The 258,529-nt window shown below is 49.4% G+C and overlaps 5 protein-coding genes and 1 long non-coding RNA gene across 10 annotated transcripts; 3 read left to right on the forward strand and 3 right to left on the reverse strand.

The window, feature by feature from the left end:
- Positions 1-19,693: 19,693 nt before the first annotated feature.
- Prdm12 (PR/SET domain 12) lies at positions 19,694-34,816 on the forward strand. The gene is made up of 5 exons (XM_038336851.1): positions 19,694-19,916; positions 21,759-21,949; positions 23,360-23,515; positions 32,469-32,580; positions 34,398-34,816. Exons 1-5 carry the CDS (start codon positions 19,694-19,696, stop codon positions 34,814-34,816), a joined length of 1,101 nt encoding a protein of 366 aa, XP_038192779.1.
- On the reverse strand, positions 30,487-37,161 carry LOC119818961. Of its 2 annotated transcripts, XR_005286206.1 has the most exons (4): positions 36,748-37,161; positions 36,306-36,428; positions 32,445-32,920; positions 30,487-31,578 (listed from the first exon to the last, which is right to left on the reverse strand). It is a non-coding gene; the product is annotated as an uncharacterized LOC119818961 (long non-coding RNA). The 2 variants fall into 2 exon arrangements; XR_005286205.1 differs by lacking the exon at positions 30,487-31,578 and having other exon boundaries at positions 32,257-32,920.
- Positions 37,162-49,647: 12,486 nt separating this feature from the next.
- Positions 49,648-61,559, forward strand: Exosc2 (exosome component 2). Of its 2 annotated transcripts, XM_038337357.2 has the most exons (9): positions 49,648-49,791; positions 51,119-51,220; positions 53,664-53,709; positions 53,826-53,915; positions 54,963-55,028; positions 55,761-55,829; positions 57,807-57,983; positions 59,753-59,881; positions 60,599-61,559. In XM_038337357.2, exons 1-9 carry the CDS (start codon positions 49,670-49,672, stop codon positions 60,677-60,679), a joined length of 882 nt encoding a protein of 293 aa, XP_038193285.1. In that variant the 5' UTR covers positions 49,648-49,669; the 3' UTR covers positions 60,680-61,559. The 2 variants fall into 2 exon arrangements, with proteins under 2 accessions (XP_038193285.1, XP_038193286.1); XM_038337358.2 differs by lacking the exons at positions 54,963-55,028; positions 55,761-55,829.
- A 6,442-nt stretch (positions 61,560-68,001) lies between these two features.
- On the forward strand, positions 68,002-186,520 carry Abl1 (ABL proto-oncogene 1, non-receptor tyrosine kinase). Of its 3 annotated transcripts, none has more exons than XM_038336685.1 (11): positions 68,002-69,430; positions 157,237-157,410; positions 158,035-158,330; positions 165,514-165,786; positions 173,661-173,745; positions 174,033-174,210; positions 175,904-176,088; positions 178,328-178,480; positions 179,757-179,846; positions 180,318-180,482; positions 183,278-186,520. In XM_038336685.1, the coding sequence occupies exons 1-11, from the start codon at positions 69,295-69,297 to the stop codon at positions 184,960-184,962; spliced, it is 3,420 nt and encodes a 1,139-aa protein (XP_038192613.1). In that variant the 5' UTR covers positions 68,002-69,294; the 3' UTR covers positions 184,963-186,520. The 3 variants fall into 3 exon arrangements, with proteins under 3 accessions (XP_038192613.1, XP_038192614.1, XP_038192615.1); XM_038336686.1 differs by lacking the exon at positions 68,002-69,430 and adding an exon at positions 141,487-141,586; XM_038336687.1 differs by lacking the exon at positions 68,002-69,430 and adding an exon at positions 154,827-154,969.
- Positions 186,521-191,574: 5,054 nt separating this feature from the next.
- On the reverse strand, positions 191,575-191,973 carry LOC119819753 (pyroglutamylated RFamide peptide). The gene has a single exon (XM_038338070.2). The coding sequence runs from the start codon at positions 191,971-191,973 to the stop codon at positions 191,575-191,577; it is 399 nt and encodes a 132-aa protein (XP_038193998.2).
- A 7,076-nt stretch (positions 191,974-199,049) lies between these two features.
- Fibcd1 (fibrinogen C domain containing 1) lies at positions 199,050-228,628 on the reverse strand. The gene is made up of 7 exons (XM_038337829.1): positions 228,557-228,628; positions 220,960-221,433; positions 217,327-217,486; positions 216,844-216,980; positions 204,049-204,145; positions 199,736-199,915; positions 199,050-199,309 (listed from the first exon to the last, which is right to left on the reverse strand). Exons 1-7 carry the CDS (start codon positions 228,626-228,628, stop codon positions 199,050-199,052), a joined length of 1,380 nt encoding a protein of 459 aa, XP_038193757.1.
- Positions 228,629-258,529: the final 29,901 nt, after the last annotated feature.

A 258,529-nucleotide genomic window follows, 5' to 3' on the forward strand; every position in this document is an offset into this window, starting at 1 on the left:
TCAGAACCCTCTTGGTGTGTATGGGGGGGGGCGGGTGCATGCACACCACACAGGAGTGAAAGCCACATCTGTGGATCCTTTAGCCCAAAAGGGGGTAGGGAGAGTGTCCCATCTGGGCCACACTGAGGCCTGTTGAGAGCCGGAAGACAAAAAGGAGATGTGGCATCTTTAACTACACCTCTAGAGAATCGAGTTTGACGTTGAGAAATTGAATAGTGAAAGCCACTCGGGGAGGGGGAGGGCCGGCCAAGAGGGCATCAGCGCTGATGACGGTAATGGGAGTTGGAGAGGGCATTACAGGGAAGACTTCCTTCTAATTCATCTTCCAAGCTCAGTGCCAAAACAGCATTTGGCATGGTTCACAGGGAGCAATTGTGTGATAATGAACCCTAAGGTGTCCCTTAATTGAAGACTGAGCTTTGCGGTTTGTGCCAAGAGTCGTAAATGGCGCAGGCTTGCGGGAGGATGCATTTTCTTAAATGTATCGGTAAGTACAGATTAGCGTTTGTCCCCAGTGAAATGCCGTACTATAAATTATGGAAATCTCTCTTTCCCTCTGATGCAGTCTTCTGTTGGGGGGCGGGGTGTGCGGAGCAGCAGGCCGCAGGGGGGAAAGTTTGCAAGCATATGAAATTTGGCCTCTCATTAACATGGCGCCCGCCCTCTGAAGATGGGTTCCATCAGCAGTCTGCTGTCCTGGAAGGCTAAAGTGCTTGAAATGTACCAAGTTCAGCGGTTGTGTTCCATTAAGAAAGCTGCATGGTCATCACAGAGGGCAGAGCCTGTTCTGTCTTCAGAGGACTTGCCCCACATCCACTCTGGCTCTGCCCACAGACTATCGGATTCAGCTGGACCCCTGCTGAGCTGACCTAGCCCCACCCAAATCGGTACTGGAGTAAGGAGTTCTCCATCTTCCCTGCCCCTGGTCTCTCGAATAGGAGGCAGTCGTATCCATTAGTGGGCCCTCGTGTGGGGACCACGCATGTGTCTATCCTACAGCCCCACAGGAGCACAGATGGTATACCACAGTGCCCAGACCAAGGGGTACTGCACACCCCGGAGCCCCAGCTCCAGCTGGCTCCTGCACTGCTGTTTCTCTGGCCCTCCAGGGCCCAGCTGGGGTTTAGAATGGGCTAATGTAACAGCTCCTGAAGGACCCGGATTAATGGCCCGAAAGTGGCCTGACAATTCCGCAGAGGGCTGCCAGGCCAGGGTGCCTGCAAGAGGAAGCGAAGACGTCCCGGGTGGCTTCAAGCAGTGGTTATCTTGGGCTTTTTTGTCTTTAACCTTCCTCCAGCTTCTGTAAGGGGGTGCTCACCCTCTCTACACAGGGCCCAGGCCTGCGAGGTAGAGGTGCAGGTGCTGTGGCGTCTGCTGTCAGCCAGGTCTTCTGCAGTAGGGCCAAGACTGCCCCTCATAGAGCTGGTAGTCTCTGGACGGTTGCCCAGTGAGGTAGCTGAGGAGCTGAGCAGCAGCCATGGGCAGGTCCAAAGGCACATCAGTCCTTTGCCGTTCACATCACCAAGATATGTTTGGAACCTCAAAGCAATACCTTTGCAGTCATTCACAGACCAAAGTCAGTGGTACTGTTCTGCACCATCCTCGCTGAGTGCAGCCAGACAGTGTTGTGTGGCCTTCTTAAATTCCTGTTTGGGAGGGAGTGGGTATTGAGACTGCGTATGTAACTCTGGCTGTCCTGGAACTGGCCTCTACCTGCCTCTGCCTCCCAAGTGCTGGGACTAAAGGTATGTGCCACCATGCCTGACTTGTGTGGTAGTTGGACAAGTGTGTGAGCCCCACTTGGCCACATTCTTCATGTGTGGGTGTTCTTTCTGCTGGTGATTTCCTGAGCACAGGAAGCCGAGGTGGGCCTTTAGACAATAAGTTGGACACCAGGCTGTGCGCAGGCCTGAATTAGTGGCCATGAGGTGGATGTTGGTGGATCAAAACCGATACACACATGCACCTATAACATAGACTCATCTATAAGCACATATACGGAAACAACCTGATACACACACATAATTACACAAACAGATGCACATGCATTAAGTGTAGCTTGAAGCATGCTGTGTAGTGACTGCTCTACGCTGGCTCCTTAGAAGCCGAGCTGTATCTCACCGCTGTGGCGTGCACCTGGTGGTAGTGTGACCACCATCAGCAGCCTGAGAGGAATGAACGCTTCTGGGCCAGGAGAGGACATGCTCTTCTCCACAATGGAGCGTGGTGCCTCCTGTTCTCTCTTCCAGGGGACCTGTTAGCCAAACTCTTGTATTCCCCAGGTGCTCTAACCTAGATGCAGGGTCTTTATGCAAAACCAGTAATCCTACCTCATTTAGCAGAAAGAGTGAGCCCATGCTCAGAGCAGGAGTTCCATATTTACCAGTAGGAGACTTCAGTGCATGATTCCCTTTGAGGGAAGGGCTGCACTCACACCCTTGAGTAGAGAGCTTGTCATGGTATGCAAGGGGCAGAACCAGGGCTCAGCCATCAGAGCATTGCCGCCCATTTGATACAGCCAGAAAAGAGCCTGTGGGTGAGGGAAGCCTAAGTTGGTTCTGGAGGGGCCTAGCAGGTCAGTCCACCTGAAGCAGCAGGATGCAGGGTGTGAATGAGTGTACTTACTTGGCTTGGAACCCTGCCTCACTCCTTGTGAGGGTCATCTTCATTGTCATCATGACTGCATTTAGAAACACACCTCTGGGCACGTGTGGGAGAGGGCACTTCCAGAGAGGTTTGCTTGCAGCGGGAAGACCCATTCTGAATGTGGGCAGCACCATGTTATGGACTGTGGGCCCAGACTGAAAGAAAAGGAGACCGTGAGCTGCATATCAGCACGAACTACAGATGTGGTGTGACCAGCTGCCTCGTGCCCCTACGTCCACATCCTCCCCACCATGATGGACTGTCCTTTCAGACTGTGAGCCACAGTAAGCCTTTCCTTCCCTAAGTCACTCCATCAGGTGCTGTGTCACACACAGCAAGGGCCTCAGTGTGACCACCCTGCTGCCCCTCCTTCCACCTTGGCCCCTCTCACAGCAGGTGGCAATAACCACCCCTCTCCATCCGGCTCATGGAGTGACATAAACCATGGGAAGTGGCAGCTGTCAGTAAAGAATGACTAATGACCTCTGACCACCATGGTGGGCTTCCTGTTAGAACAGAAGGAGCAAACTGATCTGTGCCCAGCTATCCCCACCCCAGTCCCAGCACCAGCTCCCCATCCCAGCAGTCAGCCTCCCACCCCAGAAACCAGCCCCTCTCTGACCCAACAGCCAGCAGCCAGCCCCCATACCAACAACCATCCCTTCATCCCAACAGCCAGACCCCATCCCAACCACCAGACCCTGTCCCAGCAGCCAGACCCCATCTAAATAGCCAGATCCCATCCCAGCAGCCAGCCCCTCCCTGTTCCAACAGTCAGACCCCATCCCAGCAGCCAGACCCCATCCCAGCAGGCAGCCCCTCCCTGTCCCAGCAGCCAGCCCCCACCCCAACAACCATTCCCTCATCCCAGCAGGCAGACCCCATCCCAGCAGCCAAACCTCATCCCAGCAGCCAAACCTCATCCCAGCAGGCAGACCCCACCCCAACAACCATTCCTTCATCCCAGCAGCCAGCCCCTGGGAGAGACCAGCCAGGACAAGAGGGAACTCTGCAAACAGTCACATCTACCCCCCATAATAAAGTGGGTAACAACTGGAAGGAATATGGCTGTGTGCTCCGGACAGCTGAGTCGTTTGGGGCTGGTTTTGGTTTTGGTTTGGGTTTGGGTTTTTTTTTGTTTGTTTGTTTGTTTGGCTTTTGCAGCTGTTTGATTTGTGGTTTTAGTTTGTTTTTGAGACAGTGTCTCAGGTAGCTCAGGCTGGCCTCAATCTTGTTCTATAGTCGAGGATGACCTTGAACTCTAGGTCCTCCTGCCTCCACCTCCCCAATGTTAGGATCACTGGCATGTACCACCACACTCAGGTTTTAGATACATATTTTAAAGATTCCTCCCTAGCCTGCCTCCTTTTCGGTCATGAAGAGGGCCTGAGTTCTGTCCCCACTTCAGTGGAGATTTGCCCTGTGATTGGCGAAGGTCAAACCTGTTCACTGCGGTTCCCTTCCTCAGATCTGGGTCACACTCATGATCCAGGGCTCATTCGCCTCCGTGAGAGGTCTATAGGTGCATGGGTGTTTGGCTTAGTTGTTTGCATGTGGGACAGCGGTGTGCACAGGCGTGGCTTCCTCAGTTGCTCTCCACCTCTTTAGGTTGTCTTCGTTAAGACGGTCACTCACTGAAGCTGGAGCTCCCTGGCTAAGAGGGGCCAGCAAACTCAGGAGTCTTCCTCTCTCTGTCTGCCCTGACCCTTGGGTGACAAATACCCAGGTGCCTTTTTTTTTTTTTTTTTTGAGACAGGGTTTCTCTGTGTAACAACTCTAGCTGTCCTGGAACTCACTCTGTAGACCAGTCTGGCCTGAACTCACAGAGATTCACCTGCCTCTGCCTCCCGAGTGCTGGGATTAAAGGCGTGCATCACCACTGCCCGGCATTGTGCCTGACTTTTTAATTTAATTTAATTTTTTATTTTAGATCATGTGTTTGTGTCTGTGTGTGGGTATGTACACATGAGTGCAAGTACCTGTGGAGACCAAATAAATAGAAAAGTCAAACCCCTTGCCCTGGAGCTGGAGTTACAGGCATGTGATACGGGTGCTGGGGCCCAAACTCGGGTCCTCTGGAAGAGCAGTATGTGCTCTTAACCACTGAGTCACCTCTCCTTAGAATTAATGCCCCCTTTTTAATTATATATTTTCTTTTCATAGGTGGACTATAATGTAATTTTGAGCCAATCTGCCCCAGTTTACTCCTCTCCAACTTGTCCTCTACCCCGTCATAGTCAGGCTTTCTCTCACTGACAAAACCATGACCAGGCAGTTCTTACAAAAGAAAACATGTGATTGGGCCTGGTTTACAGTTCAGAGGTTCAGTCCATTATCATCATGGCGGGAAGCATGGCGCTGTGTGTGCAGGCACCAGACGCGGTGCTGGAGTTCTACATCTGGATTGGCAGGCATCAGGGAGGGAGACTAACACTGGGCCTGACCTGATCATTTAAAACCCTAGTGACTCATTTTCTTCAACAAGGCCACACCCCTAATCCCTGCCAAGGTGCATTCCGATCTACGAGGCCTATGAGAGCCTTTCCTATTCAAACCACACCCCCACCCTGCCACTACTGTTCCCCTTCAAATTCAGTGCTCTTGCCTCCCCCCCCCCCCCCACCCCCTGCCATGGCACTGCAGCCGATCAGATGCGACTTCACAATCCCCTCCCCCATCCATGCTGGAATCTCAGTTGGTTTGTGCAAGTCTTGCTTATTTGGTGCCAGCCACTGAGTTCACGTGTGTAACTGCCCTGTCATGACCAGAAAATACTGTTTTTCTACAGACATTCATTTGCTCTGGCTTTTACAATCCTTACGCTCACGCTTCCACCCAGATCCCTGAGTCTTTCGGGGAGATGGTAGGATGCAGAAGTCCCATTTAGAGCTGAGCACCCCACTTCTCTTATCCCTGCTGTCTCCCCCACATCCAATTTTTAATTTAAGAAAGTCTGCGGCACTAACAGGCATAATGATTGGAAAAGCCAGAGTGAGTGAATATCTGTAAGCTCAAGAAGTGAGTTTTGAACCCTAGAGCCCACATAGAGAGGCTGGCTGCTGGCGGAGACCTTGCTACTACTGCTTTGTTAAATAGACGTGGTAATAAACTGCCCCCTAAGCTTTTGTCTTTCTCCACTCGCATCCGCGATGCTTCTTCTCGCAGTTGATGGTGATTAGACAGAAGCCGACCACTCTTCACTCGCAGTCCCGGTGTCCCTCCATCTTTCTGGTATCTCCCTCTTCACGCTCGAGTGCACCAGCCAACCCCTCCAGTACCTGGTCGATTAAAAGTGGGAAGAGTGGGCAGCCTGGGCTTGTTCATGATCTCAGAGGACTGCTCTCAATAATTCACCATTAATTATGCCTGCTGTACGTTGCTTGTACATACCTTTCATCAGATAAGAAGTTCCCTGATGTTTCTAGTCCGCCAAGATTTTTATCACAAATCTTTGTCGAATTTTTCAAATGCTTTTTGACCTCCGTGTAGAGAGGTTATCACATGACACGGTCTCGCTTTTCCCTGGAATGTGTGACCGTCAATGACGTTGCTTTTTCAAGTGGTAAACCAGCCTTGCAGTCCTAACTAAACCACCCAATGCTCATCACGTATCGTCTATCCCTTTTCTGCGAGATAAAAATTTGGATTTTCTAATATTTCACGACGGATTCATTCACCTGAGTCAGCAGAACTGCAGCCAAAGGTTCATCACTGAATCCCACGACTAGTGAGATGACAGGCAAGGTCTGGGGAGGAGATCAGCTTCTCACTGCAGCCCCAGGTCACTGTGTGGTGAAAGCCACAGCCAGTGTGGCTGAGCAGCAGCTATCTCCCAGGCACGGCTCTGGGCCCTGAGGGACGGGAAGGAACAAAACCGTCCTCCCATGATCCCCCTGACTGGGGGACCTGGTAAAACCTGGTAGTGCTTAATTAGAAGTTCAGCTTTGATGTAGGTTCCTCCCATACAGGTGAGTGTTTGGGATTAGCTGGGTTAGGGTTGCCAAGGCAACAAGGTAAGCATCCCACACAGTATTGTCAGGGGTTGAATTGCTCTCTTCTCAGGATCATAACCACACTGAACGGTACTCAGAAGTAGCATGTATGCTGAGGACACCTCTTCCAGATCACCTGCTTAGCCTTTATCTTTCTTCCTCTCCTTTGGGTTTTGTTTGTTTGTTTGTTTGTTTGTTTTGTTTTGCTTTGTTTTGAGACAGGGTTTCTCTGTGCAGCCTTTGGAGCCATTCCTGGGAACTTGCTCTGTAGACCAGGCTGGTCTTGAACTCACGGAGATCTGCCTACCTCTGCCTCTCAAGTGCTGAGATTAAAGGCGTGCGCCACCACCACCCGGCCTCTTTGACTTTTTTGAGACCAGTTCTCTCTATGATGCTATGTAGACTATGTAGACCAGGCTGGCATCAAAGACAGAGAGATTGACCTGCCCCTTCCTCCAGAGTGCTGGGATTAAAGGTATGCAATCATTCTTTGAATTTTGTTGTTGTTCCTCTGAGTTTCCAAGATTTGTACTTTGTTGTCTGTCATTAAATCTGTATCATCATTTCATCATTATTTGGGCTCTTACCCTCCCTCCCTCCCTTCCTTCCTTCCTTCCTTCCTTCCTTCCTTCCTTCCTTCCTCCCTCCCTCCCTTCCTTCTTCCCTCCCTTCCTTCCTTCCTTCCTTCCTCCCTTCCTTCTTTCCTTCCTTCCTTCCTTCCTTCCTCCCTCCCTTCCTTCTTTCCTTCCTTCCTTCCTTCCTCCCTTCCTCCCTTCCTTCCTCCCTTCCTCCCTCCCTTCCTTCCTTCCTTCCTTCCTTCCTTCCTCCCTCCCTCCCTTCCTTCTTCCCTCCCTCCCTTCCTTCCTTCCTCCCTTTCTCCCTCCCTTCCTTCCTTCCTTCCTCCCTCCCTCCCTCCCTCCCTCCCTCTCTCCCTCCCTCCCTCCCTTCCTCCCTCCCTCCCTCCCTCCCTTCCTTCTTCCCTCCCTCCCTCCCTTCCTTCCTTCCTTCCTTTTTTCCTCCCTCCTTTCCTACCTTCCTCCCTCCCTCCCTTCTTTCCTTCCTTCCTTCCTTTCCACTTCCATGTAGCCAGGGCTATAGTCTTTCTTTTTTTTTTTTTTTTTTTGAGACAGGGTTTCCCTGTAGTTTCTAGAGCCTGTCCTGGAACTAGCTCTTGTAGACCAGGCTGGCCTCGAACTCAGAGATCTGCCTGCCTCTGCCTCCCGAGTGCTGGGATAGCCAGGGCTATTCTCAAACTCACGGTGTAGCCTTGAACTTTGATCCTCCCATCTCTGCCGGGATGTGCTCCACAACAGATGGTCCGTGTGGTTCTGGAATGGAACCCGGGATTCTGTGGTTCCTAGAGAACTGAGCTGCGTCTCCAGTTCTCCCTACCTCAGCCCCATTTTCTTTCTTTCTTTTTTATTTTATTTTTATCTATTCCTTTGTTTGTTTGTTTGTTTGTTGGCTTTTCAAGATAGGGTTTCTCTGTATAGCCCTAGCTGTCTTGGAACTCACTTTATAGACCAGGCTGGCTTTGAACTCACAGAGATCCACCTGCTTCTGCCTCCTGAGAGCTGGGAGTGGCACCATCATTGCGCTGCCCATTTTCTCTTTTTGGCTCACGCAGCCCAGGCTGGCTTCTAACACCCTGTGTAAGTCAGGCTGGTTCTGATTTCCTGATCCTCCTGCCTCTGTGATTACAGGCCTGTGCCACTGTGCCTGGCAGTGAATACCTCTTCAGCTCCATCCATCTTCTGCCCCCTCTGATGTTCCTACACTGCTCTGCTGTGCCTTCAGAACTCACCCCTTTGCACCTGGGTCCCCTGCTGTCCCCTCTCATTTCCCCTTTACCCCTCCTGCGATTATTTGTGTTGACAGAACTTGACACCCCAGCTTCTGCTACCCCAGTGCAGGGTCTGCTGCTCACCAGAGCCACTCTGCCTGTGATGCGGCAGAAACCTCCTAGCCCTCCTGCAGCTCCTGTCTGTGAACTGGACATTCCTGCTTCCACCACGTACCCAATCCACGTCCTCTTGTAGATCCTTCCCGTGTCCACCGTGACTGAGTTCCCTATCTGGTGTCTCCAGCATCTATCATATCTGAGTCGGAGTCCCATTGTAGCTTGGTCTCCTCATACTGCATTGTTCTGGGATTTTCCCCCCTCCCTTTTGGCCCACCTTGCAGTTCTATTGAGGACCAGACCTGGTGTATCAGGCGCTCAGAGCTGAAGTCATTAAGACTTTTCTGGGTGACCTAGTGTTTGTCCGTTGAGAGCTGTGCCTGAGGGTGCTGAAGTCTAACCCAGTCTCTCCTACCCGTGGGTTTGTCTTCCTTGCATTCCTGGATGCTCATTCATCCTCCTCAGAGTCTGTCCGACGCGTTTTCAGCTGCTCTCTCGGATGACACTGCAGTCTGATTAGTGTGCTGGGAACATGGAGAGACAGGAGCCTTCTGCCACCTTCAGGTGGAAAATCCAGGAAGACCTGGACAGTCTGGGGGCAGATAATGAATTCCTCTGCCTTCTGCTCCTTTCTCTGCCTGTATTTCCCAAGGACCACCTCTCCTTCAGAGGTGACCTTCCTCAGATAGAACCTGGTAGGCTCCACCCTCAGCCTACAGCTGTCCATCAAAATCACTGTTGAAGCCTGGCCTGAGGGCACAGCCGTGGATTCCCAGCTATTCCAGAGACTGAGACAGGAGGATTGAAAATTAAGGTTTATGTAGGCTATATACATCAGTTCAAGTCCAGCCTGGGGAACGTAGCAAGACCTTGTCTCAAAAACTAAATAAATAAATACATAAGAAAAAAGGCTAGAGAGACAGCTTAGTGGTAGAGAACTTGTCAAACAGACACAAGGCCTGGGCCTAATTGCCAAAATCACCACCAACTGGCTTCTGGATTAACAGTTCACCTGTTCCCAACAAGCAGCTCCAGAGGGGCTGGAGAGATGGCTCAGTGGTTAAGAGCTGCAGAGATGGCTCAGTGGTTAAGAGCACTTGTTGCTCTTGCAGAGGACCTGGGTTTGATCCCTACCACCTAAGACTCACAACAGCCTATAACTCCAGTTCCAGGGCATCCAACATCCTCTTCTGACCTTCGCAGGCATCAAGCATGCATGTGGTGCATGTTCAGGCATACAAGCAAAACACTCACACACATAGATAAAATAATAAAATGGCTTGTTTTTAAAAGAAGGTGGTTCTAGCCAGGTGTAGTGGTGCATGCCTTTAATTCCCACATTTGGGAAGCAGAAGCAAGTGGATCTCTGCAAGTCTGAGGCCAGCCTGGTCTACAAAGCAAGTTTCAGGACAGCCAGAGCTATATAATGAGACCCTGTCTCAAAAAAGAAAAGGAAAAAAATCGCTCTAGATAGCAGCTGGAGTTGACTGGATTCCCTGTCCCTGAATGCCCCAGGGTGATATTTATCCCACAGATTCAGTGTGGTCAGTCTGGGAAAAAAAAAAGAAAACGTTTGCTTTTCCATCCTTCTTGCTTGCTCTGAGGATGAGAGCTATGGGGCACCCAGCTCTTTTTGTGTCTGGAGCAAAGAATAGACCCCCAGTGTCTGATTTCCACAAGACTGTCTGAAGGAAGCAGGCCACCACACCCTCTCCCCACCGCCCCCGTCTTCTCCCTCTCCCTCTCTCTCTAGCTTTGGAGCCTGTGCCGGAACTCTCTCTGTAGACCAGGCTGGCCTTGAGCTCACAGAGATCTGCCTGCTTCTGCCTCTAGACTTGACCAAATGTCCCTGCATCCTTGAGTAAGGTAAAAGAGTGACCAAGATTGAGTCTCAGAAGATGCCAGGCTGATGGGAATGCCTTGTCCTGGCTCCATGTTCCCCAAGCAGCCTCATTTGTAGCTATGAACTGACCATTTGTGTAATTAAAATAAAGTAACGAGGCACGGAGAGTCTGAAATAGCCAGATGGTTCTGGAATTAACTTGTGTCTTTCTGGACATTGGGAGTTCAATTGCAACTGTGGATGAGAGGCAGTGGGTGACCCTGTGTGAGCACATAGAAGACCCTGAATTTGATCCTCGGTGCTGAAGGTCAGTCAATCAATCAATCAATCAATATCTCTATCTAGGCCAGTTTGACACTTGTTTTTTGATGACTCAATAGTTGAAAGCATTAGACTTGGGAAGGGGTAGGATGGTATTCTCTAGACTATGGAGAGCTGGGGGGTCAAATGGGCAACATGAGGAGGGGGCTTAGGTTGGGAGGGCATTCATTTTTCTTGCCAATCTGCAGTTTCCTCTTCAATAAGTGGGGTGATGGCAAGACTTCCATCAGAGACATGGCAGTATCCTGACTGAGTTAACCTGGGTTCTGCATACAGTCCTGGAAGCAGGATAGAGATGAGGAGACAGTTAGCAAAGCACTTGTCCTGCCCCAAGTGTGAGTACCAAAGTTTAGATCCCCAGAACCCACACAGATGTGAAGTGGGTGTGGCTTTCTATCATTCCAGCCTGGGAAGGCAGAGACAGACAGGGAGATTCCCTGGTGAGCTGGGTACAGAGACTGGCCTGGCCATATTACATTGGCAAGCTGTGGCTTTGACCAACAGATCTTCCCTAGAAGAGTGATCTAGGCTGATTCCAAACATCAACCACTCTCCTCCGCCTGCATGTGCACACATGTACATGTGCATCCACACACATGCAAACATGCATACACACATGAAAATGAAAAAAGAAGTGCTTGAAATGGGGAAGGACTGACACAGCTAATACTCGGCAGGCAGACACTCCCCTAGGAAGTGTAAGTGCATATACTTGACACGGCTTGTCTCAGATAACCTCACCCCAACACACAAAAGTAGCCATATAATGACTGTTTCACAGTTCTCTTAAAGGTCCTACCTAGGGACTGTTCTGGCCCTCAAGCAACTTAACCTCAGTGGCTACTGCAAACAAGGGGTTAATTTTCTTATGTCACAAAGTGTGAAAGTAGAGAGGTATCTGTGGGCCTTGGTGTGTGTATGAAGTGTGTGTGTGTGTACGATATATGTATATTGTATATGCATGATGTATGTGTAGATGGGCAGATGGATATCTGTGGGCCTTGGTGTGTGTATAATGTATGTATATTGTATGATATACGTGTAAATCAGTATCTGTAGGCCTTGATCTGTATAGGATGTGTGTGTGCATAATATGTGTATGCAATGTAAGTGCATGATGTATATGTGTTGTGCATGTATGTTGTGCATGAGTATGTATGATGTGTGTGTAAGGGTGTGAACAGGCCACAAAGTGTGTGCAAGTTAGAACACAACCGTCCAAAGTCTGTTGTCGCCTTGCCCTTGAGATCTAAAGATCAAGCTTAAGCCATTGGCTTAGCACTTTTACTTTAGTTGCGAAGGACCCACATTCCGTTCTGATTACCTGGAACTCCAGTTCTCAAGGAATCTACTGCCATGGGCCTCCACTGGCCTTGGCACTCATATGCATATGCATATACCCACACAAGCATGCATAATTAAAACTAATGAAAAGATAAATCTTTTTGTTTGTTTGAGATGGCGTCTGTGTAAATCAGAGTTGGCCCCCACAATCTCATAAACTCATAGGGAGTGGCACTGTTAGGAGGTGTGGTCTTGCTGGAGGGAGTGTGGTTGGAGGACACACCTTTAATCCAGTCCACACCTTCTGTTGGATGTGAGTCACTGTGGGGGCGGGTTTTTTTTTCTTTTTTTTTTTTAAAGATTTATTTATTATGTATACAACATTCTGCCTCCATGTATGCCCGCACGCCAGAGGAGGGCGCCAGATCTCAGTACAGATGGTTGTGAGCCACCATGTGGTTGCTGGGAATTGAACTCAGGACCTCTGGAGGAAGAGCAGCCAGTGCTCTTAACCTCTGAGCCATCCCTCCAGCCCCTGGGGGCGGGTTTTGAGGTCTTTCTCAAGTTTCCTTGAGTGTGACTGTCAGTCTGCTTCCTGTTGTAGCACTCTCAGCCCCAGCACCGCGGCTGTCTGCATGCAGCCATGCTCCTCACCATGCTAATGGACTGCACCTCTGAACTGTAAGGGAGCCACCTCAGTAAAACGTCTCCTTTATAAGAGTTGCTGTGGTTGTGGTGTCTCTTCACAGAAATAAAAACTCAAACTAAGACAGGGTTTCTCTGTAGCTTTTTTGTTGTTCTGGCACTCGCTCTGTAGACCAGGCTGGCCTCAAACTCATAGAGTTCCGCCTGCCTCTGCCTCCTGAGTTCTGTGAGTAAAGATGCCACTATGCCAGGTACCTCATCACTGCCTGTAGCTTTAGCTGCAGGGGATCTGATGCCTCTGACCTCAGCAGGCACACACACTTTAAAATAATAGAAATATTTTAAATAAAATCAAATGTTTATTCTGCGTGTTTGTGTACAGTGTGTATCAGAGGACAACCTAAGGAAGTCAGTTTTCTCCTTAGACCATGTGGGCCCCAGGGGTCAAACTCAGGTTGCCAGGCTAGTTGAGCCATCTTGCCAGCATTTGTTTCTGCTATTCTGGCATAACACATCTACTGAAATTTTCCATATATGGAGTATTTCAGAAATACGTTGTCTTCTGTGCCTTGGCACAGCCATTGGTTACTTTGGCATGCTGGATCAATTGAGATAAGTTATATCAAGTGCTTAATATAGCAAGCACCGCCGGGTGGTGGTGGCACATGCCTTTAATCCCAACACTCTGGAGACAGAAGCAGGCAGATCTCTGTGAGTTCGAGGCCAGCCTGGTCTACAAGAGCTAGCTCCAGAACAGGCTCCAAAGCTACAGAGAAAGCTGTCTCGAAGACAGCAAGCACCGAGTACCTCCCAAATAACAGTCACATTACTGCTGAGGTTGTTCTTCATTCCGACCACACTTTATTTATCATTTTCCAATTTTCAGGTATTTTTTTTCATTATCCCCATTTTGCAGATGAAGACGCTGAGGCCCAGAGAGGGAAAGTAGATACCTTGCTTCTTTTAAAATAGAATCTGCAAGAGTTGGACTTGGGGGCACACCTGAAATGCCCTGGGCATTTCCTGATAGATCCCAAAGGAGCTCTGGAGAGAACAGTATTAGGAGAAGCAGCCTGGGTATCTTTAATGACCACAGTGTAGCTGGAGCCTACGCTTGGCCCCCAGCACCGCAGGCTTCATGAAAGGGACATTTATTGTTTCCACTCTGCGGAGGAAGCCAGAAGCCACTTGCATGAGAGCCCTCAGCCAGAGCCATCTGCCATCCACGGACACAGCACCTCATATGTGTCAGACCCTGGGGGCTCTGAAGGTCCACCGGAGTAGCCTAGGGTGGGCTGTCATCACTTCCTAGTTCACCAGAAGGCACTTTCCTGTAAGCGATTCTGAGCCAACAGGGACTGGCTCTACCCTGGAAGCTCTAGGCTGCCCAGGACCTGACACAGCAAAGAACTAACCTGCAGCCTCCAGGATTCCCAGGGAGCAGGTGAGGCAGATGGCACAGGCACAGGAGCAGACCCTCCTCCCCAACCTTCTGCCCTGAGGGTGGGCAACTGCACGGAAGCCCTCCAGGGAAGGTACTGAGGAAAAACCAGGAAGGTTGAGATAATGGGGAGGGGGTAATATGGAAAAGGGACTCTAGGGGGAAGGGGTATAAGTGGTTTGGGAAGGGGTCCCTGTTGCCAGAAAGGTAGCTGCCACCTCAATCCCAGGGCAGCCAGTCTTCTCTCTTCAGCCTTTCCTCCTCGTAGGATCCTTGTGCCATGCCCCGTGTTTCTGTTTCTGAAGTCCCTATTCCTTCTCAGCAATATCTCAACTTCTGGGGTCTTAGTCCTGCTTCTGGGCAGTCCCACCTTTGCTCACTTTATCTAGTCTGGTGTCCCCATCTCTCAGTTGTTCACTTTGTATCCTTCCACCTCTGCCCTTCTCCTTCTCAGCCTCTCCTTCTGTCCACCTCTGTTCCCTCTGCCTCTGGAAGCCTGTGTCAATTTGTCATAGCTTCTCATGGTTTCCCAACCAGGAGGGTGGCCTAAGAGGGCTGGAGCGTGGGTGATGGGGTGTGGGTATGGGTATTGGGATGCTCTGGGAAGAGAGCCATCTAGCTTTGGGCTTTCATGGAGACTTATGCCAGTCACCTGTCTGCCCAGGTGCCAGTTCCGACGTGAACGCCCTATCTCTCACTGACTGGCCTCAGAGGCTAATTAATTAGGACAGAGATGGGCCTGAAAGAGGGACCACCATCTTTGTTCGGCCGGGCCAAAGCCGACACTCAGTGGGCCAGACCCAGCCTGCTCCAGTCAGGACTGTTAAAGACAGCTCTGCTGCAAGGGTTTGCACAGGGCTTGGGCAGCCCGTGGCGCCTTTGTCGGTGCCCCGTGGGGCCGCCCTGGAGCTATGGGAACCGGGGGTGGAGGGTCCACCTGGGCCCCCATAAAGAGAGCATTTTCTAGGCCACGGCGGAGACATAAAGGAGAAAAACCGAGACTTCGAGAGCATGAGAAAACCCGGGGGTGGAGGGAACCTAGAGGGTTTGAGAAAGGTGAGAGCGCAGTAAAAGACAGCGACCTGGAGGCTGGGATGAAGAGTGGGCGAGTGCCTCGAGCCACAAGCTACAGCAGGGAGCTGGCTGGAGCTGGCGAGGCCGGGGTGGCCTGGAGAGCCGGCCGCCGCCGAAGGCAGCCCAGGAGTAGCAGAAGGCTTCTCTCAGCGTAGAGCCAGGGGCCAGTCAGTCTTCAGTCGCAGAGCCAGAATGCACAAGGCTGGGCCCAGGTGGGGCTTCCGGATATAGATCCGCCGCATTCTTCACTTTCTGCGCCCCCCCCCCCCATCCTCAGGCTCATTCCAGTCGATCGATACCTGTGCGGGACTTGCCCCCGCCGCTAATATCTTTTTAATGAGTTCTCAGGGCTTAAAGCCAGCGCGATCTGCCCTCCAGGGTGGATTTTCCCCCGGCAGATGTTTTGGGAGGAGGCGGTGCTCCGAGGCCCCCCGGGGGTGGGGGGTGGAGGCGAGGACAAATCTCTCCCTGCGAGGGACTAGGGCAGAAGACTTTCTTCTAAAGTTCAAAACAGGAGCTTTCTCTCGGGGGGGGGGGCAAAATGTATTTCTCTGCGGACAATGGGCTTCTTTTCTCCTAGGGCCTCTGGGACGGGAGGGGCGGGGACCCATCGAGCCGGCCCCGCCTGACCGCCTCGCGCCCTGGGCACAAGGACCGGGACGCCAAGCGCTGGCGCAGAAGCTGTAACTCGGCCTATGCTGCCTTGGTCCCGATACAAAGAGCTGACCCAATTTGGGTGTCCAGGAGCAAAACCCAGTCTCACCAAGAGGAACCGACGTGTCCTTTGGGCTGAACCAGAGCGGTGGACTGCTCCCCGCGCTTCTGATCTCGCGGTTGCGAATGCTGAACCCGAAGGGATGCGTGCGGGTTACTGGAGGGGACGCGGGACTCATATACCGGCTCGCACCACTGCCTTGGTCCCCCGGGCTCTCTGCCAGAGGCAACAAGTGGAATTAGCCGGGTCCTGCCGGCTGCTGGGTCCTGAGACCCTCTTGATGCACCTTGGGTCAGCCACCTCTTCTGATGGTTCCCACCCGATCCTGCCCCGTTTTTCCACACCCCACTTGGGGTCCCTTCGCTCTTGGGTCTGTTGGCCGGCTGCTGCCTCTCTTGTCCCCACTCCCGTGGATTTGGGGGTGGGGCACGGGCGACAGGGATGACCTCCGAAGAGCCGCGGCCGATTGATTCGTTCCGCCCGAAGCCTGGGCCGAGTGAATGGGTCTCGGGCGGCGGTGGAGGCGGCGGCAGCGGGGATAAAGATGTTGTCCCTGAAAAGGGGGTGGGGGTGGATGAGGAGCGGGAAGCAGGGCCATTCACTCCTGGCCCGGCCCCTCGGGAAGCCTCTGCGAAGAAAGAGGGCCAGGATCTATTCAAGCCCTACGAGCCGCCCACAATGGGCCGATATACTGGGGGCCTCTCTATTAACGCCCATGAATATTAAAGAGATCGCCGAGCGGCAGTCCGCGGGCGCGATCGAGGGGGCGGGGGCGGCGCCTTAGAGCTCCGACCCTGCCGAGTCCAGGGGAGGGGTCTTCACGCAATCACACTCAGCGCCTGGGTCCCAGAGATTCATCTACTGTGAACTCGCAGCGTTTCCCCCTCGAAGTCTCCACGCAAGCAGATGCAAGCTCAGGGCTTTGCTCTCCGATCCGGGTGGGCTGTCTTCCCTACAGGTTTTGATATGGGGCGAGCATGGGGCCAGATGGTACAATCACTTAGCCAGAAGCTCAAAACTGCAGCGACTATGTCCCAGGTCCGCAGGAGCCCCAGCTAGCAGGTTGCTTTGGTTCCTGTCCTTCCTCCATCAATATTTTCCCCAGGTTCTGGGGATTCCTAAGGAAAGTAATGGGGAGCCCTGTTCGCAGACTGAGCATTCGGTCCTTTTGTCTTTTGACTTCCATCTTGGGACTGGAACGCGAATTCGCCCCCAGGCATGGAGGACTCTGGTCTGGGAGCTTTTCACGTAGGGTGTGCCGAGGGAATTGTTAAAAATCCTCTGCAGCTCCGGGGAAAGCCACCGGAATCGAAGGGTGACAAGTTGGAAGGAAATCTCTGCACATAGTCCAACTCAAACCATTGCCGACAGGAGCCTAGAGGCCCAGAGAAGAGAAGGGTTGTCCCCAGGATGGTCTGCCGTCCTCAGTTCCCTTCAGTTTCCCTCGAACGCTGAGGTAGTCTCCGGAGTTGGAAGCTGAGCACCCAGCCCTGGCATTCTTCTGCCCAGCTCAGTCTCCTCTCCACTTAGGCTTCACAGAAGCCAAGATCCAGGCGCCGGTCAGGTTCCCTCGCCACCGAGACATTGGATTCCATTCTCCCTGTCAGGCTGGAACCCTCCGCGAACCGTTTTAACTCACAGGCGGCATCTGCAAGAAACCCCAGCCCACCGGCAGCACTTGCTCCTCTGCAGCGCTGCCCTCTGCTGGCGCCCTGCCCGTTGGTCCCTCTCCCTGCCCGGTACACCCACTCTCCTCTGGGCTACAGGGATTCAGCATCTGAAGATCGCCGCCTTGGTGCTCTAGTCTCCCGCCTGCCGGGCTGAGGACGCCAGAGACCACTAGCTCCAACTAGGGGTTATGGAGACCTGGGATCCCACGTTTGCCAGGAGCCAGGCAGGCTTAGCGCTGACTGGCAAGCTGGTGGTGGAAAGGGTTCTTTTCCTGGGGTCATTAGGATTTTGCCCAAGGTGAGGTTCAAGTCCTAGTCCTGCACTGGCAGCACGACCCACGTCCAAGTCCCAGGGAGTCGAAGGTCTGAAGAATCTTAGCTATCCAGTGGAGACCTAACACAAGAGCTCACCCTAGCCTGAAGGCTGCGGAACTTTTCATAGCGCCATATAAAATTGTAGCGGCGGAGGGGGGGGTCTGAGGACTTGTGCTATTGGGGAAGGTGTCCCCAGTGCCCCTCCAATGTGGTTGTTTCTGGAGCTGGAAGGGGGAATCTTGAGGCTATTCAGGAGGCTTCGTTCCATGCAAGAAGCCGCCGTCTTCCCGACTTAGCAACCTTGGAAGAGGTGTGCAACTGGCTCCCAGGTGCCTTGGAAAGACTCTATAGAACCCGCTGTTGGGGCGAGGCGGGTAGCGGGAGGAGGAGGAAGGAAGAGAAGGGAGCCATGAAAGAAAGAACGATCATTCATTTGGAGACTAAGGAGACTAAAAGGAAAGAGGACCGCCTGGCAGTTTCCTAGGATCCCAGATCCCAGTAGCTGGATTCAAAAGCGGAGTCCAGCAGATGGGTTTGCCCCGGGGCTGCCTACAATTTCCGAGGCATTGGTTTCGGGTCCCTGCAATTTCTACCTTACACTCATCCAGATTGTCTCACAAATGCAAGTGTCTGGTGGCAAGCGTGGAAGTGGGTCAGCCTTCACGATCCTCCATCCCAACCTAGTACTCCTAGTGCTGGGAGCCATCCTAGGTGGGATTCAGCCCCGACGGCACGTCGGTGGTTCTGCCTCACCGGCCCTCTGCACCGGCTGCGCTCCAACAGCAGAGCTCTTGAGGAGCCCCGTTTGAAGCGAAGCCGAAGCTGGCGTGGGTAGCTCTGCCAGCGCAGGAGATAAGCATCACCCGAGCAGGAGCCACTGACTACGGATTGCTGTGGCAGCCTAGGACGTGAAGTCTCTAAGAGAGCAGGGCCCAGGGGTGGGGGCGAGGGAGAGAGATGGGAACCCGACCAAATACTGGGCTTGGTCAAGGAGAACAGCACGCTGCCCGCAGCCCAGGGAGTGGCCCGGAGTGCTAGGAAGGTGAAAGCCTGGCTGGGGACCGTAGTGACCAAGGATCTTGTCTGGGACAGTGGGTGCGAGGGGACTCTGGGCTCGCAGTCATGAGTCCCCTCTTACTCAGTCTAGTCCCTGGAGTATGGGAGAGCCTCGCTGTGTCGCAGCCCCTACTCCAACCCCTCCTCTCCCGGCCGCGGGCTGATCCTCCCTCCCTGCCTGGAGCTTCCCACGGGGAGAGGAGGAGGAGGGGAGGAGGAAGGACCAGAGGGGAGGGAGGAGCAGAGGGGGACTATTCTAAGCGGTCCGCGCTGCCCCCGCCCCTCTCGCTGTCGGTGAAGGCTCCTTCGAGCCTGGCCGGGTACAAGTCTGTCCTTCGACGTCAGGGGGTCATTAATAACCAATTAGGAGGGTCACTGCGGCTCCTATAAAGGAGCTGAGATTTTGCCAAGGGGAGGACGGTCCTGACTGGATGTGCAGGAGGCGAGTGGGCAACCGAGAGCCTTTGGTCGGTGTTTCTCGGCAGTCACTCACCTCCCACCCATCCCGCACCCCTCCTGGTACCCGCCCCCGTCTCCACCCGCGGATTTCCAGCCCTTTACCATCTTTGCAGATTTTGTGTACCTCCCGCTTCGTTCACTTTCCTCCCAGCCAGCCCCCTTGCCACTCACTCCCTAGAGCATCCTCCCCCTGCTCCTCTCCCTCCTCCTCCTCCCTCGTGTTGTGTCGCACTCCTCTCCTCTCACTCCTGTGCTCCCTCTTCGTTGGTTGCCCACCTCTCTGAAGTCCACCCAGCCGTCCTTTCGCAGCGACGGTGAGCTCCTGGCCGCCCATGATGGGCTCTGTGCTCCCAGCTGAGGCCCTGGTGCTCAAAACAGGGCTGAAGGCTCCGGGGCTGGCGTTGGCAGAGGTCATCACCTCCGACATTCTACACAGTTTCTTATATGGCCGATGGCGCAATGTGTTAGGCGAGCAGCTGCTGGAGGACAAGAGCCACCATGCCAGCCCAAAGACCGCCTTCACCGCTGAAGTCCTGGCTCAGTCATTCTCAGGAGGTGAGTCGCGCCGTCGGGGCTCTTCTCCTTCCCTCTTCCTGTCTATCCCCAATTTTCAGGCTACCAGCGCGGTGGCCAGATAGGGAACACTGGGTTTGGGGCTCCTGCCCCCAATCTGGATTCTCTCCCTTATCAGCGCACCTTAGTTTTTCCGTGGATCAAACCTTGGCTGCAACAGCCACACCAAAGCAGAGCGGAGGCAGCTAGGAATGCAGGGCGCTCTAGGACCAAATCCCAGCGACCTAGACGACCGACCTCGGTCAGCTAGGCTCTTCTGTGTCTTCTCTCCCCACCCCAGCCTCCGGCCTGGAGGCTCTCGGTTTCCTGGCTTTAAAAGCCTTACTAAGCGTGTAATAGCAGTTGACTCAAAAAGAACGGGTTTTAAATTCATTTGGTTAACTTGGGCTTGACCCGCGAAAGTTCCCACTTAAACCAAAAACTTTAAAAGACAGCCGGGGCCGGGGAAGGGGCGGAGGGCGGGCAGGCCAGGAGAGAAAAAGCCGAAGAGAGCGAGGAAGAGAAAGAGCGAGGAAAGTTCCTTTTCTTTAAGATGTCTCAAGTTCTTATTCCTCATTCGTCACCCCGCAAACAATATCTTTCCCCAGCGTTGGCGTCTCTGAGCGTCGCCCTCTCTTCCCCTTTAAGATTGCTGTTCCTCTCTTAATTTACCGTGAAGACTAATTCCACTTCCATTCACGCTATGTCAACCATCTAATCCTCCTTTTTTGTAAGGAGAATTCCTCGGCCCCTTTTAAACAAGTCCCCTCCGCATTGAGATACAATTTACTGCTACAGCTTTCTTCCAGGGCTAATGAATTTAGAATTAGCAATTTCTTTCGAATGGAGCCGAATGAATGCGATCACTTTAACAGCGTGACAAATTGCCGGCCGCTTCGCAATGGACACCGTTTAACCCCCCCTTTCAGCCTGCCGGCTCGCCGGGTATTTTCCCAGGTAGCTTAGAGGGGAACCTTGTAAGACAAGGAGGCCGCCCCTGTGCGCCTCGCCGCTCCCACCCCTGCCGCAGAGGCCCCACCGGGGATCCTCTGGGGGCTAGGGACCACTGGTTGGTTCTTCCTTGCCCATTAAGGCGACTTCAGAGCTCGCCTGATCCGGGTGCCGGCCTCGCTGGCACTCTAGAACCTGGAGCAGAGTCGGCGTGGCAGGGGGTGATGTCAGTAGAGCTGGGAGCTCAGTTTGCAGAAGCAAGTGTTTTTTTCTGCGAGGGTGCTACCTTCCGAACTGGGGATCTGTCCTCAGTGCTGACCGCAACCGGGAGACACAGGAGACACGCAGTGAGCCCAGCCAGAGTCAGCAAAGCAATTGAACATCCAGGAACAAGGCTGAGTGAAGAGTCCCCGGGTTGGACGTTACCTCTTCGCCAGACCCGGCCTCAGTTTCCCTGTCTGTAAACACAATGCGTTCGCACTGGTTCTTAGGCTTTTCCGCGATGGAAGGCGATGGAAGGCGGTGAAGGATGTGGATGTTTGCAGGATTTGTGTAAAGACTTGTAGAAATGAGCCTCAAGGACTGCTGAGACAGTTCGGCGGCAGAGCGCTCCATGCGCAAGGCTTTGCGTTCGATCCCGAGTAACTCTCCGCCCAAAAGAGAAATAAATAAATCATGATGCACCGCTTACTTTTAGAAAGCACAGGGGGGTCCTGGGTTGCAAAATAAGACTGAACTTCTGCACATAGGCCTATAGCGCGCTACTGGAGATATTCTCCCATGTTGGGACTGCTTGTGCGCTAAGCAGGGAGAGCGCATCCTGGATGAGAAGGGTAGGGGCCTTCTCTGCGCAAATATGACTGGGTTCCTCTAACACCGCCCCCTCCCCCGCAGAGGTGCAGAAGCTGTCCAGCCTGGTGCTGCCGGTGGAAGTGATCATCGCTCAGAGTTCCATCCCAGGCGAGGGCCTTGGCATCTTCTCCAAGACGTGGATCAAGGCAGGCACGGAGATGGGTCCCTTCACGGGCCGCGTCATTGCTCCGGAGCATGTGGATCTCTGCAAGAACAACAATCTGATGTGGGAGGTAGGCCGGAGCTTTGGAGAAGGATTCGGGTGGACAAGTGGGCTGGCTCCCTCGAGGGTTGTGTCCACTGGTGTCAGAAAAGAGCCCTCTCTGGCCTGTACCAGAGCTTCAGTTCTGGAGCTGTGGATGCTGTCCCTTTGAACACTCTCTAGGGTACCACTCTCCTGTCCTGTAGCTTTCTCTGCCAATGTCCTGTTCTTTCTCTTTTGCCTGATTTGGAAAAAATATCTGACCCATCTGGCTTCCAAGCTTCCCAGGCAAGGCTGTTAGCCACACTTCATCTGTGACAAGTGCCGAGATTCAGGGTGCTGAGTGAGATTCAGGGGAAGTATGGTGCAGAGGCTGGGAAGAAGGGCTCTCCGGGCTTCTCCAAGCTATCCATGTTCTTTCCCTGGCCTTAGAGGCAGCAAGGGTGGGTCTCTGGCGCTGGCCTATGGTGAAGTGTGGCTGGAGTAGAGGACAGTGGAAGCTGGGTGTTTCTTGAGAATAGCTTTCCCAGTCCCAGGTCTGGTGGCATCCGAAATAACCATGGCTGGCGGTTGAGTCAGCAGTCTTGTTCCCCAGCCTGCGGACTGTGAGTGCATCTCCTCAGCCCTATGGGTTATTATTCTCATTTTGCACTAGGAAATAGGTATCTGAAAGGCTTCCATCTCTGGCTTCTGACTCTACCCCACCTCCGACAGTGTCAGATGCCAGGGACACTAGGACAAAGTCGGCCCAGTAGTAGCCCTCCTCCATTGCTCACCACCCCTAGACGGCACAGGCACAGCAGCCAGATGGTACACCTACTACTCAGTCTCATTGTGTCCCCTGCTGCCACCCTAGCAGCCCCACCTGGCAGGAGATCAGTGTGATACCTACAGCTGTTCAGAGGAACTGGAGGGAGAGAGCAGAGAGATGACCCGAGACCTTGTCTTCTCCTTCCCCTGGGCCTAGTGGGGTCTTCCAGCCTTTGCCCCATCAGGAAGCTAGCCTGTGCTTTGAGCTCTGTGGACCCTTAGCCGTTAGCTTCACATAAGGGCTTAGACCAGGCCAAGAGCCCCTGGTAAGCTAGATTTGCCTCTTAAGTTCTTGTTCCCTCTCTGAGGTTCTGCAGCAAACCTGGACAGGTAGCAGAAGTGCATATCTCCTGCTTAGGGATCTCATGGGGACATTTCTCTTCTGGGGGTGGAAGAGCCTGGTCATAGTAAGCATGTGGGTCCCTGAAGACTGACTCCTTATTTGCCCCTTGCCCCAGACAAGTCACGGTGCCCCCTAACCTCGCTTTCCTGGATTGGATGGAATAGCTAACAAAAGCTTTAGCCACTTCCTGGAGCTGTTGGGAGAAAGAAGAATGTCTACAGATGTCTGACCTGGGCCACACAGGCAGCACGGCCCTGTCTCATCCATCACTGCTCCACTTGTGCCCAGGTATTCAACGAGGATGGCACAGTACGCTACTTCATTGATGCCAGCCAGGAAGACCACCGAAGCTGGATGACCTACATCAAGTGTGCCCGGAATGAGCAGGAGCAGAACCTAGAGGTGGTCCAGATTGGCACCAGCATCTTCTACAAGGCCATCGAGGTACGCACATGTAACTGTTACACAGGGACAGATGGAGATGTGTCACAAGGCAAGGAGTGTGCAAAAGCAGCTGTATTCTGTGGCCAAAGAAGACAGAAGGACTTTGGTGCTGACCCAACTGGCTCTGCCTGGGCTCAGAACTGAGGCTTGTGTGCTGATTGCCAGGAGTATGCCCTGTGTGGGAAGCTTGTGATATAGCCGGGAGAATACGGAGCTTGAACATGTGGTGAATGTCTTGGATGTAGAGGAGAGTGTGCAGGGGTTCAGAAGGTAGAATAATACGGCAGAACACCAAGTGGAAGCAGACTGGGGCTGCACTTGGCTCTGATAAAGGACGTATGTCCATGGAGGTTTAGCTATGTGTCATCTTTCATTCTGCAGACGTGGGGGCCAGTGGTGTGTGGCTCAGCAATAGCTCACTGTGTCATGTCTCCCACGTGCTGACCCTCACACAAGGAGGATCTTGAGTTTATGAACACAGTTACCTGTCATTGCTTGGTGGCCTAGAGCTCTGAACACCCCCTTATACACACACACACACACACACACACACACGTGTTACTGAGGAAAGGTGTCTCAAGTTTGGGCTTATTGAAGTCACTCTCTAACCTCGAAGAGCAGCTAAGCCCCTGACCCTCCCCACTACCAAGGGGCTTCCAAAACAAGTTAGCAAAAGTACAAACTCTAGGAAAATGCAGTGGGACAGGCCTGCTACCCCTCACAGCATTTAGACAACTTCCCACATCCAGGCCAGGGCAAGAACAGCCAAGCTGCACGCCAAGAGACCCTGTTCAAAGAATCCTGCTGTTGTGCCCCCATTCCCCCACCCTGCCTTGGCTACAACTGCTCCCTCCCTTACCACTTCCCCAGATGTCTTTAGCTTTTCTGTCTCTGCCAGGCATCTCCTACCTCCAGGACTGCCCCCCCTTTCTTCCAAGGCCTTGGCCCTGGTTCCCCACTTTTGTCCACTTTAGAAGACTCCCAAGCATCATCATGCCCTCTAGCCTGTCCAGGCCTGCTAGCTTCTTGGACTTGAGTCTTATTGTTCCAGAATGACCAGACCTTTGGGACTTTGACAGGGGTGGTGGCAGAATAGCCTTTACCTAGGTTTTGTATGGCCAGGGCCTGGGTCACAGCAGAACGTTAGCTCAAGAAAGACCAACCAGGAAGCAGAGAGTACAGAAAGACAGGCAGGTCTGCCCCTGGAGTTCAGAAATGCTAGGAGGACTGAGGAGTGTCAGCTTAGTACCAGAGGTAGCTCAGGCAGGACCAGCATGACCCCTGTGGCCATCCAGCTGGATTGCTATCTTCTAGAATTGGCTTTTGGTGCAGCTGAACACTCTCATAGCAAAGTACATCCTCCTGCATTCTCACCCTTCTGGCTCTCTTTTTTTTTTTTTCTTTTTTTTTTCTTTTGGTTTTTCGAGACAGGGTTTCTCTGTGGCTTTGGAGCCTGTCCTGGAACTAGCTCTTGTAGACCAGGCTGGTCTCGAACTCACAGAGATCCGCCTACCTCTGCCTCCGAGTGCTGGGATTAAAGGTGTGCGCCACCACCGCCCGGCTCCTTCTGGCTCTCTTAAGCATACCTTATACCCACATACACACACAAATGTATGTGCACGTTCAGAGACACACCTGTACACACATATATACACAAACACACATGCACACACACTCATACATGCACAGATTCACACACACACACATGCACATGGACACAGACACAGGAGGCTGGCCAAGAATACCTATATCTTGTTGGCACTTGGGCTCAAAGCTGGAGCAAACAGATGGCCTGCATCCCATCATATTAGACACGTTAGACTGATGAGAATCGAAGTCAGAGCAGGACATATGAATGATATTTATCCAGAAGTATGATTCAGGGGACAAGGAGGGTAAGGAATATTTCTAGAGAGGGGTTGCAGTTTGTATGATTAAGAGAAGTTCATCTATGTTTATCAGAAATTTAAGTTTATGAAAGAATGGACCATACACACACATCTTTATGGCACACACATTATCACACGTATGATGTATCTGTCATATATATGCTTCCCACATGTATCACAGTGTTGAGATAGAACTATCCAGCTAAGAAGGGGCTGTTAACTGAGGTACAAGGAAACACAAAACAATTTCAAATTACTTTCATTTAATTTTTTATGTCTTTTTGCAGGATGGTAGTGGCATATGCTTTTAATCTCAGAACTTGAGAGGCAGAAGCAGGGTCTTACTAGGTAGCCCTAGCTGTCCTGGAACTCACTATGAAGACAGGCTGGCCTCAAACTCACAGAGATCCACCCAGCTCAGCCTCCAGAGTGTTGGGATCAAAGGCATTCACCACTATATCTGGTTCAAAATTACATTTCATAAATGTATATATTTTTTTTTCATAGCAACAATTCTCTCACATCATTTTATAACAATGTCAGAATTCTACTTGTATTTCCGGGTATGACCAGACATATTTCTGCTCACCCAGGCGGCTCCTGGGAAGTCTTGAATAATCAGCTGTTTGTTCTGTGTGTGTGTGTGAAGAGGGAGCTGTTAGCCAAAGAGAGAGACCTTTGCCATGATCTGTTTACTTGGTCTTCCTGCCACTCACAAGCACTATTTATATTTCATAACAGTAACCCATTGCTTGCCAAAACGGAGGAGGGGGGATGCCTCTCTTCAGTAGGAAGAATACTTGATTGCTGCTATAGAACATTCCACAAAGATGAAGTTATGGATCAGTAAATGGAGACAGAGGTGATTGGGTTTGGGAACTTAGGCCAACACTTGAGTTCTGCTACAAATTCTGCATTCCAGGTTGGGGTGACTTGGGGAGCAGGCGTTCAGCCTTCTGGTTTTGCTTCTGCGTGGGCACTAACTCAATCCTGCCTCAGGTGCCTCAAACCACATTTCTAGGAAGCACCCAGCAGAAAACAAGGGTATACTAAATATTAATAATACATCTTTCTCTGGGTGATGGGTGTCCATAGGGACCCACCTCTTCCAGGAAAACAAAACTGACTCACCAAGGAAGCAAGAGACCATGGCAAAGGGAAGGCTTGAAGAGTCTGTTATCACACTAACTAAACACCCCTGTCTGGGTGTTTTACAATGGGAAGAAAATCTCTAGTCTCTCTTACTTCTGCTTCATTGTATTTTATTGGCAAATGATTGCCCTGAAATGTGGGCTTTCTCGTTTCTTCTAGTTTCAGGGCAGCGGCGCCTTTTATTTTTTCTTAGGTCCTCTTTTCTCAACTCGCAGGACAAGCACCATTTTCTTTTTGACCTTGCTCAGTGGTGGCTCTGACGATTACCATCATTAGTGATCAGCACCATTAATGATGCTTCCCGGAGCATTTCTTGCGCCGACACTACACTGACAGTATTTCCAAAGGGCCTTAGCAACTTTTTGCTTCTGTAGTGGGGACTGAACCCAGTGCGTATTTGCTTTTTCTCATGGTTCCATGGGTCGAACCCAGGGCCTTATACATAGCGAATAGGTCCTCCATTGCTGAGCCTCATTACAGCTCCTGTCCCCATTTTAAGGATGAAGAAACTAAGGTCCAAGTTTGGGGAGACTCTGATTGGACGCCAGCCCATCTGCTGCAGAGCTAGAATGTGGCTGGCTGTGCTGTGTGGCCTCCCCGGCCAGCATATTCTTGTCGGGGCTCTATTAATTGCTGTGTCAGGACATCTGTGCACAATGGAAACCGATGATCATCCAGATGACACCGAGATGCTTCTGTGTCACTTCGGGAAAGGGCAGTGTCAGAGCCTCCTGAGAGCGTGCTCAATGGGGTGTCATGAATTTGTATTAAGAAGGCAAACTTGAAAGCCTGTCATTGCCCTTCTGTCGTTGAAATGGGGGTTAGGACTAGCGTTAAGGAGCAGCGACTGTTAGGAACTATCCACGGGGTCATGAGGCTTGACAGCAGGAATCAGGTAATGGGCCTGACAGAGAGGGTTTTACCAAATGGGGATCAGTTCCTTTGGGGACTGCTTGCTTCGTGGCATGTCCCAAACCAGAAACTTGAGTGACCAGCCAATTTGGGTTCTCAGCCCTTCCAGTCTGGACCAGCTGCACTCAGTAGAAGCAGTGCCTGAGAGGCCTGTAGGGACTGTGGCTGTTCAATGCACTGATGCAGTCTGTGCACAGACTTTCAGGGTCTCAGAAAAGAGTGTGCAAGTTCTGGAGTATCCTGGGCTCCAACACATCAGACACACATTCAGACACCCCCCAACACATGTCTACAGGCTTCACTTTTCAGGTTGAAAAAAAATTAATTTTAGTATTTAGTAAGTGGAGACCAGAGGCAGGGGGTTTCAGGTTCTGAAGGTCAAAGCAACACTTAGTCCTTTTCTCTGTGAAGGGGACTTGGGGGCTGCTCATAGCCTTCATCTGTCTAGGGATGTTTCATTCCCAGCTCCAGTGCATTCTCCTTAGCAGGTTTCCTTTCCTGAAAAGTCTTATGATTGTTGTCGCTGTTGTATATGTATAGAAATGATACATGCTCGTTTTCTTTTTTCAAGACAGGGTTTCTCTGTGCAGCCCTGGCTGTCCTGGAACTCTCTCTGTAGAGCAGGCTGGCCTCGAACTCACAGAGATCTACCTGCCTCTGCCTCCCGAGTGCTGGGATTAAAGGTGTGCGTCACCATGCCTGGCTAATACATGCTCATTTCTAAAGTAGATCTTGTTAAACCAGAAGTCATACTGTTTTTTTATATTTCTCTCTTAAAGTCTAAATATGCATTTTTTCAAAGTCTCAAAATGACTCGTTTTGGGGGGAAACACTCCCAGAGGGGCAGAGGCAACAGCTGGCATGGGATCAGAAGAGAGAGAAACTCACCATTATGGTGAGTGGCATTACTGGGGCACAGTTAGACCCGTATTCCCACGGAGTTTCATTTTTTAAAGCTGAATAAAAATAAGTTTAGTATTTATTCATTAAATTTAAAAGTATTTGTTTTATTATACTTGTATGCATATTTTGCATGCATGTATGTATATGCACACATGTGTGCCTGCGGTCCTTGAAGACCAGGTCTCAGAGGGTGTTAGATCCCCTGGAACCGGGAGTCACTGCTGGTTGTGTGTTACGGCACAAGTCCTCTGGAAGAGCAGCCAGTGCTTTTAACTGCCAAGTCGCTGTTCTAGGACCTACTTATTTATTTATTTATTTATTTATTTATTTATTTATTTATTTATTTATTTTGGTTTTTCGAGACAGGGTTTCTCTGCAGCTTTTTTAGAGCCTGTCCTGGAACTAGCTCTTGTAGACCAGGCTGGCCTCGAACTCACGGAGATCCGCCTGCCTCTGCCTCCCGAGTGCTGGGATTAAAGGCGTGCGCCACCACCGCCCGGCTTTCCTACTTATTTATTTTTGAGGCGCACAGTCTTATGTAGCCCAGGCTGGTCTTGAGACCAGCCATTCACTATTTAGACGAAGATGATCTCTTGAACTTCTGATCTCCTGCCTTTACCCCCTCAGCGCAGGGTTTACAGGCTCAGTGGAGCTGAGCTCCAAACTCAGAGCTTCATACGCCCCAAGTAAGTACTCCACCTACTGAGGCATGCCCCCAGCCCCATGCCTGTGCTTAGTCCCGGGTGAACTTTCACCCTGCCAATGGCCCTGGGCTTTACTACAGTGACTCAAAGTGCCCAGATCGCTGCTAGTTTCTCTGGGGATTTGGCAAGCTAGGAAAACAGTGAGCAAGCAGCAATTCCACAGCTTTATAGTACAGCAGGCTTTGTGTCTGTGGTCCTGTTTCCCAGCGGCTCTCAGGGAGGCCTGTAAAACAGGGACGGCTCTGCTCTGCCATAGAGAGAACTGAGGCCAAGAGACACAGTTGAGTGCTTGGCGGGTACAGAGCCTGAGTGATTGTTATGATTGTTCGTCAGGGACTCCAGGACTCAGCAGGGCCCTCTGTAGCTGTCTCCTACAGGGTGTGTGCAGGTGACCTAGAGACCGCCTTCGAGGGATATACAAGTCAGTCACACAGGGACCTGGGGACGCGAGAGCCGTCTTGAACAGTAGTCTCTTTCCTAATCCATATCTTTAAAAGCAAACAAAAACCCTCCATCAATATTTAAATACTCGTATTCCATCATCCGCATCTTTGAGGGCTCCACAGACCTTTCTTCCCTCCTCCTCTTCAAGGAGAGGCCTCCAGCTCTGGCCCTCCATCTTGGATGGTGACCATGACAGTGAGGAGAGGCTGAAGGACTTGCGCTCTATGTCAGGTTCCAAGATGCCTGCAGTCTTTGAGACCCTGTGTCGTCTTGCTTGTGTTTAGTAAGACTCATACTTGTTTTTCATATTTAACACCCCCTCCCAGAGTGGAACTGGCCACATGCCTGCTCCTGGGCTGCTGTGAGGCCAGGGGCTATGGGTTGGCATGAAGGAATGTGGTGACACTAGGCTGAGTCTCTGTAGGGAAACAGCAGCCAAGACACCTGTCACTCCCTGGCCTCCCCTCCTGTCACAGCTCGCTCTCCTTTTGGAGACCTGATGGATGGTCTGGGGACTCTTGTGGGTTCTCTCCGTGGAAGGTGGACCCGACGCTCTCAGGCTCACGTGGAAGGGGAGAAACTCTCCCTGACCACTACGCTGGGATGGCTCCAGACACTCAAGGGTGGAATGCCATGTGATTTTTTATTTGTGTGTACATGTGTATATACTTATTTTGTGTATGTATGCTTGTATTGTGTGTGTACAGGCTTGTGTTTTTGTGTATGTTTGTTTGTGTTGTATGTGTATGCTTGTGTTGTGTTGTGTGTGTATAGGCTTGTGTTCTTCTGTGAGTGTGTTTGTGTTGTGTGTATGTATATGCTTGTGTTGTGTTGTGTGTGTATAGGCTTGTGTTCTGTGTGTGTATGTTTGTGTTGTGTGTGTATGCTTGTGTTTTGTTGTGTGTATATGATTGTGTTGTGTGTGCATGCGTGTATGTTGTATTGTATATATGTGTATGGTGTATGCTTGCGTTGTATGGTGTGTGTGTGTGTGTGTATACACTTGTATTGTGTGTATATGCTTGTGTTGTGTGTATGTATGAGTTTGTGGGACCAGACATCAACCTCAGGCGATGTGCCCAGATACCTTGTTTCTTGAGACAAGATCTCTCGCTGGCTTAGGGCCTGGCAATTGGGCTAGACTGGCTGGCCAGCAAACTCTAGGGATCCATTCCCACATGGCTGCACTGGGATTACAAGTGTACACCACCAAGCCTAACTTTTTCAGACAGGCCTTCGTGGGCTTACAAGGCAAATATTTCCTAACTGGGCTATCTCCGCAGTCCTCATACGGTCTCCTGTGCATATGCTAAAAGAGAAGCCCATAAGGACCAAGGCAAAGTTGTTAAGCGCTGTCTGAGTTTCCCTGGACACCTCACACAGTGACCTACAGTATGTATGGTCAGCGTTATGGAGGGCCACATGGCCTCTGGAGAGAGACAGGCTGTGTCTGTTTGCCCATCTTGGCTGAGGTCCAGAGAGCAGGCTTTCCAGCTCCCTTGGATTGTCGCCTTATGCTCTCTTGGTTAGTAGCTGTCATCATTCTCTTGAGAACAGCAAAGTCTGGCTGGTCATGAGCTCTGGGTTTTTTTTTTTTTCTCTTTTCTTTTTCTCTGTGTATCCCCGACTGTTCTGGAACTCACTCTGTAGACAGGCTGACTTCAAACTCACAGAGATCTGCCTGCCTCTGCCTCTGCCTCCGAAATGTTGGTATAAAATCCATGCGCTTCTACCACCAGACTGCCCTGGGTTTCTAGATGATGGGTCTAGGACACGGAGAAGCATTTTGTTTAAGGCTGTGCGGTGTTTCCAGAGGTGTAAATGTTTGTCAATCCCAAGGTTTCTTTTTTAGCACCTGTCACACGCACTGAGTCCTGCAGTGAGCCCTGTGCTGGGAAGAGAACCGCGTGTGACTCCATGCTGCCTCAGGCGCTTGGGATAAGAGCCGCTTCCGGAATATATCAGGCGGGGTGAAGCCACAGGGCACCCCACAATCCACACTCCTTAGAAACATCTGGCTCAGTCGGATGGCCCTGAGGGCTGGCTGACTCTAATTCCCCTGGATTAAAAAGAAGAAGAAAAGAAATGTTTTTTTAGGTTTTTTGCTTGTCAGGCTTACTCCTCTTCCTTTGGAGACAGTTTCATGTGTTACAGGTTGGTCTCAAGCTGTCTACATGGCCAGGGAGGACCTTGAACTTCTGATGGTCCTGCCTCCACCCCGAGTACTGGGATGGCAGTGACTACCAGGACTGTTTCACACAGAGTTGGGGATCTAGTCCAGGCCTTTGTGTGTGTTAAGCAAGCCTTCTAGCAACCGAGCTATTTTTCCACCCCTGAGCTCTTTTTCTTTTGTTTTCTTGTGGTGTGGTGAGTTTGCACCATGGCAGCAGCCTGCCTCTGCTGCCAAACAGTTACGCCATCACCCGTCGCCAGGTGCTTTTCCATTATCAGCTGTGTGGCGTGTGCACCCCTTAAAAGTGCCCCCCAGGCACAGCTCACTCTCTTGCCTCTTGTTCCTCTCTTGTTTCTTCTCATCTGTCTGTCTGTCTGCCTGCCTCTCTCATGTCCCCACTCTGACATGGCCTTTCACTCTCTCCCTCCCCCTCTCCCAGTGATCCTCTGGCATGAACTCTGTTGCACGTGGTACGGTGGTACGTTTGCTTAGTGGCCCCACTGAATGGTACCCTCTTCACCTTTCTTTTTTTTTATTTTTGATTATTGATTTGGATCCTTTTGTGTGAAGCTAGGACAGAAATGATAAAATGACCTGGGCAAAGAGGGAGACAGAGGGGACAATGTCCTGGGGCCTTCAATAGCTATACAGCTTGTCTGGGCTAGCTCATTGGGATAGCCCCAGCTTCGACTTTCTCGGGGCTGGGTGTGCAGAGAACCCTGCCTCCTGCTGGCAGCTGCCACCTCCCTGACCTCCTTTTGCTTCTCTCCCTGCAGATGATCCCTCCGGACCAGGAGCTGCTGGTGTGGTACGGAAATTCCCACAACACCTTCCTGGGCATCCCTGGTGTGCCAGGCCTGGAAGAGGAGCAGAAGAAAAACAAGCATGGTAGGTAATTCCTCCGTGGGGCCATGGTGACAATGATCAAGGAGGGGAGCGCTAGGGGACAGGGAGCCTTCTGGTCTCTGAGGACCCTGCTTCAACCTCCAGTGGCATTATACACATGGGATCTACTGGTCAAATAAGGTCGCTTCTTCCGGAGCAGCCAGCACAGGCTGAGCACAGAAAAGGCAGTCTTGCTTTCTGGACCAGATGGGTTGTCGGCAGGCAGAGATGAGCAAACTCCAGAAAGGTGATGGGTGTCTGGAGTGCTGGACAGCAGGACCACATACTGGTTTCCAGTCTGCTGTATGGTGTTGAGACTGGCTTTGCGCCTCAGCTTCCTCATCTGGAAAGAGAAGGCGTGGGGTGAAGGCACCTCTGTGTCCCCTCTTAGCTCTGTCCAGGTCCTAGTGTAGGGCCTGGCATCAGGTCGCTGCATGGCTTGTGTTCTGAAGAGGCATTGCAGGCAGAATGGGCCTGTGTGTCTTGAGATATGGCTCATCACAGTAGAAGCCACTGGCTCAAGACCCATGTCCTTTTTGGTACTGAGATACCTGGATTCCTCCAGTATGAATGAAACCTTTCAGGACTCTACAAAACTCTCAGGACATTTTTTTTTTAAAGGTAGTGTGTGTCGTGTATCCTGGACTGGCCTCCCAACTCATTCTGTATCTAAGGGTGACCTTGAACTTGATTCTCCTGCCTCCACTTCCAATGTTGAGGTCAAAGGAGTGTGTCATTATGCCCTATTATTAATTTGTTCATTTCTTTGTTTTTAAGAGAACCAAGCCAGGCATGCTAGTGCACCCCTTTACTTCTAGCACTCTGGAGGCAGAGGCAGGCAGCTCTCTGAGTTCAAGGCCAGCCTGGTCTACAGAGCAAGTTCTAGGATCGCCAGGGCTACACAGGGAAACCCTGTCTAAAAATACGGCAAAAAAAAAAAAAAAAAAAAGGAAGAAAGAAAGAGAAGAAAGAGCAGCCTGAGGATCACGGGCTAGTGTCTACAGAGCACTGATTTCCCTGAATGCCTTTTGCCTCCACTTGGAATGAGAAAATGGGCAAACAGTAGTTCCTAGATACACTGAGTCCTCCATGAATGTTTGTGAAGCAAATAGATGAGAGGGCTTTTTAGGGTCTCCATAGTTGCAATCCTTTATGTGTAGCCTATTAGGACCCAGGCATTTCTCACATTCAAACTAAACATAGAGAATAATTTTCCGTTGACTTTAGCTTGCGAGTTTCTAATAAACTCGCAAAATCCTACTAGCCCCTAGTGGTCCTACGAGACCTTTAAACAAACAAACAAACAAACTTTATTTTTACATTTTACATATTTTGTGTGCACCTAGGCATGTCTGCCACTGCGCACATGTGGAGGTTAGAGGCCACTAGTGGGAGTCAGTGCTCTCCTTCACCACGTGGGTCCACGGAATCCAATTCTGGTCACCAGGCTCCACCCACCCCACCTGACACTACCCCCGCCTTTTGCTTTGTGAGACAGGGTCTCTGCACACAATCCTGGCTGGTCTGGAATTCAGAGATCCACTTGCCTCTGCCTCCCCGGACTGCCTCCCATTTTTCAGATGAGAAAGCTAAGGTTTCCTGGGGCCCTGTCACCAAGTCCTCTCAGGTTGAGTCTTGGTGCAGTGTAACTGCTATTATAACACAGTCGCGGCCCGCGGCGCCCTCGGGGCTGTGTGGCCCACTATCTTCAAGGGAGTGAGTACACGGGGACCCGGAGCAGCTGGCGTGGGTGCTAATAGGGCTGCTTTCTTTCCCTTCCCGCCTGCGCCGTGGGTCCCGCGTTCCGCCCGCGCTGCCAGAGGACTTCCACCCGGCGGACTCCGCGACCGGCACCGCGGGCCGCATGCGCTGCGTCATCTGCCACCGAGGTTTCAACTCCCGCAGCAACCTGCGCTCGCACATGCGCATCCACACGCTGGACAAGCCCTTCGTGTGCCGCTTCTGCAACCGCCGCTTCAGCCAGTCGTCCACGCTGCGCAACCACGTGCGCCTGCACACGGGCGAGCGCCCCTATAAGTGCCAGGTGTGCCAGAGCGCCTACTCGCAGCTGGCCGGCCTGCGCGCTCACCAGAAAAGCGCGCGTCACCGGCCGCCCAGCGCCGCGCTGCAGGCACACTCGCCCGCACTGCCCGCGCCCCACGCGCACGCGCCCGCCCTCGCCGCCGCCGCCGCCGCAGCAGCAGCCGCGGCGCACCACCTGCCGGCCATGGTGCTGTGAGCGCCGCGCACGCGCCCCACGCGCACGCGCCTCCCCGCCGCCGGTGCTGTGGACCCGACCCCCGCGTCGGGCGCCGCCGAGGCGCCTGCTACCCGGAACCCACTTCTGATACATCTCGCAGAGGAAGATGCCGAGGGGCGACGTTCTCTGGCCAGGCCACCCGGCTGGTGTGGCTGCCCTGTGGCCTCTTCTTGGGAGCAGGTCCACATGTCCGCTCCCATCCCGGAGTCTCCCTCCTGCAGGACCGCGCCCCCACGCGAACATCTCTCTCGTGGATGACAGGAGAGGGACAGACGATCTCCAAAGAGAGCTTAGTACTTGGGAGTGGAAGGGAAAGCCACCTCCTTGGTTCACCCATCTCTGCCCCCTTGGAATGGTGTCTTGATGTGTCGCGAGTGGAGAGAACTTCGGTGACACTTGGCAGCGATTTGGGCTGAAAGGCTAGATTAGCACAGACCCGGAGAGACCTGTCGTCCTGGTCCCTGCTTTCTCCATCAGGCTACTTTCCCCGGCACCCGGCTCCCAGGGAAGGACAGGACGCCAATACGCTCTGAAGTGTGCTGGGCAAATTGAGAGTGAAGACACAAGGAACATTCACCATAGCCCCTGGGCAAGACCCTGTCCCTTTTGGAGCCTCAGTTTCCCCATCTGTAGAACGCGGGAGTTAGACCAGGTAGACCCCTCTTAAACTCTGCTGTCTTCGAGCTTAGGAATGGAGAGGCACCCTCAACTCCACCCTATTAAGCATTCAAGCAAGAGAATGATTGACCATACAGAGCCGTCTGAACCCGAGGTTGGCTTCTCTGTTTAGAAAGCCCTCTGAGGCGCTCAGGTGGCCCGGGGTTCGTCCCCATGTGCCCACACTGCCCCACGCCCTTGTCCACGCCTTTGCCTGCTCCGACCGTGGGCGCCCTCTGGTGTCATCTCAAACCTTGTCATTTACCAGAATCATCCCCTCCCGACCCTCCCCTCCCCCAGCAACACCCTCCCTCCGCACACCGGGGCGTTTGTAAAATTAAAAACAAAACACAAAACTATAATAATATTAACAAAAGTATAAAATGTATAGAGTTTTCAAAAAAGTGTGTTCTACTCCCAGAAAATGGTCACTTTAACTTTGTAAATGTTTATCTAAGATGAAATTTACGAAACTGTGATATATATTATTTGATTGTATATGTACAACTGTAAATACATTTGTACTTCTCTTGTATTCTAAAATAAAAATTACTTGGAACATGTATCATTTGGCCCCTGAATGGGTGCACACCCCTGAGACTTTTGGAAACACAGAAAGTGGGAAAGGGATGGAATTGGCTGGAGGCGCTGTTCCTCTACTGCTAAAATCCACTGCTGTGCCCTCTGTAAGGAAAACTGGGCCCCTAAGAGAAGCCACGGTGCAGAGTGTGTGGAACCCTGAAGGAGCAGGAGAGAATTCTCATGGTTTAGCTGGCTACAGTACAGGTTCCCTAAGGTATAATTTACTCACCTATACTTAGAAGTTTTTGTTCTCACGACCAACTTGGAGAGGTTTCAGAAGGCGGGGGCGGGGAGAGGGTACCAGGATCACCAAGCAATTCACCACACCCACTTCCGGGCTCAGTGTCCTATACTGGGACAGTAGTAACAAAAGCAACTTAAGGAAGACTATTTATCTTGGTAGAAGGTATAGTACATAAAGGCGGGGAAGTTAAAACAGGAGCCTCAAGCAGCTGGCCACATCGCATCCACTGCCAGAAGGGAGCAAAGAATGAAGGCATTGTCGCTTGGTCCCTTTCCTCCATCCGGGATCTGGGTAAGGGAGCAGCTCCATCCACAGGAAGCTGGTCCTTCTGCCTCCATTAATGCTCATAGTGATCCCCCACAAGCATGCTCAGCTGCTCTTCTCCCAGGTGATTCTGGATCATGTCAAGTTGACAGCATTAACATACCTTAATGAAAGTCATGGAGCAGGAAGGTGCAGGAGCGAGACTTCCAAAAAATCTTTAAACAGCAAGCTATTTCACTCTCTGTAGGTAACGCTGTTGGGCTCCAGAACCCACCTGGTGGCAATGTACTACAGTTGCAGCCACAGGAGCCTCAGGCCTGGGCACAGGCTAGACTGCTTTTGCAGAGGTGGGATGCAAAGATACATGAATGTGGACTGTGATCCCGAGGAGTTTGCACACCAGGTGGAGGTCTACACGGAAATGCTTCACTCCTTACACCCCCAGCAGAAACCTCCAGCCCCTTTCTCCAAGAGCACAACCCCCTACAAAGTCATGCAAATTTGAGGCAATTTCTGTGAACTAGTCCCATGGTTAGGCACCCAAACCTGTGCATCCTGAGAGTGTTCCCCTCACACTGATGAGCTGAGTCCCCTCCCCCTTTTCCAAGTGCCTTTTTAGTTGATGTCCGTGTGAACCATGTGCCTGTGTCATTCAGCCAAAGAGCAGCAAGGCAGAGGGTTTCAGCTCAGGTGTCTGACTTCAAAGGTCATGATCCTGACGGTCAGGCCACAGAATAACAGTCAGCTTGCGAATTCAGTCCAAAGGGCTTAGTTCACATCCCACAAGGACACAATGTACTTTGACTTTGTATTGATTTGACCTCTGGTTTTTGTGGGGTTTGTGCCCATCCCCCTCCAGGCTCCAGAAAGCAGCATTGACTTTTCTCCCTCCAGACCCATCCTATACCCCCCTCACTTCAGCTCTCTTGAATGGAGAACCAGAACCTGGAGTGTTTCTTGCAACTGGCCTCTTGGAATGCATCTGTTGGAGAGCAGAGAAGGTTGTAGACAGAGGCTGGCATTGTTGGAACCCAGGACCTGCATGTGATTGGCCAAGCACTCAGTCGCTAAATGACACCCAGCCCTACCATGTGTCTTAAAACTATGAAACCCATGTAATCTTTCTAGTACCTTGTGTATTCCCTAGGGCGATTTCTAGGTTCCGCTATGTTGCCTGTGAATGAAAACATTTTTCATTTCTCCCCTTATAGTTGGTTTTGTTTATTTATTATTATTACTTATTTATTTATTTTGGTTTTTCAAGACAGGGTTTTTCTGTGTAGCCCTAGCTGTCCTAGAACTCACTCTGTAGACCAAGCTGGTCTTGAAATCACAGAGATCTGCCTGCCTCTGCCTTCTGAGTGCTAGGATTAAAGGTGTGTGCCACCATGCCTGGCTAAAAGAGAGAATTTAACTGGGGGCTTGTTGACAGTTGTAGAGGTTAGTCTGTGATCATCGTGCTGGGAAATAGACAGGCATGGTGCCTGGAGCTGAGAGCTTTACATCCTGACCCACAGGCAGCAGTCAGAGCGGGACACTGGGCCTGGTGTGGGCTTTAAAAATCTCAAAGCTCACCGGGCGATGGTGGCACATGCCTTTAATCCCAGCACTCGAGAGGCAGAGGCAGGTAGATCTCTGTGAGTTTGAGGCCAGCCTGGTCTACAAGAGCTAGTTCCAGGACAGGCTCTAAAAACCCCCAAAGCTCACTTTCATTGATATACCTCTGCCAACAAGGCCACACCTCCTAATCCTTCCCAAACAGTTCATCAGCTGGGGACCAGGCACTCAAATCTAAACCTATGGGAGGGACATTCTCTTTCAAACCACCGCATGCTTCCAGAATGCTTTTTTTTTTTTTTGTAGAATGCTTTTTATTGCTTTCTTTCTTTTTCTGGTTTTTGAGACAGGGTCTTCTCTATATCTCATGCTAGTGTTAAACTCACTATATAGCCCAGGCTGGCTTTGAACTCAAAGCAATCCCCCTGCCTCAGCTGAGGAGACTGTCACATGTCACCAACCACTGCCCATTCTCTGTGCAGGAACTAGCTTTGGTGTTAGGTAAGCGTTCCCCTCCTTTCATTGTCATAGCAACAGGACCAAGCCTCAGGGACCACACGCACGGGATAACTTTAATCACTCCCAAGCTGACCCATACTCTATTTTTTCTTGCTTAGGAACCTAGTAGCTGAGGATTCTAGACAGAGGGCAATGGTCTGAGTTTGAAACCCTACTCAGCCATTTACTAACTGTGTGATTTGAGGCAATGAACAACTCTGTGCCTTGGGCTCCTCACATGGAACTGGGGTGATACTTAGCTCTAAGGAGCATACTAGGTAACAACTATAAACAAACACAGTACATGGGTGTGTGCCTGGCACATAGAAGGCCCTCAGTAGATACAAGGATGTTTTTGGCGAGTGAGTGGGGTTGTACCCTAGCACATTCTCCAGAAAGCATGCTTTACTCTCTCCGTTAACCCTTGCCTAGACTCTACTCTCAGATCTGAACTTGAGGAGCAGATACCGAGTGAGCCTCGGAGATGGCCTGCTGGGACACAAGTCTGTGCATGGGTGGAGAAAGTTCCCGACAACAGTTGGCAAGTTGCCATGCCTGACTACTTCCTTACGTCATGGCCATCTCAAGGGAGTCTGGCTTCTTCCATGTTCCTTCAGAGGTTCAGAAGCAAGAATTCCAGGAGGGTAGGGGAAGCTGCATGGGCTGTCCTGGCTTTTGCTAACCCAGAGGCATTTCTGACATATTCCTCTAGAGAGGCAGGCCCAGGCCCAGCACATACAAGGAGAGAGACTGAAGAACTCTGGAACTGTGATGTTCATGGTCCTGCTTAAAAACACCGAGGAAAGTTAAGATGGGGGCTGGGTGGATGAAATGGCTCAGCAGCAATGGGTTTATATACAAGCTGACAATTTGAGTTCAGTCCCCAGGAGTCACAAGATGGCTGGAGAGAACAGACTCCCTGGTGTCGTCTTCTGACCTCTACATGTACATGTATGTACATGTGCCATGCTACATACACAATCGTACACACACACACACATACACACACACAACATGGGGGCCATTTCCAATGTTTTGAGAGAAATAGTACTTTGATGCACATCCTTGGGTAGAAATTCCTGCACACCTCTGCTTGGAAAAGGAATCCAGCCTCTGTCATTTTAGTGGGCCACAAAGCAAAGTCAGTCTGTAGATGAGAATCAGTCCAAGAGTTCCCAGGCTCCAGCTGCCGATGCCTCTCTTCACACTTCTCCGGATGTTGGCCATTTTTTCCTGGAACCCCTCCATCCACTCATCCCCACATTCCATGTCCATGGTTCCCTCACTTCAAGACTCACTCAAATGCCACCGCCATCCAGTGGGTCTCTCTGGGCCTCCCTCCCTGCTCCTTCTACTGTCTCTGAGCATCTCAGCACCCTGATTACTGGGATATCAAGGGACTCAGGTCTGGGGTCCCCCAGCACCTTGTGGCTGTCTATTGGATATGTTTATCTATTTATTCAGCAGATATCTATTGCTTTTCCCCTGCTGAGACCTGAGTTGCACAGAAGTGGAGATTCGGCTGCTTTCAAGATTTGGTCTCCGTACGGTTGCCTGGGGTCTGATCAGCCATCTTGGACCACAGTAACCAGTGGCCATGCCACATCCGGGGCATACAGATCGAAATGGCACGTACTGTTATCTGGTGCCACAGTGACATCTGCAGCTAGGGCTGCCCCTGGAGGCCATGTCTGAATCTGTGGTCCTACTGCAACCAGGATCTGGATCATGACTGTGGCTCTTGTTGCCATTAGACCATGAGGATTCCTAGGGTCTGAGCCACCACCTTGGGCCATGCTGGTGTCTAAGGGCTAGGCTATTGCTGGGGCCATGTCATTTGGGTGGCTTGCATTGCCACCTGGGACCATGCTAACATCTAGACCCATGTTGCTGCTGAGGACCATGTCTGGGTCCATCGTCCTACTGCAGCTGGGGTCTTTGTTGAAGTCCATGGCCCATGTGACCACCAGGAGCCACATGGAAGCCTGGGATCTGGGACACAACCTGTGGCCTTATTGGAAGGCAATGCTGCAGCAAGGGTCATACAGACCTGAGTGGCCTATGCTACCACTTGCATCCATGGTGCTGTCCAAACTCAGGCTGTTGCTGAGGGCTATGTCTGGGTCCATGGCCCCATAGCAACCAAAGTTTGTGTTGATGTCCATGGCTCCTGTTGCCATGAGGGCCATTCAGATTCCCAGAGTCAGGGCTACCACCTGGGTCATGTTGGTGTCTGAGGACTGCGCTGCTACCAGGGCCATGCTTGTCTTGGTGGTCTGCCCAGTCACCTGGGGCCATGATGATTTCCAGACCTGGGCTGCTACCGAGGACCATTTCTGGGTTGGTGGTCCTACCGCAGCGGGGTTCTGTGCTGAAATCTGTGGCTGATGTTGACCCCGAAGGTTGTGAGATTGCCTGGTGTCAGGTCAGTCACCTGAATCCATGTTAGTGACCTAGGCACATGCTGCAGCTGGGCCCATGCAGATATGAGTGGCCTGCGTTGCAACCTGATACCATGGTGACATCCAGGCCTGAGCTGCAGCTAAGGGCCATGTATGGGTCTGTGGCCCTACGGCAGCCAGGGTCTGTGTTGATATTTGAGGTTACCATGTTACCTGTTACCATGGAAGACTATGTCGATGCCTGAGATCTGGGGCCATGTTAGTGTCTGAGGGCCACACTGCCACTGGGGCTGTGCCAATCTGAGTGGCTCGTGCTGCCACCTGGGGCAATGGTGACATCCAGACCCAGCTGTTGCAGAGGACCATGTCTGGGTTCATGGTCCCGTAGCAGCTGTGGTCTGTGTTGCCACCAAAGGTTACATGGAAGCTTAGGGTTGGAGCCACGACCTGACGTTGGTGTCCGGGGGCAGTGCTGCCAACAGAGCCATCCTGACCTGAGTAGCCTGTGCTTCTACCTGGAGCCAGGATGTTGTCTGGGTCCAAACGCTGCTGAGGGCCATATCTGGGCCTATGGTCCTGTTGCAGCTGGGCTCTGTGTTGATGTTTGTGACCCATGTCACCTCAGGGGCCCATGGGAACCATGTGTGATGGAATCAGAGGGCTATGCTGAGCTGGCCTTGCCCTTTGCTGGCCCTGCCCTTTCTTGCTCCTTGCTAGACACTGCAGCAAGAGAGTTGGCCAAGACCCTCATGGGAAAGCTGTCCCCTGCCCCCAACCCCTTACTACAGGCAAAGAGAGTTGACCCTGATGGCTCGGGTGTAGGGGAGCTGGCTCTTCCTCTCCTAGCCTGAGGGGCACAGCCTAACCACCCCTCCCTGTGGCCTGAACTGACCAGCTCAACTACCACTCAGACCCACAGCTGGGCCTAAGGTTGGCCCATCCTGACATCTACCTCATCTAGGACCTGCTGGAGCTTGTAAAGGGAATGATCCTGTGAAACCTTCAGGATTCCATGATTCCAGGAGGCCTCAGAATATCTGAGTGGAGATTTGGCGAGCATCCGGTGATGATGGTGTACCAGAAACCAGAGGCCTTGAACCAGACCAATGACTCATTGCAATGAACATTTGTAAAACTGATTGGACAAAAGGGGGGTGTACCGTGTGGAACACCGAGGCTCCCAGTGCCACCAGGACAAATGAAGAGGTGTTGGAGAAGAAGGGAAAGATGGAAGAGCTAAGCAGGTTTTTTGTTGTTATTATTTTGTTCTGTTTTTGTTTTTGCTTGTTTGTTTGCATGTTGTTTTTTTTTTTTTTTTAATTTTCCCTTGAGGGGTGCTGTATGGTGAAGATATAGAGGGACTTGGGGGTGAGCAGAATTGGGATGCATGATGTGAAATTCCCAAAGATTCAATAAAAAATTATGCTAAACAAATTTAAAAAAAGAATTAACTTCAGCCAGGCATAGTGGCTCATGAAGACTTTAATCACAGCTCTCAGGAAGTAGAGGCAGGTGGATCTCTGAGTTCAAGGCCAGCCTGGTCTACAGAGTGAGTTCAAGGACAGTCAGGGCTACACAGAGAAACCCTGTCTCAACACCTCCCTCCCAAAAAGAGATTTGGGCTCAACCATAATCCAGCCACTACCACGGCTAAGAAAGGCCCTGGTGCTAGAGGTGTAATGGATGTCAATACTCCTTTGTAAGAGGCTCTGAAGTCTGTCCTTATGCACGATGCATAGTGGATGGTATACACGAAACAAGCTGCCAAAGCCTTAGACAAGCACCAAGCCCATCTTTGTGTGCTTGCATCCAATCGTGATAAGCCTCTGTTTGTCAAGTTAGTGGGGAACTCTGTGCTAAGTATCAAATCAGCTTAATTAAGGTTGACAACAACAAGAAACTAGCGGGATGGGTAGGCCTCTGTAAAACTGATAGAGAGGGGAAGCCACGTAAAGTGATTGGTTGTAGTTGTGTAGGGTTGTGACAAAGAATCTCAGGCCAAGGGTGTCATTGAAGGATGTCATTCAAATGCAAGAAGTGAGTAAGTAATATTTTTGTCCTGGGCTGGAGAGATGACGCTGCAGTTAAAAGCACTGGCTGCTCTTCCAGAGGTCCTGAGTTCAATTCCCAGCAATATATGGTGGCTCACAACTATCCATATTGAGATCTGGTGCCCTCTTCTGGCCTGCAGGCAGACATGCAAGCAGAATACTGCATACATGACAAATAAAGAAAATCTTTTTTTTTTTTTTTAAGATTTATTTATTATGTACACAGTGTTCAGCCTCCATGCCTGCAGGCCAGAGGAGGGCAACAGATCTCATTACAGATGGTTGTGAGCCACCATGTGGTTGCTGGGAATTGAGCTCAGGATCTCCAGAAGAGCAATCAGTGCTCTTAACCTCTGAGCCATCTCTCCAGCCCCAAGAAAATCTTTTTAAAAAATTAAAAAAAAATTTGTCTCAAAAACAAAACAAAGCAAGTATGTATTGAAGACTGTTCCAAGGGTTCCCAGCATTTGCTTTAATCAAGTATTGTAAGACATGAAAGTGTTGGCAGCCATGAAAATGACCATAAGAAGAAAGAAACAGGTATTGCTCACAGGTCTATAGAAATAGGAGATGAGACCACCTGGAGAAGCATTAGGGTCAGCCAGCAGACAGGGGGAGTTAGTGTGGCCAAGGGGCTTCCTGTATTTTGTTTGTTTGTTTTTTCAAGACAGGGTAATACTATGTAGCTCTGGCTGTCCTAAAATGCACAGAGATCTGCCTGCAAGATGTGCCTCACTATGCCAGGCTTTTTCCTCTAGTTTGCTCGTGTATAGGTACTCATGCATGTGAACTTGTATGTTTAGGTGTACATGCATATGTGTGCCAGCAGGGAAAGCGCCTGACCTGCATCTGGGACACATGTGTGCCAGTGAATGGAGTACCTGACCGGCATCTGGGACACATGTGTGCCAGTGGGGAGAGCACCTGGACTGCATCTGGGACACATGTGTGCCAGTAGGAGAGCACCTGACCTGCAACTGAGACACATGTGTGCCAGTGGATAGAGCACCTGGCCTGCAGGTGGGACGCATGTGTGCCAGTGGGGAGAGCACCTAGCCTACAGCTGGGATGCATGAGTGCCAGTGAATAGAGCACCTGGCCTTCAGCTGGGACACACATGTTCCAGTAGGAGAGCACCTGACCTGCAGCTAGGACACATGTGTGCCAGTAGATAGAGCACCTGGCCTGCAGCTGGAATGCATGTGTGCCACTGGATAGAGCACCTGGCCTGCAGCTGGGACACATGTGTGCGAGTGGGGAGAGTGCTTGTCTAATATCCCCAGCACTGAGCAGCACTGAGTGTGCTGGGCATCCTGTAATCCCAGTTGGGAAGTAGAGGTTGGAGAACCAGAAGTCCAAGGTTATGGATACATGAGACCCTGTCTTCAAGCAAACAGACAAACAACTACCAAACTGAGCCAATAAAAAAAAAAGTTCTGGGTTTTGGACCATTCTCAGAAGAAGTCTGTTTCTGATTAGGGAAGATTGCAACAAGCAAACAAGAAAATTCAGTGTCAGGAAATGAGACAGGATCGGTGTTAAAAGAGGACTGGGGGGTTTATCCAGGCGAGGCGGATGGGAGCACGGTCTCCAGGAGGATGGGAGCACGGTCTCCAGGAGGATGGGAGCACAGTCTGCAGGAGGATGGGAGCACAGTCTGCAGGAGGATGGGAGCACAGTCTCCAGGAGGATGGGAGCACAGTCTCCAGGAGGATATGCACGTGGGTGACAAGCACACCGTGTGAGAGGAGGGTCCATGCAGAACAAGCTCACATCAAATCATCTGGAGCTAACAATGGGTGGTGGCGTTCATGGAACCAAGGAAGGCCAAAGGGTCTGAGAATACAGAGGAGATGGAAGATAAGATACAAGGGGCTGAGCTGACACAGATGGATTTTATTGTTGGTGTCAAAGGAGGTTAAGCAGGAGGATGACTTAACTTGATCTGGGTTTTGTTTGTTTTTGTTTTCCGGTTTTGTTTTTTTTTTTTTTTTTTTTTTTTTTTTTTTTTTTTTTTTTTTTTTTTTTTTTGAGACAGGGTTTCTCTATGTAGCTCTGGCTGTTCTGGAACTCGCTCTGTAGACCATGCTGTCCTCAAACTCACAGAGATTCACCTACCTCTGCCTCCCAAGTGCTGGGATTAAAAATGTGTGCCATGAATGCCCAGTTGATCTGGTTTTTAAAAGCTCCTTTTGCTATTGTGTGTAGTTTGGGTAGTGTGTGCATGTGCACGTGTGTGTGTGTGTGTGTGTGTGTGTCTGTGTGTCTTTGTGTATGCTGGGAGTTGACTCTTGGCAAAATGCTTGCTGCATAAGCATGAAGACCTGAGTTCAGATCTCCAGCACCCACATAAGAAGAGGTGTGTGGTGGGAAGTTCCTGTAACTCCAGTGCTGTAGATGGAACTGACTGCACTGATGCGCTCCAAGTTGGCAGGATAGAAAGGCAGGGGAAACTGGGGACACTGGAGGGAAAAGAGCCTCTCCCATGGGAATCTGGTTGAAGCCTCTTGTCAACAGAGCAGGAAGAATTCCAGAACAGTAACATCTGTTTCAGACCTTCCTCCCTTCCCAGCTATAAACCTGCCGTTTTCTAGGACTCTCACCAGAAATTCCTTTTCCAGGGCAGGGTCATGCCCTCAGTCTGCTGTGTAATCCCAGTGGCTTCTGATTTCTCCTTAGCAGGTCATGATTCCATCCAAAGCGTCTTCGAAGCTATTCTAGAGTTTTACTTATCAAAATAGAGAAGAAAAGGAGAGAGATTTCCTAGCAACCATTTGACGTGTAACTTGAAAGCCACAAAAACGGTATACATGGCTAATGCCAAACAAACAAATCTTGATTCTGCCTGGAGGGGCTCATGCCCACACCTGGGTGGGTATGTCTTACTTTCTGAGCTCATCTCTTTCTCCTAACATAATCCTTGTGCTTAAAAGTCTTTATTAAAACGACTTAATCAAATCTTCATTTCTGTTCCACACTGAGTAGTTCTGAAATTATTTTCTGTGTCAAAGCTACAAACCCTTGCCTGGCCTAAGTCAAGCGTCCTGAAAGATTAAGGCAGTCCGCAGGCTGCTGAGGTGAGAGTGTAGCGCTCGGTCTGTCTCCTTACTGCTGTCTTAAAAAACCAAGTCAGGTGGAGAACAACAGAGGACAACACCTGAATCTGACCTGTGACCTCTGTGCAGATGTACCTGCACACATTCGTGCACACACAAACATCTAAACACAAACACACTAAATATGGCAGACCTGAGCTGCCGCTGAAATCGCAGACTCTGGACTGCACTTTTGCTGATGAGATGGAGGGCGCTGGCTGTGAGGCCTGACAGCAACGTGATCCCAGGACTGAGTGGCCGAGGGCGAGGACTTACTCCTGCAGGTCGTCCTGGGTGCATGCAAACACACACGAACGTAACTTGTTAGACAAATGCAAAATAAAATAAAAACAAAAACAAGTAAAGCTTACTTAGTCCGTATGCTTGATAAGCCCACAACGCCAGATGTGCGGTTGTTTTCAGGGGCCCACTGGACCCCTTGCTGTTGAAAGGGAAGGTGTGGAGAAGAGAGAGCAGCTGGCTGGAAATTTAATGTCTTGAACTCTAGTCCCAGCTCTAGCTTTGTTTTGGGGACTCAGTGTCCCCAGGCAATCATTAGAAATAGCATGACCTCTTCCTAGATGAACTGACTAAAGAGTAAGCAGCATGCTTGTGGGGGAGCACTCAGCTAGGACAGTGAGCACTCAGCTAAGGCAGTGAGCACTCATCTAGGGCCAGTGAGCACCCAGCTAGGGCCAGTGAGCACTCAGTTAGGGCAGTGAGCACTCAGCTAGGGCAGTGAGCACTCAGCACAGGGCAGTAAGCACTCAGCTAGTGCAGTGAGCACTCAGCTAGGGCAGTGAGCACTCAGCACAGGGCTAGTGAGCACTCAGCTAGGGTCAGTGAGAACTCAGCTAGGGCCAGTGAGCACTCAGCTAGGGCCAGTGAGCACTCAGCTAGGGCAGTGAGCACTCAGCTAAGGTCAGTGAGCACTCAGCTAGGGCCAGTGAGCACTGAGCACAGGGCCAGTGAGCACTCAGCACAGGGCAGTGAGCACTCAGCTAGGGTCAGTGAGAACTCAGCTAGGGTCAGTGAGCACTGAGCATAGGGCCAGTGAGAACTCAGCTAGGGGCAGTGAGCATTTAGCAGAGGATCAGAGAGCACTTGGGAGATGTTTGGTTAATGGTGAGGGCTCTGGGGACAAATGGGTAGCAGATAGAATTGCATGAGGCTTGCTGCCTTTGCGATGTGAATGCTAATCCTTCCTGGGCCTCAATTTCTGTCTCTGTAATTAGGTATCCATGATGTCATCTCATTGCCACAGTCTCTGTGCCTGTGAGCGCTATGACGAGGAGCAGAGGTAAGTCAATGTCTTTCCCTGAAGGATCAGTTGGACCAGTGTTTTGGTCTGGGGATGCTTCCCAAGGCCTTGCAGCTTGGGTTGGGATGTCTTAAAGGATACCATTGCCCTCTTATGGCCACAGCTAACTCAACAGCTGGACTCTAGCTGGCTCCCTCCAGGAGGGGGAGAAAAATGTAACTGGCTGCTGGGTGACTGTGTCATTGACTTCCTGGCAGGGTTGGCTTTCTTGATAAATGTAGTTGTGAGCATTGGTTAGGGTAAGAAATGCTGACCCTGTGGAGATTTATAAACAATTGGCCAGGTGGGTCTTCAGGAGAGAGGATCAGATTTAGTTTAATTTTCTTTAGGGTCCCCATTTGAGTGGAGAATTATGTTGCTGACTCTGTGAGGTTGAAAGTCAATGTGCTGAGGCGGCAGGGCATAGTGGTGCATGTTTTTAATCCCAGCAGAGGCAGAGGCAGAGGCGGGCAGCTCCCTGTGAGTTCAAGGCCAGCTTGGTTTAACAGCAAGTTTAGGCCAGGTAGGGCTACAAAGAGAGACTTTGTCTCAAAACAAACAAACAAACAAACAGAGACAAATTAAGTGAGCTTCAAAGCTGGCAGAGCCAGGGCAAAGGGGAATAGTGAATGGTGGGAAAAGGGCCCAGGGAAATGTCTCTGTTAAATAGGAGGCTCAGATAAAGCCACAGGAGACATAGGTCCTATCTTCCCACCACTACTGAACAGCATCCAAGAGCTCTCAGTCTGTGTAAGTATAAACACAGATCTCTGTGTTATGTGCACACACAGCCTCCCTAGCAAATGCACTTGCCTTGCCACATGTGGCTGGCTTTTACAACAGCCATCTCTCAAAAGAAACACTCTCATTCACTCAGAAGAGGTCCTTACTAAAGCAGTGAGAGCCACGGGGGCAATGGGCAAGGACCCAAACCAGCACCCACGGGGCAGCTCTGATACAGAATACAAGGTCCATTAGGAATAGTATTCAAAGGGCTCTACCTTCTGCACACATGATGGTTTCTGTAAATCCCGCCTCCAGTCCTGATCTTTAGCCTATAAAATACTAGATTAGCGTGGTTTAGAGTTAGATGGAAAAACTCAAGGCCGATTTCTCAATCTCTAGACTTGGCCAACAATAAATAGAATGATGAATATGGGATAGTTTGAGCAAAAACTCATAATACTACAGTTTGGCATGATGGGATGGTTCACACCTGTAATCCCAGCAAGTTCAAGGACATCCTGGGTTACACAGCCAGTTTGAGATCATCCTGAGCTAAGTGGGACCCTGTTTCAAACAACAACAGCAGCAGCAGCAGCAGCAGCAAACTAAACCTAGGGCTGGAGAGATGGTTCAGTGGTTAAGAGTACTGCTTGCATTTCAGAGGACCTAGTGTTGATTCCCAGCATCTACATGTTGTTCACAAACAGCTGTAACTACAGTTCTGGGGGGATCTGACACACTTTTTTGGCCTCTGTGGGCACTAGATACTCAAGTAGTACAAAGACATACATACAGACAAAACTCTTTTTAAAAAAATATTTATTTTTATTATGTATACAATATCCTGTCTGCGTGTATGCCTGCAGGCCAGAAGAGGGCACCAGACCTCAGTACAGATGGTTGTGAGCCACCATCTGGTTGCTGGGAATTGAACTCAGGACCTTTGGAAGAGCAGGCAATGCTCTTAACCTCTGAGCCATCTCTCCAGCCCCAGGCAAAACTCTTATACACATAAAACAACAAACCAATCAGAATCGAAAACAACCACCACCACCAACAAAAACACAACCTACTCAAACTTGCATAATCACAGCTTTTGGGAGGAGGAGGCAGGAAGATCAGTTCAGCAGGGTTATCTGCGACTACACAGAGTTTGAGGCCAGACATGCCACACACGCGGCGTGTATCTCAAAAACAAAAACAAACACAGCATTCCAACACCAAACCAAATCAACAGCACACTCCGTGACGACGTGAAAATTCATTATTCCACAGGCGCTACCTTGCCAATAGTAAATATGGCATCTCGGAGCCCTCCTCTCTCCCTCAGTTTAATAGTTGCCAATAGTCAACATGGCCGCCACATCATGCATTCCTATTGGTTGCTTCTCTGGAGGTGGGCGGGAGTTTTTGTGTCGAGAGTAGAGCTACGCCTGCGTAAGTCATTGGCGCCAAGATGGCGATGGAAATGAGGCTTCCAAAGGCTCGTAAACCTCTCAGTGAGAGCCTGGGCCGCGACTCTAAGAAACATTTGGTGGTACCAGGGGATACGATCACCACGGACACAGGATTCATGCGGTACGTGAGGATTTTGGGGGCCCAAGACCTCGGGAGGCGGATGCGTAGCTCTCTGCACGTGGTCTATTGCCCCGGAACCCAGGCCTCCTGTATCTAAGTTACCGAAGTATCTGGGACACATCCTAGCATCCACATTAGCCTCCTCCTTTCCGAGCCTTGTGCTTCTGACTCCCTTAATCTTGGGTGACCCTGTCTCAGCCCGAGTCCCTCCTTTGACGTATGGCACCCGAAACTTTTAGGTCCTCAGCCTGAAACAAGTTTTTGAGCCTTCGTTGGGAGGGAGAACTGGGGAGGGCTGGAAGCAGGACCTTCCTTACAGCACTTTGAAGGGACAGTGGGCATTGCTGGCTTGGTCACCTCAGCGAGAAGTGAAGCAGTGATTTGGGGGGCGGGTTGAGCCAACATACTGTGATAGATGCACCCAGTTGTACAGACTTAACACGTAAAGGCAGGCATCTTGTGGCAGTTTGGGCAGGCTGTGGAGCCGGACAGCTGCCGTCGTTGTTATCTTTAGCCATAGCACCTTGCTCAGGTCGGTATCCTGACCCTGAAGACAGCGGTGGCAACAGTAATCGGTAAGGTAGTGAGGGTTATGTGAACTGAAGAGCAGGGCAGAAAAGCAAAGTCCATCATTGTGTCACCACCAAAGGTGATTCTGTGTTCGGTAGCCAGGCTCTCCCTCTTGCGTTGCTCTGTCTCTGTGTCTCTGTTTGAGATAGGGTCTCACTATAATAACACTGGCTGTCCCGGACCACTGTGTATACCAATCTGGCCTGAAGCTCAGATCCCCCCGCTTCTGGCTCCCAAGTTCTGGGCTCAAAGATGTGGCTACCACTCCAGGTTCTTCCGTTTTTTGGTACAAATGAGGTTAAAGCGTTTATAGCATTGCCCCTAAGCTTAAGGTTATCGGCTGGTAGAACCCTTAGGATTCATTCCTTCGTACTTTCAACATAGCCTGTGTGGTCGGGGTACACGAGTGCAAACCTGTGCCCTGGTGGAGTTTACACTCTAGCAAGGAGATTTAAGCAGGCATGGCCACCAGAAAGCTGTAACTGCAGTGGCTGTGGGTCAGCAGGGTCGGAGGAGCAACTGGGCATAGGGCAGCTGAGGTAGCAGTGGGAGGAGGTTCCCTGCATTGCCTGGGATACTGGAGGTAGGTTGTTGGAAAGTGGCTGACCTCTTTAGGATGAAAGAGATGGTCCATGTGGCTCTCTGAGGAGCATGCATCGGGCTCAGGGTAGGAGGAGACTGTTAGGTTCTTCCAGATGGAAGAGGTCACCTCCAGTGTAACATGGCATCCTTTCTTTGTGCTCTTTTCCTTCAACAGGGGCCATGGGACATACATGGGGGAAGAGAAGCTCATTGCATCTGTGGCCGGCTCGGTGGAGAGAGTGAACAAGCTGATCTGTGTGAAAGCCTTGAAAACCAGGTGAGGACAGGTGTGGCTCTCTTTCTTGGAGCATCTGGGCTACACAGGCCTTTTCATCTCCCCCACAGTCCGCAGTCTGTCCTGTTAAAGGCTTGCTGTGTTGAATTCAGCTGTTTGTCATAGCTAGCTTCAACTGCCAACCTGACACAAAATCTAGAGCTAGCTGGTAAGCAGGAACCTAAACTGAAGAATTGACACCATCAGATTAGCCTGTGGGCATGTTTTATGGGAGAGTCCAGTCTGTCCCTGGGCTGGTGGGCCTGGGGTATGTAAGAATGCTGGTTGAGGGCTGGGTATCACGGCACGTGTCTTTCATTCCAGCACTTGGGGGAGGCAGAGGTAGGCAACTCTCTGTGAGTTCCAGGACAGCCAGGGCCATTCTGAGAGACCCTGTCTAAGAGATGGGAGTGGGGGAAGGATATGGATATGCTGGCTGAGCTTGAGCCTGAGCCTGAGCCTGGGAAGCAAGCCAGCGAGCAGCGTTCCTCCATGGCTCTGCTTCCGTTCTGCCCTCCAGGTTCCGGCTTTGGCATTCCCTGATGATGGAGTTTGGTTATAGTGTTGATCACAGCAACAGACAGCAAACTAGGACACCGTGAAAGGTAGCGAGAGCTTCGGAGGTTTCCTCATGTCACTCGACCCCTCTGCAGAGTGGAGAAAATAGCCACCTCAGGATTTTCATTAGAATTCAGTGACATGCTGCATGTAAAGTACTTAACACAGGGCCAAGTACCTAAGAGCAGTCCATAAAAGTTAGTCCAGAAGGGAAGCCAGTGTGGCTGGAACTGAGTGGTCAAAGAGGAGACCAGGGATTGAGCTGGACAGGTGGTCACCCTGCCTGGCAGTGATGGTGAGCGTTTGGGCTTCATGTTGTGTGACCTGGGAAGCCCTCGGAAGGGACTGGTCAGAAGTAAGCTGTGATCTGGCCTCCATCTTAATCAGCTTGCTGTAGCTGCTGTGGGGACGTTGGAGGGGACAGGGAGCTAGACTAGGGAACTGTACTTACCTAACAAAATAACAAAGTTGGGGGCTGGAGAGATGGCTCAGAGGTTAAGAGCACTGACTGCTCTTCCAGAGGTCCTGAGTTCAATTCCCAGCAACCACATGGTGGCTCACAGCCATCTATAATGAGATCTGATACCCTGTTCTGGCATGCAAGCATACATGGAAGGAATGTTGTTTACATAATAAATAAATAAATCTTAAAAAAAATAACAAAGTTACGGCAGCTCGGACAAGAGTAGCAGCACAGCACTGGGGAGCAGCGGCTAGTTCCTTGTGTATTTTGTTTTTGTGTTCTGAGTGTCTTTACGTGAAAGGGTGTTGGACTTTATTCTTTGGGGTTTTCTCTCTGTAGGAACGTTGCTCACTTACAGTAACTGATGTGTTAAGGATAGTTAGCAGAGGGGAGGCGGGTGGCAAGCACACTGACCTGGGGGTGAATGGAGAGAGCAGTTTGCTGTGGAAAAGGGGAAGCAGCTGCAGACAGTCTTCACTTTGGATTTGTTGCTTTTAGAAGTGTCCATGATGCTTTTAATCCCAGCATTCAAGGAGGCAGAAGCAGGCAGATCTCTAGGTTTGAGGCCAGCCTGGTCTACAGCGTGAGTTCCAGTCCAGGCTCCAATGCTACATAGATAAACCCTGTCTTGAAAAATAAAGCAAGCCGGGCGGTGGTGGCGCACGCCTTTAATCCCAGCACTCGGGAGGCAGAGGCAGGCGGATCTCTGTGAGTTCGAGGCCAGCCTGGTCTACAAGAGCTAGGTCCAGGACAGGCTCTAAAAAAGAGCTGCAGAGAAACCCTGTCTCGAAAAACCAAAAAAAAAAAAAAAGAAAAATAAAGCAAAACAAAACAAACAAAAAAACCAGAAGTGCTTATGAGCCAGTTGTGTGGCTACTGACATTGGATAGCTCCGTGACCCCACCCCCTAGGAGCTGGGAGTGTGGATGTGTCCTGTCCTTTCACCATTGAAACTCAGTGAGCTCACTGTCCATGAGGGCGCTGTGAGTGGAAAGAGACCTAGTCTAATGCCTGGGCTTTCGCAAAGAACACTTTCCCCTTGGGATCAGGGTGAGGGACCAGCAAAGTGCCGGCTCCAAGCAGGCAGCGGGGAGATGGCAGTTTGAGCTCCCATGGATGGTGACCTGTTTCAGTCTCCTTTCTCCTCCATTGCCCTATTCACAGGCAAGTACTCCTTGTTTTTAATTTGTCACATAATCAAAGTTAGGACTTCAATCTAAAGGAACTGTTTGCAATGAGCAATTTCTTTAAGGATAGCTAATGAAGTATACACAAATAGATTCGGAAGGCCCCAGGTCTAAACACTGTGGTTATACCTGTTTGCCATATATGCTTAATGAAGCCCTGACTGTTGACTCAGTCTCAGACAGTGCTTGGTCTGGTCAGTGCGCTGGTTACTAGGTAACCTTTTGCTTTCTCTTGCAGATACAATGGAGAAGTGGGAGACATTGTAGTGGGGAGAATCACAGAGGTAAAGTCACTGCTTTACAAAGTGAATCAGGCTGGAGGCTCAGGGATGGGACTGCCATTCTGTGAAGTGCTGAGTGAAAACTGCCCCTGAGATGCTGCCCTATGTTTTCCTTATAGGTTCAACAAAAGAGGTGGAAGGTGGAAACAAATTCCAGGCTGGATTCCATCTTGCTCCTCTCGTCCATGAACCTGCCTGGAGGGGAGCTGGTAAGTGCTTGCCTGCCCTGGCACTGTCCGGTTAGCTCTAGGGCTCTTTCTCCACCACAGAACTCTGCTTCCTCTGTTGCTGTTTGTCACAGAGTCGGCTCCTGAAGGGGAACATGGGCTTTTCTCCTGGCCTCCCAACATAGGCAGCAGCTAGTGTGTGGTAAAACCAGAAACACGTGCGGGGTGCACTCCCCAGACAGAGCTAGGGAGAGAGAGTCCTGTACCTTGGTGCTGATTTCCTGTCTTGTGCATTGGCATTGCACAGCGAAGATGTTCATGAAGGAATCGCCTCAGCTTCCTTTCTTTTATTTATTTTTATTTTTTTGCGGGGACGGAAGGTTAGGGTTGAAGCAGAGTTTCTCTGTATAGTCCTGACTGTATTGAAACTCACTATGTAGACCAGGCTGGCCTGGAACTTACAGAGATCTGCCTGCTTCTGCCTTTCTAGTGCTGAGATTAAAGGCGTGCGCCACTAAGCCCCGTTTGTGCTTAGTTTTCAGTAACTTGAATGACACTTGGTTATTCCAGACAGTGACAGCTTTTCGTCCATATCATGGTTCAGTTCCATCATATTTCAGAGAGGCTTCCTGAACTGGGTCCTATGGCGAGTCCAGGATAAAGGAGGCACAACTGGGTTCCTCGGAGAGCTTCTGGATGAGTGGAGGGTGGGAGATGACTGAGCCACGTGCTGGCAGGAGAGTGAGGAAACATGGAGAGTCGTCGTTTCACAGGAGGGTCCTGTGAGGTTGGGGGTGCTGAGGTGACGGGAGGATACGTGAGCAGACACGGCCTGATGGAAGTGTGGTGGGTGAGCGAGGAACCAGGCTCAGTGAGCTGGAGCGAGTCTGGGTGTTAGCCCAGGAGGGTCCCTCCTGGTAGAGCCAGCGTCATCTCCCTTGTTCTCCGGCAGCTCAAGAGCTCTTGTCGCAGTCCTTCACGTTAGGACACCATGGTGGGCGTCACAGGCCTCAAGCAAAAGGCGGCAGTGGAAAGACTCTTCCTGAGAGTGAGGCTTGTGTCATGTGCTCGTTTTCCTGTGTGTTTCAGAGGAGAAGATCTGCGGAGGATGAGCTGGCCATGAGAGGTTTCTTACAGGAAGGAGACCTCATCAGTGTATCCTGCCCTACAGGGCTGCAAGCATGACCAAAGGAACCTTGCAGGGGTCTGAGTTCTGGGTCCAGGTCTGAGTTCTGAGTTCAGGTCTCCAGGGCCCCGTGGCAGCTTTGATCTTTCTCTTTAGCTCAGAACAATACCCTGGGTGCAAGCTAGACAGACATAATTGTCTTTCCTTTGTTTTTAAGAAGGATAGCTCAGGCTGGCTCGAACTCACTGTATACCACAGGCTAGCCTCAAACATGGCATTGCTGTCTCTGCTTCCTGAATACTGAGATTTTAGACATAGACCATCATAAACCATCATTGCTGGCTTAGCCCCAAATTTCCTTTTTTATCTTAAAAAAATATTTTATTACATTTATTTGTTTATTTATGTGTGCAGTCACATCACTGCTATTTTGTGCATGTGAGGGTCAGAGGACAACTTGCAGGAGTTGATTGTCTTTTTCTTCCATGTGGGTCTGGGGTGGAACTCAGATTGTCAGGCTGGATGCCAAGTATCTTTACCCACTAAGCCATCTCCCCAGCCCTCAAGTTTTCTAAACAATATGAACAGTTAGCCCAGAGAATAGAAAAGATTGTATCAAGTTATTCTTGCCAACCAAGGGGAGAGGTGAGATCATAGTGCTGTCCCCTGGAGTCATGTAAGATAGGCAAGCTGGATGCAGGCAGTGACACGAGAGTGGGTTGGTCGCCAAGGCTACTGTTGTTCCTTCATCACCTGGGCAGGCGGAGGTCCAGGCAGTGTTCTCGGATGGAGCTGTTTCTCTGCACACAAGGAGCCTGAAATATGGAAAGGTAAGTCAGGCTAGGGAGGCTTTCAAGTCCAGTTCTGAATCCCCATAGCTCCCTGGCATGGCTGACCTAAAGACCTGGTCGTTAGCTGGGTCTGGTGTCATGGGCCTGTAATCCCAGCCCTCCGGAAGCTGAAGTAGAATTACAAATTGGAAACCAGACTGGACTCCATAGTGAGATAACCTCTCTGTACAACCCCCCATCTTAAAACAACAAAAAGCAACAACACAGAACCCAGTTGGTTAGGACTGAAGGCTGGCTGCTGGCTGTGCTGACAGAGTCTGGTGGGAGAGGGAGTTTCTGCTACCTATGGCAAGGCAAAGGGTGATTGATGTCCTAGTCCTTTTCCTCCTGACGAGCCTGTTCTGGTAGATCCCCCCTCGGATTGGGGCTGTGAGGCTCTGCTCCCTCTGGGAGATGCTCAACCTGGTATTGAAAGGCTGGCTGCATGTCTGCAGAACTATGTCAACATGGTGGGTATTACTGCTGGCGAAGATGGATTTCCCATCTGAGCCTCTAAATGAAATTTGCCTGCTTCTGTGAGGTTCCATTATTTTTATTTATTTATTTATTATGTATACAATATTCTGTCTGTGTGTATGCCTGCACGCCAGAAGAGGGCACCAGACCCCATTAGAGATGGTTGTGAGCCACCATGTGGTTGCTGGGAATCGAACTCAGGACCTTTGGAAGAGCAGGCAGTGCTCTTAACCTCTGAGCCATCTCTCCAGCCCCTGTGAGGTTCCATTATTGAGGTCATTTATTTTAAAGACAATATGCTTCCTAGGACACATTAGGGTGTAGTTACTTCTTGGCTTTTCATTTCTGAGAGGAACAAAAGAGCTTTGTCCTTTAATGAAATGGCAGCTGTCACCATGTTCTTGACCGTGTACGTGAAGTAGGAGGAGGTGTTGTGTGTGCTGACCTCCACAGCCTGTTACTATAAACACTTTGTGGTATGTGGACCTAGAGCTGACCAGTCAAAACCAGGCTTGGGTTTGCCAACCCAGTGAACCACCTCTCATGGGTGGCATGGGAATTTGAGGTTAAGATCCAAACTAGGGTCATGGAATGGACCCGTTATATGGCCAGCGGGAGGCTCCTCATTGGCTCTGCACAGCTGCTCTGGGTTAGAAGGCAAAGGGAAGTGACACAGTATTGATGGCCACTTTCTTTTAATTAAAATGTGCATGCTGCCAGGTGGTGGTGGCACACGCCTTTAATCCCAGCAGAGGCAGGCAGTCCTCTGTGAGTTCCGGGACAGTTTGGTCTACAGAGAGAGTTACAGGACAAGCTCTAGAGCAACAGAGAAACTCTCTTGAAAAACAAAAAAAAACCCAAAATAATAATAATAATAATAATAATAATAATAATAAAGTGCATGCCATGGTACTCGTGTGGAGGTCAGGATCAGAGTTGGTTCTCCTACTGTGTGGGTTCTGGGGATTGAACTCAGCTTGTCATGCTTGGCAGCAGGTGCCTTACCATTATCTCACCAGCCTGACTGCCACCGTCTCTGGAATGTGTAGCCAGGGGCCAGAAATGTGTTCTGCAAAGTGCATGCTCCGTGTGCACTGGGTGACAGGAAGGACAATGGTGGGGTGTGTTGGGATGTGTCTTCTCTAACCTTCTTTACATTCATCTCACTGTTTGTTTCTTGCTCTTTTTTTGTGGGGGAATGGGGTCTTACTAGGAAGCTCAGGTAGCCTGGCAGTAGTGAGCCTCTTACCTCAGCCTCTCAGATGCTGTGCTTCACTGCCTGGCTTCAGATCCATTTCCTTTTGCTGTTGCTGTTGTTGTTTTGTTTGTTTGTTTGTTTTGCCCTAAGACAGGGTTTCTCTGTGTAGCCCTGGCTGTCCTGGAACTTGCTGTGTAGACCAGGATGGCTTCAAACTCACAGAGATCCACCTTCCTCTGCCTCCCAAGTGCTGGGATTAAAGGCGTGTGCCACCATGTCTCTCTTATGGTCTGTCCCTCTAGCTAGGTCAGGGAGTTTTAGTCCAGGTCTCTCCTTCTCTGGTGAAACGACAGAAGACTCATTTCCATGACTTGCCATGTGGTGCTTCAGTGATTCTGGGTAACAATGGTTTCATCTGGATCTACCCTACACCCGAGCACAAAGATGAGGATGCTGGAGGCTTCATTGCAAACCTGGAGGTGAGTGAACATCATTGCAGCTGTTGGTTGAGTAGAATCTGTGGCAGGTAGAATCTGGTGTGTGTCTGTGTGTTTCTGTGTTTGTGTCTGTGTGTGTGTGTGTGTGTGTGTGTGTGTGTGTGTGTGTGTGAGAGAGAGAGAGAGAGAGAGAGAGAGAGAGAGAGAGAGAGAGAGAGAGAAGATTATATGCCATGACACATTGACACATGTAGAGGTCAGTGGGCAAGCTTCTGTTGATCCTTGACTTTCTCTTCCTTATTTGAGACAGTCTCTGCTAACTGGTCTATGAGCTTCTGAAGATTTTCTGATTGGTGTGGTAGGGTTACAGACTTTTGTGCTCTGTCCAGCTTCTATGGGATTTTGAGGGGTCTGTCTGCCAAGCCCTGCTGTGCCTTTGTGTCAGTAGTCTTGTGCTCATAATATCTAGGATGTGTTCTGATGTTGATGGCCTGTTTTGGAGCCGCTAGGTCTTTGATACCCAGCGTCGCCTCCCAAATTAGCACATAGAGGCTTAAATTACTTATAAATGCTCAACAAGTAGCTCAGTCTTATTATTAACTAGCTTTTACATTTTAAATTAATCCCATATTCTTTATTTACACTCTGCCATGTGGTGGTACCTTTTCTTCTTCTTCTTCTTCTTCTTCTTCTTCTTCTTCTTCTTCTTCTTCTTCTTCTTCTTCTTCTTCTTCTTCTTCTTCTTCTTCTTCTCCTCCTCCTCCTCCTCCTTCCCCCCTCCTCCTTCTCCTCCTTCCCCCCCTCCTCTCTTTCTTTCTTTCTTTCTTTCTTTCTTTCTTTCTTTCTTTCTTTCTTTCTTTCTTTCTTTCTTTCTTTCTTTCTTTCTTTCTTTTTTAAGACAGGGTTTCTCTGTAGTTTTGGCCTGTCCTGGAACTAGCTCTTGTAGACCAGGCTGGCCTTGAACTCACAGAGATCTGCCTGCCTCTGCCTCCCAAGTGCTGGGATTAAAGGCGTGCGCCACCACCACCTGGCGTGGTGGTACCTTTTCTTAGCACAGCATGCCCATCTTGCTCTCGGCATTTGCCTGGCATCTCTTGACTCCTCTCTTCCCTTTCCATCATCTTTTAATTTGGTTGCTCCACCTATACTTTCTGCCTGGCTACTAGCCAATCAGCATTTTAGTAAACCAATTTGAGTGACAAACCTTTACAGTGTACAAGAGGATTATTCCACAGCATTCGGAGAACTGCAGTGTTAGGTGATTTTATCATTGTAGAGCATTGCAGGTGTACTCCAAAGATGCTGCAGCTCTGAAGTGGTGGCTTCGAATGAGTCTAATGTAGAGAGTATTTGTGGGCACCTGATTGTCTTCTCTTCCCTGAAGAGATGACTCTGGCTGCCTTGCGCTTTGTTGGTGACGGCGGCAAAGTTGCAGGGTAATACCAGAGAGCCACTGAAGCAGCAGCAGAGGGCCAGGGGTGTGTGTGTGTGTGCGTGTGTGGCTCAGGTGGTAAAGTACTTACCTTGTAAGCATGAGGACCTGAGTTCAAACCCCAGAAGCCATGTAAAAATGTCAGAGGTGTTGGTGCACATCTAATCCCAGTGCTGTGGGGTGGGAGTGGGGCTAAGAAGCAGGCGGATCTCTGGGGCTTGCATGCCAGCCAGTGTACAAAAAAATTATCCCAACAGGGTGGCATGGAGTTCCATGGTGGAAACAAATGTGATTTCTCTCTTCTCTGGCTTCTGGGACTATTTGCTTATTTGGGTCCTATTTGTATTTCTTTTCCCTTCCCCTTTGTGTCTCTGTGTAGCCGGTAGCCCTTAGTGATCGAGAAGTGATCTCCCGGCTTCGGAACTGCGTAGTCTTGCTGGTAACTCAGAGAATGATGCTGTATGACACCAGCATCCTGTACTGCTACGAGGCCTCCCTTGCACATCAGGTACTCCAGCCAGACTCCCTTCCTGTGTGTGAGCTGTTTCTCTGTTTCTTCAGCATTCAACTTTCCTTCCCTTACCCTGTGGCCGGAACTAGCCAGGTACAACCTTAATGAGTTCCTGCCATGGTCCCCAAGAGACTTCCAGTACTGCTGTGGATCTGGCGTAGGATGGGTTTGTATCCTGCCATGGTCCCCGAGAGACTTCCAGTACTACTGTGGATGTGGTGTAGGATGGGTTTGTACGCAGGATTTCTTTACAGTAGCTTTCCCTACTTCATCTTGCCATATTCTTGATGTTTTTTTCAAGTCAAAAGAAAGATTTTTTTCTTGACTTAAAAAAAAAAATTACATGTATGGGTGTTTTGCCTGCATGTGTGTATGTCTGCACCACGTGCATGCCTAGTGCCCGCGGAGGCCAGAAGAGAGCATCAGATCCCCTGGAACTCAAGTAACTGTCAACTGCCATGTGGGTGCTGGGTACTGACCCAGAATTTTCTGAAAGAACAGCAAGTGCTCTTAACCACTGAGGTAACTCTCCAGCCCTTCAGCCATCTTCTGATGAGTGACTGAACAGGGCACCTTGCTGGCTTGCTCAGCTCTGATGGAGTGCAGGCTGCATCAGTGTATGGTAGCCAGGCTCCCTTACCTCGTTTAGTTGACTTGATGTTCTGCTTATGGTCATTTCTGAATGAACACATACTTTTTTCTGTTTTTCTTCAGATCAAAGATATCTTAAAGCCAGAAGTAATGGAGGAGATCATGCTCGAGACACGCCAGAGGCTTTTGGAACAGGAGGGATAAGGCCAGGTGCTAAAGGATGGGACTGTGCGCTTCTCTGGCGCAGCTTCTGGAAGGGAAGAGTCTGCTGTGTGATGGCTCTTGCCCCACATGTGGCCCAGGGAGGATCTGACAAAGACATTACTCACCTGCAGTGGTGCAGCAGAGCCGGGCCTCTTCTCTCCTGTTCTGACACAAAACCAGGGTGGAAGTGAATGGTGGCTTTGGATGCTTGGGTCCCTTTCAGAGCAAAGTGTCCCCCCTGATGATCTATCTTGGAGTAAATTGGAGAATCCATGTCTTCCAGTCACACCACACACACTCCATGAAAACGTGGTGGGCTGGGGATATAGCTCAGGTGGAGCACTTTCCTAACATGTCCCAGCCCTACTCCTACCCCAGACAAAAGAAAACCAAAGAGAAAGAGAAAGACATGCAGTGCCAGCGAGAGTGGTCTGTTTGACGCCCACTCTGTCTCTAATGCACAAGTGTGGTTGGAGAAGAGGAGGTAGAGTTAGGCCAGCAGTCAGTCAGAACAAAACGAGCCAGCAGCCTTTGTTGGAATCTGATTCCCACTGTGTCCTCTGGTGACAGGTTCAAGGGATCTGTATCCTCTACCAGGGCTTCCTACTCCTTGTATGTGAGCTGTTCCTGTTTTTCTAGCATCTTGGCTCCTTCAGCATGTCCACCAGCAGGAACTGGCCTGGAGGCCTTTCAAAGTGCCTGCGATATTCCCTGAGATATTGGCAGTTTTCTCTGTAGTGCCCGTCCTGCCTGAGGGTGGTTTGTAAGAAGCTGAGCCATTGCCAATAACTGAGAGAATGAGTGGTCTGGGCCCACAGTGTTTTTTATGCTCTAAAAAACAACACCACCAAAATAAACCAACGGAGTTGTGAAAAGCCAAGCCATTTCCTTGTGTAATTGATGTGGTGATGTATTAACTTTTGAATAATTTAAAGTTAAAAGAAACAAGATATAAGTTCAGTATACAGCTCCAGTTCCTATGCTTTGTTTTTCTTATGACTTGCTTAAAAATGGGTACCCTGGTCCAGCATGCTAGTGCAGGCAATCCATATGGAGGCAGAGGCAGGAGTTGAGGCCAACCTGGGCTACATAGTGAGACTATCTCACTGCACAAAACCAAAAATGGTCCCAATTTATATTTTTTCAATTAACATTCCCCCAACACTTATTTTTTGTATATAAGCTTATTTTTATGCGTGTGTGAATGCATACTTGTGGAAGTCAGGACCACTTGTAAGAGTTAATTCTCTCCTACCATGTAGGTTCCAGAGATCAAACAGGTTTGGCACCCTTTTTTGGCAGCAGGCACCCTTTTTTGAGCTATTAAACTGGCCCAAACATTTATTTTTGCCAGAGTTAGGGATGGAACCTAGGGCCTAGTCTACACTGTACTACTGGGCAAGGACAGCTTTGAGCAATGGCTTCTTTGGATGCTGGGTATGGTGGTGAACACCTTTCATCCTAGCACTCTTGAGGCAGAAGCAGGTTGATCTCACTCTTATTAAAATTTATTTATTATGTATACAGTATTCTGTCTGTGTGTATGACTTCAGGTCAGAAGAGGGCACCAGATCTCATTCCAAGTGGTTGTGAGCCACCATGTGGTTGCTGGGAATTGAACTCAGGACCTTTGGAAGAGCAGGCAATGCTCTTAACCTCTGAGCCATCTCTCCAGCCCCATGTTTTTTTTTAAATATTTAGCAGGTTGATCTCTTGAGTTCAAGGCCAGCCTAGTCCACACAGCCAAGGCTATACTGAGACCCCATCTCAAAAAACCAAACCAAAATGACAAATTCTTTGGGCATTTCATAATCGTATGCACTGTGTTTTGATCATATCCTTCCAGTCCCCATCTCCTGGACCCTTCAAGTTGGTCCTCCCTCCCAACTAACTCTCTCTCTCTCTCTCTCTCTCTCTCTCTCTCCCCTCCCCTCCCCTCCGCTCCCCTCCCCTCCCCTCCGCTCCCCTCCCCTCCCCTCCTCTCCCTTTGGAGACAGGCTATTTCTGTGTAGTCCTGGCTGTCCACTCACTGTGGTGACCAAGCTGGTCTCAAACTCACAGAGATGCACCTGCCTTGTCCCCCCTCCCTGCCTTTTTTGTTTGTTTATTTGTTTTTCGAGACAGGGTTTCTCTGCAGCTTTAGAGCCTGTCCTGGAGTTAGCTCTTGTAGATCAGGCTGGTCTCGAACTCACAGAGATCCGCCTGCCTCTGCCTCCCAAGTGCTGGGATTAAAGGCGTGCGCCACCACCGCCCGGCCCTCCCTGCCTTTTTTAATTTTAAATAACCTACGGAGTCTATTAAGTGCTGCCCATCTGCCCAGGGTACAGTCTGTGCTGGTGGCAGAAGCTTGAGGTGGCTGGTCACATCCTGTCCACAGGCAGATGAGCGCTGATGCTGGGCTCACCATCTCCATTCTATCCAGCCGAAACTCAAGGCAGTGAAATGCTGCTGCCCACAGTTAGGGTGGTTCTTCCACCTCAACCCAGTCTAGAAGCTTACTGGTAGAGCTTCCAGAGGTTTGTTTCCATGTGATTCTAAATCCTATCAAGTTTACAATCAAGATTAACCATCACATGGTGTCAGTCAGTAAACAACTCTTTCTGAGATGGTCATAGTTAACAACTTAATTTTATCCTATGGTACCAGTTATTTCCTGTATCTCTACTGCCACTTCAGGTGGGGTTACCTGTCCCAGATTTCCCAGGTGGTTCACTTTTTTCCCCATTTATTTATTTATTTTTTGAGGCAGGGTTTTTTTTTTTGTGTGTGTGTGTATTGCCCTGGCTGTCCTGGCATTAGTTCTTTAGACCAGGCTGGCCTCAAATTCACAGAAATCTGCCTGTTCCCAAGGGCTGGTATTAAAGGCTAGCACCACCATCGCTTGGCAGTTGTTCAGCTCTTAGGGAATGGGAATGGGGGCCTAAGTCCCACTCAAGCTCAGCTGTCCTTCCCTGTTTCTCCCAAGCTTCTGGGCAGCTCACTCCAAAAGGTCCAAAAGCATCTTTAGCTGGGTATGTGCTTTCCACCACTATGTCCACCAGAGGGCGCCCTCAGTAAGTGTAACGGTTCAGTGGGATAAGAAAAAGCTGAAGTTTTGTTACCAAGCTTTGCTTTATGAAAAGAACAAAATTTGATTGAGTTGAACCACTTTTAATGAAAGTCTTTGAGAAATCCAGGATACATTAAACATTAGCTGTCCCTTCAGATACTTGCTGGGATCTGCATGCTGTAGTTTGACCCCTTAAAGGTTTACTAGTGTTAAAAAGTAGTGTATCTTGCTTGTTTTTCCATGGAGCCTCCTAGGTAGTCAGCTGTATCAAGATGAAGCTGAGTAGCTCCCTACCAGTGGCTGTCAGAAACTCATCAACGTGGATAGTGAGCACAAGCTTCGTGCTTTCTAGAAGTGCATGGCCACAGAAGTAGCTGCTGATGCTCTGGGTGAAGAGAGGAGGGTCACGTGGTCAGAATCAGTGAGGGGAACAACAAACAAGGTTTTCCCATGAAGCAAGGCGTGCTGACCCCTGGCAGAGTGGGCCTGCTGTAGGGTAAGGGGTGTTCCTGTTACAGACCAAGGAGGGCTGGAGGGAGGAAGTGCTTGTCTGTTCACGGGTGGAAACTTGAGTGCTCTCAATTCGGTTACTGTAAGAAAAAAGGAGAGAAAGATATTCATGAACTGATTGGCTATGTCTCGGCTGCTGGAACCCAAAAGTGCTAGCAGAATCTGAAAGCTTTTTAGTCTCTGAAAAGAGGATGTCCACTGTTGTCAGGAAAGCGTCTTGTTCCACCACTGTTCTGCAGTGTAAGTGTTGATGTATTGCTCTGAAGAAGAAACAGCACACTAAGGAAAACAAGGAGGCTGCAGAAAATGCTAAACTTCTGGCCAACAGAATGAAGAAAACCAATGAAAAACCCCAGCAACAAATTGTCAGATGTAGGCTGTCTTGCTGGGAGCTTCTGAGTCTAGTCAAAAATAACTTTAAGAGTAACAAATTATCAAAAAAAAAAAGTAGTGCATCTCTAGGGAGAAAATTACAGATGAGGCTTGGAGCTCATCTGAAAGAAAAATGCAAGTACAAACTGATGGTCTGAGATAAGGCTACAGTATAGGTGCAGGCGATTGCACTGTAGCAAGGACAGAGAGGCAGAGCTGAGCTGCGAGGCCAAGGTCAAGTAGAGTACCAGAAACAATTAGGAGCAATGCCCTTTGGTTTTAGATGAGGAAAACAATTAGGAAATTGAATGAAGAACAGATTTGAGCTTCAGCACGGCACCAAAGCCATGTATGAGCACAGGTTGAACCAGCTGCGAAGGGCTATGGATCTAGGAGTGTAGTTTGCAGTATTGAGGTTGGTCTTATTTTTAAATGTGTATGGGTATTTTGCCTGTGTGTATGGCTGTGTACCGCATGATATGCCAGGTACCTTCCAAGACCAGAAAAGGGAATGAGATGCCCTGGAACTAGAGTTACATATGGTTGTGAGTTGCCATGTGGGTGCTAGGAATTGGACCAGGGTCCTCTGGAACAGCAGTCAGTGCATTTAACCACTAAGCCATCTCTCTAGCTCCAAGACTGAGTTTTGTTTGGATCACCATTTTACCTACTGACTACCTGTTCTGTTCCTTTCTTCCTCTCTCCTTCCCCCCTCTCTTTTTTGAGACAGGGTTTCTCTGTATGTAGCTTTGGAGCCTGTCCTGGAACTAGCTCTCGTAGACCAGGCTGGCCTCAAACTTAGAGATCTGCCTACCTCTGCCTCCTGAGTTCTGGGATTAAAGGCGTGCGACACCACCGCCTACCCTGTTCCTCTTTTTGTATGCCGAGTAAGAAGGCACCTTCTCTTAGTGCTGTATGCCAGAACCAGGAATAGGTGCTCAGTATGTGTTGGTTGCTAGGACTGGGAATGTAACCGCCTTGGTAGGGTGCTCACCTAGCATTCTTTTTTTTTTTTTTTTTGGTTTTTCGAGACAGGGTTTCTCTGTAGCTTTGAAGCCTGTCCTGGAACTAGCTCTTGTAGACCAGGCTGGTCTCGAACTCACAGAGATCCGCCTGCCTCTGCCTCCCGAGTGCTGGGATTAAAAGCGTGCGCCACCACCGCCCGGCTCACCTAGCATTCTTAAGGCCCTGGTTTCCATCCCTAGCACTGCTTGAACCGGTTTTAGTGGGGGCATACTTGGAAAGAGGTTGTAGAGAGATCAGAAGTATAAGGGAGTTGGAGGGCAGCCTGGGCTGAAAATCCTGTCTCAAAATCAAACCACTGAATGTCGGTTCAAGAAATACTTATTGAAGAGTTGCAGTCCGAGGAACTGGGGAGGTGGCTCGGTCGTTAAGAGCACTTACTACTATTGCAGAAGCGCTGGGTTTGGTTTCCAGCTCATAGCCATGTCTGCCACTCCAGCTCCAGGGGTTCTGATGCCTTTTGGCCTCTATCGGTAATAGGTATGGCAGTGGTGCACATAAACTCATGCATGCACCTATACATACATGTACATAAAAATCTCTTAAAAAGCTAGGATTTGGCTGTTCAGTTTAAAGTTCAACCAGAGAGTGAAGAATGTGGATGGGGAAAGAAAAGGGCTAAAGCATAAATAGAAATTAAAAGGAATCTAAAAAAAAGAAAACAAAACAAAACAGTGATCAGGATGAGAACAGGTAAATAATGGGGAACAAGGGCATCCAGTCTGAAGACTGGCAGTACAAGTTAGGAGAAAGTCTAATAGCCAAAACTTAAAACAAGATGACACTAAGACTGTCCTGTGAGTGAACAAGTTCACTCACTAGAATTTACAAATTCCGCTTCTAAATCTGGGCACAAGTTTTCTTTTGCTTGACATTCAGTATTTTAAGTGACATGCCACTTTTTTCCTTTTTTTTTTTTTTTTTTAAATTCAGGGTCTTACTATGTTGCTTAAGATGGCCTTGAACTTGCAGAGATCTGAGTGCTGAGGTTAAATGTGTGTGCTTCTTGAAATGCCATTTTCAAAAAACAAGTGCCACTTCTTAATCTGGCAGAAGATTTCTAAAGTACTTAGCTGGACACACATCCCAGCAGTAACGTCAGCAGTAACATCTGAAAAGCTTGCTTGACATTAGCTCAACAATTATTTGGTACTGAATGCTGTGGTAGAAAAGGCATGCTTTTGAGCAAGGAGTAGCAACGTTTAAGTGATACTTCACCTAAAGTGGGAACAGCATTTTATGTAAAAGTGCAGACTGAGTGCTGTGGTGAGTGTGTCCTTAAGAAATGGGCCCAGGTGGTGGCACAGGCCATTAATCCCTGCACAAGGAAAGCAGAGGCAGGTGGATCTTTGTGAGTTCGAGGCCAGCTTGGTCTACAGAGCGAGTTCCAGGACAGCCAGGGCAATATAGAAAAACCATGTCTCAAAAAAAAAAAAAAAAAAATAAAAATTTAGAGAAAGAAATGGGCCCAGGTAATAGGAACAGTGAAGACTGGGGGCGGGGGATGTCCCGAGAAGGCGGCAGAGGATGAACTTTCACAGGTGTGGGGTAGTTTCACAGGCTTTTGAGGTCTGGTAACCTGGGCAATTTTCGCCTTTTAATTTTATGAGAATGCATATCTCACTGTGAAATGTCATGGTGAGGATTCATACTAGTGCAAACATGCACGACCGCGCCTGCGATACTCCGAACAAACATTGCTTCTTCAACTTCTTCCTGTCCCAAAGGATCGTTGAGACTTGCTTTCTCAATACTTCTTCCCAGGTTCCCAATATTTATGCCTTTCCGAAATCCTGAGGACGTAACGCACTGGTCGGTCATCTTGTTTTCTAAAGCGAGCCAAAGTTTCTCCCCTAACGAGGCTCAAAGTAATCCAACTCCGGTTCTGGGAAACTCCAATCCGTAGTTTTCCCCTGGCTCTGACTCGCCCGCTGTCTTCGCTACGAGCAGTGAAGATGTTGGCTGACCAGAGTCCACCGGTTCCCAGGGGGCGGGACCAGCTCTCTAGCTAAAGGAGCTGGAGGCTGGGGCCTCAGCGAGCAGCACAGGGGCGCCAGGACCACAGCTCCCAACATGCCTCGCGGCAGCACCGAACACAAATTAGTTGGCTCTTTCACCCTCACTGGCCAATTGGATGGCGGGAGGGGAGGGAACAAACGCCGGTTACCGGAAGACCAATAATAAAGCAGAGGAGGCGGGCGCTTCCTCATTGCTCACCTTGAGCTCAGAAAACCTACCTTTAAAAGGTCGTTCGGGGCCGGCCGGTCGCGGGCAGAGCGGCGGCAGCCTGAAGGTGCGGCGGCGAGTAGGAGAGCCGCGACGGTCACCCATCAGACCTCGCGCAGGGTGTTACGGCGTCGCCGGGGGCGGGGCCGGGGGCGGGGCCTGGCCTCGTTGTGGAGCAGCTCGTAATCCATCATGGCGGCCTCAGGGGTCGGTGTCTATCCATGAGAAGCGCTGGACCTGGAGCCGGTTGTAGGGTCCTACGGCTAAGAAGGGAGCCCTTCCGCGGCACACACCCCCACTGGCTGGAGAAGCCGGGTCCCTCGGCAGCGCCGGGGATGTGACTGCTCAGCGGCGGCAGAGTCCGAGGCCGGGGGAGGGGTGTCACGGAGAGACCCCTGGCTCGGGGCAGCTGAGGCGCCGGGCCTCCTCCCCTGTGACCGCCTCCCAGTTCGGGACCGCGGGAGTCCTTCGTCCATTACAGCTCTCCTCTAGCTCTGGGACATCCAGGGTGGTCTCAGTTTCATCCTACCTGGGACACTCAGTTTCCTGAGACGTGGAGGAGCGTCACCCCGAGTAAGCCGCCCGCGCCCCGCCTGGGGAAGTCTCTTTCTCACCCCGAGGCCGTCCTTCGCTCGATCCCAACCCCAAGTTTTGCCACGGAACCCCTCATTCAAATCATCTCCCTGCTGTCAAGAGATCTCCGCGGTCCTCCCAGATTGCTTCCGCCGGCCTCCGATGTCCTGACTTCTTCCAATGTCACCTACAGCCCCATTGGTCTCAGTGCAGCCCAAAACTTTAATGCAAAGGAAAAGTCTGGATTGGTTTCACAGGCCTTTTAAAAAGCGGACTTAAAAGTTGCTGGCCATGCATTCCTTCTCGGCAGAGTGGAGAGCAAGCTCTGGTTGAGATCTGTGTGACCGGTGTCTTTCCGGAGAGCAGGGTAGGGAAGAGAGGGCAGGAAATTGGTTGGAGAGACAGATAGGAGATTGGTGACTTCTACAGGAGAAGGTGCAGAGAGCCGTCAAAGATGTTCTGTTTCCAGCCCGCTGGGGAGTTGAAATGACTTTTAGTACTGTTGAACCTTTTCAGACTTCCCTGTGGACGTTTCTATCTAAAATTCTCTTCTTGCAAAGAAACTCTTCTTCAGCCCTCAAAATACACTTAGAATCAAGAAACTTTTGGGTAGCGTTGTGATTACATGACTTCAAATTAATCAACTTGGAATAGAATTCCAGACTCCTGTTTACACGTGTGAACGTCAGACCCAGTTTCCCGTTCTCATGGAAGTCGTCTTTCTGTGATTGACCCCATTTACTGCCGTGGGAGGCAGTGGTGTGAAGTTCTGGGTACATACTGTTTCCTGCTAATCCCCACGGATCATTCTGGAAGATCTTGAACCTTCTTCTGGAAAAGGGTGCCTATCATTCATTGCTTTATGGGGCAGCAGCCTGGAAAAGTTCTTGGGGACCAAAGAAGGCCTAGTTTGCCCGCCCTGCATTTTATCAAGGGGTCAGGGAAGCGAGAGTCATCACGGCATGGGGGTCCACACTGCAACGTGTTCGTGGAACATGGTGAGTGCTTTCCAGGTTTCTGATCATTGCTTTTCCTTTAACGTCAAAGGACTTTCTGAAACAATACTGTGTCAGCTCCTGCTAGATCTGCTTAGCGTTTTTTTGCTACTGTAGTTATTAGTTAGTGGTGGAGCAGTTCTTTGCATAAGAAAATTATGACTATTCCGTCTGTTTCTAGCCAGAGTCCACTTCTGGTTTGTTGTTGACATGGGACAAGCCCTTTTCTGTTTGGGGGCCTGCATTCTGTCGGGAAGAGGACTGGACTTAGGTGGCCTTGAAGCATCCATAGTTCTTCCCATCTATCTGCTCTTACTAAAAGTTGGGACTCTACTGTCGGGCATGGATTTTGGGGGGGGCGAGGGCTGTTGTTTGGTTTTTCAAGACGGGATTTCTCAGTGGAACAGTGCAGGCTGTCCTGGAACTCACTGTGTAGACCAGGCTGGCCCTGAACTCACAGAGATCTTCCTGCCTCTGCCTCTGAGTGCTGGTGGTAAAGGTGGTCTCCACCTAAAGAGCATGGATTTTTTTTTTTTTTTACTGCACTTGTATCATATCCTCAAACTGTTGTGAACTGAAGAGTTCAACCAGACCTAATTGATACTATCTTTGACCTTCTCAGTTATGAGCAGGTCCTGAAAGTTCTCACTTTGGAGCAAGGTGGGGGAAGTTAAGTGTGGAAGCAGTGTGCCCCCTGATCTGAGGAGTGCTCTGTTACTTTCTCTGAGAAATAGCCCTGTTCTCAGTGATGGAGCTGTCTTCACCTTCTTCTCTCCTGATGCTTAGTTGCCATTGACATTTTTATTAACCTTTTATTTAATTGGATCACAGTGCTGACCGTACCTGTGGTGTTGATGGCTAACAGTTAAGGTCAGCTTAGACTAATGCGTTGCCAAGGCCAGCCAGGAGCTAGTTAGTTAGTGTCCTGGTTGTACTGTGGCAGTGATACTTCTCAAGCTGAACTTACTGAACCATCATACTGTGTAAGCAAATATAGCCTATGCAAGGGTCTCGTATACCTTGAGATTCAGTCGTCATAAATACTTCTTAACAATAGTGACTACTGTAAACAATGGCTGCTTTGGGGTGAACTTATATTTGAAAATTGAAGTTTTTTCTTAAGATCTAATTTGCTTTATGTGTATGAATATTTTGATATCTGCAGAGGTCAGAAGAGAGTGTTGGATCCCTTGGAACTGAGTTACAGATAGTCATGAGCCACTGTGTAGATCTGGGAATTGAACCTGGGTCCTCTAAGAGCAACAAGTGAGTGCTCTTACCTGCATAACTGTTCCTCTAGTACCTCTTTTTTGTTGTTGTTGATGTTAGCTTTTTCTTTTATCTGTTTACCTCCTTTTATTCTATTTATTTGTTTATTCTATTTGTTTGTTTTTTGAGACAGGGTTTCTTTGGTAGTCTTGTCTGTCCTAGAACTTAGTTCTCTCTGTAGACCAAGCTGACCTTGAATTTCCAGAGATCTGCTTACCTCTGCCTCCCAAGTGCTGGAATTAAAGGCGAGTGCCACCATTTCCTGGAATATTTTAATAAATTTTTATGTGTATGTGTTTTGTCTGCATGTATGTCTGTGCACCACATGTATGCAGGGCCTGTAGTGCCAGAAGAGGGCATCAGAAACCTTGGAACTGGAGTTACAGGTGGTTGTGAGTCGCCATGTGGGCTGCTAGGAATCAAACCCCGATCCTCTTGAAGAGTAACCAGTGCTCTTAATCACTAAGCCATTTCTTTAGCTCCTTTTTTTCTTTTAATTATTTTTAATTACGTGTACGTCTATGGGTATATGCACATAAGTGCAGGTGCCTGTGGGAGGCCAGAGACAACAGCTCCTCCCTGAAGCTGCAAGAGCAGTACGCTCTCTTGACTGCTGAGCCACCTGTCTAGCCTGACATTTTCTTTTCTTGTATGAAATACCTTAACTCAAGCAAGTGTGGGCAACTTGGTTCTATTCCACCTTGAATCAGTAGTTCTTTTGAGCACTGATGTGAAGTAGACAAGTGTGACTTGCTAAGATACTTCAAATTCATCACTGAGAACATTATAATATGCTGATTTTGATGTAGCTTCAGAAAGTTGGTGGAGACTTTCAGAAAGTGTCGACTAAACTGGAAACATGGCTGCCAATGACCCAGGAAGCTCACGTCAAGGAATCCTGGCCTAGGTGTCTCTGATACCTCTCAATGGTTCGGAGGGGAGATGGGTCCTGTAGCTTAGGTGGGTCCCTAACTCAGTACATAGCGGAGAAAGACCTTGAACTGTTACCGTGGTCTCTTCTCCGTTCCTCAGGTATTGAGATTATAGGTGCTTCCGATCTGCCCTTTCCTTTTATGTGTGTGTATATAAAAATAAACTTTATTATCCTGGTGTTGATGGCACATGCTTTTAAACCCTGTACTTGGAAGGCAGAGGCAGGACGATCTCTGTGAGTTTGAGGCCAGCCTGGTCTATAAATCAAGTTCCAGGACAGCCAGGGCTGTTATACAGAAATCCTGTCTTGAAAACCAAACAAAACCCACAAATAAAGAAAGTTTATTTATTATCATGTGTGTTTAGAAGTGTGTGTCTGGGATGTCTATGTCAGAGGACAACTTTGGGGAGTCTGTGTCTCCTTCCACCTTTCCATGGGTTCCAGGAATCAACTCAGGCTGTCAGGCTTGCATGCCAAGAGTCTTCAGCTCATCTTGCCGGCCTGTGTACGTATTCTTTTGATGCTCTGAGACCTAGTGGGAATGTGTATAAACCTCTTTGCTGTATACTGATGTGAGACAGTGTTCCCGGTAACAACACTGCAGCAACTGTTTGCGTGGTCACCCGAACAGCCACCTTTTCATTTTTCTTTTCTCTTTTGTTTTCTCATCTGTCATTTTTACTTGGAACTGCAACTGGTAGACTGTGGTTATTTGTATTAAAATTTATTTTTCCTTTTCAAACTGGTTTTAGAGAATTTGTATTGCCACCGTGTTGCCCATACCAGTGTGATATTTACAGGCATAGTCAGGGAACCAGCGTTTTCTAAGGGATTAGCAGATTCGTATATGATACACAGTTGCACAGGGGTGAGAAGTGCCTTCAGACTGCAAGGTGAGGAAGTAGTTTTCAATGTCCCTTTAGAGAAGATCGTCGAGACTTCAGATTCTGTAAGGCAGGCAGCCTTTGAGAAGCTTAGGGAAGAGCTATGCTTATCAACCAAGTTTACTTGTTTGGGAAGAAGCAGATATTTAGTTTTAAAAATAAATAATAAATATGCTTAGTTTTGCATGAATAAATGGATATATTTAAAATTTTCAACTTTATTTTCTTTTTTTTTTTTTGGTTTTTCGAGACAGGGTTTCTCTGCGGCTTTGGAGCCTGTCCTGGAACTAGCTCTTGTAGACCAGGCTGGTCTCGAACTCACAGAGATCCGCCTGCCTCTGCCTCCCGAGTGCTGGGATTAAAGGCGTGCGCCACCACCGCCCGGCTTCAACTTTATTTTCTAATATGGACAATATTTGAGATAAGCCACATAAACTAAAGGTTTTTTGGCCATCACTAATTTTCTAAAAATATAGACATGAAATTAAAAAGTACAGACCTAGCCGGGCATGCCTTTAATCCCAGCACTCAGGAGGCAGAGGCAAGTGCAGGTGAATTTCCATGAGTTCAAGGCCAGCTTGGTGTGCAGAGTGAGTGCCAGACAGCCAAGACTACACAGAGAAACCCTGTCTCCAAAACAAACAAACAAACAAACAAACAAACAAAATTGCAGACCTTGATCAGTGTGGTGGTAGACACTTTTAAGAGGCAGACAGAAGCTGGCAGATCCCTGTGGGTTTGAGGCCACTTAGTCTATATAGGGAGTTCTAGGTCAGCCAGAGTTACTTAGGGAGACCCTGTCTGAAATAAAATAGAATAAAATGCATGGGCCTGTCATTGTAGGAAGTCCATTCAAGGCCCACAAGGACATTTTCTGCAGGCATGCTTCTGTTTAATCGTCTGCGTATGATCCTGTTTGGGCTTGAATGTGTCATGTGTGCATGTGGAAGTCAGAAGACAGCTTTACATACTCATATCTCTTTCCTCCCTTAAGTAGGTGTTGGAGATGAAACAAGTCATCAGGTTTGGTGGCAAGAGCCTTCTCCACATACTTCAAAGAGCCACCAGTGAAGGCCACCTATGTTACAGTAAATGGAAGAAGAAAGACATTTAGAGGCTTATTCTATATGGTTTGACTCCATTTTTAAAAAACAAACAATTATTTATTATATATATAGAAGTATGAAAGTATTTTAAATCAAAATTGTTGTTTATAGGGAATTGAGATTTAGGGGAGATAGAAAAAAATGAAGTTATTTATTTTTTTTTTTTGAGTCATATCTTGTGTAGACAGGCATGACCTGGAATTCCAGCTTGGCCATCTTCCTGCCTCTGCCTCACATTCAGGAACCATCATCTCTTCTTAAGCTTCCTGATGTTCCAGATATCTTCTTGCAACAAAAGTGGTTTTTTTTGCAATAAAAAGATAGGTAGATTTGTAATCCGAACTAATGACTCAATCAAATGGTTACTTCTTTGCTTCATGCTTTGTGTGAATTTGCTTGCCTTGTTTGAAGATCAGTTTCCTTAGACTCGGAGGGTTCTTTATCTGAAAGACTATGGATTCTAGTTCCAAACTGCCCTTCATCCTCCACAGACTGGGTTTTTCTAGGGTTTGTTTATGTCTATGATGATGAGACAGAAAAACCTGAGGTCTAACACATGGTGTTGGGCTAAACAAGAGTTGGAAGCCAAGAATCATGTGATGTGGTGGTTGCAATGGTGGTAGTGGTTGTGGTGATAAAGATGATGGTGGTGATCATAGTGTTGGCAGTAGTTGGTGGTATTGTTGATGAATTTTCTAGGGGTTAGCAGATGGTAACATTTTGTCAGGATCATTTAGGGTGGAAATGGTTTAGTCATAAAGAGGAAAAAATGGACTCTGGCATTTTTTTTTATGTCCCACATATTCTTTTTAAATTTTAGTGACTTGCCTAAGAACAGTCCACTTTTAGGAGTGTTGAAAGTATTCAGCAGTAAACTTTTTTTCTTGGTATTTCCTTTTCTTCTACAAATGTTTATTGAGCACACATGTGCTAGGTAGTATTTTGATCAGTAGAGAACAGGATGAAACTCCTCCCCTCTTAGAACCTTTGTTCTATAGACAGAGGTGAACTCCAGTGTAGGGTGGTATTGCTCGACCAGCGGAGGTAGGGTCTGTTGGCCAAATTGTTGCAGGCAGAGGGTGTTAGCTCAAGGGTACTAGCCTGCCACTGCCCTGAGGCTGGGATTGCTTAACATAGGCCAGGCCGGAGGAGCTGGGAGAGAGCTCAGAGGGCTGCACAAGAATGCCAGGAGAATGCCTGGGAAGAGTAGGGCTTTGCTGACCCCTCAGTGGTTTGTGAAGTTTTGGAGAGGAGTAATGGGACCTGATGTATAGTCTCCCCCCTCCGTGTTTTTGTTTTTTTTTGTTTTGTTTTGTTTTGTTTTGTTTTTTAAGATTTATTTGTTATGTATATAGCATCCTGCCTGCATGTATGCCTGCACACCAGAAGAGGGCACCAGATTTCATCATAGATAGTTGTGAGCCACCATGTGGTTGCTGGAATTGAACTCAGGACCTCTGGAAGAGTAGCCAGCGCTCTTAACCTCTGAGCCATCTCTCTAGCCCCCCCCCCCCCTTTTTTTTTTTTGCTTTTTGAGGCAGGGTTTCTCTGTAGCTTTGGAGCCTGGAACTCACGCTGTAGACCAGGCTGGCCTCAAACTCACAGAGATCCACCTATCTCTGCCTCCCAAGTGCTGGGATTAAAGGCACTAACCAAAGTCACTAACACCCAGCCACCCCTCCCTCTTTTTTTAAATTTAGAACTCTTTTTTAAAAAAAATATTTATTTTATTATGTATACAATATTCTGTCTGTGTGTCTGCCTGCATGCCAGAAGAGGGCACCAGATCTCATTAGAGATGGTTGTGAGCCACCATGTGGTTGCTGGGAATTGAACTCAGGACCTTTGGAAGAGCAGACAATGCTCTTAACCGCTGAGCCATCTCTCCAGCCTTCCCCCCCACCCTTTTTGAGACAAATTCTCATTGTTATGGCCCAGGGTGGTCAGGAATCATGACCTTCCTCTGCCCCACTTAAGTGCTGGCTATAGGTATGAGCCACCCGCCTGGCCTGATTTATATTCTGAGTCATCTTTTTGGACAGAGTGGTCTGGAGGAGATTGAGGAAGGAGGCAGGACTTCCCTGTGTGTAGTCAGGGTTCTTTAGAGGGACAGAACTTACAGAATGAATCTCCCTGTATATATAGGAAGGGGAGTTATTAGAATGACTTGCAGGTTGTGGTCCAGCTAATCCAACATTGGCTGTCTATGAATGGAAGGGTTCAAAATCTAGCAGTTGTTCAGTCCCTGAGGCCGGATGTCTCATCTTCTTCAGTATACACTGGAGTCCTGAAGTTGTAGGTTCTTGTGCCAGTGAAGAAATGAACTTGCTAGTGAGAACCAACAAGCAAAGAGAGAGAGAGCTTCTTTCTTTCTTCCAGGTTGGTTTATTTATTTATTTTTTTGTTTTGTTTTTTGCTTGTTTTTTTTTTTTTTTTTTTTTTGAGACAGGGTTCCTCTGTGTATCCCTGGCTGTCCTGGAACTCACTCTGTAGACCAGACTGGCCTTGAACTCACAGAGATGCCTGCCTCAGCCTCCTGAGTGCTGGGGTTAATGGCGTGGGCCGCCATGCCCACCTGAAATTATCTCAAACTTCAGTGGCTGTTGATAGTTTTTTCCAGGGTGAAAAGTTGCTGGGTAATCATGAGGACCTGAGCTCAAAGCTAAGATTACAGTCCTGTGCTCTCAAGCCTGTGTTCATGTAGGTGCTGGGAATCAGAGTTCAGACCCCCAAGGTTGTCAGCAAGTGCTTCACTAAGGATGCCATCTCTCCAGCCCTAACAAGGTCCTTGTAGTGTGGAAGGAAACATGTGTCTGTTGTGGGATAAGTGGGAAAAGCCACTGAATGATTTAACCAGGAGTCTGGCTCCCTTTGAGTGATGCAGACTAATATGTAGTAGAAGCTGAAGAACATGTGGAATCATGTGTTGGTGGAGGGATTTGGGTACACTGGTGGGTTGCAGAGACATTTTTCCAGCGAGGAGCATAAGGTACATTGCCGTCCTGGAGTTGAATTAGACATGTGGGGAGGGCCTGCAGATGCTAACGTGGTGTCTGGGTCTTGGTAGACATTCAGCTGCTGCTCAGGTCTTGCGGAAGAGGGCACACTTCTTCAGACCTCCTCTGCCCTCATTCCTCTGCACTTCCCTTACCCCTTGCCCTGTTGTCTCGGATTTTTTGGTAGCTGTGTTCTTAACAGTCTCTAGTGTTCTTAATCTGCCCACCTTTGACCGCTCTGTTCCTGTCTGTCTCCTAAAGCCGTGTTTGGTATCTCTTGACCCTGATAGTTTTCTGTAGCTTTTTTGAACATTGATTTTGTGTAACACAGATGAATTCTGAAACCGATACAATCTCATAGAGTTTCCTACTAGCTTTATGTGAGTAGTTGGGTCCTCAGGTAAACTGTAAGCTGGTGCATGCAGGGTTCACCTCATTCCCTGTTTCCCTGCACAACACACTCCCCCAGAATTTTGGGAGTAGTCCATTTGTGGCACGTGCCTACAGTCTCAGTACTTGAGAGACTAAAACAAGACGTCTTGAGTTTGAAGCCAATCTGTACCTGTTCCAGGGGATCCAATGGCTTCATATAGTCTCTTGGAGCACCAGGCTTGTGTGTGGTACACAGGCATGCATGCAGGCAAAACACCAAACACATGAATTTAAAAAATGCCTCCCATTTTCCCCTCTCTCACCTCTTGATAACTCTCTAATTATACTTTCTGTCTCTCTGAATTTGCTCATTTCATGGATCTCATATGAAGATAATGATGCAAAACATTCTTTTGTGCCTGGCACTTTTAAATTAATAGAATATTTTCAAGGTCATCCCTGCTGTAGCATGTATCAGACTTTCCTTTATGTCTTTTGTGTGGGGGGGTGTTCAAGACAGGGTTTCTCTGTGTAGCCCTAGCTGTTCTGGAACTCGTAGACCAGACTGGTCTCGAACTCAAAGATCCACCTGCCTCTTCGCCCTGCCCCCCACTGCCCCCAGTGCTGGCAGGCTTTCCTTTTAAATATTTGGTAACATTCCATTGCATGAATATACCACATTGTTATTCATGCAACTTGTCTAGAACTTTTAAAATAACTTGTTAAAATAACTTGTTATAGTATGAATAGAGAAAGGTTGTGAATGTTGGCTTGATACCTGACCATGGAGTGATTATCTCAGTGAAGCTCGGTACTGGCTGTGGAGTAGAAAGTATGAACACGCCTCTTGTGGGCTCTGTTTTGCTAGCACCTTCCTACTGCTCAGAGTGCTCAGAGGGAACCCAAGTCTCTTGTGTTTCAGCTCCTTAGATTCATTCCCCTTGCTTCTTTTGTTTGTAATACTTCCTGGTTACCTACTTATTCTGTTGTTTGGGTTTTTTGTTTTTGTTTGTTTGTTTGTTTGTTTTTGTTTTTGAGACAGGTCTCTGTAACATGAATGCGGCCAGGCCTGCTTGTTTGTTGGAGTTTCTGTCCCACCCGGTACCCCACAGCTGGCAAGCCCCAAAGAAAATCACACAGATCACTATAAGTTATAAAGCTGATTGGCCCATTAGCTCTAGCCTTTCACTGGCTAACTCTCACATTTTGATTAATCCATTTTTCTGATCTATGTTAGCCATGTGGTTCAGTACCTTTTTTCAGTGGGGCAGATCACATACTGCTGCTTCGGTGGTCTGGGCAGGAGTGGGAGGAATCAACTTCCTCCTTCCCAGAATTCTCCTGTTCTTATTACATCATTTCTACTTCCTGTCTGGTTTTCCCACCTATATTTTCTGTCTGGTCAATCAGCGTTTATTTATAACATGATTGACAGAATACAGGCAATTCTCCCGCACCAGGTCTTGTGTAGACCAGACCTTGGACTTCTGATCTTCTTGCCTCCATATCCTTGGTGTTGGGATTACAGGTGTTGGTCATCATTCCTGGTTTATGCAGGGCTGGGGATGGAAAGAAGGACTTCATGAATGTTAGGCAAGCATTCTGCCACCTGAGCCACATCCCTGGTCCTTCTTGTGATCCTCTTAATGCCTGTAGTGTATTCCTGATACTAATAATTTGTGTTTTCATTCTATCTGCCTTTTTCTTTCCCCTTCTCCCTTCCATTCTCTCCTCCTTTAAAGTGAGTTTGACTAGTTTGTCTGTTTTATTTATCTTAAAGATAGCCAGGCAGTGGTGACGCACGCCTTTAATCCCAGCACTTGGGATGGGAGGCAAAGGCAGGTGGGTCTCTGAGTTCAAGGCCAGCCTGGTCTACAGAGGAAGTTCCAAGACAGCTAGGGGCTGTTACACAGAGAAACTCTTGTCTCAAAAAACAAAACAAAAAGACAAACCACCCCTTTCCCCCCCATATGGTCAAAATTTATTTCAAGGTCTAAAAACATGAAGACTAATTAAAACAAAACTACTGTAATTTCTTAACCCCCCTCCATGGTAATGGCCTTTAATCTCAGCATCTGGGAGGCAGAGGCAGGTGGATCTCTGTGAGTTTGAGGCCAGCCTGGTCTACAGTGTGAGTTCCAGGATAACCAGGATACACAGAGGAACCTGTCTTGAAAATTTTTTTTCTCCCTTTATATATGAATGTTTTGCCTGCATGTATGTCTATGTACCACATATGTGTAGTACCTGTGGAGGCCCAAAGAGGGTGTCAGATCCTCTGAGACTTCCATCTGAATGCTGGGAACTAAACTTGGGACCTCTGGAAGAGCGGCCTGTAGGTTTAACTGCTAAGTCAAATATCTCTCCAGCCCTTGATTACCTTTTCTTTCTGAAATAATTCACACATTGATTGTTTTAGTTAGCATACAGAAGAATATACATGTTGCAGCTATGAAGGGAAAGGCTTCCCCCACAGAAGTGTTCTTATAGCTGTGCTCCAGCGGAGGAGGGTTTCTCTGGAAAAGCCTTACAGCTTTGCTCTGCTCTGAGGAAGATGTCACACCTCACAACAAACCTCACACAAGATTTCTTAAAAAAAAACCTTGGAGGGTGGCTGCCTCCATTGTGCAGATAAGAAGCAGCAGCCAAATAAAGGGATTATGTAGGATTTCTTGGTTGGGGTGGTGGTAGGGTGGTAGAACTTTCCAGTGTGGGAATTGGTGGCATTTCAAGTCCTGAGTATCTATGTTTGTGGGGCTATCGCAACTCCATGTTTTGTTAATTCACTGCAGAATTTGTTCCTTTGTGCCATCAACATCACATATAGCTTTAAACAAATCTTAGAATCTGGTAGACTAAAGCACGCAGCTCTGTTCTTCGAACGTTGGCTTGGTTTACTCTTTTGTGTTTCTGTGCACATTTTAGAATCAGTTTTATCCATTTCTAGATCCAAGTAGAAACACCCATAAAGATTTTCTTCTAGGATTGCATTGAGTTTATTGATTACTTTGGCCCTAGGTATAAATAGTGAAACATTCGTCTTGGGGCTGGAGAGATGGCTCAGAGGTTAAGAGCACTGGCTGCTCTTGCAGAGGTGCTGAGTCCAATTCCCAGCACCCACATGGCTCACAACCATTTGTAATGAGATCTTGCGTCCTCTTCTAGCCTGCAGACATACATGCAGGAGGAACACTGTATACATAATAAATAAATAAATCTTTACAAAAAAAAAAGACTTTGTCTTGGCCACAGCAGGCTGCTTAGGGAGGCACTTCTTCCGTAGTGGAAAGCTCAATGTCCTGTATGCTGTTGTGGTTTTCAGCTGCTTCTTCCATGTCCATCTTTGCTTGATCTTTGACTTTTTAAATGTTCTGTTTTTCTTTGAATTCAATCTTTGGTCTTGGAGATCCTGGTTGTATATTTTCAAGTGTTGAGAAACCCTGCTCATTTCTTTGTTTGTTTTGCAGACAAGGTGCTCAGTACATATGGAATGAGAGTTTTACTTTGTATGTGTCTGGGATAACAACAGGGTTAAAAGTATTAGCTAGTCATGGCTCTTTGTGACCAGTTCACTAGCTAGGAACCATCATTGCTCATCTGCTTGGGAAAATGGTTGTTGCCTTGACTGTGTGGCTAGATTCCTTAGGTAGGGCCACTTACTAGGTTTGGTTATCATTGTTCAGCAAAGTGGACTCCCGCTTGGTTCAGCAGTACCTTTTTCTTGGGTCTTGTCTTTGCTGATAGTGAGTGCTAGTGGTCTCTGACTTAACTTGGGTAACTCCTTTTTCTTTGTCTGTTTTCTTCGCCTGGAAATAACTAACAAGTTTGTTTGTTTGTTTGACGTAGGGTCTTGAACTCAACAGGCAACTGAGAATGACCTTGAATGTCTGATTCTTCTGCCAAGTCTTCTGAATGCTGAGATCACCAGCATTTACCCAAGTTGAGAGCTTGGGCAGTCAAGGCATGGTCTACCTGCTGAGCCACATCCTTAGCCCACGAGGGCTCCCAAGTCCTATTTCTTTCTCCATGGTTTGTTTTGTACACTGCAGTTTGTTCTGTCTGCTTGGAGTGCTGCTGGTGTGAGAAAGAGGCCTGAGCCTTTCCTTCATTGTGGGAACCTTTCCCCAACCTTGACAGGCCTCAGACATCATTTGGTTCCGCTCATCTTAAGATGGGCAGAGAGCTGAAGTTACAGACAGGGTCTTTTCCTCATTGACATCTGTTCTTAGGGGAGTGAAGGCTGGTTGGTGTGTTCAGTGAATGCCTTCCTGAAGCCCTGCAGTCCTGCTAAGAGTGTGACTTACTCTTGACTGGAGTCATGTTAATTGGCATTCAAGGTGAGGTTTTTGTTTTGTTTGTTTGTTTGGTGGTTGGTTGGTTTTTCTGCATAGCCCTGGCTGTCCTGGAACTCACTTTGTAGATCAAGCTGGCCTCGAACTCACAGAGATCCACCTGCCTCTGCTTCCTTAGTGCTGGGATTAAAGGCATGCGCCACCACGCCCGGTTTGGCATTCAAACTTTATGTTATGGTTTAAATCTGAGAAAGCTCATGTGTTAAAGGTGTTGCTGCCAGCAATGGGGCTTTGGATCATAATTGATGGATTCATATTGACTCTCATGGGTGGTGGAGACTACGGGAGGTGGAGCCTGACTAGAGTGAGGAGGTTTCTCCTATATACCTTTGAAGGATGTGTCTTGTCCCTGACCTCTTCTCTGTGTCCTCTGCCACTCGCTACTGCCAGGTGCTCTGAATTCTATCTCAGGTGGCTGATCAAGGACTGAAACTCTGAAACTGTAAGACAAAAATTGGTCTTTTCTCTATTGAATTGTTTCTATCAAGGGTTTTATTTTTGTTTTTTGTTTTTTGTATTAGTAACAAAAAGTGTAAATATATAGAGAGATTAAATTGGGAAATCATATAGAAGTCCCTGAGAGATCATCTTATTTTGTGTATGTATGTAGTGTGCTTATGTATGTTTGTTTGTACTTGTAGTGCACACGTGTGTGCATGTGCCTGTGGAGGCCTGGGACTGACTCTGGAGCTCCTCAATCACTCTCCACCTCATATATTGAGGCAAGGTCTCTGGCTGGTGCCCAGAGCTTGCTAATTTGGTTAGTCTAGCCAGCTTGCTCAGGGATCCTCTATTTCCACTTCCTGCTGTAAGAGTACAGCTGTCTTGGCTGCTCTTGAGTATAGTTAGTTTGCTTTCCGTCTACACAAACTGTGAGGTTGAATTTACAGCAGATACTAAATTAAGCTCATGGGAGTCTCTGTTAGAAGAAAAGTCATTTGTGAGAAATGGAGGTGGCCATCCAGTGTCAGGAGTCAGCCAGACAGCTCCCAGTTTGCGCTGCTGTGAAGATGTGCCTCCGCTCCTCCTGCACTGTGATTCAGCAGCCCGCCCACCTGACTGGCTCTGTGACTGCACTCTTTCCTGATCTCCCTGTCTTTCTTCCCGGGTGCTGGGATTGCAGGTGTACCATTACTCTCAGCATGCTTTTCAAGGATGGAGTGAGGACTTTTGAAAATGATTGCAACATTGAAATGAGGGGGATTATCATTTAATGAAAAATTGTATGTTGTGATGCCTGTGGTGTTTGTTTTTGTCTGAACACTGAGTATTCTCACTCTTGGTGCTTAGTTATGTGGTGTCGGCAAATATATCCTATTTATGCTCTTCTGCTGTCTAATTTTACGTGCTTTACCAGACTTATAACTATAAGATCATGATTTGTAATTTTTTTTTTTTTTTTTTTTTTTTTTTTTTTTTTTTTGGTTTTTCGAGACAGGGTTTCTCTGTAGCTTTGGAGCCTGTCCTGGAACTAGCTCTTGTAGACCAGGCTGGCCTCGAACTCACAGAGATCCGCCTGACTCTGCCTCCCGAGTGCTGGGATTAAAGGCGTGCGCCACCACCGCCCGGCCATGATTTGTAATTTAAAAGACTGTATTGTTTTACAGACTTTACAGCAGTTTGAAATTCTATTTTAAAACTAATTTGAGCTATTTTGAATAGATAGTATATTTTCTGACTTAAGGTACAAAATACAGTACAAATCTGTGTTATGTGCTGCTTGTTCTTCCCCACTGCTAGCCTTTTGTCCCACTTATCTGCAAAGCCATCTCTGTAGTTCTTTTAAAAATATTTACTTATTCATTGTGTGTGTGAGAGTATGCCTGTACCATATATAGCACATGTGTGGGGATCAGAGAACAACTTGTGGGATTTGGCTCTCCTTCCTGTCACGTGGGCTTCAAGTCTGGGCAGCAAGCACTGTTGCCATCTGAGTTCGTCTTCCTTGTTTATTTTTAAAAATTTCATTCATTTTATATATATGGGTGTTTTCCTAGCATGTAATCCTTGTGCACCACATGTGTGCAATGCTCTTAGTGGCCAGCAGAGAGCATCAGGTCCCCTGGAACTGGACTTAACATCTTGTGGGTGCTAGGAACTGAATCCCTGGTTCTCTGCAAGAGCAACCAGTGCTTTTAACAGCTGAGTTGTCTCTTCAGCTCCCATTTTTCTTTCCCTAATGGTTGTATAGTAAACCCATCACCTGGAAGTATCATTGTCTTTTTTTTTCCAGTCCCTGATTTGTGTTGTTTTCTGTCTTTATTACATACAATGCTACAAGAATAACCTTACATGTGTTGTTTCGTGTCTGTGCAGCTGCATCTGTCAGAGACATTGCTGAAAGCAAGAGTGCTGAATTATAAGGAGCATATCTACATGTCATTTCTACTAGGTGGATGGCTACTAATGTCTAGATAGATACTTAATATAGGTGCTTGCCGTGCTGCTTGATACTGTTCTCAAGTTTCCGTCCATAAAGTTCATGTTTACACCACCACCACTAGTACCGTGTGTGTGTGTGTGTGTGTGTGTGTGTGTGTGTGTGTGTGTGCGCGCGCGCGCGCGCACGCGTGTGTGCGTGTGTGTTGCCAAAGGTTGGCAGCAGGCTGCTGGAGGGCTTGCACTCTATCTAACCAGTTGTGCAGGACACAGTGTTGGATGTGGATGGTTTTAGTCAGCAGCTCCCAGTAAGTGCCGTTAAGCGTGCCTATCTGTCTCCCTGTGCTTCCTACCAGCCACCCTGTGTGGTGTGTGTTTGAGCAAGAGCTGGTGTCAGCTTCCTAGTTGTCTCCACCCCTCTGCTACCTCACGTCCCTTACTCCAAGGAGCTCCCCCATGTCTAGGTCCAGGGGGCTCTGGATACTCTCAGTTCTGCTTTCTGTGAGGATTCTCGTGGAGCTAGGAAGACTTGTTTTTAGATCCTGTCACCAGGGTCTGGCTTATTTGGTTTGGAGAGAGGCCCAAGTACCTGGATTCTTGCTTTGCTTTGTTTTTCTCCCAACTTGTGTTTTAACAAGAAGAGACTCTATCACAGCCTTCTTGCACGTGTGTGTGTGTGGGGGGGGGGGCTGTTGCAGTAGGAGGGTGCTCTGACCAAAGAACTTTCACTGTTTTTCTTTTCTTTTTTCTAATATAATATTTTTATTGATTATTTGGGAATTTCATACAATACATCCCAAACACACTTGATTCCCAGCCTTCACAGGTCCACCCTTCTACTCTTGTGCCACCCTTCCCCCACAATACACCAAGTACATGGCCAAACTCCCTGTGGCCAGCCCCTTAAAGATATCTGAGTCCTTTCCCTTCCCCTCCAGAAGCCAACAATTGTCAAGAGCTACACTTCTGCATCTTTATCACAATTTCTAAGGATTCTCTCAATGGCTTCCTGTCTAGACTGCTTCTTTCCTTGTTTCTTGGTGCTCCAGATGAGTCTGTCATGCAGCCAGTGGAGGGAATCCCTTCACCCTGGGAACAGCTTTGGCTCAGAATGAGCTTGCATCCTGAGTTGATCAAGTCTGTCTGAAAGCAAGGCCTTTATTTCCTGGTGTTGATTTTTTTTATAATTAGCAATTATATTGCTATTCTATCTACATCATTTAATCAATGGAACCTACTATTTATTTTGGCAGATGTAGGCTATCTCTGTGAGTTCAGGCCAGCCTGGGCTACAGAGTGAGTTCCAGGTCAGCTTGGGCTACACAGAGAAACCCTGTCTTGAAAGACCAAAACCAAAAAAGAATGGAAAGACAGGAAGCTGACTGGCGGGTAATGGTGAACTGTCAGGTGACCTGAACCATGGCTTCAGAGGGCATGTGCAAGCACAGAGGGGAGTAGACTGAGCAACTGGACATTGCCCATTCACCCTTCCTTGCCCTTCCCAGGGTTCCGGTTCCATCCTGAGGCTGCTGACCTGCAGTGAGTTGAACCCTTCCTCATCGGTCATCAGTCAATTTATCACAGGCTTGCCAGGCAAAATGACTGTATCAAGTTGACAAAAAGTTAGCCAGGTCACCAAGTAGCTCTGACTGCTCTGGAACTCTCTGTGTAGAGCAGACTGGACTCAAACTCACAGAGTTCTTTGTGCTTCTGCCTCCCAAGTGCTGGAACTAAAGGTGTGCACTACTTGAAGTGCACCTTTACCCACTGAGTATCTTATGAGCCCTGATTTAAATTATATATAATTATATACTTTTTAATTCTTTAAAAATATAATTGATATATAGCAATTATATATATTATTTTAAAAGAATTTAAAAATTATTATTGTCATGGGGACAATACTAGGGACATGAGGCGGGACACATCTGTATCGCATTTCCTTGTCAGGTGGAGGGGAATGAGTCAAGGATGGGGTCTGTGGCTCTGTTTGTAAGATGAGGAACATCCACATGGAGTAGGGAGCAAGAGAGAATGGGATGGTGACAAACCTGTGACCAAACATGTGTGTATTCTTGGTGGCTCAGCGTTGTTGATAATCCTGCAGATTATGGGAGGACCCATGGTGACAGAGATCGCTTTGCCCTATAGATCCTGCTGTGGATGCTTCCTCAGGCATACTGGGTGGGAGCTGTACAGCCCTTCCTCCATCTTGGCTGCATAAAGTCAGGGATTCTGGAGATTTTCCCCCAAGACTTCATGGGGTCTCTAGGCCCTTCCCCCTAGCAGAGTCAAGTGGCATCTTCTGACTAGATGACTGCCCTGCTTTCCCTCCAGGGATGCATTGCTTCTTTAGGATAGAGTTATTTAATCTCCAGCTCTCTTGTTTACCACATTTCGTTTTCTTCTGGCTTTCTCTCGGTCTCCAAAGGTCTTATTTATGAGCCTGTGTGGAAGTTGAAGTTGTGAAGCCCTCATTAGGCTCTGGTGCATTGTGGGTAACTTTGGCTCCTGGTGATTTCCGGGTTCTGTGAGTTTGTGGGTAACTTTGGCTCCTGGTGATTTCCGGGTTCTGTGAGTTTGTGTAGTTGTCAGCCCAACTTGGATTTGCACAGTGGAGCAAACATTTAACTTCCTGGGTCAGATGAACACATCAGGGACAGAAGCCTGACGAATTAAAGTGTGTGTTCTAGTATGGGCCCTTTCTCTGTATTGAAGGGGTGGGTGATTCGTTCTGTAAATCCATTGATTTAAATGAATTTCAAGAGGCTAGAGATATAGCTGATGGTAGACTACTTGCTTATCCTGGAGCCCTGAGTTCAATCCCCAGCATCCCCGGGGGCATTCCTATAGCCAGAAGTTCAAGGCCAGCATGGGCTGTGAGACCCTGGTTTGTTTTGTTTTATTTTATTGTGTTTTGTTTTAAGCTAGTTCAAGGATCCAAGGGAACTCTGCCCCTGTGCTAGTTTGGAGATGGGTCTCCTTGCTCTCTGTATCAAAATCACAAAGCCTCAGCTCATTTGCTAGCACCCTCACTGATGGGTGATTTCTCTGAGACTCATGGGAACATTTTATATGCCACAGTTCTTGAGTTTGTATTTGATGATAGGAAGGAGGCTGACCCAGATACTTTTGGAGAATTCTCTTGGCTCTGGAGCTAGCTCACTCTCGATTGCTTGCTCTGCTGCAGTAGGTGTGATAGAGAATGAAGCACGCCCAGGCTTCTGTTAATGCTCTGCCTGCCTCAGGTCTGTAGGGAGGATCAAGAGAAACTGACTGAGGGGCTGGGGTGATGGAATGATGGCTCCATGGTTAAGAGCACTAGCTGATCCTGTGGAGGACCTGGCCATGGTTTCTAGTATCCAGAGAGCAGCAAACAAGCTTTGTAACTTCAGTTTCAGATCTGACACCCTCTTTTGACCTCCAAGGGCAGCTCAGGTCCTAGGTGCTTCATGCTAAGCTATAAGTGGGGTGTGATTCTTGATTTTTTTTTTTTTTTTTGAAACTGGTTTTTTCTATGTAGCTTTGGAGTCTGTCCTGGAACTCACTCTGTAAACTAGGCTGACCTCAAACTCACAGGGATCCACCTGCCTCTGCCTCCTAAATGCTGGGATTAAAGGCGTGCACCACCACCACCTGGCCTTGATTCTTGATTTTTTTTTTAAATATTTATTTATTATATATACAATATTCTGTGTGTATGTCTGCAGGCCTGAAGAGGGCACCAGACCCCATTACAGATGGTTGTGAGCCACCATGTGGTTGCTGGGAATTGAACTCAGGACCTTTGGAAGAGCAGGCAATGCTCTTAACCACAGAGCCATCTCTCCAGCCCCTTGATTCTTGATTTTTGACTGAGATTTCCATTGAGGGGAGGGAAGCAGGACTTGTTTGGATGAGTAATTCCCACTGCAGTGTTAAGCAAATTAATTTCTTCATTATTTCTAGAGAATCTAAACCCTGTATTTGGTGGGGCCTTGGGTGGGAAGAATGTATATTTTCCTATTTAACATTCTTTTTGTTTATTTCTTCTCTCTCTCTCTCTCTCTCTCTCTCTCTCTCTCTCTCTCTCTCTCTCTCTCTCTCTCTCTCTCTCTCTCTCTTTCTTGTTGGACAGGTTTTCTATGTGAAACAGTCCTGACTGCCATGGACTTGTTTTGTAGACCAGGCCAACCTCGAACTCACAGAGATCCGCCTGCCTCTACCTCCCAAGTGCTGGGATTAAAGGTGTGCACCACCACCCAGCTCTTTTTGTTTCTAAAAAGCATACTTTTAAAATCAATAATCAGGAAAATTGTGTTTTTAAAGAATAGGCAGTGGTCTGGGCTTTAACACATTTGTAGCCTTGTATAATAATCATCTCTTCAGGGTTCAATATGTTTTCATAGTTCTGGGCCTGGGAGACAACTCAGGGGGTAACATCCTTGGTCTGCAAGTGTGAGGACTTGAGTTCGGATTCCAGCCTGTGCTGGTAACCCCAGTGCTGCAAGGGTGGGATGGAGACAAGAGAATGGCTGCGGCTTGCTGGCTGCCAGCCCAGCTCAGTGAGAGACCTAAAGGGAATAAGGCAGAGAGGGATAGGATAGGACAGTTGGCATCTCTGCGTGTACACAGAGGAGTGCACATCCGTATGCATGTATACACACCTCCTGCTCCCTCACATTCTAATTGTGTAACTGTTTAAAACTGGCTTTTGAGTTTGTTACATGGAACAATAGTTGTCTCCTTTTCAATGCTGAGTAATATTCCATTGCAGAATTGTTTAATAACTTATCTGGTGTGGGCAGTGGGTTTTTAGTTGATGGGACTATAATGATTATAATTATTATAAACTTTTATTCTGAAGGGAGACACTTCACACCTTCTTCTTCCTGTTAAGTTTTTTCTTTTTTATATTTATTTATTATGTATACAATAGTCTGTCTGTGTGTGTGCCTGCAGGCCAGAAGAAGGCACCAGACCTTATTACAGATGGTTGTGAGCCACCATGTGGTTGCTGGGAATTGAACTCAGGACCTTTGGAAGAGCAGGCAATGCTCTTAACCGCTGAGCCATCTCTCCGGTTCCTTAAGTTTTTTTCTTTGTTTCTCTCTCTCTCTCTCTCTCTCTCTCTCTCTCTCTCTCTCTCTCTCTCTCTCTCTCTCTCTCTCTCTCTCTCCCTCCCTCCCTCCCTCCCTCCCTTCCTCCCTTCCTTTCTTTCTTCCTTTTCTCTGTGTAGCCCTGACTGTCCTGGAACTCACTCTGTAGACCAGGCTGGCCTTTTGTTTTATTTTGCCTTTAGAGACAGGGTCTCTCTAGCTCTGGAGCCTGCCCTGGAACTAGCTCTTGTAGACCAGGCTGGCCTTGAACGCACAGAGATCCACCTGCCTCTGCCTCCCCGAATGCAGTGCTGGGATTAAAGGTGAGCGCCACCACCCAGTTTACAGCATCCATTCTTAAGATTGGTCTTTTGAGGTCAGACCATGAGTCATTAAGAGTTAGCTCTGCTCTTGTCTTTAATCCCAGTGCTTGGGAGGCAGAGGCAGGCAGATCTCTGAGTTAGAGGCTGGCCTGGTCTACAGAGCCAGTTCCAGACAACTAGGACTACACAGAGAAACCCTGTCTCGAGAGTTAGCTGTCTGTGTAAAGACATCACAAGTCATTGGGGTCAGGCTCCAGGTAGTCAGCGTCTGATTGTCACGTGAGGATCACAACATGTGTTCTTGGCCTCTCATCTTTGCTCTGATTATGTGTACTGTCTAGCAAGCAGTCTTCTCAGTGAAGGCATGGGTGGGTATGGCACAGTCAGGCTGATGTGCACTAGCTCGTTAATAGTTTGTGTCTTTAAAAAAATAAATAAACAACTTGTGGGACTGGAGAGATGACTTGCAGAGGACCCACGGTAGGTTCCCAGCATCCACATGAGGGCAGTTCACAATCATCTGAAACTCTAGTTTAGAAATTCAGCTCCTCTTCTGACCCCGTGGGCTCCTCATATACATGGTGCACGCAGACACACAGTATACACTAGATAAATAGCTTAAAAGAGCAACTTGTAAGCCCAGTAAATGCTGACTGAGTTCTGAGCACGACAAAAGTATTTCCAGGAAAATAGCCTCTGAGGAAAGGACCACTTTTCTTACGAAGAAGAGCAAGTTTGTAAATGAAAAGCTGGATGGACATCAGTCTCTTACTCAGTGGCTTCTGGGAGCAGCTATGCTTGTGGTTTATGCTGTTCCTCCCTTTTCGTCCTCCTTGACAGAGCTGATCAGCAGTGAGGCTATCCCAATGTCCCTTTGAGAGCCTCTTCTTAGATGGTTTTCCTGTGTTTGGGTGTTTTCAGAGACCTTTTGTTAGGTGAGACTAGCACTTCCTACTTATCCCATCCACTGCTGCAGCTAGGCCTGTGGCCAACTGTAAAGACATTTTAAACCTCTGAATACCACAAAGTGGGTGCCTCTTTTGGCTGTGTTGTAGATGGCAGTTTGGTATTCCAGCGGCTGAGCTACATTTTGCTCTGTCATTCTCCTTTCACTTTGGGGACTGACTTGCTTTACAAACCTGACATTGTCTTACCAAAGTGGAGGGTAGGCTGCTGGGAGCTGAGGGAATGGGGGGAAGTGAAAAGCTTTTGTCACTTGTGGAGTTAATTTTGTGTGGTGTGAGGGCTGTTCTTGGTCATCAGCCTGACTGTGTCTAGAATGAACTATCCAGAAGTGGAAGGTGTGTTTATGATCCAGATCTTGAGACAAGAAGACACAGGCCTTTAATCTAGACTTTGAGGTGGGAAGACACACCTTTAATCTGGGCCACACCTTCTGGAAGCCTGTGTAAGGCCAGTGGAAGATGGAAGGGTTTGCCCTTTGCCTGCTTGCCCTCTCCTTGTCAGCACGTGTAGAACATCAGCTGAGACATCCAGCCGTGGGACTGAGGAGCTACTAGGTTCACAACTAGACATTGTTGGATTGCATCCTGTAAATTATTCTAATAAATTCACACACACACATATATTTATGGAATGAATATGTCCATATGTATAGTCTCACCTTCTTTAGGCAACTTCAGCAGTCATTTCTCTGTGGGTCCTGCATGTCTAGTTCATACAGCATAGCATCAAGTAGTCCAGGCAAGAGCAGTTTCTTGCTTAAATGGTTAACCAATGCCATGAGGAGCCTCTTCAATGCCCATCATCCTCTTGAAGTAAATTGGTGCTGTCAGGAGCAGATGTGTCTCATTCCATGAAAAGTCCTAAGTTCTTAAAATATTTTAAATGCCATATATATTCATTCTATAAGTTCTGTGACTGTAGAGAACCCTGACTGATACAGGTGTCTACAGCAAACATTTATGCCCATGGTGCCAGCCATCTCTTAGTTCTGCCATAACAGTGCTGACCAGGTTGTAGCATGGCAGAACATGTCTGTGTCCACTTCAGCTTGGCGATAGGAGGACCTGGGTGTATGAGTGTAGAGTGGGGAGTGTCAGGGTGTTTTAAAAGAAAATGAAATATAGCTCTGTTGTTGGAGGCTGTTTGTTCATTTCCCTGCCACCCAGACTCTTGAAATAATCACACAGAAACTGTATTATTTAAATCACTGCTTGGCCTATTAGCTCTAGCTTCTTATTGGCTAGCTCTTACATGAAGGGGAAGCCCAGCCAATCACCTTGTTTGTAAGGCGTGTCCCCCTTAGGCTAATATTTACTTATAAAATCTTGTGGGCCTGCGGCCGCCTGCTCTTTGTTTTCCTGCACTCCTCGCTGGAACCTTGAATTTGTAAGTTCCCTTTTCTTTCCTTTATTAAAGCTGAATATTATATATATTAAAGCTAGTCTGGTTAATCATAGCTGCCGATCAACCACGCCTCTTCACTTACATCCTAAACTAACCCATCTCCATTAATCTGTTTTTTACTGGGTAAAGTTCTGTTCCCAGCGTCTGTCTCTGGCAGGGCTACATGATGTCTCCTGACTCTGCTTTCTTTCTCCCAGCATTCCCAGTTTAGTTTTCCCCACCTAGCTCTACTCTGTCCTATCACCGGCCAAGGCAGATTCTTTATTCATTAACCAATAAAAGCAACATATATACAGAGGACTTCCCACACTATTTTCCCTTTTCTGTTTATATAAAAAGGAAGGTTTTAACTTTAACATAGTAAAATTACATATAACAAAACAGTTATCAAGCAGAATTATAGTTACAATATTTATATCTACTTTATCTTTTATCCATAATTAAGGAAAACTATAACTGTCTATTCTTCAGCTCCATCAAAGACCCCAGAAAGATATAATTATTACCTAAGTTAACAGGAAGTGCATTGTAAGTAACTTCCAAAACTCTAGAATTGACAGAGACATCTTGCTGCCTGGACAGTCACCCAAACTTCTTCTGTAACATTGGAGCATCCATCTTCAGCCTACCGGCCCATAGTATCCAGATGACTTTTCCATGAAGCAGGAAATTTCAAGGACAGTTCTGCCTATATTGGTAGTTTGTCACTCACTTTCTTCTGTGTCCTGCAGAATGTCTGGCAAACTCTTTCATGAAGCAGGAACCCCGAAGGATAGTCTCACCTTTAGGCAAGTTCAGCAGTCATTTCTCTGTGGGTCCTGCATGTCCAGTTCATACAGAATAGCGTCAAGTAGTCCAGGCAAGAGCAGTTTCTTGCCAAAATGGCTAACAACACCATGAGGAGCCTCTTCGATGCCCATCTTCCTCTTGAAGTAAACTGGTGCTGCCAGGAGCAGATGTGTCTCACGTCATGAAAAGTCCTAACTTCTTAAAACATTTTAAATGCCATATTCTGAAGGTCTCTGAAAGATTTGAAGAATACATATATAACTGAAATATATCTCTATATATCTAGAAAACCTAACATGATTACAAGCTTGACTATTATAGATGACTATCTATTAACCTATATTTCTTAATTATACATTGCATTTTTAAATGAGCTGCAGAAACACAATACCTGAATCAAGAGCACAAATATACATATAACAAAATGGATGTTAAATTTGTATCAATAAACCAAGATCCATACCAATGCAAATCTCTATAGCATATCCCCTTTTAAATGTGGACAAACATGTATAAACAGTCATTTAGGGAATTTAGGCATAGTTCTCTCCAAACTGCTTCCTGCTTTTTGTTGGGTGAAGTAATTTTTGGGGGCATTCACGGTGACCTTTTGGGGGGTCTTGGTCCACATTAGTCTGGAATTAATCCAAAGGTTATCATCTTCTGTGGAAACAAAAGCAGAACCTTTTTTCCAAAGCAACAAATCCTTAAACCCAAATTTTGGAATCAAAATACCTTTAAAATATATAGGTTGGTTTAGCTTAGCAGCCCATACAATGAAATGTCTCTCTGTACTTAGCTCCTTCACGGTCAAAAAATTCAAAGAAAACACAATAATATACATAATCCAGACTCTCTGTCTATATTCCATCTTTACGTGGCTTATTTTTCTTATTCTATTACTGTTTAATATTTATTTTATTATCTTTACTCCTTTAATCTAGACTGTGTACTCTTTTATATTATATTTACTGTCTCTTTACTCTTCTCTCTCCCACACCTACATGCATTTTTTAAACACACTGTGCCTCATTTAGAAGCCTTTTATGTCTTAATCTGTTTATTGTGTATCTGGAATCCTTTTCTGACCAGGACTGCTTCTTAAAATGCAAAGTGGCCTTACCAGGAATAAGGCCGCTTTGCCTTTTGGCTCCACCCAGTCTAACATGTTGGAGGTCTGTTCATTGCCTCTGAGAGCCATTCTCTCTACCCCAGATCCAGGGTCGGGTTGCAAGAGTTGTGTTTCCATTTAGCAAGTTGTAGCACTCTGTTCACAAAACCCATTTAAATGCTCTGTAGCTGGACCTTCCAAAAGAATCAGAGCTGATTGTGGTGGCGAACCAGGAAACCGCCATTTTTGATATTACACTTTCTCTTTTTTTTTTGCTACTGCTGAATCAGAAAAACATCTCTTAAAGGAGGTACTGCACACTGCCAGCAGCCAGCAAAATGCTATCTCAGGCTTTACGTGGATATAGTCAACCATATTGCTGTGTTGATCTGTTGTAGGAGCCCGCTTGTTCTTTCCCGGCTGCCCAGACTCAAAATAACCACACAGAAACTGTATTAATTAAATCACTACTTGGCCCATTAGCTCTAGCTTCTTATTGGCTAACTCTTACATATTTTTTTTTTTCTTATTTCTTTTTTTGTTTTTTTGAGGCAGGGTTTCTCTGTAGCTTTTTGGAGCCTGTCCTCGAACTAGCTCTTGTAGACCAGGCTGGCCTTAAACTCACAGAGATCCACCTGGCTCTGCCTCCCGAGTGCTGGGATTAAAGGCGTGTGCCACCACTGCCTGGTTTAACTCTTACATCTTAATTTAACCCATTTCTATTAATCTGTATATTGCCACGTGGCTGTAGTTTACCAGCAAGGTTCTGGAATGTCCTTTCCCAGCGGCAGTTACATGGCGTCTCCTGATTCTGCCTCCTCTCTCCCACCATTCAGTTTAGTTTTCCCTGCCTCCTCTGCCCTATCACCGGCCAGGGAAGATTCTTTATTCATTAACCAATAAAAGAAACACATATACAGAAGGACTTCCCACACCATAGCTCCATCCTGCTTTGTGCTTGAGGCTGTGAAATTTGGGCTAAGGGGGTTCTCTGTGGCTGCCTGTCTGTCACTGGGAAGCTGTCTCATGTAGAGAGAGGCTTATACTCTATAGTTGTGCAGCACCCTCTGCACTGTCTTTGAGATGATTTGATCCCTGTAAGAAGAAAACTGAGAGCCATGCCTTTAATCTCAGCACTTGGGAGGCAGAGGCAGGGGAGTTCTGTGTGTTCGAGACCAGCCTGGTCTACAGAGCAAGTTCCAGGACAGGCTCCAAAAGTTATGAGAAACCCTGTCTTGAAAAAACCAAAAGAAAGGGGGAAAAAAAGGAAAAAAAATAAAGATTGTTAGGAGGAGGAGGAAAAAGATGAATATAGGCCGGGTGGTGGTGGTGCGAGCCTGTAATTCCAACATGTGGGAGGCAGAGGTAGGTGGATCTTTGTGAGTGGAAAGCCAGCCTGGACTAACAAAGCAAGTTCCAGGACAGTCAGTACTGTTACATAGAGAAACCCTGTCTTGAAAAAAAAAAAAAAAAACCAAACAAGAAAATGAATACAAAGACAACATGACACGATGATGTCAAGATTGACTGAGGGAGAACAAGCTGTTCTAAGATGGGCCCTGAGCTCACTCAGTGCCATCAGCCTGGAGAACACCTGGGGAGGGGTGTTGAAGGCCCAGGGTTTCATATACAAGGCTGGAGGAGGTTGATTGGAGATTGCGGGAAAGCTGAGAAGTAGTGGCCCCTCAAGGACATGGCTCTTTTCTCCCCAGAGTTTTACTTTTTTAGCTGTGAGAAGGGGCTGACTAATGCCTTCTCTGAGGGGCTATTGTTAATATACTCCAGTGACTGACTAGCTTATGGAGCATGTATGCTGAGCTGGATAACACGTGCGCTTGACAGATTTCTTATTTTTCAGCATTGCCAGAGTGGCTAAGAAGGGGTGTGAGAGTTAGACACCCTTGTCTTTCCAGCCCAGCCGTGAAATGGGGCTGGTGGCTACAGCCACAGTCCCCTCCACTTCATTGGATGGGGAGATTAGGAGAGGGCATTATCTCACTTATTATTGGGGAGACTCCTGAGGAGTTGCCATCCAGAGAGTATCTCCAGGCTACAAAGTTGAAGTTTATGTGGAGTATCCCCCAGGACATGAGAGCTTGGTGAAGCAGTTGATGACGTATAGAAATAGACATTCTCTAGGGCACACACAGGCTCTCTCAGTCCTCCTCTGCACAGCAGAGACAGCATGGACCACCACACTGCTCATCTAGAAATAACAGATAGCTTGTTTCAGTGGCAGAATTGGAATCTGTGCTTTTGTCACAGACAGGAAGGCTCATGTTTCTTCCCCAGAACACATTGTAGTTCTTTAGTTTTAAAGATTTAGACTGGGCCGGGCGGTGGTGGCGCACGCCTTTAATCCCAGCACTCGGGAGGCAGAGGCAGGCGGATCTCTGAGTTCGAGGCCAGCCTGGTCTACAAGAGCTAGCTCCAGGACAGGCTCTAGAAACTACAGGGAAACCCTGTCTCGAAAAACAAAAAAAAAAAAAAAAAAAAAAAAAAAAAGATTTAGACTGATTGAAATGGACCTGGTTAACCGTATTCTTGGCCACAGGCTACTTGGAGTGGTTTGTCATTGTCTTTTCTCCAATCAGGCTGCTTTGGGGGTTGTCATTTCCTTTTTGGTGTTTGCTCTCAGTCCTGCAGCGTGGGCCTTCACCTACAAAAGACTGGACTGCTCCCTGCTCCCTGTGTGCCTGTGACAGAAGCTACTGTCCACCTTGGCGCTTGCCCTCATCATCATGGGCGGGGCTGTTCCGGGTTCCCCTTGTCTCTTCTTTCAGGCCCTTGACTTCAGTGTGCCTGGGACTGAAAATAACCTGACCCTGATCTTTCCACTGTCTGTGTCACTGACCTAGTGCGGAGCCGGGGCAGATCGGGAGGTGCCTGCTTAGCTTAGGCATCATACAGAGCACCCTGAGCTTGCTGCTGCACTGCTTTTTGCCAGAAGACACTTCCTATGCATGCCTGGAAATTCTATTCTATTCTATTCTGAAGCCTGATGTTCCTCTACTCAGTTCTTTTTTGGCAGGAGTTGCCCATTTGGGGTTTGTTATCTTGTGCTTTAGTTAGGGTTTCTATTGCTGTGAAGAGACATCATGACCACAGCAACTCTTATAAGGGAAAACATCTTAATTGGGGTGGCTTACAGTTTCAGAGATTCAGCCCATTATCATGGCGGGACATGGCAGCATGTAGACAGATGTGCTGGAGAAGGAGCTCTACATCTTGATCTGTAGGGAGAAGGACTCTCCCACTGAGCATGGCTTGAGCATATGAGACCACAAAGCCCACCTCCACAGTGATACACTTCCTCCAACAAGGCTACACCTTCTAATAGTGCCACTCCCTAGGCCATGCATTCAAACATGGGAGTCCATGGGGGCCATACCTATTCAAACTACCACATCTTGCGAAGGTAATTTTTCTGTGCAGAGGATTGAAACATAGTTTCTGGTCTTACTGAGTTGTCAGACTGGCCTGGAATTCTTCATGTGGCTCAGGTTGCTGTCATAATTTTTTAACTACTGTATGTGTGTGTGTAAGAGAGAGAGAATGTATGTGTGCATCAGTGTGTGTGTATGGAGGTCAGAGGACAGGTGGCAGGAGTAGGACCATAGGGGTCGACAGGCTTGGTAGCAAGTGCCTTTACCCACTGTCCATCTCCCTGGTCTGCCAGGCTGTTCTTGAACTCAGGAGTCTTGTGCCTTGACCTTCAGAGTCTGGGATTATAGATGTTTATGCCACCACATTCAGGTTCAGGATAATTCTTGACTGTTCCGTATGAACTATGTCATTTCCTCTAGATTTGAAAGTTTTCCTGAGATCATATGAAGGTGCTTTTGTATTTACATGCTGTGCTTTTGGCTTTAGGGCTTGCTACCTTGTTTTGGTGAGGAGGCCCCATGGCTTTTAGTTTGGCAGCTCCCAGTGGGCTTTGTTATGGCACAGAAACTTTGGGGTGGTGATAACAGTGCTCTGGGGGTGCTCTGCTGCTGTTCCACCTTCCTAGTAGGGTGCTGTAAGGAGATGGAAACCCCAGGAGCATGGGGCTGGGCTGTGATCTGCCCCCCCCCCCCCCCCGATCAGTCCTCCGCTGGTGAGGCAACCATTTGCTGTCTTTCTCTTAGAACCTTCTCTATGGTCTTTTCTGTGTTTGTTTTGGTTTGGTTTGTTTGAGACAGTTCTTACTATGTAGCCCTGGCTGTCCTGGAACTTGGTATGTAGAACCAGGCTGGTCTCGTACTAGAAGAGATTCACTTGCCTCTCTGCCTCCTGAGTGCTGGGATTAAAGGTGTGATCCATTAAAAAAATATTTATGGGGCTGGAGAGATGGCTCAGAGGTTAAGAGCACTGGCTGCTCTTCTAGAGAACCTGGGTTCATTTTCCGATAACCACATGGTGGCTCACAATCATCTATAATGAGATCTTGTGCTCTCTTCTGGCCTGCAGGCATACATACAGGCAGAACACTGTGTACATAATAAATAAGTACTTTTTAAAAAAAAATTAATTTTATTTATATGAGTGTTTTGCCTGTATATTTTTATGTGCATCATGTATATGTCTAGTTCCTGCATAGGCTAGAAGAGGGTGTTGGATCTCCTAAAACTGGAGTAACAGATTGTTGTGAACCACCTGACACGGTGGCTAGGCACTGAACCCAGGTCAGAGGAAAAACAGAGCAAAAGCAGCAAGTGCTCCTAACTCTGATCCTCCATGATCCAGTTTTGTATATAATACTGTACACTTCCACTTTTTGTTTTTTGGGTTTTGCTTTGTTTTCAAGACAGGGTTTCTCTGTGTAATAGCCCTAGCTGTCCTGGAACTCACTCTGTAGACCAGGCTGGCCTCGAACACACAGAGATCCACCTGCCTCTGCTTCCCGGGTGCTGGGATTAAAGGCGTGCGCCACCACTGCCTGGCCCACTCCTACTTTTTAATGGTAAGTTCCTAGGTGTGCATTAAAAAAGATATATTTTGATCTGTTTTGCTTACTGTCCCTCTGATATCTGTGACTGTGGTTAACAATGATAGTTTGGGAATTACTCCTTGTTAAAAGGAGGAACTGAAGGTCATGTTGGGGGCATAGAGCCACCACTGGACCTGACAGTGTCTGTGTCTGGCCTGTTCCTTGAGCTTCCAGGCTGCTTTCTATTTTCTTCTTTATGCCACAGAATTAAAAATTTAATACATATTAAAAAATTGGAAGTTCTGATGGGTGTCAGTCATAGTCTACCAGGTTTTCCAAGCCCAACCTTAACCAACCTGATTGCTAAGTGCCTGAGCAACTTGGTAGAGGAACTGTTGCCAGCAGAACTGGGTAAAGAAACAGTTGTGAGGGGACAACAGAGGAAAGAGTTGAGCAAATTCATCAGATTGTGTTTGTGGGGTGGAGACCAAGTGGGTGCAGGTCATCGCCCACAGCCAGTTTCCCAGGCTGCTGGAAGCTTACGATTGTGAGGGCCTGGGCAGTGGTGAGCGTTGGTGCACGGGGAAGAATGTGGCCATTGCATTCCCCGACACATACCAAGAACACTTGTTATCCCTCCCCCCAGAGGTTCACGGCTGAACGGCATCAGTTTACATGAGGGCTGCATGGGAAACTCCCCACTGTGGGCCTTGGGAGAAGGACACTCACAGACAGCTTCAGAGAGAATACCCGACACGCAATGATAGGCTGCCCTTGGCATCAGGGAGCCATGGAAGTGAGCATCCAGGACTGTGGGGTGTGAGCCCTCAGAGGAGAATATGTCCTCTGGCAGGAAGTATAGCTGCAGAAGCCCAGGCTTTCCCTTTCCCGCTGAGAGTTTCCACTCCATCTGCTCAGCACATTCTGGTGCTAGTCTGCCTTTGATGGTTGAGGCTCTGGGAGGGATGACAGCTAGTGCTCAGGGCTTCTAGCCTCTGCCTCTGGCCTTCGTGCTCATGGGTGATGTGCAAGTGAGCCCTGCAGAAGAAACCCCCCAGCCACAGCTGCCTGCAGGGCTCCATCATGGCTGCTCCCCTCTGTAAACTTCATTGTCCTCAGTCACTGCTTATCTTAGTTATAGAGAAGCCCTCACTGTCCCTGTATGTTACAGCCATTCTTCCCTGGTAGCGTAGTCTTATCTCTGCCTTCTGCTCTGTCCCAAACTTCACACCAATCTTGCTGTCACTGGTTGTATGACTTTTTCCAAAAGACTGGCTGCCGCCGCCACAGGCTACAGCATCCGTCAGGTTCGGGTGTGTCAGCTCTGTAGCCTCTTGTCCACTCCCTTTGTAGCCTTGGCATATAAAGTTAGTCTGACTGTGTGCTCAGCACTAGGCTTTAGTTCTAGAAAAGCTACAAGTTGTTTGAGCTCTCAAAAGAGCCACAGCTCAACTCTTCAAAATCCAGCATTGTGTGCTTGTGTATACTCTCTCAAACTGAGTGTCACTTCTGAGCAGAAATGGTCATCTGCTCTGAAGCAGAGAAACACCTAGCAGGTTCCAGTCAGCCATAAGAATTTATACTAAGAGCCGGGCGGTGGTGGCGCACGCCTTTAATCCCAGCACTCGGGAGGCAGAGGCAGGCGGATCTCTGTGAGTTCGAGACCAGCCTGGTCTACAAGAGCTAGTTCCAGGACAGGCTCCAAAGCCACAGAGAAACCCTGTCTCGAAAAACCAAAAAAAAAAAAAAAAAGAATTTATACTAAGGAGCTTTCTCTAGAAAAAGGACTTGGCTAAATTAACTGTAGATAACAAGACCCCATCTTTAAAAAGAAAAATAAGTGAATTTAGGAAAATTTCAACTGTCCGTAGTAATTTTGTTTTCTTGTTGGTTATGTCAAGGGGGTTTGAGGTGATAACTGGTGCTAAAGCCCTCAGAGTTGTAGGCCTCCTGCCCCAGACTCCCAGTGTTGGGAATATGTACACACACCAACCACACCACCATGTCCTCCTCTTTCTTTTTCTTTCTGATGTGTTGGGGATGGAGCTAAGGCTTCGTACACTCAGACAGTGTACTACTACTAAGTTACCTGTGCCCTGACCACTCATAATAGCACTAGTGCCCTGCACTAGATTTTTCTCTTCACTTGGCAGCTCTGTTGAAACTGAGTAGCTGCTGTTTTCCCAAGCGTGTCTCTTAACACAATACAGTGCACCCTGGACACCTGTCAGTAGAAACTGCTGCTTCCCGCAGTTTATGTGTGTGTGTGTGTGTGTGTGTGTGTGTGTACTTGTCTCTTATGTGCACCATGTATGTGCAGTAACCACAGAAGCCAGAGGAGGGCATCAGATCCCCTGGAGCTGGAGTTGGAGATGGTTGTGAGTGTCTGATGTGGGTGCTGGGAACTGAATCTGGTCCTCTGCAAGAGCATCAGATACTCTTAACCACTGAGTGTCTTTCCATTCCTAACCTCCCTCTTCCCCTTTAACTTGTGGTGGCCTGGGAGGCGGAGGGGTTACCTGGTTGTTGGAGTTTGAGAACCTGTGAAGTAATTGGTACTTTGCTAAACAAACAACTTCATGGAAAGCATGGAGCAAACCACCTCTGTTAGAAACATAGAGCTTATTAGGAGAATTTGCTTGGTGAGAGACCCTCCCCATAGCCCTAAACAGTGACAACTATTTGCATATCCTCAGTCTCACCAAGCTCCTACCATAGCCCCCATCCAGAGGCCCCCGAAATGCTCTCATTAACCCAAGTCACAATGATCATGAAGGGTGTTGGATCTAGCCAGAGGAACAGTAGTAGTTAGGTGCTGGCCAGGATGGTCAGATGTGGTGAGTTGCAGGGTTCCTGTGCTCAGGGGTTCCTTCTGAAGGGGCAGATTGACATGCCTGTATTGGAAGTTCACCGATACCTGACTTTCTCTACAGAGTCCTTATGAGAATTGAATTAGAACCCCAGGGGAATCTCATGTGGAACAATGGCATTGAGCATATGAAGTCACTGTGGGTGCTGGTGCTGTTGTCCTGCAGCCCTGCCCAGTATAGCCGTTGATGGGAGGTGGCTTTCTGGGAGTGACATGAAAGGTGTTGCCAAGTGCTTAGCAGAGCTGTAGAGAAACGGGCTATAGATGTGTGGATAGGCCTGTACAGCACAGTTCCTTGAGACGGGGCATGTACAGCTGAGAGGCTGGGGTCCCTTTCACTGAAATACAGCAGCAAATATAGACAGGTAAATAGAGCTTAGTCATAGCCAGCTCAGGAAGCTATAACATCGTGGGGGATTACAAAGTTCACAAAGACCAAAGGCTAATTAGGGTAGGCTACTACAGTCATGGGCCACCCAGTTAGTTGTTGTTTAACTTTTTATAGGCTGTAACTTCCTTACTTTATGAAAGCACAGTGGGTATTCAGTTTGGGAAGCTGAGCAGTCCCCAGTCTCTACTGCATTTCAAGTTTTTAGGGTTATTGCACTATAATCCACATGCCATAAATCTCACCCTCCTTATCATGCTGCTCTGTAGAGTTTGACAGATGCAGTCAGCTGTGAAATAGCCCCACATTCAGGACACACACAGGACAGTCTTATTGGTCACCCTATTGATCACCCTAAAAACTCCCCCATGGGCGTCTGTAGGCATTCCTTTCTGCACTCCACTGATTTGTCCCTGTAGCTCTGCCTTTCCCAGAATGGGAATGGGTGTGGCTTTTGAGCCTTGCTCTGGTTGAGCTGTGCTTCTCAGGGTGGACATGGCTGGGGGTGACATCCTTGGACGGGCACAGTGTGAGCACCCTGGGGTGGATGGACACAGTGCGTGAACACCTTGGGGCGAATGGGCACAGTTAGAGCTGTGCTTCTCAGAGTAGATACAGCACACAGTCTTGAGTACCCTATGGTGGATATGACAATGTGTGAGCACCCTGGGTGTGGATGTGACCATGTGAGCACCTTGGATGGAGTGAGTGGTACTTTTCAGGTAGATGTGGCTCAGCACAGGCATCCACTTAACAGCTGCAGGGTGGTGCTCCACTCCAGGCTTTTGGCTCAAGGATGGACTGACAGCTTTTGCCATTGTCTCTATTTCTACCAGTTGTCTCTTTCTCTGTGTCTTTCTCTCTCTCCTTCCCTCCCTCCATCCCTCTCTTTCTCTTTTTTTCAAGACAGGATTTCTCTTTGTAGCCCTGGCTATCCTGGAACTCACTCTGTAGACCAGGTTGGCCTCAAACTCAGAGATCCACCTTCCTCTGCCTCCCAAATTCTGGGACTAAAGGCGTGTACCACCAACGCCCAGATAACACTTATAAATTGTAATGATCTTCTAGCACTTAATGATCTTAATCCCAGCAGCACTCGGAGGGGGGGAGGCAGAAGCAGGTGGATCTCTGTGAGTTTGAGGCCAGCCTGGTCTACAAGAGCTAGTTCCAGGACAGGCTCTAAAGCAACACAGAGAAACCCTGTCTTGAACCCCCCCCCCCCAAAAAAGAAAGAAAGATGGACTGGAGAGATGGCTCAGAGGTTAGGAGCACTGGCTGCTCTTCCAAAGGTCCTGAGTTCGATTCCCAGCAACTACAAGGTGGCTTACAACCATCTGTAATGAGATCTGATGTTCTCTTCTGGCCTGCAGGTGTATATGCAGGCAGAACACTGTACATATAATAAATAATACAGAAAACATTTAAAAAAAAGATTTATAATGTGTGATGAGTGGATGGTGGCACACACCTCACCTTTAACCCCAGCACTCAGGAGGCAGAGGCAGGCAGATCTCTGTGAGTTCAAGGTCAGCCTGGTCTACAGAGTGAGTTCCAGGACTGCTAGAGGTGTTACAGAGAACTCTGCCTTGAAAAACAAAACAAAACAAAACAAAAGGTTACCTATTGTAAAGGTTTTTGTGAGAAGTGGCTGTGTGTTATTTCTGCACCATGCTAGGATCACAGTCTAGACCTTCCACTTGCTAGGCAAGTGCTTGCTCTGTGCTGTACCCCAGCTGTGATTGGGTATTGTGCTGGATTGTGTGCTTTGTTACTTTTTCAAGTGTAACATATCCACTTCTCTACTGAGTTGAGTTCTGTCTTATTGGCTCAGTGAGATATTCAGTAGTCAGAATATAGGCACATTTGTCTTTTAGGCAGCTGACACATGCGTATGCACTAACTGATGCTGTACTTCTCAGATGTTTAAGTATCTACACTGAGAAGTCTGTGCTTTACAGGAAGACAAATGTGTCCACAAAGAAAACCCTGTAGGTAATTTTTTAGAAGATGATTCCAAAAACAGTGCCTTCTTAACTCCTGTGGGAAGAGCAGTGGAGACCTTAGTCCTCCTGGGTTACAGGTGTGTGTTTTGGCAGTCATCTGTTACATGCTTAGATCTGTGACTCTAACTTTCAAGTTTACATATATATATATGTATATATACATATATATGTGTATATATATATATATATATATATATCGATTCTCAATTAAAATGATAAAGTAAAGAGCTGGAGAGATGGCTCAGCAGTTGAGAGCATTGCTGTTCCCCTAAAGAACTTTAGATTAGTTCCCAAAGCCCACATTAAGCAATTCACAATTGCTTGTAACTCCAGGGGATCAAATGACCTCTTCTGGGCAACTGCATAGACAGGATAACAAACATACATTCATGGTATGTGCATGCACATTCACAGTAATTATGTATGTGTGTGTATATATATGTAAAATATGTGTGCATGCATGAATTTGTGTGCACCATGTACATGCAAGAGTCCAGATGAGGGCATCAGATCCCATGGAACTTGAGTTACAGTTGGCTCTGAGCTGACATGCGGCTGCTGGGAACCAAACCCCTGGTGAGGAATGATATTTATTTTGAACTCTGCTAGGGAGAGTGCTGGCCTCTGTAGAAAATCCATGGGTTCCATCCCAGCGCCACAAGGACAAATGTCAATCTAAGACACTATTCGGATATATAGTCTATATTCAAAATTCTTCAAGTATCAGTACATTTTAAGTTCAAGGCATTAAAGACAGACTAGCTGGCCTTTGGAGTTGAAGACTGAAGTGAAAAGTGATCCCCAGTAAGTATAACTCTTGAATGAATTAATGGTGTGGGGTTTGTTTGTTTTGCCTCCTTTAGATTCCAGTGAGGAGACAGTTGGAGGGTTGAATGTACTGTGGGATACCAGGTATGGCCCTACGCACACTGCCTGTAGCAGCCTCCTTTCCTTTAACTCACACAGAGGTACATGATAGCAACATGGGGAACCAAAAGACACCCTCAAATACAGAGTTGTAGAATAGCATGTTCTGTCTGAATGTAAACAGCTGTGAGTTAGATTGTTGATAGAACATTAAGTTCTCCTTCAAAATAAGGGTGTCTTTTATTTTTAGATTTTTTTATTAAAGATTTTTATTTATTATGTATACAGGGTTCTTCCTGCATGTATCCTGCAGTACAGAAGAAGACACCAGATCTCATTACAGATGGCTGTGAGCCACCATGTGGTTGCTGGGAATTGAACTCAGGACCTCTGGAAGAGCAGCCAGTGCTCTTTACCTCTGAGCCATCTCTTCAGCCCCCTATTTTTAGATTTTTTTAAATCTTTATTTTATGTGTTTGAATGTTTTGCCTGTATGTATATATGTGTACCATGTGTGTACAGTGCCAGAGGAGACCAGAAGAGGGTGTCAGATCTGCTGTAACTGGAATTATAGGCCGTTATGAACCGCCATGTGGGTCCTGGGAACCAACCCATATCTCTGCAAGAGCAACCAGTGCTCTTAACTGCTGAGCCAGCTCTCCAGCCCCCATAAGGAAGTCTTCTAAGGAGAGAATTTAGTATGAACTGTGTGTGTGTGTTTGAGACAAGGTCTTTTCTATGTAGCCCTGGCTATTCTGGAACTCACTGTGTAGATCAGACTGTCTTCAAACTTAGAGAGATCCTCCTGCCTGTGTCTCTCAAATGTTAGGATTAAAGGTGTACACCATTACACCTGGTATGTGTGTTGAGAATATACACAGAGAAAATTCAGCCTGACAAGATGTCTCAGTGGGTAAAGGTACTTGCTTCCAAGCCTGATGACCTGAGTTCCATCTCTGGGAACCCCATGGAGGAAGTAGACAACTGGCTCCACAAGTTTTCCTCAGGCCTCCTTTTTAAGAGAGAGAGAAAAGGGGGGAGGGAATTTAAACAAGCCATAAAGGAAACAAAATGCAGTAAAATATAAGTCCTGTTCTACCAGTTTCTTCTATATTTTTCAGAGCCAGAAGTTCCTCCTTAGTCAGGATGGTTCCTACAGTGAATAACAATGCCATGGTTTAGTTTATGGCCATTCCACGAATGTCAGCTCATCTGATTTTGGGAATTAACTGGGATCTGACCTGCTTAGTAACTGGCTGGGAGAAAGCTATGGTTTAGTTGGTACATGAGTGATGTAATATGAATTTAATGTGACACTTAGAGTCAGAGCGGACGCAGTATAATGCCCTCTGCACTTACAGGGTCATGTGCTTGCCAGAGACGCGGTAATTTAGCAGGGTTGTAGATTTAAGCCCCTCTCCCAGCTCTGCAGAGAATTACAGCAGGAAACAAAACAGTACTGCTGTTGTCACCTCACAACTGTCCTGAGGGAGAGCAGTGAGGGTCAGCCACACCTTGTGCTTCAGTCTCTTCCTTATCTATTCTGTGTCCCTTTCCTCCCTCACCCACTCCCTGTTAAAGATGGTGTTCAGGTGTGTCTTGGGTGTGGAGTCTTCTGGATAGGCCCTTCCTGTTTGTGTGGTTTTTTTTTTCTCTGCTACTATGGTCTGTTCTGGTTAGTGGCACTGTTTTGATGTTTTTCTTTCGTGTTCAGAGAGGATGTAGACACCTTCAGTTAGATCTTGAATGCTTGCTTCTTTCTTAGCACATAAACTTAAGGGAGGCTCCTAGTGTCCAGATCCAGCTCTCCTGTGCTCGTTCTCCGTCCGCGTGGCTGTTTGAGTGGGAAGTTGTTGGTCTTCTCCCAAAACTTCCATCAGGAAGTATATCCAAAGTCTTGGTGTTTCCCCCTCCGTCTAGCTGCTGGCTTCCTCCTCCTGCTGCTCCCTCTGTCGGTCCCAGTCATCGGTCTGTTGCCCCTTACCTCCAGGCTCATTCTCCTTCATTATGCTTTGATGTCAGGGCACTAATTGTAAACACAACTCTGTGCAGCCAGCCTGGCGCCAGGCTTTGCCAACAGAGGTGCTCACAGGACCCTACTGGGTCATGGTGGGAGGACAGATCTTTTCTTGTGCCCAGCCTGAGCCCAGGTGGACACTGAGCAGCCTCACAGCTGCTGCACAGTACTCCAGCCAGTCTCACTGTCTAACACATCCTTTTCCCTGGACCAGCACAGCCTCTGCCGTCAGCAGAGTGTTTTCTTAAGTGTTTCTAAACACAACTGAAGTTGGATCTGACCTTTAGACAGAAGGAAGACTCTGGCAAGGTCATAGTGCTTTCCTTCTGTGTGCCTGCCCTCAGCTTAGGTGGTAGGCGATTTCTATATTTATTGCTCTGTACACCTCCCCATTCCTCTGTGTCTTGGGTACTTGCAGGTATGTAATTTATGGAGATGAGTGCTGATGTGGACAGGCTAAGGACATGGAAAGATTTCCTTTATCTACATGAAAACAGGGAGGACTATCATACCATGCAGATTCCATTGAGGAAGTGCCAGGTTTGGCCAGGAGCGGAGGGAATGAAGGGAGAGTCTTCCTTGCCGACTGTTAGTTCAGCCTGGAGACTAATGGATGCCCAAAAGATAATTGTAAAATCTAAGGAAACAGTCACACACTATTATTATTTTTTCTTTTCTTTTCTTTTTTCCAAGACAGAGTTTCTCTGTGGCTTTGGAGCCTGTCCTGGAACTAGCTCTTGTAGACCAGGCTGGCCTCAAACTCACAGAGATCCACCTGTCTCTGCCTCCTGAGTGCTGAGATTAAAGGCGTGTGCCACTACTGCCTGGCTTAGTTGCCAGTGTCTTAAATGAAGTCTTCCTGCAAAGTCTTACTGGTGGGGTTTCTGTCTCTGTCCAGAACCTAAGAGATCATCTCACCTTTTGAAATTTGTAGGAGGAAAGGTGATGACACTTGGGGTTGACTCTTTGCCTTCTCTTCTCCCTTCTTTTTGATCTCTAATGGCTAGGAAGGGCTGGACCTTTCTTTTGTCATGTCTGCTTCTGCCCTTGTGCAGTAAATGCCTGCTTGTTCCAGAGGGGTTCTGAAGTCATTTTGCCAAGCCAAACAACACTACACTAAAAGTGTGCCATGTTTCAAAATTAGTCATTAACTTGAAAAGGTTGTTATGTAATTAAGTAGAAAAGCTAACATAGACCAATATGGATGGATGCAATCAAAGATAATTAATGACTACTCAGAATCGAGAGAATAAACTGTGTTTTTATTTGCATCATTTATGTATCTGAAAGCCTGTGTCTGGGTGTGTTTGGGCTATCACAGCTCTTTTAGTTGAGCCCTTCATTGTGAGCAGCGGTGCTATGTCCTCCCGCTAAGAACTCTTGGTCTAAAGTTGGCTTTGTCTGGGCCACTCCAGCTTTCCTTCCTTTCTAAATTGTTTTTTCTAAAATTACATTTACTGTTAATTTATTGTATGTATGCTCCTGTGGAGGTAAGAGGACAATTGTAGGAGTCTGTTCTCTCCTTCAATCATGTGGTTTCAGGGGACCAAACTTAAATCTTCAGGCTTAGCAGCAAGTGCCTTTACCTGCTAAGCCGTCTTGCCTGTCACTGCCTGTCCTAGTTAGACTTACCATTGCTGTGATAAAACACTGTGAACAAAGCAACTTGGGGAGGAAAGGGTGTTTGGAAGGAACCCCAACAGGGCAGGAACTCGGAGGCAGGAGCTGATGCAGAGCATGGAGGGGTGCTGCTTACTGGCCTGCTCCCCATGGCTTGCTCATTCTGCTTTCTTAATAGCATCCCGGACCACCAGCCCAGGGAGGCCCTACCCATAATGGTCTGGCTCTCCCCCATCAATCACTAATTAAGAAAATGCCCCACAAAGTTGCCTGCAACCTGATCTTTTGGAGGCATTTTCTCAGTTGAGTCTTTCTTTTCTTTTCTCTAGTAAGTCTGGTTTGTGTCAAGTTGACATGACAGCACACTGGCCCTCCATGTTTGTTTTTAGTATACTGGTAAGGTGTGTCTTTTTTTTTTTTTTTTTTTTTTTTACTTTTATCCTGTCTGTGTCACTGCCCAATGATAGACTTCTGTTTTGTTCTTGGAGTTGGACTCTTGGTAAGACAGAGACTTTACTGGTTTTCTTAGCATCATGCATTTCATTTCTCTGCATGTCTGTGTGTAGCGGGGGAACTTAGATGAGACAAAACTTGCTCTGTGCTTCTTCTCCCCCAGTAGCTGGCTTCTGACTTGAGTCTGTGGCAGATACAACAAGCAAGCAGTGACTTTTGCTCCCACCCTGAAGCAGCAGAACACCGCCAGAGTCCCAGAGGCAGGAAGAGCCTTGTCCTTCCCCTCAGGTCAAAGTGCACTGCATAGAGCAGGGTCTGGAAAGGATCAACTTCTAGCCTGGTCCAATATCTACAGGGGTTGTCTCCAGTCTTGCCCACGCCCAGCTTTCTGAGAATTCATGAACATTTAAACTGTTTCCTTCCTGTAACTTTATTGTAGTCCCCTCATCCACCTGCTTTGGGGAAGGTTACACATTTTACATGCATTATCTCTCTTTGAAAGAATTCAATAGAATTCAATCTCCCTGTACCCATGTGATGTCACTCTGATGAGTTTAAGAGAAACTGTGATTGTATAGCTATCAGGCATTTTCCTGTTAGGATGGTGGTGATGTGGGCTTTCCCTGACAAGCAGTAGTACTTGGGTTTGGTTTGTGATAGAGACTCTTATGTATGCAGCCATGGCTGGCTTCCAGGCTCTCCTCACAAAGATCCACCTGCCTCTGCCTCCAGAGTTCTGGGACTAAAGGTGTGTGCTACCACTCTGGGAAAGTTGAGATCCTTTAAGTAATAGAATCTAGGGCACAGGCTTGTGGTTCATGTTCTAGAGTGGTAGTGAGAAATATAAACTCAGGTTTAGAAGCTCATCAAACTCCAAAATAGTAGTTGGAAATGGCGGGGATTAGGTCTAAAGATGCGCCTGAAGAACATCAAAGATGGAACAGATTCTACAAATAACTATAGAGAAAAGACAGAGTAAACCCAGAGAAACCAGCAGGGACCTGCTTGCTGTTGTGCCATGAGAATGCTCTTCCTTTTCCCTCAATGTCTTCCTGCCCGTGCTGCTCCTTCCAGATTTCCAGTTTTGTCTTGGTCTCTATAATACACCAAAGGCCAGTCACTAGATGCTTCCTCATCTGGCCTCCTGGACACAGGAAGGAAGTGCTGAGGTGGGGGGAGGGTCTAAGAGATACTTTCAATCTGTTTCCCCTGTGGTACCTGAAAAATCTACACTCCAGCAAAAGTAATGATGTTATATGAAGTGGCAGGGGTTATTTTTATTTTTTTAAAAAATAATTTATTTAACTTTATGTGCATTGGTATGAAGGTGTCAAATCCCCTGGAACTGGAGTTACAGGCAGTTATTAGCTGCCATGTGGGTGCTGGGAATTGAGCGTGGGTCCTCTGGAAGAGCAGCCAGTATTCATCTCTCCAGTCCCATGGTTATCTTTATAGTAGATGGAGTTGGTAGGGCACAGAGCTGGAAAGGTACTCAAGTTGGAAAGTGACAGACTGTTCTGGACACCACTTCACTAATGACACCTTGCCTCTTCATAGAAACAGCTAATACAATGCTGCTCAGCCAGGCATAGTGGCTTACACCTTTAATCCCGCACTAGGGAGGCAGAGGTAGGTGATCTCTGTGAGTTCAAGGCCGGCCTGATCTACATAGAGAGTTCTAGGACAACCAGGGCTCTGATGATAGACCATGTCTGGGGCGGAGGGGGGGAAGAAAAAGAAAATTGCTGCTGAGGAGCAGGCAAAATGAAAGACATATATGGGATGGGCTTGTTTTTAATATTCTTTTCAGTACAGATAAATTTCTTTTTAAAAATTATTTTATTATTTTGTGTGTATGGGTGTTTTGCCTGCTTGTGTATCTGTGTACCACGTGCATGCAGTGTGACAGATTTCAGAAGAGGGTGCTGGATTTCCTGGGACTGAAGTTCCATGGTTGTAAACTGCACGAGTGCATGATGAGAACTGAACCTTAATCCTCTGCAAACCAGCAGGTACTCCTAACCGCTGAGCCATCTTTCCAGCTCTGGGATGAGTTTCTTTAAGGTTTTCTCCTCATAGATGTATTTGTTCCCCCAGATCCTGCAGTCACTTAGTGTGTGCTTCGCTTCCTTTCCATGACCATGGACAGCCTGGGCCTGGTGTTCCTTGGTGCTGTCTGCACATACTGGAATTCCCTGCTGGGAGCGTTCTTTACATCTCTGGTTCTTGTTGATACTCTGAATGTTTTAGAACTTTGAAGTCATCTTCTGAGAAACAACTGGAGTCTGCAGGCTGCATGCAGACAGCACATTTTGATGTGAGTTTAGTACTCGTTTTAAAACTAAGTTTGCTCTGCTTTCTAGGAAACATGTAAACCCTACTTTTGAGTACAGCTTCAGTCTATGCAATCAGTGCTCTATAGGTGACCTTTAAATGCTACAAACTGCAAGGCCAAAGTTAAAGTTAGCTCATATTTTCTTGAGCTGTAAGTTCATCATCATAAAGTGTGCAGGATATGTTCTACAAAGGAGTCTTGCTTTATGATCCAGCTTATTTAACTAATTTTTCACTTCTTTTACTTACAAGCTTAGGAAGAACCCACCCCCTGCTCCCCGCCCAATTTGAAACCTCTTCTGAAAACCAGATTTCACAAAGACACGCAGAGTTTATTGCTCAGCTGTGTTTTGATTGAGCCACAGGCCTTTAGTAAAGGTCACTCAGGAGCAAGCTCATTATGCTTTTGTCAAGTTAAGGAAATGATTGTTGTCAAGTTAAGGAAAATGATTTTTTTTTTTATCAAACCTTATCATGTAGGCTCCACAGTCCTTGAGGCTTGTGCTATAGCTTCCAGGCTGGAAGAGGCTTGCCTTTTAAGAGTCTCTCTGGAGCCTACCAGGAACACTCTGGCCGTCAGCACCTAACTAACCTTGTGCTGACTTCACTGACAGTTCATGAGAAATGAATTCCCCTCATGCTCCTCACGGCCCTTGGGCCCTTTACGTTTCTTCAGCATAGTCTTTAGGACAAACATGGAAGCTTAGAGCTGTTTCCTCACATGGTTTCCTGTGAGCACCCATCCACCGCGCCATGGGACCCTGTCGTTCACTCCTCGATATGCAGTGTCTTAGCTTATGTGCTGCCCATTCCTGGCTTCACAGCACCGGGAAGGAACCATTGCTTGGCATGAAGAAGCGGGTGATCTTAGAACTCGACTTTAGCTGCTTTGGCCCTCCAACAGCTGCTTTCACTTACTGTGTTTGTTTAAACAAACCCTGTTCCTGGAAGTGGTTTCAGAATAGTCTGTCCTTGCAGCTAGCTGGTCCTTTGCTCTTGTTTTTGAAAGTGTTTTCTTAATGATAACCATAAGAGCCCAAGTACTGCAGACCAGAAGACTCTGCCAGTGCAGCCTCCACCTGCTGATTACTATTGCAGTCTTTATTTTCCAAAACTAAAGAGATTCTTTGGTTGCCTGTTGCTCCCACCTCCCTGCCATTAAAGAGCTCTGATGTCTGAAAGTCACCATGGGCTGTTGTGGAATATTACTTTAACTATGTAAAGATGTGTTATATGTGTTATTTATGCTGCATTTGTTTAATTATGTAATCATGTGTTGCTGTTTTACCTTGCCTGCCTAAGGCACCTGGTTGGTCTAATAAAAAGCTGAATGGCTAATAGCTAGGCAGAGGCAGGATAGGCAGGGCTGGCAGGCAAAGCAAATAACTAGAGGGAAGAATCTACGCTCGAAGGAGAGAGAAAAGAACGAAGGAGTAAAAGAAGGTGATGCCAGGGCCAGACAGACATGAAGTAGGACATACAAAATGTAATGGATTAATAAAAATGCTGCAGATCCCTGGCAGCTGCAGTGGCAGAAATGCTACAGGTCCCCAAGTGGGGTCAGGCAGCCGGCCCCAGAGCAGCCAGTCCCAGACAGGGATGGCACACAGACCATGCCGCAGGTCTCCAAAGGTGGCAGGTGAGAGATAGACGGATAGGTACGCCATGCAGAGTGTGGTTGGATATTTATTTAGTGGGTTATGGAGGGGAAAGGGAGAAGGGGAGAAGAGGAAGGAGGGAGAGAGAGAGAGATACAGAGAGAGAGAGATAAGGGAGAGATGGAAACTGCCTCTTCAAGAGGGAGACAGAAAAGGAAGGAACTCAGGCTGGAAGCCGAAGATCAGCTTGCCTCAGAGGATGGAGAGGTAGTGGGTGTGACTTGTCTCTTAAAAAGACAGGACATACCATTACATTTCCATCTCTTTTTTATAATAAAAAGGCGGGAAGTTAGGACCACAGATTAAATGAATTGGAGCTGAGGATTCTGAAGACTGTTTCCTTCTTATTTGTGGGCATTGTCTTTGGGGGGAACCTGAGAAGTCTGGGTGCTGGTCACATCCTGGCATAGCTGGTCTCTTTATTCCTGTCCAGTGTTTGTGGTATGGAGATGTCTGGTGTCTCTTACATCTGTTTAAGGTATTGGCAGAACAGAGGACAAAGTTAAGTTTAGGGGAAAAAAATTTTAGGATCAGGGAATTGAGGGTGTGTGTGTCTGACCTGTTTAAGGTAGATCCTTCAATTTGGCTCCCTGAAACTCACAAGAATTTTTTGGGTTTGTGAAAAAAGAAGTTTTAGACATATACATTGTATAAATAGTAGCATATTTATGTCAGAATGACTGTGACAGATTTTTTTTGCATAATGAAAAGTGTTTTTAAGTCTATGGAAGGCAGCGTGAGAGAAAATTTTGTTAACTTGTATTTGTCCTTACACTTTTATAACTTGCAGGTACACACCTTAATTACTTGTATTTGTAATTTACTGAAATTTGTTTGCTGAGGTTCTCCGTTTAAACTGACAAAACCTCTCAGCTATCAAACTGCATCAGAGATCTTTGGGAAGGATAAAATTTTACTTGAGTTATTGATTAAAAAACAACAGAGAATTTACTTGGTTGGCGCCTAGAGCTACTCTTCAGGGTTCTCCATGATCACTGAAGGTTGTATTTGCCTTCTGCTATTTAGCGCAGGGCTTGCCAGGCTCCAAAAGATCCTGTGGGCTAAGAAATCAGTAGGAAGACAAGCCTACCTTTACCTGAGCAGCTAGGCTGTCAATTCCAGTGATTCTTTCCATTGTCTGGTGATCTTTAGTTTAGATTTTTTTAAAAGGCAGTTTTTCCCAGTGGTCAGCGCTTGGCAGTTGAAGCGAATTGCAGGTGGACATTGTTCTGTGCCCATTTGTCTTCTGTCTTCTTTGGAGGAAGTAGAGTGCTGCTAGGAACCAACCTGTCTCTTTTTGTTATGAAAAGTTTTTAATAATTAAATATTTAAATGCCATATCCCCCAGATCTCTGAGCATTTGATGGCTGTTTATCAGGTATAACTACAGTATAGAATGTACCTGGAGGGCTGAGTCCAAGCTTGATTGTACTGGCTCTCAACTTAACAGGTAAAGCAGGATTGGATTAAATATAAAGTATTTTTGTAAGAGACTTAAAAGTACATACCTCTTTGAAACATGAGACTCATTGCTTTTGTAGCCTGAAATGAGATGCAACGAACAGACAATTATAACATTTAACAGTAAACATAGGTGCATTTAAGTTACATGTATGAACACACACATATAGAGTGAACAGAAATTGGGTAAAGTGGATGCTCTTGGTGGGCCCTATCAAAGACATGCCACTGCACAAAACACACATTCAACAGAGTCAACAAGAGGAATTTAGAGACAAAAACATAAGTAAACTGGGGAACCAGGCAGGGTATACTTCACTCAGTAAAGATGGCGGGACTTGGTCACCTGATCTGGCTCTCAGTTAAGATGGCAAAGTCACCTGACCTCAGTTAAGATGTCAGTAAGGTAACCCATGTAACAGAGTTGACACCGGGGAACCAGGCAGGGTATACTTCACTCAGTAAAGATGGTGGAACTTGGTCACCTGACCTGGCTCTCAGCCAAGGTGGTGGCAAAGTCACCTGACCTCAGTTAAGATGGTAGTAAGGTCACCTGACCTCAGTCAAAATGGCAGCGGTCATATGTTGTATGGAAAAGTCACAATTTTTGAACTGCAGGGATTTTAAGTTTAATAATAAAGAGACCTAGAGGCGTGATCCACCCTGTGGCTGAGCCGCCATGCCACAAGCCGCAGCGGGGACCAAAAGGCTGGAATTGAAAACAGCTGCTTCGTGGATCTGACCAATCTTGTTGGCAGCAGTAGCGGTGGCAGCGACAGTTTGAGGAAACTCCTTCCATTTGCCTGTGCACTGACAGTAGTCAGAAAGCTCCCATACAAGTGGAGCTGGCGGGACACCAGCAGAGTGAGGGTAGGAGCTGAAGAAGTAGGGCATTAAGGCCTGGGGTTTTAGGGCCACTAAAAGGCTTTCATCCCAGTGGGGATGGACATGGATGGCTTGCTACCCACAGCTGAAACCGTGAAGACCCGCGAAAATGGCAATATCACAAGGCCTATAATGGGATGTCTCCCCCTTTAAGCGGGGTGTAAATAGGCAGCAAATACCGCAGGACCCATGGGAGAGTGTCCTCTGCCCACAGGTGGGATGCTACAGCCTGACTGGATCCAATTGGGGCGACTTGGAAGCCAGAGAGGCCAGAGGCCACTCCGAATGGACTTTCATGGTAAGGGGAAAAAAGAAAATATAAAGAAAAAAGAAAGAAAAACTGAGGGACACTTGGCTCCCATTCAAATGCACCACACAAAGTGTGCAGTGCTAGCACGGGAGGACTGACCCCAGTCTGGTCACAATTTTAGCTAAGGGAAGCAATCCAGAGATGAATGTCAGTGAAGGGATCAACTGTCTGGTTGGGGCTGTCCCCCCATTTCTAGGAACACCATAAGATTGCCAGGAGCTCACCAGTCAATTCCTTGGGTTCGGAGAAATAGTTAAGCTGACCAGAATGGGGGAAATTCACCAACTGAAGCTGGTGTTGTGTGGAGAAATCATGCTGTAGAAATTGTGCTCAGGCATATGGAACATGTGGTTATTGTGGGGAAAAAATACTCGGTTCTGGATCCTGACTTCAGGAGAGGAGCTCGGGGTGGGAGAGCCTCCTGAGTCTCATGGCACCAGTGTAATGGTAAAAGTAAAATGCCGCAGAATCCCCAGTGGTGGCAGTGGCAGAAACGCTGCAGGTCCCCAAGCAGTGGCAGTGGGCAGCAGGTCCCAAGAGCAGCCAGTCCTAGGCAGGGACTGACACAGTTCCCTGAGTGGCTGCAGCAGGCCATGAGGAGAGACAGACAGATGGGCACACCATGAGACCACGCCACAGGTCTCCAAAGGCGGCTGGTCCTGGGTAGGGAGCCATGCAGCAGTCGAGAGACAGACAGAGACATGGATAGGCACTCCATGCAGAATGAGGTTGGATATTTATTTAGTGGGTTAAAGAAGGGAAGAGGGGAGGAAGAAGAGCAAAGAGAGAGAGAAAAGGGAGAGACAGAAGCTGCTTCTTTGAGAGGGAGATGGAAAAGGAAGAAACTCAGGCTGCAAGCTGAAGATCAGCGGATGGGGGAGGGAGTGGGTGTGGATTGTCTCTTAAAGAGACAGAACAGAACATTACACAGAATGAAAGAAAAGTAAAAAGCCCTGAGGCAAAATGTCGATGAAGAAAAACAGGTTAAATTAAATTATAAGAACTAATGGGACAAGCAAGATTAGGCTGAGCATTCATGACTATTAATAAGTATTGGTGTCATAACTTGGGAGCTGGTTGGTGGCCCAAAAGAAAGCCTGCTACAATTGACAATGATAGAGAATGAACATTTCTTACTGTCTAAACATGAAAAAATCTAACAAGAGCCAGAGGTGGGCTACCTGTCAGCATGATTTTAAGGGAGATAAAGAAATCTGAGGCTGGGTGGTGGTGGTTCATGCCTTTAATCACAGCACTTGGGAGGCAGAGACAGGTGGATCTCTGTGACTTTGATTCCAACCTGGTCTGCAGAGCAAGTTCCAGGACAGGCTCCAAAGCTACAGAGAAACCCTGTCTTGAAAAACAAAACAAAAAAGAATTCCATAACATATAATGCCATGATATTAAAAATTTTAAGGCTTGATGCAAAATGAGATACTTGTCTCTGCTCCTTCAGGTCTGAAACCAGTTGACTTCATTTAAGGGTTTTTTTTTTTTTTTTTTTGAGACAAGATTTCTCTGGGTAGCCCTGGCTATCCTGGAACTAGTTTTGTAGACTAGGTGGCCTCAAACTCAGAGATTCACCTGCCTCTGCCTCCTGAAAGTGCCGAGATTAAAGATGTGTACCACCACTACTGATTATTTAAATCGCCCCATCCCAGAGCTTCTCCTGTGTAGCTTTGGAGCCTGTCCTGTAACTCGCTCTGTAGACCAGTCTGGCCTCAAACTCACAGAGATCAGCTGGGATTAAAGGTGTGCGTCACCATCACCCAGGTATTTAAGGCCTTTTTTTTTTTTTTTTTTTTTTTTTTTTGGTTTTTCGAGATAGGGTTTCTCTGTGTAACAGCCCTGGCTGTGCTGAAACTTGCTATGTAGACCTAGCTGGCCTCAGACTCACAGAAATCTGCCTGTGAGTTCTGGGATTCTGCTTTCCATGCCCCACCACCACAGCCTTTTTAAAAACAACAATGGGAGATAAAGGTTTATAAAGTACATGCAATTCATTAGGAGCCTTTTGTGTAACATTCAAATTGTCATTCTCTCAGAGGCGCTCATCTTGTCTTGGGAGTCCTCACTGCATTTTATAACCAGTGTGATGCTGTCTTCTCCAGGTCTCTGGGCCACCTCTGTCAGGGGACCATACCTTTGCTGCACTTTGACATGTCTCAGAACTCATTCCATATAACCAGGTCCACAGTTAACAACAGAGGTTTGGGGGTTTGTTGCCCAGCGCAGACTCTACTCGTTGGTCCATAGAACACAGTGCACATGCTGTCCAGCTCACATGCTGCATACGCAGACCATGCCCTTGTTTGTGCTCTCTTCTCCTCTTTTTCTTCATTGCGTTAATCTCTTCTGCAAGTCAGAATGAACACAGATTCATTGGTGGTGGCAAGTGAATAACTTTTTTTTTTTAAAGATAGGATCTCTCCTCTGTCCGTCCTGAAACTGGAACTTACTCAACAGACCTTGACCTAGCTTTGAACTCAGAGATCTACCTGCCCCTGCCTCTAGTGTTGGAATTAAGGCTTGGGCCACCGTGCCCTGCCTAAGTATTAACTGTTAATCCTTATCTTTTTTTTTAAATATTTATTTATTATGTATACAATATTCTGTGTGTATGTCTGCAGGCCTGAAGAGGGTACCAGACCTCATTACAGATGGTTGTGAGCCACCATGTGGTTGCTGGGAATTGAACTCAGGACCTTTGGAAGAGAAGGCAATGCTCTTAACCACAGAGCCATCTCTCCAGCCCCGTTAATTCTTATCTTGAAGAACACCCTTTCAATGAACTTTGTTTCTGGAATGTGCTACTTCCTTACTGGAAACTTATTAAAACAAGAAGTGTCTTTCTCTGTGACTTATCTCAGGTGCTGTAAGGTGTTGCTCTGCCTTCCTCTCCTACATTTCAAGATGTTGGAGACATCACTTTATGGGTGCATTTTGGAAGCATTCTGATTCTCAGAACAAGGCTAGACACTACTAGTGAAAGACCCAGAGCTGTAGTCTGTGTGGGACTTACATAAGTGTGTTTCTTCATAATTTTTTTTTTAAATACATTTACTTAGTGTGTACGTGGGCATGAAGTACACATGTGGAGGTCATGTGTAGTCCTCACCCCTCAACAAGGAAACTTTTCTTTGCAACAGACAGATACCATTACAGAAAACCACAACCAATCAAAATTCAGAGTTGTGGAGCCAAGTTCCAATGAATAAATACATCTGCAACACAATTCCCACACTTAAGGCTCAGGGAACATTGCAGAAGAGTGGACGGAAAGATTATCAGAGCCAGAGTGTCAGGGAGTTTGCTGTGAGACTGTGTCCTCTAGTACTATCAGAAGCTACACCCATAAAGTCTCAACAACGTGACTGCCTAAGGACTGCAATAGACAAGCACAAGTGAACAGGGGGAGTGCAGAGGCAGAGACCCTGAGGCCTCCACCTACACAAAGAACTACAGGCAACTAAGGAATGCTGGGATTGGGAGAAACAGTGTTCCTCAGGGAAAACACACCAAATGGTCAGTCCTAGAAACTTACATACAAGTGACATTGAATAGATTGAGCAGATTATATTTAGGGATATCTATCTATCTATCTATCTATCTATCTATCTATCTATCTATCTATCTATCTATCTATCTATCTATCTCCTACATATGTTACATATCCTGCATGTTACATATATGCACATAACAACAATTAATGTGAAAAGCCATAAATTGAAAATGAGCAAGGAGGGGTGTTTGGGAGGGTTTGGAGGGAGGAAAGGAAAGGAAAGGAAAGGGGAAAATGTAATTATATTATAATCTTAATAAGAAAAGACATTTTAAGGCTGGGCGGTGGTGGTGCACACCTCTGCACTGGGGAGGCAGAGGCAGGCGGATCTCTGTGAGTTCGAGGCCAGCCTGGTCTATAAGAGCTAGCTCCAGGACAGGCTCCAAAAGCTACAGAGAAACCCTGTCTCGAAAAACCAAAAAAGAAAAGACATTTAAAAAAGAATGGGATCTGAGGTTGTAGGTTGGTTGAAGGCTTACCTAGCATGCTCAAAGCTGTGAATTTCATCCCCATTAAATAAAGAAATGGAAGATGAGGGGGAGAGAAAGAGGAAAGAAAGGAAAGAACAGAACAGAAAAGGGTTAAAACACACACACACAACTCATGATGAATATGAATTTAGGATAGGGGCCCTAAATGTCCTCTTTCAGCACCCTGTACAATATGTAGAGAGCTGAGGACTCATCCAGCTCATGCTTCACTGAAGCTGATCCTCGGATCCGTGTTTGGGCTCCCAAGGCCCTTCATGTTAGGCTTATGCAGTGGCGCCAGAAGCTCTGGGCCCAGCTCTGGGCAGGTGAGGTGACATGGGGAAGGTGCATCATACTGAGTCACACTTGTTTCATGTAACCTTCTTCCCTTGTGTGTTGGGTGCCCTCTCTGTTGTTTTCTTTAAGCTTTTGCCATCTACGGTCACAGATTCTCTTAGTTTCCTTCATCTGGGAATATCTGAATTTCTACTTGTTATATGATGTTTTATTCTTTTGGCATTTTGGGGGACCCACCACCCAGCTCCCAAATAAATCACATACATGGAGACTTATTACTACTTATGAATGCCCTGCCTTAGGTTGGGTTGTTTCTTGCCTGCTTTTCTTAACTTAAATTACCCTGACTACCTTTTTCCTCTGGGATTTTTCCTTTTCTTACTTTTGTATATCTTACTTCCAGGCTTACTCCGTGGCTGGCCCCTAGCATTCTCCTTTGCTTATTCTCTCATTACTCCTCTTTGTATTTTTTTCAGAAGCAATTTGTAATCCCCAGCAAGGCAAAATTTTCTTTACTTCTTCAAACATTCTTCTAAAGTATTTACATTTGAATCGGCTAATAAGATATCATCCATATGTAATGGTAAATTATAGATTGAAGAAACTGCACTAATGATTTCTAATGACTGTCATATAAAATATTGGCACAGGGTGGGGGCTGTTCAATATTCTTTGTGGGAGAATCTTCCATTGATATCTCTTAACAAGCTGATAATTATTGTAAATAGGCACTGTGAAGGCAAATTGTCTCTCTTGTTGTAATGGTATAGTAAAAAAGCTGTCTTTTAAATCAATCACTATAATAGGCCATCCCTTGGGTAATTTTAAAAAGGCCAAGGGAGTTCCAGACTGTAAAGAGCCCATTCATTGGTTGGATCACTATATTTATGACTCTTAGATCTTACCATCATCCTCCATTTTCCAGATTTCTTTTTAATAACAAACACAGGAGAATTCCAAGAGCTGGTTGATTCTTCAATATGTTGAGCATTTAACTGCTTCTTTACCAGCTGTTCTAGGGCCTGTAATTTTTCAAATGTCAAAGGCCATTGTTATACCCAAACAGGTTTGTCAGCCAACCATTATAAAGGTAGGGCAGTTAGTACCATTGAAATACCAACAGCTTTTATGCCCTGCTTATGTACAGCTTGAATGGTCTGCAACTGTCCTTGATAGTATCTTTGAATGTTTCTCCCATAAGCATTCCTCATTTTATAGTTTGTTTCTGAGATTGGGGGAATATTATTTATCTGTGTTTTCCATTGCTGTAATAAGTCACATTCCCATAAATTTATTGATATGTTAGCCACATATAGTTTCAATTTTCCTGTCCGTCCTTCTGGCACTATGCATTTAACCCATCTTGTACTTTGTTTTACTTGAGACAAACTGCCAATCCCTAAAAGCTGAAAATTTACTTCCCAAAGAGGCCAACCTGGCTGCCATGATTTTGGTGCAATTATCATGACATCTACTCATGACAATGCCTTTTATTCATATTTTTAACTTTGGCCTTTGTTCATTTATAAAAGTTTCCCAAAATACTTGCTTCTGAAAATTTTGTTTTATTTTCTAAAACTATTCTGGTATCCAGAACCATATGGTTTTTAGCAACAGGCATTTAATCATTTTGTGAAGAGTTTTCCCCAATGCTGGCAGGGAATGATTGAACTACATTTGACATTCGGGCCTGCAAGAGGCCCTGCCGAGCATTTCCCAATGGCAGAGGGTTACCTTATCTGTCCCTTGTTGATCTACATTCATTAGTCCAATGCTGGCCTTTGCCATGCCTTCAGAACGCTTCAAAAGACTGGGCCTTCTCTGTTTGAGTTATTTTTATTATAAACACTATTTATAGGAGCAATTTGCCTACACTCCCTTTTCAGATGACCTTGTCTGTCATAATTAAAACACCTGATGTTTTGATTTTTTTCCTTATATTTTTAGAAAGCAATTCTCCTATCCAGGTATCATTTTTAGAAGTATGGGGGCCAATATCAATTGTATGTCTGATCCATTCTTCTGTGGGTGCTGATTTTGCCCTTAATGGCCTAATCACCCTTTTACATCCTACGTTAGTATTTTCAAAAGTCAAAGATCTGATTAGTATTTGTCAAGCATCTGGATCAGATATCATTTTATTTACAGCTAATGCTAATCTGTACAAAATATCAGTGAAAGCTTCTTTCAAGCCTTGTATACTTTTAGTAAATGATTCAATCCTTTTTCTTGATTCTACAACCCTGACCCAAGCATTCAAAGCTGCTATACAGCATAGAATCAGGATGTTATCACCCAACATACACTGCTTTTTGCAAATCAGCACACTGATCCTCAGCAAGAATTGGTCTTGGGAAATCACATGGCCTAGCCCTCCTTCATTATTCCAAGGCCCTGGCTCTGTCCACCAAATTCTCCATTGTAATTGAGGACCAGCTTCCAACACTGCTGTAAATCTTTGTGGAATAATTCTATTTTTAGTTGCCCATCAATTCAACATCTGTCTTACAAAGGGTGAATGCATACCATATGAAACTATGATTTCCTTAACTCCAAGTCTAACATATTTACAGGATTCTAATTAACTTCTGCATAGCCTTGGGAATGCTTATTATCTGGTGGTGGTTGTTGGACAGTAGCCAGATATATTAATGTTGGTGTTCTAATTACCTTAGGCCGTTCCTCTCCTATTCAATGCAATGATGTGGCAAATTCTGCTCTAGATTCCCCTGTTTGTGTCTGAGCAATTTTGTTTTTCTCATTAGTATATCTTTCCAAGGCCTGCAGTCTCTTAATCCATTTGTCATATTTAACACAAAAAAACCATCAAGGCTATTATTGATAAGATGTTAATTACCATACTGATAGTCTGTATTATTAGTATTATATCAGCATCAGTTAAATCATTTATTTTCTCATATTCTGCTTCTCACTTCATGCCTTCTAAGGTAACAGTATAGAGAGCCCTAGCACCTTGCATTGTTATGTTTCCCAACCTTAACATAAAAATTTTCTTTTTAATAATAACTAACTCCTATGCTCCTAAAGGCTTTCCCAGATCTCTTACCAATACTGTTGACTTCTCTGGGCAAGGGGCAACAGACTGCTATAGTGGAGAAGTTCAGATGAAAGATTCAGCAGAGCCGGCGGTTGAGAGCTCCAGATGGCAAATGCGGCAAAGCTAGCTGGCATGGCCCGCCCTTCTGCGTGATTCTACCACCCATTGGCGTGCCAGTTGTCCTCTTTTTTTAATGGTTGCTGCCTTTTAAGCTACGGCTATCCTAGTCAGCAATTGCAGCTCCACTGCTACCACCAGTAGCTAGGTCACAATAGCAGCAGACTGAGGAAATTTTGTTCCCTCAGGCACCCACTCTTTCAAAGCTACTAAGAGAATTTATCTAAATCTATGTCCTGCTAAAGAACTCTAGATTCAAAGTTTAAGGTAGAATCCTGCTTCACAAAGAGGCTAAATGGCAAGCAACTTACCTAGCTCACCTGACGTCTCCCAAGACGTCTCGATGCCTTGCCTTTTCTTTCCCTTCCTTATAAACCCTTCTCCAGTTGGCTCCTCCCCACAACTTCCTGTCAGCCAGTTGCTGACTCAGCCTCCAGACTACAGGTGAATTTTATTTAATCAAACACACCTTTGCATCATCAAAGAAATCTTCCAGAGAATAAACAAAAGAAACATACCTTAAAATAATATTCTACAACATCTACTTTATAAAGGACACATTTGCTGTATGTGTGATTTCTTGATGCTCTGTCGCCTTTGTGTTTTTGGAAGAAAAACCCTGTCACCATTTGCTTTCCCAGTGAGCCAGATGCCATCATCTCCCTGATGTCAACCATTTCAGGTCAATTGATAGACTGCTTGCCTTGTGTGAGCCCTAGGTTCAGTCTGCAGAACTGCCACAAGTTTATTGTGTGTGTTGGGTTGGTGTGCTCTTCTTTGGGTTTAACTCATCTGGGGTTTCATAGTCCATACACAAACCAACAAAAGGACCACTTTCTGTTCATGTTGTAAATGTGAGTTCCATGTAGACCACATAGTGTTCTTCTGAAATGGGTCTGTTTTCTATGGACCTGTGTAGTTGCTTTGCCAACTCATATCCCATCCCCTTAATTAGCCTCAGGAACTTCCTTCTTAGTGTCTCAGTACAGTCTCGCCATGGATTGCACTTGGATCTACTTTTCTTCTTTTTTTAATGGTTTATTTTTATTTTGTGTGCATTAATGTTTTGCCTGCATGTACATGCATGTGAGGGTGTCAGATCCCTGGAACTGGAGGTACAAACAGTTGTTAGCTTCCATATAGGTGCTGGGAATTGAACCCAGGTCCTTTAGAAGAGCAGCCAGTGTTGTAACTGCTGAGCCATCTCTACAGCCCCTCATTTTCTTTTCTCTAAGCTTCTTTGTTTTACTTTTATCCTTTTGTTTTGTTATTGTTGTTCTTTGTGCTGGGGATCAAAGACAGGGTCTTGCTTAAGCTGGGAAAGTGCTCTCCCACTGAGCTACAACCCCAGCCCAGACTTCATTCCTGGAGTATCTTGTCTAGGCACAGCATTCCAGAACATTAACTAGTTTTTTGTCTCTTGCCTTCCCTCAGGCTTTAAAAATGTTTTCTTTTTTAAAGATTTTCTTTTCAGGGATGGAGGGGGTGGGGTGGGGGAAGGGAGCTGGAAAGAAGGCTCAAGGTTGGGAGCTCTGAGTGCTCTTCCAGAGATCTTGAGTTCAATTCCCAGCAACCACATGATGGCTCACAATCATCATAATGAGATCTGGTGCACTCTTCTGGCCTGCAGGCATTCATGCAGGCAGAACACTGTGTACATAATGTAAATAAATCTTAAAAAAAAAAGAGATTGGTTTTGAGCTCTGTATTTGTGTCTGTGTCTTTATGGGTATGAACATGAGGGACAATGCCCACAGAAGCCAGAGGTGTTGGAGTCCCTGGAGCCAGAATTACAGGCACGACTGTGAACCACATGACATGGGTGCTGGAAACCAGCTCAGGTCCTCTGCAAAAGCTGTCCTCACTTTTAACTGCTGAACCATCGCTGTAGCTCTGAGTTCAACTTTCTTGGTCATCATATTTTCTGATAAGTCAGTGTTCCCTTTCTCTGCTACATCATCCTATGGTTGCTTTTGAAATTTGCTCATCACCAAATGATCTTGGTGGTGTATACTTGTATTTCAGCTTCCCAGAAGGCTGACACAGGAGGATTGTGGCTTTAAAGCTGGCCTGGGCAACATGAGAACTCTATCTTTAAAAAAAGGACCTTGACAGAAGCTTGGGTGTTTGATTTTCATGTGTGGCTTGCTCTGTTTCTTCTTGGTGTTCATTTAGTGGTTTGCATCAAGTTTCTATATGTCATTAAGTTTAGACAATTTGGGGCCCTTGTTTCTTTAGAATCTTGTTCTTTCTTTTCCTGCTTTATTGCAATTCTCACTCCCCATGTTGCCATTTGGTATTATCTAGAACTTACTCTGACTTAATTTCTTTTTCTTTCAGTCTTTTTCCTTTTGGTCATATTGATTTTCAACCCTGACTCCTTTTTGTAGGGGGAGACTCACTGTGTAGGCCAAGACTGGTGTTGGATGCATAATCCTTACCTCCTGCATGCTGGGATTGCAGGTATGAGCCACCCTGGCTGCTTCTACTCATCTTTCTTGGCATTCCATTCCTCTGCCTCCCTCTCAAGGCTGTCACACTGATGTACATGAGAAGGCACATTCCCAGTAAGTGAGTGGAAATCTCACTGAGGACAGAAACCCCAGCAGGAGGACAGAGACAACACAAAGAACTCGATGGAAAGTCCAGAAGTGAGAAAATTAAATATAAGAAATGAAAATTCCACTACATGTGCATAACAGTCAGTGTGACAGCCTTGAGAATGGCTCCAGACCAGGTAGGGCTCTGTTTGGGTTGTACTCTGTCTTGGTCTCCAGGTGCCTGTGTGTCCAAGATTTCTGATTGCATCCTGGATGTTCTAAAGTTCCATTGTGGAAATTCTGGATTCTTAGTCTTCTCTCAAGACGCAGTGAGGGCTGCAGCTCCTAGCATTTCCCTTCCAGGGTTACATTACTCCTCTCAAGACTCCTGTTTCCTGGCTTCCCGTTTGACTCACTAAGCCAGGGCTGCTAAGCTTTCTCTGTGCATTCTCGCTGGCTGGGGCTGTGCTGGCAAAGCCACAGACAGAGCTAGGAGAGGCAGTAATTTGGAAACACATGATAAGTAAAATTATTATAAAGACAACTTTGTAAAAATATGGATCATTTTATGAACACAAGTCCCCTAAAAGTCAGAAAGTTAATAAATCACTTTGATGATAAAGAGGAAAGGAATTCATTATCTGAGGTGAGTAACACAGTTATTTACAGACAGGGGACTCAATTCTGCTTTTTTTTGTATGTCATTGGTTTGTAGTTTTTCCTTTGTATGTGTATGTGAGAGTGTGTGTATGTGCACACACTGGATGCACACATGTATGTTCTGAAGAGACTGGAGCAAGATATCAGGTGTCCTTCTCTTTCATCTTCTACATTATTCCTTTGAGACAGGGTCTCTGATTTGAACTTGGAGCTAGGCTGATGGCAAGCAAATACCTCCCAATTCCCCTTCTCTTCCACACAATGCTGGGTTACAGGTGTGTGTGTGAGTGCTAGGTCTGAACTGGGATTCTCATGCTTGTACAGCAAGTGCTGTTACCCACTGAGCCATCTCTCCAGACCTTACTTAAGGATTTATCTGTCCTTTGCAAGAGTAAAGCTATTAATATTGAGTCAACATTGTCAGTAAATTCATCATTGCTTCTTCATTAGTTGAACAGTTTCCTTAAGAATAAAAAACAAATAAACCACACTTGTTATGTACATACTCATATTTCTTTATAATCATTTTTAATAAATTAATTTAGTTAGTTTTATGAGACAAGGTTTCTCTGTAGCTTTGGTGCCTGTCCTGGAACTAGCTCTTGTAGACCAGGCTGACCTCAAACTCACAGAGATCCTCCTGCCTCTGCCTCCCGAGACCTGAGATTAAAGGCATGCGTCACCACTGCCTGGCAATCATTTATTTTAATTATCAACTAAAATGAAAGTTTAGCAGTCTGCTATGGTGGCACATACCTATAGTCCCAGGAAGTGGGAGGTGAAAATGGAAAGATCAGGACTTCAAGGTCGTCTTTGAATGCTGAGTTCCAGACCAGTCTAATCTACCTAAGATCCTATCTTGGAAAAAAAAAAGTTAATAAAGTTTCTAGGCACAAGAGAAACCAATAATTTTTCCCTCTATCTGTCACTTAATATATATTATATTATAATATACACTGTCACTTAAACAAATTTTTAGGGAGTGAAATATAATATGGTTTAGAGGGGGGCCTTTTAAAGGACATATAATGGCCAAGCTCTCTTTTCTTTATCAGAATCACAAATATTTGAATTCAGTAGTATGCATGTTTGTGTGTGGAAAGAGAGGTGTGCAGTGAGGCCAGGTTTAGCAGTTGGGAATGCTTGCTGCTCGTGCAGAGGGTCCATATTCAGTTCCTAGCACTCTCATTTGAAAGTTGCAACAACCTGTTACTGTAACTCCAGCTTCATGGGATCCAGTGCCCTCTTCTGGCTTTCACAGGCAGCTCTACATATACACACATCAACACACACACACACACACACACACACACAATCTTGAAAAATGATAGTAGTATAGTAAGGATCTATATTAAAGATCTGGAATTATTAAGGTTGCTAAGACCCTGCTCTTGTGGGCTGAAGGTTGTCAGCTTTGGGCCCAGTTGGGACTGCTGTCACAATGAGTCTTGTGGTAGGGTAAAGCACAGGGCCTAGTCCAGGCAACCAGGCAGGAAGAATTCCCGGTTCTGGCACATGTCTCACTCTTGGGGCCTTTAGCTGATTGAAGGAGTGTCAGTCACATCAAAGAGGGTGATCTACTGCGCTGGATCCACCAGCTTAAATGTCAAGTTTCCCTTAAAGCACATCCAAATAATTTCTTTTTTAAGATTTATTTGCTATGTATACAGTGTTCTGTCTGCATGTATGCTTGCATGCCAGAAAAGGGCACCAGATATCATTACAGATGGTTGTGAGCCACCATGTGGTTGCTAAGAATTGAACTCAGAATATTTGAAAGAGCAGCCAGTGCTTTTAAACACTGAGCCATCTCTCCAGCCCCTGGATAATTCTTTTTTTTAAAAAAAAGTGTGTGTGTGTGTGTGTGTGTGTGTGTGTGTGTGTGTGTGTGTGTATGAACATGTGCTTGTGGGTGCCCTCAAAAATCAGAAAAGGGTGTCGGATACCCTAGAATTACAGGATGTTTGAGCCTGGGTGTTAGAAACAGAACTGAGGTCCGCTGCAAGAGCAGCAAGTACTCCTAACCGCTCTTTTCTTTCTAGCCACCCTACCATGCCCCAGTAATTCTTTAGCTGGCATCTGAACACCCTTGGGCAACTTTGTCTAGATGCCACCTAAGAGTCCTCACTCTGGTCTTGTCATTCAGAATTTACTCAATCTCAGGAGAGGACAGTCTGATATTTGGAAGGCATGGTGTTGGGAGCTACTGGTTAGTCACTGTGGCAGTCAGGAAGCAGAATGAGCCTCACCCCTTGCTCACAGAAGCCCTCCTCCCCATAGATTGCATCACTGCTGGGGATCTGGTGAGGATGTGTAAGGGTCTACTTTCTGCTCTCTATCTTGTTGCCAGTACACTTTCTTGACTATTTTAGTTTATAATGAGACCTGTAGCTAACTGTCAGTCTCCCTCACATCTTATTGCTAGCTGCTTTGTCTATTTAAATCTTTATATTTGCCTGTTGAGGCTCAGCTGATTCATTTCTACTAGAAACCTCCTGGATCTTTGGTTGGGATTGCATCTGGAGTTGTCTAATCCCCGAATATAGTCATTTTTCCATTAATTTAGAACTTCTAGTTTCTCTGTAGTATTTTGCAGTCTCCATTGTTGCCAGATTTATCTTTAAATTTATCTTTTCATGTGCTTGTACACGTGCAGTCCCCTCCCCACATGCATGCACACACAAAAATAAAATCAAGTAGTATATATTTGTTTCATATGCCGTTAATGTTTTTATCTTTGTCCCTCTTTTTGGTGTGTGTGTTGTATATGTGTGTATGTGTTACATCATAGAGTCTTCCATGACTCTCTCGCTCCACACAAGCCTCTTGGTTAACCATCACTTCCAGACATGTCCAGTCACACCCTCTTTTTCCTTCCCCTCCCATTTCACTGATCCCATTAGCCTCTGCTGTCCCTCCTCAGCTCTTCTCCCTGCACCAGCCAGTCTAATCTGCCTGTGCTCCTGTTCCTGCTTCCTCTCTCCCAAACCTTCCAGCACCTTCCTATGTCCTTTGGACAAAAGCCATGCCAGGCCTGGTGCCGTCTTCCCACTCCCTGCTGCCCCCAGTGTGAGTCTGCTGTATTGGCCTCTGCTTTTCCTTCAACCTCTCTCAGTTTTCTTCCCTGCCGAGAGCCTCTGCACACGATCTCTTGGCCAGGACAGCACTGCATCAGTTGTCATCTTCAGTGATGGCTTTTCTGGTCACCATGTCTAAACCTGTAGCCCAAGTCCAATACCCTTTCCTTCTGCTGGACTTCCCTAGCTCATCATGTCTTTTCCCAACCTGAATGTTAGCTCTGGGACAAGGGACTCTTCTCACGCCTTTACTCCTTGTGGCCCTAGAATAGTAACCTTCCTAATGTTTTGACCCTCTAATACAGTTCCTCATGTCATGAGCCCAACCATAAAGTTATTTTGTTGCTACTTCATAACTGTAATTTTGCTACTGTTATGAATTGTAATGTAAATATCTGATATGCAGGACACCTGACATGCGGCCCTTGTGAAAGGGTCTTTCTACCCTAGTTGGGTCATGATCCACAGGTTGAAAACCACTGTCCTAGAGCCTAGGGAAAACCAGTTCTTGGTAGGGTCTCAAAAAAAAAAATTTTTTTTTTTTTGCAGAATGTTCAGTGTTCATTTCCTTATGACTTAAAAATGTTTGTTGTGTGTATCTTTGTGTGTGTATACACATGAGTGCATGTGTGTGTGCCACAGCACATGTGTTGTGATCTGAGGCCCCCTATAAGAGTCGGTTCTCTCCTTTCACCATGTATATCGTGGAGATCAAACTCAGGCCATTGCACGTACTGGCAAGAGCCTTTATCTGTGAGACATCTTTCCGGCCTCCTAATGGCATTTTAATTACTTTCTAATACACTTCCTTCTGTGGTGATGTGTTCTCAGGTGTCTTTCCTGTGATCAGCTTGAGCACTGTCTCTTGCTTCCACTATCTTGGTAGCCTCATTTGTATGTTTGGTGCCTGGGAGTTTTAACAGCCATCAAGACACAGGTGGCACCCTCTTTTTGAGAAGGAATATAGAAGCCACATTGGAAAAGGGAGTCAGAAGTCAGGATCTTGACAATCAGTGTCAAAGAAGAAATGAATGAAATCTGAGGGTCTGGCAGTTGTTCACTTGTGATAAATACCCACATACTTCTGGGGGGCTTCATGCACCCCACTGGAAAGCTAACCAGAGTCTAACTTGATGATGGCACTTTTGATATTTAAACAGTGCCGGGACAGGGTAAATTTGTAAAGAAAATCTCCAGAAGTAGAGTTGATGGGTCAGAGAGCAAACGTGTTTGTAATTTTGGCTCTTATCGAATATTGCCAGATTCCCCATGAGACTCTTGAGAACAGGAAATGAGAAAGGCAAACACTGTACCATATGGTGCTGCCAGCATGATATTGTACCATGGGACAAAGGATGGTTTCGTCCCCTAAACGGTGGAACTAGTGTCTTCCATCCTCAGCAGACCCATACAGCCCTGACTCTTGCCCCCTCACCTGCAACTTGATGGCACTGCTTTTCCCAAGGGCTTCTGGCCTGTGCACCTGTCAGTGGTGAGCTATGTGTGTGTGCTTGAGTGTCTGTCAAGTGTTGTTGGGGTGTAGATATAACCTAGGGAAGGGGAGCCCAGCCTCAAGAATCTGTAAGACTTACTCTTTTTAATTAAGAAAATGTCAGGAGTCACCTTCCAAAGATCCCTGACAATTAGAGATAGGAAAGCTTAACTCAGACCTGAGGCAGAGCATAGATCAAGAGCAGGACAGGTGGCCACACCCTGTAAGTCAGGTTAGGTAAGTGAGCCCTGAGCAGGGAGCTGACTCCACAGAAAAAAACTCAACCAGGCCCTGCTTCTCTGCACTTCTTTCCTGCCTGCCTGGGAAGGGAAGAAGCTGAACAGTAATGAAAATTGTTATTATTAAATTGTGTGAGAAAGAGAGGGGGTTCACATACCATGGTGCCTGTATGGAGGTCAGAAGGCAACTTTTGGGTGTCAATTCCCTTCTTCTACCCTTACATGAATTCGGGGGAATGAACTCAAGTCCATACTTGCACGAGTGTTGTTCTCACCAGGACTGAAAATTCCTAATTGTCTGATTCTCAAAATTCCTTTGTTTATTATAAGTCTGTGATTCATGAAATACTAATTGTTAATTGATCTCCATAGCTAATTGGTTATAGCTGCTTCTCAGCATTTTAGGAACATTGTGTTTATTATCTAAAAATTTTCCTGCAGTAGATCTTAAGTCATGTATGGTTTTTGACCCCATCCAATTGGAGTTCCATGCAATATGTCTTCTCTTGTGGTTAGCTTTTCTCTTTTAGCGGGCATGTGTGTGTGGATTCATGTGTGCATATGCATGCAGAGGCCAGAGGTCAACATTGGGTGTTTCCACTGTCTCTGTCTACCTTATTTTTTGAGGCAGCTCCTGAACCTGGAGCTCACCTGACTAACTGGAAGGTCATCCTGTTTGCACTCCCCCAGTGCATGCTGCCATACCTGGCTTTGTCTGAGGGTGCAGGGATGGAGCTAAGTTCTCCTGATGTGCAGCACACATTTTAGTGATTGAGCCATCTCCCCAGCCCATTATCATAATTGTGAGGTGTATTCACGTAGTAGCATATGCATTAGTACCTCATTCCTTTTCATTTTTATTCCATTATTGGGATATTATTCCATTATTTGAATTTTATCCCATTACTGAGATACAAGTTTTGATTATTCACTTGCCACTTGATGGATATTTAGGTTGTTTCCCACGTGGGGCCTTGGTGAATAAGGCTGCTGTGAACTTTCACTTAAAGCTTTTGTCTGGATGTACTCCTGTTTGTCTTCAGTTGATGCTTAGGAGGAGAAGTGCTGGGTCTCACAATGTTTTATCTCAACTTTTGTTTTTCTGTTTTGTTTTTTTGAGACATGATCTCTTTATGTAACCCTAGATATTCTGGAACTTGATATGTAGAACAGACTGAACTTGGGGTGGGGATATGGCGCACACCTTTAATCCCAGCACTCTGGAGGCAGAGGCATGTGTATCTCTGTGAGTTCGAGGCCAGCCTGATCTACAGAGAGAGTTCCAGGACAGGCTCCAAAGCTATACAGAAAAACCCTGTCTTGAAAAAAACAAAACAAACTGGCCTCCACTCACAGAGCTCTGAACTCACTGATCTGTCTGTCTATTCTCCTGGTGCTTGACTAAAGGTATACCACCACACCTGGCTTTATCTCAAATTTTTAATAGACTGCCAAACTCCTTTCCAAAGGGACTATGCATTTCCATTTCCCTACATCTTTGTTAGCACTTGGTTTATTATTGTAGCTCTTGGAGTGGACATGGCGTGGGAGCTCACTGGAGTGGGCATGGCGTGGGAGCTCACAGTGTTTCTGTTTCATGGGCATTGATGCTAAACTTTTTTGGGGGGGCAGGGTCTCATGGTATATCTCTTGACTGGTCTGGAGCTCACTATGTAGACCAGACTGGTCTTGAACCTGCTACGATTAAAGGTGTGTCTCACCATGCCTGACCTGTCACTGTGCTCATTTTGGGTGCTTATCAGCCACTTGTTTTGCTTGTAGGTAACATGACTTTTTTGCCCATTTTAAACCAGTTTGAACACTATCTGAAAGGGCAGGAAGGGTTCTCTGCATTTTTAATGCAGTTCTGCATTAGATCCATGGTAGAATACCTGGCTTTTGTTTTCTCACACTGATACCATTTTCCCTATGTTATGGAGAGATTTATCTCATAAGTCTTGGCTTATGAGAATAGAGGCTATGGGGTCCCACTGTCCACCCACGCTGTCTGCAAGCTGGAGACCCAGGAAAGCTGGTGGTGTTTTCAGAAGCCTGAGAGCCAAGGGTAGTGTGAGACTGAAGGGCTGGAAATGGGAGCAAGGGAGGCAGAAGATCCTGTCATGTTCAGGAAGCCAGGTGCAGGGAGGCAAATGTCACCACCTCCCATTTTCTGCCTTTGTGAGGTCCCTTGCTGATAGGAAGAGTGGGTCCCTTAACTCAAGCAAGGCTAATCCCTTCCAGAATTGTCCTCACAGACACACCCAGGAATCAGTTCTTTGGCTGACACAAAACCACTACTGTCACATTTAGGGAATGTGAAATCACTTGGAGATCCTGTGTTATGGGTATTATGTGCTAACTGGTAGGAAAGGTGACCGGGTGAACTTCGGGAGGCAAGCTTAGTTTCCTAGGGGCCCAAGAGCCTAGACCTGCCCTTTTCTGGCCCTAAGCACGGTGCTCTTTGGTGAGCAGTCTTCAGGATCAACTGCAGCCCTCTCTTCCCTGTTCATAATGTAGCTCTGGACCGATGTGTCTAGTCTGTCACTTTAAGGAGAAAGAATAGGCTGTCTCACTCAATACTGTCCTTGCTTTTCTGAGTGGAGGGAAGGCTGGACCACCCATCCTTATGTGTGTCTAAAACACTGCAGATACAACCATCAATGCTGCTCATTTTTAAGATGTGAACATGATCTGCACTCCTCGGGTACCACGCTTATACTTTCTTGGATACTAGGCTGCCAGACCAAGGGAGGGTACTGTGGCCTGATAACTTGAGTAAACATGGCGCTTCTACCTCCTCCCTGCTGGGCTTACACTGTGGAGCGGGTTGGACAGCTTGTTTTCTTTCCCTTGGAGCCCTCTCTCTACACTTCTCTCCAGCTGCCTTCTTCCCCACCCCCAAAAGTAATGTGATCTCCCAGGCCAGTTCTGCTGCTGCTCCGCAGATTCCTTTAGTCTTAGGGAAGGAGAGGAAAGGCATTAACCATTAGCTTTCCAGTTCCAAGTTAACCAAACCCCAGTAGTCAAACACAGTACTGGTCTTAAAGCAAAAGGATGATAGGGTAACAATATCTACTTGGGCCTCAAGATCCCCCATGAGACATTTTGTTTCACAGATGTTTCTCTGTACACACAGGGTGTGGGTGTGCGCACGCACAAGATGAGTGGGGGTGGGGTGGGCTACCAGCCAATACTGACCTAGACTTCATGATCCTCTTGCCTTGTTCTTCTGAAGGCAAGGATGTTAGGACTTAAAGAGTTGTGCCACCATATTGGCTATGGAGACTTAAATTTTATTCAATATTCAGGTCAGAAGAAAACAAACGTGACTTAGTAATTTGAAACAAAATTCTTTGAGCCTCACTGCAGAGCGTACCCAAGTACAAGAACACAGACATTTGTGCAAGCATGAAAATCACTTCAAGTTGGATTCAAGCTTTTGAATTGAGCAAGAGTGCTCCATGCTATTTGTGTTTAATGATATTCCTATTTACAATTAAACTTTAATTGCAATTAAATTAAAGGTGCAGATATGAATGGATTGAAGAACTTAGAGCCTGGATGGTCCTCTATCAGCAAAGCTGAGATCTGAGACCTGTTCACGGCAACAAGTTTTAAATAGTTTTCCAACCCAGTGTTCTTATCATACCCTACACATTTCTGTGTCAGTACATTTCTCTCTCTCTCTCTCTCTCTCTCTCTCTCTCTCTCTCTCTCTCTGTGTGTGTGTGTGTGTGTGTGTGTGTGTGTGTGTGTGGTTTGAGTTATAGTCAGAAGCCAACATTGTCTTCTCCATTCACTCTCATCTTATTTTTTGAGGCAGGGTCTCTATTAAGCCTGGAGCTCCCAGGTTGGACTAGATTGACTGTCCAGAAGACCCCAGGGGTTTTGCTGGCTCTACCAGGGTTACAGACGTCCTACCATGCTCAGCTTTTAGGTGGGTGCTGAAGGTCCACACTCAGGTCCTTGAGCTTGTGTGACTAACCCATCTCCTTACCCCCATCATGTTCTTTTAACTATGGGATCTAGTAGATGTCGTCTAATGAGGGGATTTGGGGACTTGGGTTCTATTCTTGCTGCTAGCATGCTGTGTGGACTCCATGCAAGTCGTTTAACCTTAGTCACAGCTGTATTGCCTGTAAGATGCACAAAACTGTTTGTGAGAAGTGAATGTTTCCCCATCCCTCTTCCAGAGACAGCCTTATTATGGAGCCCAGCTTTACCTCAGATGACGACAGTCGTTCTGATGCAGACTCCTGAGTCCTCAGAGTATAAGCACCAGCCCCACAGAGAAAGATTGTTTTTTAAAACTGAAGATTTGTAAGGACAAAAGGAGCCCAAAAGGAGACAGGAGTGAATAACAGAAGTGACGTTTTCAGGAAGTGGGAGGCAGCCAGGAGTGGTAGCAGACTTATGACAATGCAGGACACCACAGCCTAGGTTCTCAGAGTAAGCGCGTAGTAAGATGTGAGCTAGTGCACTGATGGTAGAGTGATCAAGAACGGGATTTGTTGTTGAAAGTCTACAGTAGTGAGATTCCCAGCCCCTCTTCCAGTACCTGCTAGGTAAGGCCTTAACAGAGAGGAGATTGAAGTACTTCTTTCTGGGGAGAGGAAAAAAAAAAGGAATGGCCCCAGAAAAGTATCCTCTAGATACCAGTACAGTACTGGGAGTTGCTCAGCTCCTTCCCTCAGAGTCATTAGGTGTTGAGCCTCTTTGAGATACAGGACTTCAGTCTCAAGTCTTTGTAAATAATGAATGAGCAGCCAAATTCCATTGGATATTTAGAGAAGTCTCCAAGTGGTAACAGAGAGTAAAATACATACAAAGAAGACAAGAACTTGGTGGGAATAGAGGTAGTACAGAAGGAGTTCTAAAGAATGGTTCTTCACAATCCTCAGGGACAGCACAACATCAAAGAACACATGCTACTGACAGCAGGAGAAAAATTAGTGCTTTTATTAATGTTTTTAATCTGTTGTTGGTGTAGTGGTCCAAGCAAGCCTTGAACTCACTGTGTAGCTGAGGCTGTCCCTAAAGTCCTAAGAATCAACTTTTTAACTAATAAAAACATTACCTGGGCATAGTGGCACATGCCTTTAATTCCAGCATTTAGGAGGCAGAGGCAGGTGAATCTTTGTGAGTTCAAGGCTAGCGTGGTCCACATAGTGAGTTCCAGGACAGCCAGGCTATGTAGAGAGAATCTATCTCAAAAAACAAATAAAATAAAACATTATAACCACAATTTAAAATTTAACAGATGACTTGAAAATCAAATTTACATTAGAATATAACATGCAACACGAGGGAGGCAGTAATGAGGTTAAAAGCACCCTCCCAGGGCATCAGTGCCATTCTGGCAGTAATTCCAGAGAGGGAGAATTAAGTAATAATAATAATAACAAATAGAAGTTAGGAGACAATTCTAAGGAAAAAATGAGCTTAAGCAGTTAAAGGTGCTTAGCACATAATATAGCCTAGTGCTGAGTTCAATTCCTAGTTCAATTCGGCTCACATAAGGTGAAAAGAGAGAGCTGAGTTGTCCGTCAGCCTCCATAAGCATGCTGTGGCACGCATATTCTCTCTTAACAATGATTATATATATATATATATATATATATATATATACATATATATATATATATTCATATTTACCCTTTCTGAGACAGGGTTATTTTGTGTAGTCCTGACTATCCTGGAACTTGCTCTATAGATTGGGCTGGCTGGTTTTTTTTTTTTTTTTTTGGTTTTTTTCGAGACAGGGTTTCTCTGTAGCTTTAGAGCCTGTCCTGGAACTAGCTCTTGTAGACCAGGCTGGTCTCAAACTCACAGAGATCCGCCTGCCTCTGCCTCTAGAGTGCTGGAATCAAAGGTGAGCACTACCATTCCTAGGCTTAATTTTAATCTTTTCTTAAAAGAACCTTCATGCTGCTTGTTTTTTAAACCAAGTATAGATAGTATTTTGATTAAAAGTAAAAAATAACATGAGCACACTAATATTACTCATTTTATCAAACTGGAAGATTTGTTTGAACAAATATGTTTATACTGTTTAATTATAAAATAAAGTCATATATGTGTATATAGAAATATGTATATATAAAATAAGGTTTTTGTTTTGTATCTGAGACAGTGTCTCCTTAGCCTAGACTGGCTGGCCTCTTGTTCCCCTTGCTCCCACCTCCCAAATTATGAGATTTTTATAGAAAGAGAATTTGCTGTGGGCCCTCACTGAAAATCTCAGCCTAAATATCCCAAGGCGATGGAGTAAACCAGGAGCATTGTTGCTATGTGTAGGGGAGGCTGGTGAAGGTGTGGGGTGGAGGGGCCTGGCTTTAGATGAAAGATGAGGCTTTGTGACATTTGAACCCAAGATGCTGCTCCTGATCTTACCCTTCAAACGTTAACCTATTTCTTTTCCTTAGGACAGCTTCCAGACCCAACATTCCTCCCAGAGTCCCTCAGATTGGGCTTTTTCCAGTCATTCTTGTTTTTTATTTTAATTTTTAAGTTGTTTCTTTTTTAATATTTATTTATTAGGTATACAATATTCTGTTTTGCGTGTATGACTGCAGGCCAGAAGAGGGCACCAGACCTCATTACAGATGGTTGCGAGCCACCATGTGGTTGCTGGGAATTGAACTCAAGACCTTTGGAAGAGCAGGCAGTGCTCTTAACCTCTGAGCCATCTCTCCAGCCCCCTTTTTTGGTTTTTCGAGACAGGGTTTCTCTGTAGCTTTTTAGCCCATCCTGGAACTAGCTCTCATAGACCAAGCTGGCCTCAAACTCACAGAGTTCCGCCTGCCTCTGCCTCCCGAGTGCTGGGATTAAAGGCGTGCGTCACCACCGCCCAGCCTATTTTTTAAGTTTTTTGAGACAAAGTTTCTCTGTGTAGGCCTGGCTGTCCTGGAACTCATTCTATAGACCAGGCTGGCCTCAAACTCACAAAGATCCGCCTGTCTCTGCCTCCCCAGTGCTGGGATAAAGGTGTGAGCCACCACTGCCCGGTTCTTCCTTCATTCTTGATTCTGAGTACTCATGTAAGAGTGTTGTCCCCGACTGATGCAGGGTCCTCTGAGAAACGATGCTTCAGTTTGCTGTGCATTATTTGCAGTGTCAGCCCACTCTTAGTGATCACTCCCAGAACTGCATGGAAGCTGAAGCTGTGAATGAGGCCTGGGGAGTCCACTGAACCCACAGGTGCCTGCTGAAGTGGCCTCAGAGGGAGTACATAGGGCTGGGGCAAGACAGCCCCGACAGGTCCTTGAGCCCTGGCCTGGGTTTACCTTTCAGGTAGCAGCTGGGAGATGAGAAGAGCCCTTCTTGGATTTGCAGCCCACCAGCTTCAAGCAGATCTCCAACATGTCCAAGCTCATCCATTCTCTGCTGCTTGGCCTTGTCAGTTACTTAGCTTTCCCAGGTTGGAGTCACTGGACCTTAGTGACCCATGACTAGTGACCAGCAAATAGTTCTGACGAAAATGTTCTGAGACTTACAGGGGCACATGTTCCCTTGTAGGGCCCTAAAGTGCTGTGGCTGTTGTGAGGAGTTCAGCTGTCTGATTCTCTGGACAGACACATCAGACACATGCACCGAGCTAGAGAAACCGGCCAATGAATGAGAGACTGTAAGCTCTGGACTGTGTTGGCCCATGCTTGTGAAACAAGCCACCCCTGTTCCCCTAGCATGACCAGCTGTGCTGACAAGAATGCAGGACTCAGTTGTGGAGGGCCCTCCCAGACCTCTTGTCAGACTCACCTGCCCCCCTTCCACCCACCATTCCTCCCAAGTCCTGCCACCCCAGAGAGCTATGGTGGATGCCTGCCCCATTTTTTTTTTTAAAGAGACTAAACCCAAAATTTAAAATAAATCCAATCTAAAATCTTCAGAGTCTTCCTTATGTTAACTTACTCTGCTGTGACATATTTATTAAATCTACAGGTTGTTTTCAGATGAGTAAATTCTAAATTCATGAAACCTATCCATCCCCATCTGTCCCATCCCTGATAAAATCCAACAGCAGTGTTTCCCTTGTCCAGAATGGCCTCTGGTCTCAGAGGCCCAGGGTCCTCTGGGGCTTTAGCAGTTTTTCCCACACAGTCAATGCAGTAGGCCGCAACTCAGACAGGAATCTGTTGTGAGCAGGCACAGCATCTTAGGTGTCTGGTTCATTCATGGACCACACTTTCAACGTGACTGGGTGGCCTCTTGCAATACATTTTAAACTTTTATTTTGTTACATTTAGTTATTTATTGTATGGATGGGAAGAATGAAACTGCCCAGAATTCTCAAGCCACTCTGAGGTCTCTGAGCCCCTTCAACCACAGATGACAGTGACAGCACATAAGCCTTGGTCTTTCATCCTCCTTTCTGCTTCTGTTACCTGTCTTGTTTCTATTTGCTTTGAGACAGAGTCTCATTATATAGCCCTGACTGGTCTAGAATTTTAGCTGTCTCCCAGGCTGGCTTTGAACTTGTGGCAATGTTCCTGCCTCTACCCCCCAAGTGTTAGAATTACAAGCATGGCCCCCATGCCTGACCTGTTTTACTTTTCAGTCATTGACTTTCTGCTTTGGGCTGACTAGAGGTGCAGCCCTCAGGCCTTTCTTCCTTGAGACAAGTGAGATTGCTTGCACACAGTGCTCTTTCCACCTTGGCAAAGTTCAGAAAAGGTGTATCTGGAAGGAGTAGTAGCTCAGTCTATTGTATTGCTGTGCCACTTGGTAATGGCTACCATGATCATTGCCACTTAGAGTGTATTGCCAGGCCTGCGAATGAATAATTTTATATCTAAATTATAAAGGTTTGGACTTGTAGTCATAGAGCAGAATATTAGTAGTAGTCATGTGCTTTTAAAAACAAGCTTAATCCCAGCGTGAAGTCCAGCACATGTGAATCAATGTCTAACTTGTATTAAAGAGCAGTATTTAAGGGTATGGTTAGAATTTCAGAATGCCTTTTAATGTATAGTTCTTGGCATCTAGCTGCCAATCTGAATATAACCCTGTGATCTGATATGTTATATGACAGACTTCATTATAGTCTGATCCAAGACCCTTGAACTTGCAAAATGGTAGCAGAACAGACAGGTACTGCATCATTTGTTGTGTTTGTACTGGTAGCACACCTCCAATGTTATCATTGGCACTGTGTGGAGGATGGAAGGCTCAAGACAACACTAGTCATCCAGCATATGGACTCTTACAGAAAATATTTTCCCAGAATCAGGAATGTATCCAGTTGATGTGCTTGTCTCCTGGTCACTCTGGTCCTTTGTCTCCAGATGATGGAGTGGCATCGGTTCTGTAGGCACTGGGTGTTCGTGAGGCCTGGTCTGGCACCTGCTCTAGTAGCCAAGTCTGGGCTTCCGCACAGACAAATTTCACTTTCAAAAAGTGCATGGTATCCTGGTTGAGAGGCCTATGACAGACATGGTACTGCTGATGACATCTGCTTTTTAGGCAGACCTAAGTGGAGACCTCGTTCCTTCACTGTGCCTGGTGTTCTAGACGCCCTAGTTCTCAGCATTGTAGCGTAGGCTAGCCCCTCCCCACTTTGTTTGATTTTGTTTGGAGACAGGGTTTCTCTGTGTAGCTCTGGCTGTCCTGAAACTCACTTGGTAGACCAGGCCTGCCTCTGCCCACTGAGTGCCACTGCTGCCCAGCTTTTCTTTCTTTTGGAACTAGGGTCCCTTAACCAAGACTTTCTCTGAAACAGGCCATGATAACTTCACAGATCCAGCTATCCAGTGCTTGGAAGCTAGATTCTTAGTGGAAGGGGCACCTACCCCACTGGTCCAGAGGCCAAACTTTGGAACCAGGCAGACCCTGACTAAGTGCTTGTCTTCGGGTTTCCACCGTGTGACCTTCTTGTCTGTTTTCACATGAAGAATCATGATCTGACTTTCCTCTCAGGATTATGGCGCACATGTCTGTGGTTGGCAAGGCACATGGGGTAGTCTTATAGAGGACATCCTGCTACAGGTCAGCTTTTCATATGCTAGAGGATGTGGGCCAGATTTTTTAGTTATGTGACATTATTTCATCAGTTTATTTTCCCTTTGTCATTGGAACTTGGTGACGTTTTATTAAATTGTTGACTGTAGTTGGGGCCTCATGTTTCCCACCAATCTAGACTCTCAATCTGTGCCAGTAGCCCTCTGTTATGATTATTGCTTAGTTAAAATCTTGTTGGTAACTTGCTCTAGCCAGCTTCTAGGAAAAGATAAGAACTCAATGCCACGGTGAAATGGATTCAAACACTGATCGCCCATGGCACCAAAAAGTGGGAAAGTTCTCCAGAAAATGAGGTCAGGAAGGGCCAGCCGCCATTCCAGCCCACAATGAACATTCACTGTGGAGACGGAATTCCCTAAGCTTAAACTCACATCTCCTGGTCTAAATGAATGGTTGGAGCAGCGTCCGGTATTCGGTATTCCTGTGGGTTCTAGCCCTGACTGTTCGTTCACATTCCTCAGACACCCACTTTAAGCTTCATCACAGTCGCTCCCCCAATATAAACGAGACTAGTCTTGGTAACTCGGGAGGAATTTGCATTTCCACCGACCTTACCCAACCCAACACGTGGCAGGAGCTGTGCCAGCGCCGTGGGGCAGCTGGGGAGGTCGTGGGGCCACTGCCTTCCCTTGGCCAGGAGGGGGTTAAGAGGCGGGCGGGGCGGGGCGCAGGGCCCTTTGTTACCGGCCTAGGCGGGAGGCGGGACGCGGGCCTGAGCGCAGGCGGGGCTGGGAGCGCGGCGAGCGTGGCCTGGCGGGGCAGGGGGCCCGGGGCGGTGGGGTAGCTGAACGTTCGCCGCGGCCGCGGGACCATGTTGGAGATCTGCTTGAAGCTGGTGGGCTGCAAATCCAAGAAGGGGCTCTCCTCGTCCTCCAGCTGCTACCTGGAAGGTAAGCCCCTACCCGAGCGGGAGACCCGCCCGGACTGCCCTGCTCTCTCCTGGTCCCCAGCCTTCTCCTTCTGAGGCCGCCGCAGGCGCTGGCTTGCCCAGCGGACTCCCCAGGGGCTCTGATGCTGGCGAGGCCCTAGCGCTTGGTGCCGCTCCCGCCCAGAAAGTTTAAAAAAGCCAATTAGGGTCCTCGTGAGCCCACGTTGTAGAGTTTCCGCTGCCAAGTGGGAATTATGTGTCACAAAGGTGGGCCTCCACCAAGTGCCGCATACAAAGGGATCCCGCTCTACCATTTATGGGTACAGAATTTCGTGTGAACTTTCTACCCCCACCCCCATCTTTCTGCAGACCACGAAGCGGTCTTGGAAATTCAGTCTTTTCAGGAGGGGAAAAGAATGGTTTTGCTTGGTATTTCCAGGAGTTTTTAGAGCGTCCAGTTTGGTGCTTGGTGGGGGAGCTCCTAATGTTTGGTTCTTTGCATAAACTTAGAGTCAGGAGCCTGTTGCTTTTGCCTGCTTTACTCTCGTCCCTCTGATTCCATGCCCTCTTCCTGTTGTCCTTAGTGTTTGTTTCTAATCTAAAAGGATGACAAATGGGGAGGATGAGTGGAGGGTGCTGGGGGCTGGGCCCTGGCCAAGACTGTTAGGACATAGTCGACCTTTTGTGGGGACTATTGCCTTCTCCAGAAGGGCAGAAGCACTCACAGGCCTGGTGGTGTCCAGGCGTCCTGACTGTTTGATGTAGGAGTTCAGATAGGAATAAAAATGTCAAGTTTATTTTAGAACAACTTTGATTTCTACTGTTTTCTAGTCTTTCTCTTTCTAGAAATGAGGAAGAAATAGAGGCTTTTCAGTTCTCCAGCCTGCTTTTCTTTCCTTTTCTACCCTGATTCAAAGGCCTGAAGAGCCCCCCCCTCCCATAATTCATCTCAAACTTAAGTGTCCAACAGAAGTTTCCCTTTGCCGCAAGCTGTATTAATGACATTGTCCCCTCCCCGGGACCTCAGGGACTGGATCCCTTAGAGGAGCCTCATATGGATGGCATGAGCTTAGAGTCTAACATTTGGAGGGAGGAGATGGTTTATTTGTCCCCCAAAATTGGCATCTGAGCAGCCAGAGTCATCTTTAGTTAATACGCTGCTTACTTTCCCAGTTGCTCCACATTCTGTGCACATTCTCCGCCCATCTGTATCCAGTTAGCGCAAGGCTCTATCATCTCCATTTTGAGGCCTGCGCTGGAGCAGAGATGAATGGTCTTCTGTGGCTGCAGTCAGGGCACAGCTCGACTTGCCTGCACATCAGCTTGTTCCTGCGGGTCAAGTGGGATTTAGTGCATATCTGGCTAGTTTAATTATTGTTTTAGCAGGAAGGAAATCTAAGTCTTACTCCAGCACGCCTTAAAGTGAATTCTAAAGTCAAGTCCCAAAGAAGTGTCCACACAGTAAGACTTTCTCCAGGAAGTAGCTCTCCAGGAGCCCTTTCTGCTCACTGAGTTTGGAATTCTTTTCTGTAACTGAGAGAATCAAGCTAGCCTCAGTAATTATGTCTTAAAGACGGAAGTGCTGTCTGTCTCTGGGGAAGAGAGACCTTGCCAGTATCTGGAGAAATAATTCAGGCTTTTCATTTCCTACTAACATCCTAAGTCAATCAATCAGCTCATCAACGCCCACTCAGAGTCCGAGCATCCCAGGCCAGGGAGAGAATTGAATATGGTGAGTTTTCCATTATCACCAAATTCACGCTCCCTGCTGCTTCGGGGACATAGGCAGTAGTAGTAGTTAGGTGGCTGTGGTGGCTCTGACTATTTCATCTTGTAGGTAGGAAACTGAGGCACCAAAAGGTTAGGAGACATCCCTGAGATGACAGAACTAACAAGTGCTAATGCCAGGATTTGAATTTGTGCCATCTGGCTCCAAGGAATCCACTTAAAAAAATAAATAAATAAGTTTTAGGCATTGGAGCCCAGGGCCTTGAACTATACCCACAGACCCCTCCCAACTTTTGAATTTTGAGACAGGGTCTTGCCAAGTTGTCCAGGAAGGCCATGAACTCAATCTATAACACAGGCAGGCCTTGACCTTGGCATCCTTCTGCCTCAGAATACAAAGCACCTAGGATTACAGGCTTGCACCACAGTGTCTGGCCCAGACAACCCACTCTTAACCCCTCTGTTTTACGGGCCGACCATTTGTCTCCCGTGGGACACACTGTCTTCATCCAGCACTGTCTTCAGAAACTCTCAGCTTGTTCCTGCACGAGACCAGTCTTCCCCTTCTGTAGCTGGCACTGGTGGACACCTTCTTCCATAAAGCAGCAGGCTAGTAACATTTTCCAAGCAAACTCTGAAAGAGGATCTAATGAAAAGTAATCGGTCCTCCTGTTTTTTTTCCTAGAGTCAATCACTATATTTTTGTTGTTTTTCTAAAAGAAAACTATGCCCCTCTAGAAGTAGCTTATATTCCTAAGAAGCCTTCATGATGCTGGAATTTTGTTCTCTGAAGTATCTGTTCAGAATGACCATATCAGTTTTAGTCTTTGGCCCACTTTGAACTCCAGTCTTGTCAACTATTCCTTGCCCTGGGCACATGAAAGACAGTTTGAACTCGGTTTTCCCGCCCTTGTTTGTATTCATCCACATGGTGTGGGGAGGTACATGGGCTCTGGTATGCTGTCTACAGAGTGAACTCTTGCCGACCTTTCTCATTTATTTGAAGAGCCCACTCTGAAGCTTCTCAGCATGAGACTGTCCAACCAGTGCCTCCTGCAGTGCCAGCCACATTGCTTTTACTAGTAGGCTCTGAATACTCTCCTGAGGTCACACACTTGCTTCCCTTGGTTAGAACTCTTTTTGTCACCTAGCAGGCCAGTCTTTGTCATTTGGGTTATGTTAATATCATTGAGCTTTTACGATGTGTCTGTCAGTAGTATGCGGCACCAGATATCCTCACTTAGTTCTCAGACTAGCCTTGTTGACATCCCAAGCGAAAGCCACGAGATCATTTTGGTGGCAGCACTTTAGTCTTCCGTGTGATTCTGACTTGCTTGGCTTCCATTTCCTTTGTCCAGGTCAGGGAGACGTTCTTGTTCTAGCCTGTGGACTGGTTTAAGGATCCGTAGAGCCCTGTTGACAGAAAAACAGCTGAGGCACATTTGTGTATTTCTGCTAACTGGGGGTTGCTCTTTGGTGCCCTCAAATATTGTTGGGCTTCCCCTTCCAAACTCTAGCAGCATCAGGCTTTCCCTCCGTGCTCTAGCAGCCTTTCCTCTACCCCTAGCTGCACTGGCCTTCTTCTCCTAGGTCCCTGCTGTGTAGACAACAGTTCTGGAGCCAGGCATCCTCTCAGATGATTTAGGCATGGTGCTCTCTGAGCTGACATGCTCCCTTTTATATAATGAGGCTCATAGTAGTTTCCACCTCATTGTTGAGAGATGTCATGTAAACTGTTCAATCCAGAGCCTGTCACGGAACAAGAGCCGACAAATGGAAGATGTTGTTATTGTAAACAGTTCTTTAACAGTCTGAAATGGAGGTTTCCCTAGTCTCTCTGACAGCTGTGGTAACGATAGAACTGAGCTGGATCCACCCGTGCTCCTTCTTGTTAATAAATTATTCTGAAATGTTTAAAGTGCATATGCAATAAAACTAATACTTTGTCTTCTCAGATTTTTAAAAATTTCATTATTTATCTTCTGGTTGTTTTGTTTGCATGTATGTTTGTGTACTACATGCGATGCCTAGTGCCTACGGAGGCCAGAAGAGGACATCTGATCCCCTGGAATTGGAGTTACAGGTGACCGTAAGCCACTGTGTGGGTGCTGGGAATTGAACCTGGGGCCTCCTCTGGAAGAGCAGCCAGTGCTCTCAGACACTGAGGCATCTCTCCAGCTCCTCTTCTTAGATTTAAGCTGGAAATATCTTTCTTCCCTTGAGCCCTCCTTAGTCCCACGGTGAATATTTTAATAGTGCATGAAGCACCCCTGTTGAGTTTTGGTTAGTACCTTATTTCTCTTCTGCAGAGGAACTATTTTCACAGCCCCAGATGTTTACACACTAAAATCCAGAGCTTTTAAAAATTGAGTCACTGTAATGGTACTAGTATAATCATTGATCTGAGACAGATGTGGAAAAGTAGAAAAACAGATTTTAAATATATATCACTAAACCAGGCTAGTGCTCATGCTTGTAACCCCAGCATGGGGCTGGGGCTGCTAAAGGAGGGTTATGAGGAGGCTTTTGTATATACATGTGTATACACATTCATATTCATAATACACACAAATATTCATATGCTGGACCTGGTGCACGCACCTTTAATCCCAGCACTTATGAAATGGGCAGGTGGATCTCTGTGAATTTGAGGCCACCCTGGTCTTACCTAATGAGTTCCAGGACAGCCAACATAGTGAACACGATCTCAAAAACAAAACAGCCACCTCCCCACAAAACCTACCATATACATATGTGCGCAAGCACACACTCACGCAAGCACTCACATTATGCAAAACTAGAACTAAAGCTCAAATTAGACACTAGAAGAATTAAATTTCCCTTCATAATTAATCATAATTCACAAGAGAACAATTTATAAAATATATTCGTAGATTTTTATATTTATTTGAGACAGGGGTCATGTAGCCTATGCTGGCCACAAGCTAATAGTAGTCCTCCAGCCTCAGCTTCTCAAGTGTTGAAATCATAGGTGTAACCGTATGAGTGGCAGTTCCCCCACCCCATGGAAATTTTAAGTCTTATCAAAAGCAGATAGTAAGGGACTCCTTTGCACACATTACCCACCTTTAACAGTAGTCCACTGCTCGGCTCTGTTTCCTTGCATGGCGACGTAGTTGCAGAGTGACAGGAAGAGTCACTTGCCCTTTTTTCTGTGTTTCAGTGACCCAAATTAGCAATAAAAATGCTAATGGAGTGAGACCTTGTAGAGGAGTTGGCTACCATTGGGTGGTCCAGTTCAGTCAGGTCCCAGGGGACCCAGAAGACAAACACACAAAGGACAAAGAACCATCCCTGATGCTCAGTCTGCTGTACATAGCCTGAGACAGATTAAAAACCCTGTGTGGTCAGCATACTCAGAACGGCCATTTGGAGTGTGCTGCTAGTGCAGAAACTTCTGGTACAGTCCATAGAGACATCCATGGGTGCACCACACTGTCTGCCTGTTTGGTTTGAAAGCATAGACAAGTGCTTTTGTGTCCTACCCTGGTTAGGATCTTGACCATAGCTAATGTTTTATTGAAGACAACTCCAGGTGTTCTCTGGGCTGTGCTAGAGGGTTTTTGGTCAGATTGCTTTGTCCTATTTCTGCTACCTTTGTTTGGGCTGATAGACTGTTAAAGTGCATTTTTTCAGTTCTGACTTAACAACCATGGAGAGCTCTGTATCTGAGCTTCCCCACAGAGCTCTGCTGTGCTGTGCTGACCCCTTCTGAGAGTCTGGTTGGCCGAAGCTGTTGGTGTCCTTGGGACAGGCCAAGGAAGGAGCATCTTTGATATAAGGGTTCTGAGATTTTAATCTGGACCATTCATATCAACCCAAGCCAGGGACACAAGAAGCTTCCATGTTGTGTGATAGCTAGTGGCAGGGTCAATACCAAGTGCTCAGGTGTAGAGAGGGAGCAGTAACAATGCAATAGAACAAAGGCAGGAGGGAGGGTCAGTGGCAGATGGGAAGGCCTGGAGGATATTGCAGGCTGAGGGGTCTTCTAGGGCAGGGAGTGGTGTCTGTCAAGATCAGTCAGGGAGGTATAGAAAGATGGGAGAATATGGCTCCCCACCTAGACCCTGCAGGGCCTTGACACCTGCTTAAGAGAAGACTAAAGTTTCCATGGATAGGACTGACAGTGCATTTTCTGAGGTCCACGCAGGCTTAAGAGCAGTGTTCAATAAAAGCTGCCAATAGCCACCTACCTTGCAAGGCACAAGATGTTCTGAACATTGTCTGGATAACACTGTTAATTACTGGCCAGGTGGTGGTGGTGCACATTTTTAATCCCAGCACTAGGGAGGCAGAGGCACGTGGATATCTGTGAGTTCAAGACCAGCCTGATTTACAAGAGATAGTTCCAGGACAGGCTCCAAAGCTACAGAGAAACCCTGTCTCAGAAAAAAAAAAAAAAAAAAAAAGGGTAACTGACCAGTGAGTGACAGGCAGTATTGTGATTGGTCTTTCAGAAGGACCCTTATATTGTGGGAACTCTTTTACCCTTACATGGCTGGTAGATTAAAGGTGGGCAACTAGTGGGTCCTATGCCATACAGAAAAGAGAGGAAGTGCTGACATGGGCATGGGTGGTGGGTACCCTGAGAGGTTTTGGAAGCTGGTGGTGTCTAGAAGGCTGTCGAGGTGACTGAGTGCATAAAGTGCTTGCCAGGCAACTCCAATGACCTCAGTTCCACCCAGGAACTACATAAAAGTCAAAGGAGAGAGCCCTCTCCAAATCATATAATCATAAAAACTAAAAAAAATATTTTCAGCCATTTCCACAAAATTATTGCCTTCTTTAATAATAGATTAAGTTTTAAGCCAGGTGGTAGTGGCACACACCTTTAGTTCCGGCATTCAGGAGGCAGAAGCTGGCGGATGTCTGAGTTTAAGACCAGCCTGGCCTATAGAGTGAGTTCCAAGACAGTCAGAGATAGACAGGGAAGCCCTGTCTCAAAAAGCCAAACTAAAACAAAATACATCAGTAGATTTTTTTGTTTTGTTTTGTTTTTTGAGACAGGGTTTGGAGCTTTGTAGTTTTGGAGCCTTTCCTGGAACTCACTCTGTGGACCAGGCTGACCTCGAACTCACCTATCTCTGTCTCCCAAATGCTGGGACTTAAGGCATGCACCACCACTACCCGGCTAGATAAATTTTTAAAAATATTTTGTTTTTATTTTTTTCATGTGTATGCCACATGTGTGCAGATGCTCACAGAGACCAGAGAAGGTGTCAGATCTGAAGCTATAGTTACAGGCAGCTATGAGTCCCACCCCTGCCATGTGGGTGCTCGAAACCTAATTCAAGTCCTCTGCAAGAGCAGCAAGTACTCTTAACCACGGAGCCACCTCTCCATCCCCAGCAATAGATTCTTTGTGTTTATTTTGGATACGAGGATTATAGCTTCAGAAAGGCTAGTATTGGAGCTGTGTGACAAGGTCAGAGGCTCAGGGAGAATTCCATTTTGTTTGAATTGCCTGGGAAAGTTCATTATAATAGAAAGATTGCAGAGAAAATGTTTAAACCTTGGGGTGACTCAGCTTTTTTTTTTTTTTTTTTTTTTTTTTTTTTTGGTTTTTCGAGACAGGGTTTCTCTGTGGCTTTAGAGCCTGTCCTGGAACTAGCTCTTGTAGACCAGGCTGGTCTCGAACTCACAGAGATCCGCCTGCCTCTGCCTCCCGAGTGCTGGGATTAAAGGCGTGCGCCACCATCGCCCGGCCTCAGCTTTTTTTTTTTTTTTAAGGTTTTCTGTAGAAATCTATTTCATTTAGCACCTCTAATATCCAGAAGCAGGACAGCTGAAACTGTATTATTTTAGGAGAAAGCTGCAGAGTATGGTCTGGCCACTACATACACAGCCTCCAGGGGACTCTTCATGGTAGCTTTTGTGGTCTCTGGATCTCATTGGGCACCTCAAGCAGCCCTGTGCAGAAGTTGTTACTCTGGGAGACCGGGGACTAAAGGTTCCCATGACCTTGCAAGGGAAGATTGACCATCTTTGCTTTACTAGCCTCTAGCTGAAACCAGCCATTTTGCTTTAAGAACACAGGAAGCAGAAGACAATGCCAGCCTCCAGCAGAAGTCGGGCATCCACACATCACGGCTGCCTCAGTGACAGCGCTCCCTGGCGTCTCTTAGCTGAGGCATTCATAAAGAAGCATGCTTTTATTAAGATTGGGGTGACAGGCTGGCCTTGGACAAGCCCCTCTTTGTCAAGTGCTGCGTCTGTCTCCAGTCTCCTCTCCCAAGGAGACCCCATCAGTTCTGTCAGTGCATCCCAGAGACATGGCCCCCTCTTGGGTGTTTACTTTTACAGCTGTGCTAGTTCTCAGCAGCTGCTTCTTTCAAGGAGCAGCCCAGAGGCCACTGGATGGCTCTGCTGTTCTTCTCCACTCCAGCTCTTCTGCATTCATGACCTGGTGTTTCGGGTGCTGGGTGTCAGGGTAATGGAAAGGCTATGTTTAAACATGGTTTTATTTTTTAAATAATCTGAACTGTATGTGAAGGGTTACAAAAGGGATGGAGTTGCTTTCAGCTTTCGGCAAGTACACATTGTGGGAAATAATACTTTTCTTCCAAGTTCACATTAGGAAGAGAGTAGGAGGCAGTTACAGACTGACTTGAGAATATTCTGAGCATGACCTCATCAGCTGGAACAGAGAGAAGCTAAAAACACGAAGCCCTCTCCTTTGCAAAGGATCTGGTCTGTTTTACAGACCTGCGCATTGCGGAGATTCCTTGAGCCAGAGGAAGTCTCAAAGGGGCCACCAAGGGAATAAGGCTAAAGTGGCAGGATTTAAGTCCTTGGACTGAATGAGGAGACAGCACTGTGTGCTCAGGGACACATCTCTGCTCTGCCCCTCCCCCACTCCGAAGTGGCTCCCAAAGCCCAAGGTGAGGACAGCAGTGAGTGCTGTGCAGCTGGCTGCCCTGCACTCCACGGACCCTGGGTACTCATGCCAACAGGAAGGCAGGAACTTCCTAGGGATGTTTTTACTGGAGGTGAAGTTTCCCTTCCCCTTGGGACAGTGAAGTCTCCTGCCTCTGGAACTCAGGGGCCAGCATCCGCTCACAGTGGTCTAGACCAGATATGCCATATCCAAGAATCTTCTGTAAACATTTTTCTTCAGTGACTCACAACCCTGAAAAGAGATTTTTTTTTTTAACAATCTTTAACTTATACTTGAAAGACCCAAACCGTTTTCCTCGAGTACTGTCCAAACAAGAGAATCATGCACAGGCCCAGGGGGTTTTGTGGCATGGCTCCTATCATACTTCCTGACAATCCGATACCCTCCTAGTGGAGCCAAGGCTTTCTGGTAGCTTGGAGGTAGTTTTTGGATGGCACCAGTTCTTGGTGCTGCATCCGACTGATTAGCAACTCTTGCTGAGTGTCACTGATGGGCAGCAGCATGCTTACTAATTTACAGCAAGAGAACAAAATGGTCTTAAAGGGGACAACAGGCACATTTAAAGATCCATATCAAATGTATTTAAAGTGTGATTCAAAGGAACATAGCAGAAAGTGCTTGTGATGGGGAAGAAAATGAATCCTAGCACACACTGTTGTTTATCGTCCAAGGATTAACTTCCGCCAAAGAGGTCCTGAGACAACAGGAGAGGAGCACTTTGAGGCAGTCCTTTGAGTGAAGCTTTCGAGCTTGGTGGTGGTGACGGGGGTGGTTTCCTGACAGTGTGACTGGCAGAAAGTTAATGTCTTGAGAAACACAGATTTGAGTACATTCTGCAGTTTGGCCTTGTGAGCTGTGATCATTTTTATGGCTGACGAGCATAGTTGACTATGAAATGAAGAAAGTAACTTGGCATCAGTGCACCGTGAGTCAGTTTTGACATCAGCCTGGACTGGGAATTGGCTGGAAGGTTTTGTTGTTGAACTGAGGCCGCACTCGATGTCTCCATCCAGAGGCATGCATGAGCAATACTTCCCTTTGGGCTTTGGCTGTTAACTTGAGGACCAGGACTGGAAGGTGGGGGAGGGGATGGAATGAGGGCGTGGAGGCCGTCCTGTAGGATCAGGGGCAGCTGCAGGACAGTTTTCTCTTCTAACAAAGCCTTCACCTCCTACCTACCTCGTCAGCTTCTGTCCCAGCCTTGGGACAGACCCGCTTCACTCCTCACCTCTGGACAGAATCTGTGTCCTGCTTACTCCAGGTGTTTTTCCAGGCCACTTCCCCTAGTTATGTAACTGATCAAATCCAGATGCAACAGAATGTTTGATAGAAGAGGTCAAATGGCATTTGAGAAGAAAAGCACTTCTGTATGCATGACCCAGCATTCATTTCCTGTACAGGCCCAGCCTTCCAAAGCCTTGTGCTGCTGGCCCTGGGTTAGGGCATGCAGGGAAACACATAATGCTCTTTCAGGACAGTGGGAGGGCCCTCCCCAGAGCTGCTCGGTTTAAATTGTCTGTTATGTAAGCATCCCTGGCTTCTGTTTACATGTTATTCTAGTGTTGGGATTGGGAGCTGATTATAAAAATAACCTGGTCATTTTAACTAATGAGCCATAATATAGGAGAGAGTGTAAAGACAGCTGAAAAAATTATAATCCTCCCACAACCTTCTGTTAGCTGTTGCTTACATTTTGGTGTAGTTTCTTCTGGTTCTTCTTTAAATTTTTTGTAAAATTGGAATATTACTATACATGCTAGGATGTAATATAAAATTTTAATGAATGTGTTCTAAACATACTCCCAAGCCATTAGAGAGGTTTGGTTTTTTTAAAAAAATATTTATTTATTTATTTATTTATTATATATACAATAGTCTGTCTGTGTGTATGTCTTCAGGCCAGAAGAGGGCACCAGACCTCATTACAGATGGTTGTGAGCCCCCATGTGGTTGCCGGGAATTGAACTCAGGACCTTTGGAAGAGCAGGCAATGCTCTTAACCACTGAGCTATCTCTCGAGCCCCTTTGTTTTATTTTTTGCAAAAGTATTTTGTTTGTTTATTTGTGGTATTGAGGCTCAAACCCAGGGCGTACACTTTCTAGGATAGTGTTCTGCCACTGAGCCCTGTCTAAAACATTCTGCTGAGGGGGCTAGTAGCACAGGGAGGCAGGAGCAGGCAGATTTTTGTGAGTTTGAGGCCAGCCTAGTCTACAGAGTGAGTTCCAGAACAGCCTGGGTACACATAAAAACACTGTCTCAAAAAAACTGAGAAGAAAATAAAACACATTACAACATCCCAAGTGGCCTTTAAAGTATCCTGTTTTATGGATGGAGCATAGCCTGCCTTAACTTGATCAGTGGGTATTTTGAACCTTCCTTTTTTTTGTGCTATCTTTTAAAATTGGTGTACACAAGACATTGTTTGTAAATCTTAGAATAAATTGCCAAACATGTTGAGAGATTGTGAATCTGAGGCTGGTTTGTGTAACACCCAGCTTCACAGTGCATACCCTGCTGCAAGCACTGTAGAAGAACGCCAGTTGTCATGATGTCTCACCCACACTCCTGCTGGTGTCCAGAAGGGTCTGCCAGTGTGAAGAATTGGCATCTTTGACTTCTAGCAAGGCTTTACATACACACTTTCCATGTCTAATGATGATTTTAGTTTTCCACAAGTTGTTTGTTTATGGGTCTTGTTCACTTTTTTTTTCCACGGTGAAGATTTATCTTTTAGCCACTGTTGTTATGTAAGAATTCTTTTATGTTAAGAATCTTCTACTAGAGGCTGAACAGAGGCCTTCACAGTTTAGAGCACACGTTATGCTTGAAGAGGACCCCAGTTCAGTTTCTAGCACCCACGTCAGGTAGCTCACAACCACCTGTAACTCTAGCTCCAGAGGATCCAACACCTACTTCTGGCCCCCTTATGGCTTCCATGGGCTTCTCCATTCTCGTAAATACCGCAGCACACAAATATACATGCATTTACATAATTAAAAATAAAGATAATCGGGGCTGGAGAGATGACTCAATGGTTATTAAAAACACTGGTTGGGCTGGGTGGTGGTGGTGCACGCCTTTAATTCCAGCACTTGGGAGGCAGAGGCAGGCTCTGTGAGTTCGGGCCAGCCTGGTCTACAAGAGCTAGTTCCAGGAAAGGCTCCAAAGCTATAGTGAAACCCTGTCTCGGAAAACAAAAACAAACAAAACATTGGTTGGTCTTCTGGAGGACCCAGGTTCCCAGCACCCACAGGGAAGCTCACTGTTGTAAGGAACTGTCTATAAGTCCAGTTCCAGGGATCTGACACCTCACATAGACAGATGTGCAGGCAAAACACCAATACACATAAAAACAAACGAATGAATAAATAAAAATTAAATCTTACTTTTAAAAAAATCCGGGGCTGGAGAGATGGCTCAGAGGTTAAGAGCACTGGCTTCTCTTCCAGAGGTCCTGAGTTCAATTCCCAGCAACCACATGGTGTCTCACAACCATCTGTAATGGGGTCTGGTGCCTTTTAGCCTGCAGGCACATGCAGACAGAGCACTGTTTACATAATAAAATAATAAATCTTTTAAAAAAAATTTCTGCCAGACAGTTTACTTTTGTAAGCCACAGGAGCTCTTCTGCCAGGCATCACTTACCCAACCCACTGAGTTGGCAGTGCTCTGTGGTAGAACATGCTTTCCTGGACGCAGGTGCTGCTGGCTCCTGCCCGTGCTACTCCCCACCAAAGGCTGGTGGGGGTCCTTGCCAGCCTCTGTGTCTCAGACCATGTTTGAATGTAAAACTAACAAAATAGTATGGAAAGTAGCTTTTATGAAGTTAGAGTGAGCATTTCAGGAAAACTCATAAAGGCCAGAACTAAAAAGTTGCATGGAAAGAGGGAAGAAAACATGCAATGACCAGAATGGACCGTGTGCATTAGAAAGATTCTGCAGCGGGCCTTGGTCCTTGTCTCCAGGTAGGACTTAAAGGAGATGATTGTAGTCATAGCACTCAACTGCCAAGGACAGTCCTTGGTTGGGAATAGCAAGACACAGTAGGTGGGAGAAGGGTCACATGTTGATAAAAAGTGATTCTGGGGCTGGAGAGATGGCTCTGAGTCAAGGGCACTTGCTGTGAAAGCAAGAGGACCCGAGTTCAAGTCCTCATCACCTGTGGGAACTCCAGCGTTCAGGTGGCGGTGAATGGGTTCTTGGAGTTGCCTGCCAACTAGCCTAGACAAAATAGTGAACTTTCAGGCTCAAAAAATATATATGGAGAGCAATACAGGAAAACACCCAACATGTATCTCTGTCTCAGGCCTGTACCCAAAAATATCCATGTGAATGTATGGCACACAACAGTTCCAGGGTTTAAACTTTTTATGTTACTTCACTAAGATGAAGAATTTACATGTCATATATTAGTTAAAGTGGGTTTTTTTGCCAAAAGCAAAAATAAATCTCTCTTTAGCCAGTGTTTTTAGTCGGTTGGCAGTTAACCCCTGACCACATGGACACTTGGAGTGCTTGGTAAGCCTGAACAGAGGACAGGCCTGCTGGGATTTCTCTGTTCCCACAGCAAGGAGATGGCCACATGACCCGACCTCATCCTTGAAGTGATCTTTGCCCTCAGTGCATAAAATGAAATGACTGAGCATGGTGACAGTCATCAGAAGTGACGGTTTGTCCTGCAGGAAATGACTCTATCAGAGCTGAAACGGAAAGAACTGTGTTCCTTATGCTGACTTCTTGCAGACATCCTTTACATGGTTCAGTCCCCTCATTCTTTGAGACAGGGCCTCACTGTGCAGCACTGATTAGCCTGGCACTTACTAGATAGCCCAGGATGGCCTCAAACTCTCTCCATGACCTGGACTAGCCTTGAATTTAAGGCACTCTTCCTGCCTCAGGCCTCCCTAATGCTTGAACTATAGGTCCTTTTATATTTGGCTTTCTGGCATTTTGTGGTTACTATTTTAGGTGACTGCAATCAGATAGATCTCCAAGGTTGGTTTTACTGCCCAAAAGAAATGGTGTTTGTTAGCGCGGCAGTGTGTATGTGTATGGGGGTAGTACTCTAAATCCATATGGAGGCATGGTAATTGTTACCGCTTGTCTGTGGCTCATATGTAAGTCTTCTGCTCTTCTCAAGGCCAATCTCTTTCTCAAGTTTAATTTCTCAGTGTGATTTCACTTAAGTGGAGTTGGTGTTTCAACTCCTTAGCGCCCTTCACTGCCATGCGGAGTGTCCTGTGCTGTCGTGTATAGCGCCCTGCGCTGCCATGCCTTCTAGATAAGATTGCTCTTCTAAGACAAAGCCCTTCTGCAAATTGATATCACAAAGGTGACCTAGACAGTTGGAGTACAGTTCAATGGTAAAGAAGATAAAAGAACGGGAAGCTGTTTATGAGCAGTACCCATCTCTAGTGCCAGCAGTGTTGGTCAACTCCAGCTTCAGATGTGACAGACACAGAAGGGAGGCTTTCTTATTTTAGGACACAGAGACTGTTAGGGCCCTCACAGGTTAAAAAATGTGTGACGATGGCTATATCTGAGTGGGAGGAGGAGTGGGAAACCATAGGAAGGTGGAGAGAAACAGTCTCCTGTGGGGAAAAACTGAAACTGAAACAGCTGTCTCAGGGCAGAAGCAGAAGGGCAGTTTGAAGTAGAGGGTGGAGATCTCTCAGGCCAGCATTGAGAGGGATGGATGGAAATGCGTGGTTATTATCAACATTGATATATGGAAGTGTTTTAAGCTAGCTCTGGTAGCACAGGCCTACCACCCCAGCATCTGGGATGAATCAGGAATTTAAGGCCAGCCTAGATTACATGAAACCATGGCTCAAAAAGAAAAAGAAAAGTACTTTCAAGAATGTCTACTCTGTATGGTAGGCAATGGCAGACCGAAGAGATGGATTATGTCTATCTCTGAGTAAACTCATATTGAATTCATGAATTTTACCTGAATTAATGAATTTCACATTTATTTGGTGTGTATACGTGTGTGCATATGCCATGGCATGTGTATAGAGGCCAGAAAACAGCTTGCAGAAGTCATTTCTCGCTGGGCAGTGGTGGCACACACCTTTAATCCCAGCACTTGGGAGGCAGAGGCAAGTGGATCTCTGTGAGTTAGAGGCCAGCCTGGTCTACAAGATCTAGTTCCAGGAAAGTCTCCAAAGCTACAGAGAAACCCTGTCTCGAAAAAACAAACAAACAAAAAAAGAAGAAGTCATTTCTCTCTAACCATCACATGGGTCCTGGGAATCCAACTCAGATTGTCAGATTTGCAGTCATTGCTCTCCTGCTGAACTGTCTTGCATGCCTGAGTGAATGCATTTAAATCAACTGTTTGGGAACAGGAAAGCTGTAGTTTCTTTTCTGTTGCTGTGACAGAACACCATGAACAAGGCAACTCATAAAAAAATGTTTAATTTGGGGCTTAGGGTTTTAGAGGGTTAGCGTCCATGACCATCATGAGGGGGGCAGGGGGGCATGGCAGCAGGCAGGCAGGCATATGGCTGGAGCAGTAGCCAAGAGCTTGCATCCTGTTCTGTAAGTAGGCAGAGCTAACCTCAGATGAGAGGCCACACCTTCTAATCCTCCCCAAATAGTTCCATTAATGAGGACCAGACCAAGCATTCAGACATGTGAGCATGTGGGACCCATTTTTCCTCAAACTACTACAAGGAATCATCAGTTAGAATGAAAATACTTAGTGCCTTTCATAATACTTGGTAACGACAACTGAAATTTTTCATACATAGAATATATGGATGTAGCCAGGCAGTGGTGGCATACACCTTTAATCCCAGCACTCTGGAGGCAGAGGCTGGTGGGTCTCTGAGTTTGAGGCCAACCTGGTCTACAGAGTGAGTTCCAGGACAGCTAGGGCTACACATTGAAACCCAATTTATATATATATATATATATATATATATATATATATATATATATATATATATATATATATAAAAATTCAGCTCACGTCTCCCAAGTTCTCTTCCAGTCTCATTTGCCCTTTCTTGTCTTGCAGAAGCCCTGCAAAGACCAGTGGCATCAGACTTTGAGCCCCAGGGTCTCAGTGAAGCAGCTCGATGGAACTCCAAGGAAAACCTTCTTGCTGGGCCCAGTGAAAATGACCCCAACCTTTTTGTGGCGCTATACGATTTTGTGGCCAGTGGAGATAACACTCTCAGCATTACTAAAGGTAACGGGAAAACAGCAAGCAAGGGTGAGGGGGGTGGCTTGGCTGGCCTGCCCTAGCTCCCTGAGAGGACAGTTTTATAGTGTGGGGACAGAGATACCTCCAGAGCACAGTGCCCTCCCTTAGGAGGCTCCAAGGCAGCAGTCCTGTGCACATGTTCCTACAAAAGAGGACATATGGATCTCAGGCTGGAAACATGGGACTTTGGTATTGTTTTTATCACCAGGAAAAAGCATTTTTTTTTCCTTAAAACGTTTCCTTGCAATAGGAACAGAACTTTTTTTAAAATTTGTTTATTTATTATGTATATAATATTCTGTCTATGTGTATGCCTGCAGGCCAGAAGAGAGCACCAGACCTCATTACAGATGGTTGTGAGCCACCATGTGGTTGCTGGGAATTGAACTCGGGACCTTGGGAAGAGCAGGCAATGCTCTTAACCACTGAGCCATCTCTCCAGCCCCAGGAACAGAACTTTTGAGTAAACTTGAATAATCTTAGATGCCAAGGCAGAGTTATCTCCTGTGTACTCACAAGTAACAGGAAGATGAGATGTGCTAGAGAAAGATAGGAAAGAAGAAAGCCGATCATCCAAACTGATACGTCTGTTTGGTTCTTTTCTCTAAGGTGAAAAGCTCCGGGTCTTAGGTTATAATCACAATGGGGAATGGTGTGAAGCCCAAACGAAAAATGGCCAAGGATGGGTCCCAAGCAACTACATCACTCCTGTCAACAGCCTGGAGAAACATTCCTGGTATCATGGGCCTGTGTCCCGAAATGCTGCTGAGTATCTGCTGAGCAGTGGGATCAATGGCAGCTTCTTGGTGCGGGAGAGTGAGAGTAGTCCTGGCCAGAGGTCCATCTCCCTGAGATATGAAGGAAGGGTATACCACTACAGGATCAACACCGCTTCCGATGGCAAGGTGGGTAACCCCCTAACTAGGATCAGCAGTGATGGCTCCCTGGTCTTGGTATGTAGGATTCTCTGAAAAGCACAGGGATACTGTTGGGTCTGGGACGTAAGTTTGTTTTGCTTTTTTTTTTGTTTTGTTTTGTTTTGTTTTGTTTTGTTTTGTTTGTTTTGTTTTTTGAGAAAGGGTTTCTCTTTAACAGCCCTGGTTGTCCTGGAACTTACTTTTTGACCAGGATGGCCTCGAACTCACAGAGATCTGCCTGCTTCCTGAGTGCTGGAATTAAAGGTGTGTGTACCACCACCTCCCAGCCCTTTATGTAAATTCTCATAGTGATAATGATTGATCTCCAGTGAGAAAAATTCAATCAGTAGTCCCCTTATATGTAAAGCTGCAGGTCCCAGTAGCAGCACTTCCCTGGCCTTGACGCCCAGTGTTCTTCTTGTGGTAAAGTATGGATATAGGTGCAAAATAAATGCACCCAACTTTTAAGAAAGGTCACATCAAAGTAAACCAATTGGTCTCCAAGCACAAAGTGTGTTTTCTAATTTTGTTGTAACATATGTTATTTTGTGATCTTTGTATAAACATTGTTTCTTAAATGTCCACAAAGAAAAGAGAAATGTGGTTAGTACAGTTTTATCAGTGCTAGTGTCTTCTCCTTTAACCCTCACCTCTACCCCTGGATGGTGCTATATCATCTACACTCCTGTGTCAGTAAGAGGGGGGCTTAGAAGGACAAAGCTTCCAGCCCAAGATTTTCACATAGGGAATAATTGATGGCACCAGGCTGGGGTCCTCCTCTTCACAGCATCAGGTTTTGTCAGAAGACAGCATTAATTGGCAGGTAGCATAGTACAGATGGCATGTACTTCTGTCTTAGTCACTGTCCTATTGCTGTGAAGACACCAAGAGGCAACTCTTTTATAAAGGAAACTTTTAATTGGGGGCTTGCTTACAGGTTCAGAGGCTTAGTCTATTATCATTATGGTGGGGAGCACAGGGACAGGAAACATGGTGGCAGGTAGGCATGGTGCTGGAGAAATAGCTGAGCTACTATATCCTGATATATAGGCTGAGATAAAGAGGCTGAGATTTTGGTTTTTCAAGACAGGGTTTCTCTGTATAACAGTTCTAGATGTCCTGGATCTAGCTCTTGTAGACCAGGCAGCCTTGAACTCACAGAGATCCACCTGCCTCTGCCTCCCAAGTGCTGGGATTAAAGACTTGTGCCACCACTGCCCAGCTGGCATGGGCTTTTGAAATCTCAAAGCCTACCTCTAGTGACATACTTTCTCCAAAGAGCCATACCTCTTAATCCTTATAACCTTTCAAATAATATCACTCCTGGTGACAAAGCATTCAGATATATGAGCCTATGGGGACCATTTTTACTCAAATCATCACAGCATCTAAATTGTTTTTTGGGGGCGCTGGCTCCATGGTGTAGCACTTGCATGTGACCTTGGGTTCTTTATGCAGTGCTGCAATTCATATATTTTTTTGTTTTTAGAGATTGAGTTTCTCTGTGTAACTTTGGCTGTCCTAGAACCTACTCTGTAGACCAGGCTGGCCTTGAACTCATAGAGATCCACCTGCCTCTCAAGTGCTGGGATTAAAGGCATGCACCACCACCATCTGGCTAACGTATATACATTTTTGTGCATGCACTCACACATTTTGTTTTTGAAAGAAGATCTTGTTATGTAGTGCTGGCTTGCCTGGATATCACTATGTAGCCCAGGCTGGCTTTAAACTTTTGGCCACACTCCTGCCTCTGAAGTCCTGACTGCTGGGATTAAGTGTGCGCTGCCACACACAGCTTTGTTTCATATTAGTATGTAATGAATGTTCATGATTTCAAATGACAAACTAATTACAATAAAAAACTGTCTTGTCAGCCTGTTTAGACTTACCTAGTATATCCGACCTCATGCAGCGGAGACAGGTGGTGCCTGCATACTGATGCTCCTTCCTTTCCAAGGTGTTTTGAAGAGCTTCACAGTGGCTCATGTAGCCCTGCTTCTGTCAGTGTCCTGTAGTGGTCACACTGTAATCCAGCACTTGGGAAGACAAGGCAAGAAGATTGCTTAGTTTGAAGCCAGACATCATGACAGTGAACTGCAGTGTAAAACTATAGCCAAAAAAAAAAAAAATCAAAACAGCGATTTTATTTTTTGTTCGTTTTTTTTTTTGTTGTTGTTGTTGTTGTTTTGTTTTGTTTTTTGAGACGGGGTTTCTTTTTATAGCCGTGGCTGACCTAAAACTAGCTCTATAGACCAGGCTAGCCTTGAACTCACAGAGATTTACCTGTCTCCCAAGTGCTGGGATTAAAGGTGTGCACCACCACCTCTGGCACAAAAAAATTTCTGACTGTGATCTCCTACATTTGTTTCTACGCACTCGAGTATAAACATCGGTAAGACAGTGGCTGGAACTAATCATGGGTTGTACATTCTTTAAAGGTAATGTCTATGTTGCCAAGCCTCCCTCTGCAGCACTCGTTCCAGTCTGCGATCTCTGGTTTAAGTCTCCAGACTTACCAGAGTAAGCACTTACCAGCTACCAGCTCTCACTAGACTATACGCCGTCCTTGTTACTGATTGTTGAAGAAGGTGACCTTCCCAGATTCAGTACACATGTCACGCTTATTCCATGTATTAAGTTTGTCTTTCTCCTGCTTAGAGAAGTATGTGTGCCACCCTTACAGGTGTAGAGAGGCCTATGATCCCTCAACTCTCCTTGAGGATTTTAGCCTGACACTTTGAATAGTTAGCTGCATCTTTGTTCTTTGAATCTGTATCTGATGGGCCAGCACCCTTGTCATCTTTAGCATTTTCCTGGCTGGCTCACACATTCATTTGTAGCATGTGACCATGTGTACTCTCCCTCCTAGAACTTGCTATGTGGACCAGGCTGCCCCACCGCTGCCTCCAGAGGACAGGGATTAAGGTCATGCATCACCACACTGGTCTATACGCCCCTGATTTCCTTCTTTTTGAGTGTTCATGTTCTCTTGTGTGTCTCTGAAGGCCTCTAGTGCAGCACTGTGGTTTATGTACAGGGTTAGACTGTTGGGATGTTTTAACTCCTTTTCTCAACACTGAACAGATGCCTGACCACAAGCAATTTATGGGAGGAAAGGTTTGTTTATTTGAGTAGTCTTGGTGGGGTAAGTGTGACAGGTGCTGCTGCTTGCTCACACCCCAGGAGATCTAGAAGCAGAACTCCCACCCCTCCCTTTTTCCCAAACAGGGTTTTTCTATGTAGCCTTGGCTGTCCTGAAACTCTGTAGACCAGGCTGGCCTCAAACTCAGAGATCTGCAGGCATGTGCCACTGCCACCTGACTTCTCCATCCCTGTATATTCAGTCCAGGACACCAGCCCATAGGATGTGCTGCCCCCATCTGTTGGGGATGATCTTCCCTATCCAATCCACTTTGGAAACTCCTTCCCACGCTGTGAGTGCCTTTGGAATTTCCTCATTTAGGCAGGCTAGCCATACAGCTTGCAGTTGGAGCCAGGCTGCCTCAGACATGTAGTGGTAGAGCTAGATCTTTCCACTCTGGAGCAGACTCCAGAGTAGCGGTTCTTTAAAAGAGCCTGCAGGCTGCAGAGTACCTTTTCCCTAGGAGGTGGGTTTCTGGAGATGACAGTTTGCTCTCCTCTGTTTTCTTTTTGTGGAGCAAGCCAAGCTGCTTCAGGATGACCACTGAGGTCCACACTGAGCAAGACCATGCTGTCTTGTCCCCAGAGTCCTTTCTTTAATCAGCAGCCCCAGAACAGTTTGGACAGGTGTTTGAGGGACAACTCATTAGCTTCAGCTTAGTCTAAGTTCTGCTTAGAGTGGAGAAGAGTTTAAAGTCCCCTCTGTAAATCTGGTATGTGCTAGAGTATACAGGCCACTCCCATGACTGGCAGCTCATCTGCTCCTCCATGGAAGAGGTTCTCCTATCAGCTGTCCAGGCGTCTGGAGACTTTGGAGGCTTCTCAGCCCTTGACGAGGCGTTTATCTACAGAAGTTCACATTCAAGGAAGCATTATTGGGTGGAATCATGTCCCCAGAGTGAGAGACAGGCGTCAGGATGGGGAGGTACCACAGCCCTGGCAGGACAGTGGGGCTCAATACTGAAGAATGCTTCCCACATAGCAGGGCTTTGATGCAATCCTCTTTGATTACTAAAGGAAACATTTCAGAATGCTGGGAGGGGCAGACTGGGGCTGATAAAGATTATATTTTATTTCCAAATCAGCCAGTCAGTCACCAACCAGATACAGAATATTCTTCTGTAGGGCCCAAACATCTGACTTCCTCCTGACTCCTGTTTACCTCTCTGTGCTCTTGTGTTTTCTGAGCTTCTCTTGCTTTTTGTTCTTACTCCTGCAAGCCACAGCTGTGCATTCCCACAGTTCCCAAGACCCTGAAGCCTTCCCTCTTCCAGAAGTGACAAGCTCAAGTTGATAGAAGTGGAACCTAGGCAGGAAATGTTGGCCCCAGGACTTCCGGATTATCTGGGCTTTGCCTTCCCTGGGACCAAGTGGTGGTGCGAGCATTCTTGGAGGAGCCTGCTAACTACTACCTTCCTTCCAGAGGAACTGCTACAGGGTGGGAACTTGAGGACTTTCTGTGAGCAGCTCTGAAGAGCCAGCCTGTCTCAATTCTAAAGCACAGTGACATTGCCCTGTACCCTGGCACCTGGGAGTGTCTCATGAACACTCAGGAAGAGGCAGACTTCTGCCTGAGCTTGCTGTATGTTTGTAGGGCGGCACAGCACAGACCAGTCACTCAGCACTAGCTTCACCTGCTTCTCTGAATGCACCCCAAATTCCAAATGCTCGTCCCGATCATCGCCAGAGTTCTCAAAAACTAGAGCATTCAAAAGGCAACTGCCAGTGTGGGCGGTGTGACTCGGAACGTGGCTGGCAATGTTGGTGTGTAAATTTTAGGTTGGAAAATGAACTTAGTCACGGCTTTCTGAGGAATGGTAGAAGCTGGGATCTCCCCAAACCCTACAGAGTGTACTATGTCTGTGGCTGGCATGAGGAGAGGGCTGTGGGCCGTGAGGGTACCGAGCCAATGGTAGGCTGCTGTGATGCCACCCCACTCACTGCACTCACTGTGTCCCCAGAGCTGTTGACAGGCTCGCCTCAGTGCTATGAGGTGAAAGGGGGCCCTGCTGCTCAGATGTCCCTTCTCACAGACAGCAGTTGTCACACAAGGAGCGAGGGGTATGTCTAGACAAATCTTGCTTGTCTTGCACTTTTATTTTAGTAGACTTATAGATACATATTTGGCCTGCCTAAGTCTAAAATTTGTGTTATGTCCTCAACAAGCAGAAAAGGGAACATAGATCTGCTACTGAACCCTTGTGATTATCTCCCTTTAAAGTTTTAATGATCTAATATTAATACTATAAACTACAAAAATAATCGTGTCTGCATTTTACTGCCATAATGAAATAACCTGAAGCAGCTAATTCACAGAGGACAGTTTTATTTAGCTCTTGGTGTGGAACACTGTACATTGAAGCAGCATGGTACAGACTGGTAATGGCCCCTGGCACAGTGGCAGTGAATTGGTGGAGTAGTAAGTCCACTGAATGCATGCAGGAACAGACTTTTCAACTGAGAGGGAGGAGGGGCCAGGCTGGCTCCTTCTTAAGCACTGTCTGAGGGCTCTGGCGCAGGAGAGCTCTGGGCCCCCAACAAGACCTTATGCACCTCCTCTGAGACCACACTTCCCCACCTCACCGTCCAAGGGAATGAATGTTCATATCATGGTGACAGTGGTGCTCAGTATACCCAGCTGCCAAAGGCCTTGTGCCTTCTGTGTATGTCTTACTCCCTCCCCCCACACTATTCATATGTCACAGCTGTAGTCACTCCTGACCCTTTCTTTCTGTGCACGCCTCACCAAGTATCAGTACTGTCTCGGTCCAACCTCTCCTGCCCACCTTGAGTTTGCTGTCGGGGCAAGTCAGGGTGCTCCGTTATACGCCTGGGGTCCAACTGTTCCATGTAGATGTGAGCATGGGGCAGTTCCTTCCCACAGCACTGCAGCAGGAGACAAAGGTGGCTGCACCTCCCGCTGTGTGCTTTCTGCCAGTGTCCACATGAGAACTCTGCAGAGTGTTCCTGGCAGGCCCTCTGTGCTGTGGCTCTCAGAAAAGCCCCAAAGCACCCCTTTTCAAGAGTCTTCCTGTGTTCCCATCTTGGTAAAGGCTGTGCTGTCTTCTGGCCTACAAGGTGCTGATAGAAACAGCCTCCCCAGTCAAGCTGCCAGCAATACAAGTCTTGGTGTCCGGTGCCTTACAGCAAGTCCCAATCAAGCAGACAGCGTGAGGAGACACTTGCTTCGTTATCAGTTCCCACCCTCTGACCACTGTTTACTTTAACGTTTATGGTTATAAATTAAATTCTTTTTCCCAGTCAGCAAGTTCATAAGTTCTGCTGTTCATTCATCAGCAAGGACTTAAGTACCTATTTTGGAGTAGTTTCTTGTCATGGGAACAACAGGATGGAAAAGATGGCCCAGGCTGTGCTCCCTTGCTTGGAGCTTAGGTTCAGTTGGGTGGAGACAGAGCTGTCAGCTAACAATGCCCTCCGCCCTGGTGGTGACTTCAGATTGGGCAGTCAGGGAAAACACTTCAATTGGAGGGTAGGGACTAGAGAGATGACTCTTCAGGATTAAGAGCACCGACTGCTGCTCTTCCAAATGTTCCCAGTTCCGTTGCCAGCACCCACACAGTGGCTTACAACCATTCTCTTATATAATTCTGGTTTCAGGGAGTTTGATGCCTTATTCTGGCCTCTAAGAGAGAGCACCAGGCGTGCATGGTGCACATATATACATACAAGCAACTACCTATACACATAAAACAAAAATAATAAAGAAAAAATAATTAAAAGTAATACATTGTTGGCTTGAGGCCAGCCGGGTCTGCAGAGCAAGTTCCAGGATAGCCAGAACTATACAGAGAAATCCTGCCTCGACACAAAGCAGAGTAATGCATTGGAGGATAAAGGGGAGGGGGGTGCTGAAGATCAGCAGAGGCAGGTGCATGTGCCTTCTGAGTGTCTCTGTCAGTAAGTTCCACCCCGCTAGAAAAGCTTTAGAGGGTGACTCTAAACCATACACAGAACCTTTCCCCTGGTGTTTGCTCTGTGAATGAGGACTGTTCCCTATCTTCCTCAGCTCTATGTCTCCTCGGAGAGCCGCTTCAACACTCTGGCTGAGTTAGTTCACCATCATTCCACGGTGGCTGATGGGCTCATCACCACGCTCCACTACCCAGCTCCCAAGCGCAACAAGCCCACCATCTATGGAGTGTCCCCCAACTATGACAAGTGGGAAATGGAGCGCACGGACATCACCATGAAGCACAAGTTGGGTGGCGGCCAGTATGGGGAGGTGTACGAAGGTGTATGGAAGAAGTACAGCCTGACCGTGGCTGTGAAGACCTTGAAGGTGAGTTTGGGGCCTGGTTGAAGGGTGTAGGTGGGGTCTCTGCTGTGGCTCCTGGAGTCACCTGTCCTGTGGCAGCGGTCTTCCAGAGTCTACTTTCTGTTCTCATCGGGCGACATGGAGGCCACTTCCTTATGAGAGTTCAGAGACGCACAGAGATGAGTCCTCTGTGGGCTGATGCAAAAGGCACGTGTGTGGTGTGCCGGCACTGTCCAGTTCTCTCCCACAGGCCAGGCTTCTGCACACAGGAGCGAGTCCTTTCTAGAACAGCTCCAATGAGTGATTATCACTGAGCTATGGCCTTCCTTCCATCCCAGAACCACGCACCTCTCCACTGTTGACCAGTTAGTTCTCTGTGTAAGGTTAGGACCCCATCCCTGCATCTTCACAGCCTGAGCTTGTCCCTGAGGTGAGAGTGTCCCCTAGTGTTCACCTACAGTGCTTGCTTGTGCCTGTTTTAGACAAACTCTGATGATACAGCCTGTGAGTAGCCGCCAGGAAAGGGCCCGCCCGGAGCTGCCCACTGTTGGGAAAACAGACCCGAGTGTGTGCTTGTGTCTCAGCTCAGTCAGGCAGTACATCTGACAAGCTCAGCTCTGCTCTAAAAGACAGTAAAATGGAGGCTGGAACTTTTGGTTGCCATAAGTAACTGTTTAAAGCAAGTCTGCCTCCCTTGATTCTAGAAGGAAAAGCAGCTTTCTGAGCACCACAGTATTTCCCCTCCCTTTGGCCCTGGGGCAGACCAGTGCTAGGGAAGAGGAGCACAGGTGGGGTTAAAATTTAACAAATACAGGGTTCTTTGCATTTATTGGCTAAACCCTAATGCTCAGGCCTGGGTGTTCCACATCAGATGAGAAGTGGAGATGGCAGCACAGTGGTCAGGGCAGTGCTGACGACAGCTCTGCTATGCAAGGAGGCAGTGATGCCTGCAGTGGTTAAAGAATGGGAATCATGGCTGTGATGAAGGGCAGAGGCCAGGAGAGACACTGGGTCTTTGAGGGGCAGGAAGCCCCGGTGAGGAGGAGGCAGGTGCTCAAGGCAGATCTGATTCCATCCGTTTTGCATAGCGTGAGGGGAGTGCTGATCCACGTCAGTACACCTGGCCACGGTGTCACTGGCTGAGAGGGCCAGGACCACTGGCAGGGGTTTGTAAACACAGCAAGGAAGAGGGAAACCACAACAAGGGAAGGCTAATCTGAAAACCTTCAAGAAAGGTAGAGGCCTGCAAGGTGACTCAGTCAGTAAAGCACCTGATGGCAAGCCTGACAACCTAAGGTTTATCCCTTGAGCCTACATGATGCAGGAGAAACGGACTCCCAGAAGACTCCCCAGAGTTGTCCTCTAACCAGCACACACGTGCCACAACACATGCTCTTCACACACAATAAATAAGTATTGGGAAAGCACAGCATTTAAAAAGAGGAAGCCCCATTGATGGGCAGTGCTGTAGCTCGTCACAGTGGAAGGGATTCCGGAGGAGGGTCTGTTCTGGGACCTTCTGCTGAGACCTCAGTGAGTTTCCCCAGGAGCCTCATTAGCATGTGTGCCATGGTTGGTAAAGAGTGACAGGGTCTGTTGGGTTGGGAGTTCTCGTGGTGCACAGCACCTGGCCACGGAGAGGCAGTTCACCCTCTGTGGAGGTGTGTTACCTCCACACACATACTGTGCAACCACTGCCCAGTCCTGCACACAGCTCTGCAGTCTGTTACCCATTTGTCAGATGAGAGTAATAAAGTGTTTTGGTTCTTTATCTCCTCTACAGATGTTGAGAACTAAACTAAACTAATGGCCAAAGTTACCATGTGAATACAGGCCCACAGAGTTCTCTGTGTGTTCATAAGCTTAGTCCACCCAGCAGCTCCGTAGCACTCACAGGTGCCAAGACAGGGAACCAAATACAAATGCAATCACCATTAAGGCTGTGGAAGTTGGAGTACTGAGCCTGAATTCGAACCCAGGCACCTAGATCCCAAGCCCAACTCTTTTTGCCATCTCCCTCATCCCTTATGACAGTGGTTCTCAACCTTCCTGATGCTGCAGCCCCTTAATACAGTTCCTCCTGTGATGACTCTGTGATTATTTTGTTGCTACTTCATAACTGTAATTTTGATACTGTTATGAATTGTAAATATCTGATATGCAGGCCATCTAATATGTAATCCCAAAGGTGTAGCAACCCACAGGTTGAGAAACCACTGCCCTATGGCCTTTCCAGCTTCATTCTTTCAGCAGGCTCACAAAGCATTGCTTCCTCCCGTCCTTAACCAGCAGGAAGTGTAAGACCTGCTTATCCTTAGACCCAGCCCTCCCCATTCATCCTGGAAGGCAGGTTCTGCCTTTGGAGAGCAGGAAGAGAAAGGCACTTGGCTGACCCTATAGATGGGAATCTGTAGTTGCACTGTAAGTGAAAGCAGGATTCTGCAAGTGGATGCAGCGCCTGGGTTGTTGTATAGATTTGGGTTTTGCTGTTTGACTTTGAGAGCTTTAGTGCTACTATGTGCATAGTTGAATCTGGCCTTGACCTTGTTACAGTGTATTGTCACGTCCAACACAGTGTGCTGAAGAAAAATATCTCTTAAGCCTGCGGAGATGGCTCAGTGAGTAAAGTACTCTGTGCAAGCATGAAGCTGGCCAGGGTGGCGTGTCTCTAACCCAGTGCTGCTATGGCAAGGTGGGGGGCAGAGACAGAGAGTGCTGGAAGCCTGTAGGCCACTCTGCCTGGAGTGCAGTGCAGCGACAGACGACAAGGAGGAAGGTGAAAACTTTACCCAAGTTGTTCTCTGACCTGTAAGCATGTGCTGTGGCACATCTGCATGCATTGCATGCACACACGTGCACACCAAAACAAAACCCCAAACAAACATCTACCAGGCTTTTTTCTTTCGGGCCACCAGCCAGCTCCCAATTCATAACACAGAGACTCCGTTATGAATGTTCAGCCTAGTATAGACTCATTTCTGGCTAGCTCTTTTAACCTAAATTAACCTGTTTCTCCCTACATTTTGCCTGGGGCTTTTTTACCTTTCTTCTGTATAACTTATACTGCTTCTTGTGACTGCCTGGCTGGCGGCTGCCTGGCCTCTGGCCTCAGGCGTATCCCTCATTCTTTCCTCCTCCTCCTTTTGTTCCTCTCAAGCCTAGATTTCTCCTCCTACTTATTCTCTGTCTGCTAGCCTCACCTATCCTTTCTCTGCCTAGCTATTGGCCGATCAGCTCTTTATTAGACCAGGGGGGCTTTAGGCAGGCAAGGTGAAACAAATGTAACACATCTTTGCCCAGTTAAAGAATATTCCACAACACAAACAAACAGCTGTTGAGTACAAGGAGCCTAGATTTTTTTTTTAAGATTTATTTATTGTGTATACAGTGTCTGCATGTATGCCACCAGACCAGAAGAGGGCACCAGATCTCATTATAGATGGTTGTGAGCCACCATGTGGTTGCTGGGAATTGAACTCAAGACCTCTGGAAGAGCAGGCAGCGCTCCTAACCTCTGAACCATCTCTCCAGCCCAGGAGCCTAGATTTTTAAAGGAATTATATTCCAAACTTCTTCCAAATTAGTTAAGACTACTTTGGGATCTAGTTGTGGGATCTAGTTGTGGGATCTAGTTGTGGCAATGATACTGACTCAGAAGCTCACTGACAGAGCAACAGGAAACGGCCAAAAGCAAAGCAGCATACCGGAGCCCCAATATGAGCATATAGTGTCCTCCCCCAGCTGGTGGCTGGGGTCCTGACTGCATCCCCATCAGCATTGAGAAACTACCTGTGTCTCCGAGGAGCAGCAGATCTGCCCTTTTTTTCCCCCTGGAAATGGTTTATTGGGGACTCTAGAAACAGCCAACGGAAAGGGGGCTTTGCAACAGCATTGACTCTTGGCAGCCACACTGCAGGTTCCACATAGCCTGCATACCAGGGAGAAAGGCTCTGTGACTGGAGCTTGTTGTACCATGGTGCCTGGTTACTGCACTGCCATCCTGGCAGGGCTCTGCTGACCATGAAGATCAGTAGTTGAGATGGCCATAATGTTTGAGAACAAGTGCTTTTGTGGGCTCTTTGTGGGAAGTAGTTACAGGCTAGATGTGGAACTTCAGCTTCTACACCTGCTTCCCAGCACAAGGGCTAGTCAGGAGCCAACATCTCCCCACAGTGCTCTTAGCCTTGTGTGTGCGTGCCAGGCCCAGGAACAGAGTCATTTCTAAAAGTAGTGCCCCTCTTAAGCTACACTTGGGACAAGGCCGGGAAGCATGTTAGATAGCTGTCTGTTGTTGAGTCTCAGTGATTGTGTTTATGCAAAGACAAGAAAATAAAATAAAGGTCGGTATTAGAAAACCAGTTTGTCTTCCAGAAGAGCTGTGTGCTTGCTCCACCTCTTAGCATCAGAGGCAACTGCCACAGCAATAGGAGCACGTGCCCCTGCTGCCTGCTGGCTAGGCACTGAAAATGTCTTCCAAGGCTGAGGTGACCCAGCTCCAGTGCCTTGAGTACGCACAGAGCCTGGAGCCTGCTCCTTAGCACTGTATACAGATGCTATCTGCGGAGAGGTGGAGGCAACGGGTTCATAGAAGATCAGAGAGGGGGGAGAGGGAGAGGTGGGGGGGAGAGAGAGCTGGACAGCATAACTGACAAGCTGTCCTCTTAGCCACTCTTTAGGACTGTCTTAGAGGATGCTGCTTCCTCTCAAGAGGTTGGAGCCCGTCAGACCCTATGAAGAAAGCAGTTGACCTTTCTCTCCCCAACAAGCCTAAGTGACAAAAAGATGAAGGAAAATTCAGGCCTCTAAGTGTTTCTTCCACTCAACCCATCATAGTCCTATTTATTGTGTAAATGGAAGAAGGATGGTGTGAATCTAAAAAATAAGCAGAGGAGCTTCGCAAGTTAGAATGACAGTTTTGATATTTTGTTTTTTAAATTTCAGTAGTTAAAAACCTAGGTTACACATAAAATAAGAAATAAATCATGTCTAATTCCAGCAGGGGGAGACAAACTCACACTGATTTTTCTGAAAGAAAAAAGGCAAGGAATGATTACTGTGTGTGTGTGTGTGTGTGTGTGTGTGTGTGTGTGTGTGTGTGTGTGTGTGTTGGGGTGGAGTCAGGCATACAGACAGGAAGGAATGATTGGTGTGTGTGTGTGTTGGGGTGGAGTCAGGCATACAGACAGGAAGGAATGATTGGTGTGTGTGTGTGTGTGTGTGTGTGTGTGTGTGTGTGTGTGTGTGTGTTGGGGTGGAGTCAGGCATACAGACAGGAAGGAATGATTGGTGTGTGTGTGTGTGTGTGTGTGTGTTGGGGTGGAGTCAGGCATACAGATAAACAGGAAGGAATAAGTGTGTGCGTCGGTGAGGGGGTGAAGTCAGGCATATGGATAGGCAGGGAGGAATGATTTTCCATGTGTGAGTGCACGTGTGTGAGACAGGGTGGAAATCTGTAGATAGACAGCAAGAAGGTGATTTTGAATAATGTTCTGCCTCATCATTGTGGACCTTTTAAGAAAAGGGTAGATGGTTCCACACCAAGTGAGATTTCTGAGGTGATGTGCCTGTGTGGTTTACTATAATGCGTTCCATTAGAAAAGAGGCACAAGGTGGTGGTGGCACACGCCTTTAATCTCAGCATTTACGAGGCAGAGACAGGCGGATCTCTGTGACTTTGAGGCCAGCCTAGTCTACAAAGTGAGTTCCAGGACAGGCTCCAAAGCTAAAGAGAAACCCTGTCTCAAAAACAAACAAACAAAAGACAGAAAGAAAGTAGAAAGACTTGAATGTGAATGTTAGAAAGGATCACTGGAGAATAACTGTCATAGCCAGTTGTATTGTGCAGCATTGGCCCCTGGGGTCTGGCAGGCACCGCTAGTCTTAGTGTGTCACCAGGTACATCAGAGCTGCACACTAGAGCCAGACAGGCTGCCGAGCAGCTGAGAAACAGAAGGGACTTGGAAAGTCCAGCAGCCACTGGTGGCGTGAGAATGAGTGCCCTCTGCTTAGCTAGGGAAGTGACAGGCAACATGCTGTGGCAACATTAGAGCATCTCCCGTTTAAAGAGCAGTGCGGCGAACCCCCCTGGCCAGCAGGGAAGAACGACCACCAAGTCGAGGATTCTTCTCAAATCACGCTTCATTGGAGCCTCTTGGTTGTAGGGAGAGCAGGAAGCGAAGGGCCCGGAGCACTAAATGGCAGCCGCTTATATAGGGAGAGCGGACACGGGTCGTGCCTGGATTGGCTACTCGCTCGTCTTTCGATGCCCCCAGCCACGGGATTGGCCAAGATTACTGCGCACTACTGCACATGCGAGAGGTTCCGTCTACAGCCTTGCCTAATATGGAGTTGTTTACTCGGTGGTGCAGGGGCTCGGCGCCATCTTGTAATGGCGGCCAGCAAATCGGCTCCCTGCAGAGCAGCAGGTCACATCTCAGTTTAGTCCTTTGGAACCTGTGTTTAGTGGTAACAGACCAGCACACTGGCATTGATCATGCTTTGCTTCTCAGCATGGCTGACCAAAGGGAAGAGGCCCCAAGAAAAGGTTGGCCCATCCTCTGGAGTGTCTTTCCCCTTGCCAGAGCAGGAACTGGAACAGCCAGAGTGCCAGCCTGTAAACAGTTCCACTCTTGGCACAAACACAGTGTAGACATTTACACACTTGGCATGGGGACAGTGTGGACACTTATACACTTGGCACAAGATCTGGTGGAGCTATCTACCCAGAGAAGCTAATTTTCAAGAAGTCTCTTCCCTACCACACAGGCAGACTCCCTGCAGACACCTCATGTGGCCTGCTGTCCTCCTTGCCTCCAGAGCCTGTTCTTACAGCTAGGGAGACTCTTGTCACTTCCCGCTGCCTGTTCCTGTTGTGGTAGTTGGTTAAGAGGCAGTGACTTAAGTTGCAGGGAGGCTGAAGAGCAGAGAACACAGTCCTTCAGACTCAGTCTAAGAAAGAGGGAAAGAGTGGCAGTCTGCCTGTCTCTGGCCCTGTATTATGACCTACACAGAAGACACTGTGAATTGTCAGAGAGCTGCTGCAAAGATCATTTTAGAATCTGGGTGATTGACCCCCTAGTCAGTGGTGATTGCTTCATTAGGTGCTCATGATGCCGCATACCTAAGCAGCTCGGTTATCTGTCTGCTACTTCTGCCAGTGAGAGGCACTCTGAAGATGCGGCTCTCGAGCCAGCTCCATTTCAGATTCTTGACACTGTTCCCTCTTTAATGTTAAGGGTGTTAGACTGGGAAGCACACAGTACTTGTGGGATCAATACCATAGTGTTTGTACTTCTCCAAGAGCACAGAAGACCTGGGCAGCAGTGCCAAGCAGCTCTGACCCTTGACCTATTGACTCACTGGTAGAACATCTGGTAGAAACAACAAAGGAAGAAAAAAATCCAGTTTGGTTTATGGTGTCAGAGGGTTTCCAGCTATCACTGTGGAAGGCATGGCAGAGTGGTCTGGTTTATAATGGCAGGCATGTGTGGCAAAACCATTCCTATGATCATAGCTGGTCTAGAACCAGAGACTGGGTCTAACCTTTAAAGACCTGCCTGTAATGAGAACTCGTTCCAGACAAGCCCCACCTCCTGAAGGGTCCACAGCCTTCCACAATTGTTCCATCAGCTGGGGAACAGCTGTTCAAGACATGAGCCTGTTGGTGACCTTTCATATTCAGTCCATAATGCTGTTGGTGAGAATTTGCCTCACAAGACTCTGCATATCACTATTGAGCTTGGCAAGGACAGTGTAACCATTCATTGGTCACCAAAAACAGTGGCCTAGGCTGAGCGTAGTTTGCCTCTGCTATTTGCATTAGCTCTTGAAGCTGTGTCCTTCCTCGTAGCCACTTCCTTGCTAAACAAATCTTATGCTCCTAAACTTCCCTTCTGCAGGAGGACACCATGGAGGTGGAGGAGTTCCTGAAGGAGGCTGCAGTGATGAAGGAGATCAAGCATCCTAACCTGGTGCAGCTGCTAGGTAAGCATGCACAGACTCAGGCTCTGTCCAGATGTCCGTGTGTGAGTGAGCATCGTTTCTTAATCAAAGACAACTATGTGTTTGAGGGATGGGGGGTCAGAAGACAAGTAGAGTCGGTTCCCTCTGTCCACCATGGGCTCTGGGGGCAGGCAGGCCCATGTGGCAAGCACGTTTACTTGCTGAGCCATCTCACCAGCTCAGAAGCCTTTTCTTCAGCACCAGACTTTTCTAGGGTTCCTTCCCTTGGGAGGAGCCATATGCTGACACCCCCCATGTCTTGTTGTCAGGGGTGTGTACCCGGGAGCCCCCGTTCTACATCATCACAGAGTTCATGACCTATGGTAACCTGCTGGACTACCTGAGAGAGTGTAACCGGCAAGAGGTGAGCGCCGTGGTATTGCTCTACATGGCTACACAGATCTCATCAGCCATGGAGTACCTGGAGAAGAAGAACTTCATCCACAGGTAGGGCTGGGCAAAGCAACCCCACCCCACCTCACCCCTGCTTCAGAATATCAGTCTTAGTACTCAACTCCCAGCCTTGGTGCTGGCAGCTCACTGGCTCTTGAAACAAAGGCAGATACAAATGCCTGACGTGAGTGCTGCTTGTGGCAGGCGGGACTAAGTCCTTCAGGCCCCAGGCCTGGGCCAGTGGAGCAGCTAATTCCTGGGAAAGAAGTGTTTCATTTCTGAGCCATTTTGGACTTAGTAAATATTAAATGAAATTTGTAAAAGGCCTCTTTCCTTCCTAATAGCCATGGCTCCCTCTGAAACAATGCAGCCCAAGGTCAACACTCAGTAAAATCTCTGCCTGGGCACAGTGGAAGCCAGGGCCTAGGCCTAGTTTCAGTGTGTGGCTTTTCTTCCTTCTCTTTGTGTTTCATTGTCCACCGGCTGTCACTGGGTTTGGGGATGTTTCCATGGCTGTAGAAATGTACAGAATATGCAAGCCGGAACTAGGCATTTTTGCTGCTTTTAAAACCCGGAGTGTTTTGACCTTCAAGTGTGCCACAATTATCTGGGTTTGCATGCTTTGCTGGTAGAAGTGGCTTCCTAGCAGAGTGACAACCTGTGCAGGAGGGAGCCTGATGGGCTTGGCCCGACTCCGTCATGCAAGATGTTCTCCACGCCACTGTGGTGACCTTTCCTACCCAATTAACTCAAGTGTGAAACCTCGACATGAGATTTCATAGCCAGGAATAAGTAGTGTGTGTGAAATGCTGGCAGCCCCTCGGAAGACAGATTTTTTCTGCTCCATGAGAGCCCAATCCAAACGCTCCTGTCGCTCAGCAAAGTGAAGCCTCTGATGCTGCAAATTGAGATTTCCTGACTTCTGGCTTGCCTTGCATGGCCAGCTCTGTTCCCCCTCCATTCACACACTTAAAATGCCTTACCAAAAATCCTATTAGGCACAACTCTTGTGTGTTTAATTTCTCTCGTTGCTAATGATCAAGCCGCATCCTGCAGCCATCGCCCTCAGCTGCCTCATCTTTTCATTCCTCGGTGCCCAGTTCCCTTGTGATTTCATGGGTAACATCCATGAACCAAAGATTAGACCCCTTCTTCTCTAGAAGATTCAAGAGGTGAGAGGAGGCGGATTATACAGAAAAGTTTCTCAGACATATTTGGGTAGGCATCAGGAAGCAAAAGGAGAGGAGAGAGCATATTATATGGGTAAAGAGTGCAGCAGACTCGGTTTCATTTCCTGCTGAGTATAGACAGGACAGGCAGAGAGACTCTTCAGTCTTCTGCAGCTGAGAATCGGCTAACTGTTCCCTGTGCCTGGTGTGGGTCAGTAGCAGCACAAGCATGTCAGTGACACTTGTTATTCTCCCATATCAGAGGAAGTGCTCTACATCCATCCATTATCACACACAACTGCCCAAGGCAGGCCCTGTTCTGTCCGCATTTTATAGCTGAGGTAGCTGAGTTCCAAGGTAATGATCTGCCCCCATTGCCACCCTGTCTGCTTGTGTTGCTGCTGTGGCAGCCCAGTTAGTATTTGCTGAGGGACTGTTGCTCCCAGCCAGGCATTGGAAAGCTTCTGAGGACCACACGTGATTGTCTTTGTGTTAGTGTCACATCTGTCAACAGTAGGGAGGCTGCAAAGTTGGGGAGGCAGCGAGGAGCCGGTACAGATGCCCTTTTCCTTTCTCAGAGACCTTGCTGCTCGAAACTGCCTGGTTGGGGAAAACCATTTGGTGAAGGTGGCTGATTTTGGCCTGAGCAGGTTGATGACAGGGGACACCTACACGGCCCATGCTGGAGCCAAATTCCCCATCAAGTGGACTGCACCTGAGAGCCTAGCCTACAACAAGTTCTCCATCAAGTCGGATGTCTGGGGTAAGGGTCAGTCCTGGGCCGTCCTTGCCGGTGGGAATTTCCCTCCTCTGCTTCTCTGCTCCATCTTTCCTCCGTCACTACACCCTCTTGTTTGTTTCTGGCTTATTTTAAAATCCTGTTTCCTCTTTTCTTTCAAAAGTGAAGCAAGTGACCTCCAGAGTCACCAAGAGAGGCACCGCATTTGTGTCTTCGTTCCACAAATGCTGACCTGACCTGACGGTGCAGCAGCAACCCTGCAGGCACCCAGCGCCACCCTCTCCACGGGAGAGCTTTCTCTTTGGTTTGGGCTGTAAAAAGGGTTCTTCATGTGGAAGTGCCACCTGATATTGATTTTATTCTTAAAGAAAAAAAATTTTTGAGATGATCTTTTTACATCATTTCAACTGTCCTAGGACTCATTTTGTAGACCAGGCTGGCCTCAAACTCAGAGATCCCCCAGCCTCTGCCTCCTGGGTGCTGAGATTAAAAGTATGTGCCACAATGTCTGATTTAAAGAACTTTTCATGCTGAGGGTGACCTCAGTGAGCCCTGTGCTCCACCCTCTCCCTTGTCTCTTATCATTTTAAAGCAAATCTCAGACATAGTATTTTTCACATAAACACTTCGGTATTTGCTTCTTACAGGTGACTCTTATAGCTTCTGATTATAAAATATCCAGTGCTTTCTTTCCAGTTAAACCATAAAAACCGTGTCTGTTTGCACCTTGACCTGAGAGCCAGATGCGACTCACTTGCTGCCTTAGTCCGCGTGTCCTGTGCCTCTGGCCTGTATCTCCATCAGTGACTCTAGTTCCCTGCTGTTTCGTTATTGATAAATCTCACTTCTCCTTTAGACGGTTCCAGATTTTGGACTTTGCTTGTTGTCCCTGTGCTGTCATCTGCTCAGTGCCTCTGGCTTCAATCCTTATAGAAAATTCAAAGTCAGATCTGGGTAGCTGATGACATTTGGTTGACTTTTCTTTCACTTAATACATCAGAGGAGGTGGCATACTCTTAGACTGGTTGATCTATAATGCTTGATTTTTCTCCCTCTAGTGCAGCAGTGGTTGAGATGCTTTGGCAATCCTCTGTCTACAAAAATATTTACATTACAATTAATAACTAGCAAAATCACAGTTAAGAAGTAACAATGAAATAATTTTATGGTTGAGGTCCCCACAACACAAGGAACTGTATTAAAGAGTCACAGCATCAGGAAGGTCTCAGCCACTGCTCTAGTGGGATATTGTGTAGCAGCCCTTAATGACCAGAGCCAAGACCAGTGGTTCACTGGGGCTGTCATGTGGTCATTCTCCAATACCTTCATTCCATATTTAGTTAGCCACAGAGTGTAAAAGAAAAGGCCTGGCAAGTGCTTGGTTGCCCAGTGGTAGAGCTGGTGCAAAAATGGGTTCAAGTGAGCTGCCTGTCATGGCTCCTACGTAGCCAAGTGCCCTGTGGTGGTGGCAGTTGGATTTGCTAGTCTTTTGTGGTATTATGAGCTCTTTGTTGACACACACTGATATGTTTCAGTGTACTGTGGTCTTCTTAACAGTGGCGTGTCTCATCTTTGGCCAGTAGGAGCACCTCCCTTGCCCTTTTGATAGTACCCCTTGTAGTCTTCCATAAATATCTGTGCTGTCTGGAATGACAAGATACTCCAGGCTTCTTCCCTGTCCCAGATCTGAGTCACCTGTTTTTCTAAGGACCCCTGGTTCTGTTAGTGGGAAGTAAGACATTAAGACGTCAGAGTTCCAAAGTTTACGAACCGATTAGAGCTAGAAAGGACCTTGGATAATCTTGCCCGCCTAGAAACAACTGATGGCCTGACGGCGTGCAACTACATAGTCACAGAGGTGTAAGCAAACGTGGTCTCTGACTTCTAGCCCTCGTGCACTTACCCGAGAGACCCTGTAACCCAGGTCACCTTCCCCTTCTCCCCTTTGACGTGTTCCAGTGTAGTGTGAGTAAACAGCTTTGCTCTGTCCTACCTCTCCTGAACTGTTGTCATGGAGAGCTGTCTGCTGCACTGTGGAAAAGCCTGATGCCTCCTTTTCACATGTGTGCGTGTGTGTGTGAACACTTGGGCACATGTGTGAATGTCAGAGGACAACTTTGTGAAGTCACTTCTCCCCTTTCCCCTTCATGTTGTTCCAGGATCCAAAGGTCTTTAGGCTTGTAAGGCAGATGCTTTACCCACTGAGCCATCTCGCTGGCCAGCGCCTCACACACTCTGATGTCTGCCTCTTGCTTTCTTTCAGCATTTGGAGTATTGCTGTGGGAAATTGCTACCTATGGCATGTCACCTTACCCAGGAATTGACCTGTCACAGGTTTATGAGCTGCTGGAAAAAGACTACCGTATGGAGCGCCCCGAAGGCTGCCCAGAGAAGGTCTACGAACTCATGCGAGCATGTGAGCCTCCCTAACCCGTTCAGGAAGTGCATGTGGGCACTGAGGAAATTGTGATGGTACAAGTGTCTGCAGAATGCTGTTCCCATGGGCCCTTGGCACTGTTCCTGTGCTACCGAGCCACTCATAGAGTCTGGTTTTGGGATGCCTTTCGGTGCATTTATTTACAGATACTATACGTATGAGTTGTTTTTGTTTACCTTTGAGAGTGATATTTTTTTATTTATTTTTTGGTTTGGATTGGAATCTCACTCTGTAGCCTTGGTTGGCCTGGATCTCACAAATTCTAGGGTTACAGGTATGCACCACGTGCCCAGGTTCTTTCATTTTTTTAAACATAAAAAGTATCAGACAAATAAATATCAAACCTGGATTCTTAGTAATACATAAATTCCTGTGTCCGCTTATACATACCTGGCTATTAATGCTCCAGGCGATGTAACTGTAGTGGTGTTTATGTTATGTGAGTATATGTGTGTCTGCATGCGGTATGTGTCTGCACATGGCCTTATCAGTGTTCATTTGATTACTCTTTCACCTTTTTCCTCTTAGACACTGCTTCTTTACCTTAATATTTAGGTTTTTCCTTACCCTGTTCCCCACCTTCTATACAGCTGGCTAGCATTTCAGTAAATGGTTTAAAACTTCCAATCATCTGCCCTCCTATGATGAACTTTTTGCTGTTTTGCACATTTGTTTGCTTTAATTTACTTTATTTATTCATTTATTTATTATTTATGGGGTTGTCCATTCCACAGCTTACAACTTGCAGGAGTTGGTTCTCTTTTTCTGATGTGGATCCTAGGGATCAGTCTTGTCAGCAAGTGTCATCTTGATGGTCTTGTGTTTATTAGAAGCAAGGCAGGGAAGTGTCCTTGTGTCGCTACACTTAACCCCGATATTTCTAAAAACTGGACTGTTGGTGCAAAGTTTGTTTGTTTTATTTTCTTTTTGATTTTTGAGACAGGGTTTCTCTGTGTAGCCCTGGCTGTTCTGGAACTTTCTCTGCAGACCAGGCTGACTTCTCTCAGTTCCGCCTGCCTCTGTCTCCCAACTGCTGGGATTTAAGGCATGTGCCACCACTGCTTAGCTCCTTTCAAATTCTTCACATCTATAATAGGACATGATAGCATTTGGTATTTTAACTTGTCGTGACATCAGCAGTTAGCAGGCTTGGAGTGCCTCTGTCATGTCCAGACTATTCTTTGGTGTAGCTAGTCCTAGTCCTGTCTTGTTAGCAGTGTTTCCTCCTGCTCTGACGTGGGTCTTCCCTGTCCAGGTTGGCAGTGGAATCCCTCTGACCGGCCCTCCTTTGCTGAAATCCACCAAGCCTTTGAAACCATGTTCCAGGAGTCCAGTATTTCAGATGGTAACGTACCCTTGGGGGCGTGCAATGGGTTGAAAGGTTGAATTGGGGCTAGACAGGCCTTTAGTTCATTCCTTTAAAAGTACCCAGACCAAGTGAGAGACCAGAACTCTACACAGCGCTTCAGTGGTGGCCTGTTTCATTTGCAGTCACACGGGGTTCTAGAAAATGCTGTGCTGTTTCTTCAGCATCTGTGTCCCTTTTCTCTAATTGCATAGACCTTAAGAAAAAGAAAGACAGCTCAGTGACCACAGGACGTGGGCTCAGTTCCCAGCACCCAGATGGTGGTGGCTCACAACTCCAGTCCCAGGGGATCCAGTACCCTCATCTGGCCTCTGCACCTATATAGTGCACAGCCATACATGCAGGCAAAACACCCAGACACATACAGAAAATTTTAAAAAAAGAGAGAGAGTTCCTTTCAAGGCATCACCTTTGCTGATGACTGCTGGATTGTGTGTGTGTGATCCTTAGAGGTGGAGAAGGAGCTGGGGAAGCGGGGCATGAGAGGAGCTGCTGGCAGCATGCTGCAGGCGCCAGAGCTGCCCACCAAGACCAGGACGTGCAGGAGAGCTGCTGAGCAGAAAGACGCACCTGACACCCCTGAGCTTCTCCACATGAAGGGCCTGGGAGAAAGCGGTATGTCCATGCCTCTCTCACCCCTCAAGCCAGGGTAGGCTAACAGTAAGTTGTCAGTGGAGCTGGCAGAGAACAGCAGACCTTTGTCAGTGGTCCAGCCCTGGGGAGGAGGATCCAGTTCTTGCCCAGCACTGCCATTCTCCCTGGAGGGAGCCATTCAGCAGTTGCTTGGACAGGCAAGAAACTGGGGTGCCTGCCAAGAAGCACACCCACCTCTCCATGTGTGCTTCACGGTGCTGTGGGCGTCTTTTAGGACATGGAGCCAAACAGTGTGGAGCTCCCTGTAGTTTCTGGAGTGTCTTTTGCACTCTTCCTAGGTTCAGCCAGGGCAGTGGGGCTGGGTCAGAAGGTGCCTAGAGATGTGCAGGGATGATATTAACAGTCGTGTCTGGAGCTTCCTGCATGCCAGCAGACCCACCAAAGTCAGCTTTGGGGGGATGGTACTCATAAAGGCTCCCAGGGGCTCCCAGCATGGCCTGATGGCTCATGGGTCTGGTTGCATGGGACCATGCAGCACAAAGTTTGGTTCTGATCGGGACTCATAAGGGGTATTTACTCAGCGGAATCCACAGTTGTGTTTTTTAAACCTTTCCTCATACTAATGAGAAGTTGAATGGTCAAACCCACACAACACATAAAGTACTTTAAAGATTGTCTTCGTGTCTTCGTCAGAGTTACTGTTGCTGCGATGAAACACCATGGCCAAAGAAACTTGGGAAGGAGAGGGTTTACTTGGCTTGTGCTTCCACATCATCAAAGGAAGTCAGGTCAGGAGCTCAAACAGAGCAGGAACCTGGATGCAGAAGTGTTGTATGTTGTTTTTTGACTCTTTTGACTTTTTTAGGGGGACTGCCACCCAGCTCCCAACACATGGAGGCTTATTCTTCGTTATGAATGCCCGGCCTTAGTGTGGCTTGTTTCTAGCCAGCTTTTCTTAAATTATCTCGACTACCTTTTGTCTCTGGGCTTTTATCCTTCTCCGTTTCTGTATACTTTTCTTCCCTTCCTACCCCGTGCCTGGGCGACTGCATGGCTGCCCCTCATACTCTCTTCTCCTTGCTCTCCTCATTCTCGGTTTTCCTTCTGTTTATTCTCTCTCCCTGCCAGCCCCACCTATCCTTGCTCCTGCCTCGCGATTGGCCGTTCATCTCTCTTTTAGACCATCAGGTGTTTTAGACAGGCACAGTAACACAGCTTCACAGAGTTAAACAAATGCAGCATAAACAAAAGTAAGACACCTTAAAATAATAGTCCCCAACACAGGAGCTGATGAGAGGCCATGGAGAAGTGCTGCTCACTGACTTGCTCAACCTGCTTTCTTATAGAACTCAGTAGCACCAGCCTTGGAATGGCTCCACCCAAAATGGGCTGGGCCCTCCCCCATCAATCACTAATTGAGAAAATGACCTACAAACTTGTATATAACCCAATCTTATGGAAGCATTTTCTTTCCTTTTTTTGAGGGGGGGTTCATTTTGTTTTTTTGTTTTGTTTTTGTCTTGGGGTTTTTTGTTTGTTTGTTTTTTATGGCAGGGTTTCTCTGTGTAGCCCTGATTGTCCTGGAACTCACTCTGTAGACTAAGCTGGCCTCAAACTCACAAAGATCTACCTGCCTCTGTCTCCGGAGGTATTTTCTTAACTGAGGTTCCCTTCTCTCAGGTGACTATAGTCTGTGTCAAGTTGACATAAAACTAACCAGCACAGGCACAGCACACATAAGTGCCAAGGGTGTGTATTTGGAAGGCTTACATAGGACTGAGGATGTGGCTCAGTGGTTGAGCAGCTATGAGGACCCGAGTTCCAGTCTGCATGTTCATGTACTAGCACATCTATAACACCAGCTCTCCTGCAGAAAGACCCTCAGAAGTGTAGGGCCAGCTAGCTTGGTGTACACAGCAAGGTTGGAAGATTACCCTCTGACCTCTACATGGATGTTATGGCATGTGCATGCACATGTGTGTATGTGGTTTAAAAAAAAACAGTCCAAATTGTAGAAGTACTGCATCATCTTCCTCACTCTTTTGGAGGCTGTGGCACCCAAGCAGCGCCTTCACCCCTCTTGACTGTCATGCTGTCAAGTCACTGGCAGTGGGGCCCACGGGCTGCCGTGGGAGCATCTGCTTAGAAAAGCAGGTTTGTGTGTTTTGCTAGGTCATCTCCTGGTAAACCAGAAGTGTCCCTAACATCTGTGTTCTTGATGTGGCACTGTGACCCAGTGAATCTCTCCCCTTCTTCAGCTGGACTGAAGTGTAGGGTGGTCTTCTGCAGTCTTGGGACAGGTGCACCCTCCATCTCTGTCCAGAAGGCTGAGGGAAGCCTGCTACAGCGGCCTGACAACACAAGGGCATCTGTGAACCGTCACTCATATTTTAAAACCTGCTTGAAGTTTTGTAAAGCTTCTCTTTCCCGTCCGTCACAGCAGCTGATTGTCAGGCCCCATGGGATGGATGTCTGGCCTCTTCTTCAGCCTCAGCCAGTCTGACCCTTGGCATTGCTGTTTCTGATGACCAGAGGGTGATGTTTGAGGGCTTCCACGTCATTAACTGGTTTCAGGATAAGGAAGGCAGGCTCATTCAGCCCTTGTTCCTCTGTGTTTGGGGAGCGAGACTTGTGCTTCTGCCAACAGTGACTGTGTTCACGGCATAAGCTGCTGATGCGGCTAAGCTCTGGTGAATGTGGAAGCTGGGGTGCAGAAGCTCTACGAGGACCCCCCACACACACACAGAGAGTGTGTCGGCCCACCTTGAGCACAGTGTTTCCAGGGAGTTCTTGCTCATGCTTCCTCTCTGTTTCAGATGTACTGGACAGTGAGCCTGCTGTGTCACCGCTGCTTCCTCGGAAAGAGCGTGGGCCCCCAGATGGCACTCTAAACGAAGATGAGCGCCTTCTTCCCAAGGACAAAAAAACCAACTTGTTCAGTGCCTTGATTAAGAAGAAGAAGAAAATGGCACCAACACCTCCTAAGCGCAGCAGCTCCTTCCGGGAGATGGATGGCCAGCCAGAACGCAGAGGGGCTAGTGAGGAGGATGGCCGGGAAATCAGCAATGGGCCACCAGCTCTCACCCCCTCAGATACAGCAGAGCCTACCAAGTCCCCAAAGGCCAGCAATGGGGCTGGTGTCCCCAATGGAGCCTTCCGGGAGCCAGGCAGCTCGGGCTTTCGTTCTCCCAACCTGTGGAAAAAGTCCAGCACACTGACCAGCAGCCGTCTGGCTGCCAGTGAAGAGGAGAGTGGCATTAGCTCCAGCAAGCGATTCCTGCGCTCTTGCTCAGCCTCCTGCATGCCGCATGGGGCCAGGGACACAGAGTGGCGGTCAGTCACGCTGCCTCGGGACCTGCCATCTGCTGGGAAGCAGTTTGACTCATCCACCTTTGGGGGGCACAAAAGCGAAAAGCCAGCTCTGCCTCGGAAACGAGCCAGTGAGACCAGGTCTGAGCAGGTGGCCAGAGGCACAGTGACACCCCCTCCTCGGCTGGGGAAGAAGAGCGAGGAGGCTGCTGATGAAGTCTTCAAGGACATGGAATCCAGCCCAGGCTCCAGCCCTCCCAGCCTGACTCCCAAGCTCCTCCGTCGGCAGGTCACTGCCTCTCCTTCCTCTGGCCTCTCTCACAAGGAAGAGGCCACCAAGGGCAGTGCCTCGGGGACTCCTGCCGCTGCTGAGCCGACACCCCCCAGCAGCAGAGTGGGTCTAAGCAAGGCCTCCTCTGAGGAGACCCGAGTAAGGAGGCACAAGCACAGCTCAGAGTCCCCAGGGAGAGACAAGGGGCGGCTGTCGAAGCTCAAGCCGGCTCCGCCACCTCCACCTGCTTCCTCAGGGAGAACCGGAAAGCCTGCCCAGAGCCCCGGCCAAGAAGTGCCTGGGGAGGGAGGTGGGAAGACAAAATGCTCAAGTCCAGCTGTGGATGCTATAAACAGTGACCCCACCAAGGCTGGCCAGCCTGGAGAAGGACTAAGAAAGCCTGTGCCCCCATCCGTGCCAAAGCCCCAGTCAGCTAGTAAGCCTCCAGGGACCCCCACCAGCCCGGTCCCCACACCCGCCACAGCATCAGCGCCTTCATCCGTGCCCGGGGACCAGCCATCTTCTGCGGCCTTCATCCCTCTCATATCGACCCGCGTGTCTCTGCGAAAGACCCGCCAGCCACCGGAGCGCATCGCCAGTGGCACCATCACCAAGGGTGTGGTTCTGGACAGCACTGAGGCCCTGTGCCTCGCCATCTCCCGGAACTCAGAGCAGATGGCCAGCCACAGTGCCGTGCTGGAGGCTGGCAAGAACCTGTACACATTCTGTGTGAGCTACGTGGACTCCATCCAACAGATGAGGAACAAGTTTGCCTTCCGTGAGGCCATCAACAAGCTGGAGAACAACCTCCGAGAGCTGCAGATCTGCCCTGCGACAGCCTCCAGTGGCCCAGCTGCCACACAGGACTTCAGCAAGCTGCTTAGCTCTGTGAAGGAGATCAGCGACATCGTACGGAGGTAGCAGCAGCCAGTGCATGCCAGCTAGAGATGCTGCAATCCATGGGGCTTTTGTGCCTGCAAGGATGGGGGACAGAGGACTGGGGAGCTGGCATCTTGGCCCAGGAGCTTTACGGAGCAGCAGGCGGAGCCAGGGCCTGATGTAATCGGCCCTTCTACTTGTGTTGTGCACCAGCTGTTCTTTCCTCCCAGCCCAGGTACCGTAAGCCACTTTTTTTCACTGCCTATGTGTGGGCCTCCTGCTCTGAAGACTGCAGTTGGCCTGCCAGGCCACCAGGCTCCAACGTCACCTGGGAGTGCTCACAAGGGCTGTCCTTTCCACGTCCTAGCAGGACAACATCCTCCTCTGACGCACCTGGTCACCGAGGCATGGGGGCCCCTGTGCTTTTAGGACCTGTCCCAGAAAGCCTGTTCTCATTGTTTTCTCGTGTGAAGGAAGCTGTTGATTTGAGGGCCATGAGGTGCTAAAGCCAGGGGCCCAGGTGGGTGGGTACTGGAGCTAGAGCTGCGGCGGTGTGGTCTGGCATCTGTTCTTTATCTCCTCAGAGTGTGCCCTGCAGATCATGGGTAGCAAGGTTGAGTTTCATGAGTGGCAGTCGCTCATTGGCCAAGCCAAGATTAGGACTCCAGGGGGCCCCAAAGATCGGAATTTGTGAGCATTCGTCTTCCCCTCCCCTGCTCCTGAGGTCAGGCCCATCCTCTCTGGTCCTTGCCTTGATGACGAGGGTCTGGTTTTCTGGTGGTTTTGAGCTTTCAAAGCTCTGCACAGAAAGGAGCAGCCACTCGGCACAGACAGGAAGGAAGGACTGCAGGCCCAGGGCTCTCCTGAGTCCTGACTGTTCCTCAGAACTGCTGCTTAACTACCGAGAACCATGCTTAGCCTAGTGTCCTGGGAGGTCCCGCAGCACGGGCTGGGGTGGAGTAGACTTTACACGTCTTCCTTCCCCAACAGCCAGGCCAGAGGTGAGCACACAGACAGGTTGTGTCCCCTTGACTGTGACACAGGGCAGCCAGCTGAAGAGCAGGGTTCCTGCCTTGGCTTGTACTGGGCCAGGCCAAGCCACCTCCACACTCCCTGCTCCTGCTCTGCGCTGCACTGCTCTGCGCTGGCCCCAGTCCCACACCAGTCACCTAGACTCGGGTTGTATTTTCTGGTAGAGATGATGACTTCCTCTAGATTGTTCTTCCATGGTCCTCAGCACATCACCTCTTGCCTCCAACGGCTGTTCTGCAGCCCAGGGGAGGCAGTACCACACTGCCAGAAGCCTTGAAAACCCAGACACCCCCATGCCCTGACACCATGTTCACAAGGTACCGGTCTGTCGTTGCTGACATGATGTGCCACTATTTTTTGCATTATACTTTGGTATTACACTTTTTTAATAGACATGTTCTCTTATAAATGACATGTAAATAGTTCGCCACAGTGCCCCCTCTGGCACACCAATGGCATTCCTTTTTTCTCAGTCCAGTACATTTTGTTTCTGTATATGACTCTGTTTTTTGAATTCAAATCTCTCTGTAGTATTTTTTAAATAAATAAGTGTTTACAGAACTCTTGACAGATTGCTTGGTCTGTGATTCATCCCTGCTACCCCTTGTGTTCCAAAGGGTCACAACACAGTTGGCTGTCATAAAACAGAATACTGGCTGCCATCCACCGACAGGATGTCTTGGCCACCCTGTGTCCTCGGCACATAGTTGCCAGCTGCCCAGCTCTGGCCAGCCTTACCGCAGGAGGCAGCGTCCTCTGCCAGGCCAGGAGCAGGAGAGACGTGAGCTCAGGTTCTTGCTGGTGGGGTGAATCCTCCCTGACATGTCTCCGTATCTGAGCCTACTTCTGCCCTGCCTTCAGCTGCCCGGGTGTGTGGCTTCAAGGTGCCAGCCCTCACATTTGAGAGGACAGTGGATGACTGGAAGCTGAGGGAAGCAGAGCCTCCGGCAGGCTGGGGGGGGGGGTTGTGTTTTAGTGCAGTCTCTGCTGGGGCCATGGATGTGGTGCCCTGCCACCCCCACCAACTCTCCACACGGCCAGCTCTCTTCTGTCATCGCATTACAGATGAGGGAAGGGGCTGGGAGTTGTCCAACGGCCCTTCTAGACGCTGACCCTCCTGCTGGTTTTCTATAGCCAGTTGGAAAGGGACAGTGGAAGGCTCCAGGGACAGCCACCATTACTAGCACTTGCTCCTTTGTGTGTGAAATGGACCGCTCATGGTCCTCCCATGGCCTCAGGCAAGTACGGCCTACGTGTCACCTCCGCCCAGGGCATAAAATACTTCCTATCTCTCAAGGTCCTAACGTGTCCTCTGAAACTAAGACTGGCTTTCTTGACCTTCTTAGGTCATAGATGCTCTCTGGAATCTAATAGCTGTGGGTTGCCCAGAGAAACGCTCCCCTGCACATGCCCATTCTGAGGGGCCAGCAAGATGGCGCCCCAGGCAAAACACCTACTAAGCCTGACCTCTGGGTTCAATCCCTGGGACCCACATGGTGGGCAGAGCAAACCAACTGCTGTAAGCTGTCCTCTGACCTTCACGTGTGCACCATGGTGCCTGTGCATGCATGCATGAGTATGTACACAAAAGGCAAGCAGAAATGATAGAGACTCCTGCCCACACACGTGAAGTTATTAAGTCGTGCTGACCCACTGCACATGTCAGGCCCAGGAGAGGAGGCCAGGTGGTGCTGGCTACTGGGTGTCCCTACTCTTGTAACAGGCACATATTCTAGAAGCAGCATCAGAGACAGGTCTCCACCCGAGCGAGCTCTTGTTGCAGACGCCGAGTCACCTCATGGAATGCTTGTGCCGTCCTCTGAGGTGCAGAGTCGCTGAGGCTCAGAGAGGTGAAGCAGCTTAGCCAAGGCCACACAGCTTGTATCTACCAAATAGGTAGTTGGTAGAAAGTACAGACGGCTACATCCTGCCCTTCGAAAGCACCCTGCAGGCTGGGATCTATAATAGGAAACTGGTTGACCTGACCTCACAGACCCAGATTTAACTCAATGCCATCCCACTCCAGTGTTCTAAGGAAGCCCCCCACCCCCGTGTGTGTGTGTGTGTGTGTGTGTGTGTGTGTGTAGGACAGATATCAGTGTTAAGTGTCTTCCTTTGTTGTCAATGTATTTTTCAAGGCATCCTCATTAAACCTGAAGATCACCGCTCACCGGTTAGCTAGGCTAGCTGGCCAATGAGCTCAAGGGATCTACTTCAATTACTACCACCCACTCTGCCCACCTTCAAGCAGAACTGGGATTAGAGACATGCATCCAGGTCTTATATGGGTGCTGTGGATTTGAACTCGGGGCCTCATGCTTACATGGCAGGCACTGTACTTACCGCACTATCAGCCCCCTGGGAAGTCGTTTCTAAGTCTGGTTTTGCACAGGTGACATTAAGTGGGACCAGACTAAACAAGCACCCCCAGCCACACCCCATCATTGGTATTGCCTTCATCCCTGCTAGTCATTTCGTCTCTTGACCCAGCCCCTGGTCCAGCTAATGTTAATTCTGCAATCAGACACCTCTGGGATTCTGTCCTCAGCCCCAGGGTCTTTGGGACTTGGGCCTACAGACCATGAGCACGGTGTGACCAGAAACTCAGGGTTGGAGTCTGTGGGTCTCCTGTGGTTTCTTTGGACTGGAGCAGGTGAGGATGGGCATCTAGCTGTCCTGGGCCTTTCTCTTTTCTTCCTTAGGCATTTAATTAGTATTTCAAAGAAGGAAAATATGGATGGACATTTTCCACTCATCTTAGCAGCTAATAACCTGTAGATGTGCACACCACGGGGAAGATTTGCCTTTTTCTTTCATTTGTTCTCTGAGACCAGGCCTCGTTAGTGCAGGGTTGCCTCCGTCTCACTCTGAAACCAAAGCTGGCCTTGAACTTCTGATCCTCCAACGTTAGCCTCTGGAGGATGGGGATTACAAGCCCGCACCGCTATGCCTGTCTCTTGCTTGTGTCTTGAATAAATACAGTGAGCAGCTACAGACAGAGAGGTTGAGAGCTGGAGATGCCAGGCCAGCAGGTGAGCAGCCTGGGGCTGAGTCTGCCTTGGGGTGGTGTTTCCCAGAGCCTTCCCTTCCCCAGTCTGTAGAAGAGTGATTTCCTCGTTCCCGGGAGGACAGAAGAGGGCCTAGACCTTGCCAGAGCGTGAGAAACTTGGGGGCAGGGGGTTAAAGAGGGAGTTTAGCACCACGTAGGCGAGTTGGTTTAGCAGATCAATGCTTCAGCAGGCTGAGAGTTCTGATTTTCAGGGCTATTGAGCTCCAATGTACAAGCAAGCTGGAAAAAAAAATAGCTGTGTTGGTTCTTTTAATGATTAAAGGTAATGACAGCAGCTTCATTCCTTTGAAGGCCTCCCCCTTCATCTCAGTCTTCTCCATCATGGTTAATCTAATCCTGCTAAATTAAGAGCCTGCCAGGCTTGAGGTACAGCTCAGTGGTAGAGCGCTTGCCTACCATGCACGGTGGCCTGAGCTAGAGCCAGCACCTACCCGCAGAGTGAGTGTGCAGGTCACTGGGTCTCGTGGGCAGTATACAACCTGGTGAGTGGAGAGAAGGGCCAGAGCCCTGGCTCCAGGGTGCCCGCCCTTCCGCCCCGGCTGGTGGTCTGTCTGTCTGTCTCTGTCTCCTATGTGTATGAATGAGCCATGGGAGGGGTTGAGGCAGGCTAGTGCCCCACAGAAGCAGGGCGGGTATCCCTGGCAGGTGAAAGAGCTGGGTGGAACCCCAGTCGCCTGTGTCTCGGGGCTGCCTTCACAGACACCCAGGGAGCCTGTCAGTGTCCACCGTGTCTCAGCAGGGAGCAGCAGCGTCCCTCTGCTGGACATGCCCTCAGTTATGTCTTCCTGAGATGGTGGGGGAGGCAGAGCGATGCGCCCCACAGATTCTGGGGCCTTTGCCTTGTCCCTGTGACTGCAGCCTAGGATGCGCAAGGCCCACGGGAGCCTAACGTGAGCTCTGGGGAAGGCTGTGTACCACAGCCACAGCGTCGGATGTTTGGTTCCGGCCTCCCCCCTCACCTCACATCCCAGCCATGCTCCCCAGTCAACACGGTTCTTTTGTGACTCCGATCTGTCAGCCTTAATGAAGTGGCTTCCTGGCTGCTGAGGACTGAGAGCTGCTACTGGGGACGTAAGTCATCAATAGAACGGAAAACACCGGAATACTGTGAGGTGCCAAGCTGGGCCTGGCCCAGTGTGGTTCTAAAAGGCTAATAAAAATCTACCAATTAATTGTGACAGCTCAATGGAAAATTATTCAATTGTGAACAGGGGCAAGCCGCCACTCGCAAGGAGGAGGGGAGATGTTGCCATGGAAACATCAATATAAGTCCTCATCTCAGCAGTCACAGCCAGCCCTGGAGTGAGCTGCTTCTGACGGGTGTGTCTGACCTGGGATGGGATGTAGGAGACTCAGCAGCCTTTGAAAGGGATGCTCTGCCTGGCCCCAGGCTGCACACAGCCCAGACTTAGCCCCCACCAGGTGGAGATGTCAGCCTTCCCCCCCCCCCCACGCTCCTTATTCTAAGAAACATAGGTAAGGAGCAGGGAAGTGAACAGGGAAACAGCCTGTGCCGTATCTCCCTGTACCTTCGCCCAGCTGCCAATTAAGGGGCTGGTAGGAGAGGCGTACGGGGTACAGACAGCCTGATTTCCATCTCCCCAAGTGAAGGCTCTAGGAGCTCAAGAAAAGAAGTTTCTGGGGCCCGGAGGACCCAGAAGGAGGAAGCCGGCATTCCATTATGGTGCTGTAGTTGTTAGGACTTTTATTTCAAAAGATACATGCAGCACATTCCTAGTTTGGGTATCTGAAATTCAGTCTTGCTTGGCAGAAAACCATCCCTTCCCAGTTCAGGTCCCACGAGCCCCTGACTTGGCAAACACTGCCCTGGACAAGGCCAGCTGCCGGAGGGGATGGGCCGCCGGAGGGGTTGGGCGGGCCATCGGAAGGGCAGCTTGGTGCTGCTGCTGCCCACTGTGGGGCTTTCTTGCCAGAGGCATCTTGTGCTAATGGGGTGGAGAGCACACTCTCTGTCATGGGTTTGTGTTTGGGTGGGTTCTTTTTCCCAGTCATTTGTAACTCTCAGACCCACATTCTAACACAGCGGAGTATGCTCTCTCATGTGGTGCTTCAGATGTCAGCCACTGTCGGGACTTTGACTTCCCACCTGTAATCTCGCAGCCCACCTACCATCAAATGAGCGACAGAGCCAGAGGCCAGTTATTTCCACAGCCCCTGCCCCTGCCCCTGCCCCTGCCCCTGGGGGCTGGGGCTGCTCCGCAGTCAGACCACTGGAGAAAGGGGGTGGCCGACGCAGACAGCAGCCTGAGCCGTGGGTTGGGACGAGGACCTTCGGTTTAATAACCAAGACACATTCACTCTCCTTGTGTGGGTTTTTTTTTTTCGGGGGCGGATGATTGTTCTCTTTTTTTTTTAAACACCATCCAAGTTTTTCACTTGAGCAAAATGGGAAATAAAAAGTTGAGCATTTATTTATCTACCCCTAATTCATTATGATGGGCCTTTGCTCTCTCTGAGACTGGGTCCTGGCGGGGGGTGAGGGGGCCGGGGTCAACAGTGGGAAGACAGACAGGCAGAGTCCACAAAGGCCCTCACCGGCCAAAGCGAAAGCTGAAGCCTCCCTTCCTCCTGCTATAGCTGCTGAGCTCCTCTGCCAGGGTCCCCAGGGGGCCGCTGGCCTTCTGTGAGTCAGTAGGCAGGAACCCTGCAGCCTGGCTGCTGCCATCCTGCCTCCCTAGGCGGAAGCCGGTGTGTTCCCTGCGTGAGGCCTGCAGTTCCTTGGCCACCACAAGCAAGGCCTGTGGCTGTGGTACTCTCGGCCACGGGGAAGGACCTCGCACTGAGTGGGGTCTGCGTCCCTCAGGCAGGTGGACCCTGCTCATCTTGGCTCTGACATCACCGACGTCTGCAGGTCCCGTTCTGTCCAGCAGGGGAAAGCAGGCACTCAGTGGCAGCAAGAGGAGGTAAGGCAAAGAGCGGAGGCTCCTCATCTGAGCGGAGGAAGGAGAGGAGGGGGTTAGTGGCCTGCATTTGGTCCCATGCACTCCCTGGCTCCAGGTTTCCGCCTTTGGAGGGGTAGCTGCCGGCTCAGCTTAGCCTCAGAGACCAGCCTTTCTTTGCCACCGCAGGAGCTGGCTGTCCCAATTAGGGTTTTTCTCACTCACCTGCCGCCAAGGAGCTGCCTGCCTTCGTGGCGCAGTACCGGCGTGTCACTGCTGCCAGCTGGCTTGCAGAGGTACCCGGGTGGCCCTCAGGGCTGTGTGCATTTGGGTTCAATTTTCTATTATAATTATTGACTCCTGGGCCGTGGGCAGAGTGAGAAGCAGTCGTGTTTCAACTTGATAATGAACAGGTCTAGTTGGTCTGCTGGGAAAGCCCACTGTCTCCCTAACTCAGGACGGGAATATGGGTCTGGTGGTCCTTGTGTAACTCAGATGCCTACCTGGGGAGGGGCCAGTGACAGGGATGGGGACCACCAGCACCCATTGAGCTCACCGGACAGGACAGGCTTAGGGCTAAAGATTACCCACGTGAATGGGCTCGTCTTCAAGATAAGTTTGCTTAGATGTCTAGCAAACTGCACTCCACCACACAGCTGGAGGAGGGGGGTGTCTTGGGGCTCAATTGGCCATGTGGCTTCTTGATGTACCAGGCCTCAGGGAAATGCTTGCTTCCTGCGCACAGCCATCCAACCCACCAACTAGAATGCCACCCCCAATTCCTCGGACTCAGAGGCACAGGGTTTGCCAGATCCTAAAGCCTTCTAAGGGAGGGAGCTGAGTTTAAGGATCCTCATCATTCTGTACCGCCATGACTGTCCCACTATCACTGGTGTGTGTGTGGTGCCCCCACACCTCTGCCTTGCTGGGAACTCCCTCATAGAGGAAGACCATGGGTGAGCCAGACTGGGCTGGCTCATCCTCTGAGGAGCCCCCTGAAGCTGGAATAGAAGGGGGAGAGCGTTCTTTCTAGAAACAGCTCCCTTGAAGACATTTCAAAGATGTGAGCTCAGTCAGAAAGCTTCTAAAACAACAACAGAAAGCAGCCTGGCTTCCTACCCAAATCTGGCTTGCTAAGCCCCCTGGTCCCCAGGAGCTGGAGTAGCCTCCAGCCTGCTGCTGCTAAGGGGGCTTCCTCAGGCCCCAGTGGAGAGCGTTCCCCCACAGGGGACAGGCACGTCTCATTCCCTTTTCCCTATAGCATACGTGAGGACCAAGGAATAGTCTTTGTCCTCAAAGATAAATGCTTCCTTGCTAGCAGCTAGCGCTGACCTGTTGGTGGGACTTGTGCATTGGATGGAGCTGTGGGGAAGCTGTGGGTCTCCCACGATCCGCCCTTCCCCCTGTGTGGCTCCAGGTGCCATGCCTGCCTTCACCCAGCTCACCTGGAGAGCCGACCCTCGAGTCCCCTGCTGTACTCACTGTGCTGTGGGCTGCTCTCAGGAGGACAGGTGGATCCCTGGGTCCCAGTGCTAGGCAGAGCTACTTGGGTCCTGGTCCAGTAGGCATGGCCCTGGGGTTTCCCCGCTTTATACAGATCCCTGGTGTCATGGGCCCCAGTCCGCCTGATTGCTGTGCATTCCTGGCCCTAGGATTCCTTTGGGGTTGCTGGTGGTGAAGGCGGGGGGCAGTGTGGGCCACAGGACACAATGCAGACAGGATGTGGTCTGATGAAAGTGGCAGGCGCTGCCCTTTGGTGAGGGCATCATCGCCCATGAGCTGTGGGCACAGACCCTGCAGACCTGGGTGGAGACATCAGTGCCCACCCTCAAGAATCCTGATGGTGCTGCCCTTGTGGTATCCCTGCAGAGAGGACGACCTTTCTCACTGCTGGGGGGCTAGGGGGGTCACAGATACCCAGTCCCTTCTGTAGGAAGGTGAGGTGTTCAGACAGCCTCTCTGGAGCCTTGGGAGAGGTGAAACTGGACAGGAATTCTTGCTTCAGAGGGTGCAGGGGACGGAACTCAGAACCAAGCAGCCCCTTTCCAGCTTCAGCCCTAGCGCTACTCCCAGTCCGTCACACACCGATGGTGCGCGCATCTCTCACCACTTAGCCCCGCGGCTGGGCTGTCGCTGATATCTGTACATACCCCAGACTTGGCTGGCCATCCTAACATAAACCCATGGCATATAAAACATAAGCCTGCCCTTCTGAACCCCAACTGAGTATGGTAATACCCAGCTCCCAAGTAGCTGTCATGGTAGCCTGGAGGCAGGGCATAGTGGTAGCTAGGTGTGGACCTCGGCAAAGGCGTACGGCGGGTGATAAGGTCATGGTGCCTGTTACCACCGCTCCTCACCACACACCATGGCTTCTCTTCTGCAGAGTCCTTGACTGGCCTGGCATCACCGCAGTGACTGTCTAGGGAGGCTGTGTCACTGCCCCTCCATGGCCCATTCCTTTTACCAGAGACACCCTCTGGAAGCTGCCCACTGTGTCTGGCCACTACCCATTCCAGGGCACAACTCAGCCCAATTCTTCTGGTGACTAATGACAGTGCCCCTCTCCCCATCAGATGAGGCTTCAGCAGCTGTGGTAGGATGAACCCTTTCCAGACAGGACCCCTGGTGGCCAACCCGTTCCTCAGCTCAGACTGGGTTCCCCCATGCCATGCTGTGCCCCTCTGCCAGGAAGCCAGCTCAGAAGTTTGATTTAGTCGAAGTCTTGGCTGTGAGGGCTGGCCAGACTCCCGGGGTGCCTGAGGGCTCCCTGGGGTGACAGCCCTGAGGGCTTCCTGGGTGACAGCCCTGAGTGCACAGGGCTCCTCGATCCTGCCCATCTGAGATCATCTACACCCTGACCTGTCCTTGCACATGGAGTGAGGGCTGGGACTGGATTGAGAGGGCACATTCACGACAGCCAGTCTTGGCTGTGCCCTCCAGGCACTGAGCCAGCCCCAGGCTCTTGGCTTTATCTGAATTTAGCTACTTGATTCCCTCCCAGAATAGGATCCAGCCTGAAAGTCCATCCAGCTGCCATCTCAGGCAGCCGTGACCCTCTGAGATTGATGATGTCACTGCAATCCTCATGTCATGAAGATCATGTGGAGCTACTAAGTCCTGAGGATGGCATGACCATCAGGATGTCCTCCCCACAGGTGTTCACCACCACACAGGCCCTCCGACTCCCCAAAGAGCCTTGGGGAGCTCTCTCCCCTCAGTACTGTGTCCTGTTGGTGGTGTGTTCCCAAGCTCCTAGATAGCTTTAGAAAACTCCGTGACTGGGTTAGTAAGACCTATCCAGATGGTTCTTGGAGCCACAGCCAGAGGGGTCCAGCTGAGGGAAACATCATGACAGTGGCCTAACAGTGTCAGGGAGCAGGCTAGATAGGCAAGGCCCCCACCTGGGTGCTGTGCCTCCACACGGAGACAGCCACCATGGGTTTCTGTGTCCTTTCCTCAGGCAACCCCATCTCTGTCCTCCAGCCCCGTGACCTGGAGTGAGCGCTGAGTGGATAGAACGATGAATGAGGGTCACCTAGGGGACCTGGACTCAGGACACCCCCACAGTGCAGGAGTGAGGATGTCCAACTGTCCCCTGCTGGTGTCTTCCTTCACCATGCAGCTCCTCCCGCATCTGCATTCAGCACCGCCTTTTGTGAAATAACCTGGGTGGGCCTCAAGTTGAAGCATCAAGTCGAGCTGAGCAATAAATAATTAGTTCCTCTGAGCGCCAGCTCTTCAGAGCCCCAGACCCATCCCCTGTAGGGGCTGTTTACCACCACAGTGACACCAGCGTCACCCAGCAACCCAGACTCCCAGACAGCCCTGCTGGGTACAGACAGCAGGCTTTACCCTCGCCTGCACCCCAGGTTGGCTGTCTCTGCCTAGCCACCGAAAGCACACACACACCTGGTAAGCCAAGCAGAGTGGCCCGAGAACACTGAGTGTCTGCCTGGCTCTGCTGTGACACCGAGTGGGACAGGACTAGAGGTGAATGCTGGAGCTGGCTCACCACAAGACTTTATTGCAGACAGGGACACACAAGACACCAAGTGCACACCACCCCAAGTAGCATCGGCCCCACTCCATTTGCCCATGGAGTGTTGCTCTGACCCTCAGAGCTCCACCCCAGCCCCAGGGCCCCATTGCGCCTACCGACATGCACACCTGCCTTGCTCATCACAGCCAACCTCAGGTCGGACCCCTCCCCCACCCCTGGTTCCACAGCAGCCTGACTCCGGGCCTCTGGATTGATGGATCCCTGCAGTGGTGGGGCCACCACACAGGGTCGGAGAGGCTCTCGGAGGCCCCAGACCATTGGTTCCGTGTTGTTTCAGCACAGTTCTGGGCTCCACGAGTCTTCTGCCAGTGTGTTGCTCCTCAAATCACAGCACGGGATTAGGGCAGCCGTGGGCATTGCTCTTGCCCCTTGTCCACATCTCCTGCCTCAGGGCCAGCCATCTTGGAGCTGGAAGGTCCACTGTCGCTCACAGACTTTCTGGTCATCCAAGGCCCTATTCTCTCCCAGGAGTGCTCCTTGGGGACCGGACCTGCGGTGACCATGGCCACGGACTCCCGTGCTCCACCAAGAGGTGACAAGGATGAGGGGACAGGGAAGCGATGGGCACCGATGATGCTACTTCTGCCCGCAAACACTCGTCCCCACTCACAGAGCCACTGATGTCACAGGAGGGGCACACGTCTCTAACCTGATCTTCCACCAGCCCTGGCTTCCGGGAAACAAGGCGCTGTCTACTCGCTGCGTGCTAGCTAAGTGTCATAGGCGTGACACAGGTGTAGCCGGTTTTGAGGTCTTCGGTGGAATCCACGGAGTCAGCTTGGGCTCGGAAAGACGTTTTGATGGTTTGCAAGTTGAGACAGCCATGTTGCCAAGACCCTAGGGTGGGGCGTTGGAGACCCTGCCCCAGAAGGAAAGCAGTGTGGCTTGGCCAAATGACATTATGGGACTCACTCGGGTCAATTTGACAATTCCATTGTCACACCAATTATCAAGCCATTATCTAGTGTGTCAGTGACCACAGCCTGGTGATATCGTGTCTCAGTGGACTTGACTTGTCCCCCAAAAGTTTTCCCAGCATTCCTGCTTCCTGTGGGCACTCTGATCATGAGTGACAACCATCTTGCACAGACATCAGACCAGTGAACTCAAGCCAGGGCTGGAGGCTGTTGCCCAGTGTATGGGACAGCGATCTCATCTGCCTTTAGAGGGTATGCACTAGGAAGGTAAAGGCAGGCCTTTTGGCCTGGCCTCTCCCACTCTGAGGGGCTTTGTGCCCACTCAGACAACTTGGTAAAGCCACACCCCCTAAAGTACTCGGTATCCCTGGGGCAGTGGTCAGGCTCTGAAGAGCTACTGTCTCCAGTGTGACCAGACAGGGATGCATGTTACCAGCTGCTCCCGTCGGGATGGACTTCAGCTCCTGTGTTCTGCAGCCCAGCCCTGGCCCCGAGCCCATGCCTCCTTCGCATGCTCACATCTGTGAGTCTGTTAACATCACACTCGCGGGAGTTTGTTTGATGACACATCAGAAAGCGCTCAGCACTTCTGAGCAGCGATGACAGAGGCGGCTGGCAGCAGCACCAACATCAGCACCGGCCTCGGTGGTGGGTAGTGTCTGCCAGGCCCCACCTCTGCGATGAGACTAGATGCGAGGACAGAGAGGGAACAAGAAGGGACTTCCCTGTGTGTCCCTTTTCCTGTCAGAACTCTGGCTAACTCTGGGCTAGACCTACGTTTCTTGTCACCAGCTGGGGACCAAGTAAGCAATAACTGTCCTTGTCTAGTACCTAAGATGGCTTTGACCCTCACAGAAGACCCAAGGCCCAACATGAATGACTGAGCAGTTAGGACAGTCCATCAGTGGGATTCAGGCTTTTCTCCAAGTCTGGTGAAAGGGAAGGGCATGGGTCCCTGCCTGCCTGCCTGCCGGTGTCCCGTTCTCCTGCCAGAGGAGGGTCACCTTTGTCACCCTACCTTCCAGCCTTTTCAAAGCTTCCCACAGAACGTGGAAGCTGCTCAGCTGCCAAGCAGGGCTGGGGCTGCAGCCTGCCTTCCTGGGAGATCACCTGTAGGGGACAGTAGTGGGGCACAGGTCCAGGTGTTCAACCTGCTTGTTGCCTCCAGTCTCCTGCCCCATTAGGCCCTGATGGCAGTGTGCATCATCACCAGCAGGGGGCAGCCTCTCTGCAGAGATGGCAGCCTTAGGCCCTGTTGAGTCCACGGGTTTGCTTGTTTCCACTCTCCGGCTTCTAGGAGGATACTAGAGGCAGTCCGTGGAGGTTAGCAGAGCACAAGAGTCTAGCATAGCTCCACCCCAAGAGGCTCTTATTGGCTTAGGCCAGTCCCGCCCTTGCACCAGAGGCAGGCAAAGAGGGACAAAAGCCATGGCTGCTATGCAGGAGGCCAGGTAGAGCTTGTCTGAGTGGGAAAAAGCAGATGAGCTTTGAAAGCAGCCAGGATAGAAACCTCTCAGGTCTGCAGAGGCCCAGGGAAGGGTGGCCTTTAGGGCTGGCCTCGGTCTTAGGACTTGAACTTTGTAGACAGCTGTGCCCAAGGCCAACTGTCCACAAGACAAAACCAAGCAATGTTCAGCCACAGCTATTCGGGGTGTCTGATAAGAGGTGGGGTCTCCAGGCCTAGAGGGAGTGGGGCTAGGGCAGGCAGGCAACACAAGGCCTGAGCCTTCCACTTGGATCTGCTGGAGGGGTATGGAACGCTGTTTGACCCCTGCTCTTGATGTTCTCACGAACCCAGGGAAAGAGGAGTGGGGGAGGAGAGGGGGTACTGCCCTGCCAGGAGGCAGAAGGCACAGCACAAGGGCCAAAGTTGGACAGGTGGAATTTGGGGTTGCCAAGTGCCAGTCCCACTGATAGAAGGGAGATCATGTCAGCTGATAAATAGGGACCTGGTTGCGAAGGAGTGCCGCTGGCTCTGGGAGCCGAGTTTCAGGGCTGGCCCTAAGGCATCCCTAATGAAGAGCAGGTCAGCCATGCACAGATGGGCAGAGAATGCTCTTGCAATGGCGGACATGGAGCGGGCATGGGGTGAGATGTGCGGGGACCGGACATAACCAGAGGACACCAGAGCCGGGCAGGCTGCCAGCCTAGCGTTCCTCTCGGACCGGCCGGATCTTCATCTCTGAGAACTTGAGCGAATACTGCCAACCAGTCCAGGAGGACCACTCGACACCGTCGGCGTAGGAGGCGTGAGCACCACGCAGGTACTGGCCGTTGAGGTTGGATGTGTGGCAGTTGCGGTACCACCAGGCCCCTCGGTAGAAGGCGGCACAGTTGTTCTCCGAGTGGTCGCTGTCCCGGTCCTTGGTGGTGAACCTCATGCCGCTGTGCTTGAGAAGGGAGTCACCTGTATGGTACACACAGAGGTGACACAGGCCCCAGAGCACCATCCACCCGCCGTGCGAGCTTGGGTGTGCATGTGTACCCAGGCAGCTCCCCTGCCAACCCCATGCCATATGCGTGCCTTCCGGCCGCCCCTGTGTCTAGGCCGCCTCTACCCTCCTCCCAGCTCTCTGATGCTCCATTCCTTCTGAGGAAAGCCAGCCGCGAGGTCTCATCTACAACCTAACGGCCCCACAGAATCCAACCCCAGGAAGCCCCTGGCTTCAGCTCCAGACTCAGCTTGTTGCTCTGTGAAATGTGGAAATGTGGAAACTACCCAGGCTCCATAGGGTTCCGGGGTCAAGACCCGATGGGACTTGCGGTCTAGATCCCGACCCCAGAAGGCAAAGGCCCAGCAGGCCACCTCTCCCTGCTGCACTGTGAGCCTCACCTGCAGTGCCCGAGTAGTCGGCCACCGTCAGTGGGTACCCATCCTCCTCAGGGTCCACAGAGAACAAGCCTACGCCAAAGCTCCCATAGTGGGCATATGCGGTGCCGTTGTCAAAGTCTTCTAGGTCCACATGAAGCTCATAGGCTGCTTGTGTGGTCAGGGCATGGATCCGCTTGAGCCCTGAGGAGGGGGAGGGGAGAAAGATGGAGCAAGTCAAGGGATGCAGGGGATGCCTCTCCCACGAGAATGGAGCTGAGCGCCTATGCTCAGGACAGCTGCCAAGTGCGCTCTGCGCTCTGGGCCGCTCCCTTTTCCCTACAGGCGTGATTTTGGCAGAAGCAGGAGACTTAGTTGTCACGCCTGGTTTTCTGTGTTCACTTTATGGCGGGATGTGCTGCTCTCCAGTGCAGTGTGTGTTGGCATCTCACACACGTATGTCAATGCCAGGTGTCCTCTGTCCCGCTCCACCTTAGGCTTCGAGACACTGTCTCTGACTGGAGTTGGAGATCATGGTCGCAGCTTGGCTGCCTGGACAGAGAGCTCCAGGGCCCCCTGCGCATCTCTGCCTCCTCAGAGCAAGGATTACAGGCACATGCCATTGCACCTAGTTTTACATGGGTTTGGGGATCCAAATTCAGGTCCTCTTTACTGACTGAGTCATCTCCACTGTCCCCCAGTTGTAGAGGTGACAGCTGGTAGGGAGCTGGTCAGAATTTGAAGCTCAGACAGGGGTGGTGGCACCCTCACCTGAACCTGGCCTCTGCGCCTTTGCACGTGCTGTTTCTCTACTGTCCCTTATGACTCTTGTCACCATCCCGTGCAGCCATACTGATCCAGGCACCCCCTTCTCCCATTCATCATTCTGATTCTAGCTGGTTCCTTGTGAATTTCCCTGCCAGTTTAGTTCCCTAAACACAACTCTGCAGTCATCGGTTGCTGCGACCCCAGTAGGCACAGTGGGACCTGGTGTGGCACACGCTCAATAGATATTTCTCAGTTCACAGAGCGAAGGCAGCGCCTGCTTGTTCTGCTATCCCCAGGTCCTGGTTCTGCACAGACCTACAACCCCACCCCTTCCTCCCTGCCTCTAGTTCTCCCTCCCATTTCGCTGCCCGCTGGCCCTTGGGTCATCCCAGGGTCTCCCACAAACAGGGCACTTCCCTGCCTTCCCGATCAGCTCTTGATTAAGAGGGCATTTAATTAAACGCCTCACAGGTTCGCGGTGCCTATCGCGTTCCATCAGCCCCTCCCCATGGGCCGGTATTTGGGTTACTGTGTGCGCAGAAGTTTTGTGAACCCTTCTCGGCTCAGCCTTGGTCTCCTCAGCCAGGCAACCTACAGGGTCCTTGTGCCCTCTTTACCCATCTCAGAGCTGCTGACTCTGTTCAGCCCAGAGACCTGAAGGATGTGAGGCTTGGGAACTACAAGAGCAGGCAATCCCACCACGTCCTGCCTCCCCACCTGGGCTGTTACCCCAGAGCCGGTGGTGTCCAAGCAAGCCTCTCTCTCTCTCTGTCTCTCTCTCTGTGTCTCTCTCTCTCTCTGTCTCTCTCTCTCTCTGTCTCTCTCTCTCTCTGTCTCTCTGTCTCTCTCTCTCTCTCTCTCTCTCTCTCAGCACGGCTTGCACACCTATTGTGTGCAAGAGGGCTGATGGATAGATGTACAGGCAGCAGGGGGCAGTGACAACAGTCCCCACCCAGAAGCCGGCACCATTCTAAGAACCTCCTGCATAGTGATCAATCAGGCAACATCAGAACATGCTTAATTAGAGAACCTCAGCACGGCCAGTGACTGAGACCACTGCACGCTGTCCAGAACCGGCTGGTGTGGGGAAGGATGTGGCAAGGCAGGCACAATGATTCCCTATTGTACTGGACAGAGAAGGAAGGCTCAGAGACGGGGAGTCCCCCAGCCAGATCACACAGCTGGCAAGCAGCATAGCTGGGATTTGAACCCAGGCAGAAGGGCCCAGACTCTTTTCTTCAGGCCCAGCCAGGAGAGACTGCATTTCCCAAGGGGTGCTGAGAAATGTCCCTTCCCATCACTACATGGTCACCAGGGCTCAGGGACCTGCAGTCAGCATGCCACAGTTAACAGCTGGGGTTAACGGTACTGGGCTCTGGACACAGCTCACTAGTGCCTGCTGGGGCTGCAGGGCAAGCTGCTGGCAGTGGGCAGAGCCTCTGAGACTTGTCTCTCCTAGTGCTCTCTCCCTCCCCTCCTAAGCCTCCTATCTTACTTCAGGAAACTCCAGCTCTCGATGACCTGAGATTTCTAACTGCCATGTCTCTGACTCCCTGTGCACACAGTAACCCAAATGAATTGGGAGCTACGAGGCAGCCCAGTTGTCCCCTAGAAATGACAGAGGACCCAATACTGGTAGCACACAGTCACCCCAAGGCTCAAAGAGATGAATCTAAGACACAACACACACACACACACACACACACACACAAACACACAAACACACGCATCCACTCATACACACAAACATACACATCTACCTGCATTCATACACCCACTCCACATACACATACAAAAATCAAAACTTCAGGAAATAAACAATAGTGCGGAAAAAGCTAAGAGGTAAATTAATGAGAGCGAATGTGTGGTGTGTATCCATAGCCACAGTATATAAAGAGCATCCGTAAGTCAATAGGAACAGGGAGGCCCCTGTGAGAAGGAGACCGAGGGTCAGAGAAGCAGAGGTGAGGCCACAGGGAGGCTGAAGCCCTCACAGTTGACATTCTTGTCAGGGCTCCTCGTCTGCAGAGCTAATCAAAGCCTTGCTTAAATGCTTCCTCCCCCACCTTCTGCAGCTGCTGATAGATTTCAATTAAGATGCCACTGAGCAGTGAGGCGCCAACCCTGATCCAAGCTTATGGGTGGGAAGCGGGAACAAGGCCTCTAACTGGCTGCCTCCGCTTTTTCCTTTCCCTGGGGTGGGTGAGGAGGAGTTTCCTACCCGTCCGTGTTCACGGTCCCTTCTAAAATATCATCAGAGCATGCCACACTCTTTCCCTGGAGCCTGCCTGGCTCCTCATACCCAGCATACCCAATGGGACTTGTGGCCCCACCTCTTGAACTTCATTGTCTGTAGAAGGGGATGATGGGAAGAGGACTGCTCTCCTAGCTGGTGTGAGGCCCCAGGGACCCATGTGTGGCATGAGCTCTCAGTAAACTCTGACCATGATCCAAATGGTGTGTGGCCTCTCCTCATGGAAAGTCCCCATCTGTCACCAGGATGGGACGGGTCCTGCCCTTCTAGAGTCCTGGTCAAGGAACACAGATTTAACCGATGCTTTGGGTCAGCATGCTACTGACTTATGGGCACCCGTGATCCTCCACCCTGCCATGGGTCCTGCCTTTCATATCCCGTGGGGGAACCTCTGCCCAGGATCTCGGCCCCTCAGAGGGTGTATGGAGTTGAAAGTGCTCAGTGGATTGGCCACACGCTGGGGGTGGCACACTCAGCATCCCGAGCATGGCCACTGCTGACCCTGAGGGCAGGGCAATGCCTTGGTTAGCCACAGCCCTCCTGACACCCGAGATGGGGCCCCTGCACGCACCAAGGACTGAGGGAGCCACTAGACAGCCCCCAGAGAGGTCAAGACTTCTTGCTTCAGGCATAGGGTCCCTGGAACTGCCGCTCCCCACCTGGGCAGGGGACTGGGGAGCCTAGGCATCCTCCGTCCGTCTGCCTCTTCTGTCTTCCCCATTCCTGAGTCCCACGCGTTTAGTTTGCACTTGGAGATCAAAGGACGACTTGTGGGAACCAGCCCTCTTCTTCCACAGGAAAGTCCTGGGGACTGGACGACAGTTCTCGGGCTTGGGACCAAGTAATTAATCTGCTGCCTTATCTCCCTGGCATATTGGTTTATTATTACTATTGTTTTTGAGACAGGGTCTTAATATCTTGCACCATCTAGCCTGGAAATCCTATGCACACCAGGCTGGACTCAAACTTGTAGCAATGCTCCTGCCTCAGCCTCTCTAGTACTGGGGTTACAAGCATGAGTCATTATGTGTAGGTTTTGTTTTTATTTTTCTTGCTGGTCTTGAAGTTTAAGGCCAGCACAGGCCTGGAATTGGGGTCCTCCTTCCTCCTGGGTGTTAGGGCCACTCCACCCAACTTTCCCCGTCATATTTAACAGCTCCTGTCTGCAGGACTCACTTGTATAATGCTCTTCAGTTAGCTGGCTCTATTCTCAGGGTTTTGATCTCTTGAACCTCCCGAGACTGGAACGGGATCCATTTACAGAAAGGCAAGGAGCAGGCAGAGCATGGAATATACCCAGCGTGGGGACACTTACCCAGCCAGTGCTCCCCCGTGAGCTTGCCAAAGCCCTCCCGGTATGCTTCCCAGCCTCGGAAGAAATTCACAGAACCGTCCTCCCGGCGCTGAAACACCTGCAAGGGGAAGGGAAGGTAAGCACGGGAGCCACCGCCTCAGAACCCATGGCCTCTAGGCTCCCGCCCTTTCCCACAGGCTGCCCACAGGGATGGAGCGCTTGGGTGGGGACCAGGCATTCCACTTCCCTCAATAGCTCCTGGCTCTGGGAAGTGGAGCAGTTCAGGATCTCAGGAGCTTGTGTTAGCCAGAGGCAGGACTGACTGACCCATCACAGATCTCTGGAATGTCCCTGCAGGCGGGTGGGGCGCCTCAGCTCCCAGGCCCAGCCCCCTTCTGCTGTGGCTCAGCTGGTAAAATGTTCACATGAGCTCTGGGGTTTGTCTCTGCCTACACCAGGCGTGGTGGCACAGCCGTAGCAGGCAGAGGCAGAAAGAGCAGAAGTTCAAAGTCGCCTGTGGCTATGCTAAAAATCCAAGGTCAACCTGGGCTTCATGAAATTCTGTCTCAACTAAAAGAGACAAAGAAAGTTAGACATGGGGCGGGGGGGGGGGGAGCATATGCTTGGTTGCGGTTTTTATAGGTGGTATTGTCTGTTTTGTTTATTTTGGAGACAGGGTCTTACTTTGTATTCATCTACCCTGGAACTCACTGTGCAGCCCATAGCAATCCTCCTGCCTCAGCCTCTCAAATGCTAGGCACACACTACCAGAATCAGTCCATTCTCAAGTTTTTAAGCAACCCTTCACCTATAAGCCTCGACCCCTAGATTCCTACCTCTCACACTCCTGTGGAGAGACCAAATCATGGCCTGGGACCCCAGAATCCAAGCCACTTCTCAAGGGAGGCCCAGAAGCCCGGAACAGGCTTCTGGTGTGACTCGGGTACCAACCAGCCGCCGAGCCGCCAGAGCCGCCTCTGTTCTTTTTAATAACATTCTCCATTTGGGAGTGTGGAGTCCCATTGGTTAAATTGCCTTGAAATAAGGACGGTGCTGGTCCCGGCCGAGCTGATGAGTATTTACACGGTCGCTGACAGTCCCGTTCCGGGGCCGCCGGGCCCACGCCGCCTTTCTGTTTAACAAGCCTTTTCCTGCTCATTTGCAGAGGCAGCGCCCACTTGCCTCCATCTGTGTCTGCGTCTGATGTCAGAACTCTGGCTGCCACTTTCATTACTAAGCAGCCCGGTTCCGGCAGCTCGGAACCGCCCGGGTGCCCGGGCGGAGCAGTGGCGTCTGCTCGCGAGGTGCACCGGGTCCCCAGGGACACGTCAGTCACAGGCAGTTGGGCAGCTCTGACGTCACGGGCTGGGGGAAAGATGACACTTTTTTCCTACTGCCCCGACCCGGTCCTGAAATTTGAAGTCCTCAGGAGGGACCCGCTGGATGGAAGGAAGTTCGATAAGGCTGGGGAGATCTGAGCCGTGTGGAGAGCCGTATTGACGGCCCGCACATTGGGACCCTGAGCACGCGCCCTTTGAAAGGCTTAATCCTGGCAGAAGCTTAGGCCCTCTGGAAGGCGGCAGGCAGACTGAACCTGCTTCTGTTGGAGGAGGAGGAGATCAGCGGGAGCAGCAGGCTGGAAGCCCCTGGCAGGCTCATCTCCTACTGGAGGCCCTAGGGCCCCCACCCAGGAGACTCAGCACGGTCAAAAGGAGGAGTTGAGGGTCTAGACACCAGAACGTGGCTGCTGCACAGCCTCTGATAGAAAACCCTTTGCCTCTCTAAACCTGTTTTGTCATCCGTGAAAGACCATGCATGGGCTGTGAGGACCCACGGGTGTGGATAGAAGCATAGTAGTTGTGCCATCACGGCTAGCTGGGCAAACATGAGCCGGGTAGGCCTGGCCACAGTCCGCTTTGCTGCCCTCTCCATCCTACCCTGATCTCTCTGCCCAATGCCAGCCCCACACATCTCCCCAGCCTTCCTGTGTGTGCTTGCTGCTACATGTCCAGTGCCAGTCAGACTCTCTGGGGAAACAAAGTCCACACACACGGTCCAGACTCTGCCCTCGGGGACCTTGGGGTAGGAAAAACGCAGACAGGCTGGTGTGCAGGGCACTCTTGACCACACACGCAGGACACAGAGCAGAGGAAGAACAGGTTTGCACAGAAACACACAGCTTCCTGCAGGGCAGAGTCCTGACCCTCACACTGGCCTGGCCCGTAGTTCACAGCATCACAGGACCTCCACAAAGGACACCTTGCCTAAAGTGAAATGGGAAGTGGGGTGCCAGACTTCCAGTTCCCCGCACCCCCCCACACCAGGGAATGAAACCCTAGTGGAGACCAAACAGGGAGGCCTAGTGTGGAGAGGGATGTCAGAGAGGAAACAGTACCTCCCACAAGTAGCCAGGCCCAGCTCAGGCTGCAGTGAGGCCAGCTGAGCCCCTCCTGAAAGGCAGAGGTACCACTGAGGTTTCTGGATGGAGCCTCCCAGTTCCGCACCCCATCCCCAAGGAGCTCAGAGCTGGGGGCCGGTCCCAGCCTCATCTTCAGATACTCTGCAAGGGCCACAGTCCCAGGTTCCTGGAGCATGGCCTGATCCTACCTTTTCCTAACCCTAAAGGGCACAGAAAGGAGCGTCCAGGCCATCAGACCAGATGGTGCTGAGACCATCACTTCCCTCCATGGCACCTGCTGTTCACCAGATTCCTCCTCCAGCATGGACAGGCTCTGTGTTTTCCTCTGTGTTCTGTCTGTTATGGAAGGCCGGGACAGTGGCAAGGCAGCCACTCACGTCCTCAGCCACTGTCCTACCGCTGTCTCAGCTGTCAGCCACCACATTGTCCCCGTTGTGCCACGGACTCCACCTGAATGGTCACCTGGGGCAGACACACACCCTGGGCCCGCCAAGGCCTCTTGCTTCTCTTCTACCCAGCAAAAGGCCACTGAAACTAAGAGTGGCCAACACAGCTGGGCGGTGGCACAGCCTTTAATCCCAGCACTCGGGAGGCAGAGGCAAGCGGATCTCTGAGTTCGAGGCCAGCCTGGTCTACAAGAGCTAGGTGCAGGAGAGGATTGGTAGCTACAGAGAAACCCTGTCTCGAAAATCAAAAAACAAAAAAACCATTCTCATTAGATTGTTATATTTGACCCTGAAGAAACCAGGGTTGACCTGGAGAGATAGATCAGTTCAGAGTTGCTGGCCTTGTAAGCATAGGGCCTGAGTTCAAACCCCTAGCACCCATGCTGGAAACTAGGCATGGCTCTATGCACCTTTAGTGGCTGCACTGGAGGACAGAGATGGGGATCCCAGGAGCTTAACGGCCAGCCAGCCTCAGAGAAACAAGTTTCTGGATCAATGAGAGACCCTGTCCTGAGGCAATAACATGGGAGGCAACAGAGGGAGACATTCAGTGTCCCCCGGGGTCTCAGCATCACAAGCGTCGGCACGCACACCCACAAATCCGTGTGAACACACTATACACTTGTATGCGTGCATATATACACAAAGCCAAGGCAAGTGTGAGGGCACTGGCTGGGGAGGAGAGACAGTGGATCCCTGGGGCTGAATGGTTAGTCTTCCCTCCTTGACAAGCTTGATGATAAGGTCTCAAATTAAAAACCTTTAATCCCAGCACAGAGGTAGGTGAACTCTCTGAGTTTGAGGCTAGCCACAACTACATGGCGAAACCCTATTTTAAAAAAAAAAAAGGAGCACAGAGCATAAAACATTGTTCTTTAGCCTCCACATGTGCTTGCACACACAAGAACATGCATGCACATAAACAAAGAAACCCTAGCACTTTTCAACTTGGGCATTACAGTTGGGCTGAGATACACTGTGACCCACCTCTTGAGGGGCCCCCTCCGCCATGGCTTTGGAGATGGAACTTTGAGATCTTCGGGTCAGGGCTCAGATGTCCACTTTTCCCACCCCCACACCCGGATGCACAGTTTACACTGGACGCCAAGGCTGCGGGGGAATAGGTCGGCTGAGCCGTTCCCACTGCGTCCTCTTCTGTTCCACTCTATTCAATTTAAAAAAGCAGTGTTGATCGCAACCCAGGAAATTGATTTCGCCACCTGCCAATGGATCCAGGCCCACAGTTTAAGAACCTCTGCCGTCAAGTTCCTGGGTTCTGCCAAGGGCCATGCAAGCCACAGGTCGAATATTGAGTGATTGAGTGTCCCCGAACTCACGCTGACACCCACTGCCACTCAGTACATAGCCTGACAAATCCCCAGAGGTCCATGTGGCTCAGGCTAGCCAGGTGGACAATACCAGGTGCCGGGCACACGGGAGTGCTTCGTCAGGCTCTGAGGCCCAGGGCAAACTACAGCTGCGGCATCAGAGCTCTGAAAATCAACTGGAGTTTAGTAACAGCGACAGGATGTGGGTTTTAATTAGAAAGCAAGGATGAGCTGGGCAGGAGTATGCCAGCCACGGGCCTGGAGTGTCCCGCTCCTTCAGCCCCAGGCCTTCCAAGTAGACAAAGGCCGAGGAAGCCAAGGCCAGAAGCAAAGTAGTTATTGATCAGCAGCTCTGGGCCTGCACTGGGTGTTGGCCCAGCTCCTGGGCTTCACTCGGCTTCTGGCTGGAAGGCGACAGAGAAACACTCACCGACGCCGAGGCCTCCTGGGCCCATGCCATGAGTGGGAAGGCAGACAGCGCGTGTTTTCTTGGTGCGGATTCTTAAAACCCGGCCTCCTACCACCACTGGCGCAGCTTGGAAGTACCACCCGGGGGGCTCTGCCAAGGAGGCATGTGGTCCACATGGTCCTGCAGACGGTGCTGGGTGATTTCAAAGGAGAATCAGCAGCTACACTTGATGCAGTCGGTTGCTCTGAGAGGCTCAGCAGAGCCAGAGCCAGAGGGCCACATCAACACGGCAGTGCCTCCTCGGCCTCCCTCTCCACAAGCCTGGGCCTGGTGGAGGCTCCAGAATAACCCTGCCTGGCCCTCTCCATGCCTGCAACAGTACCAAGGACAAGGAGCTGGTATCCTACGTATCTAACAGATCGCATGGGTCTTATACCAGAGTCATGTGTAGGGGGGACTCCCATCTAGCAGTTGGCGAGACCAACTGGGAATGTGGGTGACCTTTGGAGTCTGAGGTGGTCAGAGATTGAAGATGGCAGGGCACTCCCTGGGGATGAGCAACTCAGCCTGCACACCTGGATTCCAGCTATCTCTCAGCTCCAGGGAGCATTCCAGGGTAGCACCCAGGGGCCACAGTACTACAGCCTCACTTCAATCACTTCCCAAGTTCCGGCTTCTCCCCTGCAATCATGGCGGCCACCGAGCCTGATGTGAGCTGTCGGACATGGATGAGTACAGCATCCCGAGAGCTGGCAGTCCCCAGAGACAGGCACACACGGGCCCGCAGACACAGCGCAGCTGCGTTCAACCTCTCGGGCCTGCGCCTCAGTTTCCTCATCTATTACACGGAGAGCCTAACATCCCTATGCCCCGAAGTTTATATGAGGAATCAGAGTGCTTGTTCAAGAGCCAGGGACGCAGCTCGGATGGTAGAGCGCTCACCTAGCATGCATGAACAAAGTCCAGGGCCCATTCTCAGCACCTGGACGGGGGGGGGGGGGGAGAAGCACCCCAGAAACCCCAACCCTTGGGAGCTTGAGGCAAGAAGACCAGAAGTTCAAGGTCATCCTTGGCTACACAGCAGCTTTAAGGCCAGCCTGGGCTACATGAGACCCTGTCTCAAAACCAAAACAAGACACACACACACACACACACACACACACACACACACACACGAGTGCTAGCGCACAACATTCAGTACTGTTTAAGGATGCCCTAAGCAGTTGGGAACCCCCCTCTGTGGGGACTGGGGTGCTCAGGGAGGTGGCTGTGCTGGGAAGTACACTGGGCAGCTTGAAGAAACTGAGGCACCAAGAACCAGAGGATGGAAGGGTGCTCCCCCACAGGCCATGATCCTGGGGCAGCGGTGGTCCCTTAACCTTAGAATGTCTCCAGGAGGGGGCGATTTTGATCTTTCTATTCTGAGGGGCTGGGGACAGGCAGGGGACTCAGCCAGCCTCCCAGACCTGCCCAGTAGGTGATTCTGGGAGTAGAGGCAGGAGGAGCCAAGGAAAAGCTCAATTCTTACTTTGCAAGAACAAAGAACTTAGAGGTATCCCCAAACATGTCCTGCCTCCACAGAAGGCTCTGCCCGCTACCTGGGGCTTTCTGACTTGGAATAAGTCCTGAAATTTAACCTTCCTAAGCCATGTTTCTCCCTCGAGCCCTTTCCTTGCTCCTGAAGATGAACCAAAGTCAGCAAGAGCTGACAGCACACAGTAGGTCTGACAACTGTCCAAAACCAACTGACAGCACACAGTAGGTCTGATCACCACCACCAAACCAGCTGATGGCACACAGTAGGTCTGTATCACTGTCCCCAAACCAGCTGATGGCACACAGTAGGTCTGACAGCTGCCCCTCCAAAACCAGCTGCTGGGACCAGAAGGAAACGGCCCACTCCTTGTTTGTGACTGGAAATGGTACCCCCGGACTTGGCACCCTGCCACATCTCTCAGGCTTGGCAGCCACTGCCTGCCAACTCTGGCAAAACACTGCTCTGAGCTGCCATTTGTCAAGTGCTGTGCTGAGCCACTCACATGTGGCGCCCCATGGACACCGTGCGCTATCTGATGGACACCAGAGTTGGGGAACTTGCTCTGCTCTGGGTGGAGGCAGCCTCCTCTGCTAGATCAAGAACAGGAAGGGGTGGGTACCAGTCTCTCCAGTCACTGTGAAAGTGGGTGGGCTCTGGGCAGCAGCATGGGGACATTTCTGTGGCCCGCTGATGCCACAGCAGGTCACTGGCTCTCCTGAGGGGAGAGGGCTGGCGTGGTCTCCCCTGCTAGTCTGGCCGCCTGGCCTCCCCAGCACAGAGTCTCCTGGAGCTTTTCATCTCTCTCCACGCTGCCTGCCTGCCAGGATCCTTTGAAGTTCTACAGGGAGGGCAGGACATTCCTCCTGCCCCACAGCCTACGGAGGAGAGAAGAGGATGTGGGGAAGGGGGGCTTCCTCTTGTATGGAGCCAATTAGAGGCATATCTGAACCCGTGACCCCACTCGCTCAGTGGGAAAATGCCTGGTGGAACAGGAGGGGTCAGCGTGCACCAGCCAGGTGGGGTGGGATGGGGAGTGTGTGTGTGCCTGTGCAACAGCCAGGTGGGGCGTGTGTGTGTGTGTGTGTGTGTGTGTGTGTGTGCTTGCGGGTGTTCCTGTGCACCTGCCAGGTGGGGTGGGATGGGGAGTGTGTGTGTGCCTGTGCAACAGTCAGGTGATGTGGTGTGTGGGTGTGTGTGTGCACGTGCACGCGGGTGTGCCTGTGCAACAATAAGTTGGGGTGGGATGAGGTGTGTGTGTGCCCGTGCAACAGTCAGGCGGGGTGTGTGTGTATGTGTGTGTGTGCCTGTGCAACAGACAGGTGGGGTGGGGTGTGTGTGTGTGTGTGTGTGTGCGTGCCCGTGCGTGTCTATGTACCAGCCAGGTGGGGTGGGATGAGGTTTGTGTGTGCCTGTACAACAGTCAGGTGGGGTGGGGTGGGGTGTGAGTGTGTGTGTGCCCGTGCATGCCTGTGCAACAGTCAGATGGGGTGAGGTGTGCAGGCTGAGTCCTTGCTGGAGATGTGGGACCCACCCATGATTACACAAAGATAAGATTTTAGCAATGGCAGGATGTCCTTCTCCCCGCCCATGGAGGGGAAGGTCTCCATCTAAGATATGCTACAGTGTGGGGACAGTGCCAAGCCCAGGTGATCATAGAGGCCACAATTCCTGCCGACCCAGGACAGAGGTGGTAACCTGTGACAGGCGCAGGAAGGGGTGTGGAAATGAGCCAGGGTGGTCAGAGGCCTCCCAGAGGACATGGTGAAGGTTGGTCTGGCCCAGTGAGGAAGGTCTCTGATCTGGGTCACAAGATTGTCCATGGCTGCCCTTCCTCGTCTTCTGGAGTAGGGGCAGGTGTCAGATTCAGCGGTGTCCTTGATGGTCCGTCCCACGCTCCCCACCCACAGAGTGACCATGGGGCAGCTCGCAGAGGCTGGGTCAGGGGTCACATGAGACTAAAGGTTACCTTGAAGCATAGTCTATCCATCTGCTCTGAGGTCTCTCCAACTCTAGAGCCCCAATGGCACTGTTCCCACATGGCACCCCACTTCCAGAAGCAAGGACTCGGGGTCTACGGAACTCATGCTTCAGAGTTTTATCCTATTCTCTCCGCACCTTGTCTGTCAGGGGCACCCCCTCCCTGTGGAAACCCTGTGATACCGAGAACTTGCTTGAGTTCCCCAGAAAGAGCCCAACCCCCTGACCCATCCCCCACAGGTACCACTGCTCCCTGACTCAGACCCTTGTCTATCAGGTATGCCAGCAATCTGAAGCTGCCTTAGACTCTGAACAAGACTTGCGTCTCCCATCACCGGGTTTCTGAACTAAGATCAGAGTCTCTCCAGTGACCCTCAGCCTTGACACAAGCCAGCTTCCTTGTCCATCTGCCTCCCATCCGAGAGCTACTCCGCCTCATTCCCAGCTGGCTCCCCGTGGCTGGTGCTCAATTAATTGCTCAGTAACAATTAATTGCACCGACTTGCCTCAGGAGGCTTGGATTTTCCCTGGCTAGGCTGGCTGGGTAGCAGAGGCAAGCCTCTTGCCATCTCCAGGCTACCCTGCCTGCCGTTGGGTGTAGAAGATGTATAGGGGGCAATGCCAGCCAGGAAGTGGTCTTCAAACGGCAATATGCCTCTCAGACTGAGCCTGTCCTTTCTACTCCAGTCTCTAGAGGGCAGGCTGTGACAGAGGCGTCTACTCAGGGTCTTGGGGCCCCACACAGCATCCAATCTGCTGGGGATGACCATGCTGTGCTGGGGCCCGAAGCTGGGCAGTTTTGATGGGGATCCTAATGAGGATGGATGGCCTGGGAGGCCAGCACCCTCCCAAACAACAACTGAGCGTCCAGGAGATTCTGCGTGGCAGGGGGGTGATCCTGACAGGTGCCCGCAGGCATCTGGGGGAAGATTGCTTCTGACGGAAGCCAAATGGATATGAACGTTTACCAGCCACACAAGCACTTTGCAGACCACTCCGGCCTCTCCTGCAGAGGCCCCATTCAGGCATCGCAGCTTCAGGTCTAAGCCAGGCGCTGTTCCTCACCCATCCCTGCTAATCGTCCCTGAAGCCAAGGCCGAAGGAATTACCAGGCCCAGACCCTGACTGACTTCCCAGGAGATTGAATCCAAGTCAGCCTGGGTGGAAGAGAGACGCTCGGCCAAGGCAGAGCCTCAGCCAGGCACAAGCCCATCCTAACCCTTAATCCTGATTTCTGGGCCTGGCAGGGGCCCCCTGACTGTTCTGCCTGCCTAGGGATCCCAGAGGCAGAGGCCATAACTCAGACTCTTTGCAGTTAGGAAAACAAAAGAGCTTTTAACCCCAGACACGGATCCGGTACATTTAAAAGCTCTCCCCCAGAGCCTGAAGACAAGTTTAGAGATATGTCCATCTTCAGGGTCTCCAGGGATCCTTGGTTGCACTCAGACTGGTTCCTAATTGCAGACTCTGCCATGCTCCTTCCTTGCTCACTCTGCCACCGCCCCCATATCTCCATCTCCCCTCTGCTGGGGACACTGACCCTTTCAAAGCTGATTCACGCTGCCTTGCCCTACAAATCCCAAGTGCTCTCCTGAGAGACCCCCCACCCCTCTGCTTTGTAGTTTCATCTCAGCCTTAAACTCCCACATCGGCCCAGACCTCAGATACCAGAAACAGTCAGTGCCAAGGGTCTTGGGTAAGCAACAGAAGCAGCCTGTGTGAGTCCAAGGTCAGACACATGGAGAGAGGTTGGCTGGCCACTGGGAGCCTCTGGGACTGTATCTCCCTGAACCACAGGCAGCCTGACTTGAGGTGGGGTGGTATTAAACATCTGGGTTACTGTGGTGGCCTGTGGCATCCCTAGGGTCAGGCCCATGAGAAAGATACTGACTGGCTTCCAGGTCATCCTGAACCAGAACCCTCACTACCCGCAAGAAGCACAGAAGTGGACTCTGCAATTTCTTAAAACAAAACAACAAAAAACCTGCATGAGCCAGGCGTGGCGGTGCACACCTTTAATCCCAGCACTTGGAAATCAGAGGCAGGTGACAGATCTCGAGTTCAAGGTCATCGTGGTCTACAGAGTGCGTTCCAGGACAGCCAGGGCTGCGCTGATGATAAACAAACAAAACCAAACAAAGACCATGTGCGTGTTCGTGTTCGTGTGCGTGTTCGTGTGCGTGCGCGTGTGTGTGTGTGCGCGTGCGTGTGTGTGCGCACACGCTTACACACACGTGCTAAACTGCATGCCTGTGGAGGTTTCAGCGAGACCCCAGGTGTCTTCTTCAATAGCTCCCATCTTATTTTCTTGAGACAGGGTCTCCCTGAGCCTGGAGCTCGGGGATTAGCTAGACTGGCTGAGCAGCAAGCTCCAGAGCCTCCTGTGTCAGCCTCCCCAGAGCTGGGGCTCCAGGCTCGAGCAGCCAGATGAGCTCTCCCATGGGACTGGGTATAGACGCTGGCTATCCTGCTTGTGGGGCTCACACTTCGCAGACTTGGTATCTCCTCAGCTTTGGAGGTTTGGCTTGAGTGCAGGTGAATCTGATTAAGACTGTTAAATGCAGGTTTCCAGCGTGGCAATGGGACCCCACCACGGGAGGGGGGGTGACTCTGAGTGACTGGCTGGGCAGCTTCAGAGTCACAGTGTCTAACAGTGGCAATAGCCTGGGACACTGGAACTCGTATCAGGCCAAGCCCAGTACGACCTGGAATTTTGTCTGTTCCCAGCCCAGAGACGCTGACTGACCTGGTGTCTCCTGTCTCCTTCCAGCACATTCCATGCCCTCTTATTGGCCACTTTCTGGTGCTCGCCTTCCAAAGCTCTAACGCTGTGGCCAGAGACATGGCTCAGTGGGTAAGAACCTGAACAGCTCTTACGGAGGACTGAGGTGGCTCACAACTGCCTGTAACTCTAACTCAGGAGATCTGACGAGCTCTTCCACAGGCTCTTATACTCACATACACATGCCCTACATGTGCAAGTGCACAGAGTTAAAATAAAAATCAAAGCTGGGCAGAGGTGGTGCAGACCTTTAATCCCAGCACTTGGGAGGTAGAAGCAGACGGATCTCTGTGAGTCTGAGGCCAGCCTGGTCTATAAAGCTAATACCAGTACAACCAAAGTCATAGAGAAACCATCTCAAAAATAAATGAATAAATAAATAAATAAATAAATATAACAATCTTGTGAAGAATCAGGACTCAGAGAACTTAAGTAACTTAAGACCACACAGCAAAAGCCACATCATTGCCAGATCCGCAGATGGATGATAGAGTTGGGCACACTGCCCCCTAAGTAGAGGGTCTCCACACACGTCTGCAGACTTTTGAGGATGAGCGACCCAGCTCTGCCCCAGTGAGACCACTGCTGAAGTCTCATCCCTTCTCCCCCAGGACCTACCGTGTCCCCCAGCCTCATCTTCTGTGCCACACACACCAGCTGACTCTGTGCCCTGAGAATGTCACCTGGTCTTCACTGCCTGTGCTCAAAACCCCCCACCCACGCTCCAGGTACTTCACGGGCCTAACCCAGACTGCCCTGTGCAGCTTCCAGCCTGAACCCCCACACATGCTGAGCCCCTCGACTGGACAGGGCAGGGATTTTCCCATCTCTCTACTGCCAAGGTCTGCAGTACGCAGTAGGTGCTCGCTGTTCAAGGGAACATAGCCAACAGAGCAAGGCTTCCTCAGGCCAACCCCAGCACTTCATTCTGCACAAGGAAGAAGGGATTTGCATTTCATTTATTTATTTTTGGTTTACACAACTCTGATATCTTAAAACTGTTTTGTTTGTTTTGGTCCCTGGCTGTCCCGGAACTCTGTAGACCAGGCTGACCTCAAACTCAGAGATCCACCTGCCTCTGCCTCCCAAGTTCAGGGATTAAAGTTGTGGGATTTGCATCTTTAAATTGGCTCACAGCTGTCAATGGCGAGAAGGCAGCTGGGAGGCTGGCACTTGAGGGGGTCGGAACTCAGCAGCGTGGGGGAAGGACTTGCAGACTCATTTCCTGCAGCAGCAGCAGCCCTCAGCTCTAGACCAGACACCAGGTCACAGTGCACGGGATGGTCCCTGCCTACTGCCTGTTGTTTCAGGTCCTTTGAGGAGTACTGAAGAACATGTGAACACTGTGAAATTCAGAGCTCAGCGAGAACAGCCCAGTTAGTGAGACAAAGCCACACCCTGCTCCTTTTTGTCTTATTTCCCTTACAATGGCTCCTGCAGACATCAGAGCCTTTGCAGAGCCCAAGCCTCTATTTCCTGCCGGGTGCTCAGTAGAAAACAGGTCAGGCTTGCGGGGTGAGCCCCACCAGCTCAGAGGAACCTCTGGATACCTGTGGCTGCACCACTCCTGCCCCTGGAAGATTCCCATTCTCCCACCATCCAATCAGGCAGACATGGGAAGGAAAAGGGCTCAAAGTCCCTTCCTTCCTCCCCTACAGGTACCTACCCTGGATAGAGAAAGCAGTGCTATCCAGTCCCCACCCTGGGCATCTCCATCCCAGGACCTCACCCCACTCCGAAGCACATACACCCTGAGAACCAAGGCCTGTGTGCTCAGTGCTCAGAAGCGGTGGCACCTCTGACCCGGTTTCTGCTCCCTGTGGACAGACTCACCTGGTGTTTTTGGGGAGTGGACAGAATTTTAGGCAGAGCATGTTGGGCAGGCTGCCTCTACAGAGGCTGCACAAGCCAGACTCACCGTCCAGCCTCCACCGTCGGTGCGCATGTCACAGTAGACCTGGAATCCAGCAGGGTAGTGAGTGGGGAAGACGGAGTAGACACCATCATCCTGCTGTCCACTCAAGAGAACATCCAGGCAGTCCCGGGGCCGAGAGCCTGTGACAGGGGAGCCATATCAGGGTGACGGTGGCCCTGACACTTTTCTGTCATCCCTTCCCTCCAGAGAGGTTCCCAGTTCTCTCTGTCCACCTGAGGTCAAGAGCACAAGCTTTCAGCACTGCTTGGGCCCCTGGGGCCTTGCTTTCCTTACGTGGAAAATGGGCTCATGAGGAAGTCTGTTTTCTGCAGCAGCAGCAGCAGCAGCAGCAGCAGCAGCAGCAGCATGTCCTTTCTATCAGTCGAGGGGCAGGTGGTAGGGGATGTTAGACAACCCTCACTGCAACCCTCTGCCCTGGGACTGGGCTCCAGAGTCACCCAGAGAAAGCAAGCATGTTTCACTCACCGTTAGCGCAGCCTCGGGGCCGGGCTCCTCTGGAAGGGGCCCTCTGAAGGTCAGCCTTGACACGGGGCCGGACCAGTCCCCGCTCCCTCTGCAGAACCTCCAGGACATCACTGACAGAGTTCACCAGGTGAGCCATGTGGCCTTGGCTCTCAGAAAGAAGCTGCAGAACACAGAAGGCATTGGGGGAGGGACACAGACGTGGGGAGCCCCCTGCCAGCGAAGGCCTTCCCCTGGCCTCAGGGTCATGTTCACAGCAGTTTGATGGGTCAGCAGAGCTGTAACGGGTTCAGAGGGCAAGGACTCTGGTGGAAACCTGGCCACTTCTTTGCATCCAGCCCAGCGACGGGAACAGAGTTGGAGAAGGCAGCACCACACACCAACCCAAGCTCACCCACCGACCAGCTTCTCCTAAACCTGACAGCTTTCTTCTGTCCCTGGGACAGGGTATCACAGGGGTCAGGCTGGCTTTTAACCTCTGATGCTCCTGCTTCTACCTCCCCACTGTGGAGACTGAGGGATGCCATACTCAATATATGCTGGGAATCCAGCCTGGGGCTTCCTGCTTCACGGGTAAGCACCGTCCACTGAGCCACACCCCAGACCCCAACAAGCCTTGGTTGTTAGGAGGGAAATGAGTTATCGTCACTCCCTAGCCTAGTTGCTGTGGGGACCTGTGACCACACACACAGCACCAGCGTGGCATGGGGCCCCTGTGGGGTCCTCACTTCACCTTCCTGGTTATAGTACATCCCAGCCACTGTTTCTTCTAAAACCCTCCATGAGGAGGCTAAGGCAGGGATGGTCCCCTGCCCTTGAGAAAATGGGCCTGAGTCTTGGAAAGCCTTGGCATGAGTCACTGGGTTCAAACTGGGCCCCTAACAAGGATGTCCTCTGTTTCCTTCCCCACCCTCCTATCTGCATGGAGTCTCCATAGATGCCTGATATCCACCTCACAGGGCCCCCTAGTGCTCCACAGAGCCAGGACTTGAAACCACTACCTCCATGTTCCCAGAGGGAATCTGAAGCCTAGAAAGGGAAAGAACCCGCCAGGACACCGGGAATCAGGATTCATGCCACGCCTTAAGACAGACGGGTGGCAGGAAAGGCGGGAGCGACCACTATGCTACCAACCCAGGTGGGGGGCTTTGGCTCCAGTCCTGTGCCCCATCAGGTGTGTGACACCCTCCCTGCCCTGTCTGCAGACCGGGATGAGGAGCCGTCTTTCTGGGGTGGACCATCACTACCACCTGTTCTCTGAACATGGCAGGCATGTGAGGTCACACAAACCCCTCCCATCTTCCCCTCCATCACTGCTGGAGCACAAAGAGCAGCATCGATTCCCCAGGAACCTCTTACTGTGCGGGCTGCCAGTCGGATGTGGGGGTCCCCTGCATCCTCATCCTGGGCTTCAGGAGGCTATGGGACCCAGCGGAGGGGGAGCTAGCGGGCAGCCAGCAGCATGAAGTAAGCTAGGTCTTGCTCACCGAACCTGTCACTCGCCAGATAATAGCCCATCAGAAAAAGAGAAAGAAATACACCCAGCCGGCAGTTTACAAAATATGATTCTTGGCTCGTCCGAAGGCAGGGCCCTGTGAAGCTCTAGGCCTTGTTGGTTTCCCCTCTGCTGAGCAGGTGATTCAATGGTCTCCAGGAGGATTGCAGTAGGCAGGGGGAGCCTGCAGCCCTTACCACAGTGACCTATGGTCAGGCTCCATGGAGCCCCTGTAGGGACACAGGCAGTGCTTGGTGAGGGGTGGCAAAGACCCCTCAGTAAATCTCACTGCACAGCCCATCCTTTGAGTTACCACGGCTGTGACATTCAGCAGTTCAGGCACGGCCCCTCCCTCTCCCTGGCAGGCAGAGAAGACCTCGGTTTAAACTAGCAAATGATTACCACTGAAACATATAAACCTGCCCCGAATTAATAGGGAGTCAGTCCCTGCTCGCTGAGCCGCACAAACCATCACGAGAGGAGCTGGCGGCGACCAGAAGCCGTGAAATCAGGGCAGCTGTTTCCAGCGAGGTTCAATAGTGAGCAAGCTTCCGCCAGGCCCTGCACCACTGAGCCTCAGTCTGCCCCTCTGCAGAGTGGGGCGACAAAGGCACCTGATCCTCGGGGAGTGGACCATCGCTGGCACTCACAAAGAGTCTTCAATGGCAGCTCCCTATGAACAGTCTGATGGAGCTGACGCTGATGGTGGGTGTCTCTACGTACCAGAGGTCCGCTGAACCCCAACACCAGCATCCCCTCAGGCTCAGCCTGGAACCCTGTTTTACAGGTGGGAAGAACCTACCTGGAGAAGGGATGTGACCCACCCAAGATCGCCTGAAGCCAAGATGGACCCCACACTGTAGCCTCAAGTCAACAGGCAGAACTGCTACCCTTAGCTGGGAGGGTGAGCAACAGACTCTGGCAATTGTGGCTGTGGGGACAGAACCAAGGGTTGCGGGAAGGAGCTGCAAGACGTGGTCACGGGACACATGTGGCTTTCTGAATGATCCAGGATGGAAGACGCCTTGGATGGTCCTGTACCAGGTGAGTTACAGCACTGGAGACTGGGCCACTGTCCATGCATTTCAGGGGGGACATTCCAGCTCAGAGGGCTGTCTGCAGCCAGCCTGAGCTCACTAGGGCTGAGTCTGGAGAAGGCAGTGTGGAGTTCCTGTCACCCAGATCCGGGCAATCTCCTCTTCTGCTGATGGGCCCCCGGGGAGGAGCAGCAGGAAGCTGACTGTATGTCCCCCAACCCAGGGACCCATCACCCCGTCAGTCACCCAGACAGAGCGACGAGGGCTATAATTTCTCCAGCTGCAGCCCTCAAGGGGAGGGAAGAGGGCAACTGCTCACGAGCTATGGGGTGACCAGATGCCTGGTGACCTTGGGCGTCCAAACAAGAGGAGCACAGAAACAGCTGTGGTGCTGGAGAGCTGGGGTTGACTCCAGCCCGGAGGCTGAGTGAGGGTGAAGGGGCCCGGAGCTGGAGGCTGGAGGGCACCCAGGACACCCCAGCACCGCTTTCCAAGCCTCAGACGATTTGTTCTGGAGCACAGCAGACGCAAGCGGGGCGTCCTGTGCTCCCCCCTCCTCCAAGGAGATCTAGCCGGTGCTGAGGGCCTGGTGGCAGAGCCCAGGCCAAAACCCGTCCTTCAGCTCCACTTGATCTTTGCAGGAAGCTGGCTGGGTACCCAGCAGCAGTGGGGGGGGGGGTGAGGAGGTGGGAGCCCAAGCCCTGTCTCCCTGGAAAGCAGTGCCTGGCAGGGCACAGAGCTGTCACAGGATAGACAGGAGCAAGGGGCACTCCTTTCTCCCTCAGTCTGCAGATAGGTGCGGTGGGGACAGGGTGAGGGGTCGGAGAGGCAATGTCTGCCTTGCTTGCAATGCACAGCCTCTCAGTGGGCCCGGGAGCCCCTCTAGCCCTGGGTCTACAAGGCTACAGGAATATCAGGAAAGCGTGTGGGGGGAAAGTTGGATTGGGATACTGGCCATGGATGTGAGAACACAACCCTCCACCACTGGGAAGAACCGAGACAATGGAGGCCACAAACATTAGGCACTTGGCACATGGGCCGGAGACCCCGCCCCTCAAATCAAGACACCCTCCACCAGAAGGCATAGGTAGTTCCCACTCTTACCTGGATGAGGCGACCCTGCTCACTCTGCAGGGTGCTGAGGCCCTGGCCCAGTAAGCTGTGTCCCTTGCGCAGCCCAGCACATTCGGCTTGCAGCTCAGAGGCTCGGGCCAGCAGCCGGGGCAGCTGGTCAGCCAACGTGTCCAGCAGCTCAGGGGCACCGTCCAGCCTCGGCTGTGCCTGGTGCTCACTCAGTGCCCGCAGCACGGAGGCCTGCACACTCTCCAGGCGGGCGAAGCTGTTGGTGAGATCAGGGCAGCGAGGGTCGATGAGGAGGCTGAGGTGGGAGCTGTCAGCCCTCTCCACGGTGACGAGGGCACTGTTGGCCCCGGCAGACCCTGTGCTGACGATGGGTGGCGGGGCCGTGCCTGGTGCGTGGGCATGGTTCAGGAAGAGAACTGCCCCTGTGACAGCCACGGCCAGCAGCACTGCAAGGGACAGGAGCACTGTGCACAGCAGGTAGCTGCAGCTTGGTCTCTGTAGGTCAGCCCCGGACACACAGACACAGACAGACAGACAGACAGACAGGAGAAAGGAACACAAGCGTTAGAGGCCAGCGTATGCCTGTGACTCTGCTCAGTGAGGCTCAGGAGTCTGGGAGGGAGCGGATCCCCGGAAGAAAGCTGTAAGAAGAGAGCAGAGAGGCTGGGGCAGGGAGCGGCAGGGGAGAGCACTGGTTCCCCACAGCTGCATGGAGCCATCTCTCCTGCCTTGTTCTCTTCCTCCAGCAGGGCCCTGGCAGGACAAGGGCAGGACAGCCAGGCAGTCGCTCAGAGGTCACTCTGGAGAAGTTAGCGCTAACACAACACACACACTGCACCTCCCATACCAGCCAACCCGAGTCGAAGTCGCAGGGAACAAATCTGCACAGCGGTGGCTGAAAGAATAGGGCTGGTGGGGCCATGCTGTCCTAACAGTGGCTTAAGGACTGAAGTCAAAGCCGGAGTGAAATGGTGCCATCAGGTCTGAAGCGATGGCTCAGCGGTTAAGAGCACTGACTACTCTTCCAGAGGACCAAGGTTCAATTCCTAGCACCTACACGGCAGCTCACAACTGTTTGTAACTCCAAGATCTGAGACCCTTACACAGACGTATATACAGGCAAAATGCCAGTGCACATAAAATAAAAATAAATAAAATTTTAAAAAAAGGTGCCATGACTGTGTGGCGACGAACGCTTTGGGGACCCACTCAAGTCATTCACAGCCCCTGAGCATTTATGCATGGGAAAAACCGAAGCCCAGAGAGGGCAAGGTAGCTGCCCAGGGACACACAGCCAATTAGAAGCAGCATTCTGATTGGACCCCGAGCTCCTGCTTTCTTGGGGGTGGGGGGTGGAGTGGCTAGGCACCTCAACTCTCTCTCTCTCTCTCTCTCTCTCTCTCTCTCTCTCTCTCTCTCTCTCACACACACACACACACACACACACACACACACACACTGCCCCTGAGTTCTCAACTTTCTGAATTTGAGACACCTCTTTAAATGAGTTAGTATATTAAAGCTCCTGGAGCCATGCCTAGCACGTTACACTTCTGCAATAAATATTAGTGGCTTTTATTATCTCATGATCAATGTGCACAGAGCATCTGGAGGTGGTTTTTATCTTCCACCCGGAGCGTTATGCCTATGCGTCCTCTGTACTGGGAGGACACCTTCCCTTTTGCACACAGTAAGAGCTTATGGTGTAGCTAACTGCCGGCTCGCTCTCCTCACCATGTAAAAATACCCATTGCGGGGGGGGGCTGGAGAGATGGCTCAGAGGTTAAGAGCACTGGCTGCTCTTCCAGAGGTCCTGAGTTCAATTCCCAGCAAACTCATGGTGGCTCACAACCATCTGTACTGAGATCTGGCGCCCTCCTCTGGCGTGCGGGCATACATCGAGGCAGAATGTTGTATACATAATAAATAAATAAATCTTAAAAAAAAAATACCCATTGCATTCACTAAGAAGCCAACGGCTCCTCTCCCACAAATTCCAATACCACCAATAACTCCTGTGTCTCTTGGCCTCCTGTGTCTCTTGGGAGGCGAGGAGAAGGGGCTGGGGGCGAAGGGCTGGCCTTGTCCAGGAAACCCTCCTGACTGTTCCTTCTCTCCCCAGCCTGCAGGGGCTCCTCCCTCAGGGATTCTCAAGATTCAGTCACTCATGAGCCAGGTGCAGGGATCAGAGGAAGTTCAGACCCCGTGTGCCCTCCAGGGATGTCTGTGTCCATGGCTTGGTTCTCAGCGCCTCTGGGGACGTGATCCCTTTGGAGCTCTGACAAAGACCAAGGCCACAGTTTCCGGGGATCTGGGAACTTGTGAGTCATGGCGAAGGACACCTGCCTGGCCCCTGGCCCCTGGCCCCACCCCTAGTCTGCCCACCTGGCACAGCTAAGTTCTGCTCTGTGAAGTGGATGGATATACAGAGGCAGGAAAAGCCGGTGAGCCGGGCCATGCCTTTGGGAAGAGCCGGGCCGAGCCTGTCACCAGAGCCTCAGGCCTTGAGATGAGTTCTACTTCCTCTTCATGATGGCACACACAGAATGGAGGCAACCCAGGCCGTAGCAAGCTCCCCACTCTCAGGTGGGCCAGCAGCCCGCAGGTGCCTTATCGTCACCCTCCCTCAGCCATGCACCATGCCCACATCTGCCGCCGTGAGGGTTGCTGCTGAGCTCACCGTGCAGATGTAGAAACTGAGACAGCCATGAGCAAAGACCCAATCCCAAGGTGACACAGGGAGTGGGGTCGGAGGGAGTGTGTTGGAGACAACCTAGGGCTGGGTGGCTGTGGGTTGAATGTCCTACAACACTCCTTTTCTGGTAAGCAAGACTGGTAGCTAGGCGCCTGTCACACTCGCTTCTGACCCATCAGGAGACATCCTGCCCTGAGCATCTCCAAGTCCTGTCCTCTGGTTATGTACCATTAAGGTTCCCCCAGCCAACCTGGAGAGAAGTTCAGCATCTCCCAATCCAGGATGTCATCCTGATGGATTGGGCACAAGTCTTCCCAGGGGAGTGGGGACAGAAGGGACAGAGAAGCAGAGGGTGGAGGGAGTGGCAGGATCCCTTGGAGCCCGTGTGGCAAGGGAGCTCGGCGATGGAGCAGGCCGCTCTTGGAGGAGAATTAGTCTTCAGAGATCAACTCTAAAGATGAAGAGCTGTTCGCTTTTATAGGCTGCGGCTTACGTGCCTCGCAGAGAAATCGCCCAAGATAATAAGGGGGCCTGGGCCAGGCGGCCAGCGCTGTGCCTCAGGCTGGAGCTTATTAATCAGTCCTTGGCCAGGCAGAGCAAGGTGCACCCCAACCTTCCCATACAAGGCAAGGGGGGCGGGCAGTGCAGAGCCTCCCAAGGACAAGGCATAGTGCCTAGAAGGAATCAGAAACCTGAGTCAGGAGATGGGGTTGAAGGCCTTCGTGTTCCCAGCTAAAAGGATGGCTTTGATCCCTGCAATAGGGGTCAGAGGCCACCTACAAAGCCTCTGGCAGGACTTGCCGGAGAGTGGGCACGTAAAGACGCTCGCTGGCAAGGCTGGCGGCCTGAGCTCAGTGCCTGAAACCCACGTAAAGGAAGAGAGAACCGGCTCCCAAAAGTTGTTACCCGGCGTATACACACGCCGTTGCAAGCCTCACCCAGCTGCCCACCACACAAAGTAAATAAAAATGAAATAAGAAATTAAGCACTTGTCCAATGGAAGGCTAAGTGGAGCCTGCCTCGGGAGGGAGGCAGAAGCCTCCCAGAATATCTCCATGGGGAGGTGACATTCATCCAGTATACTTTTTGGAGCCAACAGCCCTTGAGGACTTGGGTATCTTGAGGAGAAAAAGCTTCAAGCCCTAGAAACCCCATCCCTGCATATGGCACACATTCCCCCCTTGATTTCTCTGGCAGCCCAGTCCCATGGGTCCTAGACAGAAAGCCTCATCTTAGCCACAATTCGGAGGTCTCTTGTGGGTCAGGAAGGAAGGGTGTCAGGGCCAGCAGCTGTGGCTGCACTTAGGGTGGGCCAGTGTTGCTGACTTCGCACTGGAGATCTGGGGTGCTCCAGCTTTTTGGGAGGTCCTAGGAGCAGCTGCTGAAGGCGCCCAAGGTGACAGAGATACCGTGGGAGCCACCTGTGCCATCTTTCCTGAGGTCAGGACCCTACCCTCTTAGTACCCGAAATCCTTGGCTTGGTTCTCACGTTGCTGGCAAAGGGTTTCCATGCATGTCTGTGAAGGGCCCCAGATTCTGGCCTCCCCCACATGGCTCCCTTGAGCCTTATCTCTGCACCCCCAGCCTGGCAGCATCCCCATCACCTACCGAGTGTCCCCTGTGATCTGAACAAGGAGCAGAGAGGACCCTGGCCCCTTATACCCCTCCAGACTCACATACTGGAAGCTTAGCCACACTTGGCGTCTGCCATTCCCTCCCCAGGGCCACACCTACTCAGGCCCCTCTCACCAAAAGTCACCAACAGCTCTATGTGACCCTCCCTGCCCACCTCTGCGAGGTCTGGGAGACTCAAGCTGAAGAGGTGGCCCCAGTGGTCTCTTCTTCCCTCCCCAAGTCTGATGTGGTGACTTCGTAAACTCTAGTGAACGAGAAGAGAGAACTCTTTCTTGTATGGCAGCCACTATGGCCTGTGGCAACTCCTGACTTCTGGGTTTGTCCCCAGGGGACTCCATGTTCCCTGAGGCATGGGCTGCAATCTCCTGGCATGATGTAGGGTCTCCATAAATAGCCACAGAATGAATTAAATGCGACAAGGATTGAGGTTAGACCTCAGGAAAGACTTCCCAAACAGCATAGCTCGAGTGCTTTCTCAAAGTTTCTAGGAGTTGTGAAAAAACTGAACTGTGGAGCTGGGCACGGCTGGAGGCTGAGTGTTGGGGGTGACTTGGGGTCTACCCAACAAGAAGCTGTCACTCCCTTCGAGATGGTTCAGGGTGACATCTTTCGGACATCCCAGGACCCTAAGCCAGTGCGTGGTTCTAGAGTCTTATTTGAACACCTGGCAAACATCACTGCAGTGTCTTCTTGCCCCAAGGTACACAAGACCCTTCCTATGAGGGGGACAGGAAGAAACCCTAATGAACTTGGAGTCAGCCACTTGGCCAAGGTCATTCATCCCACGTGGAGACAGTTTGGGAACAGAGCCAGGCAGGGCAGGCCCACGGAGGTTTCCAGGAGTGGCCATGCCTGGACACGAGAAAGGGTGACTGAGCCCTGGGGAAGAACGGGTTCCAGAAAGAACACAGGCCCCTTCCCCTTCCCCTTCCCCTTGCCCATCTGCTCAGGTCACTGGTTTGGTCCCTAAGATGGGGTGGGGGTAGCGGTGGGCAGCGGCCTCATCTTTTCTATCTGCCAGCCTCCTAGTGTGGTGTGACCGAGAAGCAAGAGGCAAGGGTGTGAGTTACGCCGGGTGCTGGGGTGCGGTCCTGGGGGGTTCTCCTGGCAGTAGGAACAGAGTATGCATGTACCCCACCCTGGAAGCAAAGCGCAGCACTCGGGCGCAAACCCTGCAGAAGTTCACTTGACCCTCGTTAGCTCACCTGGTTAGGCGAGGAAGAACATGGGATGGTGGTCCCGTTTTACAGACGCACCAGCGAGAAGCAGCAACTTAGCAAGAATCATACAAGCATGTCAGAGACCAAGATAGAACTAGGATGGAAGGGAAAGGCCCCAGCAGAGCCAAGGTTCACCTCTCTCCCTCCATCCCCTCCTGCTCCATGTTGCTCATAGGAAAGACCTGCTTTCCAGTCTAAGAAAACAGTGGGCACAAGACCCAGTCTGGTGCCTACAGGGCCGCTATTTAATGATGGAAGGGGTATTCGGTACCCCCATACCCAGCGTAGATGGCTGATGCAGCTGGAAGCTTGTCCCCTGGGGTAGCAGAACCTGGGAGGCCATACCTGGCCCAGGACACCTTGAAGTCCCATTTGTAGAGGATTCTTCCAGAAGCTCCCATCCCTCCTCTCCCATGTTCCTCCTGACCAAGCACCAAGTAGCTGACCTCAGCCACTGACCTGGGCTTCTGGGCCAGGGGGGCACCTAGGGTAGGCATTGGGGGAACTCAGAAGGGAGAAGGGATCTAGAGCCAGGGCACACTTCAATAAACAAACCCGCCCAGACCAAGAGCCTAGCCCCAGGCATCCAGGGAGGCCTCCCAGAAGAGGCAGCCTCATTTCAGTCCCGGGAGGGTGGTCTACATGTGGAGTGTGTTGGGGGCCTGGTGGTGCCCATCAAATGTGAGAGCAAAGCTTGGAATGGGGCTGGAGCCCAGGGAGGGAAAAAAAAAACAGTCAGGAGCCATAAGATGCCAAAGGAGGAAAGACTGGATCAGGTAGGGGGCAGGAGATGGGGTGGGCCGGCAACCTCGGGGAGAATTCCTGAGGTTACTACTGCTTCTTTAAGATCTCAGCAGGAAGGGCCCTGTCACTGGGGCACACAGTGAAGACAGGAACAGTCAAGGAGGGGATACACCACCCAGGAAGGCAACGGAAAGGGACTGGTTAGAAGAACAGCAGAGTCCTTGCTCTCTGGCCCACAGTGCTGTGTGGCTTGGGTCTATTCTTCAACCTCTCTGATCCCCATCTGTGATGTGGAAATGTATACTTGCAAAGAGCCTCCGACTAGGAAGTGAAGTAGCATCAGGGTTTCGCAAACTGTAGTGAGCCGGTCTCCCTGCCCGACCAGTGCCACTCTGGAAAGAAAAGCAGGTTGCAGCTTTGAAGAGTGAGGGGCGGGCCTTGGCCACCCCCTCCTTCTCTGGTGGCAAATGCTCACTGTTCCTTCCCCAGTGACATCTGTCTGGGAGAAATTTAAAATTTAAAACGGGCAGCCCCATTATCTGCTCTCCTTGGCGAATGGCCTCCTCAACACGCCTGTCTATCCCGGTCCCTTGATGGCTCAGCCTGGGGCAGTCCTGCGGCCACCCCTCTGCCTGAGACACAGGATGCCCAGCCCCTCAGCAGCCCCTCCCTGCTCTGTCCCAGCTGGTACAGTGCACAGCCCTTGGGCACCCTCCAAGCCGGGCCACTTTACTGTCCCTGTAGAGGCTGTAGGGAGAGAGGACTAGGTAGACCTGGGTTCAAATCCCTGCAGGGCTGCATGGCCTCGGGCGGCAGCTGGACCTCTCTGAGTCTAGCTCTCCTGGTCTTAAAGTCGGAGAAGCACAGTGTCCAGGCTTCTTATAGGAGATTAATATTTTCTAGTCCCCCTATTGGATTTGGGTGTCTGGGTAAAGAGGGAGATGAGGAGGGGGCAGAGGTGGCCCTGGGGGGCAGGTCCTGATCTTGAAGCCTGGGAGGATGTGCAGGGCGCCTGGCACAGCTGAGGACTTGCAAGTGCGGAGAACGCCCATTGTGGCTGTGGGTGAACGGGACTCAGCACGCGGATCATTTGTCAGCTGTCCCCAACTGAAGGGCTGCTCCACAACCAACTATAGGTCCTCTCTTCCCCCTGCATGAGCGAGCACGGGGGTCTCCGATGGGGGTGGGGACTGGTTGCAAGGAGTGCCTCCTGCAGGGAGCCCCGAGTTCAAGTCTCCATTGAAGCAGGAGGAGAGCAGGTGCCCCCGGCACCCGCCAGCCCTGCATAAGCTCCCCAAACTCCAGCCCCCGAACCCGTGGGTACCTGCGGTTTGTCGCGCGGTCGGTCCTCAAGTTGGGACGCGCCGCCCACGGTCTTCCACCGCTCGTGGACCATCTTCCTGTAGGACCCGCGGGGCCGCGGGGTGCGGCCGAGCGCAAGGGAGGCTCAGGGTGCGCAGGGTGCGCTGTGAGCGCGGGAGGCCCCTTTGGTGCCGGGGACCACGGGCGGCCCGGGAGCGGCTGCCGCCAGCAAGGCTGCGTGTGAGCGCGTGTGATCGCGGGGAGCGCGGGCGCGAGCCTCCGAGAGCCGCCCGCGCCGCGCCGTCCCCGCGTCCCGCTCCCGCGCCTCCCGCGCGCTCCTCCCTCCGCCCTTCTCCTCCTCCCGCCTCAGTCTCCGCGTCTTCTCCGTCTCGGACTCTCAGGGCCTTTTATTGCTCCCCGCGGTTTCCCGGGCACGCGCGCGCGCGCCTGGCGGGCTCCCAGAGTGACTCCCGCTCCAGCCCGGTCGCGGGTGGCGGGGACTAGTCAGCAGCAGCCGGCGCGACGGCAGCCACTGGCTCCCCGAGGAGTCCGCGCGTCCTGCGGCGGCCCGCGCAAACTTCCTCTCGTGCGGGACTCGCCAAAGTCCCCGGGTGCCGGGATCATCCCCAAGAAAGGGGCTGGGAGGAGACCGGGTGCCCCTTGCGGGAATCCGGGGGTCCAGGTCCCGGGACAAGTGTGCGCGTGGCCCGCTAGTCTCCAGCCCCGGGGACTCCGCAGCCGGACTCCTGTACACCCCACGACACCTGTCGGTCCGGGGTCCCCACCGACGCGCTCCCCGAAAGCTGGCTTAGAGCTGTCCCGACCGCGGGAGGAGGATTCTGAGCCACCCCAGTGGGGGCTTCTTAGTCGTCCCTCCCACCAGCAGCACTTTTTAAAGCGTTTAATCCGCCCGAGCAGCCTTCGGAGGTAATTGACAAAGTCCTTAATCTGAGCGGTTAACGAGCTGCTGTTGTGGCTCCGACCGCGTGGCTCCCACGCGCCCCACGCCGGGCCCCGTCGGCTGCCCTTCCCCCAGTTCCGCAGAGATGCCCAGGCCCCCCGCTACTCCCTAAAGCTGTTTTTCCGGCTCCGGGCGCTCTGGCCGCCGTGCTGTTCCCTGGCACAGTCTTCCTCTCTCTCCCACCGGCTGCCAGTCTGTCGCCCCATCCTCGTTCCTCGTCTCGTCCCTCTAGGCGCCTGGCAGGCTTAGGACGGGTCTCGTGAGGGTGGGGCCCGAGCCTGACATGGGATCAGAACTGGAGTGGCCACATGCCCTCCAGGACTGTCACAAGCCAGAAAATGGGTCCGGCCGTCAGCACGCACTTCCCGCGCTACAGCCGGTTGGCATCTCCCACAGACCCTGTCCGGCGTCTCACCAGCAAGCTGCCGGGGTTACTGGGGTTAGGTGCTCCACGGGAAGCACCCGTGTCCCCCAAATCTCCCCAAATCAATTAAGAGGGTTGTAGTGATCTCTGACCTAGGCAAATGACTGTGTGGTCACTGACCGCTAAACTCTTGACTCAGTTTCCCTTTGTATCCAAAGGGTTAACAGCATCTCATTCCGAGCGCGTTTTTAGGGTTCTGAGGCAGGGACTTACATAGGCTTCTGAGGAGTAACACTTCCCTGCTGTAACCTCGTCCAGACTTCATGCTCTCTTGGAGCCTCAGCTTCCTCATCGAGCAAGCAAGGAGGCAGCAGAGCTATGGGGCTCTCCGGTCCCTCACAGGAAGCAGGTGAAGGGGTCTCTGATTCCATCGCGCGGGAGAGGATTTTGACTCCCAGTAAAGTGTATGATAAAAATCACCCTGAGCCATCCTGAACGGGAGTCTGGGGAAGGGGGTCCAAAGGTCCCGGGGTGTACAGGAGGGCAGTCAGCCCCTTTAGGGCGGGCACACTTGGCTCAGGGACCCTGCTTTGATGGTCAGGCTAGGGAAGCCAGGCACTGAGTGGGAGACTCAGTGAACTTGAGCAGGTGCGCATAGGAACCTTCAGGACATCCGCTCCTGGGCTTGTGGAAGTACAGGTAAGCGGGGGCCACCTAGCGGCTCCTCCTGGCAGTGTTTGCTGGTGGGGCCGGTTACCTACTCAGCAAGAGTCCTCGAGTCTCCCGCCTGCTGGGGTGCAGATGGCAGTGGTGAGTGGTAGCCCTTACTCCAGAGTGGTAACTCTGCAACGGTGCTGTTGGCTCAGGTGACACCAGGAGGATCAGCGGTGGACTAGGGTTGGCAAGAGCACCCCAGTCCTCGTCCACTGTGTTTACAGCTGAGATAAACCAGCAACCCAGAACCCAGAGGGGGCGTGGCCACATCGCAGACCAGCGCCTTGCCTTTACAAAGCTGATGGGGCCAAACATCAGAGACAAGTCTGGGCTCAGCATCCTGGCTCCTGCGGAAGCAGCCTTTTAGGCAGCTCAGGGACCAGGCAGGGCCTCAGGGAAGACAGAACGCAGTACGCACAAAGAGAAACAAAGATTAAGTTCAGATCCGTCTGCACCTTGTTCCCTCCACTCTGGCTCACCGCCACTTTGGAGTCCTGTTTCCTCCTCCCGCAGTCCCTTGGGTGCGATGACTCCAATCACCAGGCAGCAACAGCCTGGAAATTTTAGCTGAGATTCTAGAGAGGGTCTGGCCGGGCCCTCCTCATCAGTCACAGATTGTCAACTGACCCAAGGTAGCTGTCCTCCATGGAGACCTCACTACAGTTCAGTGGGAGGACATGGAAGGCCACAGGAGAGTGCCAACACACCCCAGGGCCAGCTCAGGACTGGCACTGTGCGGAGTAACACCCTTCTATTCACCTATCTCCTGTGAGGGGGGCGGGGTTCCCCCAGCTACCCTGATAGATCAAAGCTATCGTCAGTCTCGTTCACGGATGATGGAACAGACTCAGAAATAAAGTTAAAACCTACCTACCAGCCTAAAACAATGCAATTAATGCCGAGTCGTCTTTTACTAAGGGTTTCTCACATGCTGAACACCGACGCCATTCATCTGCAATATCAGCAGATCTCACTGTCTCCTCTCTGAAGACCCGTGAGTGGTATTAATACTCCATTTTAAAGATGAGGCAACTGAAGCTCAGAGAGGTTCAATACCTTGACTAAGATCACACAGCAGTTGCTAGATCTAGAACTGGAACCCAGGGCTGTGTTCTAATACAGCCTACCTCTCCTGTGTCAGTGCTTCCTAGTCAGCCTGAGATACCCGGAGAGCATTGCCGGACCCAGCAGGCAGCGTGGGGGGGGGGCCTCTAGAACGTGGTTCGCATGTCAAACATGCCTATCTCTGGAGGCCTGGGGGATGCTGGCCAAGAGGTCAGGACCTCTGGCCCTTGTCCCTCCACCTCTCCCGGTACGCTGCCCAGGGCATCTCACTCCCTGGTAAAGCGGTTTCAACTCACCTCTGACAGTCACATTTATCATTAAAAAATAAATCCATCCTGGCTCCCCTTGGCACAGGAAGGCTCTGTGCAGTGATTCAGTGGGCTTGTCACCCTCGTGGTTAGGCGCAGGGAACCGAACAACTGGATGGTCTCCAGCGCCAGCGTCTCATTTTCTGCACTGGAGCCAGAAATGCACAGTGGACTGACATTTAATTTAGAACCCAACATACCTTGACACAAACTCATAATACAAAGGCGGGGGCGGCTGGGGGCTGCCAAGCTGGGCAGGGATGGGGGAGTCCGACTGACAGGGTGGATTTCTTTCTTTTTCTTTATTTCTTTTTCTTTTTTTTCTTTTTGCTTTGTCAACATGATGACAAGCCAGAGACTGCCATCAAAGGCAAGAATTAGCAGGGACCATGTGTGTGTGTGTGTGTGTGTGTGTGAGAGAGAGAGAGAGAGAGAGAGAGAGTGCTGCGTGCCCATGCCCTGAGTCTACTGAGATGGCATCTTTGGTGAGTCTGCCGGGTCAGATATCACCACACTAGAGAAGTGCGTGCCAGGGCTCAGGTGTCACCCGAAGCTGAGTAGCACAATCCTGACACACTTGGATGGCATCCACACCTCTCATTTGTATCCCCAGTTTGCCCAGATCCTCGGACACAGACTCAGCACTCGGTAAATACAGAGCAGGAAGGAAATGTGTCATTTCAAACATTTGAGCAGAGTCTCTCTCAGGAGGAAGCCTGGGCTTTATTGGACAGAACAGTCTGATGGGCCATTTCGTTGTTGAAATTGGAGGTTCACTGGGCCGGGGAGGTGGCTTTTTCTGTAAACACGAGGATCTCAGTTTGGATCCCAGCACCCACATAAAAGCCGTGTGCAGCACACCTGTATTTCCAAACACTGGAGTACGGAGACAGGCTTCCTGAGTCCTTCCAGCCAGCTAGCCAGCATTACCAAAATAGCAAGCTTCAGGTTCAGTAAGATCGTTATCTTAAAAGATCATACACACACACACACAGACACACACATACACACTCATCAACTGGAGGCTCAATGATCACTGGGGAGGAGAGGGTAGACTGCAAGGGACACAAGAAACATGGTTTGGAGAGGACAGAGAGAGACCGTGCCCCCTGGAGGGAGGGTGGGAGCTGGGCAGAACAGGGCTGGTACAAGTGAGGTGGTATATTTCTCAAGAGCTTGGCACCCCACAGGCTGTGAGTAGAGAAGGCAGGAAAAAGAAGTGGGGAGGGAGGAACCCCAGAGTTCACCACTAAGGAGAAAAGTCAAGCAGGGAGGCCCCAGCCTGGCTTTTTTGAGTGTCTGCCACGTGCCCAGCCTCTGAGTGTCCTTCTTATTCCTACATGGCAGGAAGAGCTGAGGGAAATCCACAGAAGACAGCACCTGTTCAAGCTGAGCATCTTTTAAACACCGCAGTGAGAATTTAAACTCCCCAGCCAGACTCCAGATTCCTCACTTCAAACTGTTTAATTTTATTTACAATCCCTGGGGGCTGGAGCGGGTACCTGTGCCTTGGAGCACTTGTGGAGGTTAGAGGGCAACCCTGTGGAGCCAGTTTTCTCTTTCCACCTGTGTGTGTCCTGGGCATGGGTGCAGATACCAAAGCTTCATCTCCCATGTCCCTCCATGCTTTCTACTTTGTTTTCTGTGATAGTCCTCACTAGGACCTGAGGCCCAACTTTCAGTGGCCAGTGAACTCCAAGGATCCCCCTGTCTCTGTATCCTCCAAGATGGGGTTAGAGGCACACATCATTTTGTCTATCCTTTATTTTTGTTGTTTGTTTGTTTTTTGTTTTGTTTTGTTTTGTTTAGACAGAGTTTCTTCCCTGTCCTGGAACTAGATTTGTAGATCAGGCTGGCTTCGAACTCACAGAGATCTGCTGCCTCTCTGCCTTCTGAGTGCTGCAATTAAAGGCACACGCCACTACTGCCCGACTTGCCCAGCTTTTCGTGTGAATTCTGGGGCTCAAACTCGAGTCTTCATGCTTGAGAGCACTTTACTCAGAGTCTCCCCGCTCCAAATGCACAGGTCTTTAAACAAAGACGTAGTCATTGTTACTTTATGCATATGGGTATTTTGCCTGCTTGTGTGTGCAGTGCCTGCAGAGACCAGATGAGGGTATCAGATCCACTGGAACTGGAGTTACAGATGGTAGCAAGCCACCACATGGGTGCTGGAAATTGATCCCTGGTCCTCTGCAAGAGTAGCCCAAGCTCTTACCTGCTGAGCTGTCTCCCCAGTTTCAAATCTGTAGATCTTTTTAAAAAAATGTTTATATCAATTTATTCAATCAATTAATACAAAATCATGCATATGCTGAAACAGATAAACATGCCTTAATGCTTTCCTCAGTCTTGGGTCTGGTTGTTATGTATATAATTAGGACATAGTAATTTACCTTTCTTTTTTAAAAAAATATTAATTTATTTAGTATGTATACAGTGTTCTGTCTGCATGTATGCCTGCAGGCCAGAAGAGGGTGCCACATCTCATTACAGGTGGTTGTAAGCCGCCATGTGGGTGCTTTTAACTGCTAAGCCATCTCTCCAGCCCCAGTAATTTACCTCTCTTTTCTCAGAGTAGAAAGCGCATGGGTTCAACTTCAGTTGAGAATCAGATAAATCAGTGACCTCAATTCAAATACCTATGTGTAGACACAGGCCAGGGACTGATAGTTGTCATACAAACCTTAAGGGGAGTGTTGTCCAGCTTGCCAATCAACATGCAGGTCACCTCTGGCACCTTGGACTCCTACCTGGTCAGGTTCCCTTCAATGTTTCAGCTGATCTTTTTTTTTTTTTTTTTTTTTTTTTTTTTTTTTTTTTTTTTTTTTTTTTTCTTTTTTTGGTTTTTCGAGACAGGGTTTCTCTGCCGCTTTCTTAGAGCCTGTCCTGGAACTAGCTCTTGTAGACCAGGCTGGCCTCGAACTCACAGAGATCCGCCTGCCTCTGCCTCCCGAGTGCTGGGATTAAAGGCGTGCGCCACCACCGCCCGGCTTTCAGCTGATCTTGATTCACCTTGCTTTTCCTTTTTTTTGGATAAGGTCTTCTGCAGCTGTGGCTAGCCTTGAGCTCACTGTGTAGTCAAGAACGCCATTTTTTTCATGGTTGTCCCTGCCCCACCTCTCTAGTGCTGTCTCTATGTTGGTGGGTCTCTCTGATCTGCCTCTGTTCAGGCTGTGAGGAACGGTGTGAGCTGCTCTGAGCCCTTGTGCGCACGCACCTCGTGCATAGCCTCCGGCATTCTGCAGGATCATAGAATGGGAGGGGCTCTAAGTCCAAAAGAACTGGCCCAGTTGTTGTGTGGTAGCCCCTCCACCACTCACCCCTGCCCACAGAGGGCGGAGGCCGAGCACCTGCCTCCCTTCTCCACTGCTCAGCCAGAACCTGGGTGGCATCGTGAGCCCAGGTGCACCTGTTACTGTTCCCTGGCTCCCCCGCCATCACCTCAGCACACCCACCCCCTGCAGGGCAGCGTGTCTCATCCAGTGTGGGTCCTTAGACTGAGGGGAGGGGTGTCTGTCTCCAGGGAAGCCTGCCCCCATGGGCACCCTCTCTCAGTGCTGCCTGCCAGAGGGCCGGTCTTAATGCTGTGGCAGGGCAGGCAGGGCAGCTGTCACTGTGTTTCTGAGGAGGTTGACACCTGGGTCAGCAGTGTCAGTGGGAAGGAAGGGCATGTCAATCATCTCCTTCCAGTCTGGTGGGCTTCAGTTTCCAGCCCCCACTAATGCCACAGCACTGGTCCCCTCTCCAAAGCTGCCTGGTTTCTTTCCTATGCATCTAGACAAACCCCCACTCCCACGTGCAGGGAGACTTGCAAGCCTTTCCTTCCTTCCTTTCCTTCCATGTCACCATCCACTCAGGCATGGCTGGCTGGCTTCTGTCTCCCAACTTGCCTGGTTTGGGGGTTTGTGCTCCGAGTCCCGCTCAGACTCTCGGTTGGAGTGACAAGTGACACTGGGCAGTAACAGCACCCTAACCTCACAGAGGTGTCAGCTCACCCTTCGAGCCCTCAGTATTTGGAGTCATCTCTCCAGCTCTCTCTTCTGCTGCGTCCCTCCCGCACACAGGCAATCTGCCAGCAAGCACCTTCAGCAAATATTTATTAAGCGCTGCTATGTGGAGTTTAAGCCTAGTGAGGTTAGCTACAGTTAAACCCTGTGCCTTTGAGAAAACAGAACCAGGCACGAGGGAAGAACTGACCTTCGTGGTGTTGAGGAAGAACTGTTGTAAGGGGGCCACTCAGACTCCCGAAATAACCACATAAAAACTGTATTAATTAAATCACTGCTTGGCCCATTAGCTCTAGCTTCTTATTGGCTAACTCTTACATAGTAATGTAACCCATCTCCACTAATCTGTGTAGCGCCATGTGGCAGTGGCTTACCAGCAAAGTTCCAGCTTGTCTGTCTGGGGCGGGGAGACTACATGGCTTCTCTCTGACTCTGCCCTCTTTTTCCCATTTTTCCCAGCATTCAGTTTAGTCATCAACGCCCCCCCCCCCAGCTCTATTCTGCCCAGCTCTGCTATAGCCTCACAGCAGTTTCTTTTGTTCTTTTGTTGTTGTTGTTTTTTCGAGACAGGGTTTCCCTGTAGTTTCTAGAGCCTGTCCTGGAACTAGCTCTTGTAGACCAGGCTGGCCTCGAACTCAGAGATCGGCCTGCCTCTGCCTCCCGAGTGCTGGGATTAAAGGTGTGCATCGCCACCACCACCCGGCCTCACAGCAGTTTCTTTATTCATTAACCTACAAAAGCGACACATAGACAGAGGGACCTCCCACACCAGAGAACTCTCTCTCTCCAGGCACAGGGAGTAGCAGGTACAAAGGCCCTGGGGACCCAACAGAACTGGCAGGCATTAGGGACAGGACAATGGAGAGATAAGGTCAGAGACAGAAAGACAGCTTTGTGATGCAAGGCAGGGGACATGCTGAGATTTCACAGCAGTCATGATGGGAGCCATGGGAACACTGCAGGCAGAGGTAGGTGAGCCAGCAGCCAATGGGCATCTTTGCCAATTCCTGCAGGGGATATAAGGGCATCTGGGGCAGCCCGCTATGGAGGCTGCTACTACTGCAGGAGGTGGAACAGCTCGGAATGCAGTGTTCAAAATTCAAAATGGCCAAGTGAACAGGTTTAGGGCCAGGCTAGGATGCAGCCAGGAGGCCTGAGAGACAACAGAGGAGGGGAAGGGCATTGTATCACTCTGTTCTGTGCTGCTGCGACCTGAAGCAATGTGAGGACCCAAAGGTAAGTTTTGGCTCTCAGTTTAGAGGAAACAGTCCATCATTGTGGATATTATGACCGACAGGAAGCAGAGAAAAGAGAACACAGGATGGAGCCAGGGCAGCACAGATCAGAAGAGGCACTCCCACATTTCTTTCAGGTCTCTGAGGAACTACTGTTCCCAAAGCTGAGAGACTGTGCTACAATCCTGAACCCAGCTGAGCTACCAGTCAGAAAACTAGATGCAGTTTAGTAAGCTGCTGTGTTGGGAATGTCTGTTACACAGCACTGTCACAGTCATAGCTGACTAATATATAAACAGAGGCAAGCAGTCTTATGTAAAATCATAAAGATCACCTACTATTGCATCTAGAAACCATCTTTGTTACCAATTTAGAGTACTTCTTTCAGATCTGTTTTGTCTGTTTGTTTTCAGATAGGGTCTTCTGTAATCCAGGCTGGCCTGGAATTTGCTACGTGGCCAAGGATGACCTTGAACTCCTGATCCTCTTACAACCCTTCCTCAAGTGCTTGGATTACAGCTTTGAGCCACCACAGTTGGGTTGTACAGTGCTGGGCATGAAACCTTAGGCATGATGATGCTGGGAAGGCACTCTACAACTGAGATCCCAGCCCTAGTGCACACTCTCAGTCACTGTTGGAGACTGTGGACATACTGCGCTCGCAGACAGAAACTCCTTAGGAATCCATGCCTGGGTTTGCCAGTGTGCAGCCCCTTGGGGCTTAGACGGGAACATAGCAAAGTTCATTTCATCAATATTTACCACAGCCCAGCGCACCCTGTGTTGTCAGACCTCCAGCCTGTGGGCACTCGGCTCCGTGGGCACTCGGCTCCATGGGCACTCGGCTCCGTGGGCATTCGGCTCTGTGGACACTCGGCTCTGTAGACACTCGGCTCTGTGGACACTTGGCTCTGTGGACACTCAGCTCTGTGGGCACTCGGCTCTGTGGACACTCAGAGCTTGCCTGCCACCGTCCCTCCCTGCATTGCCTCCCTTTTGACCTCAGCGCCTCAGGGTCATCTTCAGAACTGTCCCTGTATGTACAGCTCCCATGAGACAGCCAGAGCCATGTGTGCGGTTTGGTTGGCATTACCTTGTTCTTCCTGCCACCATTAGTGAATTCTGATCTAACTGGTATTTAGAGACTGCTGCCAAGGCATGACACCAGCTACGGGATTTGCTTTTGTGGGCACGTGGCATCAGTGTCCTTGTTGCAAAGGGGGGCTCTTAGGCTGAGCAGGGGTGGCCTTTGTGTTTAACCACATACACCATTGTGTTACCCAGTTGAGAGAAGGTCCCCATATTCTTTTTGGTTTTTGTCTTTCAAGATAGAGTTTCTTTTTAATTTCTATTACATTTTATTCATTTATTGTGCACGTGTGTGTGCGTGTGTGTGCATGCCTGTGTGTGTATGTGTTTGTGAGTGTATGTACTGTGTACATGCATGTGTACACTGTGCTCCACACAAGTAGAGGTCAGAGGACAGGCTTTTGGGAGTCAGTTCTCTCAGAGTCAAACTCAAGCCATCGGGCTGGGCTGCAAGCTCTGTTGTACTCTGAGACCTCTAACCTACATGGCCATCAAAGAGGGTGTGTCTGGCCCGTGGCTTTAGGAAGCCTTTTGAAGATGACTGGTGTCAGCAGGGGAACAGAGAAATATGAGTAGGAAATTCTGGCATCACCATGTTAAATATTCCAAACTTCCTGAATAATTAAGTCTGTTTGACGCTGGTATTAGGTGATGTGTATAGAGGGTGTCCTGGGTGCCCAGAGCTGAGCTGTTTCTGTGGGAACCAACTGGTCCACCCTCCGCAGGGATCCATCTTTTAGTAAGGTTACCCCATTTACAGATGAGGGAACAGAGGCCCCAAGAGGCCACACAGGTTAGCCTGGAGCACCTCCCCACGTGTGGTCTGCCTAGCCTGGAAGCCCCCCACACACGTGGTCTGCCTAGCCTGGAGCCCCCCCACGTGCGGTCTGCCTAGCCTGGAGCCCCCCCCCCCACGTGCGGTCTGCCTAGCCTGGAGCCCCACACACATGTGGTCTGCCTAGCCTGGAGCCCCCCATGTGTGTCTGCGTAGCCTGGAGCCCCCCACATTTGGTCTGCCTAGCCTGGAGCCCACCCCACGTGCGGTCTGCCTAGCCTGGAGCCCCCCACGTACGGTCTGCCTCCAGAGTTGGGATGGCGGAGCTGCGTAATGGGAGAGCTAGCGTCTTTTTCCACTTTGTAGCTGTTGGTAAACATCACCCCATGAACAGCCTGCTTCTCAGAACAGCCTCACTAATTATTCCCTTAGATGGATTCCCAGGAAGAGAATTACCGAGTCAAAGGGCAAGCCTGTCTTTAAGACACGCCGTTCCCTCGCCCAGCCCGGCCTTGCTTCTGCAGTTTCAGGATTTCTTTCCCACAGTGTCTAGAGCCCTGGGCGGGTGGGAAGGCTCCAGCCTTGGCCTACCCGTGTCCTACGGCAATGGCTTTCTCTGCACCAGATGACTCGAGGCACCCTCTATCCCGACATCTCAGGTTCAGTCCTGTAGCCCTGATGACAGGCTGAGGCTGCATTGGGGCTGCCGGGAAGCAGGGCTGTGATGAAGGACTAAGCTTGCTGCAGCACACAGTGGGCTTGGCTATGGATGGATGGATGGATGGGTGGATGGATGGATGAGGCCTGTCTTCGTCTGCTTTCAGTTATAGAACATCTCCCTGTGGAGCAGCCTCTCCTAGGATGTCACAGGTGTCACAGGCCCCCACAAGGGGCAGGCAGCTTGCTGCTGTGGAGTGAAGGGAGGAGGGAAGAAGATTCAGTGTCTGCTGCCAAATCCCGTCGTCACGTTCATCTTCAGCTTCATCCCCGCCATCACTGTCAGGACCATCACCGCCGTGGACGTTGCCACCCGCGTCATCTTCATCACCAACACCATCATCACTAACTTCCTCTCTACCGTAACCATCGTCACTGTCATTGTCAGCTTCATCTCCGCCTCTGCTATCGTCACCACGGCGTCACCACCCACGTCATCTTCATCACCATCACCACCATCACCACCACCGCTACCTTTGGGGTCGACTGTATCTCCTAGAACTGTACCCCTCGGCAGACTCTTCTCATCTCAGAGGCCTGGCTTTCACCTGAGGAGCTACTTACCTTGTTAGTCTCTGCCAGCTGGGGTTGGCCGGCTCCTGCTCCCTCTGCCTGGCTGATTCCCTCCTAGAGCGTGCCCCCCCCCCAGCCATGTGACTACCCTAGAGCTTTGTTCTAACCAGCTTCTCTTGGAGGACACCAATATGCCACCCGTCCCCTCGGGGCTTGCTGTGGGCTCCAGGCTGAAGGGATGGCCCCTCTGACAAGGCCAGCTGCAGCTTGCCCCCTCTCCCTGTCATCCCTGATGCCACCCAGCAGAATAAGTCACACACTGCTGCATCACCCACTCCTGAGAGCAGACGCTGTCCCTTTCTTGTCACTCAGGTAGTGTGGGACCATCCAGGATTAGGCTGTGCATTGGGAGAAGGGCCTCCGGGGTGCCCCAGCTCATGACACCCTCTCCTTTCTGCCTAGCCTGCGTGTTTGAAGTCTCAGCTCAGAGAAGACAGCCATGTTAATCCTGTCCCAGGCTGGTGGTCACCCCGCTTGGCGGGGGTAGGGGGAGGGGAGTGGGAGTGGAGCCAGCTGCCCAGAAAGCTCCTGCTGAATCTGGGTTGACAGCCTATGGCGTCGCAGCGCCACCTGGAGATTATCTACCAGTGGCTAGCTCCCAGCAGCAGGCCCCAGCACCCCAAAAGAAAGCAGCTAGCTATTAAAGAGATTCATGGGAAGGGGTGCAGTGTGAGGGAGGGCTAATCAAGCTGTCCTGATTGTAATTGTCCAAAGGTGCTGGCCTTGCTCATAAACAGCCGACCTCACCCGGCCGCCTCGGCATCTCGGCAGGACTTCTCCCTGCTGGGACCATGCGAGGTAATGTTCTTTCAACATAACTCTATTTAAATTCACATTTCCATCATCCCCCAGAGGAGCTGAGAGAGAGCTGAGCTGCGTGGTTTAAGCCGGCAAAGGATTAGATGGGGTGGGTGGTGGGGTTTTTTCCTTTTTCCTTTCCCTTAGTGATGGAGATGGGGCCATGGTGGTGCAGAAGGGTGGGGGCTGTTCTAGAATCCTGCAATGTCAAAACAGAAAGAGCTGCTAACAGCCAGTCAGCTCAGCCCTCTTGACGTCCAGATAGGAAACTGAGGCCCCCAGGGGCCCTCAGCATGCCCAGAGCCCCTCTGTGGCTCCTTCTCCAGGAGACCCTGGCGCCAATGACATGGAAGGTCATCTGGGAGAGGCCAAGGAGGGCCTCTGCGCCTGCTTGTTGCCTGGGGACCTGACTTTCCTCCAAGCCAATGGGCAAACCAGCAGGAGCTCCAAGAGACCCGGCTCCTTCCTGGCTGCTCTGCTGAGCCCAGGAGGTGACATAGGTCACCTTTCTCCAACACAGCTGGTCCTCATTTCCTCCACAGGAGGCCTCTGGGAGCTGGCAAAGGCCATGGCTTCTCAGCAGACGATAAGAGGTAGGCGGGGCCTGTCAGGCTGACCAGGGCCCTGGCACAGGGGTGGATAGATTGGCCAGGAGTGTGGCTCCCTGGGGAGGGTGAAGTCTGTGTCGCAGGCAGTGAGTGAGAGGGATTTGGAAGTTAAGGGGAACTGCAGGCCTACTGGCTGTTGAGTTTGGCTGGGAGGGGCCTGTCTTGGGCACTGTCACCTGCGGGTTAGGGGAGCTGGAGACAGCAGCCAGAAGGCAGAGAGAGGAAGAACAAGCATTTGGGGAACTCCTGCCTTCAGAGAGGAGAGAACGCCAGGAGTGTTCAGAGAGGCATCTGTTTCGTTTTTCACATCCCCTTCAGCAGCTTGGGCACTAGGGACTACAGCCCAGCTAGGTCCCCCAGTCCAGAGGCCTCACCACAGGGACAGTAGGGTGAGCATGGGGTCCTCTTCCTCCTGGCAAGCTGACAGAGCCAAGTACCAATGCTGGTGCCATGCCTCCTGCCTTAGATACCCCTCTCTGTACCGCACGAGGAGGCAGCTCTACCTGGGCTCCCGGGAGGCTGGGCAGAACCTGGGAGCCAGGCACTCTGAGCACTTGGTCAGCAGCCTCCTTGTCTGTACTCTGTGACCTCTGTTGAGTTCTCTCTGGCCTCAGTTTCCCCATCTGTTAATCAGCTTCCTTACAAAAGTCAAAGAGAAAAGGGACATGAAGTTACTCTGCAGAAGGGCTCATGAGTAGTCCCAGGCTCAGACGGCGGCTGGCCAAGGGGGAATGCCAATCACCAGAGTAGAGATGTGGCCTATGGTGGGTCCCTCTGGCTGACCAACATCTGCAGCTCTGAAGCAGGCCTGCCTGAGTGCTGGTCCAGCTCTGCTGCTCTGAGGGACCTTGGGCAAAGGACAGAGACAGCGTCTCCCAAAGTCTCAACTCATCTGTAGATAAAGATAAAAAAAATACAGTAGGGGAAACCTGCCTGGGTAGCCATAAAGATGAAACACAGCGAGTTGGCTCCACGGCCTGGACCTGGCATGTACAAGAGCTATTTTACCATCATCATACCCCTAGCTCATTGTGCTGGCAGTTTATGTCAACTTGACACAAGCTAGAGTCATTGGAAAGAGGGAAACTCAACTGAGAAATGCCCCTGCCAGATTGGTCTCTGGGCAAGTCTGTGGTGCATTTTATTGATTGATAATGGTTGTGGAAGAACCCAACTTGCTGTGGGTGGGGCCACCCGCACGCTTGTGGTCCTGGGTGCTATAAGAAAGCAGGCTGGTTCGAGACCAGCCTGGTCTACAAGAGCTAGTTCCAGGACAGGCTCCAAAGCCGCAGAGAAACCCTGTCTCGAAAAACCAAAAAAAAAAAAAAAAAAAAAAAAAAAAGAAAAAGAAAGCAGGCTGAACAAGCCAGGAGGAACAAGCCAGTAAGCAGAAGTCCTCCATGACCTCTGCATCAGCTCCTGCCTCCAGGTTCCTGCCCCGTTGGACTGTGATGTGGACCTATGAGCTGAAATAAACACTTCCCTCCCCAAGTTGCTTTGTTCATCACAGTAATAAAAACCTAAGACACTCACCATCACCAAAATTGCCTTCACCACCATCACTACCACCACCACCATCACCACCACCATCACCACCACCACCACCATCACCACCACCACCACCACCACCATCACCACCACCATCACCACCACCACCACCATCACCACCACCATCACCACCACCACCACCACCACCATCACCACCACCACCATCACCACCACCACCACCACCATCACCACCATCACTACCACCACCACCATCACCACCATCACCACCACCATCACCATCACCACCATCACCACCACCATCACCATCACCACCATCACCGTTGTCACTAGCATCACTTTATTTACCGTAATCACCCCTCTACCATCACCCCCACCCCATCATTGCCATTACAGCCACGACCCTCCCTGTCATCAGTAGTAACGTCACCACCAGCACCGTCTCCGCCACACCTCCCCACCCTGCACAAAGGCCTCCCTGCCCTGCTCTCTGCAGAGACCACCAGATCCTTTCCCAGGGTCAGGCTTAATCTGCACCCTTGAACAGTGAGTACCACAGAGCTAAAACATGCCCACTCACAGACTGAGCATTAATTCCTTGATTGCCAGGCTCCGAAGCTATGCCGGCTCAGGGCCACCTGTGGGGCCTGATTAGGAAGCAAGTGCCTATTTTTGGCCTAGGTTTACTGCTCATGGCTCCCACGTGCCACTCTGTCCCTTATAGTCCCCATAAATTATGAACTGTAGAGGGCTCACAAAAGAGCCCAGAGGAATAGACCACAGCTGTCCCCACTCCCGGGACCTTAACCTCAGAGGGGCCCATGAAGAGATGGGGTGAGAGGGGTTTGAGAAGGCCCTGCTATCCTGCGTTGGAGCCTGGCCACCACTCCCCCGAGGTCCTGGAGGAGGACAGGTTTCAGGGACACTGACAGTAAACATGAGGTGAAAGCAGATTTGATTATTTTGTCTGGAAGTTTCCTCGGACTGCTCTGTCTAATCCTTGCAATTTGACTCTAAGCTGTCCAGACCAAAGTAACCTATGCAGTGGCCTATGTGATACCCCTCACAGGACAGTGCCCATCCTCTGTCCCTAGAGGCTCCAAAGAAAGTCTGAGAGCCAGGGCTGGTGGCTGATATCTTCCCAGGCCCTGTGGGAGGAGAGGGTACTGTGCCACAAGACCGGAGTGAAGTGTGGCAGAGTGCTCGGTGTGCCAGTACACAGACTGCCCTCTGGTGAGGGGGCTCCATGGCAGTCCTGACCCATCTGTCCTGAGGGGGAGAATACAGATGTGAAGATCTTTGAGTGGGACCCCAAAAGACAACAGCTAGGATCCCACACTGGAACTTCCTTCCAGGACAGTTGGAAGAATTTTTTTTTTTTAAACAAGATAACAAATGGTAGAGGAATTGGAAACACGACTCACATGTGAGGCTGGCTTGTGCACGCCAGCTTGAAGGGTGGGCGTGGGCTGCCTGGGAGGGGGTGGGAAGGCAGAGGGGGCTGGGGAGGCAGCAAAGCTACCAGGACACCTGTTTCTGAGCCATGGCCCAGATGTGACAAGTGGCTCCCAAGCTGGCAGAACCCCCTCTGCCCTTTGTACTGCAGGGGCCCACTGACCCAGGGCACGCCTGAGCCCCGGAGAAACCCTCCTGTCATATAGAGCCTGTCCCCATCTGCCCAATAAACGTCTGGCCTGGCTTCAGTTGTGATGCTCTGCTCAAACAAGGTATCATCTGGGGGAAAGAAACAACACAGAAAAAAAAACCCCAAACACACCAACAGCAGAGCTGTTCTAGTCAGCCGTTCTTGAAGGGTCTGCATTGCCCTGATGACCTCAGTGTCCGCCTTCAGCCGCTCCGCTACTGTGCATGACCTTTCCTAGGGAGGCAGAATAAGCCCCTGTTCACCCAGATAGGGCATATGTGGCAGACCTATTACTCCAGCCTGTGTGGGTGACCCAGTGAGTTAACCGGGCTTAAATACAGGCGTGGGTGACCACAGCATGGGTGGCCGTTCACTATGCCAGGCAGCTGCGCCAGACAGGTCCCCCCTCACCAACTGCTTACTGCGAAACTTACAACTTGATGAGATTAAATATTTTTTTACATCTTGTAGGAATTGGTTCTCGCCTTCCATCATGTGGGTCCCGGGGATCGAACTCAAGTCCTCAGCCTTGGCAGCAAGCATCATTCCCTCCTGGGCCACCTCACTGGCCCCTTCCTGAACTGGTTAAGTCCGTCTGATTCCTGAGTCCTGTACATTTGCTTAACTTGAATCCTGAGATGGGGATTCACTCCATAGCCCTGGCTGGCCTGGAACACCTTACGGAAGCCAGACTAGCCTCAAATTTACAGAAATCTGCCTGTCTCTGCCCCTGAGTGCCAGGATTGAAGGTATGGACTACCATACCCAGCTTCGTGAGTCTCCCTCAGAGTACAATAGCTACACGATAGCCCCACAGAAATCTCTTCAGAGAGCCAGAGGCTGTAGGCACAGGTAGATGTATGCCTCTTGGTGCAATCTCTGTCTCTGTCTTTCTCTCTGTCTCTGTCTCTCCCTGTTTCTATGTCTCTGTCTTTGTTTCTCTGTCTTTCTGTGTCTCTGTGTCTCTTTCTCTGTGTGTGTCTGTGTCTCTTTCTCTCTCTGTGTCTTTGTTTCTCTCTCTGTCTCTCTCTCTCTGTCTCTGTCTCTCTCTCTCTCTCTGTCTCTCTCTGTCTCTCTCTGTCTCTCTCTCCCTCTCTCTCTCTCTCTCTCTCTCTCTCTCTCTCTCTCTCTCTCTCTCTCTCTCTCTCTCTCTCATGTTGGGGATTGGACTCAGGTGTGTCAGGCAAGCCCTGACCTACATCTTCGGCCCCAACACCCCAGGTCTGCCCACGCCATGGAATCATCTCACTGATACAGTCTCAGGCTATCTTGAGATTCTAAGTAGATCTGGGCCTGTGCCAGCCCAGCCAGTGACTGCATGGCTCTGGCCGCTGAGCCAGGGTCCAGATGCCAGCTGAAGCAGCTGACGGGAGGAAGAACTGGGGGCATAGTTCAGCCAGTGAAGTGACTCTTAGAATCCAATGGGGAAGGAAGAGAGAGGTGGATCCCTGGACTTCACTGGACAGTCAGCCTAGCCTGCTGGTGAGTTCTAAGCCAGTTATGTCTTAAAAAATAAAAGGTTGAAACGAGTTGGTGGTGGTGCACACCTTTAATCCCAGCACTTGGGAGGCAGAGGCAGGTGATCTCTGAGTCCAAGCCTGATCTGCAGAGTGAGTTTCAGGACAGCCTGGGCTACACAGAGAAGCCCTGCCTTGCAGTAATAATAAATAAGTAAAATAGAAGGTTGGTGATCCCGAAGCTGTCCTCTGACCTCTTAAGCGTGTGCACACGCACATATATACACACAAAGGAAAATGTGTATTAACTGTTCTGAGGGTGAACTCTGGAAGACTTGAGGTCACCTCGTACTGCTTTGGGGTCTAGGGACTAGGGTTCAAGCCTTGACGAGCACAGAGTGGAATCCCTGTGTATCCCTGTGCATCCCTGTGTGACCCCAAGCCCCTCATGGTATGAGGAGTCCTGGGAGACCAGAAAAAGTCTACACCTGGGTGAGAGTGAGAGGAGGATTCCTCCAGAGAAAGCCAGGGACTCGTGAACTCGCTGCAATGGTGTCAGGGACAAGCGATAGTCCCTGGACCCCAGTGTGTGGGGGACACAGAGTCCCCAGGCCAGAGCAGGCACAATTCAGCCTTGGGTGTCAGAGAAGCGGCTAGGAAGAATGGTTCTGAGCAGGCATTCAGCGCGAACATTTTGACACGGGCCAGTTCCCCTCCAGGGAAGCTTGGGGGAGGACTGGGTTGGAGTCAATCTGAAGCTCCAGAATGGACAGGTTGAGCCAGGGCAGACCCCAAAGAGGCCCGCGGGAGAGAGGCAATGAGGCAACAAGTCACCCAGGTGTGGACCCAGCCCAGATGGGCTGCAGGTGCAGATTCAGAGCTGTGCCGTGGTGACTGCCAGGGTGCTGGTGTGGGCCTTTGAGGACTCCATGTACCCAGGGTAGGAGGGGCTTCCTCCACTGGGGGCTACCGCTAAGGGTAGGTGGGATCCCCATTAAAGACCCCAGAAGTACCTATGGAAAATCTGAGAGTAGACTGGGAGGGGCAGGGATGAATAAATAAAATGTCTCAGAGCCGATGTGGCGTGGAGCCGTGGAGCCGTCGGCCTGGGTCACTAGGATTCAATAGTACCTGGCATAATCCAAGACTCCAGGGCTCTAAGAATGGGTCAGGCATGGAGAGGGACTTCCTCATCACAGAGCCTCCTGGGGGAGCTGCCCATGCCTCTTCTCCCACCCAGGTGTCTCCAGCTGACCCTCTACCTCCAACAGTGGTCCCTGGTGTTAGATGAAGTCCGAGGGAGAAGGGGCACCCCTGAGCCTGCGGTTTCAGGGATGAGAGTGGCCTGCCTGGCTTGGGGGCTCATCAGAGAGCACCATAATATTAATAATGAAAGGACATCTCCCTCAGAGACTCAGGGCTGCGCTGGGCTCTGGCAGAAGTTTGGAATGCCAAGTCGTCCAGGATGCCACCATAGACAGATGAGGGGGCACAGGCTATGGTGCGCAGGCTGGCCTTTGTGGCAGCCTACCCCTAGACCCCAGGGGCTGTCTGGGATGTCTTTAAGGACGCTTTGTTAAGTCCTATTAAATATGCATCGGCCCCCATTAAAATTTAATGCCCACTTTGAGGTGTCACATTCTTTACCTCCTCCTAGGGTGGGGGGAGGGATGAGCAGAAGAGAACATATTGGGGATCCAGGCAGAGGCAAGGCTGAGGGGAGCCTGGGCTGTGTGATATTCAGCCAGTGCCCAGGCTTTGGGCAGGGCAGAACTGGGACACACTGCTCCAGCCTTTCTGTGTCCCAGCCTCCAGGCTGGTAGGCTCTGTTCTTAGTCACCCCACTAGTAGGAACCCTCAACTCCACAGAGAAACAGCAAACACCTCAGATTTTCTACAATTGTCTTTGATTTGTTTCTTTTGCGACTCTTTAAAAATCCAAACAACATTCTTAGCACAGGGCTGAAGGTTAACAGGTTGAGCAGGGTGTGACCCTGAGAGTCCTGGTTTGCCTGCTCTTGGGGCTGCACTGTGCCTGCAGAGGTGGGGACCCCTCTGCAGTGTGGCAGTCCTGGGCCTGGCGTGGCAATCTCAGAAAAGCTCATAGCCTGAGCACCTCTGGCTTCCCCTGACGGGGACAGGATGGATGACAGTTCTGTGGGAGCCTCACCTCCAGGCATGACCTGGGAAATGAGACAGATGGGGACACAGGAGTAAAGCCACTAAGGCTTCTGGTGCTGAGGAATGCCAGCAGAACTGCCGTGAGAGGCATGTGCTCACACCTGTGCAGCTAATGTCCCAAAGAGCAAAGCCGAAGGAAACTACACAGTGTTGTTGTGGATGGAGACAGGAGCCCTCAAGGTGGCTGGCAGTGCAAGTATACCATTGTTTGTGGAGAGCAGCATGGCAAAACATTAAGCCGAGTCAGAGTCACCATCAGCTCAGCTCATCCACTCAGGAGCATGCATGAAGGGAGTAGGTTGATATGCACACAAAAACATGCATGCCAATGTCCAAGGCACACAAAATACACACAAACATGTACACCCATGTCCAAGGCACACAAAACACACAAAAATATACACACCCATGTCCAAGGCACACAAAACACACAAAAACATGCACACCCATGTCCGAGGTACACAAAACACACACGAACATGCACACCCATGTCCAAGGCACACAAATCACACACAAACATGCACACCCATGTCCAAGGCACACAAAACACACAAAAACATACACACCCATGTCCGAGGTACACAAAACACACACGAACATGCACACCCATGTCCAAGGTACACAAAACACACAAAAACATACACACCCATGTCCAAGGTACACAAAACACACACGAACATGCACACCCATTTCCGAGGTACACAAAACACACACAAACATGCACACCCATGTCCAAGGCACACAAAACACACACAAACATGCACACCCATGTCCAAGGCACACAAAACACACACAAACATACACACCCATGTCCAAGGCACACAAAGCACACAAAACATACATACCCATGTTCAAGGCACAAAAAACATGCAGACCCATGTCCAAGGCAACATTTTTCCTGATAGCCAGACAGTGGAGACACCTGTCCTTCCAGATGAATCAGAAGAAAGGTCACCTGGACACACAGTACAAAGGAATACTCTTTAGCCATAAGAGGAAATGTTAACGCATGATCCGATGGTGGAAAGGGTAATTTAGGGAAGAAAGGGTTGGCTTTAGCTCGGAATTCCAGGTTCCAGTCGATCATCGAGGGTACGTGAGAATGGTAGGTCTTAAGGTTGTACTGCAACCCACATAGCTTAGGCGCTGGCCTAACTGAGAGATGGGGAATGAAGGAACAGGTACAGAAAAGCTGGGATGGAGGGGACCATGAGCTTGCTGGGCCACGTGCTCTGATGGAGAGGCACCAACAGCTTGGAAACTCAGTGTGTTTATTTCTTGCATCTGGACTGAGATGGGTTTTTTGTATACAACTGAACAAGTAGGCAGGTGTAGCTAATCTTCACAGGCCAGACATCTCTGACTACAAGCATTCATGCGGAGGAAGCTATGGTCAATACTTTCTACAGACACCATCAACAGACCAGGGGTCTCTGCTGTTCCCATGGGTCTGAGGCACCGGGCGGGCCCACTGATATGCCAAACTCATGTCAGCTCATTCACTCAGGACTTCACCCACTCCTCACAAGGTAGCTGGCCACACCCACAGCCAAGAGCTGAGAAGGAATCGTTCACACCTGTGCTGGGCTCTTTCTCTGTTCTTAGGAAATTCAGAACCCCAAACCAGGGAATGGAATGGTACCTCCAAGCGGGATCTTGCCTCATTAGACAACCCCAAGACACACCCACACCTGGACAACCACTTATGGAAATTCCCTTCCAGATGATTCTAGAGCAGGGGTTCTCACCCTTCCTAACTCTGTGATACTTTAATACAGTTCCTCACGCCATGGTGCATCCATCCAATTATTTCATTGCTGCTTCATAACTGTGATTTTCTGCTGTTATGAATTGTAATGTAAATATCTATCCTGTATGCAGGATATCTGATATGTGACCCCAAAGGGATTGTGACCCACAGGTTGAGAAATGCTGTCCTAGACTGTGTCAACCTGACAACTGAAACCAACTGTCACATGTACTAAACTGTGAACTGGCCTCAAAATCATGCTGAGTGAAAGAAGCCAGACTGGAAGGCTGTGGGCCACAATTCCTTTTATAGGAGATGTCCAGAAGTCACCAAGCCATGGGGAGAAGTCAGAAGTTTCCAGGCACTGGGTATAGGGGAGGGGCACCTACTATTCCGTTAGTCCCAGTGTGGGGTGCTGAGAAAACTCTGGCTCTGGATTGAGATGGTGGTTACACAGTACTGAGTGTGCTAAATGTCAATACGTCCTGTAGCCCAAAATGGCTAAAATGGTGACTCTCTGTGTGTTTGTCACGGGGCTAAGAATGAAACAGCGTGGCTGGCTATATAAAGTGCAAACTACCATTTTTATAGAATGGAATCCTGCACACAGGCTCCTGGGATCCGGGCCCGTGGTGAGGAGTCGGGAAACTTGGATTTTTCTGTCTTCTCAAGTAATGCTGGTGTGTCGCCAGCATTGGACACTGCGGAACAGGGTGGCAGGCACCAGACCTCAGGGAGGTAAAGTCTGCAACATGAGCTCACAGGACAGAGATAAAATGGGACTGGAGAACTCAGTCGCTAATGGCCCCTGTTGTAGGAAACTCCCTCTGGGGCCTGGAGCAGCCAGCATCTGTCATGGAGGGGGTGACTGCAGGCCTTGGGGGGCAAGTCAGGGGCTCCCCAGTCTTATCTCAGGTGCAGCCTCCGCGAGGACACCTGTGGGGTTTCTGGGCTCAGAGGAGGGAGGAGGCCTGTGGTCCAGCCATCACCAGTGTCCTGAATACGCAGTAAAGACCCGCGACAGAGGAGCAAGCAACAGCTCATTTTTTAAAATGTATTAATAATTTACTAGAGCCAGACACTGTAGTAGATAATTCACACATGTGGATTGTGAATTTAAGGCTTTAGAGAGAGAGCGGAAAGAGGAAAGGAGGGAGCCAGGGACCAAGGGGTAAGAGAAGAGAGGGAAGTGCTCCTGGGAGAGGGGTGTCTCCCCATCTCTAACAAGTACTGGGCTGGTCCCATCTGTCTACTTTTATCCTAAGAGCATACTTGGGAAGCAGAGGCAGGAAGATCTCTAGCTCCAGGTCAGCCTGGGTTACAATGTGAGAACCTGTCTTAAAACAAAGGAACAAACAGCAAAAGCAAAAGAGGAGAGGGGTCATCAAGCCCTTTATTCATACCCTTCTTATTCACACCCTTCTTTATTCACACCCTTTTTTACTCACACCCCTCTTTTTTCACACCCTTCTTTAAAGATTCATACCCTACACTCATGAGGAATGTTCTAGGCTCTTGCTGTGTTGCTTTGACAGGCTCTTATGTGTGTAGAAGCACTATTTCCATCTGAGGCACTGGTGGCCATGGGAACTGACCTCAGAGGAGGTCCCCACGACTATGGCCATGATCCCCCTTCTCTCCTTTTTTCCTCCCCGACTTGCACCCATTTCAGAGGTGGAACCCAATGCTGTGCAGGCTCAGAGACTTGGAGCTGTGGGACGTGACAACTCTCTGTGCCCCTGCACCTCAAATGCTGTTAGGCCCTGGAGAGGAGGGACACAAGGATGACCAAAGACAAGAGACTTGTGCTCTAGAACCTTCTAGAAGCTTCTACAGCTTCCTGAGGAGGCTCAGAAGCCTCTGACTCCTCCTTAGCCCAGAGAGAGGATTTCCCAAGTCTGTTTGGGACTTTGTTTATAAAATGTAGGGGTAAGACAAGAAAGAAGCCAGTTTGCCCCAAATCGTCCTGTCCTCTTTGGACGAATCATCATCCTGAAGGTCAGGCTGGATTTGATCATTCTGCATGCCAGTCTTCCAAATGGTGGATACATCCCTCTGAGTGTTCTCAGAGCCAAGGAATGCCCAGCACATCCGTAACTGCCCAGGTGGGAAGGAGCTGGAGTGACTGCCCGCATTGCACCCTGAGCTCAGGGTTCTTAGGAGTCTCGCTGTCCCTGAACTCTGGTCCTGGGAGGAGTCGGTTTAGGGGTGGCAACCCCGTCTGTGCTTAAACCTGGTTCCTCCAGCTTCAGGCCCAGAGGCTAAAAACCCACACTCTACTCCTAACTGGGTCCCTGGAGCTTGCATCACAGGGATTTAACCAAGCAAGAGCCTCCCATAAGTTACCAAGATACCCTTCCTGCCCACTGCTGGCTGGAGAGAAGGCAGGCCAGTTGAGAGACCCAGCCCCACCTGCTCAGCCCCCCACAGCCTCACCCTCACCTTGGGCCAGGCTGGCTTCCCCACCTCAGGGCTGTGCCTTGCTCGCAGTCTGTGCGTTGATCCTTGCCTGGTCCAGCTGTCTGCCACATCATTGTCCATCTTCCAGGAAGGGGCCAGTGCGTCACACCAACCTGCCCCAGATCTCAGCTGCTCTGTATGGAGTCTGGCAGGGGCTTTCATCTGTCAGAGCCTCAGGACTGGTAGACATGCTGCTTACCGCCTCCGCGGTCTTGTGAGGTGCAGTAAGAAGTGTATGGATGGTCACTCCTGGGAGGTTAATAAGGCTCAGTACACAGTGCATGGCAGTGCTGCTGTGATCACAGGGACCACTCTCCCTCAGCTGCAGCATCCAAGGGCAGAGTACAGAGGAAATGGCATGAGCCCGGCTGGTGTGAATGCAGAGCAACATGGGATCTGGCCTACTCAGTGATCAAACCTGCTCAGCTCTTACGCCTGCAACTCAACACACAGCTGCCACTCGGTACAAACACCTGCTCAGCACATGAACGTGAACCAAAGCAGCACTCACCTGCTGCTGAGCACTAACACCGGCTGCACTGCATTCACACCTGCTGAGCACTCACACCTGCTGCTCTGCATTCACACTTGCTCAGCACTCACACCTGCTTTTCATTTACACCTGCTCAGCACTCACAGCTGCTCTGCATTTACACCTGCTCAGCACTCACACCTGCTCTGCATTTACACCTGCTCAGCATTCACACCTGCTCTGCATTTACTCCTGCTGAGTACTCACACCTGCTGCTCTGCATTCACACCTGCTGAGCATTCACATCTGCTGCTCTGCACTCACACCTGCTTCTCAGCACTCACACCTGCTGCTCTGCATTCATACCTGCTGAGCGCTCACACCTGCTGCTCTGCATTCATACCTGCTGAGCACTCACACCTGCTGCTCTGCACTCACACCTGCTTCTCAGCACTCACACCTGCTGCTCTGCATTCACGCCTGCTGCTCTGCATTCATACCTGCTGAGCGCTCACACCTGCTGCTCTGCATTCACACCTGCTGAGCACTCACACCTGCTGCTCTGCATTCATACTTACTGAACACTCACGCCTACTGTTCTGTATTCATACCTGCTGAGTATTCACACCTGCTGTTCTACATTCACACCTGCTCAGCACCCACACCTGCTGCTCTGTATTTACATCTGCTGAGCATTCATGCCTGCTGTTCTGCATTCATGCCTGCTTAGCACTCACACCTGCTGCTCTGCATTCACACCTGATAAGTACTCATAACTGCTGTTTTGTGTTTACACCTGTGTAGCACTCACACCTGCTGGTCTGTATTCACACCTGCTTAGCACTCACAACTGTTCAGCACTCACAACTGTTTACCATGTACACCTGCTGCTCAGAATTGCTATTCCACAATCATATCTGCTCAGCACTCATACCTGCTCAGAGCCCACACCTGCTCAGAGCTCACACCTGCTCAGCACTCACACCTGCTCAGCACTCACACCTGCTCAGCACTCACACCTGCTCAGAGCTCACACCTGCTCAGCACTCACACCTGCTCAGCGCTCTCACCTGCTCAGAGCTCACACCTGCTATCTAGAAGACCAGATTAAGCCATGGCTCAAGGCTGTTCCAACTCCTAGGTGAGGCTCAGGAAAATGTACCACTTGCCCATAGCAGTAGGCAGATAAGGCCAGGTGGCAGGAGAGTTCCCTAGACCTGTGTGCTCCCAAAGTCCAAGGTTTTCTGCAGCCAGCCTTCTCTTCCTGAGTATGTGCAGTGCTGGCTCTAGCCAGTTGCTGTGTCTGGAGCTGTCCAAAGCTGCGCAGGGCTTCCCTATGGCCTTGGGAGCACACATTTTGTCCCCATCATGCCTCTTCCTGGGTAATAATGCTTTCCTTTACTTAGGGGTGACCTCAGCGCTGTCACAAAACCCTAGGAGATCCACAGAATCCAATCATTGTCATTAAATGTCCTCCATAGTCCCTGCACCAACTAGGAGGATACGGACGCAGAATGAAGCTGTAAATAGATTAGCCCAACCCAATCAAGTCAGGGGCCCTGGGCAAGCACTCAAGCTGGAGAGAGCAGAGAGAGAAAAACCAGAGACTGGGTGGCCTGAAAACTGGGCCACTCAGGAGCTCTGTACTCTTGGAGGTGGTGGGTTAAAAGGAGGGCATGTCCAGACAGGCGACTCTGGCCCGCAAGACTATTAATCGGCTGAGAAGGTAACCCCTCCAGTCACCTGGAATGGTAAAATCATTTCAGTCCTAAGCTAGCATCACTTGCCCTGAGAAGCCTTAGAGTTCGTAGAAATGTGTTCAGTGAACCAGCAACTCCTGCGAAGGTTTTGTGCCAAGTGTACACTCCGTGATGGCTTCAGCACTATGTAGTTGTAGAGAATCCTGCTCAAGGCAGAAGCTCAGCCTCTGGCTCTCCCTGGAAGCCTGGCCCTGCTGTAACATGGAACTGTGAGTTGCAGTCTTTGAAAAAGCACCAGCAGCACCAAGGTTCACGTTTGCTAATGCAGGAACTGAAGTGCAAGAGATGAACTTAGGTTGGCAGTAAGGCTGGGCACTGAAGACTTAGAAAACCAAGTATACAGGTTGGAGAGACGGCTAGTGGTTAAGAGCACTGACTGCCTTTCCAGAGAACCCAGATTCGATTCCCAGCACCCACAAGGTGGTTCATGACCATTTGTAACTCCAGTTCCAGGGTATCCAACCCTCTCTCCTGGCCTCTGAGGGTACCGGGCATACATATGGTGTACGTATATGCAAGCAAGACACCTGTATATATATGAAATAGTAAAATCATCCTGTTAGTTTTTTTTTTATTAATCTGAACATCCATGCAATGTGTGGGATTCTCTTCTGTATGCTATGAATATGTTTTGTTGCTATTGGCTAATAAAGCAGGTTCTTTTGGCTAATGGCTTAACAGAATATAGCCAGGCTGGAAAAGATATAGAGAGAGAATAGGTGGAGTCAAAGAGAAGCCATGTAGCTGCCAGAGGAGGCAGACCCTGGAGAACCTTACCAATAAACCATGAGTCTTGTGGTTATATATAGATTAGTAGAAATGGGTTAATTCAAGATGTAAGAGTTAGCTAGAAATGTGCATGAGCTAATTGGCCAAGCAGTGTTTTAATTATTACAGTTTCTGTGTGATTATTTTGGATCAGGGCAGCCAGGAAGCAAACGAGCAGCCGCTGCCAACACATGCATCTAGGGAAGTGATTTAATGCTGATATATACCTCTGGCCTAAGGAATTTAAATATTGCGGTTACTTTAAGCACCCAGAATATACTCCTCATTTAAATTTTTTATTTTAATGCCAGGGATCAAACCCAGACCCTTATGCGTGCTAGGTAGACATTCTATTGCTAAGCCACTTCCTACCTAAAATAATAAAATCTTACAAAAGAAAATAGTTCCAGGTCATCCTCAGCTACATAGCGAATTTGAGCCAGCCTGAGCTGCGAGGTCTATCTCAAAACAAAACAAAACAAAAAAGAAAAAGAAAAATAACCACACACAAACAAAACAAAAGCAAAAGTAAAACCCGTTTAAAAATCCAAAGCAGGGGCTGGAGAGATGGCTCAGAGGTTAAGAGCATTGCCTGCTCTTCCAAAGGTCCTGAGTTCAATTCCCAGCAACCACATGGTGGCTCACAACCATCTGTAATGAGGTCTGGTGCCCTCTTCTGGCCTGCACGCATACACACAGACAGAATATTGTATACATAATAAATAAATAAATATTTTTTAAAAATCCAAAGCAGAATAGAAGTTGTATCTTTTCTGTTTATACCATATCTGGTGGTTCTTTCCCAAGAGATGTAAGCCCTCAGAACTATAGGCAGTGGTTGGGTGTCCCAAAACAGAAGTGGGGAAACTCTGATCTCCCATCCAGGGCCTTCATAGGTTTTGTTTACCCTACCACAGTATGGAATGGGGAGATTCCTAGAGCCCAAACAATGTTCAGGAAGCATACAAAGTACTGAAAGTGGGATTGGAGTCGGGGAGTTGGGGTGGGATGGGGATGGGCATGGTGGAGTGGGGTGTGGGGGTATGGGGTGGAGGGATGGCAGTGGTGGGGTGATGAGCTCTAAAGCCTTTCTGGTGTTTGCTACAGGCACAGTCGTGTTGAACCTGGAAGATGCCAACTCTCTCCCTACCAACCCCTGTCACAGCTGAGAAGTCCTAGTCCTGCAGACCCGCCAACTGCTGATCTGACTGGAACCAAGCAGCCTGTGTATGGGTCCATGTTCCAGTCCTCACAAAGTCATCCTCCCTCACCTCTGCCTTCTGGCCTGATTATTCCAGTCTACAGACTAGTTAACTGAAACTCGGGGAGGCTGGGATCACAGAGTCTGCAGGGTCATCCTGGCCAGGGACAAGCAGCTGCTAGCCCCGCTGACCTCTCTGTGGTCCAAGCCCACTGAGGGATACAGACCTCATGGGACATCAGTGGAGGATGTTTTGTGTCAAAGCAGAGTCAAGCAGGAGGGACGCTGGCCTGGTCTGAAGGCAGGAAGGCATGGTCAGGGTTGGGTGGGAACCGGGCTGTAAAGAGTCTGTTGCCTGTTACCCTGTAACCTGGGCTCCTGGTGGCCAAGAGGAACATGGGTGGACCCACTGGAGACAGAACCACAGCAAGCAGAAACAGAAGGCCCTAGAGCAGTGGTTCTCAACCCTCCTAATGCTGTGATCCTTAAATACAGTTCCTCATGCTGAGGTGACCCCCAACTATAACATTATGTTTGTTACTACTTCATAACTGTAATTTTGCTACTGTTGTGAACTATAATGTAAATATCTGTGTTTTCTGACGGTCTTAAGTGACCCCTATGAAAGCGTTGTTCAACCTGTGAAGGTCACGAACCACAGGCTAAGAAACACTATCCTAGAGGAAGGCCAGTAGGGGATGGGCATGGGGTGGTACCAGGTGGGCAAAGCCTCAGATGCATTCCAAGTGGATGTTCTCAAAACAACTAGGGTCCCTGGAAGGACACTGGCTTCCTGGAGAACAGCAGGGTGAGACAGCAGGGCCACCATGGGAATCCAGACAATGAGGGTGGAACCTGTTCAGCCTTGGCACGAGAGGGAGATGGGTACCATTTAGGAGTACGGAAGGGTGAGAGGGCCAGGCTGGACCACACCACACCGGTGCAATGTCTCGAAACTTCCCACGTGGCAGACTGCATGGGACAGAAAAGCGGCACCTCAAGGATGCCCGGCAGGGCTGTGCAACTGGCCTCCTCAGAGCCCCCAGGGCCTGGCCCGAGGTGCCCTCGCCACGACCCGAGCCTCCTAAGTCATCCCGGAGGAGTGCAGGTAATTCGGTCTGTGTGTTTACTCCTGCGGTGCGCGTCTCCGAATCTTTCATCTTGACTGCTGACTGTATCAAAATTCCCGTGGTAATTGGATCAGGTGCAGTATTTTCCATGAGGATATTAAATCAGGCCTTCTGCCCGCGTCCAGAACGATCCGCTTCAGAATATAAAGACGCGGGAGATGGCATTAACCGACGCATCTTTCCTCCTTTAAACTGGTCCCCCCCACTCTTAATCGGCCAGCTCTTTATTTGTTGCCAAATAAATTGGGTCTTCTTCCCCTCCTCCAGTTAGAAGCTAGAGAGAAGGAAAGATTCCTGTGGGCGAAAGGGAGACAGGCTGGAAGTGTGGGATGGCAGACTCAGGTCACCCTGGATTGTCCCAACTCTGTCCCAAGGCAGAGTTCCCAGCACTGAGTGGAGAATCAGTGTCCTCACCTTCTCAGGCCCAGGATGGCCATATGAGAGGCAG

Source organism: Arvicola amphibius, chromosome 7 (assembly GCF_903992535.2).
Source record: "Arvicola amphibius chromosome 7, mArvAmp1.2, whole genome shotgun sequence".
Taxonomy (NCBI): Eukaryota; Metazoa; Chordata; class Mammalia; order Rodentia; family Cricetidae; genus Arvicola; species Arvicola amphibius.

Excerpts from the sequence above, each read along its gene's own strand:
- Prdm12 (XM_038336851.1), top strand. The coding sequence starts at position 19,694 with ATGATGGGCTCTGTGCTCCCAGCTGAGGCCCTGGTGCTCAAAACAGGG. Across the intron at positions 23,516-32,468 it reads TCTTCTACAAGGCCATCGAG|ATGATCCCTCCGGACCAGGA; the intron begins GTACGCACATGT and ends CTCTCCCTGCAG. Across the intron at positions 32,581-34,397 it reads GCAGAAGAAAAACAAGCATG|AGGACTTCCACCCGGCGGAC; the intron begins GTAGGTAATTCC and ends CCGCGCTGCCAG.
- Exosc2 (XM_038337357.2), top strand. The coding sequence starts at position 49,670 with ATGGCGATGGAAATGAGGCTTCCAAAGGCTCGTAAACCTCTCAGTGAG. Across the intron at positions 53,916-54,962 it reads ACCTGCCTGGAGGGGAGCTG|AGGAGAAGATCTGCGGAGGA; the intron begins GTAAGTGCTTGC and ends TGTGTGTTTCAG. Across the intron at positions 59,882-60,598 it reads AGGCCTCCCTTGCACATCAG|ATCAAAGATATCTTAAAGCC; the intron begins GTACTCCAGCCA and ends GTTTTTCTTCAG.
- Abl1 (XM_038336685.1), top strand. The coding sequence starts at position 69,295 with ATGGGGCAGCAGCCTGGAAAAGTTCTTGGGGACCAAAGAAGGCCTAGT. Across the intron at positions 69,431-157,236 it reads CAACGTGTTCGTGGAACATG|AAGCCCTGCAAAGACCAGTG; the intron begins GTGAGTGCTTTC and ends CTTGTCTTGCAG. Across the intron at positions 173,746-174,032 it reads TAACCTGGTGCAGCTGCTAG|GGGTGTGTACCCGGGAGCCC; the intron begins GTAAGCATGCAC and ends TCTTGTTGTCAG.
- LOC119819753 (XM_038338070.2), bottom strand. The coding sequence starts at position 191,973 with ATGAGGAGCCTCCGCTCTTTGCCTTACCTCCTCTTGCTGCCACTGAGT.
- Fibcd1 (XM_038337829.1), bottom strand. The coding sequence starts at position 228,628 with ATGGTCCACGAGCGGTGGAAGACCGTGGGCGGCGCGTCCCAACTTGAG. Across the intron at positions 221,434-228,556 it reads GACCGCGCGACAAACCGCAG|AGACCAAGCTGCAGCTACCT; the intron begins GTACCCACGGGT and ends GCTGACCTACAG. Across the intron at positions 199,310-199,735 it reads CGACTACTCGGGCACTGCAG|GTGACTCCCTTCTCAAGCAC; the intron begins GTGAGGCTCACA and ends TGTACCATACAG.